Here is a 262,490-nt window from a genome sequence, read left to right on the forward strand (position 1 = left end):
ACAACCACTTGCAAAGATGGGAAGCAAATAGATAGGTGAGTGTGCTCATGCTGAAGGTGACTTTTTTTTATGCCCAGTTTGTCTACATGGGCAAATGGGAGGATTAAAATAGATATTTTAAAAAGCAGTAGGATATGCCCAGATCAATTCTATTTTATTTCCTTAATTAATAAACATTAACTAAGAGTCAGATATGTGCCAAGCACTGCACTGGGTAAAGAGGTTGCAAGGCCGGAAAGGACAAGCCACCCACTCTTGAGAAGCTCTGAGGCCAATAAAGGAGACAGAGAGGTAAGTCAGTAATTACTGTACGATGGAGATAGTAATTACAATACAATGGAGAGATAAGTCAGTAATTACAGTATACTGCCTCACTGAACATGGATTTGGGGAAATGAAGTCAGATCGGGTTTAGAGTTTAAAATGAAGTGATATTTACTTGGATAAAAATAGAGAAAGCCTTCAATAGAAGTGATTTTATGCATAAAAGAATGAAGACTGAAGGCTGGGCATGTTGGATCACATCTGTAATCCCAGCACTTTGGGAGGCAGAGAGGGAGGGTCACTTGAAGCCAGGAACTCAAGACCAGCCTGGGCAACCAAATGAGACCCCATCTCTTAAAAAAAAAAAAAAGAATGAAGACTTAAAAGAGTATTATGTGTTCATGAATACAAAAGAAATTCACTGTGGCTGGACTGATTTATGGAAGAAAGGACCAAAAGCCAAGAGCAAAAAGGACTGTACTAGTTTCCTATTGCTGCTATAACAAATTACCTCAAACTTAGAGGCTTAAAAATATAAAAACTTACTCTCTAACAGTTCTGGAAACCAGAAGTCCAAAATGAGTCTTGTAGGGCTAAAATCAAGGTGTGAGTAGAGCTGGTTTATCCTGGAGGATCCAGGGTAGAGTCCACTTCTTGTTTCTGCCAGCTTCTAAGGATGCTGGTGTTCCTTTGCACCATCACTCGGATCCCTGCTTTCTGTCATCACATTGCCTTCTCCTTTTCTACAGTCAAATATCCCTCTGACTCCCTATTATATGGACACTTGTTATTACATTTAGGGCCCGCCTGTGTAATCTAGGATCCTCTCTCCAACTCAAGATCCTAACTTAAACACACTCTCAAAGCTTTTTCTGCCATATAACATTCAAAGGTTCCAAGGGCTCAGTGTAGATCTCTTTGGAGGTTATTTTTCCACTTAGCATGAGAACTCTATGAGCTACAATAAGAATTTTCACTTCCAAATACATGGAAAGCCATGATAAAGTCTTTAGCAAGAAAGTGATGAAGCAGATTTGGGGAAGCTCATCCCAGCAATCCCCTTGTAGAAGATGAATCAAGGGGCTGGGAAGGGAGGTGAGCAGCCAAGTTGTTACTAATCTGAGTAAAAAGTGATGAGAACTTTAAGTAAGGAAAGGGTTTGGAAGTAGAGAGGAGGAATTAATAAGATAGATTTCACATCTACATCAGGAAGACCTGAAGACTTAGAATCTAGGGAATGAAGGGAAGGAGAAATCTGAGAAGACTCAGATTTCTAGTTCAAGTAACTGGTTAATATTAATCATATTCACATTGATTTGATATACAAGAGGTTAGCAGGTTTGTGGCTTAGTTATTGGAGTATTGGAGGAGACAAGGGAGCTGAGGATGAAGAGTTCTCTCGTGAACCAGTTGGATTTTAGATGTCTAGAAAATATCTCATGAAGATAACCAGCTATCTAGTAGGAAGTTGGTGAGGTAATTCTGAAGTTTAGCAAGGAGGTCTGTCCAGAGAACTTGATTCAAATATGTCAGCATATAAACTAGTATTGAAGCCACATAAAAGGATATGATTAATATGACCATTCCTATATATATATATATGGAACAAGAAGAGAGAGTCGTAAATGAAAACCTGTGAGATGCCAGTATGCAAAGGTGAAGGAGCCCACAAGGGGTTCTTGGAAAAAGAGACCGGTATTGGAATAGGAAATTTAAAAGAGAATGGGCTTCAGATGATGAGGAAGAGGAAGGATCCAAGGAAGGATTTGTTATTGTGAGGAAAAAGTACTGCTTAGGAACTCATGTAACAGAGAAGGATCTAATTTCCCTGAAGATCTTCTGCAAACTAATGGGGAAAACATTAACAACTTAATAGACACATACAAAAAAGATAAATATATTTAACAGAAAAAATACAAATGGCAGTTAAAAATATGAAAAAAAAGTTTCATCTGTCTCATAAAATAAAGGAAAATTAAAAGTACCCTGAGATGTGATGTTTGCCTGTCAAATGAGCAAAATTAAAAATTTTGCTAACACTTTATTAGCAGCAGTGAGAAGTAATAGGTACTCCTACATTGCTGGTTGGTTGCATTATAAACCGGACAATGTCCTTGAAATGTTTCTTAAATATCTGTTAAAATTACTGATGTATATAATCTTTCATCAAGTGTATAGTGGTAAGTTAATGAATGTTTACTTCTGTTTTTAAGAAGTCAGGAAAGATATATGTGAAATTGTATATGCACATAGGTGCGTACATTTATAAGTATGTGTGTTTGCTCATGCATATAAAAACTACTGATGAAACTGATAGAACTGGGATATCTCCAGGAATGAAAAACAAATGAGGACAAGGATGGTAAAAAGAATTTTTCATTGTCTTCCCTTGTAGTACTTTTGAACATTTAACTATGTGAATTTATTACCTATTCGTAAATTAATTAATTTAATTAATTAATTAAGCAGATATATTTCCACATGATACAGAAAGTTAAAGACAAAAAAGAATCAAATGTTTGGGGATCAATACTAATGTCACATGTTCTTATAAAGAGTGGTTCAGTAATATGGTAGAAATAGAAGCCAAATTATAGTTGGTAAATCCACAGACAGAAAGTTAAAAAAGAAAAAGAAAATGACCTTAGTGTGGGCTGATTTGTCAAGAAATTGGCTAAGAAAGGAAAATAAGAACATAAATAGTCTTGAGAAGGTAAATTTGGGGGTTGCCTGTTGGCTTGCTAATTTTTTAATATGTGCACCTTGCTACTTGAAAGGAAAAGAGAGTCATCAAACACAAACCAAAAAAAGTGGTATTTGACACAAAGTATGAGAAGTAGGAGGGCATAAGATCTGGTATATATTTTCATGGAATACTTGAATCTGAAGGAGTTACATCACATGCACTGAGATAGGAAAGATGAGAAGAGAATATGGATATACACAAGGAGATGAATATATGACTGTCAGAAAATTAAACTGCTGAAAATCTCACCTTTGGCTTTTATTTTTTTCAGTTGAGTGTGCAATCAGCTGCTGAGAATAATAACAGTGGTGGTAAGTCTGAGGTTTGAACAAAGCAGCGAAAATTTTAAATAGCTGCTAAAGGAATGAAAGATGGTGTTAACCATGGAGAAATGCAGAAGAATTGAGACCCCAAATGTGAAATAATACCAAATATCCATGGTAGCTTGGTATATTAGTCCATTTTCACACTGCTATAAAGAATACCTGAGACTGGGTAAAAGAAAAGGGTTTAACTGACTCAGTTCCACATGGCTGGGGATGCCTCAGAAACTTACAACCATGGCAGAAGGGGAAGCAGGCATCTTCACAATGTGGCAGGAGAGAGAAGAATGAAGGAGGGACTTCCAAACACATATAAAGCCATCAGATCTCATGAGAACTCACTCACTATCACAAGAACAGCATAGGAGAAACTGCCCCCATGATCCAATTGCCTCCCTCACTCCACACATAGGGATTACAGGTCCCTCGACACATGGGGATTACAATACAAGATTAGATTTGGATGGTGACACAGAGCCAAACCATATCACATGATTTCTCTATCGAAATGCAGCTGTCTAGATATTAAAATGAGACACTGAAAGGTTAAATTGGTACAGGGTTGGGTTTTACAATAAAGACAAGTGAGCAATGAAAGGCTATTTATGAAAACATTAGTGAAATGGTGGGTCGCAATAATTCTATTTAGCTAAGCTGGATAGCAAGGAATGTGAAGCACACAGCAGGGTGATAACTGAAAAACAACAGAAGATCCCAGAGTTCCAGGATTTAAAGAATAGGTAGAGGGCAAGGGAGAGAGGAGAGAAAACTAAAAGGATGGAAAGTGGGATTTGGAGTTCCAGATTTAAGGAGACTTTGGCCATGACAATGACCAAGAGAGAACATGGACAAGGTAGAAATTGAGGTAAGGATCCCTGGAGATTAGTAAGTCAAAACACTACCTCATGCTTCCTTTATCCTGGGCTCCATGTTCATAAACCACTGGGTCTTTCTTCAGAAGCGGAGTGTGTCACTAACAGGAAGACTTCATGGAAATTGCTTACTTTAAATGTTCCACAAAAGTACAGGTAATGGTGAAATGAAGAGTATTTATCTAATAGATTGTATAATATATGACCTTTCAAGACCATAATATGTCAGCCCTTTCAACTTGTAAAATTTACTACAGAGAAACTGCTTCCCCTGGGAATGGGTCAAGGGATAGTGATGCATTTTACCCTGGTCCGACCCTCTGCAATTGTCTATATTTGGATATTTGGTTACTGCTGAGATTCACTGGTTTCACATTCGTACTAACTTAGAGAATGTTTGTCATGTTTCTAAATGTTGAAGACCTTATAAAACAAGTGTAAATGTCTACAGAAGAGGAAAGAGCACTACAAAATAATTTTGCATTAGACCACTGTATTTGTCAAGGTCTTCTAAGTGTTGTTTATGAAATGTGGAAGAAGCTCTGCAACTTTGGCAGAAAAGAAGTCCTCCACATACTCCGGATGGAACAATGACATCTGTCAGACCTCTGGAAGTCAAGATATCAAAAATTTGGGGCGACTCATTCATCCACTAAAAAAATGTATTACCTGCTTTCTTGGTGCTATTAACAAATTGGGTGATTTTAGACAAGTCATTTAAACTCATTGAGCCAAGGGATGTTTGTCTGTAAGGTGACCCTGTAAAACCTGACTTACTGATATTACTGAAAATAAAAGGATAATAAAACTATAAAATAGTAGTTTCCCTCCAAAGAAGCCTAAATCCTTGAGTCTAGAAGTTGAATGTCATCTCAGTAATTCCTTTTCCTTGCCTTATGCATGCTGCCACACAATACATAAATCATGCCTCCACCCTATGGAAATATACTGCAGGAACTTAGTCCATTAATTAATCATCATCACGTCTTTGTCCTCTCCTATCAATTTCTCCCTCTTCATCCACTATTTTCTGTCAGCTTGCTCTCAGGTCACCTAGCCAAGCATGGTTAAGGTAAAAGTACTTTAACCAATGCATTGAAGAAATGGGATGCATTGTTTGGCATCTCTTTCCCCTGCCCCATCAAATCATCTCTGGGCCCACAACTACAATGGAATCTAGGAGGTATCCCCCCAAATTTTATCATCACTCTTAAATAATAAAAATATTTTAGGGAGGTATGGTGGAGGCATGGTAGAGAGTCAGAACTTTCACCACTGTCCAGCAGTAATGAGAAACTTCCCCTCTTTGTCAATAGCCGTCACATGGGAATCTGGACTTCTATCTCTACCTGGAAGTTATGAGGTGGATAGAGCAGTATAAAAGGAATCCAGATGTTATAGATGCCCGTGACTCCCCAAAAAATCATATATTGAAACCTTAACCTCTAATATAATGATATTATGAGATGGGTCTTTGAGAGATACTTAGGGCTAGATGAAACCATGAGGGTAGATTCCTTATGAACAGAATTAGTGTCCTTATAAAAGTCCTGAAAGGGCTTTCTTCTTCAACTGCCAAGTAAGGACCCAGCAAGAAGATGGTCATCTATGAACCAGGAGGTGTGCCTTCACCAGACACCAAATGTGCCAGAGCTTTTATCTAGGACTTCCCAGCCTTCAGAACTATGAGAAATAAATTTTTACAGTGTCTTTGTTGTAGCAGCCCAAGTGAAAATACCAGCTAAAACAGAAGCTTTAAATAATATTAAGACTGATAACTGCCAAATATGTCCATATTTTAAACAAAAATCACTTATCACACCAAAAACCAGGAAGATCTCAAGCTGAATAAAAGAAAAACATAGACAATAGATGCAAACACCAAGATTAGAGAGGTACAATTATGTGACAAAGATTTTACAGCAGATAATCATAACAAAATAGTTCAAGTAGAAATTACAAACATGCTTAAATAGTGAAAAAATATAAATATTAAGCAAACAAATAGAAGATATAGAGAAGAATCAAGTAGAAATTCTAGAACTAAAAAATATAATAACTAAAATAAAATATACAATAAATGGAATCAATGAAATAACAGTGGGTACAGAAGAAAGAACCAGTAAACTTAAACACAAAACAACAGAAATTATCTGATCTGAATAATAGACAAAACATATAATGCGTATTTTTTTAAAAAGATCAGAACCTGAAGGACCTGTATGGTTACAACAAAAGATTTAATATTCATGTCATTAGAGTTCTGAAAGAAAAGGAAAAAGAGGGTGTGTCTGAAACAAGTTCAAAGAAATAATGACCTCATGTCAAATTTGTTAAAATGCATAAATCTACAGATTCAAGAAGCTAAGTGAATCACAAACAAAATAAACACACAAAAATACATGCCAAGAGCCATTACAGTAAAGCTTCTGAAAGTTTAAAACAGAGAAAAATAATGAAATCAGGATGACATCTTACCCATGGGGGAGAATTTGAATGAAAGTATATTTCTTATCAGAAACTATGGAAATCAGAAGGAAATGTAACAATATTTGTCAAGTGAAATAAAAGAATTGTTAAACCAGATCATATATTTAAGGAAAATACACTTCAAAAGTGAAGGGGAACTCAAGACATTCTGATGTAGAAAAACAGAATTTGTCAGCAACAGACACGTCATAGAAGAATAGATAAAGAAAGTTCTCTAAACAGAAAGAAAATGATAAAACTATCAATCTTAGAACATCAAGAAAGAGGCCAGGCACAGTGGCTCACACCTGTCATCCCAGCACTTCAGGAGGTCAAGATGGATGGATCACAAGGTCAGAAGTTTGAGACCAGCCTAGCCAACATGGTGAGACCCTGTCTCTACTAAAAATACAAAAATTAGCCAGGTGTGGGGGTGCACGCCTGTAGTCCCAGCTACTATGGAGGCTGAGGGAGGAGAATCCCTTGAACCTGGGAGGCAGAAGTTATAGTGAGCCGAAATCACACCACTGCCCTCCAGCCTGGGCAACAGAGTGAGACTCTGTCTCAAAAAAAAACAAATTTTTTTTAAAAAAAGAACATCAAGAAAGAAAAAAGAACACAGTAGGCAAAAATATGGGTAAATACAATGGACTGTCACTTTACTCTGGAGTTCTCTAAAGTTATGCTTAATAGTAGAAGCAAAAACTATAAAGCTCTCTGATATAGGTCTCAATATATATGGAAGAAATATTTATAATATAATATACCTAGAGTAACCACTTAAAAAGCTATATAGGCAGGTGCGGTGGATCACGCCTGTAATCCCAGCATTTTGGGAGGATGAGGCGGGCAGATCACAAGGTCAGGAGTTCCAGAGCAGCCTAGCCAACATGGTGAAACCCCGTCTCTACTAAAAACAGAAAAATTAGTTGGGTGTGGTGGCGGGTGCCTGTAATCCCGGCTACTCGGGAGGCTGAGGCAGGAGAATGGTTTGAACCCAAGAGGCAGAAGTTGCAGTGAGCCGAGATCAGGCCATTGCACTCCAGCCTAGGCGACAAGGCGAGACTCCATCTCAAAAATAAAAAACAACAACAACAACAAAATAAAGCTATATAAACACTCAAAAATACTATACATCAAAATGGAGTTATAAAAAGTATTTAAGTAACTATAGAAAAGCAAGAAGTATAAACTTGAAAAACTGATGTAAAAAACAGAAAACAAAAAAATTCCAGTAATAAGCCCTACAGTGTCAATGATTACAAAATGTAAATTATAGGCCAGCTGTGGTGGTTCATGCCTATAATCTCAGCACTTTGGGAGGCTGAGGTGGGTGTATAGCCTGAGGTCAGGAGTTCGAGACCAGCCTGGCCAGCATAGTGAAAGCTCGTCTCTACTAAAAATACAAAATTAGCCAGGCGTGGTTGCAGGCACCTGTAATCCCAGCTACTTGGGAGGCTGAGGCAAGAGAATCACTTGAACCTGGGAAGCAGAGGTTGCAGTGACTCAAGTTTGGGCTGTTGCACTCCAGCCTGGGCAACAGGAGTGAAACTCTTGTCTTAAAAAAATAAATAAATAAATGTAAATTATATTAAATACATCAATTCAAAGAGATTGGCAGAGTGGGTTAAAAACATAACTCATTTATATGCTGTTTACAAGAAACTCACTTCAGATATAAAAATTAAAAGAATAAAAAAGATTTACAAACTTTAAGCAAAAAAAGACTTAACTATATCAATATCAGATAAAGTAGATAAAGTAAACTTTAGAGCAAAGCAAATTATCATAGACAGAGAGGGACATTATATGATGAAAAGGTGAATTCAGCAAGAAGACATAGCAATCCTAAAGTATATGGACAACAGTACTGCAAATTATGTGAAGCAAAAACTAATAGAATTAAAAAGAAAGAAATTTAAAAATATAGTTGAATAATTTAACACCTCTCTCTCAACAATTGATAGAACTAGACAGAAAATTATCAAAGTATAGTAGATTTAAAAACATAATCAAATGACAGAATCTAATTGACCTTTATAGAACACTCCACCCAACTGAAGCATAATACACATTATTTTTCAGTTTCCATAGAACACATATCAAAATAGATCACATCCTGGGCCATAAAACAAATGTAGAAGAATTGAGATCATACAGAATGTATTCTCCAGCCACAATGGAATACAACAGAAATCAATAACAGAAGGTAACCAGAAAATACCCAAGGAACAAAAAGGGAGGTAATGTTTCTACACATTACTTAAACTGGTAAAGTGATGGTATCAGCAGACTGATAAATTATAGAAAAAGATAGACAGATGATAGATAATGGATGGACAGATCTATAGACATACAGATAAACAATATACTTCTAAATAAGCCATGAGTCAAAAAGGAAATCTAAGGGAAAATTTAAAAATTCATTAACCTGAATAAAAATTAAAATACTACATATCAAAACTTGTTGTAGACAGCTAAAGCAATGCTGAGAAAAAATATATAGCATTAAGTGCATACATTTAAAAAGAAAAGCCATATATAACAGACCCACAGCTAATATCATACTGAATGGGGAAAAACTGAAAGACTTTCCTCTGAAATCTGGACTGTGACAAGGATATCTACTATCACCACTGTAATTCAAAATAATACTAAAAGTCCTAGCTATAACAATAAGACAAGATAAAGAAATAAAGGACATACAAATTGAAAAGAAGTAAATCAAATTATCCTTCTTTGCAGATGATGTGATCTTATGTTTGAAACAAATCTAAAGACTCCACCAAAATACTATTAGAACTGATAAACAAATCCAATAAAGTTTCAGGGCACAAAATCAACGTACAAAAATTAGTAGCATTTTTATATGCCAACAGCAATCTGAAAAAAAAAATCAAGAAGGTAATCCCATTTAAAAGAGCTACAAATAAAATTTGATACCTAGGAATTAACTTAACCAAGGAAATGAAAGATCTCTCTAACAGAAATTATAAAACATATATGTAAGAAATTGAAGAGGGCACAAAAATTTGAAAGATATTCTATGTTCAAGGATTAGAAGAATCAATATTGTTAAGATGTCTATACTACCCAAAGCAATCTACAGACAATGCAATCTCTATTGAAATACCAAGGATATTCTTCACAGAAATAGAAACAATTCTAAGATTTATATGGAACTACAAAAGATGCAGAATAACCAAAGCTTTTCTAAGCAAAAAGAACAAAGCTAGAGGAATCACATTACCTGACTTCAAATTATACTATAGAAAAAAAAAATCCTACATTTAAAATAACTAAAAGACCAAAAACAACTGAAAAAACTTTAACAACAAAAAAAGCATAATTGGATTGTTAAAAACACAAAGGATAAATGCTTGAGGGGATGGATACCCCATTTACCCTGATGTGATTATCATGCATTGTGTGCCTGTATTAAAATATCTCATGCAACACATAAATATATACATCCACTATGTACCCACAAGATTTAAAATTAAAAATTTAAGAAATAAAAAGAATAAAAGTCTTAAATTAATGGCTAAGCTCCCATCTCAATAACTTAGGAAAAGAAGAACAATATAAATGTAAAGCGAGAAGGAAAGAAATAACAAAGTAAACACAGAAACAGATTATATTGAAGGTATAAAACCAATAGGGAAAATTAATAAAACAAAGAGCTATTTTTTAAAAAAAGATCTATAAAGTGACAAAACATTGGCAAAATTGACAAAAAAAAAGAAGATACAAATTACTAATATCTAGAATAAAACAGGAATATTACGACGAGCTTTGCAGGCTTCAAAAGGATAAGAGAGTACTAAGAACATTTCTTCACATTTAAGTTTAAAAGCTTGGATGAAGTGGACCAGTTAGTTAAAAAACACAAACTACCACAAATCACTCAATATTAAATAGATTAGTTGAATGGCCCTATAACTATTAAGGAAATTAAATTTGTAATTTAAAAGCTGAAACTTCTTCCATGTGTTCAGAAATTGTTAGGAATATTAATAGAATATTAATAGAAAGAGTTAGCTCGCTGATCTACAGCATAAAGCCTGATACAGAGTTAACATTCAGTCCCTGTCATAATACACAACTATATACATGAATAACAAGTTTAATATTAATCTTATAGAGATATTAGGCAAGTCACTTGTTCAATTCTCACGCATTTTAGGCAATATAGAATTCTACCCAATAAAGACTTGAGAAAGTGTCAGCATTCACTTGGTACTGGGCATTTATAAAATGCTAAAGGTATATTCATTTATCATTCATTTATTCATTCAGTGTTTTGTTTTGTTTTGTTTTGTTTTGAGACAGAATTTCACTCTTGTTGCCCAGGCTGGAATGCAATGGCGTGATCTCAGCTCACTGCAACCTTTACCTCCTGGGTTCAAGCAATTCTCCTGCCTCAGCCTCCTGAGTAGCTGGGATTACAGGCATGCACCACCATGCCTGGCTAATTTTGTATTCTTAGTAGAGATAGGGTTTCTCCATGTCGGTCAGCCTGGTCTCGAACTCCCGACCTCAGGTGATCGCCCACCTCGGCCTCCCAAAGTGCTGGAATTACAGGCATGAGCCACCGCGCCTGGCCTCATTCAGTATATTTTATATGTCAAGCACCATGCTAAATTCTAAGGAGGTAAATATAAATAATGTTATTCTTGACTTCAAGAAACTAACAGTCTATTAAACAAAATTTAACATGGATCCATTTGGCCAAAAGTTGGAAGAACTGAGCTCCAAGCCCTGATTTTGACTCTCTGTAGCTTTCTTCTTAACCCCGTAGAACTCTTCTTCCCCAAAAGTATCTTGACTCACTGACCTTGTCACCATCCCACCAACACAGCCTGAAATTCAGAAGAAATCAGACAGGTAAACAACACTGAATTTATCCGAAAAGTATATTTTCAGATTACTCTTAGAGCCATAATGTGAATGCCAAAGAACAAGACTCATGGATGAGCAAGACACAAAATATATAATTTAAACCACATTCCTCGTGGATTCTGAGACACTTTGCCTGCCCTTTATGATAGTACATAAATGTGCAAATCAATAGAGAAGGTTATATAGACAATGTCCAGTTTCAAGTTAAATACAGATAAACGTTACTACCTATATGCATATCAAAATCTTGAATATTTTATTCCTTCTCTTTATCCTGAGAAAAGAGGGAGAGAGAGGGGGAGCAGAAAGAAAGAGAGAAACAAGACAGATCATTATTTAATAGATACAGCAGATTTTATCACTTTTTCCCTCCTTAGCAGATTTGTTTTTCCTAACGTTGCAAGCTTAGGGATTGCTCTTGGGAGACACAGTGGCATTTCTCAGCAAATCCTGCATTTCGGATTTGGCTTCATCTGTATCTAATGAGTCTTCATCTAATTCAGATCATCATGGATCAATACACTCACATCATTTATTCAATCCATTTTAAAAACAACCTCACTAACACCTCACACTTAGAATGCTTCATTAATTTATAGTAACCAGGACATCTGAAAACAAACACTGATTGATGTTTTAGTCTCATCTTAAAATGCTTGAATGCTGATTTTATATAATTTTGAAAATACTCAAAAGAAGAAAAAAGTAAAAGCAACCACAAAGTCTCATACTAGAAAATATTCGGTTATGTTTTCTGTGTAAATCATTCTAATCTTGTACACACATATATAGAGAAATATTTATTTTGTTTTGATTCTTAGCTTTTTTGCATGGTGATAATATTCTATATTCTATATCTGTCTCTATATTCTAATATTCTATATCTGTCTCTTTCTTGCTTATTATTACAACTGAGCATTTTCCAAATTGTTTACAAATTACTTCTTATTTTTAAGGACATCATAGGTTTATATCAACTGAGTATTCTATGGTTTATAGCCATTCACTGGGTATCATTTCCACATTCCAACTATTGTGAACAAGCTGTGATTACATCTTTGCTCATAAACTATTCCTCTGTATGCCCCTTTCAGAGTCTATTACCAAGTTAGTTACGTGTCTAGCTACATGTCTGCTACTTGTCTATTCACTCTGCACTATGCATCTGGAGGACAGGGATTGTGTTTTCCACCTCTGATCCTCCAGTACTCAGCACAGAGCCTGTGCTTATAGTAAGCAAGCAACAAAAGCTTGTGAGGACAAAATCGCTGATCACTTAGGCACCTATACAGTACCCTACAGAAACTGAGAATTACAAAAAAAAAAAAAAATAGTGTTCATGCTAAGGACTTAGAGCAAAACATACCAGTGGTTACTAGGGAGCCCAAGGATGCCAGATTACTGATGGCAGTCTTCTTAGCAGTGGATGAGCTGACCCATAAAAACACCTGTTCACCTGCCCTTGGCAATGTGTTGGTGCTTATTTCCAAGTAACTGGTCTATTATAGGAATTCCTTTTCTGAGTACAGCTTAGTCAGATACAGTTGAGGTTCTTATTGATATCTCTGACTCAAGTTCCTTTGAACGAACCAACAGGACTTGCTAAAATGCTCACAAGTTTCCTGGGTTTACATATGAATCTAGAGATTTGTTTACATACCTGTCTCTTTGCCTCCCTATTCAATTTCCTACCCCTCATTGTGAGCTCTTTGAAGGCAGAAATCAAATCTTACCTATCTTGCTTTACCCAGTATTTAGCATTTAGAACAGAAGACATGGAGTTCAAATTTGAACTCAGCCTATATGATTCTGAACCCTGGGATATTTCATTTATTCAACAAATATTTATTGAGAGTCTGCTATGTACATGGTTGTATGCCACCTGCTAGAGACAGAGATGTCAACACAGAAGGGGCAATTGGGTGATGGCCACCACAATCCTCCAGGTATGTAAACAAAATCCTGGTTGAATCTAGCTCGAAGATAATGTTGAAACAAAATTGAACTTAGACTTCCTTTAACTGGAAAATTAGAGTGTCTGAATCTTCAACAAAATGTCTAGAATAAATGGTTCAGTTATCTGATATCTTTAAAGGGCCTGAATAATTTGGTGGCAGTGAGAACACAGGTCCTACTCCTTTGTCTTACCTGGAGCATTTTAAGTTGCAACTTCCATTGACCAGAAATTAGTAGTTATGATGCTGACCTAGTCTGGGGACCCTGGAAAGATTAAGCTATAGTCACTGATTGCTGTGATTAATTGGAGACGGTGCTCTCAGGTTTACACTGTTCTCCTTCAGGCTGGCTTCCTGTGCAAATCAGTCAGATTTGAATAAATGGCTCATATTCCCTTTAATACAGAGAATCCCCAGAAACATGGAAAAACAGGAAGGGGAAAATTCTCAAAGAGAAAGACAGTACTCAAGATCAGGTTGGGTTTAATCAGCCATGTTGAGAGAAACAAAAATTATTAAAGCTCTCCACTCCTTGGGACACTAGTTCTTTTAGGAGACATCCCTTCCCTCTTCATCTACTCAACTCTTCAATGTTTTTGCTTGTCCTACTTTCTCAGTGTCTTTTTCGTTGAAGAGCCTGCATCCAGGGGCTCTCAAAGTCTCTGCTCCAACCCAGGCTTTGTCATATATGTGTTACATTACTTTGATTGAGCCTCAGTTTCTGCATCTAAAAAACAGAGATTAAAATGCCAATTTCTTAGCTTCCTAGGGTCGCTATAACCGAGAACCACAAACTGAGTGGCTTAAATAACAAAAATTTATTATCTCACAGTTCTAGAGGCTAGAAGTTCAAGATCAAGGTATCGAAGGTGTCTTATTCTGTCACTTGAGCTGGAGCACAGTGGCGTAATCATAGCTCACTGCAGCCTCCAACTTCTGGGCTCAAGCAATCCTTCTTCCTCAGCCTCTTGAGTAGCTGAGATTATAGACACATGCCATCATACCCAGCTAATTGTTTGTATTCTTCCTGGAGGTGTGGCCTCACTATGTTGCCCAGGCTGGTCATTAACTCCTAGCCTCAAGCGCTCCTTCTACCTAAGCCTGCCAGTGCACGGGGATTACAGGCATGAGCCACCATGCCCAGCCAAGGATTGATTCCTTCTAAGGACAGTGGGGAATAACCCCTTCCAGGCCTTCTCCTAGCTTCTGGTAGCCTCAGGCATCCTTTGGCTTATAGGTGGCATTGGTCTTGTGTCTTCATACTGTCCTCCCTCTGTGCATGTCTGTCTCCAGACTTCCCCTTTTTATAAGGACACAGTTGCATTGGATTAAAGATCACCCTAATGACATCATTTTAACTTGATTGTTTCTACCGAGACCCTATTTCCAAATAAAGTCACATTCTACAGTACTGGGAGGTTAGGGCTTCAACATAATGTTTGAGATTACAAGATTCAGCCCATAATAGCCAACTTCATAGCATCTTTATAACAAGTAAATGTTCTAAAGTGTGAAAAATGGCAAGTGCCTAGTAGGTGCCCAAAAAAACCCTACACCCTTACACTCTTTCCTTCCTTTTCCTTTCAGCTTTGCTTTTTAGCCTTACCTGAAACATTTTTTTCTCTTGGTACCCTAAAATAAGCTTTTCTCCCAAAACACATTTTTTGTCACTGCTTTCTTCAATCTAGCCCTTGCAAGAATACGAGGGTCTAACCAAACAGTGCTGTGTACTTACTAGGTGCTCAGTAAACATTTTATAGGGAAAGGTTTCACATTTTATTTAAGTACCCTGATACTTACATTTTTCAAAAATATATTTTCAATGGAATGAGTGAGAATGTAATAGTATAATGTTAAATATGAATTAATTAAAAGCACATTTAGCTTTGAACCTGTGTATTGGATATGTAAAGTGCTATGGTGTTTAGGTGCACAAAATGTTAAAAGGCAGTCACATTCATTTCATTAATTGAGAGAATAAAATGAGATCATGTATGTAGAGAGTTTGACACTAGTAGGCACTCAGTAAATAGGATTTATATTTGTTGTTTTTGTTGCTAAGTCGTGGACACTGCTCTCTAGGAGCTCTCTGTCAGATGAGATAGTGTAACCAGAATAGACAACCTGCTTCAAAGATAAACAGCCTCTCCCTTTGCTTTCTTCAATATCTAATCATATGCTTATTTGAGAATTCCAGGGGCTAATCTTGAAATGACCTAGGCATGAAGTTGAGATCACAGAATCTTTCCTTCCCAGAAAAATTGTTGGGCAGTAGTTAACTTATAACCTGAGAACAGTCAAGATGATGCCAGCCAGACCTCCAGATGGTCCATTACTCAAGAGAGCCATCAGAATCAGACAAGTAGACCTGCACCCTGCACCACTCTGGCACATAGTTTCTATGCCACCTTCTCCCTTAAAATCACTTTGGCTACCCTGAAAATTTGCAGTGGTCTTTGAGACATTAGTTCACCATCCCCTCAGGTTGTCAGCTGGATATATTCAAATAAACCCGTTTTTCCTTCCACCAACTCTTGTCTCTTGAATCTAGCTTTCAAGCAGTGAACAGCAGAACCTGAGTTTACAATAGTAAAGGGTACCACAGAAACACTGAGGAAGGAGGAATCCCTCTAGGCCCGGGAACATTTCTAGGAGTCAAAGACTTTATCAACTCAACATGCAGAGGAAGGAAAGCTCAAGACAGTAATAGCATGTACAAAGGCAGAAAGACGGGGGCAAACACTACATGTTCTGAAACTTGTCTGTCAACTCACCTCTGCTGCAGCATAAAGTACCTATTTTACGTATATGGACAATCGGTAGGAGAGTTCAGCAGGACCAATCAGTCATGGAAGTCTACATATAAGACTTGTATAAGAGGTCAGAAATTTGTCCCAAAAATGATGGGGAAATCACCAGAGATTTATACGTAGGAAGTAGCTACATTTATCCATTCAGTCAAGAATTCATTCATATAACAAACATTGCTATTTGTTATACTAAGTTTTGTGCTAGTTTTGGGGTAATAAAAGATGAAAAAGCCATAGATCCTATCCCGGTTAGGTTTGGAATTGCATTTATAATATGGGCTTTTCAGTTATTCCAAGTGGAATATTCCTAATTCTCTAGGCTTTGGATTTTTCCTCTGTAACATGGCAATATTAGACAAAATTGCTAAGGGTCATTCCTGGGAAAGTTTTACAAATTCCAGAGAATAAAGGCAGAGTTTGCTTTACACTGGAGGCTTTATAATACAGTGCTTAGAAGTAAGGTCTGTAAAGTTAGAAAGGCTGTGGTTCAAAGTCAAGCTTCATTGCTAATCATTTACCACTAATTATATTTCACCAAATTACTTAGCTTTTCTAAACTTCAGTAACCTCATCTACAAAGCCAGACTATCAATACACACTTTGAGGGGATGTTATAAGCATTCAAGATGAAAATAATATGAGCCACTTAGAGAAAAGCCTAGCACATATAAATACTCAATGCATAAATGGCAGACATAGAACTCATATATATATTAACTTATGTATATACTATATATATATTCTATATACGTAAATCCTATATGTGTACCATTTATATACATATATAGGGATATATCGTGTGTGTATATATGCTATATACATACAGTTCATCACATATGTATATATGAACATTCAGATATATTAACCAGTATTTGGGTTAGATTATTGCATTAGTCTATTTTCATGCTGCTGATAAAGACATATCCAAGACTGGGAAGAAAAAGAGATTTAATGGACTTACAGTCCCACCTGGCAAGGGAGGCCTCGAAATCATGACAGAAGGTGAAAGGCACTTCTTACATGGCAGCAGCAAGAGAGAGAATGAGACAGAAGTGAAAGCGGAAACCCCTTATACACTTTGTGAGACTTATTCACTACCACAAGAACATGGAGGAAACTGCCCCCATGATTCAATTACCTCCCACTGGGCCCCTCCCACAACACATGGGAATTACGGGAGTACAATTCAAGATGAGATTTGGGTGAGGACACAGAGCCAAAACATTATCAATTACTAATGTTTATTTTTTAAAAAGCAATGCACATATTGGTAATTACATATTCCAGTACTTCTGATATGCACCAAGAAACCGAAATCACCTTCAGAAAGTAGAATTTGTTTTCCTCAAAGGGTATCTTTGTCTTATCTGGCTACGTATAAAGAAATGGCTTGTAATAATTTACAAATGTCTGATTACTCAACAAACACATTGCAAATATTCCACTGTTGGGAACTGCATTTGCTCAACGTATGCTTAAATTAATATTTTAACATAATTTAATGTAAATGGTAATCTGATAAATATGAATCCAAGCCAAACATTAACTAATTTATGTGACTTGACTTGCTGAAAAGAAGAATTGGCTTGTGATTGCTTAGTACATATGAAATATTTATGTATCATGCTACCTGGAGAAATTAAAGCATTCTGTGCTTCTGGCCTGTCCCTTCAACTAAAGATGTGCTAATAACATTGTATATGTTGAAGAGACTAGAGAAGAGATATGTCAAATAATCTATCTTGTACTCCCTGCCACTTGGCCACAGATGCCCCCACAACCTAGCCAATATGAGCCCTAACTTCGAATCACATCAGCAACCACTCCTTGATATTTGCTGCAGACACTAGGTTGTCTTGTTGCAGGAAATCAGAACAGCTAGGGCTTTCTTATGATCTTAACATACAAAGGAGAAAACAAAGAGAACTCTTGTACCTTCTGATAATGAAGTAGGCTTTACTATACAGCATGATTTCATGCATATTTATTACTTGAATGGGTTTGTCTACAGCAAAAACTTAGTAGACAATGATTACACTTTTGGGCAAGGCACTATACCAAAAATGTGAAATATAAATGATTCAATAATGAAGTCAAACTGGTATCATGTGCCTTTAACGTGCAAGGCAATGAAAATACAGGCCGAGAAGTTGCTTTGCAATGCAGCCTTAATTCATGAGTGTAAATGATGCAATCTGAAGACATAAAATTCAACAGAAGGTGGAAATGTGCTACGAACATAATTGGGGATTAAAACCTAGTCCAGTGTTGACTTAGGAACCACAGAAGCAACCCCTGACTCATGCCCCAGATTGGCAGGAGATCCTGCAATAGGAGAAATCCTTCAATTGGAAGAACACATTATTGATATTTGGCTCATCACTGGGTTTTTTACTTAGCTGAATAAGGTGAGAGATGAATTGCAAGAAAATAAAAATAAAAATAGTGGTTTTGTTTACTGGTTATAAAGGAAAGGAAAAGCACAGTCACTAAGAAAAAAATGGGAAGAAAAGAATTATCAGGTAGGTATTTTGACAAGATTTTGCCGCATGTTGTGATGAAACCCACAAAATCTTCAGTAAATCTTACCTTACTTAATGATGCTTCCTTTTGTAAACATTAGTGCTAATAACTGATATATATCCAGTCCTCCTCTTTTTTCAGGTGAAGAAAATCAAAATATTTTATCTCAGAATATATTTATTTAGCATATTTTGAAATAGTTGCCACAGAGCCAGCAGACTGCAGTGGCCCCACAAAGCTGTCTTTTGTGGGGGCAATTTACATCTGTAGAGAATCATCACTAATACAGCCAGGCCTTTCTTTTCTAGGCTTTTCCCTGAACTGGGAAATATTAACTGAGAGTCTGGCACCATTAAAGTTCTGAAAAGGAACATTTACCATCTATTCTCTCTGACAGCTGCTACCTATAGGGTTCATCTACATAACAAGACCCCCTTTGCTAGCCAAGCCTCTTTATCTCTCCCAAAACCCTTCCTGCCACTAAAACCTGTTATTGCCCATGCTCTGAGACCACATTCTTTCTAAAACTTCAAGATAGCATATAAATTTCTGTCCCTCCTTGGGAGTTTGGGTCTTCATTCTAAAGGCTCTCATGTATTCATGTTAAATAAATTTGTATGTCTTTTCTCCTATTAATCAATCTGCTTCATGTCAGTGATTGTTCAGGGAGCTTTTAGAGGGCCTTGGCCCCCAAACAGGCATATTGAAGACTAAATTTGCTGACCTCTCGATGGTTGGCTAAGACCATGTATTAGTTTCCTAGGGCTGCTGTAACATAGTACCACAAATTGGGTGTCTTAAAACAACAGACATGTTTGGTCTCCCAGTTCTGGGGGCTATATGTAATTAAGGTGCCTGAAGGCTGTGCTCCCTCTGGAACATTTAGGGGAGAATTCTTTCTTGCCTTTTCTTAGCTTCTGGTATTTGAATGGCATTGGACTGCCTGTGACTGGTACTGGAATGCAAGGAATCCTTGGCTTGCAGCTGCAGCTCTGCAATCTGTTCCTCTATCATCATATGGCATTCTTTCCTCATGTGTCTGTGCTTGGGTTTTCTCCTCTTCTTATGAGAACCCCACTCATATTGGATTAGGGCCTACTCTGCATGAGAATGACCTCGTGTTAACTTGATTACACCTGCAAAGACCCTACTTCCATATAAGATCAAATTTATGGGTACTGGGTTTAGGACAGCCACATATCATTTAGGTAAACACAATTCAACTCATAACAAACCACATATATGGTTCTGGCCAACAAATGTGAGCAGAAGTAACATGCGTCTTTTCCAGGCTATAGCACTCGAATAGTGGTGGAAGACCTGATGCGGTCTTCTCTATGCATGTTTCCTTCCAACATTCCCAGTGGTGACTATTTTTTCAGCATGGGTTGTGTAGTGAAAACAGCATGGAGCTAATTTCTAGTAGACATACAGTATGAGTAAATAATATATCTCTACTGTCTTAAGCCATTGCAATTTGGAGGTTGTTACTATGGCATAATTGGGCCTATCCTGACTGATATAATTCTAGTGTAGGAGTCTTGGCTTGAGGAGGAAATGAAGTGATAGCAAAACCTGTCCAAAGAAGATTGGAGACATTCAGGTTAATCTAATTAAAAGGCACTAAAATTTGAACAGGGGAAATGTAAGCAGAAGAATCCCTGGGGAAATTTCAAGTTAAAGACCTGAGCGGAATTAGTACTAAGAGCCAGTTCAGTATGAGACTTAGTTTCTGTTTTGTTTTGCTTTTAATGAAAAGAAGACCCTTGTATTGAGTTTATACAGTGAGCTGAGCTCATTTAATCCTCACAATAACCCCATGAAGCAAGCACTTTTTATAGATACTGATATAGGAGTTCAGAAGGAATTACTTAGGCAGATAGCAAGGGCATGGGAGTCCTCTGTAAGGCTTTTCTTTTTAATGAGAAGCAGCCCCAAATCATTTTCTAACAAAGAGCAGTCTGCAAGCTGGGAGCTTGCATGGGTGAATGCCAGCAGGAACTAAGGACTAGACATTTTCAAAATGGCAGCTCCATCTTCCCTTCTCTGCCAGCCACATGTACTATAAGGAGCAGACAAGTTGGCACCAATCAACTGGAAAGCCCATTTGCATAATAAGATCAGGGTGGGGACACCAGACTTTTTCACATACTATGTAAACGTCATACCCGATGGAACCAATCTATGAGCCCTATGTAAATCAAGCACTCAAACTGGACTATAAAACTTGGTGCATTCACCACTAGCCAGTCTTTTCTGTTCAGAGACCCCTTCCTCTTTAGAGGAAGCTGTTTCTCTTTCTCTTCTCTTCTACCTACTAAACCTCTGCTTCTAAACCCCTTATGTGTGTCCATGTCCTAAATTTTCCTGGCACATGACAATGAACCCCAGATTTATACCCCAGACAACTTAGCTGCTTCAATACAACTCTTCCAACCTTGATCCTGATAGAGTTTCTGCATCCTATGAATTTATCAAGAGCAGACATATGGTCAGGTAATTCAAACAGTAGAAAGAGTGTGAAAGAACTAAGAAAGGGACAAAAAGGACCACAGTATAGTAGAGAAAAAGGAGATTAATCTCAGCAGAAATGGCAGTGGGAAATCTGGTATATCATCCAAAAAGGACAAGATGTGCACAGAAGCTTTAAGCATAAATAGGATTTTTACAAATGGTGAAGAAAAGGTGCCAAAGGAATTCAGGGAGGAAGAATTGACATAGCAAAAAACATGATAGTGAGAAAACACAGGCAATATATCAGAATTGAAGAATATCTAGATATTTTTAATTATTATCATAAAGCTTTTATCACACATCAAATCACATTAGAGATGCTTTATTGGAAGTAGAGAGAATAGTTTGGTTCTGTGAGAGTTTAGATACACTTGGGGAGGGGCAGAGCAAGATGGCAGAATAGAGGGCTCCACTGATTGTTCTCCCAAAAAGGACACCAATTCAACAATTATCAAACATAATAAAAGGCATGGAAGAGGTAGGAGAAACAATCTTAAGTCACCAGTGACACCCCTCTCCCATCCCCTGGCAGCAGCAGCATGGTACAAAAAGCATTTCAGTGTGTTGGAGAGAGAGAAAGAGCACAGAAATCATGAGGCATTGAACTCAGTGCTCACCTATTATAGTAAAACACAAAACAAAACCAAAATCAGCTGACGTCCGCCTACAGAGGGAGAATTTAAGCCAGCCCCAGCCAGAGGGAAATCATCTATCTCAGTGGTCCATACTTGAGTTCCTGCAAGCCTCACCATCATGGGATAAAGTACTCTGGGACTCTAGATAAAATTGAAAGGCAGTCTAGGCCACAAGGACTGTAACTCCTAGGTGACTCTTGGTACTGAACTGGGCTGAGGGCCAGTGGACTAGGAGGGCACATACCCTACTGAATCACCAGCTGAGACAGCAAAGGAAGTGTTGGCATCACCCCTCCCCTAAATCCAGGCAGCACAGCTCATGGCTCCCAAAGAGAGCCCTTCCCTCTACTTGAGGAGAGGAGAGAGAAGAGTGGGGAGGACTTTGTCTTGCATCTTGGATATGAGCTCAGCCACAGGATGTACCAGTCAGAGTCATGAGGCCTCCTTTCCAAGCCTTAGCTCCCAGATGACAGTTCTAGACACATCCTTAGCCATAAAGGAACCCACTGCCTTGAAGGGAAGGACCCAGTCCTGGAAAGATTCATCACCTGCTAACTGAAGACCCCTTAGTCCCTGAATAACCACAAGCAGTGATACCCAGGTACCATGTCAAGGGCCTTGATTGAGATACTGAGATTTGCTGGCTTCAGGTATCAGCTGGTTATAGGGAAGTAGAGCACCAAGTAGGCTTTTGGGTCCTCAATACCAGGACTTGGCTCTTGGGTGGCATTTCTGGACCTTCCCTGGACCAGAGTCCACTGCTTTTATGGGTGAGTCCCAAGCCAGGCAGCATTCACCACAAGCTGACTGAAGAGCACTAGGCCTTAAGGGAACATCAGCAATAGTCTGGCAGTACTCATGGGTCTGTGGTGGTGGTGACCACAGGTGAAAGTCCTCTGCCTTTGGAAATGGAGAGAAGAGTAGAAAGAAAAGTTACTTGTGCTTTGAGTGCCAGCTTAGCTTCAGTACAATAGAATAACAGGTAGGCGTCTAAGGTTTGACTCTCATCCCTGGGTCCTCGATAGTACCTCTGGAACTGCCTGGCTTCTCGGAGAATTCATCACACTAAATGAAAGGACACAGGCCTTTCATTAATCATTTAGTTATGCATCTTAAAGAATCAGAAAAGCAAGAGCAAAGCAAACCCAAAATCAGCTTTGCCACCTGCTGATTGTAGAGCCCCAGGGCCTGAACAAACATAGACAGTAGCAAGGAAGTGGGTACAACAGGCCTGGGGTGAGATCTAATTCTGTACTGGCATCCAGCACCGTCCTAGTGGTGGTAGCCACAGGGGTGCTTATGTCACTACACACCCAGGACCTAGTGGCTCAGAAAAGAGAGAATGAGAGAGAGAATGAGAGAGAGAGAGAGAGACTCCACTTATCTAGGAGAAAGTAAGGAAGGATAACAAGAGTCTCTGCCTGGTAATACAGAGAATTCTTCCAGATTGTGTCTAAGACCATCAAGGTGGTACATCCATGAGTCTGCAAGAACCACAGTGTTTCTGAGGTTGGGGTACCTACTAAAAGAGATACAGCTTAGATCACAACTCCCAAGTCCACTGGAAAATCTGGAAAGCCGTCCCAAGAAGGACAGGTACAAACAAGGGTTGGGGTGCCTACTAAAAGAGATACAGCTTAGATCACAACACCCAAGTCCACTGGAAAATCTGGAAAGCCTTCCTAAGAAGGACAGGTACAAACAAGTCCAGATTGAAAAGACTACAATAAATACCTAACTCTTCAACATCCAGGCACAAAGAACATCTACAAGCATCAATGTCATCCAGGAAAATACAACCTCATCAAATGAACTTTAAATTAGGCACCAGGGACCAGTCCTGGAGAAACAGAGATATGTGACCTTTCAGACAGAGAACTCAACATAGTTATTTGTTTATTTGAACTCAAAGAAATTCAAGATTACACAGAGAAGGGATTCGGAATTCTACTGGATAAATGTAATGAAGATATTTAAATAATTTTTAAAAATGAAAGAGAAATTCTGGAGCTGAAAAATGCAATTGGCACATAAGCAGAATATGTATGAAAAAACAATGAATAAATTTAAATAATATATTTCAAACATGTTTGTAAATGCAGTTGGCATAATGAAGAATGCCACAGTGTCTCTTAATAGCAGAATTGATCAGGCAGAAGGAAGAATTAGTGAATTTAAAGACAGCCTATTTGAAAATACACAGAGGAGACTAAAAATAAAATAAAAAAGAATTAGGCATGTCTGCAAGATTTAGAAAATAGCCACAAAAGGGCAAATCTAAGAGCTATGGGCCTTAAAGAAGAGGTAGAGAAAGAGATAGGCATAGAAAGTTTATTCAAAGAAATGGCATAGAGCTTCTCAAACCTACAGAAAGATATCAATATCCAAGTACAAGAAGGTTATAGAACACCAAGCAGATTTAACAAAGAAGACTACCTTAAGACATTTAATAATCAAACAGCCAAACATCAAGATAAAAAAGGATTCTAAAAGCAGCAAGAGAAAAGAAACAAATAACATACAATGGAGCTCCTCTAATATGTCTGGTAGCAAATTTTTCAGTGGAAATCTTACAGGCCAGGAAAAAGTGGTATGACATATTTAAACTGCTGAGGGGGAAAAAAACTTTTACCCTAGAATAGTATATCCCAGGAAAATATTCTTCAAACATGAAGGAGGAGTAGATTTTCCCAGACAAACAAAAGCTGAGGGACTTCCCAGACGACCAACACCAGACTTATCTTACAAGAAATGCTAAAGGGAGACCTTCAACCATAAAGAAAAGAACTTTAATGAGCAATGACAGATCATTTGAAGGTACAAAAGTCATTAGTAACAGTAAGCACAGAGAAAAACCTACATTATTATAACACTATAACTGTGGTCTTAAGTAGAAACACTAAATGATGAACCAATCAAAAACAGTAACTATGACAACTTATCAAACAGAATCAAATAAGATATAAATAGAACAACAAAAAGTTAAAAAGCATGGGAACAAAGTTAAAACATAGAGTCTTTATTAGTTTTATTTTTGCTTGTTTATCCAAACAGTGTTAAGTTGTCATCAGTTTAAAATAATGAGTTATAAGATAGTATTTGCAAACTTCATGGTAACCTCAAATTTAAAAACATACAATGGACACACCAAAAACTAAAAGCAAGAAACTAAATCATGTCACCAGAGAAAATCACCTTCATTAAAAGGAAGACAGGAAGAAAGAAAAGAAGGAAGGGAATGCCACAATGCAACCAGAAAACAAATAACAAAATGGTAAGAGTAAGTTCTTATCAATAAAAACATTAAATGTAAATGGACTAAATTCTTTCATCAAAAGTGGCTGAATGGATTGAAAAAACAAGACCCAATTATCTGTTGCCTACGAGAAACACACTTCACTTATAAAGATACATGTAGACCAAAAGTAAAGGAATATAAAAAGATATGCCATGCCAATGGAAAACAAAAAAGAGCAGGAGTTGCTATACTTATATTAGACAAAATAGACTTCAAGATAAAAATTATAAGAAAAGACAAAAAAAGTTACTATATAATGATAAATGGGCCAATTTAGCAAGAGGATATGAAAATTGTAAACATATGGACACCCAATAATGAAGCAATCAGATATATAAAGCAAATATTATTAGAGAGGAATAGGCCCAAGTACAACAACAGCTGGAGACTTCAACACCCTACTTTCAGCATTGGACAGATCTTCCAGACAGAAAATCAACAAAGAAACATTGGACTTCATCAGCACTAAAGAACAAATAGAACTAATAGATATTTACAGAACATTAGATCATTCTCAAGGATAGACCACATGTTATATTGCAAAACGTCTTTAAACATTCAAAACATTTAAACAATATCAACCATCTTCTCTGACTACAGTGGAATAAAACTACAAATCAAGAACAAGAGAAATCTTGGAAACTATACAAATACATGGAAGTTAAACAATATGCTTCTAAATGACCAATGAGTCAATGAAGAAATTAAGAAGGAAATTGAAAAAATTCTTGAAACAAATTATAATGGAAACAAAATATAACAAAACCTATGGGATATAGCAAAAGCAGTATTAAGAGGGAAGTTTATAGCTGTAAGTACCTACATTTAAAAAGACTTTAAATAAGTTATGCATCTTGAAGACTTAGAAAAGCAAGAGCACAGCAAACCCAAAAGTAGTAGAAGAAAATAAATGATAAAAATCATAGAAGAAATAAATGAAATTGAAATAAAGAAAACAATACAAAGGATCAATGAAACAAAAAGCCTTTTGAAAACATAAACAAAATTGACAAGGCTTTAGCTAGGCTAAGAAAATAAGAGAAAAGATCTAAATAAGTAAAATCAGGAATGAAAAAGGAGAGATTACAACTGATACCACAAAAATTCACAGGATCATTACTGATTACTATGAGAAACTATATGCCAATAAATGTGAAGATGTAGAAGAAATGAAATATGACTTTCCAAGATTGAACCAGGAAGAAATCCAAAACCTGAACAGACTAATAACTAGCAACAAGACTAAAGCCGTAATAAAAAGTCTCCCAGTAAAAAAACCCAGAACCCAAATTCACTGCTGAATTCCACCATTTAAAGAAGAAGTAATAGTAATTCTACTCAAACTCTTCCAAAAGATAGAGGAGGAGGAAATACATCATTTAAAGAAGTAATAGCAATTCTACTCAAACTCTTCCAAAAGATAGAGGAGGAGGAAATACATCCAAACTCATTCAATAAGGCTAGTATTACCCCAATACCAAAAGGAGAAAAAGAACACCAAAAAATAAATAAAACTACAGGCAAATATTTCTGATGAATAGTTATGCAATAATCCTCAAAAAAATACTTGCAAACTGACTTGAACAATACATGAAAAAGATCATTCATCACAAATGACCAAGTGGGATTTATCCCTAGGATTCAAGGATGGTTCAATATGCATGAATCAAACGATGTGATATACTATAAAAAGAGAATGAAGGATGAAAACCATATGAACATTTCAACTGATGCAGAAAAGGCATTTGATAATATCTAACATCCTTTCATAGTAAGAACACTCAAATATACCTCAACATAATAAAAGCCATATATGACAAACCCACAGCTAGTATTATACTAAATGGAGAAAATCTGAAAGCCTTTCCTCTAATATCGGGAACATGACAAGGGTGCCCACATTCACTACTGTTAATCAACATAGTACGGGAAGTCCTAGCTGGAGCAATCAGACAAGAGAAAGAAATAGACGACATCTAAATTGGAAAGGAAGAAGTCAAATTGTCCTTGTTTGCAGATGATATGACCTTATATTTGGAAAATTGTAAAAACTGTAGCAAAAACCTATTAGAACTGATAAATTCAGAAAAGTTGCAAGATACAAAATCAATACACAAAAATCAGTAACATTTTCATATGCCAACAGTGAATATTCTGAAAAAGAAATCAAAAAAGTAATCCCATTTACAATAATCACACATAAAATACCTAAAAGTTAACTAATGTAGTAAAAGATCTGTATAATGAAAATTATAAAATGTTGATGAAAGAAATCAAAGGCACCAAAAAATGAAAAGATATTCCATGTTCATGTATTGGAAGAATCAATATTGTCTAAAATGTCCATACTACTCAAAGTCATCTACAGATTCAACACAATCCCTATCAAAATACCAAAGACATTCCTCACATCAATAAAAAAAGCAACCCTAAAATTTATATCGAACCAGGAAAGTCCCTGAATAGCCAAAGCTATCTTAAATAAAAAGAACAAAAGAACAAAAGCAGAGGAATCACATTACTTGACTTCAAATTATACTACAGAGTTATGTAATCAAAACAGCATAGTACTGGCATAAAAACAGACACATGTCACGCCTGTAATCCCAGCACTTTGGGAGGCCAAGATGGGCAGATCCCGAGGTCAGGAGATTGAAATCATCTTGCCTAACACTGTGAAACGCTGTCTGTACTAAAAATATAAAAAATTAGCCAGGCGTGCTGGTGGGTGCCTGTAGTCCCAGCTACTCGGGAGGCTGAGGCAAGAGAATGGCATGAACCCAGGAGGCAGAGCTTGCAGTGAGCTGAGATTGCGCCACTGCACTCCAGCCTGGGTGACAGAGCGAAACTCCATCTCAAAAAAAAAAAAAAAAAAAAAAAAAAACCAGACACATAAACCAATGGAACAGAATAGAGAATCAAAAACCAAATTCACACACCTACAGTGAACTCATTTTTGACAAAGAGGCCAAGAACAAACACTGGGGAAAAGACAGTCTCTTCAGTAAATGGTGCTGGATAATGAGGATATCCATATGCAGAAGAATGAAAGTAAACCCTTAGCTGTTGCCATATGCAAAAACCAAATAAAAATGAACTAAAGATTTAAATCTAAGACCACAAAAGTTTAAACTACTACAGGAAAACTTTGAGGAAACACTCCAGGACCTTGGAGTTGGCAAAGACTTCTTGAGTAGCACCCCATAAGCACAGGCAACCAAAGAAAACATGGACAAATGGAATCATATCAAGTTAAAATCTTCTGCACAGCAAAGGAAACAATCAAAAAACTGAAAAGACAATCTACAGAATGAGAGAAAATATTTGCAAACTATCCATCTGACAACAGATTAATAACCAGAATATATAAGGAGCTTAAACAACTCTATAGGAAAAAAACTTAATATACCATTTTTAAAATGGGCAAAAGATTTGAATAGATATTTCTCAAAAGAAGACATACAAATGGCAAAGAGCCATATAAAAAGGTACTCAACATTATTCATTGTCAGAGAAATACAAATCAAAACTATAATGAGATATCATCTTATACCAGTTAAAATGTCTTATATCCAAAAGACAGGCAATAAAAAGTGCTAGTGAGGATGTGACCAAAGGGAACCCTCCTATACTGTTGGTGGGAATGTAAATTAGTACAACCACCATGGGAAACCATTTAGAGGTTTCTTAAAAAACTTAAAATAGAGCTACCATATGATCCAGCAATCTCACTCCTGGGTCTATATCCAAAAGAAAGAACATCAACATATCAAAGAGATATCTGCATTCTCATAGTTGTTGCAGTACTGTCCACAATATCCAAAATTTGGAGGCAACCTAAGTATCCATCAACAAATAAGTGGACAAAGGAAAATGTTCTTCTTATACACAATGGAGTACTATTCAGCTATAAAAAAAATGAGATCCTATCATTTGTACAAACATGGATAGTACCAGGGCTCATTATGCTAAGTGAAATAAACCAGGCACAGAAAGACAAATATCACATGTTCTCACTTATCTACAGGAGTTAAAACTTAAAATTTAAAACTGAACTCATGGAGATAGACAGTAGAAGAATGGTTACCAGAGGCTGAGAAGTTAGGGGACAGGTGGGAAGTGGGGATGGTTAATATGTACAAAAAAAAAGAAAGAATGAATAAGACCTGGTATTTGATAGCACACCAGGGTTACTATAGTCAATAATAATTTAATTGTACATTTAAAAATATATGAGTATAATTGGATTGTTTTAACACAAAGGATAAATGCTTGAGGCAATAGATACCCTATTTTATCCAATGTATCAAAACATCTAATGTACCCCATAAATATATATACCTACTATATGCTCACAAAAAATAAATTTAAAAAGTTTAAAAAATATTAAAATAAAAATTTTTTTGAATATGCATTTGGTGTGGATTTATGAGAGACAGACTGAGATGTGTAATAGCATTAGAATTTATCATGAATACATGGAGGAATTTTGAGAGAGGAGTGACCCTATAAAGTGAGGCATTAGAAACTCTGTAAAATATAACGATAGTTAGCCAGTATAGTGTGGACTATCACTACATGAATTTGAATAGTGACTGGGGTAGACAGCCTCTATGATAGCCCCAGTGAGCCCCACCTTTTGGAATTTATGCCTTTGTCCTCTCCTTCCATCAAATAGAATGCAGCTAAGATGATAGGATGTCACTAGTGAGATTAGGTTACAAAAGATTATGGCTTGTATCTTAGGTGTTATCTCTCTTTCTTTTTCTCTCTCTCACCTCTACTCCTTATGTGTGCACCTGCACGTCATAGTTTCTATTGCTCCTATCTTTTGCTCACTCTCTCTCAGATCACTAGTCCTGGGGAAAATTACTTACAATCTCATGAGACTACACTGTAGAGACAGCCATGTGTTCAGGAACCAAGGCCTGCTAAAAACCACATGAGAGAAATTAGAATTGAATTCCCCAACTCCCACAGTCTAGCTTCCAGATGAAACTGCAGCCCAACACAATAGCTTGACTGCAACTGATGAGAGACCTTGAACCAAAAGCACCAGACAAGCTGTGCCCAGATTCTTCACCCACACATATAGTGTGATTATTAATGTTTGCTGTTTTAAGCTGCTAGATTTGGGGTAATTTGTCATATAGCCATGTATAAGTAATATATCTGCTATTCCATATTAGCCAGGTGGCCTTGGCCAAATTATTTAACTTTCTGGGCTTCAGTTTTGTCATCTGTAAAATAAGGCCTTAAAAATATCTAACTCATAAGATTACCGTGAATTATAAATGAGATAATACATTTAAACTATTAGAATAGTGCAGAGAACACATAAGTCTTCACTAAATGTTAGCTATTGCCTTTATGATAAATATTATAACAGATATTAGCATATGGTAGATAAGGTCACAACTAAGATGGTAGCTTACTTGGGAACTGAAGAGTTGCACATGTAAAAGAATACCTAACTCAAAATGCCTTAAGCAATAAAGTAAATTGTCAAGTTAACAAAACTGAGGTCCAGAGAGGGAACTTAAGGACAATTATTAAGCATCTAAATCCTTTTCTCTGCAATTTTCCTGACTCCTCCCTCTCTTGTCTTTCAGCTTGATCCTTAGACTGGCTTCCAACACACAGTCAAGCAAACCACAGTAATCTTAGTCTTCATGCACTCATAACACAAATCCAACAGAGCTTCTCTTTGCCCAGGGAATCCAGTGTTTCACAGTGAGTGGGCCAACTTAGGTTGTAAAGCTATACATGGAAGGCTATACATGGACCTATCAATTTGACCATGAGAAAGTACATCATTACCTGGATTAAATGTATTTCCTGCAATCAATCACAATGTGAAGATGTTAAGGATATGGTATTATATCCCATGAGGTATCATTGTTGGAAATGTGAGTGTGGCCAGTTTCATTATAACACATGGTTACTGCTAATGGAGGAAAAATAGAATGGGTTACTATGGAGGAAATAATAATGTCACACACAGGAAGATATTTCAGTAGTCCAACTATGAATTCAGATGACTTGCACTAGGAAAATCAGTAGCAATGGGGGCAAAATAATCAATATGGGTAAGTGTCAGAGTTCAGAAGGAAGGTTATAGAAAATATGGGTAAGTGTCAGAGTCGAGAAGGAAGGTTATAGAAACACAATAGAATTTGGTACCCAAATGAATGGAGTAGCTGAGGGAGAAAAGAGATTTGAAGAGTTCTAAGACCAGGAAAATGACAAAGAATTACACTTATGGAGCTAAAAGTCTCAGAAGGACAAGCAGTTTAAAATAGACGAAGAGTAATGTCACCAAGATGGAAAAATAGGAGTTCTCTGGCTGGGCACTGTGGTTCATGCCTGTAATCCCAGCACTTTGGGATGCCTAGGTGGGTGAATCACTTGAGCTCAGGGGTTCGAGACCATCCTGGCCAACATGGTGAAACTTCGTCTCTACTAAAAATACAAAAATTAGCTGAGCATGGTGGCAGGTGCCTGTAATCCCAGCAACTTGGGAGGCTGAGGCAAGAGAATTGCTTAAACTCAGGAGGTGGAGGTTGCATTGAGCCAAGACTGTGCAACTACACTCCAGCCTGGGTGACAAAGCAAAACTCCATCTTAAAAAAAAAAGAATAGGAATTCTCTGGCTTCATTTCCCCACACAGAAGTTCAACTAACAACTATCCACAGGCAAAAATGCCATCATGAATATCTCAGAAATTGGGAGCAAGGTTGAGACATCCTCTTGGACCACAGAACCAAGAAAATCCATGATTGAACAGTAAAACAGTCCTCCTTGACCATGCTGCCCCTCCCCTAAGGTGTCACAGCACCACACAGAGAATTCTTTCCAAACTATGGTTTCTATAGGAGGAAAAGTGAGTTGGAAGTGGGCATTCAGCTTCCTCACCATTTGGGGACTTTTTCTGGACCTTTTTCAAGAGGTGCACTCCTGAAATGTTTCATGGGAAACACTGGGAGTACTGGCAGGGCTAGATCACCTGAGATCAGTTAGAAACAAAAAACACGGGTGTCACTCACAGTACCCAGTGTACAAGTCTTGGTGGTTGCTCTGCATTCCAGCCAATGAAAGTGCCACACCAGAAAAACTAGTCAACAGCATCACTCTGCAAGAAACATGGTCCATGGGTCTCCCAGGCACAAATCCTTAGCCAGCTTTCTCACACAGCCTAGGTGCTCTCTTTAAGTCTTCCCCAGGTTGAAAGACAACTGCAAGATAGCAATTACCTGTGGAGAAAACATCAGGCCCTGCCCAACCCTGGGGGCAGAGAGGTGATCCAATTAAGTTTCAGTGCTCACATTAAGTATTCCCCAAATCAGGAGGCAACTTCAGGGCAGCAATTACTCATGGGAGGAGCCCAAGTGTAGCAGTGGAGAAGTGATCCAACTAAGCTTTTTCCCTGTTAAAATAAATAAAAAGGCAAAGCATAATAATAAATTTTCTAGTACCTAAAACCACAATCTTGAGCAATTTCGAGCCTCCTGTATTTTCACTTCCTTTAGAAAGCACTTTCTCTTCTACTTGTTTTGTTTCCTTCTGAATTTTGATCCTATTTTGATAGCAGCTACTGTCTCCATTTGACAGAGAAGGACAACCTTAGTAAAGAGAAGAAATAGGACTTTATAGAAGATGTGCAATGGTTCTGTTCTTCAACTCACTTCTAAATGGAGAAGAGATTCCTATGCATGTTGATAGAAGTCTTTTATTTTATCTATTACTTACCCCTAATCTAGAGCAGGATTTGAAAAACTAGTGGCCTGTGAGTACTTTCCATATGACAATGATGTATAATGCAAAGTGGAAGGCATTTCTAGGTGGAAATCAGGAGGTCTGAATTGTCTCACAAAATTGTCTCACAAAATTGTCTTCTGAAATAGACATGAATATATTCACATGTGACAAAAATGGAAACTGATGTTCAGTGATGTAAAATCACTTCTCACATTTAAGACAATAGTAAGTGTTGGAATTATCTTCCTAATTCTGGTCTTTCTGATTTCAACGTCGACATTCTCCTGTTAAACCTTGCAGCGTGGGAATAACATATATGATTATTCACTCCTTCATTCACTTAATCCATCTGATACTGACACAAAAAGTTCTACCAACCTCAGGTACAATTATGAATGTTTGATCCCCCTACTTGCCAGATTAGAAAGAAGTCATTTCTTTTGAGATTCTAATTTTCCACTAAATTGCACTAAAACACAAAGTGTACATTGTCAAAAAGGGTCATTCTTTCAAAATTACATTACAGCAGGTAGAGTACCAAATTCCAACCTGCAGCTACTGTCATGACTTATCATTCTAGGTTGTTGTAATGGAATACAGGTCATCATGGCAATATTGTCTCATTAGTCAAGCTGCTTGCTCAGAGCACTACTATTCTTCAAAAGGGAATAATCTTACAACATAAGCCAAAGGGATTCCAGGCTGAGAATGGTGTTCAGTTTCACCATCACATTAAGCTACTGTTCCACAGAGTATAGCACTGTGTTGAGGTGGCTGGATCTGGAAGCAATTCTGACAGCAGTCACAGTAGGAGGCAACCAGCCCACCTCCGAGGAAATCTAGATCCAGCCTATCAGCCTAGACCATCTCATACTAAAGAATAATTTTATTTAAAAAGTCTCATTGCCTTTGTCTGCACCTGGGTAGTCCGTCATTCCACTCAGCTTCACTCTGATGATTCTCTCTTAATCACTATCTCAGAGAGAAAAGAGAGTTTGTTGTCTCTTCTCTTTTAAAAAGCCACAAGATCCTCATGCAAATTTATTCACCTCTTCTGCAGAGATCAACATTGCATACCATTGATCTAGAGAGTGACACTCTTAATGAAGTTATAAAAGTTTGCTATACACTATCTCAACACAATGGCTATTTTACTCTTGCTATATATTTGCATAATTAAGTGGCCTACTCAAATGAGCCTTCACAAGAAAGTCAGCTACTTTTGATTAAGATTTTAAAACAAACAAAAACCAACGTTTTACTTTGGTACAGATTAATAAACATTTAAATGATATTTATGGAACATTTACTTGGTATCAGACATTGAATACAATGACCTGGTCTTGGCTTTCAGAGCTCACAGAGTAGTAAGTGGGTGAATAACTAGATCTCAGTACAAGAAAACATAGTAAATGCTAGAAGAGAGTAGTATGTGGAACACCCAAGAGAAAACAATTCATTTTATATTGAGAAAGTAGGGTAGGGGCAGTGGACAGTGAAGAGGCAACACTTAAACCAAGAGTTGAACATTTCACCAAGTGTAGAAATCAGGACAAATATCTATTTTTTGCAAAGGCAAGGTAAGTTCATGTCCAATTGTGATGATCTTTTGGATATATCAATTTGGCTAGCCTACATTCCTCCATTATTAAGTAAAACACTAATCTGTGTGTTGCTGTGAAAGCATTTTGTAGATGTGATTAAAGACTGTAATCAGTTGTCTTTAAGTAAGGGAGATTATTTTAGATAATCTGGGTTGGCAAAATTCAGTTGGTTGAATGAAAATCAGTGTTCTGGCTTCCTTAAGAGAAAAATTCCATCTGTGGAGAGAAGCTTCAGTCTACGTCCAATAGTTCCAGTCTTTCTTTTCTGATGACTTGCCCTATGGATTTGAGACTTGCCTAGCCAGTCCCTACAATCACATAATCTAATTCATTGCAAAAAATCTTTTAATATTTATGACCTACTGGTTCTGCTTCGCTGGTTGACCTGATTAGTTGACTGATACAAATTTTGTTACCTAGAAGTTGGGTACTGGTATAACAAATACTTAGAAATAGCTTTGGAATTGGACAATGGGCAGAAGCTGGAAAAATTTTGAGGAGCATGACAGAAAAAGCCTAGATTGCCTTGAAGGGACTATTAGTAGAAATATGCACACTAAAGACTCTTCTAGTGATGGCTCAGAGGGAAATGAAGACCATTGTAGAAGGGCAATGTCTCAAGAGGCCAGGAAACTAAATATACAAGTGAATAAGCCATTACAAAGTAGAGCAGAGTTTTTGTCAATGCTAAGATATTGAGGAATCCAAAAGCTGAAGGTCAAAACCTGCTTTAAGGAAAGCCCAATTGAACACCCAAGCTCTGAGTTAGCACCCCCGGAGGGATACACCTAGGAGTGCAGGCAAATACAAATTCAGATATAGCCATGAAAATATAGCAACACAGCCTTGAATAAACTCCATTCTTGATTATGATGGCTTGTTCCTGCCTTAGATGCCTATTAGAGAAAAGGATAAACCCTCCATGGAGGAAAAGAGCATCCCCTAGAGCCTCTACAATTTTTAACATACAATGCCAGGCCTTCAATATAAAAATAAGCTTAACAAAAACCAAGACGAACAGAAAAAGATATTGAAATAGATCTACAAATAACTGGTCTTCAATATAGCAAATACCTATAATAGCCTATCACAAACTTGGAGACTTAAAACAATATTCATTCATTATCTCAGTTTCTGAAGTTTTTGAAGTCCACGCACAGTATACTGGGTCCTTTGTTCAAGATTTCACAAGGCTGAAATCAGTGAGGCTGCATTCCTAGCTTGGGGTCCTCTTCCAAGCTCATTCAGGTTGTTGGAAGAATTCAGTTCCTTGTGGTTGTTGATGTAAGGGCCCCACTTTCTTCCTGACTCTACTAATCATGTGGTCCTCTCACAAGTTGGAAGCTTACTTCTTCAAAGCCAGAAGGATAACTTTTTTTCAGTCTACTTTGAAGGAGTCTTATCAGAAGAGTGACTAGCTCACCCTCTCTGTTACATAATATAGTCTAATCAGAGTGATATCCTATGAAATTTACTGGTAGCGCTCACACTCAAGAGGGAAGGGATCATACATGGAATGCATACACTAGGTGGGAAGTGTGAGAAACATCTTGGGGGCCATTTTACAATTCTTCCTACTATATGACTTAAATATTGGTTTTATCTGTAACTAATATGTAAAATAAAATATATAGCAAAATGAGTAATTTCACCAAAGAAATTGAATAAATTAAAATTTTAAATATAAATATTAGAACTAAAAAATGCAGTAAGTTAAATTTAAAACTTGATGGGTGGATTTAACAGCAAATTAGATGCAGCAAAAGAAAGAATTAGTCAGCTGGGTGCAGTGGCTCACACTTGTAATCCCAGCACTTTGGGATGCTGAGGCAGGCAGATCACGAGGTCAGGAGATCGAGACCACGGTGAAACCCCGTCTCTACTAAAAATACAAAAAATTAGCCGGGCGTGGTGGCGGGTGCCTGTAGTCCCAGCTACTTGGAGAGGCTGAGGCAGGAGAATGGCATGAACCCGGGAGGTGGAGCTTGCAGTGAGCCGAGATTGAGCCACTGCACTCCAGCCTAGGCGACAGAGCGAGACTCCGTCTCAAAAAAAAAAAGAAAGAATTAGTCAAATGGAGTATAGATCAGTAGAAAATATACTAACTGAAACAAGAAGAGTAAAAAATATGGAAAATATAGAAAGAGGGTAAGATATATATATATATATATATATATATATATTTTTTTTTTTACTAATATACATGTAATTGAAGTCCCAGAAGAAGATTAAAAAGAGAATAAGGCATAAAGAATATTTGAGGAGAAAAAATATATCAAGCAACCCAAGTGAGATAAATTCAAAGGAAACTACAGATAAATATATCATAGTCAAATGTCTGAAAACCAAAAAGAATAAAATTAAAAGAGACAGAAAAAAAATGCATTAACTTCAAAAGAGAAATAAGACTTAAGGCTGATTTCTTAACAGAAATAATAGGAGCCAGAGAATAATGAAATAATGTCTTTAAAGGGCTGAGAAAAATAACAATAAACACAACTGTAGACCTCTATACCCAGTGAATATAACCTTCAAAGTGAAGATAAGGTAAACACATTTCCAGACAAGAAAAAATTGAGGCAGTTCATATCCAACAGATCTATATATCCACAAAAATAACAAGAGAAATTTTCAGACAGAAGGAAAATTATCCCAGATGGAAACCCAGAAATAGAGGCAGAAATGACAAATCATAGAAATGGTAAATATGTTGGTAAATGAATATAAACACAAAAAAGTAAAGTTTTATAGATTTAAAGTATATGGAAAATTATAATGAATATTTTATTTTATTTTACTTATTATTATTTTTTTTGAGATGGAGTTTTGCTCTTGTTGCCCAGGCTGGAGTGCAGTGGCATGACCTCAGCTCACTGCAACCTTCGCCCTCCAGGGTTCAAGTGATTCTCCTGCCTCAGCCTCCCGAGTAGCTGGGATGACAGGCGCCTGCCACCACGCCTGGCTAATTTTTTTGTATTTTTAGTAGAGACGGGGTTTCGCCATGTGGGCCAGGCTGGTCTCAAACTCCTGACCTCAGGTGATCCGTCTGCTTCAGCCTCCCAAAGTGCTGGGATTACAGGCGTGAGCCACCGTGCCTGACCTTATAATGAATATTTTAAAAAGCAATAGAGGGTAAATGAATTTTAAGTGTTTAAAGATCTAGCATTGTTGGAGAGATGGTAGAAATATTAATTTGTGTTAAATATAATAAATTTGGAATTAATCTTGTAATGTTCAGTATAACCACTTGAAGTATAATAGGATATAAAACTAAAATTCTAATTAAGAGGAGAAATGGAATTTAGAAATATCTGCATATTTTTAAATTAAGCAAGAAAGAAGATAAATATTAAAAAGTGAGTCAAACAGAAAATACATATGTTTTAAAAGCACAAATATATCAGGAATTATATTTAATGCTAGTGCACTAAATACTCCAATTAAAAGACACACATTGTCAGATTAGAAAAAATCTATATGCTGCTTACGTGTTATATACCTTAAATACAAGGACACAGAAAGGTTAAAACTAAAAGGATTTAAAAAGATAAACTACGCAAAAACTCAACAAAAGAGATGTAGTATAACTATACCAATATCATCCAATATGGACTTTAACATGAGCAGTATTACTAGAGATAAGAGGCATATTTCATGATAAAGGGTCAATTCATCAGATGTAATAATTCTAAATTTGCATGCACCTAATAACATCAAATGTATAAAGTAAAACTTTCCAGGAACAGGACAAAGAGACATATAACTATAATAGGAAATGAACATGGCATAGAAAGCCCATCTGATCTGAGGCCAGTCTCTAACTCCCCTACTTCTCTATTTCCTGGTAGAACTCTAGAATTCACTTTTTCCCCACCTACACATTTAGGTTTTTGGCTTTCCTTTGCTTTTATTATGCCACTACCCCATTCCTTTCATCTCCTTCAATTGATCACTGAATACCCTTATTCTACATAATCTCCAAGGCCCAGCTCAAAAATCACCTTCTCGGCCAGGCACATGGCTCACGCCTATAATCCTGGAACTTTGGGGGCCAAGGCGGACAGATCACTTGAGGTCAGGAGTTGGAGACCAGCCTAGCCAACATGGTGAAAAGCCGTCTCTACCAAAAATACAAAAATTAGCAGGGTGTGGTGGTGTACATCTATAGTCCCAGCTGCTTGGGAGGCTGAGGCAGGAGAATCACTTGAACCAGGAGGCAGAGGTTGCTGTGAGCAGAGATCACACCACTGCACTCCAGCCTGGGTGACAGAGTGAGACTCCATCTCAAAAAACTAAAAATATATTTTAAAATTATCTTTTCCATGAAGCTTTCCCACTTTCCCCTTTTGGGGAGTATGGAATTTCTCCCACCTCAAAATTCAGAAATTTTTTCACATTTCTTGGCATTTTCTAACTCACATTCTAATTATTTTTGCACATGTATTAATTTCTTCTTTTATTAAGGCAGGGCTTCCATGGGCTTCCATTTTGCATGGATTATACCTGACAGAACTGAATCCAAACCATAATGAGAGCTCACTAAATATCTGTTAAATAAATGAATCCTGACTCTTCCCAGAACCTTTCTCCCAAAAGTTCCAGCCAACTCTAAACTGTGTGTGTGTGACAGAGAACTAGAAATTAGAATTAGAAATCTGGTTTTGGAGAAAATGAGCCCCAGATCAGGGCAGAGTTTCCCAAGCCAGAAAACTTCTCTAACTTTTGTAGTCGACCATGTCATGCTAAACGGGCTCCCTGGAAGCTGTGACAGAATTTCACTGACACATAAAAGCCTGTCTTGCCAACTGCCTGAGGCCCTGGTCATCCACTCAAGCGACAGCAGACCTCACTGGCCAGAGCCCACACTGTGTCTTATCTCATATTCAAATAATTCATTACAGCTATCATACTGCTATTTATCTAATGCTTGATTTTCCTCTGCCTGAGCAAAACAGTGAGAAAGGGAAAAGTAACTGAGATCTCAGAATTACATGAGCATGTCTTGGCCACCCAGCTCTGCCAAAATAGCTGCTTGACTTGGATTGGATGCCTCAAAGTCATTTTTATAACGGAAATAATAACACTACTTATTTTGTAGGTTGTTATGAGAATTAAATGGGAAAATCCATATAAGGCCACCCAATAATGCCTGTTTTAAAAGATTAGCTTCTTCCCTTCTCCACCTTCCCACCTCTTAAGAGGCCAGCAGATCATTTCCCTTATTCAGAATAAACTTTGGCGGGAGACAGGAGATGATGACAAATTCACATCCATCATCTCCCTGGATAAGAAGAGAGATTCATGCTGGCTGGCTGGCATTTCCAGAGCCTTGCAGCCATTCCGAGGATTCCGTGTGCACTGGATAAAACTGGATTTCCAATAAAATACTCCATGCCTGGGCATCGCCCAGCCAGAAGCACTGACTATTGCCCAAAATTAAGCTGAGTTTGCCATCTAGAGGACATCAGCGGACAGGCAGGGCCCGATATGGACTTCAGCAATGACTCACTGGGCACCCAGAACAGAGATGAAGCTTCATTCCTTCACTGACAAATGTTTGTTGAGGATCTGCTGTAAACCAGCCACTGTAGGAACAGGGCGTGATGCAGCCTCTGTCCTCAATGAGCTCACAAGCTAGTGGAGAGTTCACACTAAATTGATTTCATTGTCCAAAATGAGACTTGGGTTTCTGAAAAGAGTTCCTCCTTTAACAGTACAAAACGAATTTGCTCACTGATAAATCAGACAGCCAGTAATTAGAATAGCTGAGCTGTGTCTTGGCCTCAGGGATTGGGTTCCAATTTTCTAAACACTCAAGCTGAGTTGGATATCAGAGGACCCCATCTCCTCATTTTGCAGCCAAAGACAGGGAAAGTGAGCCGACCAGGGCCTCGCAGCTAGAAAGTAGCACAGCCACTCTTGCAATGTCCATGTTTCTTCCAAGGGGCTGAATTACGCCTGAAGCAGCCAGACACCAGAGCAGAGTGGACAGAGACGGGGGTGCACAGAGCTTTCCGAACTGAGTGTTCGTCAAGGGCAGGTTTGCAGAAGTCAGGAGTTTTTATATCTTGTTGAGGCCCTCACTTGCCAACGATGGAATAAATGAGGAACTTTGGCCTCTGGCCTAGATTCGCATAGCTCTTCTCACCCTATAAATCTGATTCATTTAAAGAAAGTCCCTCTGACTTTCATGGATGTTCCTTCAGTTGCCAGGAATGTGTATTTGGAATTGTGCTTATAGTCTAAGAATCTCTTAGCTTTTGAAAGGTGGCAATGTGGCTACACGTAATTCAGGACATTTAAACTGGAAGGGAAATCTCTTTTCCAGAAGCAGGAACATACTTCAGGATACTAAACATTGCACCAACATTATATGCTTTTCAGACCTCGTTATTGCATTTGTGGCCAGTTTTGGCTTATCCACATAGTCATTAAACAAGCATGCATTCTGTACTTCTTATGTGCCAGGTGCTGTACTGAGCAAAGCACTGAGGATACAGTGATGAACAAGACAGTCATTGCCACTGCCTTCATGGAGCTTACAAGTCATTATCCAGAAAATTATGTCAAGTTATGATGAGTCCATAAAAAAGAAAAAAGAAGGTTCCTCTGAGTAAATGCCAAAGACTACTTAGCTGCAGAATGAAACTGGATTTGTAATAAGCTTTTCTACTCACTCCCTATTTGTCCAGATTATCCTTTACATATTTTCTTAACTTTCTCCTCAACATTTTTGGGGGTTTTTGTTTGTTTGTTTGTTTTGATTTTTGTTACAGTTGATACTGTATTTATTACCCACAAGATTCTCAGCTTCTTGAGGTCAGGGAAAAATTCTTATTTATTCCAAGATCTTCCATGTCTACTAAATAGGAGGTGCCGATAGTATTATTTTAATAAATAAGTGAAAGGATTAAATTGATTTCATCAGTCTGTCAATCAATTTCAAATACGACTGATAAAATCACATTTATAAAGTCTTAAGATGTGATGCATGAGACTGAGTCATAGTCAATGACAATAGGTGAAATTTTTAAAGTTACATTTCTATCCAAGTGTATCATTGCAAGTCCACCACCATTTATTACACACCCAATCTGTCAGATATGATGCCGGATGCTGTCTGGAGCAGGAGATGAGCACTTACATACACAAATATAAAATGTTCAAGGTCTTTCAGCGGGGGGCACACCTAACACTAGCAGGAATGCTCAGTGGAAACACAAATGACCACTAATCACCGCTGAAGTCCAAACAAACCTAAAATCTAACCATAATCATTGGAAATAGCTGCCTCCATGGAGCTCTGTGTCCCAGGAATGAGGTGCAGGTTGTGAATATGTCCAAAGACTGTGTCACAAGTGAACCGAAACTTGCCAGTGTACACTCAGTGTCTACACACATAAATAGGAAACACTGAGTAATCACTGATGGTACTCTCCAGCTTAGTTTTAAATGAAGCCAGTTTTAGATTAAGAGCCATAATAGCTCTTCTCACTGCATCATATCCTTCATACCCCATCCACCTGGAGCACTTTTACTCACTATTTAAGTCTTTGGTCAAGTCAAACTTTGACTCTCACAGCTCTCCACAACCCTTGAAAAGTTAGCCCCCAAAGGATAGTATACATACTTCTAGTCGTAAGTTTTCAACAGCAAAGACTAGTTAGTACAAAAAAAAAAAAAAAAAGCTATGATTTCATGAGCATCTACTATGTGCCCAGCACTGAGCTAGGCACTTTCTCAGAATGATCTCTTTTACTTAGCTTAAAAACACTACATGGTAGGTATTATTAACTTCAGTGTATACATTTTTTTAAAAATGATGTTGAGAGAGGCTAGGTCACTTACAAGAACCCAGCTAATTAATAGTAGAACTAGAATATTCATCCAGGCCCATCTCCTCCAAATCCCACTTTCTGCCCTCTTTACTAATGTTTCTCAAAATATTAAATATGAAGTATAGATACTGTTTTCTCTACTTTGCTAATTTTTATGCTTTATCTTTCATTGATGGCAAGTGGCACTGCTTTTCAAACTATGGTGAGTATGTAAACTTTCCTATTTAAAGAGATTGAGTTATTTTTTGGATGAGAGTTTTAAAGAAATCTGTTATGTAAGTAATAGCACAATTGATGTGTGGCTATATCAAAAGCCATGCAAGTGACACATCACTGACTGATGTCTGGGAAACACTGCTTTGCCTGGTAAGTGCTTCTCAACTTCCTTCATTTCTCATGTTATTTCTTGATCTCGTTACCTCTAGGCCAGTGCCTCTCACCTCTGGGTGCACATAGAATTATGCAAGAATACTGATGTCCAAGCCCCCTTCTCGCCCAATTAATTAAGAATTTCTGGGAGTGAGACCTAAACACTGCTATTTTTTCAAAACTCCCCAAATAATTCTAGTAGCATTCAGGGTTAAGAACTACTGCTACAAACTATGAACCCCCTTGGGTATGCCCAGTGCACAGCACACTGCCTGGCACATAGTAGGAGATCAACAATGTTTGTTAAATAAGAAATGATGTTATCCTGGATTCTACCAAATCCGGGGTTCTTAAATGAATCACTGGGGCCATATTTCAGATCCTATTTCTCCAACATGTTCAAGAGTATGTGATGTGAGGCCTCTGAATAGGCAATCAATCTGTTACAGCGTGAGACTATATTGCGAGGAAGCCAACATTAAATAATTCCCAATTCTTCATTTCCATTAGGGTGCTGACTTTCCTCCTCCTACTCTGTTTGCAGAAGGATTTGAGGTCATTTCATCCATCCATAAGCAGGAGGCCGCCATGCTGTGAGCAACCCTGTACCTAGAGGTGGTCTCAGCAGAGCCACTTCCTCATCGCATGCCTGGTACCCTTGAACTCTTCAGAGCTACCTACTTGTGAACTTAAGCAAAGCAGATAAGGCCTAGCTCCCAGCTAAGGATCTATGAGGTAGAGGGGAAGAAAAGGATGGACTTTAGGAACAAACAGATCCAACATTAAATTCCATATCCATCACCTCAGATAAATCACTTACCCTCTGTGAGCACCCACTTCTTCATATTAAAATAAAAATTATTATATAGGTTTTACAGTATTGTTCAGGATTAGAGATACTGAATGGAAGCTTCCCACAAGTGTTTGGCACATGGCAGGTGCTCCACAGAGGTGTATATGGCTTTTCCATGGTTGAAGGAAGGAATGAATGAGGAGATACACAAAGCTATACAAGGTTATTACAAATACAAGAGGTCATACATTTCTCTCTTTTCCTTCTTTTTAAAGCCTCCTGTTTTAAGAAAACATAGCACTTTTACCACACTTGGCCAGTTCCTTTAGCTGTTGTTCCTTCCCCAAGGAAAGTTTAACTCAACAAGAAGATTCTTCAAGGCTTAGAAATGCATGTCACTTTACTGGCATAGCTTTAGGTAACAAATAGACTTTTACAATAATTCTATTACTGTACTTTAGTTGAAAAGGATACAAATGTTGAAAATTAAAGAGACTTTGTTTTGTTTGTGTTTGAAACACAAAGCCTGAGAAAGAGCTAATTTGTGTGATAAAATCTAGGGTTTAAAATATTTCCCAAAGGACAAACTAAAATAACTCCTTGGACTCTTATTTTACTAAGAACAAAACACATCTCCAACGAGGGGCATTGCTTCCAAATCCTTCAAACAGCCAGACTTAAATCTCAGGACTGTGTTTTCATTATCCACATAGAAGGGAAATCCTCCCTCCCGTTTACTGAGCAAATTCTCCTTGAGTTCCTGCTAGGTGCAATGCACCATTTCAATCAAACTTTTTTTTGAGATGGAGTTTCGCTCTTGTCGCCCAGACTGGAGTGCAATGGCGCGATCTTGGCTCACTGCAACCTCTGCCTCCTGGGTCAAGTGATTCTCCTGCCTCAGCCTCCTGAGTAGCTGGGACTACAGGCCTGCACCACCATGCCCAGCTAATTTTTGTCATTTTAGTAGAGATGGGGTTTCACCATGTTGACCAGGCTGGTCTTGAGCTCCTGACCTCAGGTGATCCACCCGCCTCGGCCTCCCAAAGTGCTGGGATTACAGGTGTGAGCCACCGTGCCGGGCCCAACAATATTTTTTAATACTCACCATGCAAATGCAGCTATTTTAAATATCTTATCTTTTAATCCTCTTTCTTTTATCTTATGGCAAACTATTTGCAGCAAGTTATAGCATTATTATCATCATCATCACTACCACCACCACCATCGTAACTACCGATTACTATGTAAACTCTGCTAAAGTGTTTTACAGACATCATCTTAAATCCAATCCTTTCATCAGCCTTAAGACATACACGTCCTTAACACCTAGTTTCTAGAGTAAGAAGCCAAAGCTTAGAGAAAAATACCTTGATTAAGGTCACTTAGCAAATAAGTGATGAAGGTAGGACTAGAAATCATGTCTACTTTTGCCTAAAACCAAAGTCTGTGCTTAGTCCAGGTGAACTCTGGGACTATAGAAGTCACTGCTGAAATGAAGTTTGTCATGGTGCATAGAGTGTCAAAGCCATGACAAATAAAGGGATTTAGTGGCAGATTTTTATTTGGATATTCAACTCATTGCTTTGGCCTCTTTCAGCATAGACAGGTCTTTCCACAAAGGTCCTTTTCTTTTCCTATCTCGAAAACACAATTTATAGGGAATTACTGTGGTAGGATCCTCAAAGACCGTCTAATCCAATCCCTCCTCATGCCAGGACAAGGAAGTAAGGTCTAGAGATTGTAGTTGCTTTGCTTAAGGTCACATAACAAGTCATCAATACAGCTGTGACCAGGGCTCTGGACTCCTGACTCCCATTTCAGTGTTCTTTCTGATATGTTTCCTTCTGTATAAACAATGCTATTTCCATCTTACATCTGATGTTTAGAGTTGTCTTAACTAGTCTGATTATAATAAATTATGTAAAATAAAACATTTAACAAATTATGTGATTAGCCCCAGATAAACTCAAATGGAGAAAGAAGAGGAGGGGAAAAGACACTTCTAGCTAAGAAAACATCAAAAACAATGACAGAGTCATGAAAGAAATCCAACTTAGTGTGTTCAAAAAAAGGGAATTCATCTGGTATAACTTGAACAGACACAGCAAGGGGAGTAAAGAGAGAGAATAAATTATTCTTCCCCTGAAGCCCATTCTAGGACCCTGGAAATACAAAAGTGACAATAACATGGTCCCAGTCTTCAGAAAATTTATAGACTAAGGGCTTATATCAAAAAAGAAATAGGTATTTACAATACTATATAAGTGCTGTGATAGATGTAAGTCCAAGTTGCTACAGAAGCACAGAGTAGGAGCTTACAATCCAGATTTAGTAGGCGGTTCCTGGAAGAAGTGGCACTAAGCAAAGTCCTAAGGGATGAGTAAGGCTGGTAGAGGACAAGGTCAATGAAACATTCATGACAGAAAAAAGAATCACCTTAAAGGCATAACGGCTTGTCTTCAGTATAGCCCAGAGTTCAATATGGCAGGTCATAGAGTGAAGAAGAGATTGCGAAAAGCCAGTCTAGAGTAAAAGGCAAAGACCAGAATGCACTGGACCTTATACATTGTGCTTGTTATTTGTGATATTATCCTAAGGACAAAGGGGACCATTGAGAATATTTAAGCAACTGGATGACATGATTAAATGCATTCTTTAGATAGATCATTATGACTGCTGGCTGGTGGATGGAATGAAAGAGGGCAAGACTGTAAGCAGAGAGACTGGTCAGCTAGCCATGGCAATATTCTACACGAGGAATAGCAAGGGCATAAGCTATAAGCTTAGGAGAATTAGGGTGCAATCAAGCAATATGAACAAAGTGAAATCTTCATGTCTGAGAGATTAATTGGATGTTGAGAAGGAGGAGTTAAGAATAACTCCCAACTTTCCAAAGGGGGTCATTGGAGACATAATGGGTTGCTCAGCAAGATAAGGTATGTCCCGCTGCATAACGTATGTCCCTGAAAACATGAAGGCCTGAAGTTGAGAACAGTGTTTTGTTGACACTATGTGAACACTCTCTAAAAGGAAAATGTTTTTGAGATTTTCACTGCACAAGATATCTGAGCCTAACTAAAAGACTCAATTAAATAGATAGAATAGGTTTTAATGTCAGTCATTTTAGAGAGTGAGGGGAATAGATCTCACCAAGTTTATATCTTGTCATATGATTTGGCTTTCATGGCCTAAATACAAATCAAGATGTACTAGATTCAAAAGCCATTTAATCTTGCCCAAGCACGTAAAGAGACGAGATTGGGAAAGCAAAGCATTCACAATATTTCAGCAGGAATCATTAGATATCTTGGACACTTTACACAAAACACAATCCTAATGAGTGAATCATGAATTAGTAGACCCTGAGAGCGAGGACTTCTCCTACCCCGATGTCAAGACAATTTAAACTTCATGCAGAACGTGTCTGGCTACAAGAGTTCCAGCTTTTGCCAAACCTCATAGAATGAATTGGAACCATTTTACAGACCTCTACATTCTTATGGGGCTCTGCACCCTGAGCTCCGGTCCCTCTAATGCTGTGTTTCTGTGGGGATGATAGCTCTTGGGGCCTCGGGTTTGATTCAGTTCATGCCAGGACTTGGAGACATTTTAAACAAGTTAGAATCCATGTGTTGCCTTCAATTAAAGGTTTTGTAAGGCAAAGGGACACCAACTCAGCCACCAAATATTTGGGTCTGGGGAAGTTTCTTCAACCTTTCTGACAGGCCAAGTGTGATGTGGCAAGGCTGGCTCCTGTCAAAAGCAATGAATGAGACAGAAATGAACATTGTGAAAATTAGGCTTGTCACCAACCTAAGCCACTGAACATTCAAATGCATGGCATGCAAAGTGTGGTTTGAACATCATAGCCTGGAAAGCAATAAGAATTCTTGGTAGGATTTGGGTAATTATGAGAAATGCTTGAAAAAAAAATCAACCTCAAAGTAAAAATGAATAATTAGAAAAATATCAATGGTCAGATAGAGGGTAGGAATCAGTAAAGAATATACAATTTCTATGTAGACTCAATATTGGTTTGCTTACCAAATTCGTTCATTCCGTGAGTATTTACCCAGCCTGAACTTTGAGTATGTTTGGAAGTATTATGGAGGCTATAAAAGACTTAGATGTAAAGAAAGGTTTGAGTGAAGAGAGTGCACCAAAAACTCTAATACTAATGAAAAGTCATAAATTTCCCAAAAATATCTATTTTCAAGGTCATTATTGGGTAAAGAGTACGGGGCTTGGGAGGTCCAGTATGTGACAGTCTTGGCTCTCCTATTTATATAATATGTAACCTTGGATATTATGGTAAAGGCTGACATACAGTGCCTGGCATATTGCAGATATTCAATACATTCTCAATGAATGGATGAATGCATTAGCAGTGCTTCTTTTTTATTAGACAAGGTCTTACTCTGTCATCCAGGCTAGAGAGCGGTGGCAAGACTCCATCTCAATAATAATAATAATAATATTTTTAAGGAAGGGGCAAAAGTGATCCTGTACAACTGAAAACTAGAAAGAACTAAAAACATGAAAGACTCTGGAGACACACAGGAAAAGAAACAAAGTCAGCAGCATTGCCAAGAAGACATAAGAAAGAAAACACAACAAACAATTCTAAGGCCTCTAGATGCTTCCATCCAACAAACATACTGGTTAGAAATGTAGAACTAAATTAAATCCAAGAGTTTCTATCAGGTCTCATGTTTTAATATGAGGTAGGAGCACAGAAAGAAACCATGATACAGATACCATCATAGGTAAAAGCGGTGGCTCTAAGTCAGACTTGACTTCATGTCTCATCTACCATTTCTAGGTGAATAATTTGGGCACGTGGCTTAAGCTTTCTGAGCCTCAATTGCCCTAACTGTAAAAGAAGGTTAATAACAGTGCCTCATCGTGTTACTGTGATGATTAATTTTTTGAGTGTAAATGCTCAGCATATAATAAAATGCTCAATAAACATTGAACATAGTATATTACCATTGAGAATATTACAAAGTATGAAGGAAGCAGATCAGAGACAGTTCCTGAAACAAGATGTTTTAACTATGTCTTGAGGGAGTGTAAAAGTTCATGAGGTAGACTTTCTGGGGTGGGTGAAGTAGCAATTAATGGTTGGGGGGGTGAGGTGAGGGTGACGAGGTAGGCTGGTCTCTTTGCCTCCAGTGTTGCCCAACCCCATTCATTATCCATTCTATCTCCATTCATTTTCCATTCTATCTCTAAGCACAAACCCAATCCTGCCACCACCCCTGCTTAAAACCTGTGAATGACTGTGTTTGGATTCAGCGTAACATTTAAACTCCTAGCATGCAGCCTACAAGTAATATGCTCATTCCATGTCTATTTATTTAGCATCTACTGTATGTCAGGACCTGTTCTGTGAAGAATAATAAATGGGCCTTGACTATGAGAAATTCACAGACCAGTGGAGAGAAAGATGAAGGACAAACAGGTTCAGTATATTACAGTCAGAGCTATGATAGGTATATGCCTACAACACTGTGATGAAGAAAAAGACTCACACCTCTTTTAGATTGGTAGCCTCATGGAAAGCCTTACAGTAGAGATATGGTTGAGCTGAGTTTTCAAAACTAAATAGAAGAAGAATAGGAAAATATCTAGAAGAAAAGATAAGGAACAGCATACAGAAAAGGACAGAGGCAACACAAACTGCATATTAGTGGTATTCCTAAGAGTCCAGTGTTGCTGGAGCTTAGAGAGGTGCACATGTCAGGCTGCAAGAGACAAGGGGGACTAGTAGCCAGCCAGAGACTAGATCAGTATTCTCGGATGCCATGCTAAGGAGCTTGCCCTTTATCTTGTGAATAACAAAGAACCAGAGAAAGGTCATGTTCAGTGCTGCGAATATGGTCTGAACAGGGGCCAGAAGAGAGGGAGAGGGATCACTGAGGGGCTCTTGCAATAATCGGGGCTATCCAAGATGAATGAATGAACAGATGATTGAATGATCATATAGTTGAATGGTTCTGATAAGTTCTGCTGGAGTTTCTACTCACATGAGAAAAGGAAGTGGCTTTCACATGCTTTTCAACTGCTATCCCCTCCCCCACCCCCAGCACTCATGCATGGTTTCTCCCTTTTGCACGCATGTGTGTCTCTTCCTCATATACTGATTTCAGAGCTGCAGCCTAAGCGTCTTGTATTGTGCTGGTTATATTTAAACAATTCACTGTGTGAGGCAAGTGCCCAAACCAATTAAATAGAAATCTTCAAGAGTCCCAGGCAGAGAATAGAAATCAACAGTCAAGGTATAATTTGGACCAAAATGGTCATCAATTAGAGCTATTTTAAGATTGCTCTGACCATAGAAGAGTAAAATTGAGGGTGCTGAGAACAGGCAAATGTCTGAAAAGTGGGCACAAATGGTTAGCATTTTAAGAGGATAACATTGCTCTCAGATATGCCACATAAATGCAGAGGCCAAGGCTAGTTGTCTTTGATTCATTGATTTACTAGCATTAACACACAAAATTATATGTGTGCCATACAGTGAATAGTAGATGCAAAGATGAGTAAGACACAATGTATACCTTCAGGAAGCTCCCAGTTTAGTGGAGCTGAATAGGAAGCCAGTTAAGCATACTACATTGCAATAGCTGCTGAGACACATGAAAAATAAGGCAGCACTTCATTCTACCTTGGAGTAAAGACAGCCTTGACATGAAAGTCAAGCAGGATCTAGAATGGTGAGTTAGGCTTTGTAAAATCAGGGAAACAGCTCATACAAAGACATAAAGGTGTGAAAATGAGGTAGGACTTGGAGAACTAGAAAAATAACTTGGCCAAGTCTGAACACTTAAAGCTGAGATCCTTAGTTGATGATCTCTTTATCACTCCCTCTTGCACTCAGGCCAATGGTTTCAAAAGGCAGTTCCCTACTCTTGACAGCAGAAAGGCTGGGGGGCAAAACTATCTTCAGATAGAAAAGAGATACTGCTAATCAGCACATCAGGAAACCTATGACCCAACCATTGTTAAAAATGAAAGCAATTAGGTACGGTCCTTCTACAGGGAACTTCCTAAAATACATGTCTGAGATTATGAGCTTGTTCAGTTGCATGAGAAACAACAGGGAAAGCTAAACTTCTTTCCCAAGGCTGGCACTTACTTAGTTGAATGACCTTAGAAAGGTAAGAAACTCCCTGAATCTCTGTTTCTTAATCCATAAAGGGGGATGAGTACTTGTGTGATAATTCCCACTCCATAGAATTATTGCAAGAATTAAATATGACATATATATAAGATGATCATGCACAGAGCTTAATACAGGTAATGAACAAATGTGAGCCCCCTTACCCTCCTCCTGTCCCCTTCAGTCCTGGACTGAGTTCAATGAACACATCTTGCACAGAATAGATGTTCATATATTCTTGGTTTAAGTGCCTATCAACCTTCACATAATTCCACTGGGTCTACTGAAAGATGGCAGAAGATGGACAGTCATAGTGTTTACTATGGGCCAAATCCTTCTCCCATATTTGCTCCTTTAATTTTCCCAACTCAATGAAGTAGCTCAGTGAAGTAGCTCCATGAAATAGCTCAGTGAAGTGCCCCACTTTGCAGTTGACAAGTTCTAAGGCTCAGAGTAGAAGTGACATCCGAGGTCATTTGGCTAGTGACATGGCAGAGTTCTGTGCCCACCATGATAGTCAGACTCTCCAAAGGTGGCCACTTCCTGAGATGAGGCTGAGGTGATCTCAGTCACCTATGCAAACCAGATCTGGATATGGTTATGACTTGTACCAGAGTGGCACTGTCTTGAACCTTGCTCAATTACATCTGCCAGTATCTCCTGCATATCAGATCCAACATCCACGTGACTTGCTCTGTTTAAGGTGTTATTTCTGGAACTTTTATATTAATGATAAACAAGAAGAAGAATTCTCATGATACTGAAAGAGTCTGTGAGGAAGTGGCCTAAGCAATAATCTATAGGCTTTCTTAATATCCTACATGAGTACAAAAACAAACAAACAAACAAAAACACAGAAAATCAACCAAATGAGTTGGATATTACACAGTTAAAAATGTGCAAAATGTCCTTTGTTTCTCAGTATCAGTCATTTTGGGGCCACTTTGGGGAGGTTTTGTGCCTTTTTTTAAACTTCCAGATTTCATACTTTCTGTTCAGCTTTTGCAACTTCCCGTGAGTACAGTTATAAAGAAAATAGAAAATACAGAACCTCAGCCCTCCTGTATCACTTTTAAGAAGGTGCCTCTTGCAGAAGAAAACTTGGGCCATAAAAAGCCCTTACAGGTTTGCTTTAGCTCTCCCCTTCAAGAGCATTATTTTTCTTCTTCTTTTTTTTTTTTTTTTTTGTCTTTTATTTTTTTCTGGTAAGTAAGTAGTCTTCGGATGATCGGCGTTGCATATCTTTGGGAAAAATTCATGCCAGACTAGTCAAATCGTAACGGCTGCTATCATCAGTTCGCTATGGTTTCCAAGTCACTCTCCAACACAGAAACCACACATACACACAACTACATAAGTCTCCTCTAATTTTGACATTGGAAATATCCATTTCAAAGTTTTTAGGTTAAAAATGAACACAATCACAAAATAGCATCTGATCATCACAAATCTAAAATAGAATCCAGATCATGCAGTGTACAATGCTCATTGACTATGCCTTTCCATTTCTTAGCACACAGAAATAAACTCTGGATGTCTGCATGGCACACTACTTGTGGTGGTCTATCTACTGTAAACAGCTGGCAGCTTTGGGCACTCGATATGAACCTCCCAAGCAAAAGGACTGCAGTGTGCCATTTACCTGAAAAAAAAGAAATGTGCCTTCTTGTTCTACCACTGACTACCTGAGAAACATTGTGTTAATCCCCCACCCTGGGCAACTATCTCTTTAGCTTTCATTTGAAAATATTTCTAACATGCATTATTATACATTACTTTATCTTCTTGAACAAAGCATGCAAAATATTGTCTTTTCTGAAAAATGCAGTCATCATTTCATCTAATTCAACAGTTAGTGTATTCAAGTATATTCAATTTAGAATATTTGAGGGCTACTGAATGATGTCAAGCACTAGGGGTGCAGAAGTGAAAGGCATTGCCCCTTATTGTGTAGTTTTGTGGCACTATCTAATACGGCGCTTCCTAACCAATGTGTTGGGACACATGGGACAGCTGTGCCAAGATGTTGATCCACTTAGTACTCAGGGAGGCTGTATAGGGCTGAGCTGGCCAGAGCCCAAGGATAGTGAACTCTGCATAGAGCAACCTCTTCAATTTGTCCTAGTGTACTGAACAAATAGCAGTTTTCCATGAGTGCCATACTGTGAAAAAGGTTAGGAAGAACTTTACTAAGATTATTGGCATGTCCAGGGTTATTGGCCCCAACCTTGAATAACCCAACTTTCATGCTTTTGAAATCTTATGTCTACTTTTCATAGTTTTTATGTTTCTGTTTCCTTCCAGTTAATTGCCACATCTTGCTGTCATGAGCGTTCTTCCCTTCTTGGTGGCTGTTTCTAGTCTTCTCTTAGACAAAAACACAAAGCAGTGAAGCAAAGATCTCGTTACACTCAACAAACACTTCCTGAGCACCTACTATATGTTAGGCACTCCATGCTCTTGCTGAAGAAGGGAAAGTGTAGGTGGAGAAGGTACACAGTTACATTTTTTAGTGAGAACACAACCTAAAATTATAAATAAAATATAGGTCACTAGGCCCTAGAAGAGTAATAACAAGGCCCCCAAATTCTAGGGCTAATATTTGAGACTATCACAAAGTGCTTCATGAGTTTTAAAGCAAAGCCGAATTAGAAGGTTCCAAAATCTGAGCTGAGGATTAAGCTTTATTTGTGCATATATAAGCAGACCACAGAAGCACAGAGCACACAAATTCTGAAACAGACCTGAATTCACCCTCTTGGCTCCATCAGTTATTCATCAAGTAAGACTTACAATTTGAAGTTGCTTAATCTCCCTCAGTCTCAGGTTCCACTCTTGGAATGTGTAGAAAATAATACTTTAGAGTTACGATAAAAATTAGAGATAATATGTACAGCATGGTCTTGACTCAGTTAATGTTTGATGGATGGTAACATTTTTAAGAAATAAAAATGTCTACATTTTATATTTGGAAATTCACGTGTTGTTGTTAAGAAAAGAAAGTTTTCCAAGTACATATATTTAAATATCTATTACTGAAATGCTTGCAGAGTGTGGCGGATATTGTCAAGTATAGTTTCATTAACCAACAACTCCTATGCAGTCAATCTGTTTCTGAAGTGCTTCTAAAATGGCATTACTTCACTGACTTGTCTCAGTATAATGAACATATACACATTTTGTTTTGTTACATATGCACTAAAATCTTTGTTTGGAACACGGGTACCCTCTACAATGCTATGTACACAGTATGCCTTCACAGTTTTCCAAGGAAGTAAAGAAATGATTGAACACAAGTTTTTTGGGGTTTTTTTGTTTGTTTGTTTGTTTTTTTACATGGGCATGGGAGCTTGTGCAAAGTCAGCTTTGGCTGGCTTCCTTTCTTTGATCACACCTTGAGATAAGCCTGTTTGTTTATGAATGGTCTCTAGCTCCTAAAAGTGAAATCATAACCATGGTGATGTGCACACAACCATTGTTCTAATCCACTGTATTCCACTGTGACAGGAGACAACTCTAGTTACTCTCTGAACTCTGATATTTTTATCCATAAGATAATAATACTTACCTCATAAACTTGTGTGGATTCAGAGAGGAAATACATATAAGAAGCCTAGCATTGTGCCTCCCATGCAGTTGATATTCAATTTGTGTTTCCTTCCTACCCATCCTTTTTATCTGTGGTAATCTTAGTCCAATAATTTACCCATTCTGAACCTCAATTTCACATCAATACAAAAAAGGATGATAACACCTACTTTGAAACATGCAGGGAGGAGTTAACAAGGTAGTCTATGGGAAGTGTCTAGCATAAGGTCTATCGCATGCTATAGACCTCAAACATTGCTACTTTCCCTTCGCCCTACAAAACTGTGGTTATAAATTCTGATGTATTGGAAATTCTAATCACTGAGAGGAGTGTGTGTGTGTGTGTGTGTGTGTGTGTGTGTGTGAATTTCATTTACCAAAAAGCCACTGGATATTTAAAAACCATAAGAAAAGCCCATTGTAACCTAAATGCCCCCTGGAACTATTTCCCACGTCAGAAGGGTTGAGTCCCATGTGGCTATGCTCATTCTAAGTGGCTGAATATCCAGAGCAAAGCTGAGAATCTGCAGAATGCTAAACAGTCAGTCACCCACTGGGAAAGAGGCCTTACAACCCTGAGTCATGTGAGAGATGTGCAAATTCTGGCCAGCAGAAATAGCAGCATCAGATAATGCCCTAAGGCTTGCTCTACAATGGAGTTTATTATTATTCATGTGAACAAAGTGGGAGAAGTACTGTCATCTCTTCCTGCGGTTTACTGAATTTTCATTGACAAAAAAATAAGAACACTTTTGTTTGCCAACACACTGCCTTTTGCCAGCCAGCTACGGCCCAGCTATGTGAAGTTGCACTTCATGTTTCAATGCAGCAAATCTCCCCAATGAGAGAAAAGGTTACTTCCTCCATCATACTCCCCTGACCACTACCTCTGCCAGATCATGTCATGTGCTAGAAAGAGAAGACAAGGCAAAAACAATGCAGCCAGCAGAAAAACCACTTCTCACTCTCACCAGCTTCCTAATCCAGAATGCAAAACCAGAGTCCAATGGTGTTATCAGCCTCTGTGGTCAAGATCCTACCTCTGGTTATGATTCATGAACAGGGACGGCGTGAGAAGTCTTCTTACACGAGGTCATGAAACAGCCATGTCGGTGGTAGCAGTGATGTCTCGGTGGCATTATCTCAAAGCTTATCTGTAAACATTCTTTCTTCAAATAACAAGAGAAGTAGTACAATTATAGCTTTCCTTAACTACAATCACATTCTCAGCTTACCCCCTGATCACCTCGATTGAATTTGGGCTCCCTCCTCCAAATTAGAAGATTGAGGTCCACAGGGGTCAGTGATCTTCCTGGTATCGCCCAGTTAAGAAGTGCTGAAGCCATATCTACAACCAAGCGGAGAAAAGCCTAGTCTGGAAATACAGATTTTAAAACACTGTTGAACTGAAATGCATAAGGAATGTCAAGCACAAAGCAGGGCTTAGAGTAGGCATGCAAAAATTATTTCCTTTCCTCCTGTAGCAAAGTAAAACACCGTGACTAACATGATTCTACCTGTTCTAACTATGGTGATTCTAGTAAACTAGTACAGCCATTGTGGAAAACAGTGTGGAGATTCCTTAAAGAACTGAAAGTAGAACTACCATTTGATCCAGCAATCCCACTACTGGGTATCTACACAGAGGAAAATAAGTCATTATACAAAAAAGATACTTACACATGCATGTTTATAGCAGCACAATCTACAATTGCAAAATCATCGAACCAACCCAAATGCCCATCAATCAATGAGTGAATAAAGAAAATGTGGTATATATATATATACACCTATAGGTGTATAACACACATAGGTGTATATATATATATATATACACACATACATATAGGTGTGGGTATATATATATACACATACATATAGGTGTATATATATATACACATACATATAGGTGTATATATATATACACACATACATATAGGTGTATATATATATATATACACACATACATATAGGTGTATATATATACACACATACATATAGGTGTATATATATATACACACATATATATACACATATACATACACATATATATACACATATATATATACACATATATATACACACACACATATATGAATGATGGAATACTACTCAGCTATAAAAATGAATGAATTAACAGCATTTGCAGAAACCTGGATGAGATCAGAGTCTATTATTCTAAGTGAAGTAACTCAGGAACGGAAAACCAAACATCATATGTTCTCACTGATATGTGGGAGCTAAGCTATGAGGACATAAAGCCATAAGAATGATACAATGGACTTTGGGGACTTGGGGGGAAGGATGGGAGGGGGCGAGGGATAAAAGACTACAAATAGGGTGGGTGCAGTGTATACTGCTTGGGTGATGGGTGCACCAGAATCTCACAGATCACCACTAAAGAATTTACTCATGTAACCAAATGCCACCTGTACCCCAAAAACTTATGGAAAAATTAAATATTTAACAAAATAATAGCAGTGGTGATTCTACACCACAGGCCCTTTTATCAGCAAAATTCTTTATCCCCCATACAAGATGATGATAACCACAACACAATAATACTACTGCTACAATAATAATACTTATCACTCTTTATAGAACTGCCAGAGAATGACATCTGACCAGATGTCATCTCTCCACCCACGCTGACAACCAGAAACACAGTGAAAAAGTATCCCCCAAGCTGGGGCCAGATCCTATGTGACAAGGGTAGGGTGACCACATAATTTGTCACTGAAACCAGGACAGAACAAATCTTTCACAATAAAAGCGGGTGCTGTGAATTACCCTGGGATGATGTAGATACATCAAGACTGTCAAGTTCTCCCCATGCTAGAGTCTTCTCTTTATGTGACTTCCTTTTACAGACAAGGAAAGGTCATTCAGAGAGACGTTATAATTTGCCAGGAGGACTCAAGCCCAGGACAACTATGACTTGATTCTATAATCCAGCTCTTTTTATCAATAGAAATGCGGACCCCAGAGACCCCATTGTGGGTCTCAGTCCCCTTCCCATTGTCTGTTCTTGTCTTTAATAAGATGAGAGTAGCGTCCATCTAAGAGGCAGGGCTTTCCCTGACCTCATGTCTCTATCTGAGAGGCACCTAACTCCATTGACTTAAATATTTAATAGCAATCCTTAAGTAAAGAATTGATCTTTATTTCATACCAAGCCTAGAAAAAAAATGCCCATTTCCTTCTCCTCTATCACATGAGCTTCTGGGTATCTCCATTGAATTTCCTCTTACTTTCTTTGTACAAGATTTTTTTCTACTGGTTAATTTATTCTTGTTGGGAAATGCAGGGAGGAGATTACCACCTACCCCTGGGACTGCCAAGCCGGAAAAGCCTTCTCAGTGGGTGTCTCTCAGAGGAAAGAAGAACAGATGTGTGACCTGAAATGAACTGGTTTTGGGGTGAAAGCCTCTGGTGTCGCTGGCACCTGCTGCCTGCAAACAGTACCTGTGAGCTGCTGTTGCCCAGTGAACAGATGTCACAGGGAGATTCTGTAGGTCACTAAATGTTCATAGACTGATCAGCTTAGGAGACATCCTGTAAGGTGTCTCACCTGGCTTGAGGTGGTCAAGACCCTGAGATGCCCTAGAAATGAAAGACAGTAATTCATAAGCTGTGTTCCATATTTCCAAAAGCTAAAGATTTTATTTCCTCTTAGTGCATTTGTTTATTTTGCAAATGTTTCCTCAATTATTATGTGTAACTTTCATGATTACATTTGTTTACAATTATTAATCAAAATAAAATTCTATTTTTATGCATGACAAGACATGATAAGCTAATTAAAATGTCTTCTTCAATAATAATAATTTGAGGAGCAAAATGAGAATTCAATGCTCATAGAAGAAGACACACAAACGCATTCTCTAATACAAATCAGGTTACAACACTCCACTGTATCAAACTACAATGAATTCTCATGCCACTTAGAATAAAATTCTAATGCCTCAGCATTAGCCTAAAAGGCCCAACATAATCTAGCCCCCACCAACCTTTTTGATTGCACTTTCTGCCATGAACCTCCTGACCCACCGCGGTTGGTTTCTAGAATATGTCTCAGGGCCTTTGCACAGCTGTTCCCTCTGCCTGTAACACTCTGCCCTCCTGTCTGCACAGGGCCATTTCCTTTATCCACTCAAATCTCAGCTCAAATGCAACTTCCTCAGTGAGGCCTTCCCTGACCACTTGATCCAAATTAGCACTTTTCCCACCCTCCCACAGTTGATCTCTAGCACAACATCTGCTTGTCCTCTTGGTGATATATATTACCACCTGAAATTACTTTGCTCTTTTATTTGTTCCAAACTGTTAAGGGGTACATTCTCTTGATACTGGCCAGTGCAGTGGCTCATGCCTGTAATCCCAGCATTTTGGGAGGCCAAGGCAGACTTGGGCAGCTCCTGGGCTCAAGCAGGTGGATCGCTTGAGCCCAGGATTTCAAGACCAGCTTGGGCAACATAGCAAAATCCCGTCTTTACAAAAAAATCAAAAATTAGCCAGGTATAGTGGTGCATGTCCATAATCCCAGCTACTTGGGAGGTTGAGGTGGGAGGATCACTTGAGCCCAGTAGGTTGAGGCTGCAGTGAGTCATGATCGTGCCTCTGCACTCCAGCCTGGGTGACAGAGTGAGACCCTGTCTCAAATAAATAAATAAATAAATAAATAAACGAACAAATAAGAGGTATAGTTATGACCCTCATACACATATAAGATGAACATATATCAAAGATTTTTTAAATAACTCACCACAAAAAGGAGAACTATGTGAGCTAATGCATTTGTTAATTAGCTAGATTTAACTATTCCACTATATATATGTGTGTGTGTACATGTATTTCAGCACATCATGTTGTACATGATAAATATATACAATTTTATCCATCAATTTAAAATTAATTTCATAAATAAATAAATAACTTCATAAAAGATTTTACTAGCTCAATCATTAATGAGGTAGCCAGTGAGATGTTACAACCAGTGCCACACATGGATATTCAGATGAACGATGTTAAAATAAATTTACAAATCCATGCAAACTGGCAAAAGTGTTCAATATCCACAGGGTGATAATCAATTGCATTCCACCAGATGCAGTTTGTATTTCTATGGACAGGAATTCATTGCCTTACTACCAGTTTTCTACAAGTTAACTTCTATCTCAACAGCTATAAAACAGCCAAGTGGAAGGCAAAGACTCACATCCCTATAGTACCAGATAATCTCCAGCTGCTCCAGATTTACTGACAGAATATTCAGTAATCTCTTTTGCTCATTTCAAAATCATCAACAATTGTTCCCTATAATATATATTACTGTCTGAAAGTGTCTTGTTCCTTTACTTATTCCTTTCCTAATAACCCTGTTCTAGAATGTAAGCTTCATGAAAGCAGAGACTTTGCCTGCCTTATTCACCAGTTTCTCCAAAGCGCAAAACTATGACCAATTTCTACTAGATGCTTGGGAATATTTGCTGAATAAGTTGGTGACCAATAAAAGCATGAAAAAAATGCAAAATAAAATAAGACAGCCACATCTTTCTTTTCATATTGCCAAAGGGTCATAAAAGGTCCCATCAAGTTCTGCAGAGTATACAAACGACATCTCCAGGGTTGTCAGTTATCAGCTCAGCACTATCACCCCTCACTTCTAAGGCAGGAACTGCATTTACTAGAATCCCTTCCTGGTGTGATTCAGAGTTAGAATTTGCCAATGGGAAGAACTCACAGGAGATTTGGAAGGCAGAAGCGATGCGAAGTCAGAGATCCTAGTGGCCGGAGACAGTGGCATTTTAGAACTTTCCATGGGTTTCAACTTTACAATCATGTTGACCCCTTGTGATGGCTTCTCAGATGTCTCTGCCAGCTCCAACTCTACCAGCTCCAGTGCTCTAGGCTGAAGTGCTTCTGGATAAAGCCTTCTGGACCTTCACTTTCCTACTCTTCCCACATTTACGTAAGCCCTAATTTCTGTATTAAACTATTTTCCCTAAAAAAACTATTTTCCCTAAAAACTTGTAGTGGTTCTATTTTCTTCGCCAAACCCAGACTAATACAGAAGAGATTTCATACACTGCTGGGATAAAAGCCTTTCCGTTTCATTCAACTTTCAGTAACTATTAAGCAGTTACATGTCTTGGAGAGCAATTTGATCATAGTCAGGCAAGAGTGTACAATCTTTGACCCAGTAACCCACTTCTAAGAATTAGTCTGTTCTAAGGAAGTAATGATTTATCCAGACAAAGATCTAAGTTTGTGAAAAAGGATGTTAATGGAAGCAAAAGTAACACCTTCTTTCCAGGGAAATGGTTTAAAACTTAATGCATATCCATAAGGTAAAACATTATGTAGTTTATATGAATCATGTTGTTTTTTTAATTATTTTATGATATGGCAAAATTACCACTATTAAAGGTGAGTGAAAGTACAAGATATCAAATCATATATGAAATAATTTAATTTGCAAAAATAAAAATAAAATAAAATGCGTTCTATGCTCCACTGTATATTACCTGTGTGACTTTGTACATGTCAGTTAACTTTTGAACATCAGTTTCCACAGCTGTCAAGCAGAGATCATACTTGCCATGCCTTTCCTAAAGAGTCAAATGAGACAAGTTCTTTATCTGAAGCACCAGACCAGTGTAAAAGGATCTTACAAACTTCATCTCATTAACAGCAGGGAGTGCCTTATAGTGATTAGAAGCAAGCCCTCTGGGGCCAGCTGTTACGGTTCAAATCCTGGCTTGGCCACTTACTAAGAGTAACACATTAGGGAAGGCACTTAGCCTATCTCTGCCTCAGTTTCTCCATCTGAAAAATGGACATAAAGCTATTATTATTTCATATTATGATTGCTATTATAAGAACTAAATTAGTGCCATGTTGAGGACTTAGTACATGGTAAGAGTTAAATTAATGGCATTTTTCCTCCAAAGTACTCAACATATTCATTCTATAATTATTTATGGAGCATTCATTGTGTATTTTAGACTGGGAGGTTGCAGAAACATTTAATAAGGGATCCCTTGCTCTCAGAGGGATTCACCATCAAGAGAGAGAAGGGCTAAGTACATGATCGTAACAACAGAATAAGGAAAAACCTCTGCATCATAGAGCTGCTACTAGGATTAAGAGGTGAAAATACATGTACAGTATCATATCTGAGATCAAGTGAAAAGAATGGTATCCCTTTGATGAGATAATTGTGTTTCCACAAGACTAAGTTGTCCAGCGTCTCCCAGTTAATTTGCATTTTATGTACTTGATCTCCTTAGATCTTTACATCAACACTATATAGTAAACATTATCATCCCAATTTTACCACTCAAGTAAAGTTTACCAACTTTACTAAAGCTCAGTAAAGTTTACCAACTTTACTAAAGCTCAGTAAAGTTTACCAACTTTACTAAAGCTCAGTAAAGTTATCTTTCCCAGGGACACACGGCTAGAAAATGGAGGAGTCGGAACTTTAACCAAGGTCAGGCTAACTCTTCCTAGGACCTTTTCCATTGGGCCATAAACCATAAAAATGTTTAATTTCAATTTTGATAGCATTGTGATTCATTGCACTATCCCTGACCTCCACATCCCGAGATCTTTTTCCCCTAGACATCGGGGACAAACTCTTAAGCGTTATTTCTGTATCACTCAGTACCTGGTATAGTGTCTACCTACTAGGAACCCCAATAAATCAATGAATAAGTCAAATGAATGAAGAAAATGCATGTAAGTACAAGTCAACGAAGGAAAGATAGAACCATTGTCTCCCATCAAGGATTTATTTAAACAGAAAGAATAAAAGCTCAGATAACTAGCCATGAAAACAGTAACCACTCAGCTTCCAGAAAACTGTTTGCTCCCTGGTGAGTCTCCCATCAACTTCAGTCAACAGTGAAATCCCACGGCACATTAAGTGGAGAATATGATCCAAAAGAAACACTATCAGTAGGCACATACTCAATTGTTCTGATTAAATACAGCCTGCCAGAATTAAAACACCATAGGCTGTTTGCAGAACTCCTTAGTTTTAATGAGATAAATCCCATTTTAGTCACAAAGATACAATGTATTCATCAGGCCCCATGAAGTGACAAATGTAAGTGACAAATGTAACTGGTCTATGATATAGTGTGGCTAATCTGAACTTAGTTGTGGAAATTACAAGATGATCAATTAACGCTGCCCAACTTAATTCCTTGAAGCCTCACTTGGTGGACTGACGTAGGCAGTTACTGTGTCAGCCTTTAGAGAGCAATTTATCTCACCAACATTCCAACTAAAAGGAAACTAACATTTATTAGCAGCTAATTATGTGCCAGGCTCCAAGCACAAGCATTTGCCTCAACCATCTCCCACTCTCCCACCAATGACCATATTATCCCCAGAATTGTACAGATGTGCGAAGTGAGGCTCAGAGATGCTAAATAACTTGCTCTAACACACATCTGGTATGTATCAAAGTCTGGATTCAAACCTGGACTTGTCTGGTTTCAAAGACATTGGTGTTGGTGAGACAAGAAGAGGTAGGCCTGCCTGGGTTCAAATCCTGGCTCCTACACATATTAGGATGTAGCTTTGACAAATGTCTTAAATTTCCCCATCCTTAGTTTCATCTGTCAAATGGATACCATATGTGTACCAATTTCATAAAATGAGTGTGAAAAGTAAGTGAGACTGCAGAAAGAACAAAGGGGAGTTGTTAGCTGTTCACTCACAGAATGTTGCACATACTTCTGCAGGGTCAAAAGAAATAAGCGAGGACAGTCCAGAGAGTTCCACGTGTTTAGATGAGGTCACACAGATAGTGAGTGCCAGGCTAGGACTGAACACATCGCAGGATCTATTAAACACTCAACCAAATGCCCACACGCTTCCACTTTATCTTCATTGATCCTCATAACTAACCAGGTAGGTAGGGAGCCTAGGTAGAATGCCCTGAGTTGGGAGGCCGAGCTCAGAGTAGTGAGGCACTCACCCATTGAAACAAAGGCAAGCATAACCTTCCCTCACCTCACAATCTCTGTGGCACTAGAGCTTGTGAATAATTTTCTTAGTTAAGATAATTTGGGTCCAAACCCCAGCCTGCAGCTTATTAACTGTAAGACCCAGGTCCCTCATCTGTAAGACAGGGACAGCGATAGTTCCTACCTCATGGTGTTGTTGCAAGTGTTAGGACTGGGTCTGTCATTATTTAACCTTTCTATAGCCAAGTTTTATTATCTCTATGTGAGAACAACAACTATCCCCACCTCCTATAATTGTGGTGAATGTTAAATTATTTAATCCATATAAAGTATTCAGCGTGGTGCCAGGATGTATGTTGAAAGCACTCAGTAAATGTCATTTGTCTTCCTTTAGTAGTGGTAGTGATGGCAGTGGAGATAGTAAACTATCAAAGTACAAATACCTTGGTAAAAATGATCCTCCCTAAATAGCTAATTCATGCAGGGCTTAATACCTAGGTGATGGGTTGATAAGTGCAGAAAACCACCATGGCACACGTTTACTTACATAACAAAGCTGCATGTCCTGCACATGTATCCCAGAACTTACTAAATATCCCAGAAATTTTATTAAAATAAAATAATTCTTTAAAATCCTCCCTAGATTGTTAACAGACCTTCACACGTTAACCTGAATGGATTTTTTTATTTGGTTGGTTGGTTGGTTTGGTTTCTTTCCTAAGAAATTTACTTGTTTATTCCCAGAAAGTAGAATAAAGTCACAATTCTACTAATTACCCCCAGTAATGGAGAGGGTCTATCTTGCTAAGAATATAGAAAGGCAAACTTAAGCTGCTCAGAGCTGCTGAGAATGAAATGGAATAATGCATGAAAAGATCATGGTGGGATGCACCATTACTTCCTGGTACTATACAAACTAACCAAGTGTTGTAGGATATTGCGTCAGGTGACATGAAGGTTTTCCCACTCTAACACTCCTCATGTGAAAGACTGTTTGTCTGCATGTTCGTTTGTACATTGATTTTAAGTGGTGGTTTAAAAGCAGCAATTCCTGGACAGCAGTGCCCCCTAATGATCCCATTTAATTTAAGACATTAGGGGTCCAAATGATGCTCAAATAACTCACCCACAGTTAACTCGGACATACTTTAGTGCTTTTCAGCTCTGTAGCCAGCTTTGTTTTAGGTGCTGCTGGGAAAGCAACAGTTCAGAAAATTCATGATAAGGCTTGAATGTGCCTTCCAAAGTTCATGTGTTGGAAACTTAATCCCCAATGCAGCAGTGTTGACAGGTAGAACCCTCAAGAGATGATTAGCTCATGAGGGCTCTGCCCTTACAAATGGATTAATGGTGTTATCATGGGAGAGGGTTATCAATAGAATGAGTTCTAATAAAATGATGATTTTCTCTTTTCCCTTCACATGCACATGCTCTCTTGCCCTTCCACCTTCCTCCATGGGATGACACAGTACGAAGGCCCTCACCAGATGCCAGCGTTATGTTCTTGGACTTCCAAGCCTGAACCATGAGTGAATGGACTCTCATTGTTTGTAAATTACCCAGTCTATGACATTCTGTCAGAGCAGCAAAAAATATACTAGGACAATCTACCTCCTGGGAGCTGTTTAGAGAGCTAACTCCAGCCTGCATCGTTGGCAGCAGCACATATACCTCTCATTCTGGCTGGCTGTGATCTGCCACATTGACCCGCTTTGTCACTTGCAACAACCTCTTGCCTGACTCCAGAGTCTGCAAATTTTTTTTTTTTTTTTTTTGCAATCCATTTGGGATTTATTGCATTTAAAGAAAACAGATTAAAACAGGTATGATAAATACAGTAAGAAAATAAATTTCAAACAAAACAGTGAATCAGGGACAGAATTCAGTCAAAAAGAATAAGCAATGTAAAGGCAATAAAGTAATAAAATCAGTTAGTGCTTAATTAGATATGGCAGGGGAAAAGGGGTGGGAGGGGGAGACTGAGTCTATCTCATAACTGTTTCCCAGCTATATTTGAGGACTGAAGTTACTTTAGCAAGTATGTTTTGTAACAAGTAGAAATACAATAAAGATGTACATTTGCTTTATTTAAAGGTTAAAGTTATTTGCTTAGTGGTACATAAAAGGCTTCAGAAAATTCAAGTTTAACAAAAAATGGAAGTGTAATCAAAGAAAGTGCACAGAGTCTGCAAATTTTATTTCCTCTTTCTGATTGGCTGTCTTGCCCCTCTCCTCCACCCTTTACTACTTATCTCTCTATCGCCTCTCATCTTTCAGGTCTTGGCACAAATGTCACACAGAAATGTCTTACCCCACTCCCCAAGCAAAGACACAGTCTCCTGTTATATGAGTTTATCTCATCCTTCATTTTTTCTTGCAGGCCCCATCACAACTACAACAAAACTAATATTTGGGCCTTTGGGTGTATAATGCCTCTCTCAGCACTCACCTAACTGTGAGCTTGATGACGACAAACTCACCTCTGCATCCCTAGCACCTAACACAGCACTGGAATGTGGTTGCCACTCATTAATAACGCGTTTGCTTAATTCAGAAATTACAGAGGGGTGTGAGGTATTGAGGTGTTGCTGAGTTCACTTTTGTTTTTGTTTTATTTCTTAGAAGAGGAATAGTGGTAGATTAAATTTGTTAAAGCAACCTGGCATTTAAAAAATCAAAATGCCTGTTTACTTTTTTTAAAAATAAATGTATTTGAAGTTTACAACATGATGTTATGGGGGATACATATAGGTAGGAAAATGGTTAGTTACTACAGTGAAGCAAATTAACATATCTATCAACTCAGATCATTACTTTCTTATGACAAGAGCAGCTAAAATCTAATTATTTAACACATATCACCAGCAACACAACTTTGTTACTATAGTCCTCATGTTACACAATTAGATCTCTAGACTTGTTCATCCTACATATCTGCTTTGTATTATATTTTTAAAATATCTTTTTAAGATGAATTTATTCTTTCACTTTGAATCATTTTAAGGTAGCCAATACTGCATAGAAATAAAATGCTTATGGGTTTAGCAAAGTTACAATTGACTTTCTCTTTGACCCATTAATTCTACTTCTAGAAATCTACCCTACAGAAACATTTGCAAAAGCATGAAATGACAAATGTGTAAGGTCATTCATTATAGCATTATTTGTAAATCAAAACATTAAAAACAACTCAAGCGTTCGGCAATGGAGAACAGTTAAATAAACTGACACACAATGGAGTAACATGCAGCTATTCAAAAGAATGAGGACAATATCTACGTAGTAATATGGAAAATTCACCTGAGTGTATTGCAAAGTGAAAACAGGAAAGCGTAGAAGAGTTATAATATGCTACCTTTTGTGTAAGGGAAGAAAATACGAACCTCTATATGTTTCATATATCTGCAAAAACAGGAAGACGAAAAACAGAGAATGTAAACAAGAAACTAATAAAAGTAGTTACCTTATAGGAAATGCATTGGGAATATATGGAAGGGAAAGAGAAACAAAACTTCCTTGTGTATACCTTTCTATATCATCGTGCCCTTCGAATAATGAGGGTTCATTATTCATTAAAAGTAAAGCTAATTTTTAAAAATATTTCTAAAATTAAAAATAAACCAAGACAAATAAATATAACCATATATCAATTCAGAAATATTATCACACAGAGAAACAATTTTTTTTCCCCAAGATGTTTGAGAACACAGCACTTTGTACATTCTTAGTGGGATACACTTCTTGGACAAAAGAACTACATCAAATTTTAAACTACATCTGACTATTTTATGTTCACATTCATATTGTTATTTTGAAACTATTCTCTTTGTATCATTCAAGAGAGCAAATGAGGAATTCTATTAATGATGTTCTAAGAGAACAAAAGTCAATCGTGAAATCAAAAATTAAGAGTAAAACTAATGTTAAAATTGAAGTGATGACAATTAAATGAAATTTCTGTTTTATTAATTACATATTTTCTATCTTAATTCATTGAAATGGCCTAGCCACCATGTCATCCAGTATCAATAATCACACCTGGCACCAGATTTTGCTTTGTAAAATCAAGAGTTCTTGTAGAACTGGCTGCTTTCTGGACTGAATTAGGGAAGGTACAAAATAAGCCTAGAACATATTGTTATGTTCAAAGGCAAAGAAGCTTTCAAAGAGTAATTGGGCATATCAAAAGAACACAAAAACCAGGTGGAAGGAGCTCTTGCTGACCCAAATTGTGATGATTGAAACACTAAAAAGAGTAGTGACTATAGCAAATTAAAATATACCGAATATACTAGAGTCACAAGTCCATAGTGACTCAAAAAACAGAAACCCAGAAACGAAACCTCATTTGTCACCATTTGGAATGATTCTTAAAAGCAATTTCTCCCTTTCCAAATTGGTAATTAAAAAGAAGTAATTAAGTGTTTATTTTGCCCTTTCAGGAAAAACTATATTTCAGGGCAAATAGACCCATTTATGACAGAAAGTTCTGTTTTATGTCAAGCAGTAAAGATAAAAGGAATATTAGAATTATGAAGTCAACAATTGACCACTCCTAATGAGAATCTTGTTTCAAGCATAGAAGGCTGTGCTGTTTCCACAAAAGAGTAAATAATTAAGTGCAATCTGGGGAGGATCTGAGGAAGCTTCCAGGGAGAGGCAGTTTGTGCTGAGGCTTGAATGATGGACAGAATCAGCCACAACATGAATACGGGAGGACTTGTCAGATGGAGGGGCATGATGCGGGCCCTGAAAAAGCTTGAGGAACTGCACTTACATTGGAAGGGATTGTTATCCACTTAAGATACCCAGAGTCAGCACAAAAACTGAAAATTGCAAAGAGTCAAATGTATCCTTAAAAAGTCCGTTTTTGGAAGGAGCTTTCTTGTGGCCCAATACGCTGTCTCTCAGTAAGCCCATCACAGCCAGTTTCTCCACAGAGTTGTGATCAGATCACTATTTGAGAAATATGAAGTAGTTAACAATTGGAGGTGATGTTGTTCAAAGACAGCACGCTCTGAGATGCTCCCACTCTGGGGGGCATGTGGGGACTAACACCAGTGAAACGAAGAACAAGAGTCATAGCTGTCCTCTCTGGCTTCCTAGGGGCATATGGCACAATGAGTGGACCAGCTGCCCACGTTGACATTGCTCAGAGTGTTCATTGTTCTCTCGCTCTCTGTATCCCCATCCCCTCTTAGTTTAAGTCGAAAACATCCAGGTAGTCAGCCACTATTGCTGAGTATACATGATGTAAAGGTGCATGGAAAGGGACTTGGGGGACCAGGTCTGAGGGCCCTCTGGGAAGTAAACAGAGAAGTGGGAAGGAGTCACATTAGGAAGCGACTATTTTGCTAAATTAGCTAGTGTAGGCTTTGAAATAAAGGGAAGCCAATGGATGGAGTTTCAAGCAAGGTATGGCATGATAGGACCTGTGTTTTGGAAAGATTACCCTGGCTTCATTGTGAAGAGTGGCCTGGCGGCTGTGGGGATTCCAGGAAGGGGGAGAATGCAGACAAGCAAGGAGACTATAGGCATTATTGTCTTTACATCTGGCTTCTTTTTCAGGTCCTCCTTGAGAGGCCAAGCATCACGTGAATCTGACATGAAGGCAAAGTTTTTGATCTGAAGGGGGAAAGGATGCCATGTTTAGAACTCTGCACACAAAGGAGAGGCTATTTAGGGATCTAGATTCTCCAACCACAGAAAGTTGGTGGGTGAGAAGTGGCTGCTTCCCACTGAACTCCCCAGGGCAAATGAAGGGACCCACATGGCGTTTCTTCCCAACAACTTACCACAGACGTGGAAATTATAAATGGGGCCAGGAAGTGGTCATTTCATGTCAACCCACCTACCATACATTCAAAATAGCTGCCACTTGCCCGAAGAGACCTCCAAATTCTAAACAGTCTGACTAGCACATATCCATTTATACAACAAACCTTATTGAGCATCTACTATGGTAGGGACTGCACTATAGTTTAGTTAATGAAAGTTAGAAATTAGGCCAGGTGCGGTGGCTTACGCCTATAATCCCAGCACTTTGGGAGGCTGAGGCAGGCGGATCACGAGGTCAGGAGATTGAGACCATCCTGGTTAACACAGTGAAACCCCATCTCTACTAAAAATACAAAAAAAAAAAATTAGCCGGGTGTGGTGGCGGGCGCCTGTAGTCCCAGCTACTTGGGAGGCTGAGGCAGGGGAATGGCGTGAACCCAGGAGGTGGAGCTTGCAGTGAGCCGAGATCATGCCACTGCACTCCAGCTTGGGTGACAGAGAGCGACTCTGTCTCAAAAAAAAAAAAAAAAAAAAAAGTTAGAAATTAGCCCTCTGGGAGATAAAGACGTGATAAATAAGACAGACAGAGTTCCTGTTCTTGAACAGGAGATTCAGGACAGGGTGATGATGGTGAGCCCAGGAGAGAGATCTTTCACCAAGCCAAGTAAAGGCTACTGACTTCAGTGACCCTGGGACATCACACCTGAGGGTAATTGAATGGTGACAAGCTGCTTCTTATAATCAAAATAGTATTAGCCTGAGTATGAAAAATGGAAGAATTCTAGTGTATTTCATTTCCAACTTAACATCCATCAAATATGTTGCTGGTTTCCAGCCTCATTGCTAAAAATATTCTTAAGGTGAACAAGACCGCTATCCTGGTTACCAGCTATAGTAGAATGAATGAAATTAAATTATTCTGTGATAGTTATCAAATAACAAAAAGAATTTTATTTCAGGAATTTGAGACCTAGATTTGAAATTTAATTGTTTGCTCTAGAATGCTAACATAAACAGTAATAATAGATAGATGGGTGGGTAGATAGATAGATAGATAGATAGATAGATAGATAGATAGATAGATAGGTAGATAATAGAGAGAGACTGCTAGATATAGTATAGAATATTCTATAGTCCTCAGATGGTCTTTGCCACATGCTTATTTGCTTTTTTCAAAATATTTAATCGAAGAATAAGAAATCTCAGTTGATATAAAAATTCTAGTGAGTCGTGACCTAGAGATGCACAACAATGTTGTGCAAAACTTTACATCGAAAGGTCATCAACTGATGAGTACACATGCAAAATGTGGCATATCCATATACAGGAACACTACTCAGCAATTAAAAGCAACAAACTACCAATTCATACTACAACATGGATGAGCCTCAAAAATATTAAGCTAAGCCACATGCAGAAGACTACATATATTATTCACATGAAATCTCTAGAAAGACTATATATTTCATTTGTAAGAAACATCTATAAAAGGCAAATTTGTAGAGACAGAAAGCAAACCAAGTTTGCTTATGACTGGGAGTAGTAGCAGGAATTAACGGCGAATGAGCACAAGGAAATTTTGGGGGTGATGGGAATGTTCTAAACCTGGACTACAGTGTGATGAGTATGTAGAGTACCAACTCTACAAATTTACTAAAATAATTAAATTGAACAATTACAATGAGTAAAGTTTGTTAGGAAATTATAGTTCAATAAAGCAATCAAAACAAACACACACACAGGCACAAACATATTTCATGTATTTTTAATCCAGGTTCATATGAAAGTGTTTGACAATAATGCCATGTAGCTGCCTTATACTGAGCCTCTCCTTAAGAACCAGCTACTTTTATCTCTGTTCCTGAAAGCCACCTTCAGAGAGAAATCATATTAACCCAGAGACACACAAAGAAGCCAGCTGAGTTAGGAACGGAACACAATTGGGCCCACCTCTAAATCCTATACACAATTCATCTCATCATACCCCCTGAAATAGAAAGAATCCATTGCCCCAGATTCACATGGTGTAGTCAAAGTAACAAACTAGATTCACCCTGCACCTGCTTATCTTTCTTGCTGTTGTCAGACCCCGCTACCCTGATCTCCCGGCCACCATCTTGGGATGATCCTGCAAATCAAAGTTGATCATGTCATTCCGGTGCTCAAAAGGGTGCCCTGGTGCTGAAACCTTGGCTTGGGCCCTTCCCAACCTGGCTCCAGCCCCCAGCATCTAGGGCATCTTTGCTCACTGTTTCCCCATACCACTGTGCACTGCTTTTCTCTGAACTTCTCACCAGTCTTTGAAGCTGATGGCCATTTTCCCATTGCTTTGTCTTTGACCGTGAGGTTCCTCTCACCTGAAATGCTTGACCTTTTCTTGCCCCTGCCGCATATCAGCAAACTCCTGCTCTTATTTTAACATCATGAATATCTATCATTCTTAGTAAGCCTTCTACTGCTTCCCCGAGAGAAGTTAATTGTTCCAAGCAGGTTCTACACACTATGTTTATTTTCTTCATTCTCTTTAATAGCATTTTAAAACATGCCCTGAGTTTAAGTCTAGTGTGTTTGTCATATTTTCTTCATAACCATAGCATATACCATTAAAGGATTACTTGGATTCAATTCTGATCTTCAGATTCCATCATTTATTAGCTCTGTGACCTTGGGAAAATTTATGTAAACTCTTGACATCAGTTTTCCCAGCTGTGAAATGAGACCAATGAAAGCACATACCTCAAAGATACTTATAAGAATTAAGCAATCTAATAATCATTAATGAAAAAGCGTATTTTCCGGTCCATCAAAAGTGCTTAAAAATGTTAAATAATAATACTAATTTTTTTTTTTCTTTTTTATTATACTTTAGGGTTTTAGGGTACATGTGCACAATGTGACAATGTGCAGGTTTGTTACATATGTATCCGTGTGCCATGTTGATTTCCTGCACCCATTAACTAATAATACTAATTTTTACCAGTATAGCAAAGAGAATAAGGGAGAGAGAGAAGATACAGGAAAGAAGTAAAGAAGGGAAGGGGAAGAAGAAGCTCCTTGACAAAATGGATAAGAGCCTATGATTTAGCATCAGGCAATATTGAATCTTTGCCTTGCTATCGTAGATTGGGTAATCTTGGACAAGTTATTTGAACTCCATGTGTTTCAACATGAAGGTAAGTATACCACTGGATAACACATATAAAGCACTTAGCACAGTATCTAGCCTGCATGTTAGTCATGTTAAAGAAGAAAAAGAAACAAAGGTTTGTGAAAAAGAAAAATCCTCTTGCTTAATCTTTTTTATTCATCTTTGGCAAAGGTCACCTAAATAATTTCTTAACCATTCTGCCTTTATACGCTGCTTGGATACTGCCTAGAAATCCAAGATTCCAAGGTGGTTGAGAGAAGTGGGTTATGAACGATTATGATCCAGTCTCACTTTCACCTCTACCTGATATAGAAAATTCCCTTCCAACATGGTCAACTCCAGTGAATCTTCACTATTTTGATCTTCAGCTACTTTCTCATGAGAATATTATTAAAAGCAGAGAGGAAATAACTAAATGGAAAAAGATTAGCCAAGAAGCAATGAAGAAATTTTCAACAAAATATTAGCAAGCCATATAAAAAGGATTAAACACCTTGGCCAAGTGAGATTTATCACAGGAATGCAACGTTGTTTTGACATCAAAAATCAAAAAAATACATAATCGTCTCAATAGACACAGAAAACACATTCAACAAAATCCAGTGTGCATTCATGATTTCAAAACTTAGAATAGAAGGAAAATTTCTCATCATGATAAAGAGCATCTACAAAAAATTTACAGCTAACACCATACTTAATGGTAAAAAGACTATATGCTTTCCCCCATAAGATTCAGAGTAAAGCAAGGATGTCTGCTTTGGCACTTCTATTCAACATTGTACTACAGGATCTAGCCAGTGAAATCAGGCAAGCATATAAAATAATGGGCACCCAAGTAGCAAGGAAGAAAATGACAGGATTTTGTATGTAGAAAATCCAAAGGATCCATTAAAAATACTAGAAATAACAAGTTTAGCAAGGTCACATGATAGAAGATAAATTCACAAAAATCGATTGTATTTGTACAAGCAATGAACAATCTGAAAATGAAATTAAGAAAAAATTCAGTTCACGACATCAAAAGAATAAAATGGAAAATATTTTAACAAATGATGAACAACACCTGTACACTTAAAATCACAAAACATTCTTGACAGAAAGAATATCTGAATATATGAAAATATGCCCCATGTCCATGTATTGAAGACTCGATAGTGTTGAGATGATGATTCTACCCAAGTAGATCTACAGATTCAATGAAATCCCTATCAATTCCCCGCTGGGCTTTTGGCAGAAATTGACAAACTAATCTTAAAATTCACATGGAAATGCAAGGGAACCAGAATAGCCAATTTTCAAAAATAAAAACAAAATTAGAGGACTTACAGTTCTCAATTTGCATATTTCCTATAAAGCTAAACTAATCAAGACAATGTGGTACTGGTATAAGCATAGACATATAGATCAATGGATAAACCCTTACAGACAATAGATTTTCAACAAAGTTGTCAAGAAAACTAAATGGGAAAGAAGTTTATTTTTCACCAAATAATTCTGGAACAGTTGAATATTCACATGCAAAAAGATTAATTAGGACACCTACTTCATACCATACACAAAAACATACTCAAAATTGACGAAACGCCTACATGTAGGTACTCAAAACTATAAAACTCTTAGAAGAAAACACAAGAGAAAAGTCTTCATGATTTGGGGTTAGGCATATTTCTTAGATACAACACAAAACAAGCAATAAAAGAAAAAAACTGATGAATTGGACTCAATCAAAATTAATATTTTTGTTGCTTCAAAAGACACCATCAAGAGAGAACTCACAGCTTGGAAGAACGTATTTGCAAATCATTTATCTGATAAGGGATTTGTATCTAGAATATATTTTAAAAAGTCTTACACCTCAATAGTAAATATTTTAGAACCCAGTTTTAAAATGGGTAAAGAATTTGGATAGGCATTTTTCCAAATGATCACTAAGCACACAAAAAGATGCTCAACATTATTAGTCATTAGGAAATGCGAATCAAAGCAGCAAGGCATCACTTCACACTCACGAGGATGGTTAAATCTAAAAGTCAGATAATAAGAGTTGACAAGGATGTCAAAACTTGGAACCCTCATTCATTGCTGGTGAAAATGTAAAATGGTATGACCATGTTGGAAAATAGTTTGATAGTTTCTTAAAAGGTAGACATTGACTTACCATGTAACCTAGCAATTCCGCTTCTAAATTTCTGTCCAAAAGAAATGAAAGCATATGTCTACAAAAACAAAAAACTCATATACATAAATGTTCATAGCAGTATTATTCATAATAACCAAGAAGTAAAAAAAGCAATGTCTCTGCACACTTTCTATATGGATTTGTTAATCCAGCTAATTTGAAGTCGATTTCTCTTGTGTTTTACATTTGACTCTGAACACTTGAAATAGTCAACATTTTGTATCCTAAAGATTAGACTTTCCTTTTATTGACTTTGCTATTTTTACAGACTTATGCTCTGCCTCTGCCACAGGCCTTAAGCAAAACTCATCTGCCAATGCTAGGAAATAGTAGTAGCAAACTGTCCTAGATCTGGCTTAAAAATTGTTTGATAGTTTTCAGGGAATTCAGACAATTGATTTCTTTGGCAAAATTATTTTCACTGAATAGGTTTTCAGGGAATTGGTGTTTTTGTGAACTGCCTTTTGACAATGGATTATCAGCAAATTGACTGACAGCCAGTAAACAACTCCCTAATTCTCTCCTGTCCTCTCTGCCTGCTCACAGCTTCACTCTGTTCACATAAAGGGGCCTATTGGCAGTCACGTGTTTGCATTGTTTGAGCCTCTCAGAGTGTTCCCGGCTTTGAGATCTAAAACTTGTCAATTCTGATATGTTGACCTGAGTGTGGGTCATAACAAAGGTAAAGGGTGAACACTTTTTTAACAGCCATGAAATTTTTTCTTCAAAATTATTCAGAATAAAATATAAAGGAGATGAAAGTAGAGAAACTCTTGCTGCTGTGGTGACCTGTAAGCCCACCCACCCCTAACGTCTCCATGTGCACATCTATTTCTCCAGTACCCTCTGCCTCGGAAGGTGACCTGCCATTCCACATATCACAGTTTAGAAATCACTGACTTTATCTAGTCACTTCTTCTCATGGGTCAGAAAACTGAGGCCCAGGCCGGGCATGGTTGCTCACGCCTGTAATCTCAGCACTTTGGGAGACTGAGGCAGGCAGATCACCTGAGAGGTTAGGAGCTCAAGACCAGCCTGGTCAACATGGTGAGACCCCGTCTCTACTAGTACAAAAATTAGCCGGGTGTGTTGGCAGGCGCCTGTAACCCCAGGCGCCTGGGGAGGCTGGGGCAGGAGAATTGCTTGAACCTGGGAGGTGGAGGCTGCAGTGAACCAAGAGTGTGTCACTGCACTCCAGCCTGGGCGACAGAGCAATACTCCATCTCAAAAAAAAAAAAAGGAAAAAAAAAAAAAACAGAAAACCGAGGCCCAGAAAGTCCCAGTGACTTTTTAGTCAAATTCAATGGGGAGAATTAAAAAATGACAATAGAATATTAACTCCCTCCCCCACGAAAAAAATATATAAATAATTATTAGTTGAATCCCACTACTTGGTACAGAAATCTTCTCTAGTGTCTGAATGGCTTTTCCCAAACTAACAATTGGAAACGACATGGATTTCTACTCTAAACAGGTATCAGGTAAAATTGCATTTCTATTTCTTCCTATCTATGTAAATTTAGACTGTCTCTTAACCTGAGCCTCAGTGTTCTCATCTGTAATGAATGGAGAAAGATATCTACATTCTCAGATGATTGTGATGATAAAATGAGCTAATATATGTAAAATGTATCAACAGCTGCACCATCGTAAGCACACAGAACTGTTCATTCCTTTCCCTTCTCCTTGCTTCCTACCTTTCACTCTGCTGTACTCAGGACCTAAGGGTTTGAGTGTTGTGTCTGTCTTTCAGATACAATCCTCTCCAAAGAGCCGCCAACACTCAAAATAATCTGTGGCCACAAGTCCAAAAAAAGGGTCACAGTGATCAGTCAATTAAAAACCACAAAGTAAATAAATACTATAGGGAGCAGCAAATACAGCTGAAAATAGCTAAAACCCATATAAATTTGCATCAGAAATATCACTTCTCTTCAACATCTCTCAAACACCTATCAACCTCTTTCCACAGTTTTTTTTTTTTTTCCTAAAATTATAGTGGAAATTTCCAATGCACTTATAGAAGCTAGATGAACCAAAAACACGTCTAGATGTTCCAGGTCAGGCTGTTCACCCCTGTGCAGGCTTTCAGGGGAGATAATGGTAAAGGCCTGTCTGGTGACTACCTTGGCTAATCCCTAAATCAAGGTATTCCTGGACAGTTAAGTAATCTACCAGAGGAAGGTCAGCTTCCACAGAAGATTTGGAGTATGAAACTCTCAGGGTTTACCTGGAATTCATATGAAGGAAAGAGGGAAGAAAGAGTAGGAAGAAAAATGTGAAGATTAAAACATGGGCAAGCAAAAGAAAAGAAAGAACTCTCTTAAAACTAAATGGCTCCACATTCCTGAGGGGCAAGAAGTGAGATATCACATGTTGGCAAGAGAATGAGCTTGGAGGTGGAAACATCCCAAGTGGTTTCACCATACTCATTCTCATAGATGACTTTTATTGACATTTATGTCTTTTACATAACAGGCACTAAGCGAGAAGCTTTATGTACATTATTGCATTTGAACTTTAGAACCTATCTAGGACTTCTTCATTCTTATTTTTTGAAGTAAGGAGGGAATACTAAACTTTGACACCCCCCCCCAAAATGAAAATTTTATCCCAATATTAAAACTCAAAAGTTCTGCATTGGGATCATTCTGATTTCCCTTAAGTATCTCTGCAATGTCTCTTCTTAAAACTCACCACTGGTTCACTATCTCTACCTTTTCTAAAGCTGGTAGCAATGTGTCCCTTTTTTGACAGATAAAATTGTAGGTCTTTACCATGTACAACATGGATGAGCCTGGAGGACATTAAGTGGAATTAGCCAGGCACAGGAAGACAAAGACTACATGATCTCACTCATCTTAAAAAGAAAAAGCAGTGATCAGATAGAAGTAGACGACAGTAGAATGGTGGTTACCGTGGGCTTGGTTGGTTGATGGGGGTGGTAGGGAGATACCGGTCAAAGAATACAAAAGTTCAGTTACATAGGAGGAATAAATTCAAGGGATCTATTGTACAACATGATGACCGTAGTTAACAATATATTGCATTCTTGAACAATGAATGCTAAGAGAGTGGATATAAAGTATTCTCACCACAAAAATGATAACTATGTGAGGCAATGCATGTGTTAATTAGCTAGATTAACTCATTCCACAATGCACATATACTCCAAAACAATATGTTGTACATGGTTCACCATTTCTTTTAGACTATAAACCAAACTCCTTACCTGGCCAAAAAGCCCAGCGTGATTTGATTCCCACCTCATGTTTTCTGCCACTCCCTCCTTTAATATGGTGTGCTCCAGACATACTTAATTGTATGTTTTCTCTCCCTCTCCCATTTTCTCTTCCTCACTCTCCCATATATTCTCTCTCTCTCTGTCTCTGTCTCTCTCTCTCTCTCTCGCACGTGCACGCTCCCTTTTTTTTCCCTCTCTCCCTCTCACTGGGCTCCCATTCCCCTCATCCTTTAACTTATATAACTGATCTTTATAATTTCCAACCTCAGCTTCGGCATCACCTTCTTTGGGAAGTCTATCCAGCCACCCCAAGACTACATTAGGTAATCCCCTAAGACTCTGCAGTTGCCTGATTATGGGCCAGTAGCACTGTAGTGTAATATTTTACTTGCTCTGTCTCTTATGTGACTCTAAGCCCAATGAAGGAAGAGGCCACACCTGTTTTGCTCATCACTTGCGATATCTCAAGTGCACAAGAAAAGAAGGAAAACTACAGAAGCAAGGGCAGTTGGAAAGAAGGGAATAAGGACAAGAAGAAAGGAAAGAAGGGGGGGAACTAATTATAAAGATGAGGCTTCTTTGCACCAGAAGCTTCCATTTCTGCCTCCTTTATTAATGTTTTTATACCTAAAATCCCACTAATTGTGGCAATAAGTAAGTAACCCACAAACCAGCAGGAAGAACAAGGAGAAGGGAGTTGCAATTCTGGTTCTGCCGCCAACTCACTGTGTGGGCTTCATTGCCAGATACTTGCTCCTCTTGCCTCTTAATTTCCTCCTCTGTAAAATGAGAATGTAAGACTAGTTCATTCCTAAGGTCATCTCTATCTCTTGTAAGGTCTAATTCTCATATGGGGCATCGGTTGGATTTATGACAAATAAAGCTTGAGGGAGACATGAGACACTGCCACCCTCTACCTTCTTATGGACCCTTGAACCAGTGCATCGTAGACTGTCAGAGTTGGAGACCCTTATTTCGACCTTCTCAAGGTATTGCCTAGGAAATGGAGCCCTCAAAGGACATTACTGAAGTGACAGAGGCAGGAAACGAGTTATAACTTCTTAGCAACGTCACCAAAACAAGCTTATTAGGTCATGATAACCTATCACTCTGTCACCCAAGTTTTAATCCAATTCTGCCTCAAAGAAGTATTTGGGCCTGACTTTTGTGTCCTTGCTTTTCTCCCAGTCACACACATACACACACACACACACACACACACACACACACACAATTTTCTCCTTTACTCCATTACACCACTTCATTTATTGCATGGGAAAGTTGCTGATGAAATATTTCTCACCAAGTCATGCATAATTGGTTTAATGTCTCAGTCTTCCAAGAGCATTTGCATTTTAATCAGGGACAATATTTTATTAGCATTAATGTTAATTATTAAGTAAAATAGCTTTCATTTTTACAGCACTGTAGAGTTTACAGGGCACACTTAAACATAACATCAAATTTATACTCACAAAGGTGAAGAGAGGAGCATGTTTTTATTAAAAGAAAAAAGTTACCTTGAATTACATTTCCTTCCTGTGGTGTGACTCTGCCATTTATTTGGGGAAAGGGAGGTTTTTAAATTGAAATATTACGTGTTAACAAGAAACAATTCTAAATTCTAGAAGATCTGCACAATTAGAGGAGATTATAAAGTATTTCTATATTTTAATAGAAAATGTTTTATTATTAAAATTAATGCTTATCATAATAAAATTTTAAATGAAATTTTACCTCAAAATTCCTGATATGAATTTTTATATCATTTATAAAAACAATATGTTTTTATTATTTATAAAAACATTTAATCAGAAAGTATTATACAAGGGTGGAGTTCCATTCATGATTGCACGGAAAAAATAAAGCTGGACGTTAGGACTTTGCCCAGCTTCTAATTTTTTTCTTTATTTCTCCTCTGTTACACATGAAGATTCATTGGGAATGAAAATATGGTGTTTCTTTTTTTGTGGGGTCTTAGTTCTCTGCATTAAGTCATTGGAGGCTTTGAACAGAAGTAGTGATGCAACCAGAAGGGAATTTTGCCAATCTTAATCTAATGGCTATGGCACAATTGCAATAAATGGAGAGGTTGGAAGTAGGAAGTATCAGCCAGGAATCCAGATGAGATATAATCAAGATCCAATCCAGATAAGCAAGCAGTGAAGATGGACAAAAGGTGAAATGTGTGGGAGTAACATAAATGTACCCCCGTAATCTCCAGTATTGACTGAGGTGTCATCTTCCTGCAATGATGCCACATCCCCAAGACCATTATTAACTTTGCCAAGCTGTTCAGGCAAAAGGAGAAGCCAATCTCAATACTCAATAGGAACCTATACATTTTATTGTACAAAATGTCCAGCATTCATTCAATAATTACTAGGAAGAATAAGAAACAGGACTGAGGGGGAAAAAAAGAAATTGGCAATAGGAATAAATACAAAGATGATCCATTTATTGAATTTCATAGACATGGACCTTTTAAAAATTGTGTTAAGGTGTTCAAGAGCATAGGTGACATTACAGAACATTCTTGCAGGATGCAGAACATTATCAGAGAACTGAAACCTATGAGAAAGAATCAAATGAAGATCTCAGAACTAAAAACAAATTATAACTAACACTGTAACAAATAATACAATAGATTCAATACAGCTCATAAAAGGATTAGTGACCCCATGATATATCAGTAGAAAATATCCACATTGAAGCATAGAGGAGGAAAAGTATTGAAATCCAGAAATAAATTGAGAAAAATATCCACCATGGAGAATAACTAGAGGATAGATGTTGTAGATATACTACTATTAAACTAAGTATTCTTTTAGGCAATAATCCATTTTAGAGATAAGAGGGATACTGCATAATGATAAAAAATTAATCTACCAGGAAAATATGATCATTGTAAATGTGCATGCATTTTCTAATATATATAAAGTATATATGATATAAAATATATATATCATATATATCATATCAAAGAAACTATATATCATAGTTTCAGAATATATAAATTGAAAATTGATATAACTATTAAAAGAAATAGAAAAAACTGCAACCGCAGTCAAAAATTTTAATACACTTCTGTCTGAAACTGATGGAAAAATAAGTAAAGATATATTAAAGACCAGAAGAATACACTGGTTTAATTATAATTAATTTGTTAGTGAACATTGATTAGCTGATTCTAAAATTTATAGAACATAAAAAGGGCTGAGAAGAACCAAAACAATTAAAAAGAATACTTAGAAGACTTACATTTTCAGATATCAAGATTGATTATAGAGTTACAGTTAATTAAGTCAGTGTAAAAATAAAAAAACAATAAAATTAAAAGTAGTATACAGAAACAGACAGATATGTAGTTACTCAATGCATAACAAAGGCAACACTAGTTCAATAGAGAATGAATGATCTTTTTAGTAAGTAGTGCCATGAAAATCCTGACTCCTCATTTTATAATGCATACAAAATTCCCAATGTACCATAAATCTATATGAAAATAGCAAACCACAGTAGAGCTTCTACAAGAAAGCCTAGAAAAATATCTTGATACTTTGAGTAGACGAAAATTTCTGAAACAGAACATACCTGCAAAACACTAACCGTATACAAAAAGAATGACAAATTAAAATTTAAAACACTTGCATCAAAATAAACCATGAAGAGCATGAAGGTGAGCCACTGTGTGCAAGATGTTTGCAATTCATATATCTGACGACTGTCTAAACTTCAGATTATATAAATAACTACCTCAGCAAAAAGAAAAGAAGACAAGCAATAATAGACAGCCAAATCATGACTGAACTCCAATTCACAATTGCTACAAAGAGAATAAAATATCTAGGACTACAATTTACAAGGGATGTGAAGGACCTCTTCAAGGACAACTAGAAACCACTGCTCAAGGAGATAAGAGAGGACACAAACAAATGGAAAAACATTCCATGCTCATGGATAGGAAGAATCAATATTGTGAAAATGGCCATACTTCCCAAAGTAATTTATAGATTAAATGCTATCCCCATCAAGCTACCACTGACTTTCTTCGCAGAATTAGAAAAAACTACTTTAAATTTCATATGGAACCAAAGAAACAGCCCATATAGCCAAGACAATCCTAAGCAAAAAGAACAAAGCTGGAGGCATCATGCTACCTGACTTCAAACTATACTACAAGGCTACAGTAACCAAAGCAGCATGGTACTGCTACCAAAACAGATATATCGACCAATGGAACAGAACAGAAGCCTCAGAAATTATGCCAGACATCTACAACCATCTGATCTTTGAAAAACCTAACAAAAACAAGCAATGGGGAAAGGGTTCCCTATTAATAAATGGTGTTAGAAAAACTGGCTAGCCATACGCAAAAAACTAAAACTGGACCCCTTCCTTACACCTTATACAAAAATTAACTCTAGATGGATTAAAGACTTAAACGTAAGATCTAAAACCATAAAAACCCTAGAAGAAAACCTAGGCAATACCAGTCAGGACATAGGCATGGGCAAAGACTTCATAACTAAAACACAAAAAGCAATGGCAACAAAAGCCAAAATTGACAAATGGGATCTAATTAAACTAAAGAGCTTCTGCACAGCAAAAGAAACTACCATCAGAGTGAACAGGCAACCTAAAGAATGGGAGAAAAATTTTGCAATCTATCCATCTGACAAAAGGCTAATATCCAGAATCTATAAGGAACTTAAACAAATTTACAAGAAAAAAAAAACAAAGCCATCAAAAAGTGGGCGAAGGATGTAAATAGACACTTCTCGAAAGAAGACATTTATGTGGCCAACAAACATAAGAAAAGAAACTCACCATCACTGGTCATTACAGAAATGCAAATCAAAACCACAATGAGATACATTCTCACACCAGTTAGAATGGCAATCATTAAAAAGTCAGGAAACAACAGATGCTGGAGAGGATGTGGAGAAATAGGAAAGATTTACACTGTTGGTGGGAGTGTAAATTAGTTCAATCATTGTGGAAGACAGTGTGGAGATTCCTCAAGGATCTAGAACCAGAAATACTATGTGACCCAGCAATCCCATTACTGGATATATACCTAAAGGATTATAAATAATTCTACTATAAGGACACATGTACATGTATGTTTATTGCAGCACTATTCACAATATCAAAGACTTGGAACCAACCCAAATGCCTATCGATGATAGACTGGATAAAGAAAATGTGGCAGATATATACCATGGAATACTATGCAGCCATAAAAAAGGATGAGTTCATGTCCTTTGCAGGGACATGGATGAACCTGGAAACCATCATTCTCAGCAAACTAACATAGGAACAGAAAACCAAACACCACATGTTCTCACTTATAAGTGGAAGTTAAACAATGAAAACACATGGACACAGGGAGGGGAACATCACACACCAAGGCCTGTTGTGTGGTGGGGGCTAGGGGAGGGATAGCATTAGGAGAAATACCTACTGTAGATGATGGGCTGACGGGTGCAGCAAACCACCATGGCAAATGTCCACCTATGTAACAAACCTGCACGTTCTGCACATGTACTCCAGAACTTAAAGTATAATTAAAAAAAAAAGATAAGCAATAGAAAAAAATGAGTACAACATTACACAAGTACTCCACAAGAATAGATAAATAGATATCCAATGGGTGGGCAACAGAAAAACAGTGTTCAAACTCATTAGTGAGCAAGATAATGTAAATTAAAACTACAGTATGATACCTCTACATGCCCACTAGACCATCTAAATTTGAAATACCACCAGTGCTACCTAGCATTAACGAGGATGTGGAACCATCAGAACATTTCTGCCCTGCTAGCAGGACTATATATTGATACAACTTTAGAAAACCTATTGGCAGTGTCTCCCCAAATGGAACACACCTGTACCCTCTGATATGGGATTTCCACTCTTAGATATATACCAAACTGTATACCAAACAATATACCAAATAGGAATGAGTATATAATTGTGCTAAGGGCATAAAGAAGAATGTCCTTAATTATCATTGTGAAAAATTGGAAACAAATATCTTCAATAGTAGACTAAGCAAACAAAATGTTGCATATTCAGGTAATGAAATAATTTACAGTATGGAGGGTGAACAAATCATTGCTACACACAACCACAAGGCTAATATTACTAACATAATGTTGAGCAAAAGAAGCCAGACACAAAATAGTACGTGTTCTATGATTCCACTTATATAAAGTTCAAGAACAAGCAAAAATTAGAAGTCAAGATGGTGTTTCCATCCTTTGGGAGATGTAGTGATGGGAGAGAAGCATGGGGGATCATCTCAGGCTTTGGTAACTGCTGTTTCAGGATCAAGGTGCTGGATACTGGGGTGTGTTTCTTTTTGAAAATTCGTCAGGCAGTACTTTTATGATTTGTGTACTTTTCTGACTTTGTTTCATAAACAATTTATTCAATAACATGTTTACTTATCAACAAATTTGTGTAGCATTCCAACATCTTGCCAAATCTACTCTTTAGTCTCTGGGACTATTTAATATTTCACCCACTTTTTAGTATTCTTATTCAAGACACTTCCCCTAAGTAAACCCCTGATATGGTTTTATTGGACTATTAAAGAGGAGAAAGAGGTTTTTTTTAACTTTTTTAAAAGAATGGTGCTGTATCCACCCAGTATTAAATATCTTGTATTTAATATTACATATTTATAGTAACTATAATAGTAATACTAATATTAAACATGCTGAATTAAATATAAATCAAATTTAATATCTCAAATATCATGTATGTTTAAAAGATTACAATGTGGGGAGTAATATTCTTTATTAAAAAGCTAAGATTAAATAAAAGGACTGCAACTAATAATAAAAATCTTAGGAAATTAAGATCAATACATGGAAAATTTTGAGATTACAGAACTGCTTTTCCATCCTGGGGATCTGCAGATTCACCTCCCCTGATTAAACTCAAGAACTAGCTGAAAAGTTAAATATAAAAAGAAGACAGTAAAGTCAGGAAATCATCTCTTCTGCTTTTTAACTGGTGAATCCTCGCTTACAAATTGCTCAGTCCTGAAAAGGTTCTGCACATGAGCCAACTACACGCGTACGAAAGCATCAGCTATTGTCAGCACCTAAGTCAACACATGAGCACCGTTTTCCTTCCATCTGAAATCCTGCCACAGCCTCTACCCCAATGGGCAGCCCTAAACACAGCTGTCTGATGTCCCAGGCAGATGTGGAACATGGAAACTCAGTGGGGACATGATTCCAAATACATGGGCTGCCTTCAAATCCTGGCCCCCAAGCCTACATCCTTACAACAGAACCCTGTCTGGAAATGAGACAATTATTTCTTTCTAGTGGGGTTGCGGAGAGTGGAGGAAGAGAGTTGGAAAGGAGAAGGAGAGCTAGTGGATGGGAAACCAACAAAATGTGGTTCATTTTCAGGAAGCTGCGAGGCTGGATCTTTCAGAACAGCTCATATTTTTTCAAGATGCATTTTTTTGAGGTCCCCCACTCCGGATACCCCAGTGCCCTCCTTTCAGCCTCGGCCCTTGCATCACCACCAGCCAGGGGAAGGAGCCGTGGCATGGCAGTGGTCACAGTTCTCTTGGATAAGCTTTACCGTAATCTTCATAAACCTCAATGCTCAAGGTGCAGAGGGAGATTGGAGGAAACTTGTTTTTCCGTTGGTTTCTCTCTGACTGCTGTGGCTAATCATTCCTAGAACAGGAAGCTGGAGAAATGTAGGTAGGAGACACTCTTCTGACCAGTCAGGTTGCCTCACCCTTCCAGGGCACAACTGATTAGGAAAAGCTTCAGGGTTACATAACCTCCTTCCTTTACGGTGGTTTTCCATCAAAAGGTGAATGGGCTCAGCCCTGAGAACTGCCCACCCCTAAGAAGCAGGGCAGGAATCTCTTGGTTGTATTTTAGTATTGCTGCCTCCTTCATCACAATGCCCCAGTGCACAAGCAAGGGCAGGAAAATGGGATGCATTAATTTATTCCATGAACTTTTATTGAGTGTCCATTCTTCTATGTATTTGAAATACATCGGTAAAGGAAATGAACTCTACCCTGGTACACTCATGTCCTAGTGGAGGGACACAGAGTAAACCATAATACATAAGCAATTTACATTGTGGGTTAGAAGTTGATGAATGAAATCAAGAAAAGTAGAGCAGGGACAGAGGGACAGGTGGTTGGGAGGGCCAAGGCATGGATTGCAATTTTTAACAGAGCACAAGGTAAGACTCCTTGAAAAGATGACATTTGAGCAAAGACTTGAAGGAGATGAGGGTGTGAGCTACAAGACTATATGAAGAAATAGCAAAGGCCTAAGGCAGGAGTGTTTCCAGAGTTGTTGTCAGGGTGGGAGGACCACAGTGAGCAAGGAAGAAAAAAGTAAAAGATGATGTATATGATTGGCTGGGGGGCAGGTGTCAGATCAGGTGGCACTTTGCAAGTGATTGTTAAGGACTCTGTGCTTTTAGAGTAAATAAAAGGGCAGCTATTACTGTTCTGAGAAGAGTAACAGAACCAGCACATTCACCCTGGTGCTCCTTCTGGGGTGAGAGCAAACACAGAAAGGGTCATCAAATATCATTAACAGCTGTCTGTACTGGAGGCCTCTTTAGGCTTCTGGGTCAAGTCAAATAACCTACAGACCCACCTGTCCTCATGGCTGGGGTGGGGGTGGGCCAGAAGAGTGACAGCCTATGTGTTTAACAACATAATTTAAATCATTCAACTGACCCACTGAGAGCTGTGAAAGCAATTTTGAATTTCTTTTCCTCCAGAAGGAATGGCTTTATCTTAAGTCACTCCCTTCCTCAATCTTCTTTGTAACCAAAAAGACAGATTCCAAACACTGCCAGCTGAGTACAGTCTACACCCCCCCAAATACAGCAGAGCTAACTGGCTACACCGGACCCTGGTGCCATTCATTAGCTCATGCTCTAGCTCCCTGCACTAGCCACCCATACTGCTTTATGAAATGCAATCTCTTTTTAAAGATAATGACACAGTAAGTGTGTTACGACTTCAGTGATATAGTAAGTTAGGTGAATTCTTTGAAGGCTATCAGCTCATTTTGAGCAGGGCCACCAGCCTCTGGTAGAGAGTTTGTTGATCTGAAGGCATGAAACCAAGGGGTAAAGGACATGTTGAACCAGACGATAAACACCATCATGGCAGGTGTCCCTCCCACCGCCAAATTCCAACAAATCATAGCAAGAAGATGAGGTTAGACAGCAGAAATGCATGGAAATCAGCCTGACCAGAATCATTGACCTTTGAATTTTAGAGCAAAACAGTCATTTAGAGATTGGCCAGTCTTCATGTCAACCTGTTCAACCTTTCAACACAGATTCAAATCCAATTGGCAGATATGTTTTGTTTAAACTGCACAGCATTAAAAAAATTTATGTAGCTGCCAATATTTGTAATAAATCAGGATATCTCACATGCACAGAATTGTATTTCTTGCTTCTCTTTTAAAATATGAATATCTGTCAACACCACATCTGCATTCCGGCATGGCTGGAGCTAAATAGCAGTTGTCCCTATGGACTGGGCAGGTGGTCACCATATCACCCCAACTCCTGCCATTCACTATTACTTATTTCTAGCCCATTTCACTTATTATAGCTCTAAAGTTGTCAAGCCCTCACCTGACCTAATATCCTCTTATACAAAAGGTAGAAAACTGAGGCCTAAATGAAGGGAAATAATGGAATCTTCAGTCAAAGATCAGTCACCCCCAGAAATGTGTGAACCTAAAAATAAAAACCTCACAGGAATTAAATTTGCATAGGCCAGTCCCTCCTCCTAACATAACCTGGTGGCCAAGCCTCCATAATACTCTGGGGCCAGGCTTTTGGTTATGTTTTAGAATTATTTTTAATTTAACTTTTGTTCTTGTTCACTCAGTGTCCCACAGTAAGCTGCATTGGGGGCTAAAGGCTTGAAAAAGCAAACAGAGTGAGGGGCCCTAAGCTTCTTCTCAAGAGTTCAGATGGAAACCATAAAACCACCACACCAGGTTCCAGATGAGTTCCGCTGGAAGCTGGTAAAAACCTCCTGCCCAGCCTGGTTAATGGCACTTAAGCACTGGATTGTTTGGCTGCCACTCTCTCTTACTGGAATTGTTAGAATAATCTCCCTCTCTCTCTCTCTCTCTCTCCCTCCCTGCCTCCCTTTTTTTTTTTTTCTTTGAGACAGAATTTCACTGTCTGGAGTGCAGCAGCACGATCTTGGCTCACTGCAACTTCTGCCTCCCAGGTTCAAGCGATTCTTCTGCCTCAGCCTCCCAAGTAGCTGGGATTACAGGTGCCCACCACCACGCCCAGCCAGAACAACCACTCTTTAGGACCTGGACGTACCTGCCAATCTCTGTGCCCTTTCCGCTTGGTAAATGCCACCATCCCCCTCTCAGACATGCAAAGATCCAGGCTATTCTGTTATTTGCCCATCCTCACCCTCCTCAGCAAAGATCTTGCTCTTATTGCATCATTGTTTTCTGCCTTTCCCAGGGGGAAGCTCCAACATTAGGCTTTGCTATAACAGGGGAAGAGTTCCATGAATGAACAAGAAGGTAAGGAAATGATTTAGAAGATCAGAATGCTTTCCTACTCTTTTATTCATCCATTCATTGTTTCAGTATTGAGCAACTGCTGGGTTGGGTGTTTAGAAGATCTAAATGTAACTAACATACCTGCCCTGCTCTCCGGGAGCTCACAAAGTCGAATCCTGATTATATAGTGTAACACAAGTGATGATTGAGGGGACTTTCTTGGGCTTCAGTTTCCTCATTTGTAATAGGAGAACCCCACTTACTTCCACATAGTCTGGCTGTGAAGAACAAATGAGAAAAATGGTTGTTAACATTCTTTATAAATGACAAAGCACAATGTTAGCACCTGATCACGATCTCATATTAGGTGTGCTCAAGGATTTGAACCATTGTGGAGAGGTCCTTTAAGTAAATAAATGTGGAAGTAGGGAAATCTCCTCCTTACAGCAAAAAGCTAATGAACGAACGTGGAAAGGATGATGGAAATAGAAAACAACAATCATGAGGAGATATTGGAGAATCTCAGATTAAGAAACATTCTGCAAAAATCTCACCTGTACTTTTCTAAAACGTCATTGCCATAAAAGACAGAAAACTGTTCCAGATTTAAAAAGATGAGACACAAATAAATGCAATATGTGATCCAGTGTTTTCTTTTACCATATAGCATAAAACTGGAACAATTGGTGAAATTCAGCTGAGGTCTATAGATTAGGTAATAGTTTTGTATTAATGTTAATTTCCTAGTTTTGATGATTAACAACAGTGCTTATGTAACAAAATGCATTTTCAGAAAGTACACATTGAAGTCTTTAGGGATAAAGAACATTATGCCTATAAGTTTCAAATAATTCAGGAAAAAATATGGCATTATATGAAAATATATGGTATCATATAAAAATATATGGCATATATAATAGATGGTACATATATATTAAATTAAGTTGGTAAATTATTAACACGAGGGAAACTCCTTGTACTATTCTGTCAATGCTTTAAAAAGTCTGAAATTTTGTCAAAATAAAAAGTTAAAAGCAGTAGCAAGAAAGAGGTACAATGTGGATAACTTTAATCAGCCCAGAACCAACACAAAGCATAGTGGAGAGGCTTGGCTGCACTTTCCAGAAACTCCAGATGCCAAACATGTTTCACCCATTTTTTTATCCCTGTCTTCCAGGCTTCTGATATTCATGACAAGATGGGAGATGATACTAAATGGGCCCATTTCTTCAGTGATGGTTTCCCATAACTAAGCAGTGTCATTAGAACCACCTATATTATTGCCGAGCCAGCTGGAGTCTTAAAAGTTTATTTCCTAGAACCCATAGTCCACATAATCTCTTCCATTACTGCTGGAAGGCAGCAGGGTACCTCTCCTGCAATGCCTCATGCCACCAGAAATAGATCATGCAGAAATCAGGTGGCAATGAGGTCTCTCCTGCTATTTGCACCATATGATGGCTGTTTGTTGTACTGGACTCTTCATTTGCCACTTGAGCCATGGTGTTCAGCTCCTATCTGCCCTGGAAAAAAACACTGGCAAAGTCAGATGCGCCAGGATGCTTTGCATTTTTGAGGAATCATGAAATAGCCAGTCCCAGCTAATGGATAAAAGGTAATTCACCATCCCCACGGTGACCCAAGGACTATACTGGACAATAGAGACAAAAATGCGTCCCCTCCTCCCAACTGGTGAAGACAAGCTAGAGACAGTGCAAGAGTGCTCCCTTCTGCCCAGAGCTCAAATTGCCCTAACTTCACACAGTTTAGCCTCAAGAGAGTTTGAGATGAACCCTTCTGCTTCTGGAGCACACATCTTAAATGCTATCCCATAGTCGTCCCTTAAGCCTGCACTTAAGATTTCACCTTTATGATCTCATTTCATCTCTTCAACAAACTCAATAGCTGAGTAGAGCAGATATCATCACACCCTCTAACAGGTAATTTGAAACAGGTGCTTCAATAGTAAAGTACTTACCCAAGGTCAGGAAGACTCCCCATAGAAAGCCTCATCTCCATATTTAAAATTCAGTGGCTGCAAAGAATGGCTTTAAATTCTCCTGCACCCCTAAAAGTATAGGCGAGATTCTGCAATTCTAGGTCATCCTCAGTGATGAAGGGGCTGAGGAGGAATGGAAAACTGGCAGAGGGACCATCTACGGTCATTATAAGTCAATACAGGCTTTATTAGTTTTCCTGTTGAGATCTGACCTACCTAGCGCTATCTTCTTGGTTTCTTATGAATCTACTGATCTTCACTCCCTCCCTTCAGTAGGAGCTGCCAGAATGGAAATGACTATCAAATCTGAAGAGAAAACAGACTGGACTTGTGCCACAGAGAGCATCGATCCAGGACTACGGGGTTCAAGGCTCTCAGCTCACTCAGACCATGCGGGTAGGGAAGAGGAGAGGAGGACAGGTGCTTCTTCAGGGACAAGTGAATTTCCTATCCCTGGAGTTTACAAGCAGAAGCAAGCATAGTGATCCCACCTCTCAGTGTGCACACTTGAGAAACACACACATATTTGTCTGCACAAGGAGCCACATACAAGATTCTTTTTACAGTAGGAGAAAAAAAGAGATGACAACAATTTATCAGTAGAGGAATGGTGAAATAAACCATGACATATCTCTATTAATCAATACTAAGAATCAGTTAAAAGAATGAGGTATATTTGTACATAATTTCAAGAAAAAGTCCAAGTGATATAATAATGAGAGATGAAATTATTTCATTTATGTTAAAACATATACATACCAAGGTACCCAAACATGCATATAAAGATATAGATAAAGCTTTAGAAAGCTGTGCACCAAAATGTTAACAGTGGTTTCCTCTGAGAAAACTTCAGGGGTTTGGAGAAAACAGCCTGAAGGAGACTTCCGCCTTGCCTGTGATATTTTACGATATCACCTTATAAGAAGGTATTTACATATTAGAAATGCAACTAAACATTAATTTTTTTCTTAAAATTCAGGCCCTTTCTACTGGACTCTTCAAATTTCAGCTGGGGCATGGAGACAGTTTCTGTTTTTCCCGGACCAGCCACTGTTAAAAGGTACCAAAATAGAGCCCTTTGCAATTCAAACAGTTGATAGAATTTTAGGAAGATAGACCTAAATAGTCAGAGCATTGGACCAGAAAATGACAATGAAGTCCTTTCTAGTCCAAAGATTTAATAGTCCTATATGTGTATCAATGCACCATGCATTGATTCAAGGCCTGATGGAAACTAATATAGAAGCACATTCATAAAGGTGTGGTTCTTCCCAAAGACAGACTTCACCGTTAGTGGGAAAGAGAATGGTTTTTATGGCTAACTAGGCAAGCAAACTGAGTCCTTGGTGAGTTTTAGCTGCTTTATCTATCTTCTGGGTACATGCAAGATACATTCAGTACAGCAATCTAGCTGTCTGAATTACCTGTGCCTAGCTGATCATGGCTAAAATCGACATTCCTTTTCCAGAATGTCAAGAGATTATGGTTTTGTTGGGGGTGAATTGCTGAGAGAAACAGAAAAACCCAAAAGATCAAACTGGAATCCTCCCGGAGCTGGAGTCCATGGTAGAAGGAGAGCGGGTGCCTTCACTTCCACCCCCTGAAGTCTGGAGTTTGTTTTGTATCAAATGGTACTTAGCAGTCATGGAAGGAAGCTTGCACAAACTTAATGTTCTTCAATGGTTGTGCTCACTTAAAGTTAATTTTATTGTGGCAGTTGTTGTCTTGAAAGTTTAGAATAAAGAGACTCCAGGAGGTCTTTTCATAACAGATAATGATGCTGGAATGCAGAAATGTTTTCCTGAATAGCTTGGAGGGATAAATTAATTAATTATTTGGGCTAAAAAAAACGAGCTGGAAAGAAATGGAAAAAATACTACACTTGGAACTAGAAGACCAAGGTTCAACACTCGGCTGCCATACTCACTAGTTGTATGACCTTGAGCAATACAGCAAACCTCTCAGAGGCACATTATCATCTGTAAAATGGGCATAATGCTAACATGCAACTGGTCACAAGGTTGTCATACAGTACTAATAAAATAGCTATCATTAGTTTCAGTTGACTGATGAGGAAACTGAGACTCAAAGGGTTAAATGAATTTCCCAAGGATGCATAGCTAGTGAGTGGCAGAGCCCAGTTTAAAACCCAGGTACATGTGGCTACAATGTCTCAATTCTTCCATGCCACCTTTCTCTACAAATATGTTGGGTTTAATATTGGTTATTTGAACTCCATTCATCCCTAGGTCCCATCCTCCAGCACCTGGCAAAGAAATTAGTGCATATTAGGTGTTCGTTATGTATTTGTTGAATAAACCAACCCATAAATCAATCCGTGAGTAAGCTAACAATTTTTTGATTCATTTACAAATACTATTAAATAGTTATATGCATAACACATGAGTGATGATTGTTTCATGTTCATAATGTCATAAATATATTTCTCCAAATTTGATATGTGTGTTTCAAATGTTAATGTTTGTGTATATGTTTGCATCTGTAATGTATGAGCGTGTGTGTGTCCAAAAGTGAAGGAAAATGAGAATAAGATGAAAACAAAAGCAATTGTATTCTGTGAACAGCCTCCTTGGTATTAGATAGATGCCAGCACCTGTCTTTGGAAACTCTGGAAGCTCTCTGGGCAGTATCTCCTTCCACACCTCAGCTGACAGCCTTTACTTTGAATTGCATAGAGAATTGTCTTTGAGGAGCAATTCTAGCTCCTTTCTCCATCAGCATTTGGTACATAGAAAAGGTCAGACTTGCAATTGGATCTATTTTCCGCATTCCCAAGGTTCTGGCTCAAAGTGAAACATCAGGGAGCTTTGTGATCAAATAACCAATGTGATCAGATAACCTTTCATTACACAATAAAGGCCACCGGCGCCTGCTTCCACCTTGCCATGCGGGACAAAGGTGGTCTATGGAATGCTGAACTTCCAAGTCTGGCTCAAAAATGCAGTTCAGGCCTCCAAGACAACATCCAGCTGCTTTTTCCATTTGCAGTAATGTTTTCAAAACCTTGATTCTCCTTTTCCTCTTGGCGATAGATTTCAGACTGGTCTGGAATCTTTGTGACTTCATAGGCTCATAGATAACTAGGAGTCACAACTCTCATTCTTATTCCACCTCTTAACAACTATGTTATTTGGGGAAGTTCCTTGAGCCCTCTGAGCCTCAAGTTTCTCCTCTGTGAAATGGGAGTAACGATACTTAGAGGTTCAAATGAGTGGCACATATTGAAGTGTGGAATGCTTATCAACTGCAAGGGTTCATTAAGCCAAAGTAGGAAAATGCTAGCATATGTAAAAGATAAAAATATAATTTTTGACTATGTATAATTTTTGACTATGACAATTTCCCAGTTGAATTTGAATTTCAAATAAACAAATAATTTTATAGCAGAGATATGTCCCATGCAATACTTAGGATAGACACACACTAAAAATATATTTGTCGTTTATCTGAAATTTGAATTTAACCGGGTGTCCTACATTTTTTTTCAGAATATGGCAGTTCTACTCCCAGCCTTAGGCCCTCAGCCACAGTCACCTGGCTGAACTCAGAGCTTGGCAGGTATAGAATGTGGGCCAGTTGGGGGCGGGGGGTTGGATTTCTGAAGCTACAAGAGAGTTGCCCCAGGTACCTGAGGAAAAGGTGTCCAGAAAGGTGTGATGAGGAGAAGCACAGGAGGGAGGGAGAGAAAGAACAGTACTTTGTTGCCAGTGCCAGAATCCCATTGACAGGCTGCCACTGCCAGCTCAAGACTCCATAAAGCTCCAGCAATTATTACCACCCTCACAGCATCCATCACAATGATCAAATGAGATAAGGCACATTCCGTGCTAAGACCTGGCACTTAGCAAACTCTCCAAAACAGCCTTTATTATTATTTTTTGAGGGACTGAGAAGTAGCACGTAATGGACATACTGACATCCCCAGCCCCAAAGTGAGTATTGTATAGATATCATCTCAGGCAAACATCATAACAATTTTCCAGGGTAGTTCCTGTTACTGATTGCAGTTTACTAAGGTACAGAGAAGTTGACACCTCCATAAGTCCTCGGTACTTGATAGTAGTAAGTATTGGAGACAAGATTTGAATCCAGGCCTGCTTGTGGTTAAAGTCTATCTTTCTGCACTGCACTGAGTTGCTTGGAAGAATCTTTTTTGGGTCCTCATGTTTTGGTAACCCATTTGCCGCTGACACCACTAGAAGACTTGAAGCCATTTCTGAATGACTTCAAGCTGCTCCTTTCTGAAATAGCCTACTGTTACCCATTTTAGAGAAGGCACATAGGGACAGGAAGTGACTGTCCCAGGTTGCCTCTTAAGAGATTAAGTGCAAGAGGCTCCAAGCTGAAATGGAGGCATCAGGACAGGGTCCTGACCCCCTTCCAGGACCCTTTACTGACCAGCCCCTGAGAGCAGGGCTGCACTTCTGTCTGGTGACCTCTGCTAGTGTTACAAGGCCCACTCTTTGATCCATCTCTCTTGGCCCAGAGCCAGGGGTGGGCTGTGGAAAGACACAAGGGTGGATAAGTCTGAATGGACCCCCCCTCCAATGGTCACACACCACCCCCCCAGCCTCAATTCAGTTAAAGATTGCAGGAAGTGGTTTGTCCGTTTAGAAGTCTTCACAGCTCTGAGGCCCTTCTGAGAAATTAACTTGCAGTTCTCTAAAGATAGATTGCGCAAAATGGGAGGGGGCAGCCCCCAAGGACCCTCCAACAGCAATTCTCTTGAGGACTTCCAGAGACCTCTGCCAGTGCCCTCACCCCCACCCCGCCCCCTTGAGCAGCTGCCTGTCCTTGGATGGACCAAATCAACACCCGACTCTTGTGCAAGGCTCGGGTTTCATGTCCCCGGTGAACAAATTCTGTTCTGAAGAGGCAGTGGGGTGGGGAGGTGAGGCGGGGAGGGGACATCAAAAACAGGGGGAAGGGAGGGGAGGATGGTGGGGGTGGGGTTTTCAGCTGCTCATGTCATTTATTTTCCATGGAATCTTAACTGTAATTTCAAACTGCATCTGGGTTTTCTGAAACTATGTGATTTGACATGAGGTTAACAGAGAGTTTAGGCCTTGCTCCAAACTTCAGCGCTTTCATGCCTAGAAAAACAGGATCCAGGAAGGCAAAGTGATGTGAAGAAGGGGATACTGCTGTCCCTTGATGGAGGGACATGTAAAGAAATAAATAAGCAATTGGTTTAGCCAGGGTAGAGGGTAGGGACATGGATGCCACTCAAACATTGAAATTTCCTAGCAATCAGACAGAGCAGAGCTGGCCTTGGGAGGAACAAGTCTGCACTTTTTTTTTTTTTTTTTACTTTGAACAGAGTTTTTAAGCAACTGGTTTTGGAAAAAGAAGGTGGTTCTACCAAGAAAGGCTAAGATGGGCTTGAAGCTCATATATGCCGCCAACCTATGTCCCCAACAAGCACCCTGATCAGAATTGCTCCTTCACTTACACAATCCTTAAGATTTATTCCAGTTTGTCTGGCACAAGACAGGGATGCCCTCTCTCACCGCTCCTATTCAACATAGTGCTGGAAGTTCTGGCCAGAGCAATCAGGCAGGAGAAGGAAATAAAGGGTATTCAACTAGGAAAAGAGGAAGTCAAATTGTCCCTGTTTGCAGATGACATGATTGTATATCTAGAAAACCCCATTGTCTCAGCCCAAAATCTCCTTAAGCTGATTAGCAACTTCAGCAAAGTCTCAGGATACAAAATTAATGTACAAAAATCACAAGCATTCTTGTACACCAATAACAGACAAACAGAGAGCCAAATCATGAGTGAACTCCCATTCACAATTGCTTCAAAGAGAATAAAATACCTAGGAATCCAACTTACAAGGGATGTGAAGGACCTCTTCAAGGAGAACTACAAATCACTGCTCAATGAAATAAAAGAGGATACAAACAAATGGAAGAACATTCCATGCTCATGGGTTGGAAGAATCAATATCGTGAAAATGGCCATACTGCCCAAGGTAATTTATAGATTCAATGCCATCCCCATCAAGCTACCAATGACTTTCTTCACAGAATTGGAAAAAACTACTTTAAAGTTCATATGGAACCAAAAAAGAGCCCGCATCGCCAAGTCAATCCTAAGCCAAAAGAACAAAGCTGGAGGCATCACGCTACCTGACTTTAAACTATACTACAAGGCTACAGTAACCAAAACAGCATGGTACTGGTACCACAACAGAGACATAGATCAATGGAACAGAACAGAGCCCTCAGAAATGACACCGCATAGCTACAACTATCTGATCTTTGACAAACCTGACAAAAACAAGAAATGGGGAAAGGATTCCCTATTTAATAAATGGTGCTGGGAAAACTGGCTAGCCATATGTAGAAAGCTGAAACTGGATCCCTTCCTTACACCTTATACAAAAATTAATTCAAGATGGATTAAAGACTTATATGTTAGACCTAAAACCATTAAAATCCTACAAGAAAACCTACGCAATACCATTCAGGACATAGGCGTGGGCAAGGACTTCATGTCTAAAACACCAAAAGCAATGGCAACAAAAGCAAAAATCGACAAATGGGATCTCATTAAACTAAAGAGCTTCTGCACAGCAAAAGAAACTATCATCAGAGTGAACAGGCAACCTACAGAATGGGAGAAAATTTTTGCAACCTACTCATCTGACAAAGGGCTAATATCCAGAATCTACAATGAACTCAAACAAATTTACAAGAAAAAAACAAACAACCCCATCAAAAAGTGGGCAGAGGACATGAACAGACACTTCTCAAAAGAAGACATTTATGCAGCCAAAAAACACATGAAGAAATGCTCATCATCACTGGCCATCAGAGAAATGCAAATCAAAACCACAGTGAGATACCATCTCACACCAGTTAGAATGGCCATCATTAAAAAATCAGGAAACAACAGGTGCTGGAGAGGATGTGGAGAAATAGGAACACTTTTACACTGTTGGTGGGACTGTAAACTAGTTCAACCATTGTGGAAGTCAGTGTGGCGGTTCCTCAGGGATCGCGAACTAGAAATACCATTTGACCCAGCCATCCCATTACTGGGTATATACCCAAAGGACTATAAATCATGCTGCTATAAAGACACATGCACACGTATGTTTATCGCAGCACTATTCACAATAGCAAAGAGTTGGAACCAACCCAAATGTCCAACAACGATAGACTGGATTAAGAAAATGTGGCACATATACACCATGGAATACTATGCAGCCATAAAAAATCATGAGTTCGTGTCCTTTGTAGGGACATGGATGAAACTGGAAAACATCATTCTCAGTAAACTATCGCAAGGACAAAAAACCAAACACCGCATGTTCTCACTCATAGGTGGGAATTGAACAATGAGAACTCATGGACACAGGAAGGGGAACATCACACTCCGGGGACTGTTGTGGGGTGGGGGGGTGGGGGGAGGGACAGCATTAGGAGATACACCTAATGCTAAATGATGAGTTAATGGGTGCAGGAAATCAACATGGCACATGGATACATATGTAACAAACCTGCACATTGTGCACATGTACCCTAAAACCCTAAAGTATAATAAAAAAAAAAAATTATGGAAAAAAAAAAAAAAGATTTATTCCAGTTTGTTTGCAGATCTCCTTTCTGGAGTATTGGGGATATAGAGACTGAGACACAGTGAGCTTGGGATCTAGTGAGAGAGGGGGAAAAGACATAGACAAAGAGGACCCTGTGGTTCCATACAACAGCACGAGTATTGCAAAGCATAGCTGTGCAGAGAAGGGAGCGACACCCTGAGGGCGATGGGAGCTGCAGGCGGAGACCACCAGAGGAGCCTCCTGGAGAGGGTGGCAGCGAGCTGTGTTTGAAAGATGAATTCCAGGCAGACAGGTAGGCAAGCCTCATTCTGGCATGAGCAAATAGCATGTGCATGGAGACATAAAACAGCCTGGACAACGTGGGCCTGTAATTGTTCACAGGAAAGGATGTGGGTCACAGTGGAATCGAAGCCCCAGCCCCCTAAAGCACTGGGCCATGAAGTCCCAGGGAACAAGGATCTGCTGTAAGCTCTGAGTAGCTTATTACCCAATCTGGAACTGTAGGAAAGAGGGCACACCGGGGCTTGGACTCCCACAGTCAAGACCTTCCAGCCACACAGGACTTAAACATCATCACTTCCCCTCTCAGGGCCCAGCCCACTGTGATAGACTTGCCTGCTAGAGATCTCTACCATGCCCATTCCAATGCTCGACCCCAGAAAGCCACTTGGGGCCTTAGGACAAACCACGAATCCCAGCCGCCTTTCATCTCTGTCATATGTGTTTGCTTCCAAAGTCACCAGTCCTCTCAGCCACGGGGCTTCTGTTCTTTCACTCCCTACCAGTTTGCACTATAAGATGATTTGTCTCCTCTGCGCACTCAATGTTCTCACTTTCACACGTTTCCACTATGTCCCCAGAAACTTATTTCCCTTTAACTTAACCTTTCCATCACATTATAATTCTTTCTTTTCCACCGTCGTAACTTAGATTTGACCTGGCAGCACTAGAGGGAGCTGCCTTCCCTCCTCCCCTGGGACCCTTGGAACTGGAAACTGCCCATTCTCCAGGCCCACACGCCTCAAGGTAGGAGGTGAAGGCAGGAAACCCATCAGAATCAGTGTTTCCACCACCCATTCCTGCATTCCTGCAACCTGGCAAAATCCCAAACCTGAATTAAACTCACAGTCGCCTTCTTTGATCTTCTACTGGGGTGACTGGGCACAGCTGGAGAAAATTCCAGAGCAGAGAAGCAACACGACATCTCCATCACTCCACAGCATAAGTCTGTTCAATGCATTCAGTCTCTTGGTATCAAGGTTACTGGTCGATTCTTTTTCTTCTGCTAGTTTAGCAGCCTTGCCATTAACTTCCAAAAACTTTTCCTTTCAACTTCCCTAGCTTATCTTTATTATCCTAAAAACCTGGCTTTCTGATCCAAAATAAAGTTGAGACCATTAGGTACGCACAACTTAAATTCCTGCCCACCTCTCTCAAAATTAACTATTCCTGTGTCTTCTCCTCTTCTAGTATCAGAAGATGTATTAATTTCCTATTGCTGTTGTGACAAATTACCCCAAATGTAGTGACTTAAAATGACACAAATATTCTCTTACATTTCTGGATGTCAGAAGTCCAAAATGAGTCTCACAAGGCTAAAACTCAAAGTGGTCTGCCAATAACAAGCAGGCAGACCTGATTCCTTCAGGAGAGAATCAGTTTCCTGCCTCTTCTGGCTTCAAATGGCTGCCAGCATTCCCTGGCTTATGGCTGCAACACCCCAGTCTCTGCTCCCGTGGTCACATTGCCTGCTTTTCTTCTATAGTCAAATCTCCCTTTGCCTCCCTCTTAGAAGGACACTTGTGATTATGTTGAAGACCCACCGAAATAATCCAGAATAATCTCACTATCTTAAGATCCTTAATTTAATCACACCTGCAAAGTCCCTGTTGCATATAAGGTAGCATTCACAGGTTCAGGGAATGGGGATATGTGCATCTTTGAGGGGCCATTATTCAGCCTCTCACAAATGATGCAGTGTGACTGCATCTTCATGGCCACGCCTCCATCTATTCCCCTGAAGATCTCCGCTCCTCCCCCTTTCTAGCCTCTAACGTGGTCTTCCACTCCCTATGAGTTCACTTCCATGAGCCTATAAACATAATCAAGTGTCTTCCATATTAAAATATAAACACTCTCTGGATCTAACGTTTTCCTCCAACCTCTATTTCTACTCTATCTTTTCTTCTAGAACATTCTGGAAAGTATCCTCTTCACTTGCTGTCTCCACTTCTCACCTCCCCCTCCCTAGCCAGATCACTACAATCTCCCTTTTCTCCCACTGCTCCACCAGAACTGCTCTGACATGTCTCCAGTGACCATGATATTGACAAAACAACTAACATGTTTCAGTCCTATTCTAACTGAAGTCTCCACATATTGGACTGTGGACTACTTACAGATTTTTATTTCTGAAACTCTCTTTCACTTGTTTATGTTCCTCATCTTCTGCTAATTATTTCTTTTCATTATTATTCATGAGTTCCATCTCCTCTTTCCACTTTTTGAATACTAGAATTGGGTTCTCCCCATAGACACCCTGCTTGGGTAATCTAATCTACTCTCCTTGCTTTAACAACCACCTATATGCTGGTGTCTTTTATTTATTTATTTATTTATTTATTTATTTATTTATTTATTTATTTTTTATTTATTTATTTATTTATTTATTTATTTATTTATTTATTTATTTATTTTTGAGACGGAGTCTCACTCTTGTTGCCCAGGCTGGAGCGCAATGGCGCGATTCCGGCTCACCACAACCTCCACCTCTGGGTTCAAGTGATTCTACTGTCTCAGCCTCCAGAGTAGCTGGGATTACAGGTGCACACCACCACACCCGGCTAATTTTGTATTTTTAGTAGAGACAGGGTTTCTCCATGTTGGTCAAGCTGGTCTCAAACTCCCAATCTCAGGTGATCCGCCTGCCTCAGCCCCCCAAAGAGCTGGGATTACAGGTGTGAGCCACCACATCTGGCCTGCAGTTGCCTTCTAAGACTGCATTTCCATCTCCACTATTCCCTAAGTCTATTCAATTGCCCACTTGACACCTCCAGCTTGATACTCCACAGCCTCCTCAAGATCATAAAACTTGTCCATTCTCCTATGTTTCAAATCTCCATCAAAGTCATCATTAGCTACCCACTTATCACTTTTCTCTAAATCACCAAATCTTAATGATTTCACCTTTCTAAATGTTTGTTTTCCCTTTTATCTACTGACCCACTGACTTAGTTTAGGATATTGTGCAAAAGCCCCATAGCTTTTTTTTCTTACTCTGCCCTGCTCACCTCTGCCCACGGTGGATCCATCCTACATGCAGTCTTCAGAGCTGTTTGTCTATTTGATCTCTCTACTTGAAACATTTCGATTGCTCCACGTCACTTTCAGAATAAAACCAGAGTAAATACTCTTTATACTAGAATCCCAGCCCTCTCCAACCTTGCCCCCATCTTTCTCTCCTGCCTCTTGTAATTGTTCTTTAGTTTGTTAACACCAAGCTTCTTTTAATTCCCACAAATGTCATGATGTTTCTTACCTTTCACCATTGCTCATGCTATTTTTTTACACTTCTTTGATGGCAAACCCAATCTTTAAGCACGGGCTCAGATCGCACCTCTCATGAGAAACCATCTGTAAATCCCCAGGCCTTCCTCTGAACTCACCTACTGCCCTCTAAATTTCTCTACTAGCACCTAACACATTATTGAACTGAGGAAATAGAAGCATTTAGATGAGAAAGTCTACATATTCTCTTCTCTTTCCAGCTTCTGTCCTTTTTTTCTCTTTCCCTTGCAGCAAACCACAAAAGAGGAGTCTATTTGACCGCATTGCTTAAAACTCTTCAATCAAGTGGTGCTCTCCATCACTTCCAGAATAAAGCCAGGAAATACTTCCTACACTGCAATAGAAAGCTCTCGGGTCAGAGCTACCTCCTAGAATCTCTGCTACCTCACTGGCCATTTCTATTCTGCCCCTTTGCTGATCTACCTCATCACCACAAACTTTATTTCTCTGTAACAGTTTTATTTCTCTATAACAGTTTTATTGAGACATAATTCCCTATAACAGTTTTACTGAGACGTAATTCACACACTGTACAATTCACCTATTTGACATATACAATTCAGTGATGTTTAGTATACTCACCGGTATGTGCAACCATGAGCACAGCCAATTTTAGAATACTTTCACCAACTCAAAAGGACATCCCATGCCCTTTAGTTATTACCCTCTTATCTTCCTACTCCTCCTAGCCCTAAGCAACCACTAATCAGCTTTCTGTCTCTATAGATTTGCCTATTCTGTCCATTTCATACAAATTGAATCATTTAAGATGTAGTCTTTTTGTGACTGGCTTCTTTCATTTAGCATAATGTTTTCAAGGTTCATCATGTTGTGGCATGTTTCAATACAGGATTCCTTTTCATGACTAAATAATATCCCATTTTATGGGCATACCATATTTTGTTTATCCATTTTTCAGTTGATTAGGACTTCCTTGTTTGGGCTATTATAAATAATACTGCTATAAACATTTGTGTACAAGTCTTCACACAGGCATATGTTTTCATTTATCTTGGGTATATAGCTAGGAGTGGAATTGCTGGGTCACATAGTAACTCTGTGTTTAACCATTTGAGGAACTTCCAGACTATTTTTCAAAGTGACTGCACCACTTGAAATTCCTGACAGCAGTATACAGAGCTTCTGGTTCCTCTATATTCTCACCAACACTTGAAATTGTTTGACTGTTTAAATTTTAGTCTCCTTAGTGGATATGAATGCATATCTCATTGTGGTTTTGATTTACATTTCCCTGATGACTAATAATGTCAAACACCTTTTCATGTGCTTACGAACCATTTGTGTACCTTATTTGGAGAAATGTCTTTTCAGAGCCTTTGCCCATTTTTAATTAGATTATTTGTCTTTTTATTATTGAGTTTAAGAGTTCTTTATATAGTCTAGATACAAGTTCTTTGTCAAATTTATGACTTGCAAATATTTTCTTCCATTCTTGTTTTTGTTCTTTCTTGATTGTGTCCTTTAGAGCATAGAAGTTTTTAATTTTGTTGAAGATTCATTTATCTTATTTTTCTTTTGTTGCTCATGCTTTTGGTGTCATATCTAAGAATTCATTGCCAAATTAGAGGTCATGATGATATATTTGTACATATCTTCTAAGAGTTGTATAGTTTTAGCTCTTATGCTTAGGTCCTCGATCCACTTTGAGTTAACTTTTTATATGGTGTGAGGTAAGGACCCAATTTTACTCTTTTGAGCAGGGATATCCAGTATTCCTATGAGAGACTACTCTTTCTCCTATTGAATGATCTCGGCATCTTTGCTGAAAACCAGTTGATTACAGATACATGGATTTATTTCTGGACTCTCAATTTTATTCCATTGATCTACATGTTTGTACTTATTCTGGTACCACACTCTCTTGACTACTGATGCTTTGTTGTAAGTTTTGAAACCAGTAAGTGTGAATCCTTCAACTTTGTTTTTATTTTTCAAGATTGTTTTCATAATTCAAGATTCCTTGAAATTCCATATGAATTTCTGGATAAGCTTGTCAATTTCTACAAAGAAGCCAGCTGGGATTCTGATAAGGATTCCATTGAATCTCTAGATCAATTTGGGGAGTATTGCCATCTTAACAATACTCTTACACGCCATAAATATAAAATATTTTTTATTTATTTTAATCTTTAAACTCTAAAAAAATTAAAATTTTTGTAGTTTTCAGAGCATAAGTTTTATGCTTCTTTTGTTAAATATATTACTAAACGTTTTATTTTATTTTATTATCAACTTTTAAGTTCCCAGGTAAATGTGCAGGATGTGTAGATTTGTTACATAGGTAAATGTGTGCCATGGTGGTTTGCTGCACAGATCAGCCCATCACCCAGCTATTAAACCCAGCACCCATTAGCTGTTCTTCCTGATACTCTTCTTCCCCCACCCCAATAGGCTCCAGTGTGTGTTGTTCCCCCGCATGTGTCCATGTGTTCTCATTGTTGAGCTCTCACTTATAAGTGAGAAGATGCGGTGTCTGGTTTTCTGTTCCTGCACTAGTGTGCTGAGTATAACAGCTTCCAGCTTCATCCATGTCCCCGCAAAGGACATGATCTCATTCCTTTTTGTGGCTGCATAGTATTCCATGGTGTATATGTACCATATTTTCTTTATCCAGTCTACTGTTGATGGGCACTTGGGTTGATTACGTTTCTTTGCTATTGGGAATAGTACTGCAATGAACATACACATGCATGCATATTTATAATAGAGTGATTTATATTGCTTTGGGTATATACCCAGTAGTGGGATTGCTGGGTCAAATGTTATTTCTGCTTCTAGATCTTTGAGGAATTGCTACACTGTCTTCCACAATGGTTGAACTAATTTACATTCCCACCAACAGTATAGAAGCATTCCTTTTTCTCTACAACCTTGCCAGCATCTGTTATTTCTTGACTTTTTATAATAGCCATTCTGACTGGTGTGAGATAGTATCTCATTGTGGTTTTGATTTTCATTTTTCTAATAATCAGTAATGTTGAGCTTTTTTTCACATGTTTGTTGGCTACATGAATGTCATCTTTTAGAAGTATCTGTTGATGCCCTTCGCCCACTTTCTTTTTTTTTTTATTTCCATGGGTTTTTGGGGAACAGGTGGTATTTTTTTACATGAGTAAGTTCTTTTTTTTAATTATACTTTAAGTTCTAGGGTACATGTGGACAACTTGCAGGTTTGTTACATAGGTATACCTGTGCCATGTTGATTTGCTGCACCCATTTACTCATCATTTACATTAGGTATTTCTCCTAATGCTATCCCTCCACCCAGCCCCCCACCCCCGACAGGCCCCAGTGTGTGATGTTCCCGACCCTGCGTCTATGTGTTCTCATTGTTCAACTCCCACCTATGAGTGAGAACGTGTGGTGTTTGGTTTTCTGTCCTTGTGATAGTTTGCTTAGAATGATGGTTTCCAGCTTCATCCATGTCCCTGCAAAGGACATGAACTCATCCTTTTCTATGCCTTTGCCCACTTTCTAATGGCGTTGTTTGTTTTTTTTCTTATAAATTTGTTTAAGTTCCTTGTAGCATCTGGATATTACACCTTTGTCAGATGAATAGATTGCAAAAATTTTCTCCCATTCTGTAGGTTGTCTCTTCACTTTGATGATCGTTTCTTTTGCTGTGCAGAAACTCTTTAGTTTAATTAGATCTCATTTGTCAATTTTGCCTTTGTTTCAGTTGCTTTTGGCATTTTCATCATGAAATCTTTGCCTGTGCCCATGTCCTGAATGGTATCGCCTATATTTTTTGTAGGGTTTTTGTAGTTTTGGGTTTTACATTTAAGCCTTTATTCCATCTTGAGTTAATTTTTGGATAAGGTACAAGGAAAGGGTCCAGTTCAATTTTCTGCATATGGCTAGCCAGTTCTCCCAGCACCATTTATTAGATAGGGAATCCTTTCCCAATTACTTGTTTTTGTCAGGTTTGCCAAAGATCAGATGGATGTAGGTGTGGAGTCTTATTTCTGAGTTTTCTATTCTGTTCCATTAGTCTGTGTGTCTGTTTTTGTACAGTATCATGCTGTTTTTGTTACTGTAGCCTTGTAGTACAGTTTGAAGTTGGGTAGTGTGATGCCTCCAGCTCAGTTCTTTTAGCTTAGGATTGTCTTGGCTATATGGGCTCTGTTTCGCTTCCATGTGGATTTTAAAATAGTTTTTTTCTAGTTCTGTGAAGAATATCAATGGTAGTTTAATGGAAATAGCATTGACTCTATAAATTACTTTGGGCAGTATGGCTATTTTTATAATATTCTTTTTGATACTTTTTTTTTTTTTGAGATAGCGTCTTACTTTGCCATCCAGCCTGGAGTAAAGTGCTGCGATGTCAGTTTACTGCACATCCTGAGCTGAAAAAATCCTCCCACGTCAGCCTCCCAAGTAGCTGGAACTGTAGGCCTGCAACACCATGCCTGGCTAATTTTTTGTATTTTTTGTAGAGACAGGGTTTTTCCATGTGCCCAGGCTGGTCTCAAACTCCTGAACTCAAGTGATCTGCCTACCTTGGTCTCCCAATGTGCTAGGATTACAGGCATGAGCCACTGAGTCTGGCCTTGTACTTTTAGTAGAAATGAGGTCTCTCCATGTTGCCCAGGCTGGTCTCAAACTCCTGGCCTCAAGCAATCCATCCACCTCAGCCTCCCAAATTGCTGGGATTACAGGTGTGAGCCACTACACTGGCCTATTCTTTTTGATACTATTATAAGTGAAATTGTTTTCTTAATTTCAATTTCAAATTGTTTATTGCAAGTGTTTTGAAATATAATTTGTGTATATTTATCTTGTATCTTGCAACCTTAGTAAACTCATTTATTGGTCCTTATAGTACTGTCCTTAAGATTATATATATACAAGTTCATGCCATTTGAAAATAGAGACAATTCTACTTTATCCTTTTCTATCTGGATGTCTTTTATATTTTTTCTTGACCAGTAGTTATGGTTAGAACCTCTAGTACAATGTTGAATAGATTTTTCGAAAGCAGATATTTTTTCCTTGTTCCCAACCTTAGAGAGAAAGATTTCAGCCTTTCACTATTAAGTATAACATTAGCTATGGGTTTTTTATAAATGGCCTTTATCAAGTTGAGAAACTCTACTTCTAGTCCTAGTTTGTCAAATATTTTTATCATGAAAGGGTGTTTGAATTTGTCACATTTTTCTGTATCTGCTGTGATATCATATTCTTTTTGTTTTGTATTTTATTGATATGGTGTTTTACGTTAACTGATTTTCATATGTTAAACCAACTTTGCATTCCCACGATAAATCCCACTTTCTCATGGTGCATAATTCTCTTGAAATGGTTTGTGAAATGGTTTGTGAATAGGTTGTTGAGAATTTTTGCATCCATATTCCAAAGAGATATTGGTCTGTATTTTTCTTTTTTGTAATATCTTTGCCTGGTTTTAGTATCAGGGTAATACTGGCCTGATAGAATCAATTTGGGAATGTTCCCTGCTCTTCTAATTTTTGGGAGAGTTTGTAAAGAATTGGCATTAATTATTCTTTAAATGCTTAGTAGAATTTACCAGTGAAGCCATCCGAACCTGGGCTTTCTTTGGGTGTGGTTTCTTAAATGGTTTATTGATATAAAATTAACATAATATAAAATTAACTTAATTTTGTTAAGATGAATAAAATCAATGACATTTAGAATATTAACAATGTTGTGCAACCACCATCTCTATCTAATTTCAAAATATTTCCATCATTCCAAAATAGAACTACTTAAACATAAAGCAGTTTCTCCCCAGTCCAAGGAAACCATCAATCTACATTCCATCTCTAATGACTTATCTATTGTAGATATTTCATATAAGTGGACCTAAACAATATGTAGACTTTTGCGTACAGCTTCTTCACTTAGCATAAAGCTTTCAAGGTTCATCCATGTTGTAATAAAAATTAGAACTCCATTTCTGCTTATAGCTAAATAATATTCCATTGTACATATATACCACAATTTGTTTATCCATTCTTCTGTTGAGGATTATTTGGGCTATTTTCGCCTTTGGCTATTGTGAATAGTGCTCCTATAGACCTGCATGTACACTTATTTGTTTGAGCACGTGTTTTCAGTTCTGTTGAGTATACACACAGGAGCAGAATTCCAGGGTCATGTAGTAATTCCATGTTTAACTTTTTGAGGAACCACCAAATTGTTCACACGGTGGCTAAAACATTTTATTTTTCCACTAGCAGTATATGAGGGATCCAATTTCTTCACTGTCTCACCAAAATTTATTATTTGCAGGCAGTGGGGTATTTGTTTTTATCACAGTTATCCTAGTGGGGGTGAAGTACTACCTCATTTTTTTATTTGCATTTTTATAATGAATAATGTATTAGTCCATTTTCATGCTGCTGTAAAGAACTGTCCAAGACTGGGTAATTTATAAAGGAAAGAGGTTTAATTGACTCATGGTTTCACATGGCTGGGGAGGCCTCAGGAAACTTACAATCATGGCAGAAGGGAAAGCAAACATGTACTTCTTCACAAGATGGCAGGAAAGAGCAGTGCCAAGCAAGAGGGAAAAACCTGTTATAAAATCACCAGGTCTTGTGCTAACTCACTCACTAGCCACAGCTGGAGGTGAAGCAGGTGGGATGCAGGACACCATGCCCCAAGGCTGCACAGAGCAGGGTGGCCCTGGGCATGGTCCAGTAAACCATTTTTCCCTCCTTTTCCCTCTGATTTGGGTGGGGACATAGACAAACCATATCATTCCACCCCAGCCCCTCCCAAATCCCATGTTCTCACATTTCAAAACACAATCCTGACTTTCCAATAGTCCCCAAAGTCATAACTCATTCCAACATTAACTCAAAAGTTCAAGTCCAGGGTCTCATCTTAACAAGGTAAGTCCTTTCTGCCTATGAGCCTGTAAAATCAAAAGCAAGTTAGTTACTTCCCAGATACAATGGGGGTACAGACATCGGGTAAATACACCCATTCTAAATGGGAGAAATTGGCCAAAACAAAGAAGCTAAAGGCCCCATGCAAGTCCAAAACCCAGGAGGTCAATCATTTAACCTTAAAGTTCCAAAATGAGCTCCTTTGACTCCATGTTTCACATCCAGGTCACACTTATGCAAAAACTGGGCTCCCGTGGCCTTGGACAGCTCTGTCCCTGTGGGTTTGCAGGGTACAGCCCCACTCCCAGCTGCTTTCATGGCTGACATTGAGTGTCTGTGGCTTTTCCAGGCACACAGTCCAAGCTGTCAATGGATCTACCATTCTGGGGTCTAGAGGATAGTGGCCCTCTTCTCACAGCTCCACTAGGCAGTGCCCCAGTGGGGACTCTGTGTGGGGGCTCCAACCTCACATTTTACTTCCACACTGCCCTAGCAGAGGTTCTCCATGAGGGCTCCACCACTGCAGCAGACTTCTGCCTGGACATCCAGGCATTTCTATACACCTTCTGAAATCTAGGAGATTCCCAAACCTCAATTCTTTACTTCTGTGCGCCCACAGGCTCAACACCACATAGAAGCCACCAAGGCTTGGGGCTTGCACTCTCTGAAGTAATGGCCCAAACTGTACCTTGGCTCCTTTTAGCCACAGCTGGAGGTGAAATAGCTGGGATTCAGGACACCATGCCCCAAGGCTGCACAGAGCAAGGTGGCCCTGGGCATGGCCCAGTAAACCATTTTTCCCTTCTTTTCCCTCTGTGGCCTGTAATGGGAGGGGCTGCTGTGAAGGTCTCTGACATGCTCTGGAGGCATTTTCCCCATTGTCTTGGTGATGAATATTTGGCTCCTCATTACCTATGCAAATTTCCTCAGCTGGCTTGAATTTCTCCCCAGAAAATCTGGTTTTCTTTTCTATCACATTATCAGGTGGCAAATTTTCCAAACTTTTATGCTCTGCTTCCTCTTGAATGCTTTGCCACTTAGAAATTTCTCTCAAGTTCAAAGTTCCACAGATCTCTAGGGCAAGGTCAAAATGCCACCAGTGTCTTTTCTGAAGCATAACAAAAGTCACTTTTATTCCAGTCCCCAAGGAGTTTCTCATCTCCATCTAAGCCTGAGCTAAGATGAGATGAGATGAGATGAGGAACTTATTGGGAACTGAGACCATTTCAGCCTGGACTTCATTGTCCATATCACTATCAGCATTTTGGTCAAAGCCATTCAACAAGTCTCTAGGAAGTTCCAAACTCTTCCACATTTTCCTGTCTTCTTCTGAGCCCTCCAAACTGTTCCAACCTCTGCCTGTTACCCAGTTCCAAAGTCGCTTCCACATTTTCAGGTATCTTTACAGCAGTGCCCCTCTACTCCTGGTACCAACTTACTGTATTAGTCCATTCTCACACTGCTATAAATAACTGCCCAAGACTGGGTAATTTATAAAGGAAAGAAGTTAACTTGACTTACAGTTCTGCATGGTTGGGGAGGCCTCAGGAAACTTACAATCATAGCAGAGGGGGAAGCAAGCACATCCCTATTCACAAGGCAGCAGGAGACAGAAGAGCCAAGTAAGGGGGAAAAGCCCCTTATAAAACCACCAGATCTCATGATAACTCACTCACTACCATGAGAACATCAGCATGGAGGTAACTGCCCCATGATTCAATTACCTCCATCGGGTCCCTCCTATGACATGTGGGGATTATGGAAACCACAATTCAAGATGAGATTTGGGTAGGGACACAGCCAAACCATATCAAATAACAATATTAAGCATCTTTTCATGTGCTTATTGGCTATTTGTAAATCTTTTTTAAAGAAATGTCTATTCAAATCCTTTGCTTATTTTTTAATTGAGTTTTTTGGGGTTTTCTTTGTTTTATCTATATCTTCTTGGGTCAGTTTCAGTAGGTTGTGACTTTCTAGGAATTTGTCCATTTCACACAAATTGTATAATTTATTGGAATACAATACTTTTTTATTTCTAGAAGGTCAAAAGTAATATCTTCTCTTTTACTTCTAATTCTAGTAATTTGAATTTTCACTAATTTTTTGGTCAATTTAGCTAAATATTTACTAATTTTGTTAATGTGTTTAAAGAACTAGCTACTCAGTTGTTTGGTTTCTATAAATTTGTGAGTTTCTCAAATATAAGAAAATTCTTTCTTTTATTTATTTCTAATTTCATTTCATTACAGTTAAGGAAGACGGGTTTATTTCTATACTTTCAAATTTATTGAGGTTTGTTTTATGGCCTGGCATATGATTTGTCCTTCACTTGAAAAGAAGATATATTCTGCTGTTGTTAGGTGGAGTGCTGTACAGGATTCTGTTCGGTCTAGCTGGTTTATTGTGTTGTTAAATTCTTTACTTTCCTTGTTGATCTTCTGCTACTTGTTCCATCCATTACTAAAAGTGTGATATGGAAGTCCCCAACTATTGTTTTTAATTATCTATTTCTTCTTTCATTTCAGTCAGATTATACTTCATGTATTTTGCTGCTTTCTTGTTAGATACATATATGTTTATAATGGTTACATCTTTCTGATGAATTGAACTTTTTATTATCATAAAATATCCCTCTATATCTCCAGTAAAGTTTTTTGTTTTAAGGTCTATTTTGTCTGATGAACACGCCAGCTCTCTTGTCATCACTGTGTACATGATATATCTTTTTTCATCCATTTACTTTCAATTTATTTTATTTGTTCTTTTGATTTTTCAGAAAGGGTCTTGTTCTGTTGCCCAGGCACAAGTGCAATGGTGTGATCTTGGCTCACTGCAGCCTCAACCACCTGGGCTCAAGCAATCCTCCCACCTCAGCCCCTGAATAGCTGGGACTACAAGCAAGTGTGCCACCATGCCTGGCTAATTTTTTTTTTTTTTTGGTAGAGACAGGGTCACCCTATGTTGCCCAGCTGGTCTCAAACTCCTAGGTTCAAGCAATCCTCCTGTCCAGGCTCCCAAAGTGCTGGGATTATAGGCACAAGCCACTGCATCCAGCCTTCAATTTATTCTTGTCTTTAAATCTAAAGTGTATCTCCTATTGACAGCATATACTGGGAACTTTTTTTATCCAGTCTCACAGTGTTTGCTTTTAATTGGATCATTCACTTTATTCACCTTTTATGATATTGATGTAGTTGGATTTATGTCTGCGATTTTACTTTCTCTTTTCTATATGTCTCATGTCTTTTTTGTTCCTCTATTCCTCCTTTACTGCTTTCTTTTGCATTAATATTTTCTAATGTAGCATTTTCATTTCTTTAATGATATTTTCTATTTTTAGTGGTTGCTTACCATAGATACAGATATACCTTAACTTACCAAAAACAGCTTCAGATTTATACTAATTTAATTCCAATTAGATATAGAACTATTACTGCTATATACTTTTATTACCTTCTTCTCCTTTGTGTAGTTTTATTGCTATGCATATTACATATGTAAACATTACCAATTCAGCAATACATTGCAATAATTATATTATTACTTCATATAATTTCCTGTCTTTTAAAGATATTTCTTTTTAAATGTATTGGCAAGAATATTAAATTTCTATGTATTATAGAGACAAAAAACATATACCATTTTTATGGTTTTATAAAAAATTAGTTACAAGAAAAAAGGCATAAATTGATTCATAGGCTAATCAAATCAAATTCAGGCTCCTTTGAAGGTGTAGTTCTGAATGTCAGTGTTTAAAGTTTATTCTGACCACAGGAGGGTTCTTCCCAGCTGTTTCTTCCCTGTTTCCCTCTCTGGTAAACTAGCCAGCCTACAGTTGAGCCTATAACACTCACGAATCTATTAATCTCCCAATTACCTTTCACCATAACTTTCACTATTTTTGAAAGTGTCCTTGGGCTTGAACTTCTCTGCACTCTGTTGCAAATGAAGCAAGTTCCTTTGGTCAGAGATTTGGAACTCTCTGCTTCTATGGCCTGTTTTCCCCCGGTATAAATTTCTGAGCCAAGCCCTGGTAATAGGGGAGGGGATGACGGTGTGCTTCTCTCTGAGTAACAACTCCACTTTAGGAGCTGAGGGCTGAGTGAGTTGGGGAGGGGCCATCAGCCCCAGGTCCCTTTGGCTTGCCCTTCTCCACATGGAATCCTTGCCCCCAAGCTTGAGCAAGGGGCCAAAGTTTTCTCAACAGCACTACTCCCAAGGCAAAGCCTCCATTCCATAGTTGAGGCTGGATGGAACAAGGGAACTCCCAGCTCCCAGGTGTACTTGCCCAGAACCTGGCCTCAGCAACAGGTAGCTGGGAGCAGAATGAGAAATGCTTATGTCCTATCCCCCCAAGGGAATATAGTCCTCCAACTTGGAATTAGCAGGAGTGAGGGCCTTGGGTTTTAGGCTATACCAGTCTGGAGTATATGGTACATCTTGCTGAGCTGGAATGGGGGATACAGAATGCAGGTCTTGGCTCAACTAGCACAGACTCTCATAGTTCTTGTTGAGTTTATTATATTTTCTTAAATAAATGTTTTTTCATTTACTATATGCTCTTAGAGCCATTTCCAGAGACTTTAAATGCTTGGGAAAATCTTATATAATTTTCAACAAGTTTTGCCGGGGATGAGGTCTATGGAGCTGCTCACATCATTATGGAGAAACCTCAGCACAAACTTCAAATGATAAAATGCCCTGGGGCTCATTCTCTAGATCTCTTATTTTCTGTATCTAGACACACTCCCTTGATTATCTCATCCAGTTGTGTGGCTTGACATATCATCTACACATAGATCTAAATTGCAAGCCTGGTTGTCACCTCTGAATTACAGATTCTCATACCAACTGCCTTTTCGACTAGGATGATAATAAGCATTTCAAACTTAAATCCAAATTTGAACTTCTCCTATCTCTCCTAAATCTGTTGCTCCCACAGTCCTCTTTATTCCATTAAATTATTTCCATTTCTCAGGCCATGAAGTCAACTTTAGCTCTTCTCCATCTCTGAGATTTCACATTTATTCTATTAGGAAATCACGTAGCTCCACCTTCAAAATAAATCCAGAATCTGCCCATTTTTGACCACCTCCATTATTATCACCTTATTTGAAACCATGATTAGCTCTCAACCAGATTATTTAAATAACCTTCTAGTTAATAGTATAGGCTGTTTCTACTCTTGCTCTCCTCCAATTCATTCACCACAACGCAACCAGAGCAATTCTATTATAAAAATAAGTCCATTTATTTCACTTCTTTTCTCAGAACCCTCCAACAGTTTTCCATGTCACTTAAGATTTTTTTAAAAAGTCATTTTAATAGTCTACAAGGCTTTCCACAGTCTAGCATTGACCCCCAATACTTCTCTGATCTTAACTACTCCTACTTCCACACTCTGCCCCAGCTCTGCTGACCTCCTTACTTTTCTGCAATACGGCATTCATACTTGCCACTCAAGAATCTGATCTTGCTGTTTCCTCTGCGTATAATGCTCCTCACCTCTTCCTCCTCACCTCCCTCATGTCTTTAGACAACTATTACCCCTCCCTTATGCCTGGATTCCCTATTCAAAATTGTAGCACTAAAGGGAAATCTTGGGGTGTTAACATGAAAAGGAAACTCTGCCTGAATATTGTAGCATGTGAGGCTTGGAAGTGCAGGGGAGCACCAAAACTTAATCTTAACCCTAATGGCCAGGCATTTGGATTTTATGCAAATGTAGGGATAGAAGATATGGCCCTGGACACATGTAAGGTAAGGACCTACCAGAAATTGAGACCTATGCATGAAGCCAGAACATTAAACACACACACACACACACTAGAAAAGCAGCAGTCCACAGAAGCAGAAAGATGCTACTAGACAGGCAGTTTGTCGATGAACCAGAGGAGGCAGGGAGTTGATATGATTATTGAGGAAATTTAAGCATCTAGGAGTCAGTTGGACTAGAAGATATTACATCCATAAAATACCATGATTTGGTTTATTGTTAGACCTGGCTCTGCTCCTTACCACTTATAGGATCTTGTATATATCTTTTACACTTTCTGAACCTCAGTTTACTTATTTGCAATATGAAAGAAAAAATCCTGTTATGTGGGTCTCACATTCTATTTTTGAGGCAGAACATGAAATCGCTATGTAAAGTGAAAATATTACAAAAAGAGTAATTGAGATGTTCCTTAGACTCTCTGAGATGTAAGTTATCCTAACTCACCTCCTCCACCCCTCCCATATTTACACGTATTTGAATCCAATCTCTTCCTTATGGTTTCCCCAAATCTCCCTTCTCATTTCCATGCCTACCATATTAATTATGCTCTCTGCCAATTTCCAAGATCGAAAGAATCCACTTAAGCCAAACATCTGGTGATTTTAGAAACTACACTGAAGATTTGGGGTTCATAGCAGAGGAATATTATTTCTTACCTCACAGAACTCTGCCATCTTGTCAGACCTGTACTTCCTGCTGTCCTCTTCCAAAGCCTGTGTTCCCAATATATGACTCTCTTTGCCATGCACAGCCTCATGGGAAATGCACCTATTTACCCAGGTCCCACCGCTTCTCTCCTGGATTACTACAGCGCAACATTTTTTCCATCCCATCACGTACACAATACCGCAGTTTCACAACTGACAAAGTTTCACAACTTGACAAAGGTCGAGGGAGACTGTGCATTTTTCCTAAGAGTACAGATGCAAAAGCACAAACCACCAGAGTTGACAGCATGTTGGTAAAAGAAAAAAAAGCTACACACACACACACACACACACAATCACATACATCATTTATTCTTTTGTAGTGATGTAACTTCAAAAATGATATGCCATACCCAAAAGTGCCAGAACTTGTATGAGGTCAACTGAAGCATAGGTGCTTCACATGCCATCACATCATTCATTCCTAAGTAACATTTCACCACAGATCACTGCATTCATGTAAGTCATTCATTCCAGATTAAGAATCTATGTGGTATAATCACGTTATAATAAATCTTCAACAAACTTTTCAACAAATGCTTTACAACGCAACCTCATTAAAGAGCACTAGAAGATTTGCAAAACAGACAATTCATATTTTCACAATATTTGGCATGTAGCAGGACTTAATTTGCTGCTACAAAAACAGAAATATTCTTTTTTTTTCTTTGGAGACAGGATCTGACTCTGTCACCCAGGCTGGAGTGCAGTGACATGGTCATGGCTCACTACAGCCTCGACCTCTCAGGCTCAGGTGATTCCCCCACCTCAGCCTCCAAAGTAGCTGGAAATACAGGTATGTGCCAACACACCTGGCTAATTTTTGTATTTTTTGTAGAGATGGGGTTTCACCATGTTGCCCAGGCTGGTCTTGAACTCCTAGGCTCAAGCTTGACCTTCCAAAATGCTGGGATTGCAGGTGTGAGCCAAGGAACCTTGCCCAGAAACATTTTTACAATGTTGCTGATGTGACTATTTGGCCACATCATTCCTAATTACTACTGCTGTTAACCTGGATCATCAATGACTCGTACCCACCTAAGAGCCTTTTCATTACCTCATTTAATCCTCATAGCTCCCATGTCTCAAAGGTACTATTGTTTCCATTTTACAGATGAGCAAACTGAAGTTTAGCAAAGTGATATCTCTTGCCCAAGATCTCCCAGCTAGCGAGTGGCAGGCCCAAGAGTTGAATTCAGAGTGTTCCTGACTCGGACATCTATATTCTAAACAGGCACCCAATGGCACTCTTCTGATTTTCAATATATTACGCTTTCAGCAGGCATGATGTATAACTGATCCTTCTGGGGACAGAAAAGAAAGGCTGTGAAGTAGAGGCTCAAACTTTTGAAAGTGATTTTCTTTCCCCTGCCTGAGATAACCCATCTGTAGAACAGGAAGATACACTTACTTTTAGTCAGGAAAAAAGTATATTTTATTTCCAACTCCCTTCTTCCTTCTAAGAAGGGTGTTACATGGTCAAAGGTGTTGAGGATGCAAATTGTAGCTAAGATGGAAGAAAAAGAACTAACGTTAATGAACTTGGAGCGATATGGTGTCGGGGGAAGATAATTGAGACTGAAGGGGAAGAGAGACATAGGGAGTATGTAGCCAGGGGAAGAGATTTTATGGAAAAGAGCATGGTCAAGTGAAAGTGTTTATGAAGTATTTTGGGTGATGTGTGATATAACCTAACTTTCCCTTCCATCTCCATTATAAAATATTCAACTAAAACATTTAAAACTCACTAAGAATGGAGTGGATGTGGGAATGGAGAGAGGTGGAGTGAAGAGAGTTGCTGAGCCCTGCTTAGGTGATGCAGACACAAGATTAGAAGTAGGGATGAGAATAGAAACAGCACCGATGGAGACATGGTCACATCCAGGTAACATGAAAATGAAGGAAAGAGCTATAGAACTGTCACCCTGTCTTCCAGCACTATGGTTAGATCAGCCCTCAATAGGTGGTGAGCTGTGTTGCCTCAGTCTGGGGAGTCTCAGGCTAAGTTCAGGCCAGACCCTAGAAGAGTTTCAAGGAAGGAATCAGGATTAAGAAAAGAGCAGCCCATGATCTCCACAGAAAAGGGATGTGTTTTGTGCATTTCTATAACTTCCATACTTAAAGTGTCTGATTAATTGCTTGGACTCAATGAGCTTTTGGTGAAGGAATTAATAAATAAATGAAATAAACACATGAGTTAATTGTTTAGTCTGAACAAAAGTGGCCTACCTGTCCGTTGGCTTCAGAATGGTTTCATGGAGATGGACAGCAACCCAGAATTCTCAGAACTGCAGCCAGTGTGCCTGCCTGCGTCACCTCTTTGGTTTTGGAAAGCTTACCCTTCCTCACTCTCAAGAGTTTGATTTTACATTCCCTGTACACATATGGGGAGATAGTACATAAACATACTGATCAACTAAGCTAAGCACCTAAGATTCAGAAGGGGTTTATTGTCCCAGAGGCTCACACATGTAACTGAGAGCTCTCATCCCATCCAAGCAGCTTTCCTAAGGATCAGATAACATCCCACACAATTTGTAGGGCTTCTTCCTTAAGCATCCTGTGAATCCCACCACACATGCCACTAGCTATAAGACTGTGGGTAGGTCACTTCTCTTCATGATGCCTCAGTTTTCTGAAGCAATGTCCTCCATTGCTCTAGTAGTCTATGGTTCTATGAAACTTCACTGGGTTCTTTCTGCTGCACTAAACTATCTGCAGTCTGAAGATTCCAGCCCCAGGAATAGATGTCACTTTTTAGCTCATAAAATCACTGTGCTTCTATAAAATCATTTCATACACTGATATTCAGAAGAACAAGTGTCTGTTTGGAAAGGGTTGTCAACCATAAATGTGGAAAACAGACAAAGAAGGTAATTTGTATTAAGTACTTTCAGCCAAGCACTCTGTCAGGCAAGCTGTACACATCATTTCATTCAATCTCTCCTAATAGCTCTGCAAGGTTGGCATAATTGTTTTAATTTTACAAGTTGGAGAAACTGAGGCTGGCAGCAGGCAAGAAGCTCGTCTGAAGTCATTACAGGTGAAAAGTGACAAAGTCACTTTCAAGCCAACTTCACTTGGCACAAAGACAGTGTTCTCGTAACTACAGCAAGGACAACTTGTAAAAATAAAGTTTTTCAGAATGTGATTAGCAATGTGATAAGCAGCAGCCTGTGAGTACATAGGCTGTATCCCATTATTCTCCTACCCTCACTCGGTTCCGCAAGAAGACAATCGGCCTCCTTTAGTGTGACCACAGAAATAGAAAAGGCCGTATTTCCTAATATTTGTGTTAGGAGCTGATGATAAATGATCATGCAACTAATAACACATCGATCTTACCTCACATGTCTCGATTTATCTCGTAATTTGGTTAAAATAAGAGATGGTTCAGGAATATTTCTAAAAATATCAATAAGCCCTGATGTTCTGACTAATAATCAAAAAACCTCATAAGATGAGTTTAGGACCAAATAAATACTTTTGTGCTACTTTCCAAGAATTTCAAGATTAAATCTTCTCGCAGGAATACCATCAGTAGTTCCAAAAAATTATTTTTTTTTTTTGGCTTGACTAAAGCCAGTAAAGGAATGTTTTCAACAATAAAAACCCCTGGCATGGGTACATGATTCTACAGTTTACAAAGTCTTGTCATGCTGATTATCTCATTTGAGTACCTCCAAACTATCTAAATCTGTCAATCTAAACAATCTGTTAAAAGTACAGGAATTAATGACCCTTGATATATTTGAATTCAGTGAGCAATATTAATTGAGAGCCTGGTGTGTGCCAAGTTCTTTGCTAAGGGCTGTAGACACAGTAGTGAACTAAACACACACAGTCCCTGCTCCCACAGGGCTTCCAGTCTAATCATTACACAAACATTACACACAGTCGTTACACAAATAAATATACGAATGAGAGCCAGCATATTATGAAACTCATCCAGTAGAAAAAGCTGGCAACCCCCAGTAAGCAAACCTCCAGTCTTCTGTCTTCAAGATTATTAATGTTATTTACATGGGTATTTCATTTATCAGAGTCTTGATTTTTCACATTTGTAAAACAGCGTGCTGTTGGTACATACCTTACCTGGTCATGGTGAGGATTAAAGAAGATAACACATGTGAACATTCACCAAACGGTAGGGTCTCAAGAAATGTTTCTTCTCTTCCCCTCCCTGACCTCCCCCTTTCCTTCCAAAGCTCAACTTTGGTGACAGGACTTCTATGCCTACCTCATCCCTCACCTACTGACATATCTTCTCTCTCAACTTCAATAGATCTTGATGTCTGCTTCACTCCTTTAAGAATTAAAAAATAACTTATTTTTATTGTTTTCTTATTTTTCTTATTATAAAAGCAATACTCCCTCATTGCAAAAAAAAAATGATACTATAGATATGGCAAAAAAAGGAAGACAGAAAAATGAAGCAAATGCCTTCAACTCAGAGAGAACCACTCTATTCGTATTTTATGTATTAATACAACCTAACATATTTCTAAGCATATTTTCATTAAAAATGTTTTCATAACCATTTTATAATATGGTTTTCTGCTACTACTATATCATAAACATATTTCCACTGAAATAAATATGCTTTTGCATTATTTATACTATTCCACTTCATGGATGGGGGCTATCACTTTCTTAATCAATCTTAATATTTGCATGTTTAGGTTGTGTACAACTAATGTTGCACTGAATTCTCATAGCCATTTTTTGTTTACATATTCTGAATTCTTTTCGTTAGTATTCACTCAGCTGTTTTGACACAAAGCATTGTCCTGATCATAAATTCCATTAATTTGTAGTCCATCTATGTCTTGTACTGCTTAAATTCTTCCTAGAACCCAGAATGATTCCTCAAAAATTAAAATTTATCAAGTTCAGATTGATGAACCTGAATATCCCATAGACTTTCTCTTTGAAGAGCTAAAGCTGTGCTGTCCCATGTGCTAGCCACTAGCCATGTGTGTAACTGTTTAAATTTTTAAAATTTAAAATTAAATAAAACTGAAGATTTAGTTCTTTGGCCACACCTGTCACATTTTGAATGCTCAATGGCCACATGTAGGGGTGTGCCACATTGGACAGTGCAGCCGTAGAACATTTCCATCATCCCAGAAAGTGCTGCTGGATAGTGCTGGTCCACGGGGATAGTGGTTATAAATTTGCTTTGAAAAAAAAAAAAACAGATTAAAGCAGTCACTCCTGCTCCCCCATCCAATTCTCTTTAAGGCAGGACCATAATGACTCTAAAACACAGATCCAGCTCTCTGTGATCTCTGTTTATAACTCTTCTATGGGATAAAACCCATGCTCTTCCTCTTGCCTCTCCCATCAGCTGAATCTCCTTGTCTCCCTTCTCTCCTTCTCCTCCACCTCATTGAACAACTCCCCTCACACTTCTGTGCTTAAGCAAATCATGCCATCTGCCCGAAAGACCCTTCCTTTCTGTCTGTGATTGGCTAAATTCCATTTGTCCTTTAAGACTTGGCTTAAGCAAATGCTTCCTCTGGCAAGTCTCTCTGGACACTTCCAGGCTGTGTTAAGTTCCCTTCCACTGCAGTCCACAGCAATGAAGACATATTTACATTATGCTAAAGAAGTTTAAGCCTTAGGCCCCTTCCACGTTTCTGGCAGAAGCTCTAACGGTGCATTCGCATACTTGTATATTTTTTGTAAAATTGGCAAAAATAAGATATTTTAACTGGAATCCTTTAAGAAACTCTTCCCTCTCGTTATATTTCCCTTCATGTCAATGGCATTGCTATGGCTGCAGCATTTGCAAGATAGCTTTGTGGAAGGTGAGTTGGTAATGTGTCACTTTATCTGCAAATGGAAAGGCATTTCGTGTCAATTAAATAAGTAAGAAATGACAGAGTCCTGATGATAATATATATATAAAGGTACCTTTGTCGTTTTTAATTTAGATATCAAATAATGGATAGAAAGTTCAGATAAAAATTTGAATATGAAATACAAGCAATTCATAAGAGTGATAAGAATTGGTAAAAATTATTCTGACCTCAAGAAGTAAATTGCCAGAAAAAAAAACAATCAGACCATACCTAAGGTGGTAAATTCACTAAGAAAACATTTTTAATAATCAATAGGCTCTCAGATAGTTTGGTAGTCCAATTAATAAAGAGAAGTGAACCCTATAAACACATTGGAAAAATATTTATGTTCCCTCCTGGTTTAGCTGACACTGACAAAGATAGCAATAAATTCATAATATACCACTAAACAAGGCAGCAAGGACAAACTTGTTAATAAATGTCATCAATGAAAAGAGCATGGTAGGCTAAATTGGCTCCCCCAAAAAGGTGCTCATTTTGTAATGCCCAGAACCTGTGAATATGTTCTCTTACATCACCAAAAGACCCTTGCAGATATTATTAAGGTTATAGCCTTAAAATGGGGAGATTATCCTGGATTATCTGGATGGACCTAATCTAATCTCATGAGTCTTCAGAATGGAAAACAGAGACAGAAGAGTAGGTCATGAAAGGATACAAGCAGAGAACACTGTGGACTTTAAAGACAGAGGAAGAGGATCTCTAGTCAAAGAATGTGGGCGGCCTCTAGAAGCTGGGAAATGCAAAGAAATGGATTCCCCTCTAGAGCTTCCAGAAAGGAATGCAGCCCTGCTAGAACATTGATTTCCCTCCAGTAATATCTGTGTTAGACTTCTGACCCACGGGACTAAAAGGTAATAAATGTGCATGGTTTTAAGTCATTACATTTATGGTAATTTGCTAAAGCAACAGTGGAAAGCTATTAAAAAGAGAGTTTAGAATTTGTCAGTACATAGCAGTGCCCTGAAACCTGATTGCTCATGTAAGAAGAAAACTTGAGAAATTTTTCAAAATTTGATAACAATTCTAAAAATTTACAAGACTTATTAATGGGCTCCGAGGCTGAAGCTTTTCTAAGCTATTAGTTATGTAAAATAAAAATATCTTGTGCATTGATTTAAAGGAAGGACTGAATTATCTTTCTATTTTTCTCTAAATAAAATATTACAAAACCATTACATGTAGAAACAATCAGAGCATATACAGTCAAAAGTAAAGAAAAAATATTATAAATATGGGTCAGGCATTTAACTGATAAAAATACAGTTTGATGTAGTCTGGCTGTGTCCCCACACAAATCTCAACTTGAATGGTAGCTCCCAGAATTCCCATGTGTTGTCAGAGGGACCCAGGGGAAGGTAAATTGAATCATGGGGGCTGGTCTTTCCATGATAGTAAATAAGTCTCATGAGATCCGATGAGTTTATCAGGGGTTTCCACTTTTTCTTCTTTCTCATTTTCTCTTGCTGCCGCCATGTAAGAGGTGCCTTTCACCTCCTGCGATGATTCTGAGGCCTCCCCAGCCATGTGGAACTGTAAGTCAAATTAAACCTCTTTTTCTTCCCAGTCTTAGGTATGTCTTTATCAGCAGCATGAAAATGGACTAATACACAACTTCTGCCTTCATCTGGGAGATTTTAGGGATATCCCTGTATATTAGGTTGAGTTTCCCCAGAAGCAAATCCTGAGACAGGGAGAATCCAAACAGTTTGAGACAGGATACCAGCACCAAGAACAGCTCCACAAACAAGCAACCTATGCAGTTGCCCGAGGCCTGTGCTCAAAAGGGTTTTGCACTTAGTTTAATGCTCTACTATTACCATTTTGAAATTCTTAATAATTTTTCAACAAGGGGACTCACAGTTTTAATTTGCACTGGATCCTGAAAATTCTGTAGCTAGTCCTGACCACAAAGTACTAGCAGGAGGGTGAGAAAATGAGAGAAAGGAGGATAACTTCTAGAATGTGTTATTGGGCAAGTTGTTGCTGTGGTATCTGGAGCCCAATCACGGTGGGGAGCTCTAGGAGTTTGTGTGGGAAATGTTTGACAGTTGTCCCATGAAACAGGTGTTTATCCTCCAACAAAATATTCATCCTTCACCACCTAGGGGTGGCAGGCTCCCAGAGGCATTAACTCCCCCACACTTCCATCCCGCTACCTTCAAACATTGGGAGGAGAGGTGCAAGAGCTTGTAGTAGGAACCTGAGGCATTTACTAGAAAACTGAGTGTCAAGAAAATGTGGCTAGGTCTCCACATTGAGTGCTTCTGTTGACTTTTTATAATTTTTAATTTGTTGTAATATCTATTCTTATACCAAATAAATATTCAGTTTTATAAAGAATTTTCTATTTCTAATTGTCTTTTTTCTTTTAAAATACTCATTATGTATATAAGCTTCAGGTCCCATGAAACTGAATCCACCTATACCTTCATGATAACAATTATCAGTCCAATTAAAATTATTTCCTTTGCCATCTATTTCACTGGGCCAAAAATATTCCTCTAGAAGTCCTTAGCTCTGAGAAGATCATGTTTCCAGCCTCACCTCCCTCACTTACAATTCAATATAAAATAACATTAGTCAAAATCAGTGTCTTCAAAGAGTCTGGTAGGGCCTCAGGGTATGGATTTGGAAGTTGTACACTGCATAATTCTAGGGTCCACCATTTATATCTTAGTTTCTTTGAAGAGTACCTTCTGGAATTTTGCAGTACACAATATGCATGATAGCCCTGCAGACTTCTGATACCTAATGTGGCCATCAAAGTCCACTTTATTTTCTGACATTAAATGCTCATCCATTTTATTTCTGTTCCAATTATTTCCATCTCTCCCTCCACTGAGCTCTCATTGTTTTTGCACTTCCTTTGATAGAGTGTTTACTATACTATTTTTTAATCAGTGATTTTCCCGGCTAGACTGAACTTCTGGAAAATATGGGATTTTCTGCTATTAATCTTTGCAACCATAATGCTGTAGTGTCTAGTATAGTTGTCTATGTTATCTTACTCATCATTGCATTATGCCTGAATCATAATAAGTATTCAATAAATATTAATATCCAATAAATACTAGTTGACTGAGCATACAATAATGAGTGAATGAACAAATGAATCTTTACATTCTATGTGTCTGTATCATTTTACCCTATTTTCCTACCTAGCACTTCTGACCATGTTTATTTAGTTATTTATTTTTTCTCTATACCCAAAATTCATGTTCCATGAGGGTAGGGAAACTTAATGTTTTGTTTATTTATGTAATCTTATAACTGTTTGGTGCCTGGCACACTAGAAGGTGCTTGAAAAAAAAAAGTTTGTATTAAATCAATAAATGAGAAAACAGACTACCCAATAAACTACAATTATTCCCATTTTATGGACAAGAAATGAGGTTCTTGGAGTTAAGCAGCTAGTAATTGTCAGCACCCTTATTCAATCTCAAGTTGGTTTGACCCCAAAATGCATCCTCTTTCCATTACTCCATCCTCCCTCTCATTACAGTAAGAGTTCTCTTAACTGCACTCTTTTATTTAAGACTAACTTGGTCACTCTTAACTTGTGCACACATGTTGGCTGAGGCCCACAAATCTGAGAGCTCTAGCTAATAAGCTACATGCTATAAATCACATACTTCTGGACTCATCCATTCGGTTACATGTTCATCAAAAGTCACCTGTACATTTCTATCAAGCCAGTTCCCACCATTTTCTCCCCTGGGAAATGGGGGTAATCATATCATTGTCCTTACAGGCTAGTTGTGACAATTAATAAGTGAATTTAGGCCAAGCACTGAGAACAGTAGAAGCCCTCAGAGTTAGCTAATATTGCATGTATGTATTTAATAAAATAATCTACAGCCTGTGGAATCCAAGTATTAAAAAGGAAATTATTGTTTCTATGAAAACTAAGTTGAATTCATTGAAAATTTTTAGTAAAGGCAAGTTGATTTTTTAAAATTTTTGCTAAATTAATTGTTGGTAAAAACAACCATAAAATATTAGAGGAAAAAAATTATGAATAGAAGTCTAAAGTCAAATAACTTCAAAAGTATCTTTAAGCTCCTGATCCACTTAAAGGAAACTAGAACTAGAAACATGGATGATGTATTATGGGTGTTATTGTTTGTTTGTTTTTTGTTGTTTGCCTGTTTGTTTTTGGAAAAAAAGACTAAAACCAATAAACAAACTTGGCCTTGTATCAGAATATGGGTGAGTAAATATGCAGACATAAGTTTTAAGTTAAAAAAATGTAGATGTACATGTGTACTTTCATTAAATGCTTATTTCCTTTTCAAAAAAAACTCTTTTTGATTAACTTATCAAATACAGATCCTGTTCATGATAAATACAGGACTTCTAATACGGATGGATGCTCAATCAAGTGAGTGAATAAATGAATGAATGGTTATGCATAAATGAATGATAAAATGAATGTCTAAATAAATTGGTCAGTTCTCTTAACAAATGGCCTATTATATATCCCACAGTGCTAATCAAGGATGAAAACTTCTGCTATTTGGCATTCACAGAGCTTGTTGGAGCTTATAAGTAAACAAGTGTGGGGACAGCTTCTTTTGGTTTTCTCTTTCTTTTCAAGTTCCTAAAGCTCTTCTCTTCTCTGCTATCATTTTCCCTTTCTTCACCTGCTTCTATGGATGAAAGAAACTTGGAGAAATAAAAAGCTCAATGAGGTGAAAATACATCTCATAAAAACCCCCATTAAAGAGTTTACTGAAGGGGCTTACACTCGCCTCACTTAAATGGCCATATTTTATTCCTCCCAAGGAAATTGGACACCCTTAATCCAAAAAGAATGTAATAACAATCAAAGAGCAAGAGGCAGGATCGGTCGCAATCCTTTATTTTTGAAAGAGTGTTCAGGGAAAGGGATGGGAAGAAATTTATAACTAGCTGTTCTAGAGTCTTGTGAATGTCAAAGTTAAATCTTCTGCCTGACTTCCTCGACCTCAGCTTGATGAACAAAACAAGATTCCCTGTTGAAGGGGAAACCTGTGTAGGACTGAGAATGAAAGGGCTGAGGTATAAACAATGAATTTAGAATATAGCTTTACAAATAATAAGTATGTTACATTAATGGATTTTTCTTAATTGGATGAAGCAATGTAGAGAAGGAGAAAGAACATGAGACTGGGGATTGAACAGGACTGGGTCCAAATCCTGGCTAAGCCATTTAGTGTTCTCATGTTCCTAGGCAGGTTATTTAGTCTCTTCGAGACTCAGTTTTCTCATCTGTTAAATTAAGATAATAATACCTGTTTGGAAAGGCTACAGTGAGGACGGGATTATATAAAATATTGAATAGAAATTATATATTATGAGGCCAGTCTCAAAATAGGTCTTGTTTCTTGGGAAGTCAGCATTCCTTGATTTTTTTTCTGTAATTTTAATTTTAATTTTAATTTTAGATTTGAGGGTACATGTGCAGGTTTGTTACCTGGATATATTACATGATGCTGAGATTTGGAGTATAACTGATCCCATCACCTAGGTATTGAGCATAGTGCCCAATAGTTTTTCAACCCATTCCTTGCTTCTTCCCTCCCCTCTCTAGTCCCCAGTGTCTGTTGTTGCCATCTTTATAACCATGAGTACACAATGCTTAGTTCCTACTTGTAAGAGAGGACATACAGTAGTTTTTTTGTTTCTGCATTAATTCGCTTAGGATTATGGCCTTCAACTACATCCGTGTTGCTGCAAAGGACTATGGCTGCATAGTATTCCATGATATATATATATATAATCACATCTTCTTTATCTAATCTACCATTGATGAGCACCTAGGTTTATTCCATGTCTTTGCTATTGTAAATAGTGCTGCAATGAATATATGAATGCATGTGTCTATTTGGTAAAACAACTTATTTTCTTTTGGCTATATATCTAGGGTCAAATGGTAGTTCTGTTTTAAGTTATTTGAGACATCTCCAAACTGCTTTTCACAGTGGCTAAATCAATTTACATTCCCACCAATGGTGTACAAGTGTTCCCTTTTCTCTGCAGCCTCCCCAGCATCTGGGTTTGTTTGTTTTGTTTTCGTTTTTGTTTTTTGGTCTTTTTAATTATAGCCATTCTGACTACTGTGAGATGGTCTCTCATTATGGCTTTAATTTGCATTTCTCCAATGACTAGTGATGTTGAGCATTTTTTTGTGTTCTTGGCCATTTTTATGTCTTCTTTTGAGAAGTATGTGTTCATGTCCTTTGCCCATTTTTTAATGGAGTCATTTTTTACTTGTTCAATTGTTTAAGTTCCAAATATTAGACCTTTGTCAGATGTTAAGTTTGTGAATATTTTCTCCTATTATGTAGGTTGCCTGTTTACTCTGTTGATAGTTTTTTTTTGTTTGTTTTGTTTTGTGTGGTTTTGTTTTTTTGTTTGTTTGTTTTGTTTTTTGTTTTTTTTTTTTTGCTATAAAGAAGCTCTTTAGTTTAACTAGGCCTCACTTGTCAATTTTTGTTTTTGTTGCAATGGCTTTTGAGGACTTAGTCATAAATTCCTTCCCAAGGCTGATGTCCAGCATGGTGTTTTCTAAGCTTTCCTTTAGGATTCTTACAGTTCGAGGTCTTACATTTAAATCTTTAATTCGTCTTTTGTTAAATTTTGTATATGGTGAAAGGGGGAGTCCTTTCCCCACTGCTTATTTTTGCCAATTTTGCTGAAGGTCAGATGGCTGTAGGTGTACAGATTTATTTCTGGCTTGTCTATTCTGTTCCATTGGTCTATGCATCTGTTTTTATACCAGTACTGTGCTTTGGTTACTGTCGCCTTTACCATAGTTTGAAGTGGGATAATGTGATGCCCTCAGCTTTATTCTTTTTGCTTAGGATTGCTTTGACTATTCAGGCTCTTTTTTGGTTCATATGAATTTTATAATAGTTTGTTCTAATTCTGTGAAAAATGACATTGGTAGTTTGATAGAAATAGTGTTGAATCTGTAGATTGCTTTGGGCAGTATAGCCATTCAATGATAGGGAGCCTAAGAATGTTTTTCCATTCGTTTCTGTCATCTATAATTTCTTTCATCAGTGTTATGTAGCTCTTCTTGTAGAGAACTTTCACTTTCTTGGCTGCATGTATTTCTAATATTTTTGCAGCTATTTTAAATGGGATTACATTCTTGATTTGGCACTCAGCTTGAAAGTAATTGATGTATAGAAATGCTACTGATTTTTGTACGTTAATTTTGTATCCCAAAACTTTACTGAAGTTGTTTATCAGTTCCAGGAGCTTCTTGGCAGAGTCTGTAGGATTTTTTCTAGGTACTGTATTATATCATCAGTAGAGAGAGCTCAACTTCCTTTTTTCCTATTTGGATGCCTTTTATTTCTTTTTCTTGCCTGATTGCTCTGGCTAGGACTTCCACATTCCTCGATTAAGATTTTAGTTTCATCCTGCATCCAAAATGTTACCCATATTGATAACTTTAGGAGTATTGAGGAGTATTGGTAATTTTAAGTAGGCAAGTCTTTGCCCTTGCAAAATGCATTTAATCTGTTCTTTATATGGGTATATGTGACCCACATATAGCAACAACATTATGAAGAATCTGAGGTTCAGGGTGGTTAATTAACCTACCTAAGACCACAGCCAATAAGAGACAGAATTAGAAATTGAATGCATATCTGTTTCACTTCCCTATACTTCTATACTTTTCTGGATTCCCCAATATTGTATTATATATCAAACAGACTGTATTTGCAAATATAAGCAAAATAACACAGTCTTTCTTTTCCTTTTTTTCTTTTTTTTTTTTTTTGAGACAGAGTCTCACTCACAGGCTGCAGTGCTGTGGTGCGATCTCAGCTCACTGCAACTTCCACCTCCCAGGTTCAAGCAATTCTCCTGCCTCAGCCTCCCGAGTAGCTGGGATTACAGGCACATGCCACCACACCCCGCTAATTTTTGTATTTTTAATAGAGATGGGGTTTCACCATGTTGGCCTGGCTGGTCTTGAACTCCTGACCTCAGGTGATCCACCCACCTCGGCCTCCCAAAGTGCTTGGATTACAGGTGTGAACCACTGCACCTGGCCCAGTCTGTCTTTTTCTAATCTGTCTAATCTTGGCAGTCAAGCTGCAAGCAGGGGCTGCAGTCATCTGATGGCTCAACTAGGTCTGGAAGATCCTCTTCCAAGGTTTACTCACATGGAAGGCAGTTAGCGCTTGTTGTCAGTCAGGTTGGCTGAGTTTTCCCCCATTTCAGCTCTTATCCTCCTGGGCCTTCTGCTGCATTTGGCCTCTCCTTCAGAACAACCTGGACTTCTTTATATGGCTGTATTCCAATAGAGTAAGAGCTAGACAACCTATCAATACGTGAGAAAGAGCACCCAAGACAGAGGCCACAGTCCTTTTATAACGCAATATTGGAGGTGAGATCCCATCACTTTTGCAGTGCTGAATTCATTGCAAGTGAGTCGGTAAGTCCATCCTACACTCAAGAGGAGGAGATTAAATAAGATGATGAATATCAAGAGGTGAAGATTACTGGGCACCTTCCTCAAGGCTGTCTACCAGAAATATACAATTACAAATCAACAAAAACCAGATATAAAATTTAACAAAAAATAAGACAAGAAAGATGCAGGTGCTTTAGAGAAGAATAAATTGGAATGGTCAATACACATGAAACAATACCTAACCTCACTCACACTTAAAGAAATGCACATTAAAACATTAAGATGCCAGTTTTCCCTTATAATATCAGCAAATATTAAAAAGTCTGATAACATCCAGTATTGATGAGCATGTGACGAAACAGCTATTTGCTATAGAGGCTATTTACCATCAGAAGACAATTTGGCAATATCTCTCAAAAATAATAATGTACATACCATTTAACCAAGAAATATTGCTTCCTGAAATATACTATACAGCTATGTTTGCAAATAAATACACATAATAATATTCACTGATGCAAATTTTAACAGACAATTACTGAAAACAAAAGAAGCTTGGTGAAATACATTACAGAAAGCTATGCAGCTGTTTAGAAGAGAGAGTCAGATTTTTACAGGCTGATAATAAAGAGCTCTTTGTTACTTTATTAAATGAAGCATAAGGGACAGAGGAGAATTTATAATATGATTTATTTTGAAAAGAAGAAAACATATGGACATTTATATATACAGAAAGCTTTCTGAAGGATATGTTAGAAAAATGTAACAGCACTTCATTCTGGAGAAAAGAATAATCATTTTTACATGGGTCAATTTTTTAACAGGATGAATTAATTATTTTATAATTTAAAATACTAATTGGAAAAATCGAAGTGTTAACTATAGTCCATATAGTAAAAAAAACAACAACAACAAAAAACAGCAGGCTGACAATGAACCTGATTTGACAGAGAAGCATCAGTCGAGGCTTAGGGAAAGGGAAAGAAAGGAAAAGAACACTGATTTATTCATCACCCACTAAGCTCCAGGCAATTTTGTTTATGTCACCTCACACCACCTACAGTACGCTCTAACCACAGAGAATGACACACTGATCTCTGACCACCCTGCAAAATTCCCTTCCCTGCAAAAGTTTAGTCCTTGGCCTGGACTATCCTTCCTCACTCTTCCACATGCTGAAGTCAAAGAAGATGCTATAAATGTCTACCTAGAGATTACAACTTCGAGTTTATCCTTTTTTAGAAAAAAATTGGATTTCTAGTTTGTAATTAAAAAAAAAAAAAACACTGTGAATTCCAAACCAGCCTAGGTGAACCCCTGCTCAGTCATCTCTGTTCCCAAAGGACACTCTGAGAGCCTTGGCTCTCCGTGGATGGAAAGCAGGACTCATGAGTTCAGCTGACCTCAGTCTCTCAGGACTATGGTCTTACTTACAGGTATGCAGGTCCTTGTCTGGTTGACAGTGACGGGCACATAGCGTGCCTTCACTTCAGTAAATGCTTGTTGCAAGATAATGGGACTGAGCTGGTTTGAAAATTACCACTTCTGCATGGATTCTATCCAAACCAACATCATCAGCCAGCGTAGAAGAACAGGAGGAGCAATGACGGGAACAGGATTATCATTTCCAAGAAACTCCTTGGAAGGAGCCATTAGTTTTTCCCTCTGCAATCCTCATCAGCCCCCACCCCAATTCTTTGCTATGGACAAGCGTAGGGTGGTGTGAACAGATTTGTGATAAATCCCCTGGTTCCTTCATCCTCTTTTCACGAAGATGGATGCCTTCCTTGAATCCTTTCCATGACGAAAACTCAGGAGCTACTTCTGATGCAGGAGATAAAGACACCAGGATCCATTCTGTACATGTTGAATTTGAGGTGCCTGTTGGACAGGCCAAGGAAGAGTAGGAAAAGGATAATTCTTCCAGGCAGGGGGCAAAGGGGACAGCATGAACCAGAGCCATGAGGGTGAGAGGACCCCAGAGAAATGGCTGGGAGCAGGGTCTGGACATGAAGCAGGGACAGCCACCCTGACCTCCATTTGTAACGACAGGAACCTCGCTGGTGCAGCAGCCACGAGAAGGCAGCCAGCCTGCAACGGAAGGCGCCCCTCCCACCTTCTCCACCACAGGACAAAGGGCCATTTTGATTTGGGGCCTCACTATTTTAACACCAAAGATTTTCATTTGGCAGTCACTGTTCATACAACGCACACTCTCTTTCCTCTGACATAAACTCTTTCTTTAAGAAGAAAAAGAAGAAAGGCCCCATCATCACAGCCTGCGGTGCCAGACAATGGCGGGAGCGTGGCTGCCAGCGCCCATGAAGGGGCCAGTGTGCTCGCAGCAGCCTCCTTATCTCCTATCTCCTGCCCGTGCCACAGCTCTTGCTTTTCCTGGGTGTTTTGACCACTTCTCTCCTTCAGCTGCTTTGACAGAATTTGCCGGCTGCCGGCTGACGCAAAACAACCCCCTTCTTGTGCCTGGGCCGCTCTGTCTTCACTCCAGGCCGCAGGGGAGAAAACGTGTCTTTGTGGCTTCCCTTCAATAGCTCTCTGAGTCCAAACCCCTCGTGGGCTCTGGCAGGCCAAGCCTAAGACCCTGTGAATAGATGCTGTTGTTTGCTTCTCTTTGCAAAGCCGGCCTCTGGGCATCCAGAAATGCATCCACAGCCCAGGCTTGGTAGTTTGGGGACAGATTCATGGGCAAGCTGGCAGATGCCCCGGCCCGTGAAGAATGATGATCACTCGTGTGTGCAGCTCATTCAGGTCCACCCACAAAATGCTTTCAGGCTGCTGATGATTCAATTAACATTTACAGTGGACCTACTCTGCGCCCAGCACAGCCTTTACTGTTTATTATCTCCTCGAGCCCTAAGATTACTCTCCACCATGGGTACTGTTCCAGTCTCTTCATTTTACAGTGGAGGAAACTGAGTCTCAAAATGGTCAAGTGATTTGCACATGGCCACATAGCTAAAAAGTTACAGAGATCCACTGAGGGGCACCGATAGCTTCAGAGATGTTCAGAATCCCCTAAAAGACATGGTATTCCCTTTTAAGGCACAGAGAAGGAATATAACTTCCACAGACCTAGATGCCAAGTGCCACACCCCCTCATGTAGGGAAAAGGGGGGAAATAACCAACTCCCCTTTCTCGCCCTTCAAGTCCTTCCTCCCCACACTCAACATTGAAAAACCCCTCCAAATAGAAGTAGAGTTTGTCATCAGACTGACAGGTCAAGGTGACCCAACCCTGGCCCTCTATACTACACCATTCTGAACCTAAGCATCTCCAAAGTGTTCAAGTTGGCCTCCACTGGACCATGTCAGGGGGCCTAGGAAACTCCCCAGGCTCAAGTAGCAAGGCTCATGGTGAGAACGCTCTGGCACTGTGAGCCACGTGGCCACAGTAAGCCACTCCTCTGTGCCTCAGCTTTTCTCTAGCAAAATAGGATGCTGAAAATACCACTCAGGGTGTTGGAAGGATTAAATGAAAGAAAAAAAATAGCTATCAGGGGACAAAACAGCACATAATGGTTACAGCATAGCAGCAAAAGCCACAGTGCATAAATGCTAGTACAGAAGCAGGAGCCATGGTAGTAGCAGCAATCTTACCAACAGCCCTGGCAGCTGGAAGTCATCCTCTGTTCTATTAATCATACAACAATCATTTCAGATGTGTTTACTAGGAACAATGCCTTATTCCAAAAGCTCTCACAGCTTCCTTATATGCACAATTTTTGGTGGTGACAGCAGAGTGGCAAAAGGTGGCCTCGTTGATGGCTACCAGCTAGTGAAGAATATGCAATCTGGCTGCCAACAATAGACTGATCCAATAGACGTGTTTCATTTGGCACAGAGTTTTGTTTTGTTTTGTTTTGTTTTGTTTTGTTTTGTTTTGTTTTGTTTCAAGGGAGCCAGGATTTTTAAATTGGAAGTCTGACAATACTGAGCCTACATTTCTACAAGGCAGTGATCAGCTAGAGGTGAACAGAGGTGTCCTTTACACGGCAGGCATGCTCCAGTTCACCACAGGCCCCACCACTCCCCATTGCTTCATCAACACTGCAGGTCAGTGTCAGTTCCATTCGTTACTGTGATTATGTTGTTGTTGTCCTTATAGTAGTTTGTCCATGGGTATTAGTTAGGGGAACACTAGCTGCTGTAAAAGCAGATCCTCACATATCTCCAAACCTTAATGCAATACAGGTTTATATCATAGTCTTGCAGCAGTTGATGGTGGTGGCTTTCCTCCACATGAAGACTCAGGGACCCAGGCTCCTTCCATCTTGTAGTTGTGTGATTTCCTTGGGCTTCAATATTTTGCCTTCACCCAAAGAATGGGGAAAGGGAGAGTAGAAAATCCCCATCTGTTTCCTAAGAGCCCTGGGCCAGAGGGGACTGTATTAGTCTATTTTCACACTGCTGATAAAGACATACCTGAGACTGGGCAATTTACAAAAGAAAGAGGTTTATTGGATTTACAGTTCCATATGGCTGAGGAGGCCTCACAATCATTGTAGAAGGCAAAGAGGAATAAGTTACATCTTACGTGGATGGCAGCAGGCAAAGAGAGGGCTTGTGCAGAGAAACTCCCATTTTTAAAACCATCAGATCTCATGAGACCCATTCACTGTCATGAGAACAGCATGGGAAAGGCCCATCCCCATGATTCAGTCATCTCCCACCGGGTCCCTCCCACAACATGTGGGAATTATGGGAGCTACAAGATGAGATTTGGGTGGAGACACGGAGCCAAACCATATCAGGGACATACATCATTTCCTTTCACACTTCATTGGTAGGAACTAGTCACATGGCTATGCTAGATGCAAGGTGGACAGAGAAATATAAATTCCAAACAGATATCCACCTTTGACAGTGACTCCAGTGTATGAAAGGGAGAACACTTATTTTTTGTTGCTATCTATCTCTCAAAAATTATAGCTCTATAAAAAGCTGGGGAAAATAAATTACAGACTAAGAGCTATATGATTTTTCATACACTCACCTATTATACTCATTTATATTCTATCCCTTGCATGTACCTTGATTTTCAGTGTCTGTACTGCAAGCCCAGCAACAGAGCAGATTCTGATTCTATAGCTCCGAGGTCAAGCCTGAGATTCTGCATTGATAACAAGTTCCTGGTGATTCCAGTAATGCTAGTCTGTGGTCCATACTTTCAGGAACAAAACCCAAGAATTCTAGCCTTCCTAGACTACCTGCCATGTCTCCCAAACTTTAACCCCTCCTATCTGTGCTCCTGTAGCCCTCTTTACTATGCCCGTCATGCTCCAATGAAACTATGTTTACTAATCAGAAGTTATGTCTATTAGTCTGTCTTCCCCAGTAGGTTGTGAGCTCCTCAAGGGCAAAGACTATTATTCACGCTCAATATGTTTGCTGAAAGAATGCATGAACGTTTACTAAGGATCTAGCTATATTCTAGGCATGTGATGCTGTATAATCCAGGATACATCCCAGGATACCCTGAACAGCCTCTGAAGTGTTTTCTTGTTCCCACCATGGTGAAACATGAGCTCAAAGCTACAAATGTGGCCAAAACATGCTGGCCTCAAAAGACATTAAATCTAATTGGGGAAGTGAGGCTTAAGATGGGACTTAAGCCAGATAAAATCTGGGATGCAGGGGACAGCCAAGTACCACTTGCCTGTGGCTCACTCAGAGAATTTGGAGAAGGGCAGACACAGAATTACATGTTCTATATGCAGAATTTTCACTGGTGCCAATCAGGCTCCACCTGTGTTATGGGCTGAATTGTGTCTCTCCAAAATTCAAGTATTGAAGCCCTCCCTATCCTCAATACCTCAGAATGTGACTTTATTTGGAGATAGATTCACTAAAGAGATAATTATGTTAAAACGAGGTCATCAGGGTGGCCCTTAATCCAGTATTATTAGTGTCATTATAAGAAGAGAAGGCCAGGTGCAGTGGCTTACACCTGTAATCCCAGCACTTTGGGAAGCTGACGCAGGAGGATCGCTTGAGCCCAGGAGTTTGAGAATCTGGCAAGATGAGGTCTTGCTATATTGCCCAGGCTGGCAACATACCAAGACCTCATCTCTACAAACTTAGCCAGGCGTGGTGGTACATGCCTGTGGTCCCAGCTATTTGAGAGACTGAGACAGGAGGATGACTTGGCCTGGGAGGTTGAGGCTGCAGTGAGTTGTGATCATGCCACTGCACTCCAGTCTGGGTGACAGAATGAAATCTCGTCTCAAAAAAAAGAGAGATTAGAACACAGACACACACAGGGGGAAGGCCATGTGAAGACACAGGAAGAGACAGCCATCTACAAGCCAAGGAGAGAAGACTTAGAAGAAACCAATCCTGCCAACACCTCAATCTTAGCTTTCAAGCCTACAGAACTATGAGAAAACAAAAAACGCTGTTATTTAAACCACTCATTCTGCAGTACCTTTGCTTGGGCAGCCCAAGCAAACTAATACAACTTGTCTATTAACTTCCTTGCCACTCAGTGTGCTTGCCTTTCAAAGAAGACAGAGCAGAAGAGGGAGGAGGGAGGCAGCTGTTTGTCAAGCACCTGGGGTGTGATTGTATTAGGCAACTCACCTTATCCAATCCCCATCACAATCACATAAGAAAATAGCCTTATTATCTCCATTTTTTATATAGAGGACAGTGAGGTTCACAGAGATGAACCTTCCCTATATCACAAAGATAGGAGTCGAGGAAGCAAGGTTTGTAACATGGATCTGTTTACCACAAATCCCTAACCTCCCAAGCTACCCCTTGTTCTTCCCTCAAAGTCAGCCAGTGGGCCTACTAAGAAAGTCAAAAAGTAGACTGTAAGAAGGTGCCATGGAAAATATTTTTAAATGCTATATATGTGAGCAGTATTGCAGTCACTAAAACAAATGTGATGCTATCCCTGAACAAAAAGAATGCAAGAAAATGCAGTGAAACATGGGGCTCCAGCCTCGATACCCACATGCCTAACCTTTTAATGCCAAACAGCCTGTAAGGATCTCAAATTTTACTCATGTTCCTGCTCTTTCCACTCAAGTTGGCTTTGTGAGTTGCTGGTTTTATCAAAATTGAGTGAGAGTGGGTTCAATACAATGTTGGATTCATTGGGGAGAAAAAAGCCAAAGAAAAACCTTGCTTCTTCAATGCCAGGAGCTTACAAAGACATATAAACCATGAGGAATTCCAAGGACTTGCTCAGAAGCCGTTCTGCAAATGCATTTCTTGAACAAAGGGCCAATGTTCCTTTCAGGGAAGAGCACGGGACTGGTTTCCGGCATTTTTCTTTAAATCATTAGGACCATGCCAGCAAACAAACATATACAGCTCCTGGGAGAAAGAATCTCATTCAACACAGCTTACAAGAGTTTGATTATTAGGGAGGGGTGCTTCATGGCACGTGCCTCACCAGCCGGCCCCCAAATGTACAGATCTGTTTAAAGGGCTTTATTGATGGTGGCCGCAGACAGATAGAGCTTGTGAGGAGAACTGACATCCCATGGATACTAACATATCAGCATCATCCTGACTAGCACACAATCCAGTCAGAGAGAGCTGAAAAGTCTGCCTCATTCCCTTGAAAATGTGCTTCTTAAGACAAATAAAATATAGAAATAAGAAATTCACCTCTAACAGGGTTCACATTTCCTTCACCCAGACAGTTAAAGGGTTTTGGAGGACCTGGAATGAAATGACGATTGAATCTTTAGCCAGACACATATTTCAGCTTTTAATGAACTGAAAATATTATAGGTTGGGCCCTGAAAACAAATGAGCATTGGATTAAGACAAGCCATACTTCAAACTCCAGCCCTGCCACGTTACCCGTATGACTTTGATAACTTCTGTAAGCTTTTATATCCTTATCTCTAAAGCAAGGATAGTAATATTACCTCCTACAATCTGTAGGAAAATAAAATTTGGTAATATAAGAATGTGGCCGGGTGTGGTAGCTCACGCCTGTAATCCCAACACTTTGGGAGGCCGAGGCAGGTGGATTGCTTGAGGTCAGGAGTTTAAGACCAGCTTGACCAGCATGGTGAAACCTCATCTCCACTAAAAATACAAAAGTTAGACAAGCGTAGTGGCACATGCCTGTAATCCCAGCCACTTGGGAGGCTGAGGCAGGAGAATTGCTTGAACCCAGGAGGCAGAGGTTGCAGTGAGCCAAGATCGTGCCACTGCACTCCAGCCTGGGTAACAGAGCAAGACCCCATCTCAAAAAAAGAAAAAAAAATTTAGAGAGTACCTAACATAAGGGTAAATCCTTAAAATGTGTTACCTATGTTTCCAATTCTTCCTCTCTTCCAAAGAAATTGTTTCAAATACACAGCATGTTTAAAGTACACCTAAGATTAGAGCAATACCATTAGTAGTAGTAGTTAGTGAGGGATAGATTGCTCTACTCTAGCAATAGTAGCAGTTGGGAGGGAAAGACTTCTACTCTTCCATACCTTCACCTCTAAATACATTCATTCATTCAAGCAATCTTTATTGAGCGACTGCTCTATACCAGCCACTAAATGGCCACATGGTGGCCAGTATCTCAGTTGCTTTGGGCTCCATGATAGAACCTCTCTCTAGTCCAGGTGGCATCAGTCTGTCTACTTTATTACTAATTGCCCATTGGTCTCAGAGTGACTGAGTATGTAAGAGTGCTGATGAATCTGTGTGCACTCCCTACCACCCCTGACAAACTCACACAACAATAAACATGTCTACCACAGTCTGAGCATGCAGGCTGGCGCTAGAGCAGGGAGGGCCACAGAAATGCATAGAAAAGGGTTAAACCTAAGAGGTTAACACATGTGGAAAAATCACCATATGACAGGCAGAAGAATGCAGAGTTATAATGGAAGAGTAAACATCATGCAGAGAGAAATCCGACTGGTGCTACCTGTAGACATTGGGAAGAGCTTCAAGGAAGAAATACTGGAGTTAAGACTTGGGGAACTGAAAGATAAGAAGTATTGAGGCAGAGGGAGAAAGATGGGAAGAGCTCTCCAAGCAAAAGAAAGGGTTCAAAGAGGTAAAATTTTGTGGGAGAAAGGACAAGTGATCCATTTGTCTCCCCTAGGAAGCCTCTCCAGCACCACTAACTACCCCTCCTCCTATCTGAGTTCGGAGTTCAGCACCTCTTTTGTGTAGTCTAATTTTACCTTTATTATAGCACCAATCACACTGTATTAGAGCATTGTCTTTACTGTTCTGCACCTTCCAAATACATAACATACAGACACACAATATGCATGCAATCATGGGCTAGAAGCTTAATGAAGATTAGGACTTTGTTTTCTATGTTTTGTGCATTAGCATTTATCACATTGTCTGATACTCAGGTAAGTACTCAAATTAAGGGAAAAAAAGAAGACTGTGAGATAAGTCCATTGGTAATGACCTTCAATCAATGAATTAATTTTGATTGGAAGATGCAAGGTACAGAGTGTTACTGTTACTTGAAATAGAGAATGCAAGAATAGAGTACCTTAGTAGACAGATTCAGATACAGAGGGCCATTGGGCACCCTCATGAATGGGATGCATGGTGCTCAAGAGACAGGCCTAGGCTGGAAATACAGATATGGGATCACCTAATAGAGAGAATCATTGAATTCAAGTGAGCTAAGCATCTAGGAAGAAAAGAAAATAATGAGAGCCAGTACAGGAGCCAAAAGAACAGAATTTCTAGGAAGTTTAGAAAGACTTCTCAGAGCACAAAACTCCATCATTGTTGGGTCAGGGTATAAATAAGGAGGGAAAGGCTGATCACTGGTCAGGAAATGCCAATGGGAAAGGCACATGGTCCCTGGGCTCCTTAGCCCTCGTGGAAAATGTTATCTTTGTACAACCACACACTCCCAAGGGCCCTTCTCCACCCTGATCCTTCCTCAGCTATTTGTGTTGGCACTGTGGTTTTCCTTTCTGACCCTTCTCATTGAAACATTGGAAGAAAAGGGGAAGAAAGCCCAGATGTCACAGAAGGACTAGGGTTGGCAGTGGGTGAGGGCTTTGATCCCATGTGGTCTCTGGGGAGGCAGCACGAAGCCATTAGAAAACAATCAACTTTTTAGCCTCCCACTTCCTGGTGACCTCAGCATTTCCATAACTGTTCTGTGCTTCCTCATTCATCTATCAGGTGGATACACATACACACACACACACACACACACACACATTTCACAGTGTCTCCTGGACAATGCAATAGGATTATGAACATGAAAACCTCTCATGTCATGCCTGATACAAAATATGTGCCAAATAAACAGGAGTTTCTTTTCTTTTGGACAAGTCTCATAACTGCCCAAAGTTAGAATGGCTCTGGGCATTCATTCTCTTAGCAGAGAGAGAGGATAAAACTGAGCCCTACGTCTTTCACATGGACATTATGAAGATCAAGATAAAAGTCACTGGGTATTATGTAACGTAGGGATCACTCAATCCTGATACGCTTTTTCCTTGCCTGGTTCTCCTACGGGATTGGAGGAGCAAGATATGAGAAAAGAGCTGGGACACTAGTGCTGTCGTGTACCTGAAAGAGATTTTTCTTAAATAAGTACATGAATCAATGAATGATGGAAGGATGGAGGGTTAAGTGGGTGCATAGTGGGCCTGAGTTAACTCCTGCAGACACAGAATCTTCCATATTCAAGCTGCTTCAACCTCTGAGTGGCCTCCTGAAAAAGGGGAGGGGTATAGAAATAGAGTCTCAGGGATCTGAAGACTATGAGAAGACTTTCTCCTTATTGTGTATACCCACAAACTAGCCATTCTTCATCAAGTCTTGTTTAGAAATAGTTGTGCAGCCTGAGAAAATTGGGTTTGACTTGCCTTGTAGAATTTTGTTAATGGAGTTGTATAAACATAGCTCTTTATTAATCTAAATTACTGGCCTTCAGGGTGAGTTTATTTTATTTGCACACACGATCTTCAGTCCCTGGGAACCCCAAAGGATAAGTGTGTTCCAATGAGACCAAGCCTTTTGTGAACCACTTAGAAATGGGCCCTTGGGAGGTGCTACATAAACAAAACGTAATGAATTGTTCCCCCTGTCAAAAGTGAACAATTCATTATGTGCCCCTGAATGGAACCAACTGGTCCTCTTGTCAAACACTCTGTACTTTGATGTGCTTTTCATCAGTTAGAAAAAAGAAGAAAATAAAAGTCTTTTTAGTGATTTTTTTCAGAGTAAAAAGAGAGAGAGAAGAAGCTATCAACTACCAAGCCACAAACACCATGCTGAAGAAGCTCTTTGGATATCCTTAATTAGGCTTCCTTGACTAAGAAAAACTTGCATAATTCAATTAAAGTATTCTCTACTCGTGTTAGAAATTATGAAGTATTTTAAATGACAATATTCCTAAATGACCAGTTGGTGTAGTGAAAATAATAACAATAGTAATTACTAACACTTATTTCTCTCTTACTGTGTACCAGGTATGGTGAATGCATGGTGAATGCATGCTCTACATATGCAATATTAAGCAATATAATCTAAACAACAGCCCTATAGGATAGCTGCTATTGTTATCCCCATTTTACAAGAGAGAAAACTGAGGCAGAAAGAGATTAAGTGACATAGTCAAAATCAAACAGAAAAGTATGTGGTAAAACCAAGTGTTCAAACCACGAGATTCTGGGCCTAGGGACCATTCTGGAACTACTATGCCATTAAGAATACTGGACTAGGAATGATGAAAGATGCTTTTAGTCTAGATCCTGCCATTAACTCACTGTATAACCTGGGGCAAGTTACAGAGAGACCACAGTTTTCCCATCTGTAACACAAACGGTTCTCATAAGATAATCTCCATATCAGCTGGGGTTCTATGGCTTCAGTAAACAGAAACCCACTTTCATTAATTAAAACCACAGAAAAAGAAGGAGGAGGAAGAAGAAGAAAAGGAAGAAAAAGGAAAAGGAAAAGGAAGAAGAAAAGGAATATATTGGTAAACTATTTAGGCAGCTCAAGAATAGACAAATAGCTAGAGGCTGGAGAGCCAGGCTTGGAAACAGAACATGCATCAGGACAGGAATCAGCATGGAATTGAGGGTCTGACTAAAAAGACTACTAACCCATCTCATTCAAGCGCTGCTGTGGAAGTAAATGCGCGTCTAATATTTTGTTCCATTCTTATGTCTCTCTTTAACATTTAAAGTCCCTGTGGAGAATTCACTTGCCCTCTCTTGAGCCCACCACCCCCTTGCCAGTTTACGCAGGGCACATGAGTTATAATCTCACCAATACTACACACAACAGAAATGGGTTCCCAAAGAGAATCTGGTCCTGTTAGAAAGGTATAGATTTTTTAAAATCCACTACTGCATCAAGATCACTTTCAAATGAATACATAGATTAAATAAGACATATGAAACGTTTGAATTGGGCCCAATTTACAATCCGAGTGCCATAAATCCTGGAGGTTGTTATAAGAAGGTTGTGGTGGTAGCTACTGCCACTGTGGCTTTTTCTACTGTTGTTTCATTCTCAACATAGAACTGGTAGGATTCTGTGAAGTAGCTAAGACTAGGTCAAGGGAATTTGTATCACCGAGTCACTGATCATATATCAATACCATTTCTATTTTAATGGGGTGTTCCTGCTTGTCAGATATATTGATCACATTAAATTGAGCCCTTTGATTTGATTCCTCCTGTTAGAGGTAATATGGAGTATGAACCACCTGGACGGGTTTTGCATTATTTCAGAAGAGAGATGATATACGTCAGAACCAGGTTAAAGATAACAGGAATGGAGAAGGCAAAACATATTAAATAGAGATTAATTTGATGGGACTCAGACCTGGTAAATAAAAGAGGAAGGTTAAGAATGATCTTGAGTTTTCTGGTACAGACGATTCATTGAATGGAAAAGCCATTGACCGTGGAAATAACATGAGTAATTGGCAGTTTACAAGATAATGGATACAGTTTTGAACATATTGAATCTGAAGTCCTGGGGCACATTTCCAGAAGAGACATCTAGAAGTCAGCTGTATATAAGAAGCTGAAGGCCAGCATCAAGTCTTAAAATGAAATTTGGCAAGAATTCACAGTAGCATTAGTTTAAGCCATAGGTTTGCTTAACCCCAGAAGAGTTTATGAGTTGAGAAGGAGTGGAAGACTTCAGGGTAGGCAGGAACTCGCATGGATCCCTGAGGTAAAAGGGGAAAGAAGCACACAAAGGGGATGAAGAGGGAGAATCAGGGAGGTATGAAAAAAAAACAAGCAAAGAAGGGTCATGGATGTCTAAGAGTAAGAGAGAGCTATTGGCAGTAAGATCTGAAACAGAATACAAGGAAAGCAATCTCAACAATCCAGGTGGAAGAACTGCTCTTTCAAGAGCCCTTGAAGAAGGAGAGAGCACCATATATTCTTTTACATAATCAGATGGCTCATGGACCTAAAGCACACAGGGTAAAAGTGACCACGGCAAGATGAGGCTGGCAGGTGGGCAAGGCCAGACCATGCAGAGTCTTGAGGCCCATGAAAAAGCACCTGGAATTTATACTTAAAACAGAGGAGAGCCATTGGAAGTTTCAAGCAAGAGGGTGATATGGTCAGAATGAATTTTTTATCATATATATTCAAGGATATAAGTTGTTTTGATACACATATACATAGTGAAATGATTACTGCAGTTAAGCGAATCATTCTATCCACCACCTAACATAGTTACCTTTTGTTATTACTGTAAGAGCACCTAAAATCTACTGTCTTCGTGCAGGAAGCGGTAAGAAATAAGGAAAAGTAGGCCAAAGTGTACATACAGACTTTCAGTTACGTAGGATGAAGAAATCCGGAGGTGTAATGTACAGCATGAGGACTATAGCTAATAATAATATTATGTTGTAGACAGAATAAGCTTTAAACAAGCTACAGGGTGGAGACTTTTCCTAGAAGGTCAAGAGTGAACGCAGGGAAACCAGTTAGGAAACTTGCATAAATGTTGTGATAAAAGCTCACAGCCCAAAGCATGAGCTCTGGAGTCAGTCTGCCTGAATTTGGTTGCCACTTCTGTCACAGGTTGTGGGCAAAAAAATTAACTTCTTGGTGCCTCAGTTTCTATATCCAAAGATGGGTGTGCAAATACTTCCTATCTCTAAAGATGGTATTAGGATTAAGTGTGATCATATGTGTAAAGCACCCAAAACAGTGTCTGGTATATAGCAAACACTCAGAACATCTCCCATTATTGCAACCATGCAGTGAAAAATAGAAGGGATTAGAACTGTGGCCTATAAAATGGAGGGAAGCAGATGAATTTAGGAGATTCTTTTTTTTTTTTTTTTTTGAGACAGAGTCTCGTTCTGTTACCAGGCTGGAGTGCAGTGGCACTATCTCGGCTCACTGCAATCTTAGGAGATTCTCTTTAGGCGGCAAGAACTACAGAACTCTAGTGTCAGCTAAATTCATGGAATTTTGTTTACTTATAGGAAAATGGTAGAAAATAATGTTGAAATGGTAGCTTATAAATGTATAGTATTTTGTGAATAAAGTAGATTTTTAAATATTGTTACAAATTCTGATTTTGTATCATGGACCTGAAAGTGGAAGTCCAGATAAATAAACAGGCAATGTAAAGATTTGCATTTCTCAGAATGGATGTGAGAAGCAAATTGTAACCTCATCTGCAAATGGGCCTATTATGTGTGAAGCATTACGAATTGTTATGCCTGGCTTTTTGGAGAGATTTCCCACAACAACTGTTAGAGATGCCGGTGATGAAACAGAAAAGCTTGCAAAAGCAACAGCAATATCATATTCTTCTCTTGACATCGAGGTCCAAGAATCTGGGATTTTTATTAGAGAGGATTAAAAAAATATATGTGAAAGCAGAAAGCACATAGCACAGTCCCTAGCTCATAGAAGCTGCTGAAAAAAAATTGTTCTCTCTCATTACTTTTGAGGGCAATAGTTACTTCTTTGTGGATCTGCTAACATTACAAACCACTAAGGTACAACATAGAACATGGAGAGCTGCATTAGCTAAAAGTGCTCAATGTATGTCACTTTGCTTGAGAAAGATAATAGCTCCTCATTTGCTGCATTCATTTTCATGACCATATACTTGATTCATGACAAAAATTACATAAGTTTCGGCCGGGCGCGGTGGCTCACGCTTGTAATCCCAGCACTTTGGGAGGCCGAGGCGGGCGGATCACGAGGTCAGAAGATCGAGACCACGGTGAAACCCCGTCTCTACTAAAAATACAAAAAAAATTAGCCGGGCTTGGTGGCGGGCGCCTGTAGTCCCAGCTACTCAGAGAGGCTGAGGAGGAGAATGGTGTGAACCCAGGAGGCAGAGCTTGCAGTGAGCCGAGATTGCGCCACCGCACTCCAGCCTGGGCGACAGAGTGAGACTCCGTCTCAAAAAAACAAACAAACAAAAAAAATTACATAAGTTGCATACTTGTTTTCAAACTTTTAAAAACTGTATACTCATTTATGCCACAAGATAAAAGTCATCAAAGTCATAATCAGAAACATGCTAAAAGTCACTACTCAAAGATTGCTCACTCATCATAACCCCCATGATCTATTCTTTTTTTTTTTTTTTGAGATGGAGTCACTCGTTGCCCAGGCCGGAGTGCAATGGCACGATCTCGGCTCACTGCCAATCTCCGCCTCCTGGGTTCAAGTGATTCTCCTGCCTCAGCCTCCCAAGTAGCTGGGACTATAGGCATGTGCCACCATGCCTGGTTAATTTTTGTATTTTTAGTAGAGACATGGTTTCACCATGTTGGTCAGGCTGGTCACAAACTCCTGACCTCAGGTGATCCACCCACCTCGGCCTCCCAAAGTGCTGAGATTATCTGTTCTTATAGAGACTGTAAACTGTTTTAGACAAAAGTAAGGAATAAATAGAAAAGGAGAAACAGAAAGAGGAGATTAACTGCTACCAAGCTGTCCACATCCCAAGTGCTGCTCTAAGTGCTCTCACATGTATCTAATGTGATCCTCCCTCCCCACTGTCCTATGCAGGAGGTATTGTTATGGAAAAAACAATACAGTTCAAGGAGGTTAGAAATCAAGGTAGCAGAGCTACCAAATAGCAAAGCAGAAATTCAAATTTAGTTCTATCTGACTGTAAGTCTCATTCTCTTTCCATTGCACTGGTATTTTATGTGACTCTTAACATATCTTCCTGAAAAAAAAAGAAAATAGCTTACTTTAAAAAAATCTAAATTCAATTAAATAAAAACATAGGTTTCCCTTTTCTAACAATGGTAGAATAAAAGATTCCCTGCGTAAGGAAAAGTCTTTGCCACAGTGAAATTGAGAAACCATTTTGAAAAGATTGACATTCTTCTGGTCATCAATCATATATTTATTAAGGTGCCTCCAGATGCACATGCAACTCAATGATCTTATTACTAATTTTGTGAAGTCATAGGAGTAGAATGCAAGATAATCTTGCTAAGTCAAAGAAAAACAATAATCATAAGTAGGGAAAGTAGTGACAAGCTGGGGACATTTAGACAAAGGAAATAGGAAATAGAAACTGACTAGCAACACACACAAAAAAAGCACAACGTTTTGGAGTTTAGGGAAGTGGCTGTGCTTAAAGACTTCTTTGTTATTTTACCAGACATATTTCATGACTGTTAATTATTTATATGCCTCTTATTTCATTTTGAACTCCTCGGGCTTGGTGTGTTGTTCATCCTAGTGTCTAAAAATCTTGCACAGTGATTGGCATGTGGTAGATACTTAATATATGTTTTTTGATGGGATGAATGAGCAGACAAAAGAATGAAGAATAAAGAAGTATTCGAATAAAGGAATGAATGAATATGAGTGAATTTATTAATGCATTTTCATTAGTAATATTTCTCTGAAAAATAAATGCTTCACAGTTAAGATTGTCAAAATTTTATCACCCTTTCTGCCCCGTTAAAAAGCAGTAGGTCTAGACTTTTGGCCAGTGACAACATGGACAATGGTAGCAAATGGGTCTCATAGAATCTGAAATATGGTAGTGAGGCTCCTCAAATACAAAGGAAGGCAGTAGGTCAAGCCAGTATTTTAATAGATTGCTGAGAATCGAAGGCCAAGAAGACTAAGCACAAACTTCACAGTGGACATTGGTTGGCTACCTCCTTGCTGTCTACTCCCCTCCTTCCCAATGGTCTGATTTCTGTCTGCTCTCCAGGAACAGAGCTCATAACTTAGGCCATTCTTTAGGACAATTCTGTGACTTTAGTCTATTCAGAATGAATCTCAATACTTATGCTGAGAAATCTCAGGAAAGAAGTTTTTCACATCTGCTAGATGAGACCAAGGAGACATGTTACTCCAGGAGCAGTTGATACACGTCTTGGGTACAAAGACAGAAGGAGACTTAGTATGAAACCAGGCAGAAAATGGAAAGAGATCATGTCTTTGGCAACAGCACTATCTGAGGCTAAAGTTTTATCTCTGAACTGTTCAGTTTATTTGCTTTCCTTGTCATTTTTAATACAATGCACCCTTACTGACACTAAAACAACTAATCAAATAAAATCATACATGGAGAAACAGATGGGAGAGTGGTCCTGAATAATTTCCTCACCTCCAGCTGGTGTTTACACTTGCCCTTCTAGGCCAGTGGATGTATGATGTACAATAGTATCTAATATCTTAGAAGATCAAGAAGGTCAAATGAAAGTGAAGATGTAGGTCTGAGTGAATTTCCATGCTCACTAGCTTGTCCTTGTGCATCCTTGGAGAACCTGGCTAGATCAAACACAGTTTACCCCTACAGCAAAACTTTAGGGTTCACTGGAGAAGCTAATCGATCTCTCATCATGTTGCAGATCCAGATGACTCCCCTACTCCCCAGCTCTTTCCCAAAAATCACTCTATTGCTAAAGCAGGCCATGCAAATTAGGTATCTTTCTCCCTAATTGCAGCTCAAGTTAAGTATCTTCTCCCTAATTGCAGCTGCAACAAAGGCAATTTTGACAGAATGAACTGAAAATGAGAAATTTAGGAATTGTGGAAATGAGCAAAACTCTAAAGTAGCTGTCATTTTTTAAAATTTTTAATTTAAAAAATCCAAGAGCATAACAGGGGTGGGGGTAGGAGAAGATTGAGCAACAGCTGTCATCTGGAAATCTGATATAGGGTAATGTAATCAGGTTGGATTTGCAAAGTCCATTTGGTTTGCAACAGGAAATAGAACTTTTCAAGCCCACATCACTAAGTTCAGGAATATGTCATCTTCTGGATGGGAACCGAGGCTTCCAGCCACAATCACTTCATTCAGTGAGCTTTGACATAGATCTGATTATTTAGGGGGTTTTTTTGGTGGGCCAGAGCAGGCAGGCCATCGTCCAAAGTAGACATTGACCCCCGCCTCCCCCAACTCCCAGCTAGCCCATACCATGTAATCATGCTAGGAAAGTACAGGGATGATGCAATGAATTCCAACAGGATGGGGGAGGAACAAGAAAGAAAAACACGCAAACCTCAAATCTTTCCTAAGTCAGTACAGCAACTGGAGGATTTAACATGAAATTCCTATCCATGGGACCATGGCCAAACCAGGAGACAGCATAATTACAGGAGATAAGACTTGGAATAGAATAAATGAGAAGAAGCATCATAAAGCTACAGATTTGACAGGAAATGAAGATGACACACACTGGAGTTTCTATGATCAGGAGAATCCGTCAGGATTAAAGTATGTATACTTGTAAGGATCTTCATTACCATAATATTTAAATTTATATAAATATATGCATATGAATTCATGTTCACTAGTTCTATTTAATTCAACAAACACGTAGATTGAGCCTACTATGTGCCAGGCATTGAGGTAAGCCCTGGGAATAGAACAAGGTTTCTCAACCTCAGCACTACTGACATCTTGAATCAGATAATTCTTTCTTGGGGGCAGGGTGGGAGTGATCACTGTCCTATGCATTATAGGATTTTTAGCAGAATCCCTGGCCTCAACACACTAAATAGCAACACTCCCCCACGAGTTGGGACAACCAAAACTATCTACAGAAATTACTAAATGTCCCCCATAAGTAGGGGCACAAAATCATCTCTGAGAACCGCTGGAGTAGAGAAGTAGTTAAGACAATTATAACAGTTCAATATGTTTACTCTGGGATTAAACTATCTGTGTTTGCTTCCTGACTCTGCCACTTATTGGCTTTGTAACCCAGGGAAAGTCATTCAATATATTTCTAATTTCAGTATCCTCATACATACAATGGAAATAACATGACAGAAAGCCAAGTAGAATTGTTATGAGGATTAATGGGAAGATTAGCATGAGGGCTACTAGGCAATCAAGACCAATCTTTCTGTCTTTTGACACCATACCAGGGCCAGTTTAAGAATGCAATAAATGGTAGCTGCTATTTCCAATGAGCTCACGGCGTAATGCAAAACAACACCACAGAAAGTACACAATTAATTTTCTTTATTTTTTTATTGTACTTTAAGTTCTAGGGTACATGTGCACAACGTGCAGGTTTGTTACATAGGTATACATGGGCCATGCTGGTTTGCTGCACCCATCAACTCATCATTTACATTAGGTATTTCTCCCAATGCTATCCCTCCCCCAGCCCCCATCAAAAGGCCCTGGTGTATGATGTTGCCCACCCTGTGTCCATGTGTTCTTGTTGTTCAACTCCCACCTATGAGTGAGAACACGCAGTGTTTGATTTTCTATCCCTGTGATAGTTTGCTGAGAATGATGGTTTCCAACTTCATCCATGTCCCTGCAAAGGACATAAACTCATCTTTTTTATGGCTGCATAGTATTCCATGGTGTATATGTGCCACATTTTGTTTATCCAGTCTATCATTGATGGACATTTGAGTTGGCTCCAGGTCTTTGCTATTGTGGATAGTGCCACAATAAACATACATGTGCATGTGTCTTTAGAGTAGAATGATTTATAATCCTTTGGGTATATACCCAGTAATGGGATAGCTGGGTCAAATGGTATTTCTAGTTCTAGATCCTTGAGGAATTGCCACACTGTCTTCCAAAATGGTTGAACTAATTTACACTCCCACCAACAGTGTAAAAGTGTTCCTATTTCTTCACTTCCTCTCAAGCATCTGTTTTTTCCTGACTTTTTAATGATCGCCATTCTAACTAGCATAAGATGGTATCTCATTGTGGTTTTGATTTGCATTTCTCTGATGGCCAGTGATGATGAGCATTTTTTCATATATCTGTTGGCTGCATAAATGTCTTCTTCACAGAATTGGAAAAAACTATTTTAAAGTTCATGTGAAACCAAAAAAGGAGCCCACATAGCCAAGAAAATCCTAAGCAAAAAGAACAAAGCTGCAGGCATCACGCTACCTGACTTCAAACTATATTACAAGGCTACAGTAACCAAAACAGCATGGTACTGGTACAAAACAGATATATAGACGAATAGAACAGAACAGAGCCCTCAGAAATAACACCACACATCTACAACCATCTGATCTTTGACAAACCTGACAAAAACAAGAAATGGGGAAAGGATTCCCTATTTAATAAATGGTGCTGGGAAAACTGGCTAGCCATATGTAGAAAGCTGAAACTGGATCCCTTCCTTACACCATATACAAAAATTAGCTCAAGATGGATTAAAGCCTTAAATATAAGACCTAACACCATAAAAATCCTGGAAGAAAACCTAGGCAATACCATTCAGGACATAGGCAAGGGCAAAGACTTCATGACTAAAACACCAAAATTATTGGGGGAACCCGCCTCCAGTATTTCAACATAAGTTCTTTCTATTTTCCATAAGTGTCGGCTGGCTGAGAAATAAAGAGAGACAGTATAAAGAGAGGAATTTTACAGCTGGGCTGCCAGGAGAGACATCATATATCAGTAGGACCGTGATGCCCCTGAGTCTCAGACCAGCAAGCTTTTTATTAACGGTTTCAAAAAGGGAGGGGGTGTAAGAACAGAGAGTAGGTACAAAGATCATATGCTTCAAAGAGCAAAAAGCAGAACCACTAATAAAGGCCTAACAAAGATCACATGCTTCTGACGGAACAGGACAAAGGGCAAAAGCAGAACCACTGATAAGGGTCCAACAAAGATCACAGGGCAAAGGGCAAAAGCAGAACCACTGATAAGGGTCTATGTTTAGCAGTGCATGTATTGTCTTGATAAACATCTTAAACAACAGAAAACAGGGTTCGAGAGCACAGAACCAGTCTGACCACAAATTTACCAGGGCAGAGCTTTCCCAACCCTAGTAAGCCTGAGGGTTCTGCAGGAGATCAGGGCTTATCTCAGTCCTTATCTCAACTGCACAAGACAGACATTCCTAGAGCGGCTGTTTATAGACCTCCCCCCAGGAATTTATTCCTTTCCCAGGGTATTAATATTAATATTCCTTGCTAGGAAAAGAATTTAGTGATATCCTTCCTACTTGCACATCCATTTATAGGCTCTCTGCAAGAAGAAAAATATAGCTCTTTTTGCCCAACCCCATAGGCAGTCAGACCTTATGGTTGTCTTCCCTTGTTCCGTAAAAATCGCGTTATTCAGTTCTTTTCAAGGTGCACTGATTTCATGTTTTTCAAACACACATGTTTTACAATCAATTTGTACAGTTAACACAATTATCACAGTGGTCCTGAGGTGACATACATCCTCAGCTTACGAAGATAATAGGATTAAGAGATTAAAGTAAAGACAGGCATAGGAAATTATAAAAGTATTATTTGGGAACTGATAAATGTCCATATTAAGATGAAATCTTCACAATTTATGTTCCTCTGCCATGGCTCCAGCTGGTCCTTCTGTTCGGAGTCCCTGACTTCCCGTAACACAAAAGCAATGGCAACAAAAGCCAAAATAGACAAATGGGATCTAATTAAACTAAAGATCTTCTGCACAGCAAAAGAAACTATCAGCAGAGTGAACAGGCAACCTACAGAATGGGAGAAAAATTTTGCAATCTACCCATCTGACAAAGGGCTAATATTCAGAAACTACAAAGAACTTAAGCAAATTTACAAGAAAAAAACAAACAACCCCATCAAAAAGTGGCAAAGGATATGAACAGGCACTTCTCAAAAGCACAATTAATTTTCATAAGTTTACCTTATAAGTCATATTCAATATTTCTCCTATATTGCCAAAATCCCATTTCACCTCCAATTCTTAAATGTATGATTTCCACCTCTAGACCCAATGTCTACAGCCATGAATCAGACTCAAGACTTTGTACCAACACTGTTGCCTCAATTGTCCATCTCCAATGCATCCTCCATCCTGCTACCAAAGTTTATTTCCTGAAGGTCAACTCTGAAAACCATATTGTTTCCTTTACTCCACCAACTCCACACAGCTTTGTCTAGTATTCAAAGTCTTCTATGATTTGAACTCACCATGGTTTTCCAGTCATTTGTCTCTTTATAGTTAGCTCAACTCCAACCTCCTCCAAAAAGTTTTCACAGATCCTCTCAGGTAGAATTTATTTATTCCCTGACACACTTGCCCCATACTTTCATACATCCATAAATTAACTCCTAACAATCTGCCTCTCCCAAGAGTTCCTTATGCCTGTCTGTCTCCTTCACTAGTATAAGAGTTACTAAGGAATTGAGACCAATCTTTTCATTATTCTGTACCTTCAGTGCCAAGTCTGACACAGTAGAGTAACTACACACTCCACATAAAAGAAAATAAAGAGAACTTGCATGGCACAAAGAAAAAAATATTTTAGACAAGAACCATCCAGATTAGACAGCATTTGGTTAGCCAGCGTTTCTTGGCCCATTAGAATCAATCACCAATTAATCAGAATCTTTGGACGAGGACACAAAGCATCAGTATTTTTTAGTTTCCCAGGTGACTTCAGTTGCAGAAAATGACAGTTGAACATAATATCTGAGAACAGTTTCCTCATTCAAGATGTCCACGTTTCATTTGTTGGTCCAAGTCCAATTACTTGATAGCGGCTGTCTGGAACACTGCCTTGAGAAGGATTTAGAGGCTCCCTTGGGTCTCAGCAGAAGAGAGTACACAGATTGATTGTCAATGTCTGCCAAGAGCAAGTAATCAGGGAGCTGAAACTATCATGCTGCTAATTGGCATCTCTGTGATTGATGCATGAATGAAAAGGAACTCACACACAAAGACACACACACAAAGACACACATATATACACACATATTCATGACACTCATATATAATTATCATTTATACATAAACATACACATGCATATATATTTATGTATTATGTTATATATAATAATAACTCACTTTCAGAGTGTCAGCTATATGCCGAACACTGGGTTAAGCACTGGCAATATTGCTAAATGATATTAATGTGGGCTCTGCCTTCAGGGAGCAGACAGTCTAGGGGAAACAGTATTTATAAAATAATCACACAAACAGTTAATTAAAAAGTGAGAAAGAAAATTAAAGGATGTACTACAAATCTCCATGAAAGGGATACTGAACTAGTTTAGAGGAACAGAGAAGGTCCCCCTATGGAAGTGGCATTTTAGTTAAGATATAAGTGATGCATAGGATTTGGCAAGGGCAAGAGTGGAGGGAAGAGTTTTTCAAGCTAGAGGCCAACCCATGGGGGAAGGATGGGAACCCAGGCTCCCACACACAGAGCTCTGTGCTTTTGGCAAGTTACTTTAACTCTGTTTGGCTCATCTGTAAATGGAGGACTAATAAGCCACAGTGTGTGATATCGTTTCAAGGCTGTAACCAGATACTTCACGTTACATATGTGGTGCTGCCTATACCACCATGCAGCAGGGAAAAGTTGTTCCACGATGAAAAGTACAAACACTATGGAACCTCAGATCAGACTTTGGCTCTATCATTTACTAGCTGTGTGGCTTGGTCAAATAATTTCACCGCTCTGAGTCTCATTTTCCACATCTGTAAACTGAAGGTAGTTATTCGTTACAATGAGAAGACCACAGTGGTTAAGTGCCTGCCATCTGAAGTCAGACTGCCCACATTCAAATTCTGGCTTCACCACTTTCTAGCTGTGTGGCTTGGGCAAATTAACCCCTATGTGCCTCAATTTCCTCAACTATAAAATAGGAACAATAATTGAGTGATTGGTGAAGATTTAGTGAGGCAATGTATGTAAAGGACTTAACATAGTGCCTGTCACAAAGAATGTACTTGAAAGAATGTGCTTGGCAAATATTGATTCTCTTGGTAATTTCTGACTTGGTAGAATTTACTCTGCATTAGTATTTACTCATAGGAATTAATTCTAATTATGCCAAATGAAAGATACCAAAAGCTTTGAGTTTTCAAGAACTTTGAAGCTAAGAAACCCGCAGCAGAGCTGCCCCACAGTATGTGCCCATCTGTGAACAAGCAGAGCTGGTGTTGGCATGGATGATGCTGTGGGTTAACCTGGCATCTGCTTTCAGGACCCTCGCTACACCACTAGAGATTTTGAATTTCACTTTCCACGAAAGCAGAGGCACACATAGCACCTACACTCTCATGAATTGGATTAGCACCCTTATAAAAGAGGCCTGAGGGGGCTTATTTGCCCCTTCAACCCTGTTAGGACACAGCTAGAAGGCACCGTCTTTGAAGGAAAGAGCAAGCACTCACCAGCCACCCAATCATTTGGTGTCTTGATCACAGACTCCAGAACTATAAAAAATAAACTTCTGTTGTTTATAAATTACCCAGTGTAAGATATTTTGTCATAGCAGCCCAAACAGACTATGTCAGAGGGTTTTCTTTGAAAAAGCAGTAGGCAGGAAATAGCAGGAACTGTAATGATTTCTGCCCTAGGTCCATTCTCCAAAAGTAGTACTTTTCAACTTTGTCTCAGAAGCTAATTTTTTTGTTGAAAGGCATTGAGTCACACACTGTTGGTAGTCAGGCCATGAGACACAAGAGAAGGTACTAGAAGGGCAGCACTCTTTTGTAAACTCACTCCCCTCCCAGTGGCACCCCAGTCCCACTCCCAGCTCCCAGCTCCTCTCCTGAGATGTGGAATGGGTCACACTCCCGAGCAGGGGTCTCAGGAAAGAGAGAATGTGAAGACTTCAAGAGCAAATCCTAAGAAGAGAGTAGGGAAGCAGACTGATTATTGAGATGTTGTGTTTTATCATGAGGATGCTTTTGGCTGCAAGTAATAGGGGGAAAATAATCCAATGGCTCAAACACTAAGAGAAGGACTGAAGAAGGAGGGTTAACAGGGATGGCTACTTCAGAGGCTCAATGACTTCATGATGGACCCAGGTTTATTTCCAACCTTCCATGCTGCCATGCTCAGCGTGTTCTCCTAAGGTTTGCACCCTTTATGGCCCCCAAAGAAGAACTGCAGTTGCAGTCATTATATGCAGGCACATCAGTATTCAGGAGCAGCAACAGAGCACCCAATACTCCTCCCTGAAAATGAGAAAAACCTTTCCAGGAAGCCCCTGAGCAGATCTCCATTCATATCTCACTGGCCAAACTAAGTTCACATGCCAATGCCTAAACCAATCACTGTGAAGTGACTGGTTCCATGATTATTGGCTTAGACCAGTCAGAAGTCACTCCCTGAGCCTGGGGCAATTGCAGAGCCCTGCCTTTCTTGATAGTCACAGAGAACGGACACCTAAGCAAAATCAGACTTCTGTGAGCAAGCAAGAAAAGGCAGGCAACAATGTCTGCAAAAGAGTGGCACAAAGCTGAAGCCCAGTGATAGGACCAGGGCCACAAGGCAGAAACTAGGACCCAAGGAATCAGGAGCAAAGAAGAATCCCCACTATCATGGCTAAATTAAAGGGACATGATTACTAAAAGGGAATTATAAGGGGGGTAGAATGAGCACAGTATGCACACACACCTGCCCTGTCTTGAATGAAGGAAGAAGAGGCAGAAGGGGCACTAAGCTAGGTGCATGGATAGGAAGATCAGTCAGCTGCTACCCTGAGCTACTGCCCAGAAGCACAGGGCAAACCCTGCTCTATACTCCTAACCCCGAAAGCAGCCAGCCCAGGGTGATTGTCTCTATTCTTGAAGTAAGTACAAAGAATTTCACATAATGTCAAGACTCATATCTCAGTGCCCATCTTAGCCACTTCCTGCACTAATGACACTTCTGAGCCTTGATTTCTTCATCTGAAAAATATAAGTGATAAAAAGACCACTCTTCTTTATTATGCTTTAAGTTTTAGGGTACATGTGCACAATGTGCAGGTTTGTTACATATGTATACATGTGCCATGTTGGTGTGCTGCACCCATTAACTCGTCATTTAACATTAGGTATATCTCCTAATGCTATCCCTACCCCCTACCCCCACCCCACAACAGGCCCCAGTGTGTGATGTTCCCCTTCCTGTGTCCATATGTTCTCATTGTTCAATTCCCACCTATGAGTAAGAACATGCGGTGTTTGGTTTTTTGTCCTTGCGATAATTTCCTAAGAATGATGGTTTCCAGCTTCATCCATGTCCCTACAAAGGACATGAACTCATCATTTTTTATGGCTGCATAGTATTCCATGGTGTATATGTGCCACATTTTCTTAATCCAGTCTATCATTGTTGGACATTTAGGTTGGTTCCAAGTCTTTGCTGTTGTGAATAGTGCCACAATAAACATACGTGTGCATGTGAAAAAGACCACTCTTTTCAAAGCCTCACAAGAATTACAGGAGATCATGCAAGGGCTGGGCACCATATAAAAACATGACTATATTAATAGTCATTTATAAGCCTCTAACAGTCTCAGCTTGTGCAATGTGCCTGACTCATGATACAAAATAGAAGATACCTTTTACCCCACAACCCAAACTAGCCAGGAATTCAATGAAAAGGAATCATATCAATGTATTTCTAATCAAAATGGAGACCCTAGACTTTGGTGGCCTGACTGTAAGAATAAACAGCTCCTTTCTATCTCTCATTTTTAAGGTTTCTTTCCATTTTTGTATTTCTTTCCAAAAACAGAACTAGTCTCTAATCATTCTATGTGCAAGCAGTAGTAACTATTCAGCATGTCAGCTCTCTGGTTAAAAATTACAATTTTTCATTTCTGTTCCAGAGAAAACACCATCCAGAAATATAATCATAATATTCCAAAGGAAAGCATAGTCATTTTTCAAATCTCTCAGATGTGCATGATACCATCTCCCAATTTGTATGAACCCCAGATCCAAATAAGGAGGGACTTTGGTTACAAAACTCTGATGGCACTTGATTTTAGTAGCAAGAGCAAAATGTTCCCATCTTAGCTTCGCTATTAGCTTATGGTGCAACCTTCACCAAGTCACTTCCCATCTCTGGGCCTCACTTTCTTCATCGAAATGAGGAATTGGACTAGTTGATTTCATGGATTCATTCGAGTATCTACCACTTAGTAAGAACTTATGCTGTCTGAGAGATTTTTATCTCTAATACTCATTGCAGAGAACTGAGTCTCAGCAAGGTTAAGTCTGGGTTCAAACCCCAGTCTGTGTAACAATATAGCCCTTAAATAATTTACTATACTGTCTTGAAACATGTGCTCTTTCCTATTTTACCACTTTTTGAATTTTTTCAATAAGTCACTTATTTCTCACCCTTTATAGATCTGGATTATGACCTCGATACCATGTAACTGGTTTTGTTATCTACATGTCAGTTCATATAGCTCCCTACAAAGAATGGGGCAGAGTGGTAGGGATGCTCCAAAGAGGCAGGGACTGGGGGCTAAACCTAAGACTGCTGGAATCCTGCACCCTCTCTCATCACCCCATTTTTGTCCCAGGCAGTTGTCTTCCAGCTAAGTGTGTCCTCTCCCCAACTAGTCATTAGAAGCAACCCAAGACCCTCTGAGCACTGTGGATGAGAAGGGCACCACCCATCCCCAGGCCCACTTCCTTTCAACGACTTCATGAAGTCTCCCTTGGACACGGCATTATAGGGGATGCAACCTCGGAGTTCAGGGGTTCCTGAGACTGGACACCCCTCCTCTCTGGCCTTTCCCAAAATTGTTGGGCAGCCACCTTCTCCCTTCCTGGCCTAATCATCTACAACAAAGAGTTTGATGAAGAGGGACTGTAAGAAGGGTGATATTTAAAGGGGGAAAAGATATCCATTCTAAATTCAGACAAAAGATGAGATTAAATAGTTCAGAGAATGGCCTCTCCAACTTGCTGAGAAGGCCTCTGTGAAATTAACATACTTTCCTAGCTGAGAAAGCTGCCCTGTCTTCACATCCATATGCTTGAGAACATCAACTCAGGAACCCGGTTTAAGATTTGCTTGATGTCAAGAAGAGAAATAACTGCAGGAAAGAACTGATCTGAGAACTTCGTCTTTCTCAGGTCAACTGTGGGGCTTTGCTTGGAGCACAGGTACTCAGCAAAGACACTAATTTCCCCATTCTTACCAGCTTTAGAAATGGAAGTAATAATCTGAGAATCTGGATTCTAGCTTGGTGAGTTGCCACTAGAGAAGAAACGCCACTACTTGGCAGCTGTGTGGCCTTCAGCAAGTTACTTGACCTCTCTGACCGTCAGGTTCTCCATAGATATATCACTTATCCAGTTGTTGGAGTGATTAAAAAATGAGATAAGGTATGCAAAGTAATTAATTGGTAACAACAGTGCTTGTTTTCTCTTTCCTTCCCTCCCACATTTTTTCATTCCTGTATTTTCTCCCTTCCTTTCTACCTACCTTCCTTTCTTGTCTCATTCAAGGACTACACTTTTCAATACCTGCTCTGGGTGAGTTATTTTGCTAAGAGCTAAGATTACCAAGATAAGTATCACACCACCCCTGCCTTCTTGTCTAAGGAGGAAACAATTTCAATTGTGCGGTAAAAGCAATGGAAATTATGCACAGACTTTAATCCATAAATACTAAATACCTAGACCCTTGGAGTTTAGGTGGTGCTTCTGGGGCTCTTCTATCAGTCCCTGGGTCAACAGTTCACCAAGTTATTTATCAGTTTATATTACCCCGCATGCTACTAGCACAGATTTGGGACCAGGACTCAGGTCTGGTGGCCCCTACCTCAAGCTCTTTCAAACATGAACCTGACGGCAAAGAATTAGAAGGTCATGAACCATGATTTTTAAATATGCCACTTAATTCATGCTCAGACAGAAACTGTTCTCCTTTTTTTATTTTTCTGTCTCAAAAAAAGAAACAAATAATAACTTTTAAGGTGAGATCACTTTGGTGATAATGCAAGTCTACAGAGCTACAAAATAATTCAGCTTTCAAAAATAGATGTAGACCCAGAGAAAAAACGGTCCCTGGGGAAGGGAAGCATCAGCTCTTACCTCACCCTTTTTGAAACCAAACCACACAGAACCCTGAGTGGGCTACTCAAATTCCAGCTGAGACTGTAGGCTGAGACAAATACTTGTTTTTAAAAAGTCACATGCACAGATGACCTTTGTAGTGTTGCTGATTATGTCTAGAAGGGTAATGTGGAAAGAGCACTGGTCATGGCATCAAGAAAGGACTTCTGCAGATGCTGTCTTGGAGACCTAGGCTTGTCCCTCGTCTCATTGAGATGTACATTTCCTCATGTGTAAGACACTGTAAGGAACCAGTGTGCCAGAATACAAAAAGTGTTTCAAAATTATAGAAAAGTGCTGTCCAATCTAACCACAAGTCACGTGTGCCTATTAAAATTTAAATTAATTAAAATTAAGACCAGGCATGGTGGCTGATGTCTATAATCCCAGCACTTTGAGAGGCCAAGGCACCAGGTTGCTTGAGCCCAGGAGTTCGAGACCAGCCTGGGGAACATGGCAAAAGCCTGTTCATACAAAGAATACAAAAATTATCTGGGCATGGTGGCATGCTTATAGTCCCAGCTACTTTGGAGGCTGAGGTGGGAGGATCCCCTAAGCCTGGGAGGCATAGGTTGCAGTGAGTTGAGATCACACCACTGTATTCCAGCATAGGTGACAGAGTGAGACCCTGTCTCAAAAAATAAATGAAAAAATTAAATTGAGCAAAATTTAAAAGTCAATTCCTCAGTTAAACTAGCCACATTTCAAATGCTCAATAGCTACATGTGGCTAGCTCCTCCTGTATTAAACAGAGCTGAAATAGAACACTTCATCAATGCAGAAAGTTCTGTTGAACACCACTGGTCTAGAGGAAATAGACCACCCTGATAATGGCTATCTCTGAGAAGAGGTTGGGTGCTGGGAGAATTTTTTTAACTTTTACTTTGTAAACTTCTGTATTGTCTATGTTGCCATGAACATGTGTCTTATTTATAATTTTTTAAATAAAGAACAACAAGGAAGTGATTGTCATTGAAAACGTGATAACGGTTACTTCCAAGGAAAGGTGGATGATCTGGAAGGGACTCAGGATAGACTTCTGGGATGCTGGGAATGAAATACTTGGGCACAGATACTCAGCAAAAGAAATTTATTTTCTCATTCATAATAGCCATAGGTGTGGATAGAGCTACATGCATGTACACTTTTAAATTATTTATAAAAGTTGTCTTATACACTGTATTAGTCCATTCTCACACTGCCATAAAGACATAAATGAGACTGGATAATTTATAAAGAAAAGAGGTTTAATTGACTCACAGTTTGGCATGGCAGGGGAGGTCTCGGGAAACTTACAATCATGGTAGAAGGCAAAGGGGAAGCAAGGCACATCTTCCCATTGCAGAGCAGGAGAGAAAGAGAGTAAAGGGGGAAGTGCCACACACCTTTAAGACATGAGATCTCATAAGAACTTACTCACTACCATGAGAACAGCATGTGGGAAATCCTCCCCCAGGATCATATCACCTCCCACCAGGCCCTACCTTTAACATGTAGGGATTACAATTCCACATGAGATTTGGGTGGGGACACAGAGCCAAACCATATCATTCTGCCCCTGGGCCCTCCCAAATCTCATGTTCTTCTCACATTTCAAAATATAAACATACCTTCTCAACAGTCCCCCAAAGTCTTAACTCATTCCAGCATTAACCCAAAAGTTCAAGTTCAAATTCTATCTGCGATAAGGCAAGTCCCTTCCACCTATGAGCCTATAAAATCAAAAACAAGTTAGTTACTTTCAAGATACAATGGGGGTACCGGCATTGGGTAAATGTTCCCTTTCCAAAAGTGAGAAATTGTCCAAAACAAGGGAGGTACAGTCCCCATGGAAGTCCAAAACCCAGCAGGGCAGTCATTAATCTTAAAGCTCCAAAATAATCTCCTTTGACTCCACGTCTTACATTCAGGGCAGGCTGATGTAAGGAGTGGGCTCCCAAGGCCTTGGACAGCTCCACCCCTGTTGCTCTGCAGGGGACAGCCCCTGCAGCTGCTTTCATAGGATGGTGTTGAGTGCCTGTGGCTTTTCCAGGTGCGTGGTGCAAGCTGTTGTTGGATCTAGCATTCTGGGGTCTGGAAGATGGTGCCTCACTTCTCACAGCTCCACTGGGCAGTGCCCCAGTGGGGCTCTGTGTGAGGGTTCCAGCCCCACATTTCCCCTCTGCACTGACCTAGTAGAGATTCTCCATGAGGGTTCCTCCCCATAGCAGACTTCTGTCTGGACATCGAGATGTTTTCATACATCCTCTGAAATCTAGATGGAGGTTCCCAAACCTCAACTCTTGTCTTCAGCACACCCACAGGCACACCACCACATGTAAGCCATCAAGGCTTGGGGCATGCACCCTCTGAAACCACTGCCTTGGCTGTACCTTGACCACTTTAGCCACGGCTAGAACTGGAGCAGCTGGGATACAGGGTGCCATGACCCAGGGCTGCACAGAGTAGCAGAGCCCTGGGACTTGCGCATGAAATCATTTTTTCCTCCTAGGCCTCCAGGCCTGTGATGGAAGGGGCTGCCTCAAAGGTTTCTGACATGCCATGAAGACATTTTCTCCATTGTCTTGGCTATTAACATTCAACTCCTCTTTACATATGCAAATTTCTGAAGCCAGCTTGAACTTCTCCCCAGAAAATCAGTTTTTCTTTTGTATCACATGGTCATGCTGCAAATTTTCCAAACTTGTGTGCTCTGCTTCCCCTTTAAATGTAAGTTCCTATTTCAGACCATCTCTTTGTGAACACATATGACTGTATGCTGTTAGAAGCAGTCAGGCACATCTTGAATGCTTTGCTATTTAGAAATTTCTTCCGCCAGATACCCTAAATCATCTCTCTCAAGTTCAAAGTTTCACAGATCCCTAGAGCAGGGGCAGAATGCCCCTAGTCTCTTTGCAAAAGCATAGCAAGAGTGATCTTTGCTACAATTCCCAATGAGTTCCTCATCTCCATCTAAGACCCCCTCAGCCTGGACTACCACTCTCCATATCACTATCAGAATTTTGGTCACAATCATTCAACAACTGTCTACAAAGTTCCAAACTTTCCTTCATCTTCCTGTTTTCTTCTGAGTCCTTCAAACTGTTCCAACCTCTGCCCATTACCTAGTTCCAAAGTTGCATCCACATTTTCAGGTATCTTTATAGCAATGCTCCTCTTTCCTGGTACCAATTTTCTGTATTAGTTCGTTTTCAAACTGCTATAAACAACTACATGAGACTGGGTAATTTATGAAGAAAAGAGGTTTAATTGACTCAGTTTTATAGGCTTAAAAGGGAGCATGATAAGATGCCTCAGGAAGCTTATAATCATGGCAGAAGGCAAAGGGAAAGAAGGGACCTTCTTCACATGATGGCAGGAGAGAGGAGAGAGAGAGAGAGCAAGCATGCACACAAAGAAGGAAGTGCCACACACTTTTAAACCATCAGATCTCGTGAGAACTCACTATCATGAGAAAAGCATGGGGAAATCTGCCCCCATCATCCAATCACCTCCTGCCCCAGGCCCCACCTTCAAAACTTGGGGATTATAATTCCACATGAGATTTGGGTGGGAACACAGAGCCAAACCATATCATGCACTTTTTCACATGTGTGTTTTATTTTGCAATATATTCTTAATAAGACGTTTTTTAAATGGATAAATTGTTTGGCTGTCCTTCTCACCAACAATGAGGTGTTGTTCTTTGCACTAATAAGTGATCTCCAGTTTGTTGAGAAAGAAAAAGGGCTCAGTCCTCAGCTGCAACTTCTCCCTTTTAAGCTGCCCTTAATCGTGGCCCCCCAGCTAATGTTTGCTCCTGCCAGGAATGCTCATGAGAAACCAGCAGAAGGTATCAGGTAATACTGATAGAACTTACCTAGGAGGCAATTTGGAAATATATACATAAATACATTTAAATATATATTAATATGCATTCTGCTTTGATACATCTATTTTAATTGGATTTTACCCTAATAAATTACCTTAACAAAGATGTAATTATTAATAGAAGGATGCTAATAAGTGATTTTCATAATATCTAGGAAAAAATAACTGGAAATCAACTTCAATATCCAAAGCAACAAATGGGCTAAATTCTGATAAAGCTAGACAACCAAATACTGAACATATTAAAAAGTCATACTGTCAGAAAATATTTGATGTGGAAATCCATTCATGCTATATTAGGAAGAGAAAAAGAGCAGATTACAGAAAACCAAATATGGTAATTTTTTTGGTTGAGAAAAATTTACACTAAAAACTACCTTTGCAAATATAGTCATGTATTGCTTAATGATGGGGTCATATTCTGAGAAATGTGTTGTTAGGTGTTCTCATTTTTGTGCAAACATCATAGAGTGTACTTACAAAAACCTACATGCTATAGCCCATTACACACCTAGGCTATATGGTATAGCCTATTGCTCTTATGCTACAAGCATGTTACTGTACTAAATAGTGCAAGCAATTGTAACACAATTGTAAGTATTTATGCACCTAAAAATAGAAAAAATATAGAAAAAAATACAGTATGAAAGATTTTGAAAGAGCACACCAGTATAGGGCACTTACCAGGAATGGAACTTGCAGGACTGGAAGTTGCTCTGGGTGAGTCAGAGTGAACATGAAGGCCTAGGACTACTATACACTACTGTAGACTTTTTTATTCTTTTGTAATAACACTTAGCTTAAAACACAAATACATTGTATAGCTGTAAAAAAATTCTTTATGTCCTTATTCTATTTTTTCTATTTAAAAAATTGTTTTTTATCCTTTTAACTTTTTTGTCAAAAACTGAGACACAAATGCACACATTAGCCTAGACCTACAGGATCAGGATCAGGATCAGTATCATCAATATCACTGTTCCACCTCCACATCCTATTCCACTGGAAGGTCCTCAGAGGTAATAACACACATAGAGCTGTCATCTCCTAGGATGACAATATCTTTTTCTGAATACCTCCTGAAGGACCTACTTACGGATGTTTTACTATTAACTTTTTTATGCATAAGTAGAAGGAATGCACTCTAAAATAATGATTAAAAATACAGTTTAGTAAATACATAAGCCTGTAACATAGTCATTTATTATCAAGTATTATATACTGTACATAATTGTATGTGTTATACTTTTATATGAGTGTCAGCACAGCAGGTTTGTTTACAGCAGCATCACAATGAACACGAGTAATGCATTGTGCTATGACACTACACTGGCTTTCATGTTACCAGGCGATAAGAATTTTTCAGCTCCACTATAATCTTATGGGACCACTGTTGTATATGTGGTCTGTCATTGACCAAAACATCATTATGCAGCACATGACTGTACTTTTTATACTTTTACATTTTATTCTTTAAATTCCCTAGAGTGGATATGCATTAATTTTTAATCAGACAAGAAATTTATTACATAATCAGAAGTTACTTAGGAACTTCTCTTCCACATTTCGAAGTGCTATGTGAATGCCAAGAGGAGTTTATCAGATTATTATAAAAGCAAGTCAGTGCAGTCATTTCACCAATTGGACATTAACTGCAGATGACCCAAGAAGGGCCAATCAGAGTACTTCCCTGGTTTTTTACAACTAGGGACCTAACAGACAAAGTCTCAGTTGCTCCCCAGTGATGGAAAGTGGGACTCTAGCACTATGTTCCTTTACCAGGTGGAAAATTCAGACTAAGGTAGGAGGTGATAAGGCTGGTACACAGAGAGGAGAGAGTACACAGCAGGAAAAGCAAACCTTGGTGGTATTTCCCTTACCTTTGGCTTGAATACGTGCTGCATTCCCCTCAGTCACATGAGCTATCCCCAAAACTCTCCTTTTGGCCTAAAATTGCTGGAGTTGGGTTTCTGTCACTTGCAACCCAAAGAGTCTGGCCTTGGCTTTTACATAGAGAAGCTCCGTGACCTGATTCAAGCCTTCTGGAAGTCAGTGGCACATTTACTTCGTTTTTAGCTAGTCATTTTCAAAGTGGATCAGATTAGGTGATCAGTAAATGATAAGTTGAATTCTTGAAATGACAAAGTAAGAGATGAATGATTAGTGGTTACCAGGGGTTGGGGGTAGTGGGGAGGGAGATCCTTGTGGGGATGGGACAGTTCTTTATCTTGATTGCAGTGGTAGTTACACAAATATACATGTGACAAATGATGTTGGACTATCCACCCACATTGCACTAGTGTCAAAGTCTTGGTTGGAATACTGCATTATAATCATGTAAGATGTAACCACTGAGAGAAACTGGATGAAGGGTGCATGGGGCCACTATCTTTACAACTTCCTATGAATCTGTAACTATTTCAAAATATAAAGTTAGGAAAAAAAGAAAGCAACAGCTGTAAGTCCAGCATGGCATCCTAGATTGGATCCTGAAGCAGAAAAAGGACATTATTGGGAAAAATGGTAAAATCCAAATAAACTCTGTGGTTAATAGTAAAAAAAAAAAAAAAAAAGATACGTAGAACTGAACTGAAATAAAATGAATCAGATTTAATTGAATTGAAAAATTACAAGTAAGGTAAACATAGAAGGTATTAAATTAATATCATTTAATTTATTTTGTCCCCCCAAACAGTAAGGACTAGACTTCTCTTTGTGTTACTATGAGGGTAGGAGATGAGATGTGAAATGTCCCAATTACTACATTATCCTCACTGTCTACTATAGGGCCTAGCACATACTTGCAACCCAATGATGAGAATATAAATGAATATATGTTCTCTTTTCTATCCATAGGTTGCTAGAGATATATTGTACCCAGTTATATGGGATGTGAACATCACCATGTCCTCCCATGACTTAGCAGATTATGATTGAAGCTAACATAATACCTAACTGCTGACTGCATAACTTTACTGATACTCCCTATCAGCTGCATATGCAAAGTGAATGTAGTATGTTACCTGCAACTTCCTCCTTAACTGAAGGAATATTAAAGCCTCAAATGACTCTGTTAATGGAAATTGAATAGCACAATGGCTATTTAATTTTCTAAATAGCTTCTATTTCAGTGCTATGGATGCCCACTATTAGGCAAAGTCAGAAATATGTTAGACTCTTTGGACTCACTGAGAAATCCAGTGAGGGAGAGAAAGAAAAAAAAAAAAGGAGTGTGAGTGACTAGATGTCACAGAGGATCAATTTAATACACAAGAGGGAAACATCATTCTTACATTACAATAGAAAATTTTAGGCAAGATTCTTTCTGAAAAGTGGGAAACCCTATGTTTGAGCACACTGCCCTCTACATTATATTCCATTAGGTCCATGTGATTCCTTCAGTAGCATTTATTGATTACCTACTACATGTCAAGTACTGTTTTCTCAAGGAAACCCTTCAATAACATTGTAAGTGAGAGACTATTATTATCTTTGTGTTACAGATGAAGAAACTGAGGTATTGAGAAGCTAAATGACTTGCCTAAGATCAAACAGATTGCCAGAAGTAAATCTGAGATTTGAACCCAGGAACTACAATATATTGCCTCTTAACCATAAAACTTAAAACCCCCTTCAGTAACTGTTTACCTTTCAATATGCTTCACAAAACTATAAGCCCTTAAAGAGCAGAGACTGTGCTCAATTGATTATCCAGCACCTAGTGTCTCATGCAGAGTTTGTGCTCAATGAATGATTTAAAATGTGAGCTTCTTAATTTACAGATTTTTCTTGATTTTTTTATTCATAAGAAATCAGTACAGTATTGAATGAGCTTAGAATTCAGAATTTTAAAATACAGACTGTTCATCTCTGTATCTTCAAGTTCTGGCACTGTATCTTCAAGTTTTTTGATGTGTTCTCAAAAAAAAGAGACTGAATGAAGACGTTTTTTGAGTAGCCTTCATGTCCATGATCATAAGAGCACTTCAGTTAATACATAAACTCTGGAGTGAAAGACAGATGGAAATGAGCCTGTCTAATTGAGCCATGAGTGACTAACCACACTAACACTCAAAGCCATCCCTTAAATTTCCTTCTACATAAGATAAAAAAATTGAGGCCAGGCATGGTGGTTCACATCTGTAATCCCAACACTTTGGGAGGCTGAGAAGGAGGATCACATAAGGCCACGAGTTCAAGATGAGTCTGGTCAACATAGCAAGAGCCCATCTCTACAAAAAATATATATATTTTTTAACTAACTAGGTATGGTGGGACATGCCTGTAGTACTAGCTACTTGGGAGGCCATGGTGGGAGGATTGCTTGAGCCCAGGCTGCAGTGAGCTAAGATCCCACCACTACACGCCAGCCCGGGTGACAGAGCAAGACCCTGTTGCTAAATATATATATATATATATATATATATATATATATATACACACACACACACACACATACATATTTTTTTAAATTAGTGTGCTTCTAATAATCAGAATTTGCTTATCTTTCCCTCAAGTTACAATAAAATTAGACCTTTGTGTTATTAGTCTTTTAAATTTACTATATATTGCTCACTTACTTTGGAAAAATAATTAATTCAGGTTTGAGTTATCAGAATAGGTGATATATAAACAAAGCGCATTTAAAAATAAAATCATAGGGGGCTGGAGGTTATATAAAGAAAAAAGGCTGACAATACTGTAGGCCTCTCCATTCAAACCTAAAAATAAACCTAACATGGTCATATCCCCTTCTTTAGATCTTCTTTGATGTTTGCATATTTTTTACGGTTCTTCTAACCTTCATCTGTTAGGTGTAGGAGGTGAATTCCTCAGAACTCTTCTGTAAGATCAGAAGCCTGCATGGGTGGGACCATATCTTGTTTGTCTCTGCGTTCTCAAGCATGAAGCACTTGGCCTTGGGCATACTAGCTAGTCAAGAATTTGAGGGCTGTTAAGCTCTTCTTGGATACTTTCTACATTCCTGTAACATAGCACAGTGCCTGCAACACAAGAGGTGCCTAATCAGTGTCTGTTGGGCTAGTTGATTGAATTGAACTGAATTGTCAAAATGGTGGTATCTATATTTTGGACTTCATTGCACTCTGTTCCTTCAAGCTCCTTCATGAAAACTAAGTGTAGTCTTCCTCACATTCCATATCTTGACTAGTCATCCAAAGTCAGTCAGTGTTATCCCTAAAATATTCACTGGAACCATGAAAGGTGAGTCCCAGTTTCTCCTTTTTCAGGATGAAAAGACAGAGGCAAAAGAGGTTGACTGTGTTTTCCAAGCCCATACAGACACCAAGTTACAGATACAGGTTTGGAACAATTATCTGTATGGATATAGAACCTCATATTGTCCACTTTGCCTCACTATTTTCTCATTCCAGAACACACAAATGTACATATGCATGTGAACATACATATAGCACCCAATTCCTTTTTGTCTGCAAGAAATAAGGGTCAAAAGACATACACACCTAGAGTCAAAACCAGTCACAATGTCCTATGTTCCTTCATTGACTAAGTTCAGTTGACAAATATTTATTGAGAACCACCATGTGCCCAGAACTGTACTAGCTGCTGGGGAATTAGCAGTGAACAAGACAGTTAAGTAGTGGAGGGAGACAGAGCAGGTGTCAGTAAATTTTTCTGTAAAGGGCAAGATACTAAATATTTCAGGCTTTGCAGTTCAGATGATCTCTGTCACCAATATTCAGTAATGCCCTTATAGAGCCAAAGCAGCCATTGACAATGCATAAATAAACAGGCCAGGCCATGTTCCAATATAACTTTATTTACAAAACCAGGCAGGCTTGATTTGACCCACAGTAGTTTGCGAACCCCTGAAATAGAAAATGAACAGGGAAATAAATGGAAATAGACAAAAGCATAGAGATATAGGTAAGTTCTAAGAAAAAAATAATAAAGCAGTGTAACAGGATAAAGACAGAATGCGAGGCAACTTTAGATAGGGTAGCAAGGCAGGAGATGATATTTGAGATGAGATCAGAAAACTGATGAACCGGCCAGGCCAGGATCCTGAGAAAGAGCTTTCCAAGTAGCAAGAAGACCTAGAACAAAGAGCCTAAGGCAAAGTGTGTTTGAGGAACAGAAGGCAGGCCAGGATGTCAGGAATAGGAGTGACAGGAGATCAAGTCAAAGGGTTGACAGGACCAGATCACATCAGGCCTTAAAGGCACAGAGAGGAGACGGGATCCTCTAAGTGCAGCAGAAAGCATTTAAAGGTTTTTAGCAGCACTGTGGCATGCTTTAATTTATAAGTTTGAAAATGTTTATTCCAGCTCCTGTATGGTGAATGGGCACTAGAGACGAAAGAGTAAAAGAAGAAAAACCAGAAGGGGACTTGCATGGAAAGGTAGCAGAGCAGAGAGTAAGAAGTGGTTGGATTCCAGAGAGGTTCTGGAGGTGCTGGCACCACCAAAAGTTTCTGGGGACTGCATGCAGAGTAAAGACAATGGAGGATTCCAGCGTGGGTTCATTTGGTTTCACATATTGACACAGAACAATTGCTGGGCATTGGAGAGACTTAGGTCAAAGGGAAGAGGTACAGGTGAAAAACACTATTGTGTTGGGTGCTCTGAAGGTTGACCCTAAATGACCTACAAGGTGGCTTTACTCAACACAATACGATAAGAGATCACTGCAGAACCTACCAGGTAATGCCTATTGTATCATATAGGTTTCTGCAACATGCTAACCAGACAAGGAAGAACTATTTTAAAAGTATTCCAATTTCTTATCACCAAAATACCAAACTGGGGAAGCAAAAATACATGGCCCAGCTCAGCAGGGACCGATCTGACAAAAGGACAAAACCTCAAATATTCTAGTGCCTTCTCCACCAGACATTCCTCTTTGGGCTCTGAAGGACCACATATTTAGATGTTAAAAGTGTTTCTGAGGAATGTGAATATCAACCACTCCCTGGGGGAGGGGGTGCAAAGAACCATGACTGGGGAGACAGTCTGAGGCTTTCTGAGGAAATCAGTCAGGTACTCCAACGCTCTAAACGGCTGAAGACCAGGCTGATTCCCCTGCAAGAAGCTTAAAGCCTTTCTCTCAAAGACAGGCATACTTTCTGTTCTCCTCATTATCAGAAATGCTGTCAGGCACATAGTAAGAGTTATGTAATAGGAAGCAATACTTTCCGGCCATTTCTCCATCCTCCTGTTATATAATAGTCATGCCAAGATGAAGTGGCCAACGTCTAAGCCACAGAGATGCAACCCTGTCAAGTAAATTTATAGTTTATACTTCCTTTTCTTTTTTTTTTAGCAAGTACCCCACCACCACCGCTCTTGGTTCCCCTTCCCTCATGCCTTCCCAAGATGCCAGTTCCCAAGCTGACTTTTTTTCTCATTAGGTAGACCTCTTCCATTCATGAAAAAAGAGAGAAAGTCTACTTTAATATATTCACTCACTTATTCATGCAACCAATCAGTTGACAACTATTTAATAGCCTACCATGTAAAAGATTCTGCAACAAGGTGGAAAGATAATATGGTTTAAATAATGGATTTGGACCTATTGGTGAGGTGACCTGGGAAAAAAGACTCGACCTTTCTAAACTTCGTCTGTAACAGTCTAAGAAGACCAACTTAATGGGGTTTGGGGGAGCATTCAAGATAATGGAAGCAAAGCACCTCTCTATAGCTATTATTGTTCTTCTTAATATTATCATGCATTTGGCACCAGGCTTCCCAAAATGACAAAGACAAAGTCTCAGCTCTTAGAAAGCTCAAATCAGTCAGGCAGATGCTAAGATAAAAAAAGGAAAGCAACAGTTGTCATTTGGTGTAACGGGTACATTGCTAAAAGTAAGAAGAGGGTGCCACGGAAGAAGTGAGAAGCAATACCCAACTCAACCAGGTCACTCTTATATCACATAGCAGCATCTTATGTCTGGTGTGCAGTTGTAGGGTGCAAGAAATAAGCAACCTTATAGCTGAATCAAAAAGAAGTCAGAGCCAGTCATGGTGACTCACACCTACAATCCCAGCAATTTCGGAGGCTGAGGCAGGTGGATCAGTTGAGGTGAGGAGTTCGAGACCAGCCTGGCTAACATGGTAAAACCTCATCTCTACTAAAAATACAAAAATTATCTGGGTGTGGTGGCACACACTTGTTATCCCAGCTACTGAAGAGGCTGAGGCAGAAGAATTGCTTGAACCCGGGAGGCAGAGGTTGCAGTGAGCCAAGATCATGCCACTATACTCCAGCCTGGGTGACAGACCAAGACTCTGCCTCAAAAAAAAAAAAAAAAAAAAAAAAAGGAAGTCAGGACCCCAGCTCAGCTCAGGAGAAATTTAATACAAGATATACAAACTGTGACTCTCAGGAATTCAAAGCACCTTTGAAGTTCAAAATTAATTAATACAGCTTACCATATTAACAGAATAAAGAGGAAAAAACATGACCAAATATATTGATACAGAAAAAGCATTTGACAAATGTCAAAACCTCTTCATGATAAAAAAAGTCAACAAACTAGAAATAAAAGAAAATTCATCAAGCAGATAAAGAACATCTATGAAAAACCTACTCTAACATCATACATAATAAGACTAAGTGTTTACCTCTAAGTTTTGGAACAAGGCAAAGATATATTCTTTTCAACAAATGGTAAAAGCTAGATATTTATGTGGAAAAATAAAAATCCCTTAACATCTACCTAACACTATTCACAAAAATTAATTTGAAATAAATTATATACCTAAATATAACCACTAAAATTATAAAGAACATAGGAGAGAGAATCTGTGGCATTGATTGGGTCAGGCAAAGATAGCTTATGTGTAAGAAAATGAAGTATTAGATTCCATTAATACTTAAAAACTTCCATATTTCAAGGACATCATTGAGAAAAATACCTGGAAAATCCTCGAAGAAAACTTCACAACACATATATCTGATGATGAATTTGTATTCAGAATATAGAAGGAAATTGCAACTCAGTAATAAGCAAAATAGCTAAACCAAAAAAAGAACAAAACATTTGAATAAGCATTTCACAAAGTCTACAAATGGCCAATAAGTATTTTTTAATGCCCAAAAGTATTAGTTATGGAAAAGCAAATTATGATCACAATAAGATACTACTACACATCTGATATGGTTTGACTGTGTCCCCACCCAAATCTTATCTTGAATTGTAGCTCCCATAATTCCCACGTGTTGAGGGAAGGACCTGGTGGGAGATACTTCAATCATGGGGGTGGCTCCCCCATACTGTTCTCATGATAGTGAGTAAGTCTCATGAGATCTGATGGTTTTATCAGGGATTTCCCCTTTCACTTGGCTCTCATTCTCTCTCTTGCCTGCTGCCATGTAAGACATGCCTTTTGCTTTCCACCATAATTGTGAGGCCTTCCCAGCCACGTGGAACTGTGAGTCCATTAAACCTCTTTTTCTTTATAAATTGCCCAGTTTCAGGTATGTCTTTATTAGCAGCATGAGAACAGACTATGAACTTTATGAGCAGCATGAGTAAATTGGTACCAGGTAGTGGGGCACTGATGTAAAGATACCCAAAAATGTGGAAGTGACTTTGGAACTGGGTAACAGGCAGAGGGGTTGGAACAGTCTCGAGGGCTCAGAAGACAGGAAGATGTGGGAAAGTTTGGAACTTCCTAGAGACTTGTTGTATGGTTTTGACCAAAATGCTGATAATGATATGGACAATTAAATCCAGGCTGAGGTGGTCTCACATGGAGATGAGGAACTTGTTGGGAACTGGAATAAAGGTGACTCTTGCTATGTTTTAGCAGAGAGACTAGTGGACTTTTATCCCTGCCCTAGAGATTTGTGAAACTTTGAACTTGAGGGAGATGATTTAGAGTATCTGGCAGAAGAAATTTCTAAGCAGCAAAGCATTCAAGAGGTGACTTGTGTACTGTTAAAAGCAACCGGTTTTAGAAGGGAAACACAGCAGAAAGGTTTGGAAAATTTGCAGCCTGATGATGCAATAGAAAAGAAAAAGCTATTTTCTGAGGAGAAATTCAAGCCAGCTGCAGAAATTTGCATATGTAATGAGGAGCCAAATGTTAATCACCGAGACAATGGGGAAAATATCTCCACAGCATGTCAGAGACCTATGTGGAAGTCCCTCCCATTACAGGCCTAGAGGCCTAGGAGGAAAAAATGGTTTCATGGGTCAGGCCCAGGGTCCCCCTGCTGTGTACAGCCCAGGGACTTGATGCCCTGCATCCCAGCCACTCTAGCCATGGCTAAAAGGAGCCATGATACAACTCAGGCCATGGCTTCAGATGGTGCAAGCCCCAAGTCTTGGCAGCTTCCACGTGGTGTTGAGCCTGCAGGTGCACAGAATTCAAGAACTGAGGTTTGGGAACCTCTGCCTAGATTTCAGAGGATGTATGGAATTGCCTGGATGTCCAAGCAGAAGTTTGCTGCAGGGCCAGAGCCCTCATGGAGAACCTCTGCTTGGGCAATGTGGAAGGGAAATCTGGGGTTGAAGCCCCCACACAGAGTGCCCAGTGGAGCTCTAAGAAGAGGGCCACAATCCTCCAGACCCCAGAATGGTAGATCCACTGCAGCATGTGCTGCAGACACTCAACACCAGCCCATGAAGGAAGCTGGGAGGGAGGCTGTATCTTGCAAAGCCACAGGCATGGAGCATGGAGCTGCCCAAGGATGTAAACACCTACCTCTTGCATCAGTGTGCCCTGGATGTGAGACATGGAGTCAAAGGAAATCATTTTGGAACTTTAAGATTTGACTGCCCTGCTGGATTTCAGACTTGCATGAGGGCTTTAGCCCTTTCATTTTGGCCCATTTCTCCCACTTGGAATGGATGTATTTATCCAATGCCTGTACCCTCCATTGTACTTGGGAAGTAACTAACTTGCTCTTCATTTTACAGGCTTATAGGTGGAAGGGACTTGTCTTGTCTCGGATGGACTTTGGACTGTGGACTTCTGAGTTAATGCTGAAATGAGTTAAGACTTTGGAGGACTGATGGGAAGGCATGATTGGTTTTGAAATGTGAACACATGAGCTTTAGGAGGGGCTGGGGCAAAATGACATCGTTTGGCTCTGTGTCCCACCCAAATCTCATCTTGAATTGTAGCTCCCATAATTCCCACATGTTGTGGGAGGGAACAGTTGGGAGATAATTGAATCATGGGGACAGTTCCTCCCTACTGTTCTCATGGTAGTGAATAAGTCTCATGAGATCTGATGGTTTTATAAAGGATTTCCCTTTTCACTTGGCTCTCATTCTTTCTTGTCTGCTGCCATGTAAGATGTGCCTTTTGCCTTCCACCAAGATTATGAGGCCTCCCCAGCCACATGGAACTATGAGTCCATTAAACCCCTTTTACTTTATAAATTACCCAGTCTCAGGTATGTCTTTATCAGCAGCATGAAAATGGACTAATACAACATCCATTAGAATGTCTAAAATTGGGCTAGGCATGGTGGTGCATGCCTGTAGTCCCAGCTTCTTGGGAGGCTCCAGTAGGAGTTCAAGGCTGCAGTGAGCTATGATTACTTCACTACACTCCAGCCTGTGTGACAGAGAAAGAATCCATCTCTTTAAAAAAATTTATCTAAAATTAACACGACTGACAATATGAGTGCTGGCAAGGAAGTTACTGATATTCTTGCACATTGTTCGTGAGAATGTAAAATGATACAAACAGTTTGGAGAACTGCTTGGCACTTTCTGGTAAAGCTAAACACACACTTATCATATAATCTGCTAGATTATATTTGCAGTGAGCCGAGATCGCACAATATCCACTGTGATTAGATATTTACCTAAGAAAAATGAAAACATGTCCACACAAAGACTTTTGCCTCGGAGTTAATATCACCTCTATTTATAATAAGCAAAAACTGAAAAGAACCCAAATGTCCATCAATACATGAATGAATCAACACATAGCAATAACAAGGAATAAACTATTGCAACAAAATGGAATAATCTCCAAAACAGTATTCTAAGCAAGAGAAGCCAAACATGAAAGAATTTGTACTGTATGATTTTATTAATATGAATTGCCAACAAAGATAGACCTAATCTACAGTGACAGAAAACAGATCTGCCATTGCCTAAGGCTGGAAATGAGTAGGAAGGGGAATAAGGAAATATTTTACAGTGATGGAAATGTTCTATATCTCAGTTGTCACAATGGTTTTATGGGCATATATATTTTTCAAAACTCATTGAACTGTACCTTTTAAAATAGATGTGTTTTCTTGCTTTAAACCTTTCCCTCAGTAAAGTCAATTTAAAATAAACAGAAGGGAAAGAAAGCTAGGTTTGGTTAAGCACTGAGCACAGGGTCTACAAATTTCCAATCCCTTAAGAGTTAGGGAGAATTGTGAGATCAGCACAGAAGCCCAAAACTGGTTGAAAGTTCAGCTACAAAGAGGCCCTCTAAACAGTTCCATGAATTTAAACTGAGATGTAATATGAAGTTATATGATGTCTGTGTAAACCAGAGTCTATTGGATGGCACACTCAAAAGATAAATGGAAGAGAGTTTCATGGAGGAAGTGTTTGTAAAGATGTAGCCAAAGTTAGGAGAACCAGAAAAGGATGGTGTAGAACCCAAGGACAAGCAGCAGTGGGGAGCCATTGCCACACTGAGGCCTGAGCAGGGACAGTTACCAAATCTAGTGAAAGTAAAAGCCTGGGGGAGAACCTCTAACAGGAGCTACAGACTTAGGTGGTGAAAAGAGCTCTGGCCAACCTGGCCCAGCAAGGAGTAGGCAAGTGGACCAGGTACCCTGACTTCTCTCTCCTTCTCTCATCCTCTGATCCACATGTTCCTTCCATTGGCCAAACCCAACCAGAAACCAGAGAACCAAAAAGCCCATGCAATACAGATGCTAGAGGTCAGTTTCATGGGGCAGAGGAGGTGGAGAAGGGTAGAAAATGGATCTGGAGGGCAAATCGTGATTATCCAACACAATATCCAAGTTGTGCTTCAGAATTCAGTGAATCAAGCACATGTTTGTCATATTCTTGTTTTATGCCCATCTTGGTACTTGGCTCTGCAGGAGATATTTTTAATGGAATAAAAGGATAATACTTTGCTATATAAAAATGCTTTTTGATCCCACGTTTATTGGATTCTCACAAAAGCCTCATGAGAAAGGAAGAGCAGGGATTATTACAGATCAAGAAAGGAACTCTCACGGGGAGAAATGTTTTGCCCAAGGTAACAGTGCCAACAACTGTCCTAATGCCCTCATGGCTATCCAATCTTATCTACTGACTGAGCAGACCACAAGTGAAGAGCTGAGTGTCCCTCTAGTCACTTTGCTGGTCTGTCTGCTTGCGAACAAAGGAGACATTCTGGAAAATGGACAGAACTGTCAAATATCTAAATATACTCATTCCACCCTCTGCACTGTGATGGCCAAAATGCTTATTCTAAAATGTAGATCTGACTCCTTCACTCCCCTAACATCCTTCAATGTTCCCTTACCATTTCAGGCCCTCCATGACGTGACCTCTGCTATCATCTCCAGATTTACCTCCCATGCTCCCTGGAAGCCTAGCTGAAGCCATAACTCACTCTCCAGATTGCTTATATCTCACAGCCCCTTTCTTGTCTTCAATCCCTTGTTGTTCTCTCTGCTTTCTCAGGCTCCAAAGACTCTTTGCCTCTTGACAGCAGCTACCTTTTCAGACAGGAGTATAAGTAATACTTCATTAGTCTAATTTTATCAAGAAAGAGATATTTCTGATGAATGATTTCTTTCAAACTAAAATAAAAACTTTTAAGTATAATTAAATATCTTGGCTATTTTGGAAGGAAAAGTGTCTCACCTCTCTTATCTTTGTAAACTGAGATATTAAGACATAATTTTAGTCCTGTTCAGTGACCAAGGGTCATTATTAAATACACTGAAAAAGCCATGGGAATTACTCAGCTATCATACACTATTGTCCTTGCACAGAATGCCAGAAGGTTGGCACCTACTGAGTCTTCTCTACTTCTTGCTAGTTGTTCTTTGCCAGGCTCTCTGGATTTTATGCAGCTTGCCTGAGCAGAACCTTGCAGCCCCTTCCTCTTCACACTTTTAAAATTTTCTGTGTCTAATCTGCTGTGTCTTAGGAAACCAGATTGCCAAGTGAGGACTGTTTCTAAGAATAAATAAGTTCTGTTCCAAAGCCAGAAACACGTTGCTGTATTCTATGGGATTTTCTTTTCCTTAGAGAAAGAGTCTCCCTGTGTTGTTCAGGCTGGTCTTGAACTCCTGGGTTCAAGCGATCCTCCCACCTCAGCCTCCTGAGTAGCTGGGATTACAGGCTCAAGCCACCACACACCTGGCCCTCCACTGACTTTTTGACATCGACACTGTCATCTTTAAGTCTCTTTGTTGCCCATTTCCTGGTTCTCCATGTTTGTCACAAAGCTGACAAGTGGCCTTTGAATAAGGAATGTCTTATCAACGTCCCAGTACATTGCTGGGAGTGATCTCCAGCGCTGGCTCATTAAACTGTTCAGACTAATGTTCACATCTGGTCTCACACCTCAGGGGCACTTTCCAGAAGGTTACTCTCTCCTTTTCTGCCTTCTTAGCAAAACTGAATTATTTCAGGACAGAAATTTGTTGAGGTAGGCACAATCTTGTTATCCTGCAAAAAGGAGCCATTCTTAATCAGGGTCATCTCAGCTTCTGTAAGTTTCCAGGGTTTTCTCTCATGGACAACTCAAAAAGTACATCCATTGGTCTGCATCCCCCCGCAGGCCAGGGTGTGTATATGCTGAAGAATATAAAGGTATCCTCCCTGGAAAAAGCATAATTGACCCTTCAGTAAAAATTATAAGGGGAATGTGTTTGGGACTAGTAATGATGAAGGGAGGGAGGAAATCAATTTTTTGTTGTTTTTTAATTTTTTAATTTTTTATTTTTTGAGACGGAGTCTCGCTCTGTTGCCCAGGCTGGAGTGCAGTGGTGCGATCTCGGCTCACTGCAAGCTCCGCCTCCCGGGTTCATGCCATTCTCCTGCCTCTGCCTCCTGAGTAGCTGGGACTACACGCACCCACCACCACGCCTGGCTAATTTTTTGTATTTTTAGTAGAGACAGGGTTTCACCGTGTTAGCCAGGATGGTCTTGATCTCCTGACCTCATAATCCACCCACCTCAGCCTCCCAAAGTGCTGGGATTACAGGCGTGAGCCACCGCACCCGGCTGGAAATCAATTTTTTTCAGCGTTCACTGTGTGTTAGACTCTCCAATCTCAGTTTCAGCTTCACTCTGAATCTTTCCTGAATGCAATCTGCAATTCTTCCATTTGCAATTAATTCTTCCTCTCATTTGCCCTTCCTGTCATCTGTAAACCCAAACCACTAGGATGCCTTCTTAAATTTATGTATTCAATACTCTGACTCTCCCACTAGTCTCTGAGCCCCTTTGAAGGATAAGAATTGGATCTTGGTCATCATTGCATTCCCAGAACAAGCACAGTGCCAACATACATAGATGTTTAATTAATGCATAAATTCTGGAAAGAAGCGTGCTTTCATAAAACTTAAGCTGCCTCCTTGTTTTGTTTACTTGGTCTAAGCAGCCTGGATGAGTTAGTAACTTGGGGCACAGATCTTCTGGTTACTGTTGTCTTCAAGCCCTTCTTCTATCTTCTGATTTATAAGAAAATCTTTCCTGGGATGATTATCATGAGCTACTATATTTCAATGTCAATGAATTAGGTTTGAATGCCTGAAAGACTCTTGAAATTTTATAGGGGATAGAAAACAGAAGAACCTAACTTTTATTTCATCTCCTTTGTTTACAAGCCTTGTGACCTCAGACAAATAGCTTGAATTCTCAGAATCCTAGGGGTTTGTTTCACTGTAAAATAGAGATAATTATATCTTCCCTAACCTTACACAATTGAGAGGATCATATTAGCTAACAAGTGCTAAAGCCATTTGTGATAACTAAAATTTTATATAGCTACAAGGGATTATCACTTTATAAATCATGGGTAAAGCTAAACAAATCAATAATTTGCCCAAGGGTATGGAAAATGGCAAAATGAGATTCTTGAACCAAGTCTTCATCTCTGTCATACTGCTCTCTCACCTACAGCCCCTGTGGGGGTAGAAGGGAATGAAAAGGAGAAAAGATGGTACACAGAACAGAGGCTCTGAATCTCACTGTTTTGCCTTATCTCATAACTTTGCCCCCATCTGCCCCACTCTCCAGTTAACTTCTCAAAGAATCATGCCATGCAACCAAATGGACATAAAGCTACCATGCACAAGTACCATCTCTTTTTCCAGGATAATGGCCACCAGGCCAGGATGGAGAGACCAAAGCCAGTGCATAGTTGTATGGTCCATTCACCCTTCATTATGACGAACTCTTCTCTCAAGCATCAAGATGTGAGCATTCATCTTTTTGGGTTCTTCAACTATTAGTACCTAGGACTCTCCACTGGTCATATATCATGGCACTGAAGACAGGAGGTACAGACAAAAGTTGTCACTTGTATTGATATGGTGTGAAGAGGATGATTAATAGAAGTCACATATGACCGCCCAGCTTCTGACTTACCCAAGCTCACTGGAAGTGCTGACTTCGTTATTCTTCATGAGCCATCTTTCCCACCCCGTTCCCCACCGCTGCTTTCAATAATAACATCAGCTTTGGGAGTCTTATTTTGATGGAAGGGAGGAAAAAAGTCGTCACCCAAACCATGCCAGTGTGTCTGACAAGCCTGCATGTGTGACTTTCTATTCTCTGATTTCTGCGGCTTTTGTTGAATTTGAAATTCATTCACTCATTCAACAAATATTTAGGAGTTCCTACTCTCAGTGCTTGGGGATACAGCAGTAAGTAAAACAGACAAAAATCCATGCCCTGGTGAACCTTACACTCTTGTAATAGAAGACAGGTGTTTCTAAGTAAATTGTAAAGTATGCAACAGGGTGTCAAGTGTGATGGAGAACACAGAGCAGAGAATCGGGGAAGTACCAGGGTAAGGGATTTGTTGCAATTTTAATTAGAGCAGTCAAAGGAAGCCTCATTGATCAGGTGATGTTTGAGCAAAGCTTGAAAGAGGTAAAAGGTTTAGCCGAGCAGCTATCTGAGAGAAGAAGAGAACTCGAAAGACTGGAAATGACCATTGCAAAAGCCTGAAGGTGGAAACAAGTCCAAATTGCTTGAAGAATAGCAACAAAGCAAGTGTGGCAGGAAAAGCAAGCCTGAGGAATGTAAAAGGGTGGGTGAGGTCATAGAGGAAAAGAGGGGCTGGATCACAGAGGACCTTGTACATCATTATCATGTCACCAGCTTTTTTTCTGTATGACATGGGAAGTCATTGGAAGGTTTTGATCTAGTTTGTGCTATAAAAGATCCACCCTGGCTGTCATTTGAGAATACATGACAGATTGTAAGGGAGAGGCAAGGAGACCATGGCAGTCTTCCAGGTGAGCAATCGGGGTGACTTTGAACAGGTGTTAATGTGGAGGGCTGAGAAATGGCCAAATACTGGATGTGTCATAGTTCACTGAAGCCAACATGCCTCTGTTTGTGGGCCACATCCCTAATTTGGATATATTATTATAAAAGGTGACATAATCTCTATCTTGGCATTGAGGAACTATGGTATTTCAAAGTTGAACTAAAGGGTTTGCTGGCAGAACAGAAGTGAGGGTGAGAGATAGGATGACTCAAGGACACCTCCAGAGTTTGACATCTGAGCAACCGAGGATGGAGCTGCCCTCAGCTGGGATGGGGAAGTGCTGGGAGGAACCAATCAGACAGAGTGGGTGAGGCTTAGGCCAGAGTACAGTTTAAGACATGTTAAGTTTCCATGTCTATTAAAAATATAAGTGAACAGGCTGGGCACTGTGGCTCACGCCTGTAATTTCAACGCTTTGGGAGGCTGAGGCAGGAGGATCACAAGGTCAGGAGATTGAGACCATCCTGGCTAACACGGTGAAACCCTGTCTCTACTAAAAACACAAAACATTAGCCAGGCGTGGTGGCGGGTGCCTGTAGTCCCAGCTACTTGGGAAACTGAGGCAGGAGAATGGTGTGAACCCAGGAGGCAGAGCTTGCAGTGAGCCGAGATCGCACCACTGCACTCCAGCCTGGGCGACAGAGCATTTCATAATATATATTATATATAAAATATATAATATTATATATGTGTAATACATATAATGTATATTATATTATATATAAAATATTATATATATATATATGAGTGAAGAAGCCCTATAGGTATTTGAATATGGGCGTTCAGGAGAGACGTTTGGGACAGAGATATAAATTTGAGAGTCACAAGATGTAAATAATAATTGACACTCAAAGACCGAATGAGATCACAAGGGAAGGAATTTAGATAAAGAAAAGAGAATGCAGTGTAGAGCCCTGGGTCTTCCCATGTAAGAGGTCTGAGAGGAAAAAAGAAACCAGGGAAGGAGACAGAGCAGAAGGAACCAGTGAGATAAGATAAAATAACACAAATAATTGAAAATGGCCAAGAGTTCTGGGCTGATTTGGAGAGAAGTAAAAGATGACCTACTTACAAGCTTCTGAAATAAATATCATAAAAATGGCTCCTATCTATGCTCAGTTAATGGCTGAGCAGCCAGAATGGGGTTAATATGGAAATGGCCATAACAAAAAGATGGTAAAGAGTAGAAAGAATTTAAGATAAAAAGATAAGGGGGGCAGGGTGCAGTGGCTCATGCCTGTAATTCCAGTGCTTTAAGAGGCTGAGGTAGAAGGATTGCTTGAGGCCAGGAGTTTGCGGCCAGCTTGGGCAATATAGCAAGATCCCATCTCTACAAAAAAAAATACAAAATATTAGCCAGATCTGCTGGTGTGTGCCTGTAGTCCCAGCTACTTGGGCAGCTGATGCTGGAGTATCATTTGAGCCCAGGAGTTAGAGGCTGCAGCAAGCTATGATTGCCACTGCACTCTATCCAGCCTGGGTGACAGAGTAAGACCCTGTCTCAAAAATAATAATAATAATAATAATAATTAAAGATAAGGGAATCATATAAATGATTATACTATTTATTTGTATATGTAATGTGTCTCTTTACAAGCTGCCTTGTTCTAGGAAATAGTTGAAGTGGTTTGTGAGAAATTGGCTTGTTTGCATCAGATATTTCCAACTTTCCAAAGCAATTTTACCTTCCATTCAAATGTACTCCCTATCTCCCATTCGGCACTTTCTGTGCCATATTCATTCATTCATTCATTTGTGCCACCAATACTTATTCACAGCACAGTAAGCCAGTGTTCCTGGAGGGGTGTCCTGGGCCAACTTGAAGACACATGGTTCCAACCCGCTTTTCAAGCTTGAAGCCAACCCAGGATACAAGACTAAGTATTTCACAACTAATTTGTCAGGCACTCACGAACCCTATTTTTAAATCTGAAAAAAGCAGACACACAATGGATAGGTAGCCAGGCTAGCAGACTCCAAAACCTCCCATGCTAAATCAGGGTCCACACTGCCACTAACTCACTTCTCCTTTCAGAGGTAGGCAGGGAAAGTAGGAAGTCACCCAACAGTAATGACAACCAACGTGCGCAATGCCTTTCAGGTTGAAACTCCATATTCTCATCTTGCCTTTACGTTAAACAATACAACAGTGTTAGTGGGTGAGCACAGCTATACCCCCAGTCTTGGATGAGGAAGCAGAGGCTCTAGGGAGGTGAGGTGGCTTCCCCAGGGAATAGCCAGAAGGCGGCTCAGCTGGAACTCAAGCCCAGGTCTCCAAATCTTTATAGCCAGCAGTGGGTTGGGTGCTTGGGGGAAGCTCCAAACGGATAAACGGTAAAAGGCCTGACACGAAAATAAGAGCAACTATCACGAGAGAAAGCAGGCAATTGAGGGGGCCAGGAAACAGCTGGAAGGAGACAAGGCTCAGAGCAGTTCCAGAGAGCAGGGACTTGGGGACAGATAGGGAGGAGCATAGCAAGTCCCTAAGGGGGTTCGGTGGAGAGCCCAAACCATGTACTGCTTCCAAGAGAGGGGTCGAGGGAGCTTCTCAGTTTGCAGGGCACAGCAGAAAGAACCCAACAGACCTGGATACTAGGCTGGCCAAACTTCTCGGCTTACCCAGGACTGAAGCGGTTGCTGGGATAAGGAGCTTTCCATCTTAAAACCAGCAAAGCCCCAGCCAAGCCAGGATGAGTTGATCACCCTAGTTAGAATTCCAGCCCTGTCACTTCCTAGCTATGTAAACCTTGGGCAAACTACCTCCCCTCTTCTGATCCTAATCACCACTAAAGTAGGGGTAACAATGTGGCCCTGGCAGGTTGATCATGAGATTTAAGTGAAATAAGTGAAAAAAACTCTAACATACCATCTGGTACTTGGAAGGCATTCAATACATGGCAGACATTATTATTACCACAAAGTTATTAAAACGAGATTTTCAACTGTACTTTTCTCACCATTCTTGAAGTTGAAATGCAGTCTTCGGCATTCTCCCAGAAATGATTCTCAGGAGTTGGGTTTGCAGCCAGCTGTTATGGATCTTCATAAACACCAGGAACTTTGAGAAGCTGAGGCAACACTGTACAAGGATTAAGTGAAAACCCAGCTGTGAGCTCCTGGGTCCTGTTGCTACTTCTTGGAAGTTTCTATAACTTGTGAGATTGACATATCCTAGATAAAAACTTGGCTGCTGAATTGGTGTGTGCATCACACCAGGTTGACCCTAAGAGTAACAGTGAAGCCTTTCCTCATGACCTCCCAGACACCAGGCACCAGGTGCTCTTAACCTTCCCTGTTTATCCCAGACTACGCCCACGCCCATTGCCCACCCAGCCATCCCCATCACATTCCCCAAGGGGGCTGAAAGGAGTCATTGGCTAATCTGGTAACATCACAACCACTGACCCCAGCATACAAAATCTAAGCATACCCTCTATGAACATCATTTTAATTTCCAGGAGTACTTGATGCATTTATTACAGCTCTATAATAAGCAGAAAATTCAGGCTCATGCTCTCTCTTGCTCTCTCTCTCTTTCTGTAAAAGTCCTCACTTTGAGACTCTGCATTATACTGTAAGCTATTCGCTCTTTGAGCATCAACTGTCATTGTACTTACTACACTGTAGTGTCATAATCTGTCTACGTGTCCTGAACTCAACAGAACTCTTGAAAGACAAAAACCGTGTGTCATCCATGGAAACAATATAGTATAGCTACTAAGAATACCACGTCCCAACTGTTAATTGGTACAGGTTTATTTTGGGGGGATGAGGCATGTTATGAGACATGTTTTAAAATTGACAGTGATGTTTGCTCATCTCTGTCAAATATACTAAAAACCATTGAATTATACACTATAAATAGGCAAATTATGGAGTACATGACTTACAACTCAGTAAAGCTGTTTTGAAAAAGAAAAAGGATGCTACTGCCTCCCTTTAAATTCTGGCTTCACTACTTACTGTAGCAAGTTACATAATTTCTCTGTGCCTCAGTTTCTTCATCTGTAAACTAGGTTAAAGCAATACCTACCTCAAAGGGATATTAAGAGGAATTACATTGGCAATTATTTTTAAAGTCATTACAACAGTTTCTGGAACATATAGAGCAGTATGCAATGATATTTATTTTTCACCTCTATTCTCAGAACATGGTTTAGTGCCTGACACATAGTGAGTAAACGATAAAGATTTTTAAAATGTATAACCCAGTAAGTACCTACAGGAACTCAAATATGGGACATGTTAGTTGCTATGCCTTACTCAATAGAAAGAGGACTGAACTAAGTTGCCAAATGACTTGGGTTTGAGGCTGGGCACAGTGGCTCACACCTGTAATCCCAGCATTTTGGGAGGCCAAGGCAGGCAGATCACTTGAGGTCAGGAGTTCGAGATCAGCGTGGCCAACATAGTAAAACTCTGTCTCTACTAAAAATACAGAAATTAGCCAGGCATGGTGCCTGTAATCCCAGCTACTCAGGAGGCTGAGGCAGGAGAATTACTTGAACCCGGGAGACGGAGGTTGCAGGATCATACCACTGCACTCCATCCTGGGTGGCAGAGCAAGGCTCCATCAATACATACATACATACATACATACATACATACATACATACATACATGACTTGGGTTTGAGTTCTGATCACCACTTTAGAGCAGGCTGACTTTAAAAAACCACTTTCCCATTTACCCTGAGACTCTGCATCCTCATCTACCGAAACTGACAATTTTGCTTCTACCGAACTCAAAGGGTGGTTTCAAAGATGAAATGATTCAATGTATATATGAAAGCTCTTTTAAAACCATCATGTGCAAATGTAAGTTCCTCCGAGAAATTGGTCTTGTCCTAAAGATGGCCCGGGTTGCCCTCTTACCCTAAAAGTCTTCTTATTCACTCCTAGCCCACCTCACTCATTCATCATTGCAGGAAAATGTGCCAAAGATCAAAAACAGTTGAGATCTGACCCCAGGGAAAGAGCAAAGAAGTAACTGGACTGTGAGCACCAGCTGGTCCTGTTCTGCCCTGCCCTCGTAGAACTGTGAACAGCTAAGAAGTGCTGTTCCTTTAAACTTTGCCCCTTTGTGGCTCACAGATGAGTAGATTCAGGCAGCAGCTGTCAGCTCTGCAGGCAGCAGCAGAGAATCTTTCCAGGGCAGCATTCCCAGCAGTGTCAGGGTGGGAGGATGAAATTAGGTGAGCCAAGCAACCTGGAAGTCCTCATTCGAAAGCCTCTACTGCCATCTACTGCCTCTCTGAAGAACTCATTGGCAAAAAGCCAAGAAAAGACTGCAATGGAGGTGGGGTAGAGAGGAGCCTTAGCAATAGACTGAATTATCTGGATCAATTAGTCCACCTTTCATTCTCCAGCTGGGGAAAATGAGCCCCAAAGAGGTAAAGAGGCTTGTCTGAAGTCACTCTGCTAGCCCACGGCAGCCCATCATCTCTTGGATACATATATTAGCTCTGCCACACAACACACTGTTTCTGTCTGAATACATAAACTATCAGTAAAGCTGGCTTAGAGCAAAGAGGTTTGTGTGGTTGTCGTTACTGAGACAGGGTCTCACTATGTTGACGAGGCTGGTCTTGAACTCCTGACCTCAAGTGATCCTCCAGCATCAGCCTCCCAAAGTGTTGGGATGACAGGCGTAAGCCACCACACCCAGCCAGAGGAAAGAGCTTCTGCCAGGTACCCTTTTACTCTCCATTTTTGGTTCCACCTTCTCCACTTTGCACCAACAGCCCCAGACTCGACCTGTTGTCTTATCCATCTAGAACCCAGTGTCTCATACTGTCCAGCAGTCCCTTTCAGGGAGAAAACATTGAGCCGTTCACTTGAAAGCATTTGCTTTCTTTTTTTGTTTTAAAGAACATGAAGAATAGGACAAATCCTGTTTAGTAGACACTCAACACCCCCATACTACAGAAAGGAAACTAAGGCTCAGGGACGTCAAAGAATTGGCTCCTAATGTGCCTGACATTAGGATCACCTGGGTATCTTTTACAACCTCCAAAGCTCAGGCCACACCCAGACCTATTGAATCAGAAACTCTGGGTTAGAAAACAGGCATCAGTAGTTTTTGAAGCTCTCCCACACCCAGGTGATTCCAATGTTTAGGTAGGATTGGGAACCACTGACTTATGTTCTCCTAATTAGTAGGTAAAATGGCAGGGACCCAAGTCTTTCAACTTCCAGGCCAGTGAAGAAAAATGTCCATATTTAGTTGTTTGCATCACCCTTTGAAGATTTTTGCCACTTCCACACACTAACTATATTAATATGTTAAGTGACCCCATTTTTTTACTTAAAGCAATGTATTTTTAAAAGAACACTGTTACTCTCGGGGATGGAAAAGCAATCTCTTGTTACAAAACAAAAATTGACCTTTAAAGACATACACTAAAACCCAAAAGTTAAAATGAAAATGTCCATCCATGTACGAAATAAAGTTATCTCACTTTCTAATTTGGGGGAGCCATTGCAAAGAAAGGTACCCTCTCTGCCCCTGATTAGCCTGAAAGAAATGTGGCAAAAACACATTTTGGGGCAGAGAGTATCTGTGTTCACTCCGCGCTTCTCCATGTGTACGCACCATTTTCTCTCTCTGTCATCCTGTCTCTCTCCAGCCTCGCTACTAAGCTCGGGAGGAACTCCCATCAGCTTCCCCTGTGTTGTAAGACTTGAGCCCAGGACTGCGGGTTCTGGCCAAATTGTAATTGTGACAGCATCCTGCCCAGGACTTACCCGACAGCGGAGAACTGTCACTCATTACTAAGAGCAACAGACGTTCTTTCGGCATTGTCCTGGCCCTCTCCTGATAGGCTGGCCCGTGTGCTGGGGTGGAACCGTGGCACCACCAGCTCTTTGTGACCCCCACCTGTGACTGCAGCCCAACTCCATGACCCCATTTCCGCTTCCTGCAGGTGAGTGTCATCACGCTGTTTGCTCAGAACACAGCTGTTTGGCAAGGGCAGGCAGTAGATGTGGAGTCCGGGCCCCAACTGCTCTGGGCAGTGTCCTTTTCAAGCCACGGACCCACTGGTGGCTGACTGGGGCTGTCTTCATTAACAACAACAAAAAAAAGTTAGTTAACAGTTACTCCTGAAAACATCATTTGTGCCTGTTTTTAAATTATATGGTAATACATCTTTTGAACAACCATTTGAAAGAAAGCTGTTTATTCCATTTTTTTCCCAATCACTTAGAATCATCACCTTTACTCCTTTAAGAGAAAGAACTTTTTAAAACTGATTACCACATTAATATATGGTCGATTTAGATATTTAAGTAAAAGAAGAAAAGCAATAAGAAAAAAATTGAAAGCACCTGTAGTCCCACCACCTCTAGAAGACCACTGTTAACCATATGCGATCATTCTTGTCTCTTTATTGTGTACTTTGTGCATTTTTATACAAATTAAGTTCATACAAAACATACTACTTGTATCATTTGTCTAACATAGCAATATATTACTATCATCTTTCTATCATTCAATGTTCCTATATGACATCATTTATAAGGAATGTAGTATATTGTTTTCAAATGACTAAGATGAAGAGAGTGAATGAATTAATGTATCAAGGACCCTAAATGTTAGATATTATAATGCCCATTTTAAAGATGTGAAAATGAAGGTAAGTGAGCAGCCAGTTAACCATAGAACAGAGATGCCCACCAGGTCTGCATGGTTTCAGGCCTAAACTCCTTCTCCCATACCCGTGTTTCCTCCGCATGCCTTGTCATAAGACTTACCTTGGAAATCTGCATTATCAACATGTAATACATTTTATTATAAACTGAATTCCAATTGAGAACCTACAAAGAGCTACCTGAGGTCAGATCATGATTCAGAAGAAACAAGTTAACAAGATTGTGCCTCTGATGGAGACCAGACGTGGTCAGATATGGTTTCTCACAACCTTACATGTCAAGAGGAAAGAACTCCAGACTAGATGTCAGGAGATCCGGGTTGTATTCTCACCTCCTCCAGTCACCAGCCGAAAAATCATGGCCACATCATTCAATTTATCTGGGCCTCAGTTTTCTAATCTATATATTGGGATAACACAACCTTCCCTGTCGAGCTGAATAGATTCTAAATAGCAAAGGAAATAATGAAGCAATATACAAATATAAGAGACCTTTATGAATCCTACTACGGATCCATGAGCGGTGAATTTTCCAGCCCTCTAAAACACATCAAAGAATTGTAAACAGAGAAGGAAACTCTGAGCCCAACTAATTTTAGAGACAGAGAGACTGACTTCCTGAGAAGGTGGGCAGCTTGCCCAAAGATTCAGAGTGAGTTAGGCACCCAGCTAACACTAGAAGCCAGTGTCTGGATTCACACAGGAATATTCCTTTTATAAGACCACCTTTACGGTGATAAATGTCCCAGACGCGTTCACATAAACACGTTGACAGCAATTCGGTTTAGTTCCGTTTATTTCAGTTAAGTAAAGATAAGCTGAGCGTTTGTTTGCCACATACAATGACCTCTTCAGTCAAGGAATTCCAGCTCTTGTTTTTGTCTTAACTTCTTTCAACTTTGAGGGTTTCTTTGCATGTTCCTTACCTAACAAGACCAGCCTGAAAAGAGTAGAAAAAAAACATAAAGAAAGTTGGAGTCTGAATTTTCCACACGCTGGGAGCTCTCACACCCAATTCCAGATACAGCACTCTCCTGAATGTGACCTGAAGTGCTTTCCTCAATTGATCACATCCCAGGAATTTGGAGAGCTTCCAGGGCAGGGAAAATTAGTTACAGAGTCACAGAGCGGTGCGGCCTGTCACATGAAAGTCACTTCCAGCTTGGAACGGATTGCACATTCCTGCCTTCTGAGTGGTGTTTCAGATGACTGGGATCTGGCCTGTCTGCGGACAGGCCCCAAAGCAGCAGAAGGAAGCCAGGGGGCAGGGGCATTCCAACACCGTGCCCGAGACCCGCAGTCACAGGAAAGGAGAACTTCCTGAGGCTCCTCCAAGCCTTGCCTCAACTTAATGGTGTTTGAGCAAAAACATCAAGTTCCATTTACCTCCATTTTGAAACACTGAAAGCATTTGTCATTAAATAGCGTGATGGCTCTCCTGCCTCAACTCAGAGCTTTGTCAAACTGCTCACACGGCATAAACAAGGATGACGGGGTTTCCTACACATATATCAGAACTTCTAAATGCTTCTTATATGCCAAGTACCATTATATACCATGCCTTGACTCATCTAATCCTTACAGACAACCTCAGGAGAGAGGTGCTCTATATCACTATCACAGCCAAGGAACCTGGGGCTCAGGATGGTTAAGTAACTTGTACAAGGTCAAAAACTGGCAAATGACAATGCACGAACTTAACACAGATCTGTCTGACTCCAAATCCCAGGTCTACACTGGCTGGATAAATATGAGGCAGAGGCCACAAGTAGTAGCTCACGCCTGTAATCCCAGCACCTTGGAAGGCCGAGGAGAGTGGCTAACCTGAGGTCAGGAGTTCAAAACTAGCTTGGCCAACGTGGTGAAACCCCATCTCTACTAAAAATACAAAAATTAGCCGAACGTGGTGGTGCATGCCTGTAATCCCAGCTACTTGGGAGACTGAGACGGGAGAATTGCTTGAACCCGGGAGGCGGAGGTTGCAGTGAGCCAAGATCACGCCATTGCACTCCAGCCTGGGTGACAAGAGCGAAACTCCATCTCAATTAAAAAAATGTATATATGAGGCAGAATGTCCTTCAAATAATACACAAGGGTTTAAGAGTCTGGCCTCTGTTTTGTTGATTGCAAGGCCCTGTCATATTTCCAAGTCACCTATTGCCAGGTTTCACAGCTTTAATGGTTTGAAAACTCTTCCTTATGTCAAAATGTTTCATCAGGCTTCGTTCCCGCCCTCTGCACCCCACAGTCCTCTTCCTTCCCAAACTCTCCTCTGAGAAGTCTGTTTCAGCCCCCATTCCCATGAAATACATCTGCTGACATCACAAAGGGATTCTTGTCTAACTTCCATCTCTCTAATTGAAGTTTAAGCAAAATGTTTCTTGACCTAATCCAAGTAAAAGAGCATGATTGTCCTCTATTTCATGTTATTCTCACAGTTACAATATGTGCTTACATCTGCTGGTGCAAAATATGACTAACTTTTTTTTCTAAAACCCTAGGGCTAGGAGGAGCTTGGAAATTCTATCTTTTACTTCCCCTTGCCTTCAGACGGATCCCTGTATGTCAACAAAGCATGAAAACACCCTGTGAAATCCATTAGTAGCCTCACTTTATATACTAGGAAATCGAGGCAGGGTGACGGATCTGAAGTCCCTCAAGCAGCCTGTGGCTAGTGCAAGAAGGGAAGCATGGACCTGGGTCCCTCAGAGGAATCCCTGTCTTCCCATACAGCCTTTTTCCATAGTATCTATGCACTAACTATAAGCTACCGACCCTATAAAGGTCCACGGACATACGAGAACATTATCTTCTTCCAGGCATTCAGTTTCATTTATCCGACGTTTCCTGCACTATCCTAAAGATATAGAGGCAGGTAGATTAATTCACTACACCCTAGAAGTCCTGGTCAAGGTCTCAGAATCAAGAACCACCTCTCTAACAGACAGACATTGAGCACCCTCTGTAGGCAAGGCAGAGTCTTGCAAGCTGGCCCCAATGATTGTCCTGCGTCTGCCTGGTCCACATACTCCCTGGACGTCTGTGTGACAGGCTCTGTAGAAGACAAGCATAAAGCAGGCCTGAGGGTGAGTCCCAGCCCAGCTCTACCACTCACCAACGGTGCGGCCATGGGCAAGTTACCTCCACGGATTGGACCTGGGCTTTCTCATCTTTCAGTTGGTGTTAATAACAAGTTGGGGGTAAATGCTGTCCCCCACTCAATACCTATGTCCACATCTTAATCCTTAGGACCTCTGAATGTGACCATATTTGATAAAAAGGTCTTGGCAGATGTAATTATGTAAAGGTTCTTGAGATGAGATCATCCTATATTATCCAGGTGGTCTCTAAATCCAGTGACAAATGTCCTTATGACAGCAGAAAGAGAGACACCGGGAGAAGAATAAAAGTCCACGCGAAGGTAGGAGTTATCCAGCCACAAGCCACAGAATGCCTGGAACCTCCCTGAGCTGAAAGAGGCTAAGACAAAGGCCCCTCTAGAGCCATCAGAGTGAGTGTGGCCCTGCCAGCACCTTGAGTTTGTACTCTGGCTTCCAGGACTCTAAGCAAAAAAATTTCTGGGGGATTTTTTAAGCCATGAAGCTTTGTGGTCACTAGCCCTAGGAAACTAGTATCCACCTATTTCATGGTCTGTTAAGCATGGAACCTATTCCAGAGTAAGTACTTCATCATATTATTGGTGTTATTCTTGCCCTTGCCATGCTCCAAGTTAACTTAAGATCCTTTTTATTCTGCCGATACCTCCTGGAGACCACCCACCCATCCAAAGCTCCAGAATCAAGGTTTTAGTATTTTGATTTGGGGTTGCCTATTTGTTAGGAGGAGGGGATGCACATACCTATTTCCTATTTTTCAAAATAATAGCCCCAAATTTTGATTCAAGTGAAGCTGGATAGACCCTGAAGGGTGTATTTGTTAAAAATTTCACAGCTCATTCTGATACAAAACTGGTACTGATATTCAACCAATGCACGCTGACCAGTATCCTTTCTGATTTGTCTGGGACTGGGTCCTTTGGTGAAATATTTGCCCTCTCTCTGCACACCAGCACTGCTCTCCCATCACCACTGACCTGGGGAAAATCAGCCAAGTTGACTGGTAGGCCCAGAACACAAAGCTGGGGACAAAGCTAGTCCAGAGGGCTTAAAATGTGTTGGGGAAGCCAGGTATGCATGAACGTGTCCCGGGGAACGGAAGAGGCATGGCAGCAGGGAATGAGAGGAAGGACCTGGGCACAGGCCCCTGGTGGCCCAAACTCCTCCATACAGGACTGTTCTTTTCATCTATTGTATCAACTGGGAATATGCACACAATTCTTTTTGGAAAAAAAGTTTCAAAGCATTCTGATGATTTTTTTAAAAATTAAAAATTAAAAACCACTGATAAGACATACTTATTTTCTAGGCAAGAAACTGAGTTCCAAAGAGATTAAGTGACATGCCCAGGATCACACAGTGAGGAACTGATGGCCAAGACCAGAATCTTGAACTCTGGGTCTTATCCAGGGCCCGTCACCTCCACCAGTAGCAGCCTCGGCCACCAGCCCCACCACTGAGGCCTCAAAGCACTGATCTCTCAGGCTCCAGTGCCTCTCTCTAGGTGCGGTAGCCCCCACATCCCTCAGAAGGTCCATGCCTGGCAGAGAAGAGGATGCCTGGGCAATGCTGTCAGCCTCTCCTTTGGGAATGGCCTTGGTCTTGGTCTGCACCAAGGCAGCCCAGTTTCTAGGCCATTGCTGCCAGAGGCGGTGTCATTGCTTGGGAAATCTTCCTGCTGATCAGAACTTCCTCTCCACTGTACCTTTTCCCCTCCTTAGAGCCAACATCCAGGCCTTATCTCAGATGAGGAAATGTTTAGGGCACAGGACCGTTGAGATATTTCTCAGAACACAAATTACGAGGCACATGTTTTCACAGAGAAGAAAATAAAGAGAAGACACACAGTGATCACCATGCTGGTTCTGAGAACAAGCCCTTATCTGCTCTGACCCAGCTCTGGACTCACAGGCTGGTGTCAGCCTCACAACTGGTCAGTGAGGCAGCCAGGAAAAGTCCAAAGCTTTAGGTGGGGGAGTCCATTGCCCAAAGGCAAAGGTGCAAAAAAATAAACACTTAAGAGAGAGCTGCAGCCTCAAAGCCCTGGGCTGTACCGGGCCGACGTACCACAGCAAAAAGCCAATGAGGTCCTACAAAATGTAAGCACCTCACCAAGCTGCTAGCGTGGAGGGATTGCACATTAAAACTCTGGTCACTTTACAAATGTCTGTGCAGGGTCTTCCCGCCAGGAAACCCCAATGCGGTGAGGACGATACTATGCATACTTAAAAAACTAAGCAGCCATAAGATTACAATAATCATTCCAAGCAGGACAAAAAGAAAGAAAAGATGAGGTGATACAAAGTACTACATGGTCAATGAATGACCAGATAATTGATGGAATCAATAATTACTAGAAGAGTTCAGAGGGAAAAGTTCAGGTAGGAAGAACTAGCTTGGCTTAGTAATATCTATCATTCATTAAATACCTACTATCTGCCAGAATTTGAGAATTTTTCTTTCAATGACTTCACAAAGTCTGTGTGAGTATCTCCACTTCACCAAGGGGAAGGCTGAAATTTGGAGAAGCCAGGTGACCTCCCACAGTAACTCAGCTGTAGGAACCAGGGTGAGTTCTGTCTCGTTCTCCTGAACGATTACCTGAGTTTCCTTAGCCATAGAGGTCCTGAGAAATTGCGTGAGTTTCCTTAGCAATAGAGGACAAGGAGAGCTTGGATAAAGCCAAAAGGAAGGAGAGGGATCATTGCAGGCAGGTGAAAGGAGCAGCTGAAATCACAGAGGCAGGAAAGTCAAAAGCACATGTGCGGCTGTTAACACAGATGAATTTAGCTAGGGTGGAGGTTTCTGGAATGGATAGAACGTATTGAGTACTTACTGTGCTAAGCAAAGTTCTAAGAACTTTATATAGATAATCTCATTTAACCCTCACAATAACCCTGTGAGGTATGGATTATTATTATTCCCAAAATATGGATAAGGAAGTCAAGGCATGGAGAGGTTAAGTAAGTTGCCCAAGATCACACAGCTGATAGGCAACAGAGGTAAGACTTGAACATAGTCAGGATCGAAAGTCCATGCCCTTAATCATTACAATGTACTTTAAGGAGTTTGTCATAGAAAGCTGGAAAAGCTGGATTCCTTGAGGGGTTGCCTTGAATGCCAAGTGTTCGCACTTAATCTTTCTGCAGAAAATAAAAGGAATTATAATGAAATAACTGTTTCTATATAAACAAAGCAAAGCAAGAGCAGAGAAGCTCTCAAGACAAAGTCCAGCCAAATAAAGGGCTGCAGCCTCCTCACCCCTTGGGGTTCTCTGCACGTTTCACTTCCACAGCAATCACGTGATCAGAGCAGAAAGGTTCTTTTAGCTGTGGTGAGAAAGGTGGACTGGAAGGAGGAAAGAGCAGTCAGACGCTAGCGCCAGAGGCAAAGCAGGAAGTGATGAAGGCATGCAGTATGTGGGAGCTGCAGGAAGGCTGGAACAGTGGAGGTGGATGGAGAGCAATGGAGAAGGAAGGGTCAAAAGGCTTTGATGAACCATTAGAGAAAAGTAGCCATTACTGGTTGTGGCTTAGGTTAACCTACCATGAACCCATTTTCTGACCCAAGAACTGGGCTGACAGGTCCCCATAAGAGTGAGGCAGAATGTCCGAAGATATCTCTGCTCCAGAAAGCCAACGACAGTCTGTCTTTGTGTTTTTGCCTGTCACCTTCTGCATGCTTCTGGGAAAGGAGTTCCTTTGTCCAAGGAGCCCTCCAGGAGAAGGCCTGTCCAGAGACTTAGAACCAGGAGAAAGACAGGACACTAGGAGAGGCACAGATCCTCCCAGAGATCAGCCTTAAGGGCCCCCAGACTCTCCTATGTAGAAATCTACATGGGATTCCCCTGGCATTTATGGAGGGCATTTCCTATTATAAGGAGATTTCATATATATTACCATCCTTGATTCCATCCACCCCTTCCAAGAAAAAACAGAGCCATGGGAGTGTGGGGCAAAGAATGAGCATTTGTTAGAGGCTGACTCTCTTCCAGGTAGCATGCTCTGTACTCTCCTGCAGCTGTTGTAGATCATCCTCACACTCCGTGGGACATGCTTTTACTCCCCCTACGTTAAAAATGAGGACTTGAGCTCCAGTGTGATGAAATGACTTCTCATGATCATACAACCAAGAAGGAATAGGCTCGAGATGGACACTGCCTTTGCCTTTTCCCTGGGACAGGAAGGCAGACCTAATCTCACCATCTCACAGGTAAGGAAATATCCAAGGCCCCAAAACACCTTGCAGATCAATGCCAGGGCGAGACTAAAATCCAGAGCTCACAATTTCTAGTCCTGTGTTCATTTTGCATTTCATTATGTTATTTGAGCACATTTGTGTTTTGGCAAGTTCAGCTCCTTAAGGAAAGGGTCCAGGTCTTTACATCCTGACATCCCCACAGTGGCCAACACCATGGATGGCCTCTGAAGACATGAAGCATGTATCGCTGATTTGTGGAATGAACCAACTGCTATAACTCATCTCTTTGGTGCCAGCGTCTCACTTCTTCATTCATTCTTCATGCCACTTCTAGAAGTACGGTGCTAAAGCGTTTCTCCTCTTATTCGACAAATGCAATCCTTTTCCACCTTAAGGCTCAGCTCCAATGCCATCCTCCCCATGAAGCCTTCTTCAATCTCACCATGATAATGCCCTGTCTCTGCCATTCCCACGATGCTTGGCTAGTCCCTCTGCTACACACTCATGGGCAGCTCCTCCATGACATCATCCATTCCTCGAGGAACTGTCAGTCATCTCTGTACTCTGAATAAACGTTGATGAGCAAACACATAAAGGAATGCATGAATGGGTGGATGGACTCGTTAATAAATAAAGACATAGAGAAATGACAAGATGGAGAGGTGAAATATTGGGACTCAGTAGTTAAAAGCAGTGGACTTTATGTCAGAGCATCCAACCCTACACAGAGCTTTGCTCCTGACTTGCTGTGGGATCTAGTTAAAGTCACCTCCCCTCTCTTGGCCTCTTTTTGCTTGTATTTTAAAAGAAAGAGTTAGACTAGAATTGCTGCAACTCCCCATTCTCTAATTCTGTGAATGAAAAGTTCATCCTTGGACAAACCCCATTAACGGATGTTTTGTATCTCCTCCCTTGAAAACAACAATTATCCCTCAACCAGCATCTTATCTGAAGCAAACCTTCTCTGCCTCATCCCCACCAGAAGCTTTGCTATCTCTTAAGGGACCTCTTCAGGGTGTTTGTGAACAAAAGCGAGTGTCTTATCTGGTCACTCTCTCCTGCACTATCCTGCCCTTGGAAAACATGAATGGATTTGCAGAAAACATCGCCTCTGATAGTCTTTCCACCCCACGAATGGCTAGAAAGGCAGACTCAGCTTTCTTGGAAAGACTGTGTAATTTCATGCTACTATCAGGGCTGACAAGGAGGCAACCCCTAGCCCTGGACCCTTCAGCTAAGTTCAACTCCAGGTCAAGTCAGGGGCCCCCAGCAGCTCAGGGGCACAGGATCCACAAGGAAGAAATTCCAGGATGTTGCCAGAAGCTAACAACAGTTCCCAGCTGTTCCCAGTCGCCTCTTGCCATTGAAGTAGTTTGGAGTGGGGGTCTTCACACAGACACAGCAGAAGGAGGGTCAAATGAATGACTGTGCCTCTGGGCCAGGGTAGAGGACAGGCCAGTGAGAACAGAAGTCTCTTTGTTATTGGCAGCTCCTGCACATGGCCCCCTAGACCCTTGATGGAGACCTCCCTCTCCCCCAAATCTTGGGGACCTTGACATCAGTGGTATTGATGCAGCTCTCCTCGTGTCATGATGGTAAAACTGCTGCTTGCGGCTTGCCTAGGGCCTGGAGCCTTGCTCTGCAATTCTTTTTGGAGCACATGCTGTGAAACTGTCTTATTAAAAGGTAGTTCCAGAACTGATCTCCCTTTAGTGGAACAAAAACAACATCTACCTTAGAATTGATTTTGTGCGGAATGCCTGCTCCCGCCTCTCCACACCTCCCCACCCGCCCTCATTCCCCCAACCCCACTCTTTGTCTGGCAAGCTCTTGCTCATCATTCAGGTCCCAGTTTTGATGTCCCCACTCAGAAATGCCTCCCCTGCCCACCTTTCACAAACCAAATTATGCCCCTCCTCTTAATACATTCATCCATTTTGCCTGGTTTTTTTTCCTTCCTAGAACTCACTACAGCTTGTACTTGTGCATGTGTGTGTTTGTGCAACGATTATGTCCGCAACTAGTACTTCAGTCTCCTGATGGTAGAGGCTGTGTTTGTTTTTTCATCACCAAGAACCCACATACCTGCCTGATACACTGTAAATGATCAACAAATAGTTGTTTTTTAAAAAAATGAATAGATACATGAATGAATGAATGAATGAATGAATGAATGAATGAATGATTTAATATGGAAGAGTATTATCTTCAGAATGCTAGAAGAGATATTTTATATTTATTAAGAGTTATGAAGCCCTTAATACACGATATCTTAACTGTTTCTTTATTTTTATGTAAAAATACATATATATATGAAGATGAAGAAGATACTTGGTCCCCAAGGAGTTCACAGGCTACTAGGGGGGCCAGACATGTAATCTGTCAATTCCAAATGCTATGTTCTCATGAAATCCTCACCTGTGGAGTAAGCATTATGATTTGCATTTGACAAGGAAACACTAAGATGCTCAGAAACATTAAGTTCTTTGCTCAAACCACAGAGCTAGTGAGTGCCAGACCTAGAAGCCAGGTCTCCTGAATCCTGGGACAAAAGGTGTTCCATCAGCTGTCCGCCTGCCTTCTGGACTTGGCCTGTTTTTCAGTTCTTGCATTTGAAAGCAGATAGGTCCAGAATTCTGGGAAAACACACTATTCGCCAGGCGTGACTCTGGCAGGACCAGGAGGTGGTCTTGCTTCAGGAGCCTGACACCCTTCTCCCTGTTCCAAGCTAGGTACTAACTCATTCTGAGAAGGAAGCTTGGGCGACAGCTGCAAATGCCCATTCTCACCCCCACTGAGCTGGTTTTCACATCTTTCCTGGGTCAAGAGATTTTAGAGGGCTTGTGCTGAAGGGGTTTCCTTTGAATATCAGCAACCATCTGAGGGGAGAATGTTGGCCATTAGCCAGTGACTCCAGGTCTACTGTACTTGGTTGTGTCAACACTCCAAAGAGAAGATACGTGCTGGATGGATGCAGTGGCTCACGCTTATAATTCCAGCACTTTGGGAGGCTGAGGTGGGTGTGTGTGTTCAAGACCAGCCTGGGCAACATGACGAAACGCTGTCTCTACAAAACACACACAAAAAAAATTAGCTGGGCACAGTGGTACATGCCTGTAGTCTCAGCTACTGGGGAGACTGAGGTGGGAGGATCACTTGAGCCTGGGAGGCAGAGGTTGCAGTGAACAGAGATCACACTACTGCACTCCAGCCTGGGTGATAGAGTAAGATCCTGTCTCACCAAAAAAAAAGAGTTCTGACGTAGAAACTGCTCCCCCAAGAGCCAACTTGATGAGCACCTGTGAACAAGTTTTCTATACTGCAAAGCACAAACCTTTGAACTCACAAAACTGTGTTATTTGGGGCAAGTTACTCAAATTCTTTGAACCTTACCTTTCTAATCTGAAAAATTCTTATGATACTTGTGAAGACTGAATTTGATGAATCATATGCCACCTCGTATCATGTGATAGCTCTCACCATCATCCTCTGGTTTTTTAACCTTAATTTTCCTCCTCTATTTCTTACTCCATCTTTCTCTGGTCCTTATCTCATTCTGTTATTTTCTGGACATTTCTCATATTGTGAAGGTCCTTTAGGTTCAGATCATCTCCTCTGGAGAGTAACTTCCCACCTCTCGGTGGTCAGCATGCAGGAGAGTCCAAAATACAGCACAATTAGAATTTCCTGGAAGAGTTGAGAACAGGGAATTTTTAACTCATTCTTGACAATAGAGTGGAAGGTTTCTGGTTTGAGGAACATGCAAGGGCTCTCCGAGCATAGTGTTGGGGTGCCCCATCCACGTGGTGGATCTTGAGAGAGGAGTTGGGCCATGGAGCTGGGCAGAGGAAGATGAGACTCACAAAGTTTCATAGGGCCATCGTGGGAGCTCTAGATTGCACCCGGAATGCCCTCCATGGCTACGGAAGGAGTTTAAGCACAAGAGTGAAATATCACATCTGTGTTTGATGAAGATGAATCCCATGCTGGCCATGGGAAGGATGGATAGGAGACAAAAGAAGCTAGAGACAAAGACACCAATTAGGATGTTTTTAAAGTGAACCCTCACAACCATGGCAAGGCAGAAGGCCCAGACTAAGGCAAAAGACAATGAGGATAGAGATAAGGCAATGGATCAAGAGACACACCTAAAACACCAACACCACACATGAGACTTGGCAATTGATTTATGCAGGAGGCAATAGAAAGAGCATAAAAATGCTCCTGAGGTTTCCATCTCGGGAGGTGAAGTTTCCAGTGTCCCCTTTAAGAGAGATTTGGAATGCAAGAGACACGCCCACAACAGGAAGAAACAATGAATTTAGTTGGTGACATGCAGTGTTTGAGTTATTTAAGGGACATCCAGGTGATGTCCAAAAGGTGTGCAGCAAGTGGATCTGGAGTGGCACCTAGACATCTGGATTGGAGATACAGTTTGGGGGCCATTTGGCATGAAGGTAATAAGATAATTTATGAGTGAATAAGAACACCATCAGGATAGAGTCCCTACTTTAAAAAATAAAAGTAAAAAAGCTGAAACACTGGCATTTAGAGAAAGACAAGCCAGCCAAGGAAGCAGGAAGGAATGGACAGAGAGAGGGGAGAAGAAGTAGGAAAGACTGAGAGGGCCGGGTGAAGGTAAAAGGAGGAGAGAAAGCAGCCATATGGCAGTTATGCAGATTCATATGTTGAAATTCATAGAACTGTACACCAAAATAAGTCAATTTTTTGTACAATAATTTTTAAAAATAACATTAATAAAATACCAAAAGAAGTTCTTTATGAACCTACTTACCAGTGGAGGAAACCACTGTTAATACTTTGGCAGATTTCCTTGTAGTCTTTTCTATTATACACTTTTTGAAATGAAATTATATGTGCAATTGACAAGGACAAATGTCACCTTTCTCAATTTATATTAAATTGTTTTAAAATTCCATGTGTTAAATAAATAAAGTGGTACCAATACAGGAAAGGAAGGAAGGAAGGGAGGGAGGGAGGAAGGAAGGAAGGAAGGAAGGAAGGAAGGAAGGAAGGAAGGAAGGAAGGATTGGAGGGAGGCAGGAGAGAGGGAGGGAGGGAAGGAAGGAGGAAGGGAAGGACGGAAGAAGGGAGGGATGGAGGGAAGGAAGAAAAGGATCATAGATATTGCTGAACCCAGCAGAGGGAAAAGATATGAGAAGAGGATATGGTTTCTTTCGAATTCATTTTAAATCTTACCTAAAGCTTGGACATATACATCCATTTAGAAAGCTCTTGCCCCATTTTTCAAAGACGGAACAAGAAAAAAACTTCCTTTTTTTTTTTGGAAAGGGAGGTGTGGCACTTCAAGTCACTGTCTAAAACTCTCTTATGTGTAGTAACATCTCCATCTGCAGGACACGAACGGTATCACCATAGAACTAAAGGAGGTTTTTCAACTTAGCAAACCTACAACCCCAATAAACATGGAGGTTTGAGGAGCCTCTCAGTCCAGACCCATGTAGCAACCTAACCCAGCAGTACCTTCACCCTGTCCCCTCCCCTATTAAATACTCCACTACCCCTGTACCTACAAAGACTTAAATATTGAACCTATTACCAGGGAATATTGTGTTCTGAACCCCATTGAAAGCAAGGGGGGCTGGATGTGATTTAAGCCATCTTACGGCAAAAGGACAAGTTGGTATGTAACAAGCATTGGTAGAAAATTAAAGACTCCCAAGTTCCAGACCCAGCCCTGCTGCTAGCATGGTGAGGCCCAGAGATCCTCCTAATCAGATCATGGGCTTTGCCACCATTTAGATGAGGATGTGGGGTTCACAGCATGGCAGTGTTCCCCCATGTAGCCTTCACAGTAATTATGTTGATTTGTTTTTCACATCCAACTCCCTGTCTCATCTCCCAGTTTGTCAATAACAAAGTAATAAAAGAGGTGTGATTAATTAGCATCTTCAAAGTTTGCATCTTCCCAGAGAATGTCTGCTCAATAAAGAAGGCATGGCCAGGCAAAGCTCATTAGGGAAGAGAAGGGGACCTCTCAGACCTCACTGGAAGAAGCTGCTTGGAGTGACCCCATTTTCCCTTACGCCCTCCTGTGACCCCACATATGTGACCACAAACCTGCTTACAGAGATGAAGCCCCATAGCATTTCCACTTTTGGGTCTTTGACTGCGGCTCTGATAGGGGTCCTGTTTCATGCTCTCTCATCACATGAACTACCCACTGACAGCCCCAGGAACAGATGGGCTGTGAAATTCTCAAAGAGAAAAATGAGCTTAGAGCCCCAAACTCCTGGGGTTGGTCTCATGTAAGCACAACACTAATATGGTTCTTGGGCCCAAATTGCAGCAAAGTAAACAGTTGTGGGCCTGACAGCCTCCAGGAATGGACGAGGCAAGGGGAGAAGGGATAAGCAGTTGTCAAAGGCAAGGATGAGAGACAGAAGAGAGACAAGGGACCCTTGCTACCCACTGATTTAAATTGCCAGATCCCAAACCCTAAGCACCCATCATGAGTCATGATCATAATCTCACACTATCCTTAGAAATGGACAGTAGCACCTGAACCACCATTGATGAAAGCCCAGAAAAGCTGGATCCTTTAAACAATCAGCTCTTTGGGGTAAGGAATGAAGGTTGCCATGTATTTTTAATGGATAGAGTATACAACTGTTGAGTGCCTACTGTGTACTCTTGCTGCCAACACTTGAAATGAATATTTTTATCTTATATCTTATACCTACATGAAGGGAGAACTTCACACTAGATGCTCTATTCACCCAAATACTCCATAGAAATTTTTAGTAAAAGAGAAAAAGTTTAATTTCCTGCTTACTAGAGAGGTAAGCAAAATGCCAGTTAGTTTAATTCTTGGGATTGATCATCTTTCTAACATACGTAATTCCTTTTTCTCTCAATAAATTACTACACTCAGATAAACTAACAAGTTGTTGATTTTTGATGTTCTATGCTGTCAATAATGTAGTGTGTTTATTTAGTTCCTAGAAGTGCTTGGACACTATATAGACATACACAGCAAGTACAACGGTCAGTAAAACATTCCAGCTCTGTCCTTCTGGAGCTCAGAGCCATGGAAGGTGGCTTCATGGTGAAGGCCACAGGCTCTGGGACCAGACAGCCAGGGTTCCCATCTGCTACTTCCTAAGTAGGTGATCTAGGGCACGATGCTTAATCTCTCTATGCCATATTTTTCTCAAGTGGAAAATGCAAATAATAACAGTACTGAGCTCATGCAGTACGGTATGTATTAACTGAGGTTGTGGTAAAGAGCCTAAAACTGTGCCAGATACGTGGTGAGCATTTAATAAGTGTAAATGATTATTGTCAGGTAGCAAGCTCTGAGGGTCATTCTAAATTAATAACCATACTGAACAGTGCAGAATATCCAGCTTAAAAGGGAAGGAAATTACCCTGGAGAGTGGACTGACTCAAAATTCTCCTTGCGTGTTGGGGTAGGCTGAACAATGCCCCTCCAAACGATGATCATGTCTTACTCCTTGGAATCTGTGAATGTCACTTTATATATAGACAAAAGAACTTTGCAGATATGGTTAAGGATCATGAGGAGACTGTCCTGGGTTAGCCAGGTGGGTCTAGTATAACCACATGGGCCATTATAAGAGGCAAACAGATCAGAGTCAGAAATAGAAGAAGGGATGTGACAGTGGAAGCAGAGGGAGAAAAGGTCATGTGATGTGGGGCTATGAGCCAAGGGATGTGGGTGGCCCCTAGAAGCTGGAAAAGACAAGGAAGCCTACAGATGGAATTTAGCCCTATAGATACCTTGAGTTTAGCCCTTTAAGATTCATTTCAAACTTCTGACCTCCAGAACTATAAGAGAAGACATTCACGTCGTTATAAGCCACAAAGTTTGCGGCAGCAAATACAAATGCAAATGTGAATAAGAAAGTAATCTTATTTCCTTCTACTATATCTCTTTCAAAAGGCAGCATGATAGAGTTGAAAGAGCATGGCGCCTGGTGTTTGAAATCTGTTTCTACAAATTACTTTGTGTCTTCAGATCAGTTACTTAACCTCTCTGAGCCTCATTGTTCCATCTTGAAAAGGAAGATAAACATACTCATTTCAAGTGTGGACTGCAAAAGTAGGCCCTCAATAGTTGTATCACTCTTACCATTAAAAATACGTGGCTCTCTCCACTCCTTTCCCCAAAGAGCTGACTATTTAAGAATCCAGCTTTTCTGAGCTTTGATTAATGGTGGTCACAGGCCACTGTCCATTTATAAGGATTTGACTTCTCATTGCTTTTTGAGTTTGGGACTGAAAGTTTAGATCTATATTATCATTTGCCAGAGATAATATTTTAGTTTGTTACTATGTCCTGCTGATACCTTAGCTATACCCAACCACGCTTCCCACCCCCTACCCTACTCATGAGAACCAAAGACCCCCTGGATGACCACCTGTTCTCTGTTTTAAGCCACCTTGTCATCAGCACACCAGTTCACCATCTCCTCATTGGTAAATTAGAGAAATATGTTCAGAATCTTTCTTTCTTTGGAGACAGGGTCTTGCTCTGTTTCCCAGGCTGGAGTGCAGTGGCATGGCCACAGACCACTGCAGCCTCAAACTCCCTGGCTTAAGTGATCTTCCCGTCTCAGCCTCCTGAGTAACTGGGACCACAGGGGTCTGCCATCAAGCCCAGCTAATTTTTTAATTTTTTGTAGAGACAGCATCTCACTACATTGCCAGGGCTGGTCTCAAACTCCTGGGCTCAAGCAATCCACCTGCCTCAGCCTCTCAAAATGCTAAGATTCTAGGCATGAGCCACCATGCCCGACCAAGTTCAGAATCTTAACCTGCCCTTGGAAATATTATAATGATGACCAGTGTGATGGCAACTGGGCACTGCACTAGAGCCTGTGTAAGAGGAGGGAGTCTTTTTATCCCTCCCATTCTTTTCCTAGGAGGGTGTTTCCAGGCTTAATATAATAACACGCTAGAATTCAGTAACAGGAGGTAATCAATATTAGAAAAAAAAACATAAAATTTGTCATGTAGATGTTCCACTCTTAGTCAAGAGAAAGTCTTCTCCTACTATGCCCCTACCCCTACTCCCTCTTTGCCCCCAACTCTAGCTGCAAAATGGCCTTACATGAGCGAAGGCTCTCATCCTAGCCTAAGTATCAAGGAAGAAAGAGATGGAACCAATGGACCCAGAGGATGAACTCTTAGTGGGGAGTGGGCAGAGGCAGAGGTGCATCATGGGGCTGCTGGGGGAGAAAGAATAAAAGAGATAGCTCATGGCAGAGGGCCTCAGGGATGTCCATACCTGCGTGAGAAGGAGAGCTCCCTCTCACCCTTCCTCTGAACTCTGTCTCCATGCATGGTCATGAAATAGTATGGTTTTCATCCTGGTAATGAAGTGCACTTTTCCGTCTTTGCAAAGATTACCAACAAAGCAAAGACACTGCCAGCATGCACATCATTTCATTTAATCCTCACAAGAACCTGTGGAGAGGGTTATGTCATTCTCATAACATAGTTGAGGATTGATATCCAAGGACCAGTGTGTCCAAGGTAACCAGCTAGTCAGAGCCAGGATCCACACCAGGTCAGCCCAGCTCCAAAGCTCATGCTCTTTCCAGGCCTGGCCCCACCACTGCTGCTGAACCTTGCAGCCCTTCCCACACCACCCCACCCCCACCCAATACCATGGCCTCCAGAGCCGAAAGCATTTCCAGGGCCTCTTCCAACAAGGCCTGAGAAACCCTGGGTGGTCTAGAAACCTTGAAGTGAACATTGAGTTTTATCCTGGAACAAATGAAGAGCTGGAAGTAAAAGGTCCTTCCCAAACTGGAAACAGCTGGGCCCAGCTGAGGAGTAAGATCAAAATCACCTCTCCACGCTACACCATGCTTCAGGAAGAGGCGTATCCATCACAGTGTCTTGGAAGTAGGCCAGGGGTGTCTGCTGAGAGAGGGTGCCGCTGGTCTGCACAAGTGTGGGGAAGGGGGGACTCAAGGATGCTGGGCAGCTGCTCAGGGGAAGCTGTGTTTAACGGCAAGGACTGCAGAAATGCCCCCGGGGCTGTGTGGACAGCTGGAAACAAGGCCAATTTGCAAACATCCAGGGTCATCCCTGCACACACATGGAGGCAGAAGGGAAGGAAAGGAACGGCTGTTCCTGGAGCACCTACGATGTGTCATAGGTGCTAAGCCATGTGCTTTCACAGATGCTGTCTGAGATAGCCCCAGAGCTCTTCAGGGTCAAAAGCCCCTTCTTTCTCAGCCTCCACCAAGACTGAAGCACCCTCCACGACAGCCTGTGCTTGAGCCAAAGCTCAGTTCTGTCCTCTACTTTTTCTTTAAACTGAGCTGGACCACACCACCCAGAAGAGGCTATTTTGTCCTGAACCTCCTAGGTTCATATCTTTATGATCTTTAGTACACATAGGAATCCCGCCTTCCTAGGTCCAGGCAGGGGGCTGATGATCTTTAGTACACATAGGAATCTTTAGTATACATAGGAATCCCGCCTTCCTAGGCCTGGGCAGGGGGCTGATAATCTGTATGTTTAACAAGTATCCCCAGGTGATGTGTTTAGGTAGGTTGACCCCAGAGCACACTTTGAAAGCGTTGCTTCTTTTCTAGGCCATTGTCTTAAAGCCCCTTTTTTGGGACCAGCACTAGCATGTGGCCCTACTGCCCTCTGCCCTCAGAACTCCCTGCTTCTGCCCTGATATCCAGGCCAGCTTCCAGCATCTTCATTTCAATAGCCCCTTGGTACAGCCTCCATGCACAGAAATTTGGGTTTTGTACCTCCCACTTCACCTGACTATATTCCATCAGCCAAGCCATACACACTGACAGGTCTTCCTGCAGGAGGACCCTTTATAAATTTGTCTTGCCCCTGTGAATTTCTCTTCTTGGCCTTCTGGATCCCAGCTCTCCTCTCATCCCTTGGTGATTTTCCCCTAGCCCACCCCACGCCCTCCTACTCCACCCTTGGCCCCAAAGAACTCCATAATCTGAGGCTGACTCCTTGTCCCCTAAGACTACATGGCAAGGGAGAGAGTCTTAAGGTCTCCAGAAGTTCTCAGGTGTCATACACATATGCGGCCTGGCAGGAAGGAGAAATTGAGCAAGTAAGTGCTTTTCAGAGTTTACAAAGGAAGTAGGCCAAATGGCAGGAGAAAATTCAATGATGATGGAAATCTGACAAGGAAGCCAAAATTAGCCTTCTGGAAAAAGGATGCTCCTTTAAGTTTCCATTCTTAGCTTAAAGTTTTCTATGGATCATGCATACTGCTCCACGCTAGAGCTGTGTTAGCTTGAATGCAAAATGAATGTCTTAAATAGGTTATGGCTAAAGGGGAAAAATGAAGAAAACCTTTGCCTTTCTCTATGATATGCTTAATTCTAGAGGTTAGGTTTTCATACTCCGAGACAGAATAAAAAAATCTTTAATCCATTTCTCAGAGATGCCTAGGAAGAAGGAGGCAAGGTGAATTTGGTTGTAGAGAACGGAGGGGCAAGAGCCCAGTGCATGAAATGGGCCAGTGTTTCAGGGGCTCAGTGATGAGCTTGGGCTTCAGAAGAAAAGGACATGACAGGAAGCAAGGTGATACGGACAGCACAATATGCCATCACTGGTCCTGCTAAGGGAGCACAGATGCAGTAGAAGATCAGAGTGTTGTGTTATTCACTAATGATAATTAGCACAGAATAATATTAGTGCAGAAAAAAATGATGCCCTCCCCAAAAGAAAATCATCTTGCTCAGCCCCTCATTTTACAGATTGGAAAACTGAGGCCCAAAAAGAAGGAACCTGCCAAAAACATTGGCCTGGCTGGTCATCTACAGCAAAGATGAGAACAGCTGTCCAGTGAGCCCTGCTGCTCCCCAGCCCTGAGCATCTCCCTTAACAGTATCTGGCTTCTAATTCATCACAAGGCTTCAAGGGCTTCTGTGTTTGGCACAAAAGTGCAGCACTTTGACCTGCAATAAATCACTGCAGCTAATGATCTCCTTGCTCCTTGTGACTGTCTGTGGACAGCCTGTTCTCACTCACTCATGCAGTAAGACAGCTAAGGCCACTGCTTGCCTTGAGGGAACCAGGAGAAAGGGGGCATCAAAAGGAGGAAGCTAGATATATATTCTTTTCCCCTCTCCCTCACCTCCTGTTCCTTCCTTCCTTCCCTCCTTCCTACCTCCTTCTCTCCTCCCTTCCCTCTGTCCCTTTTTCCTTCTGCCCCTCCCTTCTTCCCTCCTTTTTTCCAGTGTCACACAAATATGACACTATAAACAAGCAATTTCTATGTTAAACCTCGATGCCACAACCTTGATCATTTGGAATAGCCCCCTAATATGGTCACTTCAAGGTTGGAGTCTTCTGCAGTGTGGAAGCACTTGGAGCAAGCTTGGCCGTTATCTACTGCCACACAGGGGACTGCAAAGATGCCCATGACCTGGTCCCCAGGCCCTCCAGGTTGGACAGTCTCTGCTGCTTCGGGGCCAAGCTTTGGTCACAGGAATCCTTTGTCAGGCTGCCTCAGATCCCATCTGAATTGATGACCACCCAGCACCCTTTCCTGCGGCTCTTGCCAGCTCCCTAGTATTCAGCTCCCTGAATCTTCACTGCTATGGAACCTACAGATTCTGCTTGACTCCCCCAACCTGAGGGAATCTCATGCTGGCTTTAGGGTCTAAGTCAAGCACTTCCATTGCTTCTCATAGACATTTTGTCCATTTGTGAGACACGGCTTCTTCTAAGGACTCAGGCCTAAACCATTTGCCTCTCTGTGCTTCAGTTTCCTCTTCTATAAACATAACCACCTACTCATAAGATTATTGAAAGGATTAAATAATTTAGTACATGTAACTTATTTAGAACATTGGCTACCATATAGAAAACACCATATAATCAATTACTATTATAATTAATGATGTGTTGCAGCTGCCAAAAAAAAAAAGTAATCGTTCTTTAGGCTGCGTTAATGGAAATATAATAAGTATAATAGTGGAGGTGATAGTCCTTGTATAATCACCACTAATGAGACCACACACAGTATATCTCAATTTCAGAGGAACTATTTTAAGAGAAATTTAAATAAACTGAAAGGTATTCAAAGGAGATGGACTCAAATGGTGTAGAAGAGTAACACCTTCTTATATGAAAGGGGGCTGTATTAGTTCGTTCTCGTGCTGCTAATAAAGACATACCTGAGACTGGGTAATTTATAAAGGAAAGAGGTTTAATTGACTCACAGTTCAGCATGGCTGGGGAGGCCTCAGGAAACTTACAATCATGGCTGAAGGGGAAGTAAACACGTCCTTCTTCACATGGCAGCAGCAGGAGAAGTGCCAAGCAAAAGAGGGAAAAGCCCCTTAGAAAACCATCAGATCTCATGAGAATTCACTCCCTATCATGAGAACAGCATGAGGGTAACCACCCCCAGGATTAAATTGCCTCCCACTGGGTACCTCCCATGACATGTGGCGTCAAGATGAGATTTGGGTGGGGACACAGCCAAACCATATCAAGGGCTGAAGATCAGAGATGGTTAATTGGATGCAGAAAAATGTGGAGTGAAGGGGAGGAGTAGAAGAGAGGGGGTATATAATTTATCCTCAAATATAGGAAGGGCTATTTTGCCATCTTCATCTTTGTGTCCCCAGGTCCTGGTAGAATGCTTGGCACTAAGTTCATGCTTAATAAATTTTATTGGTTCTACTTGGTTGAAAAGTCAATCAGGTAATCAATCAATCAATATATTCATATGGATGAATAGTGACCTGATATTGGAAATTATAGGGAAATAACAGTAATTAACATGAAGAAATTTTAAAAATAATTTTTACAGATAGGAAGGGAATTCCCTTGCCCTTGGAAGGATGACTCCTGGTGTCTGTTTAGGAAGGTGATGCTGCTGGAGGAGGGGCTCAGGTGTAGAGGAATTGAAACTGGATGATGTGGATGCTTTCCGGATTTTCTATTTCTCAGACCAATACAAATTTTCTCCACCAAAAAAAGTCAGAGGAATTACAGAGGGTTGCCAACTGTTTGCCAACAATGGATATTACAACTAATTCAATTATCATCCACTATTGCAGTCATTCTGTAAAAACAAAAACCAAAAAAAGCACATTTTAACAGAAGGGAAGAAAAGGAAAAACATGATCTCAGAAGAAAGGAAATGCTTTAAAGTCATAACCTTAGCTTTCTAAACATCACTCTCTTTTCCTCACTTTTCTGTAAAGCAGTGAAAACATCGCTGAGCAGCACCAGTTTGAGGGTCTATATTTGAGAACTACTGAATTCAATGACTTCAAAGTCCTTTGCTGGCCCAGATACTTGCTGTTTCCAGTCCAAAAATGGAGCCAGGCACTTAGCATGCACTCAGTGTATATCTGTGGAAGAAATGATGGAATCACTTGCAGGCATTTGATTTTCAGCAACATTTCTCATCCTCAAGATGGAAACCCCATGCTACAAGTACAGAAGCAACTCCCCAAAAAGTTCATGGAGGAAAAAGATCAGTTAAAACTCATGAGGACAGAAGAGAGGCTACATTGCTCTGCTCCAGCTGACCTTTGGAAAGCCATATCCTCTCTACCACCTGTATTTCCCCCACCATTAATGAACACCCTACTATTTCCATAGTATTCAGCTGTTAGTAGTGCATTTGTGTTCATTACACCATTTGTTAATTTATTAAACATTTATGGAGCATTCACTGTGTACCAGGCACTGTGCTAGGTTCTGGAAAATAGAGAATATTTAATAATACAGTGTTCTCTCTCCTCCAGACATGGTGGTACCCCCATTCTGTGTTCCCCAAGCATCATTACCTGTCACTTCCCCTCACAGCACCGTAAACTCCTCCAGAGCAGGGGTTGCATCTATTTATCTCTGGATCCCCAGTGCCTGGAAGGATGAAGTGATCAGATGGAGAGAACCAAAACAAGCTCTGCCATATTCTCAGCCTGGATAGAAAAAAAAATGCCCAGATAAGTAATGTGGCTGGTGCTGATCAGGCATCTAAAAAATATTTGATTGGATAAGCCCTGAATGCAAGGATGGCTACACAATCTGCAGGGCACAATAGGAAGTGAAAATATAGAGCCTCTTGTTCAAAATGCAGGGAAAACATGCCCTCACAGAAACTAAAATATAAAGCTTTTTTTCTTCCTTTCATGGTTTCTTTTTCAGCTAGGCATGGTGAGGGCTTTGTATTTGTTACTCAATATCATTCTAAGGAAAAAAATGTAAGTTCCATTAATTTTACTGTTCTTTATATTGTGCCATGCCAGTTTTAAATGCAAATATAAGAGCATTTAACTCAAATGCAGAATCATCAAAATTATATAATTCAAAATTGGTAGTCTGTATTTCATTCTTACCAGAACAATGGGAACAGCACAAAGCTATTCTTACCAGAACAATGGAAACAGCACAAATGTTTTTACTACATTTCTCGATACACATATTTTCTACCAATGCTTTCTACCTTTAGTTTACTGATGAGTAAGGAAAGACTTCAAGGAAAGGAAACTATGGCTCATCTTATCTTCGCTTTTCATCAACCATCATTCTTGGCATAAGTGGTTGACTAATACAAGGAAGTAGCACAAATAAAAACAGAGATAAGAGGATAGAATTCTTTGGTGGTTCATGCTTCTTTGAATGCCATTGCCTTCTTTTTGCACTCAAAGTAAGCTCTAGTCCAAATGGCCTGTCTTGTATGCACTTTAAGTCATGCTGATCTCCCAGGCTTCGTGAGTCCACCAGAGTTCTGTGCTCATGGGCATCATGAATGCCCCAATGTGAATGGCATGGTGAGGTACTGTGGACACCCATACTGTGCATCTCTCCTCTGTTCAAGTGCATGCTTCACTGTCCCGTTGGACTCCACTTACAAAGCGTAAGTTCAAAGACAAAAAAACTAAGAATTTAAGACTGTGGCAGCAGAGCATTAAGCCAAGAATGAGTCATGGACAAGCTCATAAAGCCAGCTTTGCTTGGAGGAGCCCCAGAGTTCACAGCCAAGGGAACAGTTCCTGAAGGCTGACTGAGATGCTGAATCCAGAGCCCTAAAGACCCAGGCTAGTTAGGCCAGGTAAAGAGGGGAGATTGGTTGCTTATGGGAGCTGCCTTAGCAAGGAGAAAATCAGCCCAGGCTCTGCAGAGAAAATGGCAAATGAGGCTCTGTCTCCCTGCAGGACTCAGAGAGGAGTTTGGGATGAGAAGCAAAAGAAAGCAGTTACAGTCCTCCTACACTCAGCCTCAAGGAACCTCCTAGAACCCAGAAAGGGAAAAATAGCCAAGACAACATTCTCATATTCATCAGGACTCTGAGGCCTGAGCAATTTCACTGCTAGCCCTAGAAGGGCCATCTTTCACGTTGGTGAGAGTTGTCATGGGAACAGAAGTCAGGGGCAATGGATTCGGCACTGGCCACGCAGCCAAGTGGGTTTTCTCCTAGGACAGGGCCCACTCCTGGACTTTATTGAAGCCTTGCCAGATGGAAATTGGGAATGCCATCCTTAACTAACAGCAAACAAAACAGTTGAAATGCCTCTTCTAGCACCGAGTCTTCTTCAGCTGTAGGTGAACCATTGGTTTTCTCTCTGGTTCACCAGCCAGATGTTGAAAACCTTCCCAACTCTGGAAAATGGCCCATGCCACCTACTGGCTGAGTGTCCTTAGCTAGGTACCTTTATGGGCCTCAGTTTCCTCATCTGAATATAGTAGAAATAATGCCTTCCTCAAAGAGATGTTGTGGAGGTTAAACGAGGTAACACATGAAGAAGGGAGTATTCTCTTTGTTTTTCCTTACATGTCCCTCCTCATTTTGTATATTCAATCTCCCTGTTCAGAAGCATTCCTGCTCTCTGTGTCCAAGAAGGTCCTGAACAAATCATCCCATCCATGGCGCTTCTATTTCCAGCTGTCACTGAATTCCCCCTTCCTTTTTTTTTTTTTTAATATTTATCTATCCCACACATTGGAGCAATTGGTTACATTCAGCTGGCTGAATGCTACTGTGAAAAAGGGATGAATGGCATTAGAGGAATTTCTAAACTCAGTAAGTCTCAGTAATGTTTGTTTACTTTATCATCAGAGTCCTCAGCACAAATCCTGGCACATCAGAGGCACACAGTAGATTGAATTATGACAGTGTTCAGCTTCAAACTCTTTTAAAAAGTTTCCCTTTGGCCTCAAAAGGTAGATAATAGATAGATAGATAGATGATAGATAGATAGATAGATAGATAGATAGATAGATAGATAGATAGATAGATAGATGATCGATATAGATAGATGATAGACAGATAGTTGATAGAGATATAGATAGATAATAAATAGATGATAGATGATAGATATGGAGATAGCTATATATCTCCACACTTCCATCATGGCCTGCCAAGGCTCTCTGCATTATCTGGCCCCTTCCCAATTCTCTGTCCTCATCTCTTGTCATCCTTCCCCTCCATCATTATTTTCCAAACCCACTAGCCTGTTTTCAAAATGTCTTCTCAAAAATGTCAATCTTTTTCCTACAATAAGGCTTCACGTATGCTCTTCCCTCTGTCTTAAATGACCTTTCCCTGCTAGTGGCAGCGCTAGTTCTTTCTCGCCATAGAGGTCTCAGCTTTATTGTGGTGTTCTTTGATCATATCATCTAAGGTGGTCTTTCAAGTTTCTGTGATGGTAGAAACTATGTCTTTGTTGTTCATCTCTGGGTACCAGCACTTAGCATTGTGCATGACACACAGTTGGTAATTAACAAATTGAATGAATGAATGCAAGCATAAATGATAAATGAAGTAAATATTATTTTTTTCTTCTGCTCATGCACATTTTTTTTTCTGGGTGCTTTGCAAATGCAAACAGTATCTTCCACTAGAATGCCAGCAGGGTGAGCATTATAGATTTCTTTTGTTTCCAGTCTAGCATGCAGCACAGTACAGTGCTTGTATACAACACTCAAAGAAATTTTGATGAATGAATGAATTATCGAATGAATGAGCAAATGGGCACGTACCCAAAACTTGCTGGACTGAACTGAATTAAGTAGACCTGCCGGCATAAAGGAAGTGCCACATCCTTGCACCAGCCAACATGTGTTCTGCATTTGTCAGTGATGCTTTCTTGTGTTTGGTGTGTTCACATGGTCGTCACCATCAGCCTGCTAATGGGATCATAAAAGAAGGGGAATCAGGGTCCTGGGCTTTTTCAGAGTCATCAGCTCAAAGCCCTTTTAATGTGAGTTTCTGATTCGATTGGGTGTGGAGAGAAGAGAAAAGGTGATGAATGGCCCAAATACAAGGAAAATTCAGATACCTGACTTTGTTCTTATCTCGGGAAGAATGTGACAGCCTGAAAGAGTCAGCAGCCGGCATACTGAGTCATGATGAACTAAGAAACTCAAGAATGTCCCTTGATAAATGTTTGCTGGATGAATGAATGCTTCTGTTGCTTATTACCTTTTAAGTGAATAGGGTCAAAGGTTGCTATTAACCCAAGGCTCATGGGGGAAAGATATTCTTTGTGACCTGGCAGGAATTATTACCAAGGGCAGACGAGGCCAGCAAGTTCACATGGGTAATGAAGACAGGGTCACAGGTTTGAGGTCCCCTAGAGACTAGTTATCTGCAGGCAGAGGGAAAATCTGCTTCACAGCCATATCACATGCCCTAATGCTGGGCAACCGTCTTGCAGATTCATGCATTCCTCCTGGACCATCTTGTCCAGGAGGGGAAGGTGTAGGATGGATGCATTTGCTGAAACCCCTCATCAAAGGAAAACAACCAAATATTTGTTTACATTTGATTAGGACATGTTACTGGTGTTGGTGATGATGATTATAGTAGCATTTATTGAGTAGTTACTCTGTGACAGGTGGTACGCTAAGCTCTTTACATGAACTTTTTCACTTGACCTTTACATGCATGTACAATCATGCCACCTTACAGATGAGAAAACTGAAGTTAACAAAATTACTTCACATCCACTCTCTTATCCATGTCATCTAGTTGAATTCACGGCAGCCTTGCAAGGTAGAGTTTATTCTCTTTCTTTTACAGATGGGAAAACTGAAGGTGGAAGAGATTTGTTGATTTACCAAAAATCACTCACCTGGGAAGTGGCAGAGGCTCCTACCAGATCCCGGTATTCCAAAAGTCAGTTGCATTCTCTTAGCTAGGACAACACAGAGACCATTTTTTCTTGATAAGCAGATTAATAACATGGTCCTTACACATGAAGTGTGATGAGCTCAAGACCAAGGAAAGCAAGGCTGACCGTTGCAAAGAATTGCCATCTAAGAGGTGACCCAACCCAAACCCAGGGGTTTCAAGGCTGATGAGGGGGCACAATGAGATACAAAGGGATAGACCAAAGGGTCCTTCCTGCAAGCCCAGCTCTGCCACTTACTGTGTGTGGTGGGCAAGTTACTTGACATCTCTAGGCCACTAGGCACTGTCTTAAATGTATTAAATGCATCAACTGATTTAGTCCTCATACTACCATTTGAAGTGATCATTAGTTAACCTCCTTTTATGAATGAGATAACTGAAAAACAAAGAGACCAAGCAGCTTATCCAAGGTACCCAACTAAAACGAGGCACAGTTGGGATTTTGATCCAGGTAGTCCAGTTATAGTGCCTGTGCTCTGAAGAGTCACAGCATCCTACTAGAAATAATAATAAAAGGGCCTGGCATGATGGCACATATCCATAGTACCAGCTACTTGGGAGGCTGAGGCACAAGGATCACTTGAGCCCAGGAGTTTGAGGCCTGCCTGGACACCATAGCAAGATCCTATCTCTAAAAATAAACAACAATTAATTAAGAATCGTAATAACAATAATAATAATACCTAGTTCATAGGCTTTGGGGGATATAATGCATACAAAATGCATAGTAAAGTGTCTAACATGTAGTACTTATTCAATACATGGCATATTTTATCACTGAATACATTTCTACCTTAGGAGGTTTATTTTTCAATAGGTATACAGGAATATCATGATTAACCTCAGTTAGGTGATACAGACTGATGGATGGTCCAGGATGGTCTAAGACTTGAAATTAAACATTTCGTGCATGGGCCAAGCTACAATTCCCAGAAAAGCATCTAACTCAGCAGGCCAGTTCTGGTGCTAGGCCTATTTCCTAATGATGGGTTCTAGTTCAGGGTTACCAGCAGTCACAGGAATACAAAGCAGCAAGAAAACAGGGGCAAGTTGTACTCTACACAAGTCTATATCTAGGAGGTCCATCATCAGCCACCAAGACCCGAATCACTGGGCTGCAGCTCCAGGACAAGGCTATAAATCCTGGGGAGGAAGATCCCATGAGGGCAAGGCAGGGCTGGGAAGTAGATATGTTATGAAAACAAGGGCTTGGGCACAGAGACTAAGGGAGAGATAGGTGGCTGGGATCAAGATAAAGTTTATCCCAGTTACCAGATAACTGGACAGATGATAAATATTAGACAGGCAACCCAAGTGGGACCTGAAATTAAGTTTCATTTGACCCATCTAGAGTTTCTTAAAACTCTCCTGCCTTGGGGCAGCAGGGAGGCTCAGAACTTGGCATGAGGGGAGACATAGATGAGGCTGAGAGGTTCCAGCTGGCAATGAAGAGCTCACCAAGGCTGGGACCCAGGCAGGGTCCAACACATTCAGACTGAAGCTGGATGAGCACCTGTCAGGGATGTCGGGGTGAGGAGGCTGGCCTCTGGTAAACGGTTGGACCAGTGATCTTTGCTATGCCTTTAACTCTGCAATCCCTTGAATGCAACAGACTCACGCACTTTTGCTCCTCACTCCTCCCTGGATCCTCATGAGCTCACTATGGACTAAACAGAGACTTGCCAGAATTGCTTTATACGATAGCACTTTTGTTCCAAATATGGAGACAGTACAATGCTCCAAGAGCTGAACCTGACAGAGATGTCTCTGAGAACAATCTCCCTGCAACAGCAAAGCCATCCTGAACCCTACAACTTCACAGCCGTGTGTCTGTTTTCAAAGGTGATGCAACTGGCCGTGGGGAGGCAGGAGCCCCAAGAATGATGCTGAGGCCTTCAAGGAGCAAGCAGGGGACAGTCCCAGCCATCAATGGAGTCTTGTGGCCTCAGTGGAAAGGGAGGAACGCCCTGTCTCAGGAATGCAACCTCCAGAGTGCAGAAGACAGCCACACTTTGCCATTATGAAACCCCAAACACTCTGGGTGTGGCGAGACTTTTAAAAGCCTATTCTGCTCACTGAGGAGCCTTGGAAATGTGGACAGCATACCACCCAAGGCCATTAAATGCCCAGACAGCTCTGGGCAGAGACAAGAACAAGGATCCAATGAGCTTGAGGCAGAGTGTCTCAAAGAAATAAACATGCGGTGAAGGTATTTCCATAGCCAGTAAATACTGTCTTTCAGGGGGTTCAGAAGGAGACCAAACAGCCTGCCCCCACCATCCCCCAATAAAAGAGTGACACTGTGTATCTAAGGAGTGAGCGGCCAGGCACAGAAGCCAGATTTCCCAACCACCCTTTAATTTATAGGCCATAAATGATGGAGCCCATGATCTATTGCCCCTGACTCAGGGGGGATTTATTCTGACTAAGAGCACACACAGAGCCCACTGATATAACTAATGGCCTTGGGTGGAAAAAGGTCGGGCTCTCACTAAATGCTAAGTAAAGATGTTTGGAGCAGACAGTTATAATACTGAGAGATGATTCCAAACATCACATGAAGCAGCAAACACTACTCATCTCAGCTGAGGTCAAGCTGCAGGGGAGAAAAACCCAGGATGCTGCAGACAGGGAGTGACAGCCTGAAGTAACTGGCAACAGAGCTTCATCTCTCACAACCTTTCCATTTTACATCTTTTCAAGTGTGCCTCTTACCTGAACTTTCACCCATCAAAGTCCACTCTCAGGTAAAGGTTGGATCCACTCCTTCACACTGAGCTGCCAGTGCTGGGAGGGCCTAAACCTCATCTGTCCCATGATTATTGCAGCTCCAGAAATAGTTCAGTGCCCATCACAGAATGCGGGCTTAATAAATCTTTATTCAATGAATAAAAAGACAGAAATAGTCTGTTTTTATTCATTCACTCATTCATTCATTCGTCCGTCCATCCATTCATCCAACCAGTGTTTCTCAAAGGGAACTTGTTACCAAGAGAGAGCTTCTTTCATGACCAGTGCCTGGGGGGCAAAAGAGACTTTAATAATGTTTTATTTTCACTGTGTATCTTATTGCTGTCATCTATCTATAGCAAGTGATACTGATTTTCCATTTATGGTAGTGATTTCAAGTTTCATTTTGTCCAAATTTCTTCCTCCAAAATAAGAAGTCAATTTAAATAAAAAAATCTTCAGTAGATAAACACACAGGTTTTATAATTATATGGCCAAAATCTTCTAAAATAAAGACATTCTCAGATGAAAGATGGCTAAGAGGATTTGTCACCAGAAGACCTGCTTGAAAAAAATTGCCAAAGGAAGTTCTTCAGGCTGAAGAGGAATTGTATCAAAAGGAATAAAACTTCAGAATTAAAAGAAGAGTGGCATAAATGCAAATAACTTGATAAATATAATAGATGACTTTTCTTCTCTTAAATTCTTAAAAATATGTACTGCTATTGAAAGCAAAATTTCTAACATTGTCTGAGAGGTCTCCAGTGTAATAGACATAATATACATGTCAATTATAACACCAAGGGTAAGGGTAAAATGACCTGAGTGATGGTAAGGCATCTATGCTTTACCTGAAGTGATAACATATTAACTCTAAATAGAATGTGAACATTTAGGTGTGTATATTGTAATGCTCAGAGAAACCACTAAAATAATATAAATATTATGACACAGGGTCATAAACAGTGTCTCTTCCCCAAGCTAGATGTGAAAGCCTTATGATTTTCTGGGCAGTAGATAGAATACTCAGAGGGTCTTCTTAACTCAGCAGTGGAAAATAATCAGTTCTAGACTAAACACTGTTCTGGCCCAGCCTATAAAAAGACATAAAAGCAACACTCCAAAAAATCTGTTTCCAAGTAACTTAACTGTGTACCAGAACAAGACTCTGTAATATAGGAACACAAAAATATCCAGCATCAAACAGGGTAATTAGAGTCCCTAAAGGAGAGTGATAGGAGACAGAAAAAAAATTTTGGAGAAATATTTCTCTAAAATGTCCAAATTTGATGAAATCTGTAAACCCACAGAACAAGAATCTCAAAACCCTGAGTACAAGTATTGAAAGAAAAACTATCAACCTAGAATTTTATGCCCAGCTTAAATGAGTTTCAAAATCAAACTAAAATAAAGTCAAAACAAAACTTTTACGGATATATGAAAACTAAACAAATTTATTCACCAGCAAAGCTGCATTACAAGAAATATAAAAAGACATCATCATTTAGGCAGAAGGAATATGATATCAGATGGAAATGTAGATCTACACAATTGAATGAATACCCCTGGAAATGGTAACTGCATGAGTAAACATATAAGATTTTTTATTATTTAAATATCTTTAAACAAACTAATCTGTTTAAGCAAAAATAGTAACAAGGTAGTACAGGTTTTATAACACATGTACAAGTAGAATATATGTCAAAAATATAAGGTTGTAAGGAGAAAAATAGATAATGCTATTGTAAGTTTTTTATACTGTACATGAAGTAGTATAATATTACTTGAACCTAAAGCAACTTCTAAAATAACAATACAGAGTTACAGCAAATAAGCCAACAAAGAAGATAAAAAGGAATTCTTTTTTAAAAACATTACTCATTCCAAAAGAAGGCAAGAAAAAGGAAACAACATATGGGCAAATTTTTTAAAAAGTGAATAGATGAGAGACTTAAACATGCCATATCAAAAATCCCATTAAATGTAAGTGGTCTAAATATCCGATTTAAAAGGCAGAGATTTTCAGAATGTGGGAAAATGCAAGACACAACCATATGCTTTCTACAAGAAATGTACTTTAAATATGAAGACACAAACTGATTAAAAATAAAAAGGGAAGAAAAGATATAATGTATTAATACCAATCAAAAGAAAGATGCATTTGTATTTTATTCTCTTTGTAGCAATTGTGAATGGGAGTTCACTCATGATTTGGCTCTCTGTCTATTATTGGTGTATAGGAATGCTTGTGATTTTTGCACATTGATTTTGTATCCTGAGACTTTGCTGAAGTGGCTTATCAGCTTAAGGAGATTTTGGGCTGAGATGATGGGGTTTTCTAAATATACAATCATGTCATCTGCAAACAGAGACAACTTGACTTCCTCTCTTCCTATTTGAATACCCTTTATTTCTTTCTCTTGCCTGATTGCCCTGGCCACAACTTCCAATACTATGTTGAATAGGAGTGGTGACAGAGGGCACCCTTGTCCTGTGCCAGTTTTCAAGGGAATGCTTCCAGCTTTTGCCTATTCATTATGACATTGGCCGTGGGTTGGCCATAAATAGCTCTTATTACTTTGAGATACATTCCATCAATACCAAGTTTATTGAGAGTTTTTAGCATAAAGGTGTGTTGAATTTTATTGAAGGCCTTTTCTACATCTATTGACATAATCATGTGGTTTTTGTCATTGGTTCTGTTTATGTGATGGATTACATTTATTGATTTGCATATGTTGAACCAGCCTTGCATCCCAGGGATGAAGCTGACTTGATCATGGTGGATAAGCTTTTTGATGTGCTGCTGGATTCAGTTTGCCAGTATTTTATTAAGGATTTTTGCATTGATGTTCATCAGGGATATTGGCCTGAAATTTTTTGTTGTTGTTGTGTCTCTGCCAGGTTTTGGTATCAGAATGATGCTGGCCTCATAAAACGAGTTAGGGAGGAGCCCCTCTTTTTCTATTGTTTGGAACAGTTTCAGAAGGAATGGTACCAACTCCTCTTTTACCTCTGGTAGAATTTGGCTGTGAATCCATCTGGTCCTGGGCTTTTTTTTTTTTTTTTTTTTGGTTGGTAGGCTATTAATTACTGCCTCAATTTCAGAACTTGTTATTGGTCTATTTAGGGATTGGACTTCTTCCTGGTTTAGTCTTGGGAGGGTGTATGTGTCCAGGAATTTATTCATTTCTTCTAGATTTTCTAGTTTATTTGCATAGAGGTGTTCATAGTATTCTCTGATGGTAGTTTGTATTTCTGTGGGATCAGTGGTGATATCAGCTTACAAGGGATGTGAGCGACCTCTTCAAGGAGAACTACAAACCACTGCTCAAGGAAATAAGACAGAACACAAATGGAAAAACATTCCATGCTTATGAGAGGAAGAATTAATATCATGAAAATGGCCACACTGCCCAAAGTGATTTATAGATTCAATGCTATCCCCATCAAGCTACCATTGACTTTCCTCACAGAATTAGAAAAAAACTACCTTAAATTTCATGTGGAACCAAAAAAGAGCCCATATAGAGAAGACAATCCTAAGCAAAAAAAACAAAGCTGGAGGCATCATGCTACCTGACTTCAAACTATGCTGCAAGGCTACAGTAACCAAAACAGTATAGTACTGGTACCAAAATATACATATATATAGACCAGTGTAACAGAACAGAGACCTCAGAAATAATGGCACACATCTGCAACAATCTGACCATTGACAAACCTGACAAAAACAAGCAATAGGGAAAGAATTCCCTATTTAATAAATGGTGTTGGGAAAACTGGCTAGCCATATGCAGAAAACTGAAACTGGACTCCTTCCTTACACCTTATACAAAAATTAACTCAAGATGGATTAAAAACTTAAATGTAAGACCTAAAACCATAAAAATCCTAGAAGAAAACTTAGTCAATACTATTCAGGACATAGGCATGGGCAAAGACTTCATGCCTAAAACACCAAAAGCAATGGCAAAAAAAGCAGAAATTGACAAATAGGATCTAACTAAACTAAAGAGCCTCTGCACAGCAAAAGAAACTATCAACAGAGTAAACAGCAACCTACCAAATGGGAGAAAATTTTTGCAATCTATCCATCTGACAAAGGGCTAATGTAGAGAATCTACAAGGAATTTGAACAAATTTACAAGAAAAAAACAAACAACCCCATCGAAAATTGGGCAAAGGATATGAACAGACACTTCTCAAAAGAAGACATTCATGCGGCCAACAAACATATGAAAAAAAGCTCATCATCTCATCACTAGTCGTTAGAGAAATGCAAATCAAAACCACAATGAGATACTACCATCTCATGCCAGGTAGAATGGTGATTATTAAAAAGTCAGGAAACAACAGATGCTGGAGAAGATGTGGAGAAATAGTAATGCTTTTACACTGTTGGTGGGAGTATAAATTAGTTCAACCATTGTGGAAGGCAGTGTGGAGATCCCTCAAGGATCTAGAACCAGAAATACCATTTGATCCAGCAATCTCATTACTGGGTATATACCCAAAGGATTATAGATCATTCTATTATAAAGACACATGCACACATACATTTATTGTGGCACTATTCAGAACAGCAAAGACTTGGAATCAACCCAAATGCCCATCAACAATAGACTGGATAAAGAAAATGTGGCACTTATACAGCATGGAATACTATGCAGCCATAAAAAAGGATGAGTTCATGTCCTTTGCAGGGACATGGGTAAAGCTGGAAACCATCATTCTCAGCAAACTAACACAGGAACAGAAAACAAAACACCGCATGTTCTCACTCATAAGTGGGAGTTGAACCATGAGAACACATGGAAACAGGGACAGGAACATCACACACTGGGGCCTGTAGGGAGGTGGGGGGCTAGGGGAGGGATAGCATTAGTAGAAATACATAATGTAGATGACGGGTTCATGGGTGCAGCAAACCACCATGGCATGTGTATACCTATGTAACAAACCTGCACATTCTGAACATGTTTCGCAGAGCTTAAAGTATAATAAGAAAACACTTTAAAAAGAAAGATGCATTTAGCTATATTAAATTCAGACAAAATAGACTTCAGAAGACATAATATTATCACAGATAATAATGTTCATTTCGTAATAATAAGAGATCAATTCATCGAGAAAACATAACAATTCTGAATGTTTATGCACCTAATAATAGAGTTTCAAAATACATGAAGCAAAAACTGATAAAACCAAAAAGAGATGTAGAAAAATTGACAATAATGGTCTAAGATTTCAATATCACTAACTCAGTAATTAATCAAACAAATTGACAGAAGATTGGTAAGGAAACTGAAGACTTGATCAATACTATCAACTAACTTGACCAAATTAACATTTATAGAATCCACCACTCTATATAAGCATAATACACATTTTTTTCCAAGAGTACATGGAATACTTACTAAGGTAGATCATATTTTGGGCCACAAAATAACTCAATACATTTAAAAATGATTTAAGTGGCCAGGCATGGTGGCTCACGCCTGTAATTCCAAAAGTTTGGGAGGCTGAGGCAGGCAGATCACTTGAGGCTGGCAATTTGAGACAAGCCTGGCCAACACGGTGAAACCCTGTCTCTACTAAAAATACAAAGATTAGCCAGGTGTGGTGATGTGCACCTGTAATCCCATCTACTCAGGAGGCTGAGGCACAAGAATCGCTTGAAATCAGGAGACAGAGGTTGCAGTGAGCCAATATCACTTCACTGCACTCCAGCCTGGGCAACAGAGCAAGACTCCATCTCTAAATAAATAAATAAATATCCAAGTCACATAACTACTTTAATAACAAGCGTTCTCATCCATAAATGGAAACAATATCTACCCTTTAGGAGTCCCTATGAAAAATTAGAAACAATATGTAAAAGAATATGAACAGAAAAGTCACTCAATCGTGTAACTATTATAATGTGCTCAAGATAGCCAAGCTAGAAAGTAGACAGGATCCAGAGTAGAAGCCCTAGTCTGCCAAACATCAAAGCCAATACTTCCCAATATACAAATCAGATACACTCACAGTGTTTTGGTGAGAACAAATAGAATAGTGCTTGTGATCATCCTTTGTAGGCTAAAGACCACAAATTCACATGTAGCAAATAATTACTATTATTATCAACATTCAAGATTATGAATTTGAGTATTTACAATGTTCTGATATCAGGACATATCAAAAAAAGTTTCTTTTTTTGTCTAAATTCTTATTTAATAGAGTACATTTTAAAAGCCAATAACTTGTCTCCTGAGTACTATAATAAATATACACACGTTCACACCCACATAAATATATTGTGTATGAATATACATACAAGAATAATTCCACATACATAAAATACTAATGTTATTCTATCTGTATATATACACATGCTTTATTACATATTACATGTTCATGCACATGTGTACAAATACTATCTACATTTGCAATAATGTCACCTTAAATGCACACAAATATATAGTCAATGACAGATTTGCAATAGTAATGTCAGCTTATACTTACATGTTAATTTATAGTTTCCAAAGCAATTTCATGTACATCATCTCATTTGATGTTTCCAATTGTCCCGCACTGTAGGTAGGCTAAAAATCATCACAGCAAAGCATAGTGGGAAAAGCATGCCTTCTAGAATCAGGAAGATATGGTTTCAAATTCCAGCCACGTCTGTTGCAGAGGCAGACTCAAAGACACAGTGAAAACAAAATGGGATAAGTGCAGTGGGAAACTGAAATAGATACGGGGAAGCCCAACCTCAGGTGCACAAGATGGACAGGCAGAGAAGATGGGCTGGAAGAAGTTCTCTCTGAACTGTCTTACAGAAGTGACTGACATAAGAGTAATGGATCCCAGGGGATCAAGGCCCCACATGCCAAGGCACTGGGACAAGAAACCATTTTTGTTGGTTTCACTTTTTCTTCTTGAATCCTAAACCTGGGTCTTCTAATGGCCCATTTTTCTTACCTATTCACCATGTTATCCCTTCATGATTTTACTGGCTACATCATTTTTAATTATTGCCTCCCACTTTAGAAATGGTCTCTCTGCATTGACTCAGTCCCAAAGTTTCAACTATTAGGTTAGATGCCCAGCTATCAGTAGCAACTCAACATGTCTACAGTAGGTTTCACTCCCACCCCTTTGCCTTACTCCAAATCATTTTCCTGACTTTTTTGTTTCTGTTAAGAACAGACAGCACCATCTTCTTAATCATCTGGCTGAAGCTGGCAAATCCTACTGCCTTACTCTTCTCTCCTTCATCTACCACATCTTTTTGTAATTCTTCTCAAAAGCATCCCCAATTTTAATTACTTTACAACTGTTAGTGTTAAAGAGTTGATACTGCTCAATATTCTAGTGTATTAGCCCAGGATCTTCTTGTGGAAATGGTAGAAATTCCAACTCAAATTGCCTCTAATAAAGATAATAATTTGTGGGAAAATGTAACTGAAAATTAGACTTCAGACAGGGCTGGATCCAGGTCCTCATTATTATCAAATATCACTCTCCATATCACTGCTCTAGCTCTCTCTGACTTGACAGCACTCTCAGTCACTTTTTCTTATGTAATAGCAAACAGACTTTGGGTTTACATCCTACCAACTGGCAACCCCATTGGTAAGAGGATGCCTCACTCATGATTCCAGCAAACATTCTATGAATGATTGTTGTGGTTTCAGAACAATGCGCTGTATGTTTTCTCCTTGGCCAGACCTAGTTCACTAACCCCACCCTCAGGGTGGGGGTTAGATCAGCCCCACCCAAATCACAGTGACCAAGCGGAAAAGACGGTCCCCAAAAGCAGAATTGAAGAGCTACTACCCTAAACTGAGAAAGGACAGCTAGTTGGACAAAAAAAATTAAAAACATAAAATATCCCTCCAGTATGCTCCTTTATGGTATTTCTTAATTCCAATTTCATTCCACTTTAAGTCACTCTATTCCCTGTTTGCAAATTAATCTTAAAGATACATTTGATTATTTCTTCCCACTGTTGATGAGTCTTCAATGACTCCTCACTAGAAGCCCTATGGTGCTCAGGGAATAGCAATTTGCAAGCATGTGTGAAAAATTTCAGAGCCCTCCTTGAATGAGAGGGAGAGATTTTGAAAGAGGTGAAGCTTTAATGAATAATCAATGTGGGTGAGTGAAGGAGTTACAGTTTTATTTCTGGTAGCCCAGTTGGACACCTTGGGTTAGTGTAGCTTATAACAACTCTGTTACATAAGAATTCATCTGTCATGGATGGGATTCATAGAAAAGCATCCAGAAAGGCAGAATTTGGCAGCTCTGAGTTTCCTGTGTAGCTGTCAAAATCCTTATTTCACCTACTGGAGTCCTTTGGCCCTTCTACTGCCCCAGGAGAGCTACATGAGTTTTTCTCTCTTTCTCATATGTCATGAGCCCCACTAGAATGCAATACTATGAGGACAAGGAATGTGTCGATTTTATTGATGTCTATATTCCAACGCCTAACAGAGCACCTGGAAAATTGTACCTTTAATATTTACTGAATAAATGAATGAATGAATGAATGAATGAATGGTAAATGCCAAACAATGTCTTTCTTCCTTCAACATATGTTAACCCAGAGTCTTACATATAGCATAGTCTTCACACAGATGGATTTAACTTTTTTCAAAACACATTTTTAAAAAGGATTCTAGTCATATGTTTTTGTTTGGGGCCAGTGCAAATTTTGAGAAGTAAGCTGATTTGAATTATCTATGCACCAGAGTTCTAAAATTGATAGATTCTAATCATAAAACTGTAGAATGTTCACAAACAAGAGGGATGTACTCACCGCATTCTATTTTTCTGTGTCATTCCCATTTCAGTGTAAGCACCGCTGAAAGCAAACACTAAGAACATTTTCAAATAAATGTTATCTATTCTTAGATGTGAATCATGCCACTGTTAGCCAACCATTGGTAAAACAACCATCGTGCATGCACATCCTTCCTCCCAACCTAGAAAAATTCTACCCCTCCCAGGGTCTTCTGGCCTTGACACTCACCCTCCGCACTGCTAGGTGGCCATCCAGGCTCAGCATCTAGCAGTTTTTGTTTTTGGTTTTGGTTTTGGTTTTGGTTTTTGAGACGGAGTCTCTCTCTGTCGCCCAAGCTAGAGTGCAGTGGCATGATCTTGGCTCACTGCAACCTCTGCCTCCCGAGTTCAAGCAATTCTCCTGCCTCAGCCTCCTGAGTAGCTGGGATTATGGGCATGTGCCACCAAGCCCGGCTATTTTTTTTCTTTTTTTTTCTTTTTTTTTTTTTGTATTTTTAGTAGAGACAGGGTTTCACCATCCTGGTCAGGTTGGTCTCGAACTCCTGACCTCATGATCCACCCACCTCGGCCTCCCAAAGTGCTGGGATTACAGGCGTGAGCCACTGCACCCGGCCGCATCTAGAAGTTTTTTACTGCTTGGGAAACATAGTGAATTTTAATGCTATTGAGCAACTTTGCTCAAACACTCCTGGCGTGAACTGAGCAAAGCCCTGGTTGCTAGGCAGCCATTACAAAAGCACAAGGATTTCCAAAATAAAAAAAGACCCAGAGCACACTTGAATCAAGTACAATTGCACTGTTTATTTGCAACTGATTGGATTGCACCCCTACCTTGGTTAGATAGTTTATTTCTCTATGAATTACTCTAGAAAATACTACTACTCTAGCCTTTCCAATTTTTAACTAAGCTGAAAGTATTTTTACTTTTTCGAGACTCTCAGTAAGGAAAGAATGAGGTATGTTTCAATGCTGGAACTTCTAGCAAATAGTAGGTGTTCAATAAATACTTGTTGAATTAACTAATTAATTAATATGTGGGCACAAAAGCTTGCTTTTGCACCCTGAGGCAATCATGGCCTCTGGGGAAAGCCAGCCTTGCTGTATCCTGAGGCAATCACTCACTCTGGAGAAATCCAGCCTCCATGTTGAGAGCACACTCAAGCCATCTATGGAGAGGCCACGTGGTTAGGAACTAAGGCCTCCTGCCTACAGCCATGCGAGAGAGCCATCTTCAAAACAGATTCTCCGGCCTCAATTAAGCTTTCAGATGACTTTGCCAACATCCAACTGCAGTCACATGTAAGACCCTAAGTCAGAACCAGCCAGGTAGGCCATTCCCAAATTCTTAACCAGCAGAAAGAGGAAAATATAAGTTAAATGTTTATTATTTTAAGCCATTATGTTTTGGGGGTGATTTGTTATGCAATAGATAATACAGTCTATTTGCTTATCAATAGATTATATTGATAACACAATAGATAATACAATAACAATTTGTTATGCAATAGATAATCAATCTTCTTTCACCTTGTGTGAGATGACAGCTTATTAAAATACAAACTCCTGGAAGGCAGGTTTTCTGTCTTATTTGCTCCTGTATTCCTGGTATCTTGTATGCATCCAATAAACAATGAGTAACAACTCACTTAATGACAAGCTGGTTCCTAATTTTTTATAGAAAACTATATATGTTCACACACAGAAACAGAAGTATAATTCTTCAATAAAATGATACTTTTTAGCGAAAAAGCATTAGATAGCATAATTATCCAAAAAGGAACTATTGGAAATTACGGAAAAAAAGTTATTAGTATTCAAATAATCCTCCTCCCTTACTGGGGTGGGAGGGAGATACATGCAGAAGGAATACAGGGCCTTGAAGTATTCAAAGAAAGAACAATTAACAAAGGGCATAGTTTGAGAAGCCCAGCTTCTCATGAGAAGAAAAAGGCATTGCAAGGTGGCACAGAGGGACTAAGATCTCAGGCTGTACTTGGAGGTTTTCTCAGAGTGCTCCTGAAGCAATATCATAAAAGGAATTTGAGAATACAAGGCCAGTTGAACAAGTTAACCCCTCAGCCCCTTTCTAACTTGAGCTGTTGTGAGTTCTCCTGTCCTCTGCTAGCCTGAGAAAGCTCAAGAGGAAGACCATGGGGCCCCCATTTTCCACATTCACATTCACACACGCCCTCTCTCCATCAAGTATCTTAGACTATCTGTTTGAGCACAGGCTAAATAAGTGTCCTCAAATAACAGATGGTGAATAATGACAGCAAGTCCCTGTCCTGTTCCCTGACAATAAAGCTGGTATAGATTAAAGGCAAGATTTATCCTCCCTGGAACCTCAGGTAATGAGGTGACTACCTGTATTCAAATCAAAGACACACTCATGCTTTCTTTTCTTTCTAACGGCTCAATTTCCAGAGTTGATATTGTGTACTCTGCCACATGCTGTGAGGTATGTAAGAAAAGTGACATGTGGCCTGGCATCTCAGCTATTTATCACCCCCCTCCAGAGCCAGGGGGCAGTTTCGAATGTGTTCTATTGCCCAAGATCTAAAAATTAAAAATAGTAATTTAAATGTCTCAGATCAGAGAATCATATTCTTCTCTTCTTTCCATTTGTTGCTTTTGAGTCTCACCACGACCACAATATCAGGTACACAGCAGGCCTCTAAAACTCAATATTGCTATTGCTGTTAGTTCCATTCATTCAAGAAAAGCTTGTTGGGCATCAACTATGTGCTAGCACTATACCAGGTTCTTTATATACACTATTTAATTTATATCAATAGCAATCCAATGGGCTGAGAAAAACGAAGCTCAAAGATTTTGAATTATTTACCGGAGGTTGCAAAGTTAGGGATCGGCCCAACTCCAAACCCAGGTTTTTCTGGTTAGCCCTGCTGCCCCAATCAATACAGTCTTTTAAATGAAGACAACTTTGTATCCACCAAGATAATGAATCCCAAGATTCTCACTACCCCTACTTTCTTATGTGTTAACCAAGATTCCAATGTTTTGAAAGAGTTTAATTGCCTGGCTGAATTTATTTAGACATAATATTTCTCTGCTTATGGAAAAATATTTGAAACTCCCAACCCAGGTCTTTGCTCAGCATGAGACAATCAGATTTATCACAGAATCCATAATGATCCTAGCATAAGCAGTTGACATTTTACCAAGGCATGGCTTTTCTGAAATATGGACAATTGTTCTAAGTTCCTCATCATTCTGCTCTTACCTCCCAGAGATTTTTAAGGGAGACATTTAATATAATCATTGTAGTGTTTTAAGAAGGAGGTTCTATTCTGAGGCTATTAATATAAAAGGAGACCAGTGTTAGGCCCTTTGTTGATGCCCCACTTCTCCCAGCCCACTCCATGTTAATTAACCCAGCAAGGAGAAAGACATGGAAGAGGGAAGGCAGGAAGGCAGGGGGTGAGAGAGAGGAGACGGCCTTGAATTCAGTAGGTCCCAAAGCATAAAAGGAGAGTGGCAGGCAGCACCAAGCATCCTGCTGTTTGACAATGCTGCCACCTTCTGGCATATATTGGAAATTTACTAGAAAAATATTACTAGTCACTGTCATTTTATAGAAAACCCACAACGATGTGATCGGATATATGAATAAAGTTTGTTTTAATTACCTCCGAGGTATTCCTGGCATCTATTGAAACTAGAATTCAATACACTTACTTTTCAAGCTCCTGTCTTTTAAAGTATTCCATACTGTGGCTGGACGATTAGAGAAACTTCCTGGATGTTGTACTTACCTCCATGCAGGCTCCCTTCCAATCCAGTCCCTCCCCACACCCATCCCCTACCTCTAGCAGTCAGAGTCTCTATGACTTAATTTCACTTGGAACAAATTCAAGTGTGTTTCTCTGGCCCAGGAAGGATCCCCAACTGGTAGCCTGCAAGCCCAGTTACAGCAGCTCAGCTTTTATATATATGTCCAGAATAGTGTTTTAAATGACTGTAGTGGGATATCCCCATGTCTCAGTCTTCCAGCAACTTCCCAACCACACCCAATACACATACACACACACACATACACACAGACACACACACACCTATTCACATACTCATTTACGCACATGGCCCCTAAAGTCAAGAAAGTTTACTTGGAAATTTACATTCATCCAGAACCTCAGAATGTGACCTTATTTGGAAATAAAGCCCTTGCAGATGTATTTAGCTAAAAAGAAGTCATACTGGATTAGAGTGAGCCCTAAATCCATGACTTACGATGGACATATAAGGACATATGACTTATGTCCTTATAAGAAAAGACAATTTTTTTTCAAGATGGTGGATTAAAGGCTTTTAGTGTGTGCTCAGCCACTTGGAAACAGCAAGACAGTGCATAAAGATCCACTCTGTGAGCTTAATTCAAGAAGGAAAATGGGAATCCACCAGAATTGTGAAGGACATTCCAAATACCAGGCAGGAGAATGCCGGCAAACAGCCCCCATGACAGTGTATGGCTGATAAAAGTAAGTAAAGCCCCAGTACGTAAGAGAGGCAGAGAACCTCCCTCTGTAAGTCACCTTTCCGTGGGGATCCGAGAAAGACAGGCCAAGGGAGAGCACTTTGTTTCTCTCAAGCCGTGGAACTAAGTTGGGGAGAGGTTTGAAGCCACTGCGAAGGAATGGGAATGGGAAAAGCTACAGACATATTCCCAGACTCATGACTGAGATCAGGACGCCATTTTTTATCTAGGCGCATACAAAGTCACACATTCTTTGCTGACCCAGTAGCATGACTGCACAGACATTTTAGTCTTGGGTGAGAGATTGGAGCACCTGCTCTGGAGTAGGGTAGGAGCCTCTACAGTCAGAACTGTGGAAAGTGCCTCAGCAGTAGGTGCTAGAATTGTATTCTCCCCCATCACAGGTCTGGGGCAGGAGGAAAGCTGCTACAGCTGCAGTTTTATGTGGGCAGCAAGACTTCAGCCAGGGCCATCTTGGCAACCTGGAACCCGTCTGCATATGCCATTGCTGGGTGCCCAGAGTGCTCCTCTGAGACCATGGTGTAGCAGGGCTCTCTCCACTCCACCCCAGACAGAAATCCAGGCATTCAGAGCACACTTGGCCTGGACCAGTAGCCTAAGCTGCCCCATCCATCCTGGACATAGACTGTGGTGCAGCAAGGTCTTCACTGCTCTACACCCAGGCAGATCTCCAGGTATTCAGAGCACCTGCTTGCGCAGATCAGCAGCCTGAGTCTCCTCACCCCTCTTGTGCAGAGATCTTGGTGCAGGGGGCCCTCTCTCCTCCACACTCAGGTAGATCTCCAGGCATCTGGAAAACCCACTCAACTTGATAAGCAGCCTGACCTGCCCCACTGTTTCTGTGCAGAGAGCCTGGTGCAGAGGATTCCTCTCTGCTACACACCCAGGCAGATCCCCAGGCATCTGGAGCATCCACTCTCCTGGATTAGAGTTCAGGCTGCCCCCCATTACCATACAGAGAACAGGGGACTGAGGACGTTTTCCAGCTCCACACCTACGCACATCTCTGGGTGCTTGGTGGCCACCCACTGGATTCTCCCTCCCTCAGCACAGGTGCTTGTGCCTGCCATCACGGGACCTGTAGGTGTACCCCCCCAAGAGCACCACCTCCCCCCAGGGGCTGAGCAGGGAGCTCAGACTACTATGCATTCCATGAATCAGTTCATTGTCTAGGGCAACACAGAGCTGCTTCCAGTAAACAAGGATCAAGTATATACCCAGCCACACTGGCTGCACCAGCTCCTACCTGTAAGCACCATCTACTGGCTTGTAGATCAAACTGCACAGTGTGATATAAAATTTGCTGAGGATGCTGCCTGGTGGCTCTGGTCCCATAGGGGCCGTTGGCCCAGCCCGACGGACCTTGAGCTGCGGTAGCCCACCGCTGGAGAGGCTGTTCGCCTGGGGCGGGCTCTTGCGGACCTTCCTCAAGCACCAGGCGGGGTCTGAAGCCCATTTGAAGCTCAGGAGGCCCGAGTTGTTGGCAGTGGTCAAGTTGCTGAATGAGAAGAAGCAGGAGCTGTGGGAGACCGAGCACTTGCTGCACGATGAGGATGAAGATTTAAGGAAATCTGCAGAGAATGAAAGAACTTTGTGTCAAAAAGAAATAACTCAGTTGAAGCATCACAAGAAACAGATGAAAATGACTTGATCCTGGAAGTAACTGCAGGAGTTGGAGGTCAGGAGGCAATGTTGTTTACTTCAGAGATATTTGATATGTACCAGCAATATGCTGCATTTAAAAGATGCATTAATGCTGCATTTAAAAGATGGCATTTTGAAACCCTGGGATATTTTCCAGGTGAAATAGGTGGCCTTTAGACATGCATCTGCCAACATTGGGGGTTCAGAAGCCTATAGGCACATGAAATTTGTTTTTTTTTTAATGATACTTCAAGTTCTAGGGTACATGTGCACAACATGCAGGTTTGTTACATATGTATACATGTACCATGTTGGTGTGCTGCACCCATTAACTCGTCACTTACATTAGGTATATCTCCTAATGCATTCCCTCCCCCCTTCCCCCACCCCACAACAGGCCCCGGGGTGTGATGTTCCCCTTCCTGTGTCCAAGTGTTCTCATTGTTCAATTCCTACCTATGAGTGAGAACGTGCGGTGTTTGGTTTTTTGTTCTTGCGATAGTTTGCTGAGAATGATGGTTTCCATCTTCATCCAGGTCACTACAAAGGACACGAACCCATCATTTTTTATGGCTGCGTAGTATTCCATGGTGTATACGTGCCACATTTTCTTAATCCAGTCTATCACTGATGGACATTTGGGTTGGTTCCAAGTCTTTGCTATTGTGAAAAGTGTCGCAATAAACACACGTGAGGCACATGAAATTTGAAGGAGGTGTGCACAGAGTACAAAGAGTGCCAAAGACAGAAAAGCAAGGCCGTATCCATACTAGCACCATGACTGTAAGCAGTATTGCCCCAACCTACTGAGATTAATCTGGTGATTAATCTGAAAGATTTGAGAATCAACACTAAGCGAGCCAGTGGACTGCAGGGGCAGCATGTAAATACCACAGACAGTGCTGTTCGGATAGTTCATCTTCCAACAGGAAGAAGAAAACGGATGAGAAGGAAAAGGAGTATTCCTTGAAAATAAGTAAAGAAGATTTTTCTATTAAAACTTTTTAATTCTTGTAACACTATTCAGGTGTTTCTGAATGTCAACAAGAGAGATCTCACCTGAAAAAATAAAGAGCTGGCTATGAAAAAGTTACATGTAAAACTGTACAACATGTATCTAGAAGAAGAAATGAATAAAAGACACAATGCTAGAAAAATTCAGATTGGAAGTAAAGGAAGATCAGAGAAAATAAGAACATATAATTTTCCACAGAACTAAGTCACAGATCACAGAATAAGCAAGTCACTGCATGATCTTGAAACTTTTATGCAAGGAGAATATCTACTGGATGAACTTGTACAGTCATTGAAGAAATACACTGATTATGAATCTTTAGTAGAAATTATTTCCCAAAAAGTTTGATTTTTTATTCATACACTTTGTAGCTTAGAAAAATTCTACTACAGCACATCCACATAGTGTAAAAATACCATTATTCTCTTAAAAAACATGAGTTAACACAGTTGGAAGTAATGTGCATATTCTGAAGTCACAGATAATTTACACAGATCTCTTTCAATGCATTAGTAAAAATCATACAATATACAGATGGTCCTCAATTTACATTGTGGTTAATTCCCAATAAACCTATCATAAGTCAAAAATACATATAACATTAGCAACACAGAAGTCTCCTACTTGATAACAGCTTGACTTCCCAATTTTCCAACTTTACCGTGGTGTGAAAGAGGTATGATTCATAAGTCCAAAGGAGCTCCTCAGCTTGAAATGGGGCTACATGCCGATAAACCCATCATAAAGTCAAAAAATCCTAAAACCATCATAAGCTGGTGACCACCTGTAATCATGACATGGTGGTAAATGCTGGACGCTTCTTTATGGTAAGTAGACAAAGGAAAATCATTCTTTGTCCTGTTCTATGTAGATATTTAATGAACTATCAAAAATTCAGTTTAAATCTTTATTATGAAAAACTTTAAACATAAAGTAGTAGAAATATGACAGTAAATATTATATCCTAATACCCAGTCAGGAGACAGAAACCATACCATTAACTTGAACAGGGATAATTTTAATATAAAAAAACTTTTAACTGATAATGCTATTAGCTATTAAGAAGGATAAAAAAGAGCTACAATGTCCTAGGACTGAGAGTACCCAAGGAAAGAATATCCTTGGAAGGGGCTCCTCTTCCCCATGGTAAAATCAGACCTGATGGAAAGAGTGTGGCTACTCACTACTTGGTGATAGGGAAGTTCCCTGCCTTGCCCTGGGCCAGAGCTGGTGTGCAGCTGGTGGATCAGGTCTTACAAGCAAACAACCTCACACCCTCAGGACTGGTAAGCCAGGAGCCTCCTGCTAGGGTGTGAGCAAAACTCGGACAGGAACTCTCAGTAGATGTTCGTGTTTGTCAAGGTTCTCCAGAGAAACTCCCTTAAAAGGATTGGCTTGTGTGATTATTATTAAGTCTAACAAGTCCAAAAGCTGGAATGTGAGGCAAGAGGCTGGAGACCCAGGAAAGCTGATGGTGCGGGTCCAGTCCAAAGGTATCTGTTGGAGGATTCTCTTTTCCTTGGAAGAGGACAGTCTTTTTTCTCTTCCGCCCTTCAACTGACTGGATCAGGCCCACTAACATCAAGAAGGGCAGTCTGCATTACTCAAAGTTCACTGATTTAAATGTCAATCTCATGTAAAAACACCCTCACAGAAACACCCAGAATAATGTTTGACCTTATAACTGGAAAGTCAGAGCAACAGTTAAATATCTAAAATTTAAAAAAAAAAATAACCAAATAGTTAGGCACCCTGTGGCCCAGCCACATTGACACCTAAAATTAACTGTCACAGCATCCTCTTAGAAGCAAGAGGAGAAGCAAGAGAAGCCCCTTTATTCTGCAGTGTCCCTTTACCACCACCTACTGACAAAGAACGTGGTGCTATCTGGCAAAAGGGAAATGTTCAGTTTGCCATGACTTGAATGTGTCCCCTCAAATTCAAGTGTTGCCAATACGATAGCATCAAGAGGTGGCCTTTAAGAGGTCACTGGGCCATGAGGGGTTCTCTCTCAGGACCAGGAATAAGGCCCTTATAAAAGAGGCTTCAGGGAGCATCCTGCTAGCTTGCTTTCTGTATGTGAGAACACAGCAAGAAAGCCCTAGTCAAAAAAGTGCCAGATCATTGATCTTAGACTTCCCATCCTCCAGAACTGTGAGAAATATATTTCTGTTCTTTATAAATTAAAAAAAAAAACTTGCTGAAAGAAGTGCACACGGCTATAGAAGGAAATCCAAAAGACCCTACCCAGCATTCTCTATAGTCACACCCCCTAGGGAGGGGGAAAAGGGAAAGAAAAAATAATACTATTATAGGGAAATAAAAAGAAAAACTCCTACCCACACTAAAATAATTACAAATATTAGAAGTGCCAAGGTCTCCAGATGAGAAGGAACCAGCACAAAAAATCTGAATGTAGTGACACCACCAAATGATCACACTGTATCTACAGCAATGATCTGTAATCAAAATGGAAACTCAGAAATGACAGATAAAGAATTCAGAGTATGAATTGCAAGGAAGCTCAATGAGCTCCAAGACAAGGTTGAAAATCAACACAAAGAAACTTCTAAAGGATTCCGTTCCAAGATGGTCGAATAGGAACAGCTCCGGTCTGCAGCTCCCAGTGTGATCAATGCAGAAGACGGGTGATTTCTGCATTTCCAACTGAGGTACCTGGTTCATCTCAATGGGACTGGTTGGACAGTGGGTGCAGCCCACAGAAGGCAAGCCGAAGCAGAGCGAGGCATTGCCTCACCCAGGAAGTGCAAGGGGTCTTGGGATTTCCCTTTCCTAGCCGAGGCAAGCTGTGACAGACTGTACCTGGAAAATCAGGACACTCTCTCCCAAATACTGTGCTTTTCCAATGGTCTTAGCAAACAGCACACCAGGAGATTATATCCCATGCCTGGCTTAGCAGGTCCCACACCCATGGAGCCTTGCTCACTGCTAGCGCAGCAGTCTGAGGTCAACCTGCGAGGCAGCAACCTGGCAAGGCAGGGAGGCGTCCACCATTGCTGAGGCTTGAGTAGGTAAACAAAGTGGCTGGGGAAGCTCAAACTGGGCAGAGCCCACCGCAGCTCAGCAAGGTCTGTTGCCTCTGTAGATTCCACCTCTGGGGGCAGGGCATAGCTGAACAAAAGGCAGCAGAAACTTCTGCAGACTTAAACGTCCCAGTCTGACAGCTCTTAACAGAGCAGTGGTTCTCCCAGCATGGTGTTTGAGCTCTGAGAATGGAGAGACTGCCTCCTCAAGTGGGTCCCTGACCCCCACATAGCCTAACTGGGAGACACCAGTTAGGCCCTAGTAGGGGCCGACTAACACCTCATACAGGCGGATGCCCCTCTGGGATGAAGCTTCCAGAGGAAGGATCAGGCAGCAATATTTGCTATTCTGCAGCTTCTGTTGGTAATACCCAGGCAAACAGCGTCTGGAGTGGACCTCCAGCAAACTCCAACAGACCTGCAGCTGAGGGACCTATTAGAAGGAAAACCAACAAACAGAAAAGAATAGCATCAACATCAACAAAAAGCACATCCACACCAAAACCCCATCTGTAGGTCACCAACATCAAAGACCAAAGGTAGATAAAACCACAAAGATGGAGAGAAACCAGAGCAGAAAAGTTGAAAATTCTAAAAACCAGAGCACCTCTTCTCCTCCAAAGGATCACAGCTCCTTGCCAGCAATGAAACAAAGCTGGATGGAGAATGACTTTGATGAGCTGACAGAAGTAGACTTCAGAAGGTCGGTAATAACAAACTTCTCTGAGCTAAAGGAGGATGTTTGAACCCATCACAAGGAAGCTAAAAACCTTGAAAAAAGATTAGACGAATGGCTAACTAGAATAAACAGTGTAGAGAATACCTTAAATGACCTGATGGAGCTGAAAAACATGGCACGAGAACTACGTGATGCATGCACAAGCTTCAACAGCCAATTCAATCAAGAGGAAGAAAGGGTATCAGTGATTGAAGATCAAATTAATGAAATAAAGCAAGAAGAGAAGTTTAGAGAAAAAAGAGTAAAAAGAAATGAATAAAGCCTCCAAGAAATATGGGACTATGTGAAAAGACCAAATCTACATTTGATTGATGTGCCTGAAAGTGATGAGGAGAATGGAACCAAGTTGGAAAACACTATTCAGGATATTATCCAGGAGAACTTCCCCAACCTAGCAAGGCAGGCCAACATTCACATTCAGGAAATACAGAAAACACCACAAAGATACTCCTCAAGAAGAGCAACCCCAAGACACATAATTGTCAGATTCACCAAGATTGAAATGAAGGAAAAAGATGTTAAGGGCAGCCAGAGAGAAAGGTCAGGTTACCAACAAAGGGAAGCCCAACAGACTGACAGCAGATGTCTCAGCAGAAACTCCACAAGCCAGAAGAGAGTGGGGGCCAATATTCAACATTCCTAAAGAAAAGAATTTTCAACCCAGAATTTCATATCCAGCCAAACTAAGATTCATAAGTGAAGAAGAAATAAAACCCTTTACAGAGAAGCAAATGCTGAGAGATTTTGTCACCACCAGGCCTGCCCTACAAGAGCTCCTGAAGGAAGCACTAAACATGGAAAGGAACAACCAGTACCAGCCACTGCAAAAACAGCCAAATTGTAAGGACCATTGATGCTAGGAAGAAACTGCTCAACTAACGAGCAAAATAACTAGCTAACTTCATAATGACAAGATCAAATTCACACATAAAAATATTAACCTTAAATGTAAGTGAGCTAAATGCTCCAATTAAAAGACACAGACTGGCAAATTGGGTAAAGAGGCAAGACCCATCAGTGTGCTGTGTTCAGGAGACCCGTCTCACATACAGAGACAGTCTCAAATAGAGGGATGGAGGGAGATCTACCAACCAAATGGAAAGCAAAAGAAAAAGCAGGGGTTGCAATCCTAGTATCTGATAAAACAGACTTTAAACCAACAAAGATCAGAAGAGACAAAGAAGGCCATTACATAACGGTAAAGGGATAAATTCAACAAGAAGAGCTAACTATCCTAAATATATATGCACCCAATACAGGAGCACCCAGATTCATAAAGCAAGTCCTAAGAGACCTACATAGAGACTTAGACTCCCACACAATAATAATGGGAGACTTTAACACCCCACTGTTAATATTAGACAGATCAATGAGACAGAAGGTTAACAAGGATATCCAGGACTTGAACTCAGCTCTGCACCAAGTGGACCTAATAGACATCTACAGAACTCTCCACCCCAAATCAACAGAATAGACAATCTTCTCAGCACCACATCGCACTTATTCCAAAATTGACCACATAGTGGGAAGTAAAGCTTTCCTCAGCAAATGTAAAAGAACAGAAATCACAACAAACTATCTCTCAGACCACAGTGCAATCAAATTAGAACTCAGGATTAAGAAACTCACTCAAAACCACACAACTACATGGAAACTGAACAACCTGCTCCTGAATGACTACTGGGTAAACAACGAAATGAAGGCAGAAATAAAGATGTTCTTTGAAACCAATGAGAACAAAAACACAATGTACCAGAATCTCTGGGACACATTCAAAGCAGTGTGTACAGGGAAATTTATAGTACTAAATGCCCACAAGAGAAACAGGAAAGATCTAAAATTGACACCCTAACATCACAATTAAAAGAACTAGAGAAGCAAGAGCAAACACATTCAAAAGCTAGCAGAAGGCAAGAAATAACTAAGATCAGAGCAGAACTAAAGGAGATAGAGACATAAAAACTCTTCAAAAAATCAATGAATCCAGGAGTGGGTTTTTTGAAAAGATCAGCAAAATTGATAGACCGCTAGCAAGACTAATAAAGAAGAAAAGAGAGAAGAATCAAATAGGCACAATAAAAAAATGATAAAGGGGATATCACCAACAATCCCACAGGAATACAAACTACCATCAGAGAATACTATAAACACCTCTACTCAAATAAACCAGAAAATCTAGAAGAAATGGATAAACTCCTGGACACATACACCCTCCAGAAGAAATTGAATTTTTGAATAGATCAATAACAGGCTCTGAAATTGAGGCAATAATTAATAGCCTACCAACCAAAAAAAGTCCAGGACCAGATGGATTCACAGCCAAATTCTACCAGAGGTACAAAGAGGAGCTGGTACCATTCCTTCTGAAACTATTCCAATCAATAGAAAAAAAGGAATCCTCCCTAACTCATCTTATGAAGCCAGCATCATTCTGATACCAAAGCCTGTCAGAGATGCAACAAAAAAAGAGAATTTTAGACCAATATCCCTGATGAACACTGATGCAAAAATCCTCAATAAAATACTGGCAAACCGAATCAAGCAGCACATCAAAAAGCTCTCCACCATGATCAAGTCGGCTTCATCCTTGGGATGCAAGGCTGGTTCAACATATGCAAATCAATAAACCTAATCCATCACATAAACAGAACCATTGACAAACAACACATGATTATCTCAATAGATGCAGAAAAGGCCTTTGACAAAATTCAACAGCCCTTCATGCTAAAAACTCTCAATAAATTAGGTATTGATGGGACATATCTCAAAATAATAAGAGTTATTTATGACAAACCCATAGCCAATATCATACTCAATGGGCAAAAACTGGAAGCATTCCTTTTGAAAACTGGCACAAGACAGGGATGCCCTCTCTCACCACTCCTACTCAACATACTGTTGGAAGTTCTGGCCAGGGCAATCAGGCAAGAGAAAGAAATAAAGGGTATTCAAGTAAGAAAAGAGGAAGTCAAATTGTCCCTGTTTGCAGATCACATGATTGTATATTTAGAAAACCCCATCATCTCAGCCCAAAATCTCCTTAAGCTGATAAGCAATTTCAGCAAAGTCTCAGGATATAAAATCAATGTGCAAAAATCACAAGCATTCCTATACACCAATAACAGACAAGTGGAGAGCCAAATCATGAATGAACTCCCATTCACAATTACTACAAAGACAGTAAAATACCTAGGAATCCAACTTACAAGGGATGTGAAGGACCTCTTCAAGGAGAACTACAAACCACTGCTCAATGAAATAAAAGAGGATACAAACAAATGGAAGAACATTCCATGCTCATGGATAGGAAGAATCAATATCGTGAAAATGGCCATACTGCCCAAGGTAATTTATGGATTCGATGCCATCCCCATTAAGCTACCAATGACTTTCTTCACAGAATTGGAAAAAACTACTTTAAAGTTCATGTGGAACCAAAAAAGAGCCTGCATTGCCAAGTCAATTCTAAGCAAAATGAACAAAGCTGGAGGCATCACACTACCTGACTTCAACCTACAAGGCTACAGTAACCAAAACAGCATGGTACTGGTACCAAAACAGAGATGTAGACCAATGGAACAGAACAGAGCCCTCAGAAACAATACCACACATCTACAACCATCTGATCTTTGACAAACCTGACAAAAACAAGAAATGGGGAAAGAATTCTCTATTTAATAAATGGTGCTGGGAAAACTGGCTAGTCACATGTAGAAAACCAAAAGTGGATCCCTTCCTTACACCTTATACAAACATTAATTCAAGGTGGATTAAAGACTTAAATGTAAGACCTAAAACTGTAAAAACTCTAGAAGAAAACCTAGGCAACACCATTCAGGACATAGGCATGGGCAAGGACTTCATGACTAAAACACCAAAAGCAATGGCAACAAAAGCCAAAATAGACAAATGGGATCTAATTAAACTAAAGATCTTCTGCACAGCAAAAGAAACTACCATCAGAGTGAACAGGCAACCTACAGAATAGGAGAAAATGTTTGCAATCTACTCATCTGACAAAGGGCTAATATCCAGAATCTACAAAGAACTCAAACAAATTTACAAGAAAAAAACAAACAACCCCATCAAAAAGTGGGTGAAGGATATGAACAGACACTTCTCAAAAGAAGACATTTATGCAGCCAAAAGACACATGAAAAAATGTTCATTGTCACTGGCCATCAGAGAAATGCAACTCAAAACCACAATGAGATACCATCTCACACCAGTTAGAATGGCCATCATTAAAAAGTCAGGAAACAACAGGTGCTGAAGAGGATGTGGAGAAATAGGAATGCTTTTCTTTGTTGGTGGGAGTGTAAACTAGTTCAACCATTGTGGAAGACAGTGTGGCGATTCCTCAAGGATCTAGACCCATTTCACCCATTGATCCCATTACTGGGTATATACCCAAAGGATTATAAATCATGCTATAAAGACACATGCACACGTATGTTTATTGTAGCACTATTCACAATAGTAAAGACTTGGAGCCAACCCAAATGTTCATCAATGATAGACTGGATTAAGAAAATGTGGTACATATACAACATGGAATACTATGCAGCCATAAAAAAGGATGAGTTCATGTCCTTTGCAAGGACATGGATGAAGCTGGAAACCATCATTCTCAGCAAACTATCAGCCATAAAAAAGGATGAGTTCATGTCCTTTGCAAGGACATGGATGAAGCTGGAAACCATCATTCTCAGCAAACTAACACAAGGACAGAAAACCAAACACCGCATGTTCTCACTCATAGGTGGGAATTGAACAATGAGAACACTTGGACACAGGGTAGGGAACATCACACACTGGGACCTGTCATGGGGTGGGGGTCAGGGGGAGGGATAGCATTAGGAGAAGTACCTAATGTAAACGACAAGTTAACAGGTGCAGCACACCAACATGGCTTATGTATAGCTATGTAACAAACCTGCATGTTGTGCACATGTACCCTAGAACTTACAGTATAGTTTAAAAAAGAAAAAAAGAAAAAAAAACTTCTAAAGCAATCTAGGAAATGAAGGAAGAGATAAACATCTTAAAAAGAAATCAGTCAGAGTTTCTAGATTTGAAAAACTCACTTAAGGCATTTCAAAATAAAATTGAAACCTTTATCAATAGACTGGACCAAGCTGAAGAAAAAGTCTCAGCTAGAGCTTGAAGACCAGTTTCTGAACTAATCCAGTCAGACAAAAATAAAGAAAAAAGAGTTTTTATTTTTTTTATTACACTTTAAGTTCTGGGGTTTGTTACATAGGTATACATGTTTGATGTTGGTTTCCTGAAGACGTGAAGGAAGTGGGTGGCAAGCCATGTGCACGTTCAGGGCAGGTCATTCCAGGCAGAAGGAACAGCAGGTGAGAATGCCCTGAGATGGGACTGTGCCTGAGGACTTAAGGGACAGCAAGTATGCCATGTGGCAGGAGGGAGAAGCTAAGGAAAAATTATGAAGCAATGGGGACAGAAGCAAGCAAGGGCAAATCCTGTGCACTATTAGGATTCTGCTTTTTACTTTGAACTAGAGGGGAAATTATTAGAGCATTTTGAGTAGAAAAAAATGCAGAAAAGTTCATTTGTATCTCTCCTTTCGACAAATGTCTATTTGGATCCCTTGCCCATTTTTTAATCAGATTGTTTTCTTGCTATTGAGTTGTTTGAGTTCCTTATATGGTCATGCATCATATAAAGTCATTTCCCTCAATGACAGACCACATGTATGATGGCGGTCCCATAAGATTGTAATGGAGCTGAAAAATCCTATCACCTGCTGATGTTGTATCTGTCCTAATATCCTTATATTGGATATCACCCTGATATTGTATCTGTCCTAATATCCTGCAGAATGCATTCTTCATATGTATGTGGTGATGCTGCTGTCAACAAACCTACTGCACAGCCAGCCATAAAAAAGTATAGCACACACAATTATCTATAATACAGAATACTTGCTAATAATCATAATTGACTGCATTACTGGCTTATGTGTTTACTATAGATTGTTGTTTTAGGATGTACTCATTTGTCATTTTTTTAATTTAATATAAAACAGACTCAGGCATGTCCTTCAGGATGCATTCCAGAAGAAAGCCTTGTTATCCTAGGAGATGACAGCTCCATGCATGTTATTGTCCCTGAAGACCTTCCAGTGGGACAAGGCACGGAGGTGGAAGAAAGTGATATTGATTATCCTAACCTTGTGTAGGACTGGGCTAATGTGTGTGTGTTTGTGTCTTCATTTTTAACAAAAAGTTTACAAACTAAAAAATAAAGAAATTTTACATAGAAAAAAGCTTATAGAATAAGGATGTAAGAAAATGTTATGTACAGCTTTAGAATGTTTGTGTTTTAAGCTAAATATTACAAAACAGTCAGAAAGTTTGCACAAAAATAAGTTTATAAAGTAAAAAGTCACAGTAAGCTAAGTTTATTGTTGAAGAAAGAAAAAATGTTTTTTGTAAGTTTAGTGTAGCCTAAGTGTATAGTATTTATAAAGTCTACTGCAGTGTATAGCAATCCTAGGCCTTCACATTCACTCACCACTCACTCACTGACTCACTCAGAGCAACTTTCAGTTCACGGTAAGCTATTTCTGCAAGCTCCATTCATGGTAAGGGCTTTACACAGGTGTACCATTTTTAACTTTTATACTTTATTTTTACTGTACCTTTACTACTTTAGATATGTTTAGTTACACAAATTCTTATAATTGTATTACAGCTGTCTATAGTATTCAGTACATTAACATGCTGTACAGGTTTATAGCCTTTGAGGAATAGGCCATACCATATAGCTTAGGTGTGCAGTAGACTATACTGTCTACACTTGTGTAAGTACACTTTATGGCGTTCCCACAACTGAAGCCACCAAATGATGCATTTATTAGAATGTAGCTCCGTCATTAAGCAACTGATATATACACGACTATACATTTTGGATATTAGCTCCTTATCAGATGTATGGGTTGCAAATATTTTCTCCTAATCCATAGGTTGTCTCTTCACTCTGTTAATTTCTTCCTTTATCGTATAGAAGCTTTTTAACTTAATGGAATCCATTTGTCTATTTTTGCTATTGTTGCCTGTGCTTTCAGAGTTTACCCAATAAATCATTGCCCAGACCAGTGTCATGGAGTTTTCCCTATGTTTTCTTCTGGTAGCCTTGCTGTTTCAAGTCTTATGTTTAAGTCTTTTATCCATTTTGAATTGACTTTTTTATGGTGTGAGTATAAAGGTCCAATTTTATTCTTCTGAATGTGGATATCCAGTTTTCCCAATACCATTTATTGAAGAGATTGTTCTTTCCCCATTATGCATTCTTGGCGCTGTTGTTGAAAATCAATTGACCCTAAATACTTGGGTTTATTTCCGGGCTTTTTATCCTATTCCATTGGCCAATTTGTCTGTGGTAATGCCAGTACCATGTCGTTTTGATTATAATATCTTTATAATATATTTTAAAAATCAGAAACTGTGATGCCTCCAGCTTTGTTATTTTGACTCAAAATTGCTTTGGCTATTCACAGTCTTTTCTGGTTGTATATGAATTTGGGGATTTTTTTCTATTTCTGTGAAAATGATATTAGAATTCTGATAACAATTGCATTGAATCTGTAGATCACTTTGGGTAATAGGGATATTTTAACAGCATCAGTTCTTCCAATCCATCAACATGGAATTTTTCTAATTTATTCATGTCTTCTTTAATTTTTGTCATCAATGCTCAATCATCAGGGAAATATTCTAATCATCAGGAAAATGCAAATTAAAATTACAATGAGCTATCCCCTCACACCTGTTAGAATGGCTATTTGCAGATAAATGAAAGATAAGTGTTGGTGAGGATGTGAAAAAAAAGAAAGTCTTGTAGGCTGTTGCTGGGAATGTAAATTAGTACAGCCATGTTAGAAGACAGTATGGAAGTTCCTCAAAAAACTGAAAGCAACAGAACTACCATATGATTCAACAATCCCACTTCTAGTTACATATCCACAAGAATTGAAATCAATATTTTAGAGAAATATCTGCACTCACATATTCATTGCTGTATTATTTACAATAGCCAAGATATGAAACCAATCTAAGTGTTCATAAACAGATAAGTGAATAAAGAAAATGTAATATATATATACATATATATATTCACACATGAAATAATATTCAGCCTTAAAAAAGAAGGATATTCTTTCATTTGTGACAACACAGATGAATGTGGAGGACATAATGCTAAGTGAAATAAGCCAGGCACGAAAGGAAAAATACTGCATGATCTCACGTATATGAATAATTTTTAAGTCAAACTCATAGAAATAGGGAGTAGAATGGAGGCTACCAGATACTAGGGCAGGACTGAGATGGGGGTTATTGAAGACATGTTGGTCAAAGAGTACAAAGTTTCAATTAAACAGACGGAATAAGTTTTTGAGATCTATTGTGCAACAGAGTGACCATAGTTAATCACTGACAGTAAATTGCAAATGCCCCATCACAAAAAATGATGAGAAAGTGAAGTGATAGATATGTTAATGTGCTTGATTGAATCATCCCCTATTGTATACATATATCAAAATATCACATTGTGCCCCATAAAAATATATAATTATGATTTGTCAATTTAAAATAATATTCATTTTAAAAACAAAAAATCTGTTCAATAATTTAATGATATCTCACTTAGTCAACACACAGTTGCAAGCCATCCAACCAGGGTCATTCTACAGGTCTCTAGGGTTTTCTGTCTGTACAACTCTTTCTTCTCGGGTACTCTATCCTGAAAACTCTAGCTGTCTTGGCTTCCCCAGACTGTCACCTTCATCCATTCAACTTGAGGAGTTTCCTAGGCTGTTCTTGGGTTCCTCCTTCCTGTGCCATGCTGGAAACTCTCTCAAGACAGTAATCTGGGGCAATCAGAGGGCTCACCGTGGTTTTCTTCCATTTCTCAAGGCTTACTGTCCTTTTTAACTGCTGTACGATTACTTGAAAACCATTATTTCATATACTTTGTGGGTTTTTTAGTTGTTTCCAGCAGAAGGAAAAATCCAGTCTCTGCTACTCCATGTTGGCCAGAATCAAAAGTTTACTTTCATTTTTGAAAGTTATTTTGCTTAAAGTTATTGTCAATTCTAGATTGACAGTTTCCCTTTATTTTGCTTTGCTTTTCATCATGGACTTGCATTATAATCATCAACAATTGTAACCTTTCTTTCTCTGAATGCGTTGGGTCTTTCTGTGCCTGCTTGTAAAGTTTTCCCTTTATCATTGGTTTTCAGGAATGTGATTATTATGCATCTTGGGATAGCATTCTTGTGTGCTTTTCCTGTTCAGAGTTCACCAAACCATTTGGATCTGTGGAGTTTGGTTTTTATTACATTTTCATTAAAATTTCAGCACGTATTTCTTTTAAGTATTGTTTTTGCCCACTTTAGTTATGGGGCTCCAATTACATGTTTTATGTCATATCACAGGTCCTTGAAGGTCTTTGCACTTTTTGTTTTTTATGCTTCAGTTTAGCTTCTATTACTATATCTTAAATTTCATTTATCATTCCATCTGCATTACCTATTCTACTAACAAGCCTGAACAGTGTATTTTTATTTCACATATGGCATTTTTTAACTCTAGACATTCCATTTGGTTATTTTCAATTTATTCTTTTCTTTCCTCAATAGGCTTCTGTTTTCTTTTAAACACTTGAGCATATTTATAATAACCTGTTTTAAAGTCCTTATCAGCTAACCCCACCATCATCATCCCATCTGTCATTTCTGTATTCTGTTTATTAACTAATTGATATGTTATAGATCACATTTACCTGCCTCTTCCCATGTGTAGTAATACTGGAATTGTGAATATCACATTATGGAATGTGTCTAGATTTTGTTGTATTTGTTTAAGAAGTGTTAAATTTTGCTTTAACTGTCAACTAGTTATATGCAGATCCACTCGATTCTTTTGAGGCTTGTTTTTATACTCTGTTAAAGTGGGGTTTATACAGCCTCCACTCTACATCTTAAACCTTCCACTAAGATGTGATCCTTCTGGGACCTCTAATGAATATCCTGAGTGTTCAGTGAGTTCTGCCCATGGTAGCTGGTTGAAACCCAAATATCTGCCAGACCCAGTCAAGCCCTAGAAATTTTGCAGGCTACAGCTACCTGATAGCTTTTAAAACTATTATTTTGAAGCCTTATGCTATACATGCACAAGTTAAGTATTTAGACCAAGGCTCAAGGTACCCTATGTAAATTACTGGATAATACTCCCTCTTTCCTAGAACTCTGCCCTAAAAATGTTAGTTCCTTTGGCCTCCTCAACCTCCTATCTCTGTGCTGTGAACTCAGAAAGACCACTCCACCTTATACAGGTTTCTCTTTCTGAGCTGTGGTTCAGAATGTGCTCCAAGCAGAAACCTGGGGCAATCTTAGGACTCCTGTTTGTTTGCCTGTGCTTCCTATTACACAATATCTGAAAACGGTTGTTTAATATATTTTGGTGAGGTTTTTGTTTGCAGAAAGAGGGCAGATTCACTAAAAGTTATTTAATCAAGCTAAAAGTGAAAGCCTACTCAATATTTTAAGAAATATATCTGAAGGTTGAGGTCTGCTCTACAGATGGAGGTTAGGTAATTATTTGAAAAATAGACAGCAAATGAAATAGTAACTGTGGACAATATTGCCCAGGAAATGTATACAGTTGGAATTGGGTTGAGAGAGAAGTAATGCAGATCCAACATAATGGTAATTTTAACGAGAAATTGATTTTCTTTCATGCAGAAGTAAAAAACAGGTAGTGTAGAGCTGAAAGGGGAGCTGTGTTTCACAAAGTCCTCAGGAACTTAGTCTTCCTCCACCTCAATGCTCTGCCTTCCCATCCATATTCCAGCAGACAAATGAATAAAGGGACCAGTAAGAGACGAGGAAGGCACACACTAACTGTCTTTAAGAATGGTTTCTGGATATTAACTCAGAAAACTACTGCTTACATCCCCTTTGTCATATGGCCAACCTACCTGTATAGGAAACTAGAAAATATACTATTTCTTCTGAATGACCATGTGCTCATTTAACAATGCTATCATACTGGTAGCAGTGGAAAATGGATATTGGAAGTCAATATTTTGTGTACACACTTGTTTCTCTGCCACAATTGTATAAAGAGAATAGACGAGACCTAGAGAGGTCCAATGTTTAAGGATGAATAAGTATAAACACAGTCTATAAGGGATAATGGGTTGCATACCCTGACTGTCTCTCATGGATTTCTTCCCATTCCCTCTTAAATCCATTCCAATCAAGTTTTCTTACTACAAGCCCATGAAAATTGCTTTTGTCAAAGTTATCAATGACCTCAATGTAGCAAAATTCAATAGTCAATTCTCAGTTCTCATCTCAATCTATTAGCACCATTTGATCTATTAGCACTGTTTATATCACACTTAAGGAAGTTTTTGAAACCTTTTTCTTATGGCTTCCAAGTGTCACATTCTCTCCTAGTTTTCTCCTTACTTTACATTCAGTCGTCCTCATCTTCTTTGATGTTCCCTCCTCTTCACTAAACCTCTAAACAGGAGGGTACCCTAAGGATTAGTCTCTGGAACTTTTTACTCTCTCATACTGACTTTTCACTGCTTCCTAAGTTGTCTTATCCAGCCTCATGACTTTAATACATCTATAGTGTCTGTGTTCAAATGATTGTCTTCAACTCAGGCATCTTCCCAAATTATATGCTATTACCTTAATATCTCTACTTGGATAAATAATGACACTTGTTACTTTCTAATATACTATATAATACTTTATTTATTTTCTCTTTTTTTCCACTGACATATAAAATCAATGGGAAGTGGAACTCCAGGTGCATAGAATAATGACTGGCACATACTAGGCCTTCAATAAATGATGTTTAGTGAATAAAAAGAAATAGGTGATAGGGAAAACAAGAGCACTACTTCTCTGCAGCCACAAAAGGAGGAAATTTGAAGAAGGAATGAGTAGTTCATAGTGTATAATTCAATATTAAGTCTCCAATAAAACTAGGACTATGATTTTTCCATTAGTTTAAATGATTAGGAGGTCATGGTAACCATGATGAGAACAAATTCAGTAAATGTGTCAGGTATGAAGACAGATTGCATTGGGCTGAGAAGTGACTATAAAGTGAGTTAATAAAGATAATAAGCATATTGTTTTACTAAATTTTGAGACGTTTGCAAGAAAAAAAGGAAGAAAGATTAAAAGACTAAAATTAATTTTAAGGGATTGGAAAAATTTAGAGATTTTTCAGGCCAAAAAGAATCTGAACAGTTTTGAGGGTGAGATTGAGATTCAGAAGGTGGAAGAGACAATTAATAGAGAAGGTTACTCAGGGAGGGAGAATAGGTTCTGCTCAGTCTACAGCTGGCCTTGAACAGTGTGGGAGACAGGCTAACCTCTAAGGAGGAAAGAAATCCTGTTTTGTGTATGAATCTGTCAGTAGGGAATGTGAAATTGAGGTGTGGTGAGGGCAGGAAGAAAGGCTCTAACATGTGGAGAGAGGCAAAGATAGAAGCAAATATTTGGAATGTGTTTAGGGAGAGAGAGTGTTGGCCGAAATAATATAAAAGGGGCATCAGTTAAAGAAGTTGGGTGACTGAAGCAAAGGAAGTCTCAAAGAGTTGTAAGGGCCAAAGCAAGATTGAGAGTTTAGCTAAAAGTGAAGATCAGAATCACAGAAAACAAAAGCCCTATGAGTAGAATCCATCTAGTCAAAAACACTTCATTTTACAAAAGAGAAAGCCAAAATCAACCCAAATAAAATAACTCATCAATATGCCTTACCTCTCCTGTATCTTCAACCTCTCCCTCTTTATTAATACTTCCTGTTCATTTTCAATCATGCTCAAATGAAAAAAAAAAGTTTCTACTCAACCTCCAACCCCCTCGAGGAACTTACTGCCTTATAATTACCTTCTTTTCCTACCAACAAGAAGGGAACTTCCAAAGATGTCTATACTTGCCATCTCCTTTAATTTACCTCCCACTGTTCTCAACCCATGCCAACCAAATTTCAGGGCTCGTCACTCCAGACAATAGGTCTTGCTAATCTCTCCAAATTATATCTGTTTACCTAAACCTAATATGTAGGGTTAATTCTTTGTTTTTATTTCTTAGCAGCATTCAAGTCTGTTGGCCATCTTCTCTTTCTTGAAAAACACTCTTCCTATAATGTTGATTAATGTAGTTTTTCCTCCTACCTCTTGTTACCTGTATTAGTTTTCAATTGTTGCATAAGAGGGGGAAAAGCTCAGAAGTTTACAACACTCTATTGTTATTACTATCTCACATTCTGTAGGTCAGAATTCAAGGCAGGCTTGACTGGATTCTCTCCTGGGGGTCTCACAAGGCTGAAGTCAAGGTACCCAGTCTGGTTGGGCTGTTTTCTGTAAGCTCTAGGAATAAGTTACTTGCAAGCTCATTCAGTTTGTCAGCAGAATCCAGTTCCTTGTGATCATAGGACTGAGGTCCATTTCTTTATTGACTCCAGGGGCCTCGCTCTCAGCCCCTTAAAACTCCCATATTCCTTCTCACATGCACCACCCCATCTTCAGTCAGCAGCGGCACATGGAACCCCTCTCATGTTTGGAATCTCTCTGAATTCTTCTGCCATCAGCTATAGAAAATTATTTGCCTTGAAATAAAGATGTTCTTTGAAACCAATGCGAACAAAGATACAACATACCAGAATCTCTGGGACACATTTAAAGCAGTGTGTAGAGGGAAATTTATAGCACTAAATGCCCACAAGAGAAAGCAGGAAAGATCTAAAATTAACACCCTAACATCACAATTAAAAGAACTAGAGAAGCAAGAGCAAACACATTCAAAAGCTAGCAGAAGGCAAGAAATAGCTAAGATCAGAGCAGAACTGAAGGACATAGAGACAAAAAAAAACCCTTCAAAAAATGAATGAATCCAGGAGCTGATTTTTTGGAAAGATCAACAAAATTGATAGACTGCTAGCAAGACTAATAAAGAAGAAAAGAGAGAAGAATCAAATAGACGCAATAAAAAAATCATAAAGGGGATATCACCACCAATCCCACAGAAATACAAATTACCATCAGAGAATACTATAAACACCTCTATGCAAATAAACTAGAAAATCTAGAAGAAATGGATAAATTCCTCAGCACATACACCCCCCCAAGACTAAACCGGGAAGAAGTTGAATCTCTGAATAGACCAATAACGGGCTCTGAAATTGAGGCAATAATCAATAGCTTACCAACCAAAAAAAGTCAAGGACCAGATGGATTCACAGCCGAATTCTACGGGAGGTACAAGGAAGAGCTGGCACCATTCCTTCTGAAACTATTCAAATCAATAGAAAAAAAGGGAATCCTCCCTAACTCATTTTATGAGGCCAGCATCATCCTGATACCAAAGCCTTGCAGAGACACAACAAAAAAAGAGAATTTTAGACCAATATCCCTGATGAACATTGATGTGAAAATCCTCAATAAAATACTGGCAAACCGAATCCAGCAACACATCAAAAAGCTTATCCAGCATGATGAAGCGGGCTTCATCCCTGGGATGCAAGGCTGGTTCAACATACACAAATCAATAAATGTAATCCAGCATATAAACAGAATCAAAGACAAAAACCACATGATTATCTCAGTAGATGCAGAAAAGGCCTATGACAAAATTCAACAGCTCTTCATGCTAAAAACTCTCAATAAATTAGGTAATGATGGGACGTATCTCAAAATAATAAGAGCTATTTATGACAATCCCACAGCCAATATCATACTGAATGGGCAAAAACTGGAAGCATTCCCTTTGAAAACTGGCACAAGACAGGGATGCCCTCTCTCATCACTCCTATTCAACATAGTGTTGGAAGTTCTGGCCAGGGCAATCAGGCAGGAGAAGGAAATAAAGGGTATTCAATTAGGAAAAGAGGAAGTCAAATTGTCCCTGTTTGCAGATGACATGATTGTATATCTAGAAAACCCCATTGTCTCAGCCCCAAATCTCCTTAAGCTGATAAGCAACTTCAGCAAAGTCTCAGGATACAAAATCAACGTGCAAAAATCACAAGCATTCTTTTTTTTTTTTTGAGACGGAGTCTCGCTCTGTCGCCCAGCATTCTTATACACCAATAACAGAGAAACAGAGAGCCAAATCATGAGTGAACTCCCATTCACAATTGCTTCAAAGAGAATAAAATACCTAGGAATCCAACTTACAAGGGAGGTGAAGGACCTCTTCAAGGAGAACTACAAACCACTGCTCAATGAAATAAAAGAGGATACAAACAAATGGAAGAACATTCCATGCTCATGGGTTGGAAGAATCAATATCGTGAAAATGGCCATACTGCCCAAGGTAATTTATAGATTCAATGCCATCCCCATCAAGCTACCAATGACTTTCTTCACAGAATTGGAAAAAACTACTTTAAAGTTCATATGGAACCAAAAAAGAGCCCGCATTGCCAAGTCAATCCTAAGCCAAAAGAACAAAGCTGGAAGCATCACACTACCTAACTTCAAACTATACTACAAGCCTACAGTAACCAAAACAGCATGGTACTGGTACCGAAACAGAGATATAGACCAATGGAACAGAACAGAGCCCTCAGAAATAATACCACACATCTACAAAGATGTGATCTTTGACAAACCTGACAAAAACAAGAAATGGGGAAAGGATTCCCTGTTTAATAAATGGTGCTGGGAAAACTGGCTAGTCACATGTAGAAAACCAAAAGTGGATCACTTCCTTACACCTTATACAAACATTAATTCAAAATGGATTAAAGACTGAAATGTTAGACCTAAAACCATAAAAACCCTAGAAGAAAACCTAGGCAATACCATTCAGGACATAGGCATGGGCAAGGACTTCATGTCTAAAACACCAAAAGCAATGGCAACAAAAGCCAAAATTGGCAAATGGGATCTAATTAAACTAAAGAGCTTCTGCACAGCAAAAGAAACTACCATCAGAGTGAACAGGCAACCTACAGAATGGGAGAAAATTTTTGCAATCTACCCATCTGACAAAGGGCTAATATCCAGAATCTACAAAGAACTCCAACAAATTTACAAGAAAAAAACAAACAACCCCATCAAAAAGTGGGTGAAGGATATGAACAGACACTTCTCAAAAGAAGACATTTATGCAGCCAAAAGACACATGAAAAAATGTTCATCATCACTGGCCATCAGAGAAATGCAAATCAAAACCACAATGAGATACCATCTCACACCAGTTAGAATGGCCATCATTTAAAAGTCAGGAAACAACAGGTGCTGGAGAGGATGTGGAGAAATAGGAGCAGTTTTACACTGTTGTTGGGACCGTAAACTAGTTCAGCCATTGTGGAAGTCAGTGTGGTGATTCCTCAGGGATCTAGAACTAGAAATACCATTTGACCCAGCCATCCCATTACTGGGTATATACCCAAAGGAGTATAAAGCATGCTGCTATAAAGACACATGCACACGTATGTTTATTGTGGCACTATTCACAATAGCAAAGACTTAGAACCAAGCCAAATGTCCAACAATGATAGACTGGATTAAGAAAATGTGGCACATATACACCATGGAATACTATGTAGCCATAAAAAATGATGAGTTCATGTCCTTTGTAGGGACATGGATGAAGCTGGAAACCATCATTCTCAGCAAACTATCACAAGGACAAAAAAACAAACACTGCATGTTCTCGCTCATAGGTGGGAATTGAACAATGAGAACACTTGGACACAGGAAGGGGAACATCACACCCCCGGGGCCTGTTGTGGGGTGGGGGGAGGGGGGAGGGATAGCATTAGGAGATATACCTAATGTAAATGACGAGTTACTGGGTGCAGCACACCACCATGGCACATGTATACATATGTAACAAACCTGCATGTTGCGCACATGTACCCCAAAACTTAAAGTATAATAAAAAAGAAAAAAAGAAAATTCTTTGCCTTTAAGGACTTATTTTATTAGATTAGACCCATGAAGATACTCCATTTTTTTAAATCAACACTGCTTTATAACATAACACAATCACATGAGTGATGTCACATTCACAGATTCCAGGGATGAGAGTATGGAATATTGGGGACCATTCCTAAAGGTTCTGCCTACTATACCACCCCATTTTAGTTTTGTTTGCTGGATCAACCTCCTCTAACCACCTTTAAATGTTGGGGAGCCTCAGGCTCAGCCTTAGGTTCTCTTTTCTTCTGCCATGTACTGTCTCTGAAGCCAGTCTTACTTAGCTCTCCCCATGCCATCAGTTACCATCTGTAGAGCAATAACTCTCAAATTTACATCATCACCCCAACCTCTCAACTCCAAAACCATTATGTGAAACTACCTTTTTTTTTTTTTTTTTGAGATGGAGTCCCGCTCTGTCGCCCAGGCTGGAGTACAGTGGCATGATCTCAGCTCATTGCCAGCTCCGCCTCCTGGGTTCATGCCATTCTCCTGCCTCAGCCTCCCTAGTAGCTGGGACTACAGGCGCCCACCACCTCGCCCAGCTAATTTTTTGTATTTTTGGTAGAGACGAGGTTTCACCATGTTAGCCAGGATGGTCTCAATCTCCTGACCTCGTGATCTGCCCACCTCAGCATTCCAAAGTGCTGGGATAACCAGCGTAAACCACTGAGCCTGGCCATGGTACTACTTATTCTGCACCTTCACTTGGAGATCTCACAGACTTTTCTAATTCAATATGTCTAAACATGAATGCAAGATCTTCCCCACCCAAGAGTGATGCTCAGCCATTGCCCCTCAATGCACAGCACTACCAGCCACTCAGTTGTACAAGCTAGAAACCTAAACATCATCTATGACCTACTGTTGCTCTACATCACTCTGAATACTCATTTCATCAAATCTTGCACTTTTACCATCTAAATATTTATAAAATCCCTTCACTTTTCTGTATCTCCATTCTTAGCACCCTAGTCCAAACTATCAGTCATCCCTCAGCTGGCCTACTGCAACTACCACCTCAGAGAGTACCCTGATAGCTACTATACCCCAACTAACTTATTCTCATCACCATCAGAATGTTCTTTTTAAACCCCACATTTTGCATATCATTGATATGCAAAAATTAACCCAAAATAATCATAGACTTAAACATAAAACAAACTTTTAAAACATAAGAAAACACATAAGAGAAATTTGTATGGCCTTGAGTCAATCAAAGATTTCTTAGATACTACACAAAAGACACAATCTATAAAATAAATAAATGATAAATTGGATTTTATCCAAAATTCAACTGCTCTTTAAAAGACACTGTTAAGAGAATGAAAAGACAAGTGACAGATTAGGAGAAAATATCTGCAAACCTATATCTGATGAGAAACTATACATAAAGAACACTGATAACTCACTAATAATAAGACAACCCAATTTTAAAATTACAAAAAATTTGAGTAGACATTTATCCAGAGAATATATACAAATGACCAATAAGCACATGAAAAGATGTTATTAGCCAAAAGGAAAATGCAAATCAAAACCACAATGAAATACCAAATCATAGCCACTAAAATGGCTATATTCAAAAAGACAGATGTAACAAGTGTTCTCAAGGATGTGAAGAAAGCTGAACCCTGTTATGCTGCTGGGGGGAATGTAAAATGATACAGCTGGTTTGGAAAATGGTTTGACAGTTCACTAAGATGTTAAACACTGAGTGACCATAACACTCAGAATATCCACGCCTAGCTATACAGTCAAGAGAAATGAAAGCCTATGTCCAACATAAAAATGTGTACATGAGGCCGGGCGTGGTGGCTCACACTTGTAATCCCAGCACTTTGGGAGGCCGAGGCGGGTGGATCCCGAGGTCAGGAGATCGAGACCACGGTGAAACCCCGTCTCTACTAAAAATACAAAAAAGAAAAAAAAATTAGCCGGGCGTGGTGGCGGGCGCCTGTAGTCCCAGCTACTCGGAGAGGCTGAGGCAGGAGAATGGCGTGAACTCGGGAGGCGGAGCTTGCAGTGAGCCGAGATTGCGCCACTGCACTCCAGCCTGGGTGACAGAGCAAGACTCCGTCTCAAAAAAAAAAAAAAAATGTGTACATGAATCTCCATAGCAAAGTAATTCATAATAGCCAAAATGTAGAAATAATCCACATGTCCATTAGTCAATGAATGGATAAAATAAAATGTGGCATATCTACACAATAGAATATTATTTAGACTTACCAAGAAAGGAAATTTTTTTTTTTTTGAGACAGTCTCACTCTGTCGCCCAGGCTGGAGTGCAGAGGCGATCTCAGCTCACTGCAAGCTCCGCCTCCCAGGTTCACACCATTCTCCCTCCTCGGCCTCCTGAGTAGCTGGGACTACAGATGCCCACCACCACACCCAGCTAATTTTTTGTATTTTTAGTAGAGACGGGGTTTCACCATGTTAGCCAGGATGGTCTCGATCTCCTGACCTCGTGATCCACCCACCTCAGCCTCCCAAAGTGCTGGGATTACAGGCGTGAACCACTGTGCCCGGCCACAAAAAAAGGAAATTCTAACAAAAACTACAACGTGGGTGAACCTTGAAAACATTATGCTAAGTGAAGGAAGCCAATTGCAAAAGACCACAAATTGTACGATTCCATTTATATGAAATGTCATTAAGCAAATCCATAATGTCAGATTAGTGGTTGCCTAGGATTGGGGAAAATGCTTAGTGGCTGAAAATGGGTGTGGGGTTTCCTTCTGGGGCGATAAATATATTTTAACATTTATTGTGGTGATAGTTGCACAACTCTATGAACATATGAAAAAAAAGTTGATTCGCACGCTTTAGGGGAATTAGGTTGTATGTGAATTATATCTCAAAGCTGTTTTTAAAAGCTGTTAAATATAGATATATAAATAAATAAAACATCTGATAAAAGACTTGTATCAAGAATATATAAAGAACTCTCAGAACACAGTAAGAAAATAAAAAACAACATTTTTTTTTTGAGACAGTCTCTCTCTGCTGCCCAGGCTGGAGTGCAGCAGCACAATCACAGGTCACTGAAGCTTCAAATTCCTGGGCTCAAGTCATCCTTTGGCCTCAGCATCCTGAGCTGGTTCTACCACACCTGAATTTCTTTCTTTCTTTTTTTTTTTTGAGACAGTCTCACTCTGTCACCCAGGCTGGAGTGCAGTGGTGTGATCTGGGCTCACAACAAACTCTGCCTCCCGGGTTCACACCATTCTCCTCCCTCAGCCTACCGAGTAGCTGGGACTACAGGCGCCCACCACCACGCCCGGCTAATTTTTTTGCATTTTTAGTAGAGAACAGGGTTTCACCGTGTTAGTCAGGATCGTCTCGATCTCCTGACCTCGTGATCCGCCTGCCTTGGCCTACCGAAGTGCTGGGATTACAGGCGTGAGCCACTACGCCTGGACAGACAAAAGATTTGAATAAACATTTCACCAAAGAAGACATATGGATGGCAAAAACTGAAAAATTAAATGATATCATTAGTCATTAGGGAAATGGAGATCAAAGCTACAATGAGACACCACTATACAATTATCAGAATGGCTGCAATCAAAACGCATGACATTGCTATTGAGACTGCTCTGGAGAGTACAGATAAACTGGAACTCTACTGGGAATGCAAAATAATACACCAAAAGAGTTGGCAATTTTCCATAAAATTAAAGTGCACGTACCATACAACCCAGCAATGCAACAAATAAGTGTTTAAAGTGAAATGAAAACTGATGTTCACAGAAAAACATGCTCACAAATGTTTTTAGGGTCTTCATTCAAAATTGCTGAAAACTGGAAACAATCCAAATATTCTTCACTGGTGAGTGGATCAAGAGACTGTATAAAATGGAATAAAAACAAACTTAGAAGTGAAAATGAACAACTGATACATGCAACAACATGGATGAATCTAAAGTGCTTTAGGCTAAGAAACCAAACTCAAAAGGCTATGTAGAGTATGATTCCATTTCTGTGTTAGGACACAAAACCAATCAATGCTTATAATGGGCTGAAGGTCGGAAGAGTGGCTAACTACAAAAACCCACAAGGGAACTTTGGGAGGGTGACAATATTCTGTATTTTTATTGTTGTGGTGGTTACATACTTATATGTATTTGTTAAAACTACTAGAATTTTTAAGGGTGAATTTTATATTATGCCAATTATGGTCTATGAAAAAGGAAACTTTCTCTGACCCCCCCATACCAGAGGTGCTCCCCTATTTGTGTGCCGCCACACTATTATGCCATTTGTCCCTCGTGTTGAAATAACAATATTTTAGATATAATACAATAATGCCATTATGAGCATTAATTTTACTGGTTTCATGTTTACTTTTTTAATGCAGCTGCTGGGAAGGTTAAGATTACATATGTGGCTGCATTATATTTCCGTTGGACAGGTTTGCCTTAGCACCTGCCTAAATTGGTAGGAGAAGAAACCCTTAGACCTTTAACCCTCATCAGTTAGAAAAATAAATAGTTTGGCTATATTCTTTTCAAATCCATCCTTTGGTATTCCCACTATAAGTTCTATGCTGAACTAGACTCAGTATAGATGTCTAACTTTTCCTCGTCCTTTTCCATTCAGTAGAAAATCAGCAGATCATCTTCCCCTCCCAGCTGATGCGTGCTCCCCTTTCTGTGTCCGTTCACCTTGGGAAAGTTTCTCCACACTTGAACGACATGCCTGTAAGTCAGTCACGTAGTTAGACAACAAGGAACCTGAACTGCAAAGCTTCCTCCAAAGGACACCCCTTCGTATAGTACAGGCTCAACAAAGCCAATGTTTATTTTTGTCTTTTGGAAACACTTGTGTCATGTGAGCCAATTCCTCTAATAACTCTCCTCATAGATACATGGTTCTGTCTTTCTGGAGAACCCTAACTTGATATTTCTATTATTCTCACTTTTTTTCCCATTCTCTGGAGAACAATGGGCTCAATCAACGTATGTCAACATGGGACAGCAAGGAAGGCAGACGTCAGCTTCAGGAGGAGGGACAAATCCAAGGGCCAGGACCGTGGGAAGCATCTCTGAACTGCCTGGCTGTAGGAGTCTGTATATCTGTACAAGCGGAATTAATGTTTTTAACACCTCCTTTCTGTCAAGCACCTTGCATATATCATATAATCCAATCTTACAACAATATTCTAAAGATAAAGCAAAAGGACAAAAAAAAGTCTTGCCCCAAATCCATTCCCTTTCCATTTACTCCCCGTGGGCTTACAGGAATAAGTGAAGTGCCTGAAGGAGGAGAAACGGTGTTAACAGGATTGCCAAACCTGTAACTTCTGAGTAGCATCCCAGAACTGACACACAAAATAGTCACACTCCTTTCCATTGACAGTATTCACAATGCATTTATTTTACTTTTGCCTTCTCTAATATTCATAAAATTCCCATGCCCTTCCTTCTCAATCTTAGGAATCTGATATGCAGCCCATTGAGAACATAGCTTAGGGCTGTACTTTCTGCATATCACCACCAGACAAGACTTACCAAAATGGAGTTTTACTTCCTATCATTTACATTGTAAAAACTACAGACTTGAAATATTATATTTTTTTTTTTTTTTTTTGAGACGGAGTCTCGCTCTGTCGCCCAGGCTGGAGTGCAGTGGCGCAGATCTCGGCTCACTGCAATCTCTGCCTCCCGGGTTCATGCCATTCTCCTGCCTCAGCCTCTCCCAGTAGCTGGGACTACAGATGCCCGCCACCACGCCGGGCTAATTTTTTTTTGTATTTTTAGTAGAGACGGGGTTTCACCGTGGTCTCGATCTCCTGACCTCGTGATCCACCCGCCTCGGCCTCCCAAAGTGCTGGGATTACAAGCGTGAGCCACCGCACCCGGCTGAAATATAAAATCTTAATTACATATGCCACTCCTCCATGCACCAACATGCTGAGGGTCCTGCTTCGGGTGAGGTTCCTTGATTGACGATATTCTGTATACCTAGATGTGCCAAGAGAGTAAGCCGTCCCCGAGGACATGAGAGTTTCACATTTATGTTCATTTGCTTCACCATAGTAACTGATACGGTTTGGCTGTGTCCCCAACCAAATCTCATCTTGAATTGTAGCTCCTATAATTCCCAAGGGTTATGGGAGCTACTGGGTGGGAGATAATTGAATCACAGGGGCAGTTTCTCCCATACTGTTCTCATGGTAGTGAGTAAGTCTCACGAGATCTGATGGTTTTATAAGGGGTTTCCCTTTTCATTTGGTTCTCATCCCCTCTTTGCCTGCCTCTTTTTTCTTTATAAATTACCCAGTCTCGGGTATGTCTTTATCAGCAGCATGAAACCGGACTAATATAGTAACCATTTTACAATTTATATGTGTGCCGTAATATCATGTCATATATCTTAAATATACACAATAAAAGATATTTTTAAAAAAACAAATTTCACATATCAGAACCTCCTAGACTTCACCCTTTGCAACGCTACCTTTTGCTCCTAAGGGAGCTGGCTCATTGTAATGCATCAGGAAATGCAAAGTAACAAGAAAGAGCAAAACATACAATTCTTTGCTTATTGTGATCCATGGTAGCTAAAATCAAAGAAATAGAAAAGCCAACCTTAGATTCTGGCTGGCCTGACTACAGCCTGAGGACTTAGGATCATCACGGAAAGGATGTATTCGGGCAGATCCTGATGCTGGATCAAGTTCAGATGCTGGCCCACCGGAGATATAGCCACTAGCCTCAAAGCCATTTCCAAAAGGAAAGGTTATGCTGAAACTTGGACAGTGAAGAAGACTGGTGTAGTTCCTAAGAGAATGGGGAAAAATGAAGAGGGTGAAATAAAAAAGAAAGAGAAAGGATGTCAGGGATCTCATCCCAGCAGGGTGGAAATCTTTAAATGCCTATAAAGAAATGGAGTGAATAAAGCAGATGTTCATGGGCCAAAAAAAGCTCTTAATGCAGCACACTTAGGATTTGGGATGGGAGCCCCTGCTGTTCCTCTAACAATGAAGGGTCTGCTTCATTCACCCTAGCTTGATGGAATTAAGAAATCTGACCTCAGATTACCTGTCATGATGATCCCACAATCTAATCAGTACAAGGATTGACAAAAGGACCTGAGTTCCTTAAATGAATTCAGGTAGTTGGTGTCAGACGTCATTTCCAAAAGGGCAAAATCCCTTGATGAGGTGAGGGAACTCAGGTACAGAGAATGTTTAAAATCACAGAAGGTGAGAGAGAGGCCGGGGCAATCATCCAAGACTACCCAGACCCCCAGGTGAGCCCTCCTGCTGTTCTACATGCCATGACCTTAAGTACTGGAAAACACAGGTTTCAATCCATAGTTTGCAGAGGAACAGAAACCATCTCATTTAATTGATAAAAGAGTTGAGAAAAACTCATTTACCCTATTGTCTTTGTGCAAATAGAGTTTGGACAGAGCTGCCCATGCTGAGAATGAGCATTACATTACTGGGTGGGGACGTGGGAAGTGACAGAGATTCCATACAAACACACTACAGGAAAAGAAGAGAGTGGAGGAATCAATTCAGGCAGAAAACATAGCTCAAGAAAAAGAACTGTTTTATGCCATGGAAGAATTTAAGAGAAATACTTTAATAAGGTAAAAACCTCAAAGCTGCAAAGATACAACAACAGAAATATGTGAAAAGAGAGATTGTAAAGCTAAGGAAATGAACTGAAGGTCACAACACAATAGCTGAACTGATGAATTGGAAAGTAATTATAGTTGAGAGTTGAGTTATAGACATAGAGGAAAGAGCTGCCGTGATCTCAGAGAATGCAGACGAAAAAAATCAAAGATGCAAGAATTAGACAAGATAATGTATGGAGAATCCTAAAGGAAAACTGGTATCTGTGAGGTAGGGAACATAACAAATAGAATATAAAAGATATTTAATTACTATAAGAGGAAATTTTCCTGAAAGGAAAGAAATGAATCTGTAGCTCCCAGGAAAAGTGACATAGAGTGACTGAGACACAGGTATTGCCTGGTTAAAGTGCTTACCTTCAAGGATGAAGAAAGAATTCTTCAGGCACACATTTAGATGTATATGCAAAGAGTTTGGGAAAATTTGACTAGCCTTGTTCTTCTTCAAAGCATCAATAAGTCAACGGGAGACCTTTGCATGGCTACAAAAGACTAAGGGAAAGAAGGTGTTACCTGTTACCTAAAAATATAATCTCTCTCCAAGGAGTTATTCAAGAATAAAGGCAAGAGGCAAAGTTTCTCAAATATGAAGGGACTTGGGGAGTGAAGCACTACTGAAAAAATTATTTGATCACAGACATTCAAGGAATAAAATAAAATGACTGGTACTTACAAATGAATAAATTTAAACAGACTGGGAACGGTGGCTCACACCTGTAATCCCAGCACTTTGGGAGACCAAAGCAGGCAGATCACTTGGAGCCAGGAGTTCAAGACCATCCTGGCCAACATGGTGAAACCCTGTCTGTACAAAAAAATACAAAAATACAAAAATTAGCCGAGTGTGGTGGTGCATGTCTGTAATCCCAGCTATTCAGGAAGATGAGGCACAAGAATCACTTGAACCTGGGAGGTGGAGGTTGCAGTGAGCCGAGATCGTGCCACTGCAATCCAGCCTGAGTGACAGAGCAAGAATCTGTCTCAAAAAAAAAAAAAAATTTAATAAAGAATTAACACTAAACAGCCATGAGGAATACGGTTACACTCCTTGGCAATTTACAAATAATAAAATAATTGGAGATAGGAGATGATAGAAGAGCAAGATGGGAGAAGAACTCATTTTCTTGCCTTTTTTAGCAGAAAAAAAGTAAACACCGTCTAAAAGTGAAGACATGATGTGAGCAATAGGGATGACTGGAATACACTAGAGTGAAGTGGTGATTAGTCATTGATTATTGTCATGTGGAAATGCCGGCCAAGGTGATTCTGATGAGACATCATATTTAAAATCTTGGTTGATGATTCTAAATGACAGGGAGCCTCTAAAGGATTTTAGGCGGAGGAGTGCCATACAAAGGTTGCATTTTTAAATTATTCCCCACGCCTGCTGTGATATGAGCCTCCAGGATTCAAGGAAAATTTGAAGAGAACAAGATGGTGGCAGGACAACCAGCTGGGAGCACCAGACCAGCTGTCCAGGTGAGAAGAGGAGGGCTATGGTGAGTCGGC

General features: G+C 39.8%; 1 long non-coding RNA gene and 1 pseudogene across 1 annotated transcript; one reads left to right on the forward strand and one right to left on the reverse strand.

Moving 5' to 3' along the window:
- Positions 1-11,467: 11,467 nt before the first annotated feature.
- LOC131384242 (uncharacterized) lies at positions 11,468-186,486 on the reverse strand. Its single transcript, XR_009214903.1, has 3 exons — positions 186,324-186,486; positions 182,687-182,808; positions 11,468-11,536 (listed from the first exon to the last, which is right to left on the reverse strand). It is a non-coding gene; the product is annotated as an uncharacterized LOC131384242 (long non-coding RNA).
- A 42,998-nt stretch (positions 186,487-229,484) lies between these two features.
- Positions 229,485-232,907, forward strand: LOC116813866 (peptide chain release factor 1-like, mitochondrial; annotated as a pseudogene).
- The last annotated feature ends 29,583 nt before the right edge of the window (positions 232,908-262,490 follow it).

The sequence above is a fragment of the Hylobates moloch genome, unplaced genomic scaffold (genome assembly GCF_009828535.3).
Source record: "Hylobates moloch isolate HMO894 unplaced genomic scaffold, HMol_V3 SCAFFOLD_9, whole genome shotgun sequence".
NCBI lineage: Eukaryota > Metazoa > Chordata > Mammalia > Primates > Hylobatidae > Hylobates > Hylobates moloch.